This window comes from Notechis scutatus, chromosome 4, assembly GCF_049901735.1.
Source record: "Notechis scutatus isolate UNSWTSFEM ecotype Mainland chromosome 4, rNotScu1.2, whole genome shotgun sequence".
NCBI classification, from domain to species: Eukaryota; Metazoa; Chordata; class Lepidosauria; order Squamata; family Elapidae; genus Notechis; species Notechis scutatus.
In genome coordinates, this window is record NC_142012.1 from 14,192,532 (window position 1) to 14,480,889 (window position 288,358).

A 288,358-nucleotide genomic window follows, 5' to 3' on the forward strand; every position below is an offset into this window, starting at 1 on the left:
TATAATATATGTATATTTATACACACACACCGTCACACACGAGTCTGTGTCTTTGCGTGTGTGTGTATATATATATAAGATGTTAGCTATTAAAACAAGCGGGGGAAAAAGTATTGTGTGATTGTGCTGTTTATGCCAATTGAGTTGCCCATGACCAAAAAGAAAAGAAGGAAAAAAATGTAAATAATTTTATAAATATAGAACATGAGCATCGACTATGTTTGTTTTATTTTCCCTTTTTTTCCTTTGCATTTCTAATATTTCAATCCTGACCTGTGCACTTGCATCTTCAAAAATCTCTCCTATGGTCACCTCAGGGGTGGGATTCAGCCGGTACGGACTGGTTCGGGCAAACCGGTAGTTCCAGTGATCAGTTGGCCCCACCCACCTGCCCCTGCCCTAGTCTGTCCTTTATTTCTGTGTTTTGAAGCCCAGCTGATTCACGCAGCATAGCGGATTGCTGCGCTTCAGCTGTTTTACTCACCAGGGCTGCAGCAAAAGGTACATTTTAGCTGCAAATGGCTTTTTTTAAAATGCTGCACATGCGCTCACCAAACTAGTTGTTACAGTGGTTGAATCCCAGCACTGGGTCACTTGAATAGAATAGAATAGAATAGAATAGAATAGAATAGAATAGAATAGAATAGAATAGAATAGAATAGAACAGAGCAAAGAATCATACCCAGAGAGAAATCATCCAGATGCCCTAAGCTTTATGGTCTCCCCAAGATACACAAAGAAGGAACCCCACTTAGACCAATAGTCAGCTCCATAGGCTCACCTCTACAAAACCTAGCCAAATTTCTGGCCAAACAACTACAGCCCTATGCAGAATCCATCAACTCACACATAAGAAACTCATTCCAGTTCATTGAGATCAATGAACAAGAAACAAAACTTACAACCCAGCGACCTACTAGTGAGCTTCGATGTCATATCCCTCTTCACCCAAGTGCCTATAAAAGAAGCCTTGACAGCCATCCAAAACAAATACAACCCCCCCCCCAAGCACATCCTAGATCTGACCAACCACTGCCTATCCAATACATACTTCACCGACAAAAATACAAACAAATAGAAGGAGCACCCATGGGATCACCCCTCTCACCTTTCATTGCAAACCTCTACATGGAACACTTTGAAACACAAGCTCTAGAAAAATATGATCACAAACCCAAACTCTGGCTCAGATACGTAGATGACACCTTCATAATCTGGCCACATGGGAAAGAAAAACTGAACAACTTCCTCACACACCTCAACAGCCTACACCCCAAAATACAATTCACCATGGAAACAGAAGCTAACAATCAACTTCCCTTCCTAGATGTCTTGGTATACAAAAAATCCAATGGCTCCCTAGGACACACCATCTACCAGAAGAAAACACATACAAACCGCTATCTACACGCACTCTCACAGCACCACCCAGCACAGATCAATTCCGGAGCCGAGACACTCATCTCCAGAACAAAATGCTTAGCCGACAAACAACACCTAAAAACCGAACTACACACTCTCACTAGTGTACTAACAGCCAATGGATTCCAAAGAAAGAAGATTACCCACCTAATCCAAAAAGAAACCCCAACCAAAATCCAAGACAGAGAACAAGAGAACGGCAAAGCCCTCCTCCCATATATAAAAGGCACTACAGACAAAATCAGCAAGATCCTCATAAAACACAACATTAAAACAGCATTCTGCACAAACAGAAAACTATCTACCATCCTAAGAAACCCTAAAGACAAAATCGAGTTAGAAAACCAAAGAGTATACGAAATCCCTTGCACCGCCTGTCCCACCACATACATCGGACAAACTAACAGAAGAATAACTGCATGCATTGAAGAACACAAGAACTCAATCAAAAAAGAACTGACCTCTTCCCTGGTCCAACACCTCAATGCCACAGGACATGAGATTGACTTTAAAAATACCAGAACTATTGCCAAAACTGAACACTTCAACAACAGAATAATCAGAGAAGCCATAGAGATAGAAAACACCCACACAGCATGAATAAACGAGATGATACCTCCCACCTACCAGCCATTTGGAAACCCGCCCTCATTAACAAATGAGTACCGAACATGAAGAATGACACCAGACCCATACCCACGAGGGCCACACAAGATGCTACCACCACACTTCTACATAGAAAGCAGACTCACACCCACACAGAAGATGAGACACGACCATGGACCAGAAGCCGTACCACAGCTGCATCACTACCTGCTTCAAACCCCTCCAACCCATACATGAAGCGAATGGATGCCCACCATGAAGATGTGGCACGACCACGAAGCCAAACAACAGGATCACAGCTCATCAGTTCAAATCCCCTGGCAACTAAGACTAACCTGAGCACAACCAGGCCCCCACCTGAACAGAACTCACCCCCAGCCAATCAGAACACAGCCAACCCCCCAACCAATCAGAACACAGCCAACCCCCCAACCAATCAGAACACCCCCCACCCAATCAGAACACATCCAAGCCCCCACCCAATCAAGTCACACCCCCACTAGCAGTTAAAAGGAAGAAGCAGCTGCAAGCTCACATTACTCTGAGAAGCACAGAGCCGAAGACACAAGCCTGAAGATGATGAATGAGACTTCATTGAAACTTGCCTAGATACTTCTAATCTTACGTGGGAGAAAACCCGAATAACCAAAGATCCACATACAAATACCCGTGAGAACCTCAGAAAACATACATACATACATACATACATACATACATACATACATACATACACACACACACACACACACACACATATATATTCAGTATGTTAAGTTTGAAGTATAGCAGCATGAGTGTCTACAACTATGCAGTGCCAAGGGCTGAGAAGATGCTACAGGAACCAACCTTGGAGCTAAATTGCCCATTTTCCTGCTTTTTTTCATAGCCCTCTCTCCATGGCAAACTAGCTGCAATGTGGGCACAGAGCCAGCATGGCACTGTAACATGAATGACTCACCAGATGGCATCCTTGATTACCCACATCCTATTTCTGCCAACCTAGCAGTTTAAAGTATATAAAAAGTGCAAGTAGAAAAATAGGAACCACTTTGATGGGACGGTAACAGCATTCCGTGTGTCTTCGGCGTTTAGTCATGCTGGCCACACGACCACGGAGACGTCTTCGGACCGTGCTGGCTCTTCGACTTTGTAATGGAGATGAGCGCTGCCCCCTAGAGCCGGAAACAGTTAGCACGTATGTGCGAGGGGAACCTTTACCTTCACCTTTTATTCCTGATCACTGCCAGCTGGGACATAAACCTTTTGTGTGTTTTCACACTGGTGAAAATACCATTGAGAACTTTCACATGGAGTAAACTTTTTTCCACTTCCCTATCTACAGGTCATCCTCAACGTATGACCACAATTGAGCCCAACATTTCTGTCATAAAGTTATTGAGTTTTGCCCCGTTTTATGAGATTTTTTTTGCCACCGTTGTTAAGTGAATCACTGCAGTAGTTAAGTTAGTAACACAGTTTTTAAGTTTTTGACTTTGGTCATCAGAAGGTCACAAAAGGGGATCCCATGACCCTGGGACACTGCAGTCATCATAAACATGAGTCAGTTGCCAATCATCTGAAATTTGATCAGGTGACTATGAAGCTGCTGCAACAATTGCACCAAAAATGCCCGTAAGTCATTGTTTTCAGTGCCGTTGTAACGTCGAATGATCACAAAATAAATGGTTATAAGTAGAGGACTACCTATATAGAGGACATTTCCAAGCTGCTTTAGACCTACAAAAATGTATTTATGTGTCTAATATATGTGTCTAATATAGGTATAGGCATATTCTGGGTAAAAGGAAAAAGTTTGTTTAAAGACCAAAGCTTTTAAAAAGTAGGCTGGGTTCGACAACTAAAGGAAAACAAAAAAGAGGACTTGGGTGATGTACTTGTTCTTTGAAGATCTTCCTTGCTCTCAGGCTTTTAACAGATCACCGGACAGCTTGTGAATGTTCCTTAATTTCCTGCACTAAACATAAAATAGTTTAGAAAATAGCCTTCAAGATACCTGCCAAATCTATGATTTTACTATTCTTCCCATATTCTCTTTCCTCGCGGCAGGCAATGATTGGGGAAAGATAAAGGTACTACGGAAATTTGATCTGTTTCCCAAATTAACGGGTCCTGCACCTAACAGATTATCAATCACTCTTTTGATAAATTATGATTAGCCTGCCACACATCCTCCTTATAGATTTTATTAGTTCTCCTCTGTCACCAGACAACAGTAGGGTTTTATGTTGAGCACCAACAGACTAACCCGCCATTTTAATTTCCCAAAATCCTCCCACATGTTCCCCCATAAGACAGGTTTTCCCAACCTTGGCAGCTTTAAGACTTCAACGCCCAGAATTCCCCAGCCAGCAGGACTAGAATTTCTGCTGCTAAGCACAACAGTTGTTAAATGAGTCATGTCTAATTGCACGATCTTTATTTTGTCTCAGTTGTTAAGTGAATCACTGGAGTTTAACCCAATTGTGCAATTGTTAAGCAAATCCAGCCTCCCCTCTTGACTTGTCAGAAGCCATCTGAATAGGTCACAAATGACAATTGCCTATCCCCGAGACACTGCAAACTGTGGTAAATATACGAGTTACCACAATTCTGATCACATGACTCTGGAGGTGCTGCGACAGTTGTAAATGTGAGAATTGGTTGTAAGTCACCTTTTTCAGTGCTGTGGTAACTTCAAACATTTGACTCATGAATGTTTGTAACTTGAAGACTACCTTTCATGTTCAAGACTACCTTGTTATGTTTTGTTCCCACTCTGGGTGAATTGGACTGTTCTAGTATGTATCTGTCCATCTCCCTCAGGTTAGAAATGATGCTACAGTCAAGGGTGATATTAGGGCACCCTGTCTTTGGGTCAACATAGCTGGAATGTTGTGAAGGCAGAGGTCTAAGTTACTGTTGTGGCCTGTCAACCACCAGCCCCTCCAGCAGCCAAATCAAAGGAGGAGGGAAGAGAGATAGTGGCGGAGCCTGGGCCGAGAGATAGTGGCGGAGCCTGGGCCATCCGTCAGCCCTCAGATGGAGAGTCAACAGCCCCCAGGTCTGGAGGTGGCTGATGAAGAAGAGGAAGAACAGTGCTTGACTCATGGATGCATAGAAGGCAGAGGAGAGGAGAGCAGTGGAAATCTGTGGGCTGATCCTTGGGAAGGAAGAGCCACTGCTGCTAGCGAAGCCCCACCCTAGCTCTGGGGATAAAAGGCAGGGGGCGGAGATGAGTAGATGTGGCAGATGAATAGTTGTCTGACTTGTTAACCTGCGGTGAGAAACATTTTTGCTGGGCTGCCAGCATTCCTAATTAAAGGAATCTTTTGAGTTCACTTCAGAGGGTTTGTTGTGTTTGAGGAGCTGGATCAGAACAGTTACTATCTACCATAGGGCTCGGCAACTATGGCAACTTTATGCCCTGTGGACTTCAACTCCCAGAATTCCTGAGCCAGCATGGAAGTCCACAGAGCATAAAGTTGCCATAGTTACCCACCCCGATTTAGCAGGTGTTTGAAGGTGGATTTTTTTTTTTTTTTGAGGGAGACAACGGTTTGTTTTTGATGCTGTCCTATCTAAAGCAGAAGGGGAAGTGGATGAGCAATTTACACCAAGAAACTGTGGCTATAATTTAATTTCACTACGTAGCTCGTGAAGCTACTCAGGAGTTAATCATTCAGCATCCCCATGTTTGGACGCATGCTCTTCTTTAGGCCTAAGAACAAGGGTGTCAAACTCAATTGTGTCATGTGATGTATTGTGATGTATCACAATGTTTTTTGCCTTTGCGGAGCTGGGGTGGGCGTGATGCATCCAGCCCACGAGCTGCCAGTTTGATACCCCTGCCTAAGGAAGAGGTTCCAGAACTGCTTTGGTCTTTTAGCAGCCGATTCCTCAATGAAGAATGACATATTCTGATCAGTATCTGGAATTCAAGGGATGCTGGCTAATCATTGTAAGCATAATATAGGCAGATCCTTTTGGACACTAGCCAAGATTAGCATTCACTGTACCGTATAATGCAATGTGAATGCAAATTGACGATGGACCTGAAGATCAGGTCCACAGCTTGGAACTGTTTCTGGATTTTGTTTTCCCTTATAAGGAGCACCGGCGGGCAGTTTTAATAGGGCATTCCAAATTCCACAAGTCACTATCTTTAGAGTAACTTCATCTAGGACTGATATGGCTCCCAACTCAAATGGTTCCTACCCATTGTGGGTCCCAAATGGAGAATCTCCATAGACATTTACCTGTTACGGTATTCCAAAACACTTTGAAAACTGTGCGTAGAGCTGCGCTTTGCTTCTCAAATGCTTTTCTGCTTCCTTTCCTGTTGAAAGCAGAGGTAGCATTCATCAGGTTCTGACCAGTTCTGGAGAACCAGTAGTGGAAATTTTGAGTAGTTTGCAGAACCAGCAAATACTACCTCTGACTGGCCCTGCCCCCATCTATTCTCTGCCTCCCGAGTCCCAGCTGATGAGTTGGGTCTTCTTTGGTTGCCCTACACAGGAGAACAGAGCTGGAAAGCAGGTTAGTGGGGTGGGAAGAGAATGGGATTTTGCAGTATCCTTCTCCCAGGAGTGAGGAGGGAATGGAGATTTTGCAGTATCCTTCCCCCTGCCACACCCACCAAGCCATGCCCACAGAACTGGTAATAAAAAATTTTTGAATCCCACCACTGGTTGAAAGTGATTTTGCTGTTTTGCTTTCTCAGCATTATTTTATGGTGTCAGTTTGATTTTGCTTTATATGTATATATTTCTTAATCCATAAGTCTGTTCAAAAGCCCTTTCATGGTGAAATAGTTTAAAATTTATATTTAAAAGTGAAATAAATGCCCTAACTATATAGTAGCCATACATGTGCCTCTTAGTTCCACAGGTTTACAGGAAAGATTGCTTGTTCTTCAGATATGACATTCTGATGATAAGCTAGCTTGATTTCTCTCCTGAAGAAATATATTGATTTTGGAAATAAAATCCTCCCACGGACCATGGGAAAAAATTGAATCAAGACAACAAAGGCAAACATATTTAGACAAGAACTCCAAAAGGATTTTTTTTCCTTTTTTCTTTTTCTTTTTTTGGCACAAAGGGGAAAATAGACTCCCTTCTGCTTTTAATAACTCAAAACAAATAGAAGTTAGAATGCATTGACTCAACATTGATCCACAAAAGGTTGATGAACAAAGCCAAGACTCCTCCATTTCCCCCTCTTACCACCCACAGGAAACAATGAAAGGTAGAAAGTAAAATGGCTGAAGAAGTAAACAAAATGTAATGATGCTCATCTCCTTTTCAAGCTTCACATTGGTCAGTTCATCCACATCACTTATTGTGACTTCTCAAGTTCAAAACTAAGATCTTGGAAATTAAGTTGGACACTTCTTTTTCTTCTAATCTTGATGCTGAACAAGCGGCTTTGGATTTTCGTGTGTTGTTTTTCTTTTCTTCCATACAGTATACATATACATATACATATACATATATATATATATGGAGAGAGAGAAACGGTGTTTTTAAAAATGGATATATTTTTTTCCTCAACACTAAAAGTCATGGTTTTGGTTGTTGTAAATTATACGTGAAACGCCAATTGTGCAGAAATATAGCAAACGCAATTTAGGTCTTATAGGATGGACATGGCAAGGTGAACAGTTGGACTTTGCTACTTGGATTTGGAGATCTGGGATATCCTTGTTTCAAAACATATTACTGGCCAGAAGTCCCACTTACTCAATTTTCTAAATATACATAAATGTCTCTATATACAGTGGAAACCCCTAAGCCTTTTCCTTGCTGGAGGAATACCAACAGAGGAAATGGCCAGTGGTAGCACACATGGAAGCATACTGTGGCCTTTGAAATGTACAGAAGGAACAATGGTTTGTTACAGGAAAGTGACGGGAATCGGTACAGATATTAACATACAATGTGTTCCTTGCTAAATAGAACAGCATAGCCCTGTTCAAAAGAAAGAAAGTGTTATTTAATAAGCTCTACTATTTTAGAATCAATATATTTATGCCCTTGAGCAGGGGTGTCAAACTCAATTTCATTGAGGGCCGCATCAGGGCTCTGGTTGACTTTGGGGGGGCCGACTGGGTGGGTGTGACCAACTGGGTGGGCGTGGTCAACTTGACATCATTCCCCAAATTGCTGGCATGTTTCCTCTTCACACTGGGCAGACCGGGCCAAAGCCAAGCTGGCCTGAACTTTCCTCTTCACATTGGTTAGACCAGGAACAGCCCCATGGGCCAGATCCAACCACACCATGGTCCAGATTTGGCCCGCGGGCCTTGAGCTTGACACCCTTGCCTTTGAGAGTGGACTCATTCCAGTGAAGTTGACACTAGGTTGCTGATTTCAACAAGTCAGAGCCCATCTGACTTGTTCTAAGAAATACTTGAATTAGCAGCTTGGGCTAAGTAAATACGATTATTGAAACAAGCGTAATAAAACCCCACCTCTTATGCCCAAGCCAGCAAGAGAGATTCATGCACACAGTGGAGGTGGGTGCAGTTGGATTTATCTGATGAGCATACTTCTTATATCTTCACTTGCACTGCTTTTGGCATCGAAGATAGATATGAGTCCCTATTCCTTCTTATGCTTACTGCAGTCCCAAGAGGACGTGGCAATGTCACCCAGAAATCTACAGGTATAAAAATGGAATTTTTAAGGGAGGGTAGGAGGAAAAACACATTGTCTTCCTACAACAAGGACTTTCGCAAAATAAATAAATAAATAAATAATAAACCTAAGCAACACTTTCCAATTTTTTTGTGACTGAAATAAAAATGAAAACTTGCCTTGGGTAAAATGGATATTGGATTTATAGCTGGCTTATTTCCTTGAGACTAAAAGGGAATTTACCTGAATCAGTTCCACAAGTTGCATTAAATGTTTGACATTGCTGGACTAACTTTTATCCTGGGATCAATACATGGGTTAAGGTTCATCATGGCTGCGTAGAAGGTTCTGATTTCATTTGTCTAACCGACAGCATCCTCTTTTTTTTTTTTTTAAATCCCTGATCCATAATGAAGTCCAATCCAGAATTGTTTTCTATCAACACTATGTAAGAATGCAACTGAAGCAAAAGGATGCTTTTCCTGTGCCTTTTTCAGAGTCCTTCACTGATCATCATTTTCTTTTAATGACCCCATAATCCCTTGCGAAGTGGAGTCTTGGCAAGTGAATGGAGCTAGCAGAGTGTTTACTGGCTGGATGCCTTTCCTGTCACCGATGCGGAGTTTGTTCAGTAGAGATATCCTCACTGTGTCCAGAGAGAGAAATATCTGCCTCTACCTAGGATCGAACTCATAGCCTCCTGCTTGTGAGGCGAGAGCTACACCTCTAGGCCACCGCAACCACTCATAGGCCTTCACTGATGACATTTCAAAAAGATTTTCACGGGGATAGGATATAAAGCTGCTAGGTGGGGATGTCACCCTTTCCTCCTTTCCTTTTCAAAGCACAATTGTTCCCTGGAAACAAAGCCACATCATCCTTATTCCTTTTGTGCTATTCTCAAAAAATAATTGGAGACAGAGAGAGCCTAATCTCACTTCCGCCAGGAAATCCTCAACTGAAAGTGCCACTTCACTGCTGTCCCCTCCCTTTGCCACTGACATTTTAAAAATGAAATATCTTAAAGTTAGACTTGGATAATGATAATCCCACCTAAGCAAATCACATATTCTAGAGGGTTTGGTTTTTTTTGCTGTAAAATGATAAATGATCGATAAAAAAAATCATGCTGATCTTAAATTAATTTTAAAAAGCATTCCGCAAATAGAAGAGTGCTTGACATCATCTACCATTATAGATTTATATAATGAAATCAATTTTTCCAGTTAAAACTCTTTCTATGGCATAACTTTAAGTTTCAATCTTAAACCTTTCCAGAGCTCTTCACTTTAAGGAAACTTTCCAAGTTAGATGGGCAATTGATTGGAGATTCCGTTTTCCACTGGGACTAAACAGAGATGAAATTTAATTAAGATATAGCCCACAAGGTAAACAAACATTCTGCAACGAAACCTAATCTATTACATCTTAGGAAGAAGGCTATTTTTGTTCACAGATCAAGTAAAAGAATCAACAAGTTCTTTTCTCCTTACCACACAGAGAACCCTCATGCAATCTTATATTTATGTAGAACAATTCAAGTGGAATGTGTCTTCTCGCTCAAAACTCAAACTAATTCTAGATTACAACATATTATTTTCATTTTAAAAAGACAAATTCAGGTTAAACTTAGTGAACTACCAAACTAGCCAACATTTCTGTCATCTATCAGAAACTGGTTTTTTTTTAAAAAACCACAGGTAAACAACCAAATCCAAATAAATAGCAAATTGTCTTTTTTCTCCATTTTCCACACAAAAGCTTACGCTAAGAAATCTTCTTGGCTTATATAACTCTCTACGGTTGATAGACAACAGAATTTTGTTAATAATGTACTGAAATAACATGGAAGGCTGCATCTTCTGAAATGCAAGTATTTGCACTGTTATTGAAAAAGTGGGGAAAGCTGCAATCTGACACATCTGCACAAGACTGTTGGTTTGAGCTCCGAGCTTGGTCATTTGGTTGCAAACGTTTCATCATAGATGAAATATGGCAGACGAGCACAACTCAAAATGCACTGACGATGTCTCCTCAAATGGTGACGAAATGTTTGCAACCAAATTGCGAAGCTCGGAGCTCAAACCAACAGACTAACTACCAACCCAAGCTGCTAATAGTCAAACACATTTCAAACATCTGCACAATTCTGAACCAGATGGAAGGTGAAAAGTCCTTCAAATTGTTGTTCTGGCAAAAACCATTTCTGAAAATCCTTGCCATGAAAATTGCAGGGATTTGTGTAGGAAGTTGCCAGTTGACTGAAAAACACAAAAACAAAACAAAACAAAATTCTAAACATAATTAAAATGGAAGCAAACAAATGAACTATAGACTAAGCAATTTATAAAATTATATAGCCTAGAAAACTAAAATTAAAAGTTCAGAGAAAATCTTACATCGCTCATTACATTTACATCTCACCTTTTTTCTGAGGTGTAACCCTGTGAGGTAGATTAATTTAAAAATAAAATAATGATCGATTGGTTGTTTTCTTAGTGTCCTTGATGGCTGTAGGGAAATTTAGGATTCTCAAATCTTACTAGAGTTACGTTGCATTGTTTTTCTCTATACAGGGATTTTATATATAAAATGGAAATGTGTTATCAACCCCATCTGCAATCTGAAGTGACATTCACACAGATGTAAACCTATCTGCTCTGCGAGACAAAGTATTCCTTTGAATGAGTATTTAAAGAAGAAAAACAAGTATCTTCAAAATGCTCAGAAGAATCTACCAACGTTCTTATCTTTAAGGAGTATTTGCAAAGGGTTGAAGATTATATTTATTCACTTCTACTTCCTGGGTATCTTTCACAGCTGTATAGCAGACTGAAATTCAACAGGGATGGCTTTCAACTTGCAACAAAATTTCCTTTAATATGCATTCTGCCAAATCACTGATTCTCCAGCCATGCCATCCCACAATATAAGGTGTCTGCAAAGATCCCTGCCTATAGTATTTTTATGTACTTGCATCATAAACACACTACAGAACCTAACTGATTATGGTTACGGTGGATTTGGGTGGAAAGATACTATCCATTTCATCCCAATATTGGACTGGCCTTCAGGAAATGAAAAAAGCAACTGAGCTTCCTTCAACTTGTCAGTGTTTGGCGGTTTTGCAAGTAGCAGAGAATGAAAATCTAATATGGTATTTTTATTGTAGATGCTAGGAGTCAAAAACAATGTTACATAATGTCCCAAAGATGCTTTTTTCAAGAGGCAACTGGACTCTGGTTTTTCTTTGAAGACTTTCTGCTTCTCATCCAAGAAGCTTCTTGAGCTTATGAAGCTTCTTGGATGAGAAGTGAAATGCCTTCAAAGAAAAAACCAGAAAGTCCAGTTGCCTCTTGAAAAAAGCATCTTGGGGACCACTATGACCTGGATGACTGAGAATCTCCATAGACAACGGCACTTAATCAACGATTCTTTAAGAACACTAGCTCTTTTAGTAACCTGAACTTGTTTTTCTCATCGAACAATATACTTCCTTGCAAAGACCATACCATATTAAAAAGCCCTCAGAGGTTTTTGTGACAATTCAAGAGTTTGGCTGAGAGAAACTTCTGAGTTCATAGATCCAGAATAACAGAGTTGGAAGGGACCTTGGAGGTCTTCTAGTCCAACCCCCTGCTTAGGCAGGAAACCCAATACCATTTCAGACAAATGATTGTCCAATCTCTTCTTAAAAACCTCCAGTACTGGAGCACCAACAATTCATTTATTGTGTGTCTAGATTGGTGAATTCAAACACAAAATGCCCTCTTCAGTTTATATCAGAATCGTGGGCAAGCATGCTGTTTTAAATCTGAAAATCTAGAGTTGAACCCCGTTTAGTAAAAGCAACCTAAATGTTTTGGGAACAAGGGGAAGTGGAGCCAAAACAAAATTCAGTGTATGTTTAGAACTTATTTACTTGGATAAAAGTTAAAAACCCCTGAGAATTCGGAGGGAGGTTTATTTTACAAAAATGCAAACAAGACAAACCAAATGTTTTTGGAGGTGCACAGCCTTTGAACAGCTGATCTAGGAAATTGTGAACCACATCCCAATCACTCTGCCATGCTTAGGTAAAATTTTGGAGCAAAATAAGACAGCAAGCGCAAACATTTAAAAAAAAAGCCTAAGAAAATATGTCTCTTAAAAGACGTTGCTCTCTTAGGCATCATTGTATCTGGATATTTTCTTCACATCATTTAACCTTGTTTCTAGTTATACTCTCTCTCCCTAATATGTGATGCTGATGAGAATCGATCTCTTTCAAAAGTAAAATTACAATAAGTTGAATTATTCGCTACTTCATTGAATTCATAAAACATATTGGCACCTAAAAGATGCCTCCATGGTGTTTATCCAGAATCATTTCTGGAGCAGTAATTCCGCAAGAGTTCTTAATTGGTGGCTATCCAATCCTCCTAGGAGACCACAGCACCTCCAGACCCAATTCATGCCATTGCCGAACAATTTATAGCATTAGGAGCAAATTATCCTTTTCTTATAATTTGCAATTTGCTACTAACCTCTAGGGCCAGGTTGCAAGAACAGTATCATCTGTGGTTCTCCTGAAGTTTATTGGCACTTTTTTTTGGCTTTGTTTTTGGCTGTTCAATTCACCTTTTGCCCTTTTTTTGGTGGGGGGAATGGGGGAATGTTTGGAGATACTTATTTTACCTTAAAAAAAACCCTCTATCATGCCCCATGCTACCCCAAATCTGAGCCACTTTTGAATTCTTTCTACTTTCAAGTTTGACACGCTGCACAAAACCTATATGGTTTCCGGCAGACGGAAATAATTAATTTTTGTTCTGTAAAGCCAATTTGTTCCTTCATCTTTCTAAAAACACTTCAGATATTTGAATATGGCTATTAGATTGCTTCTCCATACTATTTTTTCTAGACTAACCATACCCGATTCTTTAATATTTCTTTCTTGGATATGGTATCTGGGAGCTTCATCATAAACATTCTACTTTATTAATATCCTTTTTGGTCATCCAAAAACTGGGCACAAATTCAAGGCAAGGATTGTGGTATTTCTTCTTGTGAACTAGATAACAACACTACAATTTAAGTAGCCTTTTAAACCAGGGCACTGAAGTACAAATTATTATTGCTTTGTTTGTGAATTACTCAATTTCTGCATGCTTTATATGTCTACTGTGGTCAAACTGGCTATTGTTCATCCTCTAACCACCAAGCTATAAAGAATTCTACATTACACTATCTTAAAACACAGATAATGCCAGTTGGACATTATCCTTTCTATCAGTTTTCATAAAATGAAACATTTCATATCATTACTTTGCTTCTAGTTAACTTGTTCTTTTTGCATACAATCAGCCTTGCATGCCCTTCCACTCTCATCTGCAATCATTTCTTTCATTCAGCTGGTTACTAATATTGCTGTACACATATTTTGATGTGATTTTGAAAATCTATTTAATTTGGGTTCAGCAATTAGATGGCAGAGTAAGTTGCCTGTAAAATATTCCAGCATTCCTATTTTGAAGTTGACAATAAGTGGAACACATTGTAATTTGCTTTACTTATGCGAAGTTATCTTCACAAACGATATGAACAAGCCTCGCTGACCAACCAATCAATAAAATCCTATGTGTTCTGGCCATTGTCTTGATAATTTTCTAGTTTAATGTATGTTGGAACATCTAAAACACTAAGGAAATAGCTGACCTTCAATGAATCATCTTTCTAAATTGACCTTGAGCCATTCTGCAACAATGATTTTCATCTTAATCATGGGTTGCAAGGTTAAATACTTATTTCCCTTTATTTATAACCACTACAATTATTTTTGTAGATAATTCTGAGCCTTAAACTGTTTAATATCCATGTTTCTTCACTTTTTCTCTTTATACACTTTGTGAAAGTCCAAAGCTTACCAAAATATCCTCAGAAGTTAAATCATTCCTCATTCATCAAACCTTCATTCTTTTCTCAATGGTGATTATATCCTTTCTGAAATGAATTGCCCAGAATGGCATCTAGTCCTTTTAAGTGATGGGAGGACAAGAAATAATGCAACAGGCTTATGATACCAGTTGCTTGATTTTGAAACCTTTTGTTAGTAATTAGTAATGACTGTTGTCTCAAAGTTTCATGGATATTTTTCTTAAGCATTTGTAGATCACTCATGCACTAATTAGATTTGGACCTTGAGCTTTTGAGGAAATCTCATCTGCCATGTCCAGTGTGGAGAGAGATTTTATTTATTTGTTTATTTTTCATAAATGCTGCTTGGCATTTCGCTTTACCTGAGTGACTTAGTATCTTCCCTAAACTCAGTTGCTTTGCTGTTGGATTGTGATTTCTGGTAATAGTTAACAATCACATCTTATGATCATGTGTGATTCCAAACAACTCCCAGAAAATATACATCAAGCAAACACCATTATTGCTTAGAACATCATTTTTCTGTTATTGCCTTTATGGAATCCCCAAACGTGCTCTTGTCCCTCTTGTAAATAGTACCATTTCTTGTGTATTGGGATTTCTTCCAGGCTGGGTTCAAGTTACAATGCCACATGAGATAATTTCATGGCTTTAAAAAGAATATGGGGGCAACAGATTAAGCACCATTGTTTTGTGACATGTATGGAAGTTGCATGTGATTCTTGTACACATACCACCCACATGGCTATGACTTATAGTGGCACTTAGTAGATTGTCCCCTATATTGCTATAAAATATGTATCTAGGTATATTTTTATATATATATATGTGTGTGTGTGTGTGTATATTTGCAGTAATAATCTATTGCTTATTGCTGTTATACATACTGCACAAACTAAACTTTCTCATTCTTTTTCTTGAAAGAAAAATCTACTCCCTCACTATCTTACTTAGCAACTGAAACTACATTACGTCATTAGAAACTACTTATAGAATTATTGTATGGAACTGAGACCAGTGTGATACGAATAGATTCAAACATGCTTGCTAGGGTGACTTGCAACTGTATATTAATTGTGCATACTTTGTTTATTTGTTTATGTTTATTTTATTTGTCTTCACTGAAATTAACTAGAAAGTAAATCAGCTAGAAAGTGAATTTTGTTTTGATTCACACCATCTAACCATGACAGTTGTTAAAGGTAAGTTGGGATTGTGCTTTCAAAGGCTACACAAGGAGTTGAATTTCAACCACAAGAGTTGAATCCCTGACTCAAAACTGTTCTGTTCAAGTCTCTGGAATGAATTTTCCCAAAATCAATTTCCCTCTGAGAAATGGAGCAGAATTGCTCTAATCCCTTGGGTATGTAAGGAGGTTGAGTTTTTCATGAACCAAAATGGAACATAACGAATTATGTTAGTATTTTCTGCCCGTCTGAACATGGCTTTCTGGCAATCTGTATAGGTTGATCCATAGCATTGATTTCTAGCTTCATTTAGGGAAAATAATTGACATCTCGGATTTTGTTTAAAAGTTAGACTACAGTCCTATCATTCATTCAGGCATCAACAGACTCAGCACCTAAGGGTTTTTTTTTTTTTTGGGGGGGAGTCAGGTTTGTGACATTGCTCTTCATGACCAGATACAGTATATCACTGGTCTGACTGAAAACAGGGCATGAGCTATATAGACAGAGGTGGCATTCAGCAGGTTCTAACCAGTTCTGGAGAACAGGTCGCGGAAATTTTGAGTAATTCTTCAGAGAACTGGCAAATACCACCTCTGACTGGAGATTTAACAATATCCTTCCCTTGCCACGCCCACCAAGCCAAGCCCACAAAACCGGTGGTAAAAAAATATTGAATCCCACCATTGTATATAGAATATGTGCAGAGAAGATAGATGGAGTCCTCCTTCATCATTCCAGAATATTTTTGCTCCTGCATCTCCCAAAGCCCTCAGGTCACATATTTGAACATTGTCACATATGAGGCAGGCAGATTTTTGCCTTAATTTCTTGCTCAAGTAATATATCTTACAACTCTAGTTGCTAAAGTTACTAATATCATGAGCATACCTTGGAATATTTTGACTCTGACTTACATTGTCTGGATGAAAAGGTACAAGTAAGGAAAAGTGAAAGCTCAAAGTAGTTAGACACATAACACTTTTATAAAAGGGAACTTTTAAACCAAATTAAGAAGTCATTCACCACCTCAAACACATTGATTGACCTGCTCCAGACTTGCTAAATTGCTATGAATAAACAGACCTGCAATATTATCTTCTTGTAATTGGACTTCATTATGTTTCTGCGTTTAGGGAATACACCATATGGTTCAAGATGCAGCCAGATGTAGTTTACTAATAAGTACCTGTTGTTGCCCAGGAAAAAAAATGTTTGCCCAGCCCTACTAAAAAAATTTCCAGATTGTGATAGTGTTCTACTCAGATCTAAGAAAGAAAACCAGGGCTTATGTTTGCCTAGCAAATCATCCAATCTGCCTTGATGTGAGAACCTGATAATTATTTGATAGTTTGCTGAAAATTCTGCAAAGAGGAATCTTGTAACCATTTATGCTTGATGGATTTTAGTTTCAAGACCAAATTAGGACAGAAGTATGCTACTTTTTTTCCAAGACATAAGTTCAAGGATATGACTGAGGCTATGGATCAGTTATCCACGCTTGTTATTACTTGTCTAATTTATACAACACCTTTCAATAAAATTCATGGTCACTTTCAGTAGGTAGGGTGGTGCTTAGTAATTCTCTCTTCTTCGCTTAAGGCGGGGTCCCCAAACTTGGCAACTTTAAGCCTTGTGGACTTCAGCTTCCAGAATTCTCCAGCCAACATAGCTGGCTGGAGAATTCTGGGAGTTGAAGTCCACAAGTCTTAAAGTTGCCAAATTTGGAGTCCTCTGACTTAAGATGACACACATTGGATTAGAAGATCTACAAGGAGCCAACTAAGGGCCTCCAAAAAGTTCACATGAACAATATGATAGAAATGGGGTTATCTCCTAACAATGTCCACAGAAAAACATGCTATTTCCATAGATAAATATTCTAAAAACCAATTCGTGGGTCTGAATAACAAATTGGTTGAAATCACCATCCTATATTTTTCCTCCCCAAAAGCTGCTGTTAAAAACAACCCTGAAATTTAAGAGGCTACTTCATCAAGGTTTTGAGAAAACTTCACTTTGATTCTGATTGTACACAATTCTAGCTTCTAGCCCCCACACATACCAACTCAGAAGTGAGCTTTGTAGGATTTTAGCCGTAAAACAATTTAAACTAACCCATGGAACAACTAAACAAGCCGTACTGTACATTGAGATTATAATTACAGATGAAAATGTCATTTAAAAAACACAACAACAGGAGGTTGTTCTCCACGGCAGGCTGCGTGTAAAGACTCCTGCTTCTTCGGTTTATGCATACACACAGCTTCATGTATAACTGTATCTTCAAATGCATATTTGTATGTATGTACACCAAGATACATGTGCAGTTCTCTGTATATTTATCCAAAACAGAAACAGAGAGCAGTTAAATAAGCACACGTATACACAGAAAGGGTGGGGACTGTCCACCTTGTCATGCCATTATGAGAAAGGACAGTTGAAGATTGCTGATTTTACAACCATTAAAATTTTGCCATTTTTAACGGGGGGAGAAAAAGCTCTTTTAAAACTCCCCCCCTCTTTTCTCACTCTTTTTCTTAATTTTCCCCCCTTTTCTCTCTCTCTCTTTCTCTCATTTTGTGCAGTAAGCATCATTGGAAGAAGACCAAAGCAGAGCAACTATAAGTTAAATATACACTTGAGCTTAGCTGCATTTACACTATTCTTTTTTTTTTAGGAGAAGCAGGCTGAAAGGGACTTTTTTGTTTGCTTAATCAGTATGTGTATTTTGATTTCTCTCTTTCTCTCTCTCTCTCTCTCTCTCTTTTCCTTACCATCCTCAAATTCTTTCACTAATCACCATAGATTTGTCTCCCTACAAACTGCATCATCTTCTGAAGAACGTTGGGTTTCGCAGGCAGGCGGCTAGTCACCTGCAACAACCGAGGGGCCCTGCAGAAGCTTCCAAACTGCTGTCGGTGTCCGATGCCAGGGTCTGGTCTGTGGACATGGAGGAAATGTCATTGACAGATGAGGAGGGAGGGAGGCTGTCGCTGCTGTTCACTGCTGCACCTGTGCTAAGAAAATGAACACCGACGTGATTCAACCTGGAAGCAAGAGAACGCTCGAGGAGAATGGAACTTTATTCTTTTACATTCGTTTTAGAAGAATAAACGCAACGTGCCTTGCCAGCCCAGCCCTCCAGTGATGCCTGGCATTTCTCTTTCTAAAGGACGAAAACTAGACCTTTGTGAATCGAGGGAGAGAGAGTGACAGGGGCTCCTCAGAGGCTCTAAGCCAGATGTGTGTGTCAAACTCGATTTCATCGAGGGCCATGACAGGGTTGTGCCTGACCTCGGGGGGCGGGGCTGAGGTGGGCAGGGCCAGGGTGGGCGTGGCCAGCATGACATCACTTGTGTCAGGGGGCTCCTGTAGTGGCCCGAGTGCTCTGCCAGCGAAAACAGGTTCCCGAGCTTCATTTCCGGCTACAACTCTCTGCCAGAGAAAATGGAGCTCAAGGAGGGTCACGCGAGCTCGATTTTCAACTGAGATGGCCTCCTAGAAACCTCTGCCAGTGAAAACAGAGCTCTGTTTTCACTAGCAGAGGCACTGCGGGCCGGTCTTTCACTATTTCCAGGGCAGCCCCACGGGCCAGATGCCGCCCCTGGGCTTTCAGCTTGACACCTCTGGTCTAAGCTATACAAAAATGGCCAATTACATTGGCTATGCCACGGGTGGGGGAATTATGGCCCCTTTATGACTTGTGAACTTCAACTCCTAGAATTCCAAAGCCAACATGGCTGGCTCAGGAATTCTGGGTGTTGAAGTCCACAAGCCATAAAAGGGCCATAGATCCCCACCCCTGGCCTATGCCCAGTCCTGATTCGCTGGAAGTTTGGATGTTGGAAAAGAAAGGAGGGGTCTTGTCACAGGTTTCCTCAATCCTTAACATTGTTGGTACATGGCCCTCAATAAGGGGGAAATTACTTAGGTGCCCAGAAAGAGGAAGAGACATAAGAGTCCTTGGCCTTATATCCAAGTTATCACACTTCTGACGACCAATTACATGATGGGGATAGTGGTGGGGATACGAAGGAGGGAACAAAAGGGATCACCTTGAGAATTTTGGCTCTAGCAAAATTTATTTGGGAAATGCTACAATTCCCCCAAAAATATCTGGATGGGGGTGGAAGATTTCCTATCATGAGCCAAAAAATAGTTGCAATTAATCAATAATTAAATATAGTTAATCAACACCAATGTAATGCAATTAATATGAAGTGTGTGTGATTAATATGTAATTAAAATATTAATTACATTAATTAATGCAACTAATATGTTTATCGCCCAAGAGATTGCAATATTTGATTTGCTTAGAGATGCATGTTGCATCCCTTACTGGATTTCATCAATATTGAATAGAATAAACAGAAAATGCTATGTATTACTTTGGTTTTCCACTGCAATCACAAACTCCTTAAAGTAAACCATGTTCTTTTCAGTTGTCCAGTCTTGTGTTTTCTATCATCCTTGAGAAGTGACCAATATGCATTTATTATTAGGAGCCCTGGTGGCGCAGTGGTTAGAATGCAATATTGCAGGGAAACTCTGCCCACAGCCTGGAGTTCGATCCTGACAGTGCTCAAGCCTTCCATCCTTCCATGGTCGGTAAAAGGAGGACCCCAGATTGTTGGGGGCAATAGGCCGACTCAGTAAACCGTTTAGAGAGGGCTGTAAAGCACTATGAAGTGGTATATAAGTGCTATTGATATTATTATGTTTCTTTATGGTTTTTATTTTATTGATTATTGCTATCGATTATTAAAGTTACAAGTTGCCAATCTTGCCCAAAGCGACTTTAGGCAGCTCACAGATTAAAATGCACTATCAAACATTAAAACAATAAATATGGATTTTACATTTTAAATTCAATTAATGTAAAGCTAAGCAGGATGGAGAGGGAAAGAGCAAAATGTACACACGGAGGAGGCGGGGTGTTCTATTCTCCCGTTAGCCAAGTGTGTGCACCTCCACTGGGGCTCCAGGCTAGCTGGCACAGACTTGTCTTCAAGGCCTTTTGCAAGTGGATCTGACCTCGGGGAGGAGACGTTCCGGAGCCAAAGCAGAAAAGGCCCTTCTGCTGGACTCCAAAATTCCTTGGCTGACAAGGGCTGGGCTAATCCCATTGGGGTGAGCTGCTTTCTTAGATCAGGGGAATCAAACTCAATTTTATTGAGGGCCACATCAGAGTGGTGTTTGACCTGGGGAGGGGTCCGAGGTGGGCATGGCCAGGGTGCAGTGGTGGGATTCAATTTTTTTTTTACTACTGGTTCTGTGGGTGTGGCTTGGTGGGCGTGGCAGGGGAAGGATACCGTAAAATCTCCAGTCAGAGGTGGGATTGGCCAATTGTTAAAGTGAATCATGCACTAATTAAACAAATCTGGCTTTCCCAATTGACTTTGCTTGTTGGAAGACATCTGGGAAGTTTACAAATGGTTGATTACATTATCCCAGGACAGCGCAACTCTCATAAATACATGTCCCAAAGGTGCTTTTTCTAGAGACCACTGGACTTTCTTGGGTTTTGTTTGTTGTTTTTTGAAGAGGTTTCACTCCTCATTCAAGAAGCTTCTTCAGTTCCAGCTGAAGAAGCTTCTTGGCTGAGAAGTGAAATGTCTTCAAAGAAAAACAAAGGAAGTCCAGTGGCCTCTTAAAAAAAGCACCTTTGGGACAACTATGACCTGAATTCTGTCATAAATTCATGTTAATTGCCAAGCACCTGAATTTTGATCATGTGACCATGGGGGCGTGGCAACAGTCATAAATATGAAAAGTAGTCATGTCAATTTTTTTCAGCGCCACTGTAACTGTGGACTGTCACTAAACAAATGGCTTTTAGCAGAGGTGGTGTTCAGCCAGTTCTGACAGGTTCTGGAGAACCGGTAGAGGAAATTTTGAGTAGTTCGGAGAACCGGCAAATACCACCTCTGACTGGCCCCGCCCCCATCTATTCTCTGCCTCCTGCATCCCAGCTGATTGGCTGGGTCTTCTTTGGTTGCCCTGCACAGGAGAAAGGAGCAGGAAAGCAGGTTAGTGGGGTGGGGAGGTAATGGAGATTTTGCAGTATATCCTTCCCCTGCCACGCCCACCAAGTCACGCCCACAGAACCGGTAGTAAAAAAAATTGAATCCTACCACTGGTTGTAAGTGAAGGACTACTTGCAATTCATTGCAAGGAAATTGGTGAGATATGTTTAAAAGAACAGTCCTCTGTTTATCAGGAAAGAGGAAAATAATGTGTTTTCTGCCAGCCACAAACAGTAGTTTGGAATAAGGCCGATCCTCCATTTTAAGTGAAAGCTGAGTTTAATTAGTCTGTCTATATTATTTCCCCCTACAAGCACATCCTATCATTGTTCCCCATAAATCACCTAAGAGGCAGGGCTTTCTATGACAAATTTGCCCATGAACCATGATTTATTCTGACATCCGCTCCATCTTCAAGAATAATGATGCTGGGCCACAGCTCAGTAAGCTCTTAAATCAAATTTGTGTATTCCGTCCCTCACTTTTCGGCTCTGTAAGGACTTGTTGAATGGCCTTTCTGACATAACTGAAACAAATGTCCGGTACTGAAAGGTTTATGATAATCCAGACATCTACCCTGAAATTCCTTCTGGCTTTTCTGTCCTCAATAACAACATGGTGGAGGGAGATTAGTGAGGCAAAGAAAACGAAAATGGATGGTAATTTTGCATCATTTTTTCCATGATGGGGAACTCTAAAAAAAACCCAATAATAATTGGTAAGTCTGAATCTTCTACCCATGCCCACAAGCACACCAAGTTTTGATACTCCTAGCAAACTGCAAAGACAAAGAAACAAATAAAAGAGATATAACAAACTTCTGGGTACGTCACATGCATAGCACGTAAGTTGAATATTAAGTAGACCTGGCATTAACTGAGAAAAAACAGTGCAGAAATAATTTCTGACATAATAACAGAGAACAAAGAAAAGTATGTGATAAACCTGCAGCTGAAGTGCGGGGGGGAAAGTGAGTGTGGGAATAGACACAAGATACCACGAACCCGTCTGTCAAATCCTTAATGATGGCTAAGGAAGTGACTGCAGAACCTTAATGTTTCATTGAGCACTGAATTAATACATGACATCGGAAAACTAGCTTCATTCATTCAAAGTTCTGAAAGCAAATAAGTGCAGTCTGATATATTGTTATTTAGAAGTAAGCCCCAATTAATTCTGCAGGGCTTATTCCTAGATAAGCGGATTAGCTGAGCGTTAATACAATTCTTTTTTTAACTGAGTTCAGTTAATATAGCTTATCTTCTTCTAGTGCTCTATCTCAGCCTTTCCCAATCTGGGACCCAAATCCTACAACTTCTCAAAATACTAGCTGGGAATTCTGGAGTTATGGGTCCATAAACACATCTGCCCAGCCCTACATAATTAAAAGGGACCAAGTTGTTCAAGGCTACAAAATTACTTGGAATACATCCTAGCTTCCAATCAATGGAAATCTACTGTTTTTAGGTACTATTTCTAGATGCTGATGAAGAAAGGATCTGCCTTAAGGTCTGTAACCATATAAAATACTAGCTCGATACCCATGCTTTGCTACAAAACTATGTGACCAGGCTTAGTTTTTGGTGAGGAAAATAAAGAGAAAAAAATTCTGCCTCTGCCTACCAGCATCCATTGGTATTCATCGGTCTAGCATCCTGTCAGTGTGTAAGAGAGTTGAGGGCTGGTTGAAAACTGAAACAGTATTTGCTGTGTGAGCAAGGAGACAGCAAGGAGCCTGGGCATGGCTTAGCTCAACTGTTCTGTACTAAAGCTGCTTGCAGCAGTGAAACAAAAACTGAAACTGAAATTCCTCTCTTCTGCTTGTGTTTTGCATTTGGAGCAGATTTCTTTTCACGTGGAGAGGGGGAGTAGAACTCCTTAGCATCAGAGTGTGTTAATAATAATATAGGAAATACTAATGCTCTGATGGTCATTTTGAAAAATCCTTTCTTAGCGAGCACCTAGAAGCCAAGAGGAACATACATGCCAAATTTCAAGTTTGTAGGCTTTAGGGTTCTGGAGATTTTGTGATGATGCATGAGTGGTATTTCGCTTTTATATATATTCTTTTCTTAAGTTTTCGCGGGTATTTATATGTATGGTATTCAGCTTTGTTCAGGTATTTTCCCACATCATTATAGTTGTGCTTTTAAAGTTGTAGCAACGTTTCAGCAGAATCTCATCTGCCATCATCAGGCTTCTGTATTGTGTTCGTCTGACAGACGAACACAATACAGAAGCCTGATGATGGCAGATGAGATTCTGCCGAAACATTGCTACAACTTTAAAAGCACAACTATAATGACATGGGAAAATACCCAAACAAAGCTGAATACCATACATGTAAGTACCCGTGAAAACTTAAGAAAACAAATATATATGTCATTCACTTGGACTGAGTACCTGAGGGAGAAGGTTGTCCTTTTACTACACCATTTTTAGTCTTTTCTTCGGAATTCATTACTTCCTTGTAGATTAATTCTGCAAGAGATAAAGGAGCTTGTTATAAAGATACTTTATTACTTCCCCATGTTAAAAAGATGTTTTATTATTTCCCCATATTGTTTAAAACCACTCCTGACAGTGAATAAAAACCTTGTAAACAAGGACGCTAAAATGAATAGCCAACTATGTTTTTCCTAGCTATCATCTATCCTAGTCTTGCCCAAGTCAACTGCCTTGAAGAACCAAGGAATTACAGGTCTCCCTTGTCGTACAACAGTTCATTTAATGACACATTAAAGTTACAACGGCACGGGAAAAAAAGTGATTTATGACCAATTTTTCACACTGATGACCGTAGCAGTACCCCCATGGTCACGTGATCAAAATTCAGACACTTGGCAACCACTTCATATTTATGATGGTTGCAGTGTCTCAAGGTCACGTGATCCTCTTTTGCGACCTTCTAATGAGCAAAGTCAGTGGGGGAAGCCAGATTCGCTTAACAACCGGATTACTCACTTATCAACTGCAGCAATTTGCTTAACAACAGTGGCAAGAAAGGTGGTAAAAGGGGGAAACGGTCACTTAAAAAATGTCTTGCTTAGGAGCAGAAATTTGGGGCTCCATTGTGGTCATAGGTTGAGGACTATCTGTACCTGTCTTCTGGCCTGCAAAACTTCACAGTGATTCTGATGCACTAACAATTTCTTGGAAAGGGCCTCCGATGAGCCTAAGTTTAATTTCCTGGGTCCTTGATTTGATTGTCACAAACTTAGATGGCTTGTTCATTAAGTCTGTTAAGGAAATGCCCGACATCTCAAGAAATATTGTATTTAATATTATACATATTAAATATTATGGCATAAAACCTCCATCACTACAACAGAGGTGGTATTCAGCAGGTTCTGACCAGTTCTGGAGAACCGGTAGTAGAAATTTTGAGTAGTTTGGAGAACCAGCAAATACCACCTCTGACTGGCTGGCCCTGCCCTCATCTATTCTCTGCCTCCCATTGAGTCCCAGCTGTTTGGCTGGGTCTTCTTTTGTTGTCCTGCACAGGAGAATGGAGCTGGAAAGCAGGTTAGTGAGGTGGGGAGGCAATGGGGAAATTGCAGTATCCTTCCCCTGCCACGCCCACCAAGCCACGCCCACCAAGCCGCACCACACCCACAGAACCAGTAATAAAAATTTTTTGAATCCCACCACTGTACTACGCCACCGACTGAAACCAATTGGATGAGCAGGGGGATTGTCATTCAGCACTAGCTATTGCATAGTAGGATAATTATATAACAAATCCTCGACTTACAACCATTATTAAGCCTGGAATTACTCTCGTACATTAAGTTGTATGGTAGTTAAGTGGATCGCCACATGAAGGCCCCCGTGATTTTGTGACCTTTGTGTGACGGTCATTAAGGGATTACCATGGTTGTTAAATGAACATCACAGCCATTAAGCAAATGCAGTGGCCATTAAATGAATCCATTTTATCCAATGGGTGTTTTTTGCTGGAAACCAGAAGGGAATGCCGGAAACCAGCAAAATTGTGGTCAGGTGATTGTGGGATGCTGCAAACATCCATAAATGTGAGACAATTGCCAGGTGCCCAAAATGTGATCATATGACCACAGTGGGACAGTGAGGCAGCAGCTGGAACTCAGGGACCAGTTTGTAAGTACCTTTTGGGGGTAGTTGTAACTTCGATCGGTCACTAAGCGAGGACTATCTGTATTGCATCTGAAAACCATTTAGCAATCCAGTGCAGGTTGCATAGTGAAAACAATTCTGTCCTACAGTAACTATAGCAGTAAGGGAGTAATAAGAAATTTAGTGTGAAGTCATTGCTGCTATCATTCAGCATCTGATGCCTGAATCTATGATCAACTATGCCCAATGGTAGGACTGGTTCAGATTATGGCATTACAGCTTTCTTGTGGTCACGTGTTTCTTCTGCGAAGACATTAGGCCAACTCATTGTATCTTCCTAAATGTCCCAAATGAAAGTAGAAAAGGCTAAAAAAAAAAAAAAAAACAATTGCCAAGTTCGGAGCTCAAACCAACAACCTAACTGCCAACCCGAGTAACTAATATTCAAACACATTCTCAAAATTCTCAAGAATTACTGAACATGCTCCGAGTGCATACTCAATCCCCATGCAGTGCAGGAGGCACCAGGAGGTGGAGAAGCCAAGAGTCAAGGACAGATATCAAGGGCAGAATCAGATCCTATACCTTGTATAGGTTAAAAATAATTACCTTTCCACTCTTCGATTGTGTGTTCTCTTTCATCCAACTGCTTGTCATAGATCTGTGGAGGTGGCTGTGAATTAAAACATAGAGAGATCAACGGAATAAGTTAAATTGGGGACATAAAACAAAAGTTTTGAACTCAGTTTTAACTTGGGTGCCAAAATAGTTAAGAAATGAAAAGCTCCGCAAACGTGAACCAAGCATGATTTGTGCAGTGTGTGGAGGCAATCAAAAAACCCAACAGAATCCTAAGTTGCATTAACAGAGGGATACAATCAGGACCAAGTGAGGTACTAATACTGCTTTATAAAGCCTTAGTAAGACCACACCTAGAATACTGCATTCAGTTTTGGAGAGCAACCAGGATGATTAGGGGACTGGAGACTAAAACATATGAAGAACGGTTACAGGAACTGGGCATGGCTAGTCTAGTGAAGAGAAGGACCAGGGGAGACAGGATAGCAGTTTTCCAATATTTGAGGGGCTGCAATAGGGAGGAAGGGGTCAAGGTATTTTCTAAAGCGCCTGAAGGCCAGACAAGGAATAGTGGGTGGAAACTGAACAAGGACAGATTCAACCTGGAAATAAGGAGAAATTTTCCGACAGTGAGAACAATCAACCAATGGAACAGAAATTGCCTTCAGAAGTTGTGAGACCTTCCTCACTGGAGGCTTTCAAGAAGAGATTGGACTGCCATTTGTCAGAAATGGTGTAGGGTCTCCTGCTTGAGCAGAGGGTTGGCCTAGATGACCTACAAGGTCCCTTCTAACCCTGATTATCTATTATCTGACCACAATGACTCATGCAGTTATCATCTTGCATTGGTCTACTATAATTTGCTCTATCTGGGACTTGAAGGTTGCTTGGATGTTACAGCTGATGCAAAGTACATCTCTTCACAGGAAGAAGCTGTTATAGCAGAATAGCACAAATATTGTGTAAGCTGTACTAGCTGCTGGTTTGCTTCTGGGTCCAATTCAAAGTGCTGGCAATTTCCTATAGAATCTTAAAGGCTCAGATCCTTGCTATTTGCAAATGTATCTCATTCATGTGGAATTTATTTGCAAGCTGAGAAGGTATACTGAAGACTATGCCAATTCTTTGAGCATCTAATCTAATCTAACCTAATCTAATCTAATCTAATCTAATCTAATCTAATCTAATCTAATCTGTGCCTCAACCAGATCTAACCCAGCCCTTGAAAACCCAGTCAGAGAGTTCCTTTTGCTCATCTAAAGAGTGAAGCATGCAAGCCAGGCCCAGACAGACGAAAACTTGGGATCGATCCCGTGAAGTCTGATAGCTGATGGTTCCCACGCACTGTTAGAACTATAGCTAGCATTTATTAATGAGTGAGACAGCAGAGAGAGCAAGTCACAGGGCAGTAGGGGAGAAGGGGTGGAACAAAAGAGCCAGACAAAAGAAAAAAAATGTGAAATCTCATCCAAAATGATGCACTTGTTCTTTCTCTTTCTTTCTTTCTTTCTTTCTTTCTTTCTTTCTTTCTTTCTTTCTTTTCTTTCTTTCTTTCTTTCTTTCTTTCTTTCTTTCTTTCTTTCTTTCTTTCTCTCTCTCTCTCTCTCTCTCTCTCTCTCTCTCTCTCTTTCTTTCTTTCTTTCTTTCTTTCTTTCTTTCTTTCTTTCTTTCTTCCATAGCTCCTCTCTAGGTTTTGACCTCATGGATGGATGGAGGAGAAAATTGGACTGAACTAAAAAGGGGGTCACATCAGCTGAGACACTAAATTGTCCATTCAAGAGGAAGAATATAAAGCAAAGGAAAAGGCTTAAGATCTCGGTAGCCTTTTTTTCTTCTAGAAAATCTTTCTCCAAAAGGAGGAGGAGGAGGAGGAGAAGCAGAGACAGCTTACTGTGAGCCACACTTTAGCCTTTGAAGCAATTTTAGGAGGTTATGTAGCACCCTTAAGTGCAAGTAGATTGCAAGCATGCAAGATGAAGAAGCCCATTTCTTGCGTTCTTCATCAACCAGGGGTTCAATCATGAGTTATAATTGGAAATCAAGTACAGCTAGTCCTCGGCTTAAAACCATCCATTTAGGGACTGAAGTTACAATGCCACTGAAAAAGCGACTTATGACCATTTTACCCACTTAGGGCTAAATGCGACATCCCCATGGTCACGTGATCAAAATTCAGCCACTTGGCAACTGGCATGTACTTATGTCTGTTGCATCGTCCCAGGGTCACGTGATCACCATTTAGTAACCTTCCCAGCCGGCTTCCGACAAGCGAACTCAATGGGGGAAATCAGATTCACTTAACGACCGCGTGGTTCCCTTCACAAGCTGTGGCGATTCGCTTAACAACTGCAGCACAAAGGTCATAGCCTGGGGCAAATCTCACTTAAGAACCGCCTTGGTTAGCAACAGAAATGTTGGGCTCCATTGTGACTGTATGTTGAGGGTTACATGAATAGATAGTCCACGGTTGGGACAAAATGGAATGGTGAAAAAAGTAAGGTTCTACATTTAGGCAACAAAAAACCCCCCCAAATGCACAGGTACAGTATAGGTGGTGCCTCGCTCAATAGTAGTAACTGTGAGAGGGATCTCGGAGTCCTAGTGGATCAATCATTTCAATATGAGCCAGCAGTGTGCAGCAGCTGCCCAAAAAAGCCAACACTGTTCTAGGCTGCATAAACAGAGGCAGTGGTGGTATTCTACCGGTTCTGCCCGGTTCTGCCAAGCCGGAAGCGGTGATGAGCAGCGGAGACCAAACCAGTTCTCTCCGCCACTCTGCTATTGGGCCCGCCTGCCCACCTGGGCTCCCATACTCACCTTTATCCTCTGAATTTGAAGTGCAGCTGCTTTGCATGGCACAGAAGAGTGCTGCGCGGCAGCTGCTGAAGCAACCGGGATCGTGCAGGCTTGCAGGAGGCGAGTTAGAACACCCTTGCGCCTGCGCAAATGCCTCTGCGCCTGTGAGTTTGGTGCATGTGTGAACGCAAAGCGTGTGCACGCATGCAAAGCGCACCCACCAAGCCACACCCACCGAATCGGTGGTAAAAATATTTGAATCCCACCAATGAACAGAGGGATAGAATCAAGATCACGAGAGTTGTTAATACCACTTTATAATGCCTTAGTAAGGCCACACTTGGAATCCTGCATTCAGTTTTGGTCACCACGATGTAAGAAAGATGTTGAGACTCGAGAAAGAGCGCAGACAAGAGCAACCAAGATGATTAGGAGACTGGAGGCTAAAACATATCAAGAACGGTTGCTGGAACTGGGTAGGTCTAGTTTGACGAAAAGAAGGACTAGGGGAGTGACACGATAGTAGTCTTCCAATATCTCAGGGGCTGCCCCAAAGAAGAGGGAGTCAAGCTATTCTCCAAAGCACCTGAATGCAGGACAAGAAGCAACAGATGGAAACTCATCAAGGAGAGAAGCAACCTAGAACTAAGGAGAAATTTTCTGACAACGAGGACAATTAATCAATGGAACAACTTGCCTCCAGAAATTGTAAATGCGCCAATACTGGAAGTTTTAAAGAAGAGGTTGGACAACCATCTGTCTGAAGTGCTGTAGGGTTTCCTGCCTAAGCAGGGGATTGAACTAGAAGACCTCCAAGGTCCCTTCCAACTCTGTTATTCTATTCTATAATTTCTATTGCTAAGTAAGGTGATTGCTAAGGGAGTCGTACCCGATTTTATGCCCTTTTTTGTTACAACTTTTCAAATGGTTGTTAAGCACATCACTGGAGTTCTTAAAAATGAATCGTCTTAGCAAGGAGTCATCTTGATAATCAACAGCAATTGTTGTGAAGACATGCTGGTTGCCAAGCAGCTGAATTTTGACCTGCAGTGGCCATAAGCATGAGGGCATTCAAGTACTCTTGTAACTTCAAAAGGTTGGTAAAGGAATGACTGTAAGGAGAGGGCTTCTCTGCTAATTTGTAGTTTTCCATCCAAAACTTGGTCCTCGCTTAATTTCATCTCATCTTTTTAAAAATCAGATTGGTCCCAAACATTTTTGTTAATTAAAAACAACACACTATAAAATAATTATATTAATTCATGGGCTTGGTTGCTGCTATTGAACTGGCTTGCCCCTTACATCTTCAAACAGATGCTGGTAACCATGGTTACTGTTGCCAAGGAAATAAAAAGGAAAAGCCTTGGGATTGTGTTGACTTCTAGCTTGACCAATTCCCTTCGCCTGGAATTTGAGATCCTCTCACCATTGCAAAGACTAAATGTGTTCATATAATAGGTAATAAAATTTTATATACTTTTAATCTGAAAAAAAGACATCTATAACACCCTCCGTTCTCCAGGGAAACAGGGCAAGGGTGTTGCAGAATTTATAGTTAGTTGCGCCTCAAGATAAGTAGACATGTTTGTGAGCATCTTCACAGGTTATTTGTTGTAAATAGGGATCAAGTGTCTGTTGTATGTTTGCCAAACAATGGAGAGGTGCCCTAGGAGCAATATGGATGGAAGTTCGCTTCCCATTATTCAGAATACCGCTTATAAGCGCTATGTGCTTAGAACTCAAAGCATGGTTAGAGACCCCATGCACGCACTTCATGGTCTGTTTCTGTTGCTCCCCTCTGGAAGGAGGTTGCAAAGTATTTCTAGCAGGAATAACCAGATTCTGTAACACAGCGGTGTCAAACTCATGATATCACAGCGGTGTCACATGACATATCGGGACTTTTTTCCTCCTTTGCTAAACCAGGCATGGGCAGGCCCAGCACGTGACACATCCGGCCCACGGGCCAGGAGTTTAACAGGCCTGCTGCAACAGCTTTGTTCCCTAGGCTATCCGTCTGGTAAACTTGCAAGATTCGTTTCTCTCGCCATGTTACAAGTACTAGGAAAAAAAGCAAAATTGAAAAAGGTCCTACAGCAATCACTATGCAACAGGAATTATTTGAAGAGACAATGGCTGGCCTGAAGCCACCCAGTGCATTTCATGGCTGAACAAGCATTTAAAATCACAAGGCCTAAATGATAACCACGCACAGCCCTACAGCCCCTGTCTTCTTCATTACTCCTCAAAGAGCATTTTTTGTCAGAAAACAGACTGAAATGAAAATAACCAGTGCATTTTTAAAGGGCTGATACTGATCCTTTAACCCTGCAAGGTATATTCGCCACTATTTGGCTGTGTTGTTTGAACATATTTGTCATACATCTGATTTGATTTTTCCAAAATGGGCGTCTCTCACTAGAGGCTGACACATAAATTAAGGCAATAAGGAGAAAGCAAGTTTCAAGGCTTTACTTATTTCACATTTGGCCACAGGCTCGTAGTATATGAGTAGGACAATGTAATGGACTTCATGTTACATATTATTTTATTTGTTAAGTTTATATGCCACCCATATGACCTTGTTTGTCTAATCACACTTAGTCAAATAAAACTGTTCTGTTCTGTTATATTCTATTCTATGTTATGCTATCCTATTATTATATTCTGTTCTGTTCTGTTCTATTCTATGTTATGCTATGCTATCCTATTATTATATTCTGTTCTGTTCTATTCTATGCTATGCTATGCTATCCTATTATTATATTCTGTTCTGTTCTATTCTATTCTATGCTATGCTATCCTATTATTATATTCTGTTCTGTTCTATTCTATTCTATTCTATGCTATGCTGTCCTATTATTATGTTCTGTTCTGTTCTATTCTATGCTGTGCTATGCTATCCTATTATTATATTCTGTTCTGTTCTATTCTATTCTATGCTATGCTATTCTATTATTATATTCTGTTCTGTTCTATTCTATGCTATGCTGTCCTGTTATTCTGTTCTGTTCTGTTCTGTTCTGTTCTGTTCTGTTCTATTCTATGCTATGCTATGCTATCCTATTATTATATTCTGTTCTGTTCTATTCTATTCTATTCTATGCTATGCTATCCTATTATGATGTTCTGTTCTGTTCTATGCTATCCTATGCTATGCTATGCTATGCTATGCTATGCTATGCTATCCTATCCTATCCTATTATTATGTTCTGTTCTGTTCTATGCTATACTATCCTATTATGTTCTGTTCTGTGCTATGCTATGCTATGCTATGCTATTATTATATTCTGTTCTGTTTTGTTCTGTTCTCTGCTCTGCTCTGCTCTGCTCTGCTCTATATTTATTCTATTATCAAGCAACTTGGGCAGCTTAAGTCATAAAATACCGGTAACAATATAAAAAAAACATTATAAACATTGAACATTAAATGTTAAAACATTAAAATTAACAGAAAACTGGATCTAAAAAGGACAAATATGTAAACTGGGTAGAGGTGGGATCTTCTGCTAATCTACTAACCACTGCTTTAATGTATGTTAAAACACTAAAATTAACAGCAACTGGGTTTAAAAAGGCCAAGTATGTAAACGGGGTACAGATAGGATCTTCTGCTAATCTAACTAATCACTTGGTATTTTTCAAGTTTCGGTTCTTTTCTTGCAGATGTTGCATTGCCCAACCAGGTTACCAAAATATTCCCTTCTATTGGTACCTCCAGAATGATTAGGAAAATCCCCACTAGCTTAAGTCTATTCTGGCATATTTTAAAAATCACATTTTGTCACTTAAGTGCTACTTAAAATCTTCTTGCACCAGGTATGAGGGTATTGAGGTAAACAAGGGTAACTCATTTTTGCCTTTATAAAAGGGAATAGGAACAAATCTGATCAGTTGAGAAGTCAGGTTGGCATCTGTTCACAATAGCACACGTTTCAATAATTATTTTCCAAAAGTTCGACTTGTATTCCATGGATATGGAAATAAGTAAGTCACTATTGATTAAAAAAAGCTCAAAGCAATCTTGACTTTGCATATTAATGCTGAATAATGTTGACAAACGATACCCTGCAAAGCATAAAGAGGGCTGTAAGACCAAATTTAGGAAAACTTCACCTTGTCCAGATCTCAAAAGCTTAAGTTATTTTATAAGATGGCCAAGGTTCTTTGGAGAGCATACACATCCTTGGTAAGTCAAAAGCCAATCTATTCTTAACCAGCCAGATGCAAAGGCAGGTTAGAGTTGGCTTGTACTTCCTTACAAATCAGTCTCTAAAGAGAAAACCCTGACTTCGACCTACGCTTCAGTCATTCTGAGTAATCATTCATATTAGCCATAGGTTATCACCTGGCATTTAAAGAAAAACCACCAGAGTCTACATGTTTTAAAACTATCAAAAGTATAAGGGCCTTGTCACCCATCTATTTCTCTACCTTGTTATTCTCACTACCTTTTGAACGAGACATCTTAATTTTACTGCTTTTTTAGAGGCTGTGAAAAGATCGTAAAAATTTAATGGACATATAAAAAGAAATTTTAGCTAGATAAAAGCTCTGCTTCTTAAATGGAATGCCAGCTAGCCTACCACCTCTTCACTTACACCATTGGCACTATAAATCCCAAGAAGCTACATATAGGGGCATTGCCACTAGGTCAAGATCTTGGCACAAAACCACAGGCATTTCCTCTAATATTGGTTTATATTTTTAATGCTCCTGCCTCCTCTCACTACTATTTATGGCGCTTATTCTGGTGGTTTTGTGTCCAAATCAGATACGTTGACACTAAATATTTTAAATCAAACATTTGTCCTTCTGTTTAACGTGCTGCTTCCTTAATGCATTTGAATTACAGATAACCCTCAATTTGCACCACAGAATCTCAGTCATTGAGTGAGACAGCCATTAAGTGAGACACTCCATCACTCTTTTCTCTCAATAATCACAATCCTGACACTCCAGATTGCAGTTGTTAACTGATCTCACAGGTCATTAAGCAGAGACCCAGAGAAGTAGCACAGGGTGTCTTGTGGGGTGGAGGGAGATAATTAATTCCTGACATATTAAAACTTTTTGAGGCCAAGACATTGGCTCAAATCAGGGGTGTCAAACTCGATTTCATTGAGGATTGTGTGTGACCTTGGGGGGCTGGTGTGGGCATGGCCAGGGTGCATGTGGCCAGCTTGATGTCACTTGTGTCAGGGGTGTCTATGGTGGCCCGAACCCTCTGTCAGTGAAAATGGGCTCCCGAACTCTGTTTTCATCTGCTACAGCCTCCTGCCAGTGAAAATGGAGCTGGGGGGCGCACAGGTGGCAGGAGGCCATTGCGGCCGAAAATGGAGCTTGGGCGGATAACATGCAGCCCTCCCAAGCTCCTTTTTCACTGGCAGAGGCACTGCAGGCTGGTCCTTTCCTGTTTCCAGGGTGGATCTATGGGCCAGATCTAAACACCCTGCAGGCCAGATCCTGCCTGTGGGCCTTGAGTTTGAAACCCCTGGCTCAAATCCTTGATGGTGCACAAGTGCGACTCTCAACACCAGGCAAATCAGGAGATCCAGACATTACTGTAAACTTAATCTCTCTATACAAGAATCTGAACTAGTAACAGTCAAGGGAAATTAGTGGGAGTTTAGAATAGAAAGGGATTCAAGGTTTGCTGGACTTAAATCTCTTGTGAGCGTGCCATGACTCATGACTGATGACTTGTTTGACTCCTGCCTTACGCTCAGCCTGATCATTTCCCACAGGAACATGGAGGAGAAGGATAAAGTACCGGCTGAAAATCCAATTCTTTCTGCTCAGACTGACTCCTCTAGTTTTAATAATTTACCTTCTTCCCAGAAACAGCCATGGAGCAGAGGTTTCTACACAATTCCTAATTTTCCACATGATTCTTTATTTAGCGTAGGGTATGGCCAAGCCAAACAAATTGTTCAAAGAATAAGAAAGAATAAGAAACATGGAGTTCCAGGCCAAAATTAATAAGTTGCCTCAACATGGTAGAAATTGGATAAACAAGGGCAATGGGGAACCAGCAAAATACTTACAAAATCTAACTTTCCTCAGGCTGAAGATGCCATTTTTCAAAGTCAGACATAATATCTTAGCATCATATTGCAGCAAGGGAGACACTCCAAAATCCCATTAACTAAGCGTACCTGCCTAGGTGGTGACAAGAAAATTGAATCCATTTCTTACATACTATTACACTGCAAATCCCATGGAGATATCAGGTCAGCTTACATTTGACCCTAATAGGTAAATCCTCAGGAAGGTCAGACTATTTCTATGTGAATCAGCTCCTAGAAGATTCAAAATAATTCGTCACTTGCCCGGTAGCCAAATTCTGTGTTGCAATGATGAAAATAAGGCACAACAGGCCACAGGGATAACCTGTTTTATTCACCACTTCAAGTTCATTATGTGTTAATTATCTTTTTTTAGGTGATATGCACTTTTATTTTGTAAGTTGTAATACTTTAGATCTGTACTGCTAATGAATATCAATTATAGTAGTATATGTTACATTTTATTTTATATTTATTATATATATATTATATTTAGTAACGGACCAGCAACCTTTAAAAAAATATGCAACACAAAAGTAAAATCAAAGGGTTGAGATTAAATACTAAGATAGCAAGTATACACAAAAGTAAGATTAGAGGGGAGAGTTTTAATAGTAATTTGCATGCACACAAGTGTATGTATGTATGTATGTATATATGTATTATATCTTAATGTTTAATCTCATTCCTTTGATTTTATCTTTGTGTTGCACATTTCTAAATGTTGTTGGTCCCTGATCTTATAATCATTATGTTACTTATACACTTCAATACTTGGGAGTCGAATTGCCAGACCTTGACAGACAATATCACTTGGTCTTGGTTCCCGAGGACCAAGTGGACATAACTTTGATGCAACTAGAAAATTGTGAATAAAAAAATTAACATCATACTTTGTAAGAAATGTTCTTCACCAACCAAGTTTCAGTGACTCCAACAGAAACAATGGTAAATTAAGTAAGACTTGTTTAGACATCATTCTAGTTGCACAGCTGTTATCAGAGAGTTCTATTCCAAGTTTATTATAGCAATTTCTACAATCATCATAGCACCTTGGGGTGAGTATTTGTACAAAAGTTATCTGTCTTCATGGGATCATGCATGCTACATTCATACAAGTAATTGTATCACACCAAATTCCTTCCAAAGTAGCTTGATGACAGATAAGAAGGAAGCTTTAAAGGACACAGGTGTCACACCAGTATTTCTATTAGCCTGGAAGGATGAACGCCAACCAGTATTTTGATCTAGACAAAATTGGATTTTTCCCAGCCTAATTGTTTCTTGGGGAAGGGGAAGACAATGAGTGGAGGCAAAGGAATATCAGAAACTGGGATGGAGGCAAAAGAAAATGGTAAGCTCATCTATCTTGGGTTTTAGGCCCAACCTGGCTTCTTTGACCTCCAGTCCCAGACAGTTATCTCTGAAGGAATGTGGTAGATGAAAAATATTTGAGCTGCGCAAATGCAGGCAAACACTAGATGGCAGCAAAGAGAAGAGGGCAAGGGATTGAAAATATTTATTGCTCTCTAGTGGGCATGCAGATTTTTGCAGCCCGGCTATAGATTCTGCTGTTGTAGGAGAAGACAATTTGTGAACTATCCTTAATCATCTGTGAACTATCCTTAATCATCTGTGAACTATCCTTAAATATCACATTTTGATTTTTATTATGTTACAGAGCACCTGATTATGACATCGAACATGTAAACAAGCTAAATTCACTACTAACATGGGAAGCATCCTGCCCACGCGCTTTTATCTTTCTTGGTGACTTCAATCTACCTCATATTGACTGGACCCTAAACGAATGTACAACTGAACCCATACACGCAACCTTCTACAATGCTATTACAAATCTGGGACTGGAACAACTAGTAAGCAACAATACTAGACTAAACAACTGCCTCGATCTCATCTTCTGTAATAGTTTGAATTTAATTTACGGAATATAAACTAAAGAACCCTTTTCCAACAGTGACCACAATATGATTGACTTTTGTCTCAACATACGCCTACACAAAAATCATCACAATGACGCAATCCCCAATTATAACTTCATAACTATGTATATACTATTCATAACTATGTATATACTTATACCTATTATCTTGTAAGCGATTGACAAATCAAATAAATAAAATAAAATAAACAATGTTCTTCAGTCACGTGCTGTCTGACCTCTATCATTACACATAATTTATCTAAGCTACCCTTTTGGCATTTCTGCTGAGTGTTAAAGAATGGTGGATACATCCTAGACAGGCACTATGGGAAATAGAATCAGAAAAGTGAAGGTTTAAGATGACAGATTTGCACAAAGTGCTATCGTTTGATTTATCTGTTTTTAATGATCACTGAAAGACAAAGAGAATGCATTAACCAAAAACTAAAACTATGAGATCCTGAACAGCTACAATAAATCAAACTAACAATTCAAGCTCCCCCCCACATCTAAGGAAGAAATCCTCCTATAGCTTATAGAGTTATGAAGCACCAATACACAAAGGGACTGACCTTGAACACACTGCAAAAGCCCTTATCGTGTTCAAAATTGACTGCTAGAGTTTTGAATGATTCAGCTAGGTGGAGCCACATTAAACCAATTTGTACAGAACAACTTTCCTTTGTCTAACTATTCATTATTCCTAGCCTATTCAAAGTATTAAAATCTCTGTCAACTGAAAACATACATCTTAGTGCTGTGGTGGTGAACCTATGGCACATGTGCCACAGGTGGCACACAGAGCCATTTGTGCCGGCATTCGAGCTGCAGGCAAACTTACCTCACTGCGCATGCGCATGCCTCACAGCTGATTTTCGGCTGGTTTGAGGCCTTTTTTGGCCTCCCAGAAGCTTGAAAAAAGCTTCTGCAGGCTTTTCAGGACAAATAGGTCCATTTCATCACTTCCTGTAATACCGGAAGTGATGAAATGGGCCTATTATTCATCCTGCAAACCCTGCAGAGGCTTTTTTCAAGCCTCTGGGAGGCCGAAAAAGGTCTCAAACTGGCCAAAAATCAGCTGTGAGGTGCAGTGCAGGTAAGGGGGCAGCGGTGGGGATTGCGCACACATGCACAGGGGACATGGGGGCGCACATTGCCTTCTGGGTGCTGGCATGTGAGCACGTGCGGACCAGTGCGCACACAATTTTTGGCACATGAGCCCAAAAAGGTTAGCCACCACTGTCCGAGTGGCTTCATAAACACATCCATGTAATTTTATTAGCAGGAATACAGATGTGGCTTGCGCTTGTCTTCTTAAGGGATGAGGTTTTCTTCCAACTTCCCAATCTAATCTACAGTCTTGTTGGTTCCTGGAAGGTTCCCATTCATCCTACTTAGCTACTAGGCCAGAAAAATTCTGCTAAGGTAGTGTCACCTACGGGGAAGAAATGTTGATGTTTATATTTAAAACCTTAATAGTTGGCTCCAACTATTCTTAAAGGCAGAGTTTCTACTCTACTATCCTGCTTTAAGTCAAAAATAGTCAGCTAAGGACATTGTCTGAAAATCAGGGTTAAGTTCAAAACCAAAGGAAGCAGCCACTTCTTTGAAGGCATCCAGAATCAGAGCATCGCGCATCAACATTATCATTTTTGACCCAAGAGAAGGAAGTTGTATGTATCCAGGATTTTAAATTGACTTAACACTGTTTTTGTTTACAAAGTTATGCACTTCTCGCCTTTCATTTCTATCTCCAATGAAGAGGTTCGGTAGGTTGTTTTTATTTATTTTATTTTTTGGTATGTTTATTACAGTACAACATCTGCAACTCTTAGAATAAAGTAAACACAGGCACTTTCTCCCTTACCAAACATAGAAGAGACTTATATGAAGTTGGATTAAAATTAGGGAATTCGGAGAATGGAAAAAGCTGGGAAGCAAGCAAGTAATTAAATGTCAACTCTCTTGTGACTGATTTTCCCTCCCTTCCGCCCCCCCCCAAAAAAAAATAAGATTAAACTTAAGATATAGGTAAATAAAGGTTAAGGAGCAAGTTCCAATCTCTTAGCAATTCTAATGGAGAGAACCTTAAGGATTCACTCATGTCAAATAATCCCCTGGGACAAAAAGGTGGGGTCACTAAAAATTCCACTTGTTTTTGAGAGATTTTCAAAGAGGTTCTTGTGATTTCCAACTCAAAATTGCAAGAAATTGTTGTTTTATTGATTTATTTTGCTATTAAGTTTCCCTTGTTGGTGGAATAGTTAGGAAAGCCTTCAGAAACTATTTTTAAAAAAGATAGTGGGAAGAAGACAAAGTTGCAAACCCCAAAAAATAGGAAATCGAATTACTCTATTACAACATGCTAAAATAAATTATCAGGAGTGCCCGCATACAGCGGTGGAATTCAAATAATTTAACAACCGGTTCTCTGCCCTAATTATTCCTTCCAACAACCAGTTCGCCAAACTGCTCAGAAACTTAACAACCGGTTCTCCCAAAGTGGTGCGAACTGGCTGAATCCCACCACTACCCGCATGCATTCATGCACACATGCGTACAACTCAGTACTCCACAGTTCCTAGATCTCATTGTCAAAACACACTTCCAGTCCTATACCCATCTTTCCATACTACGCCTCATCACAAATGGCAATTAAACATCACATAAACACTAATGAATTCATTCCCAGCGCAACACAAACACTGAGAAAGATTATAAGATTCTCTTCAGGGGATCTTAGAAGCTTCCTGTGATTCATTGCATCTCCTGTAACTGGGTACTAACCCCCGAAAGATAACAGATAACAGCTAATCAGAGTTGGAAGGGACCTTGTAGGTCATCTAGTCCAACCCACTGCCCAAGCGGGAGACCCTACACCATTTCTGACAAATGGCAGTCCAATCTCTTCTTGAAAGTCTCAAGTGATGGCATTCCCACAACTTCCGAGGGCAAGCTGTTCCATTGGTTGATTGTTCTCACTATCAGAAAGTTTCTCCTTATTTCCAGGTTAAATCTCTCCTTGTTCAGTTTCCATCCATTATTCCTTTTCTGGCCTACAGGCGCTTTAGAAAATAGCTTGACCCCTTCCTCTCTGTGGCAGCACCTCAAATATTGGAACACTGCTATCATGTCTCCCCTGGTCCTTCTCTTCACTAGACTAGCCATGCCCAGTTCCTGCAACCATTCTTCATATATTTTAGTCTCCAGTCCCCTAATCATCCTGGTTGCTCTTCTCCCTTTCTCCCCCCACCAGGGAAAAAAAGGGTTAACGATGCTTAGATGGTTTTTAGTACTGAAGAAGGACCATGCTGATTCCCATTCCTACTAGATACATTATGGATGAAGAATTTTCTTCTACCACCTTGTTGTCGGAATCAGATTACCCAGTTAATCTTTCCACCAACCTTACAGGTTGACCATTCTGATCTTCCATCATATGGGCACATCCTTAGAATAATTCAGGCAAAGGATCTGACATCTAATTCCTCTGGACTGCAGTGAGGGTCAAGGGGAAGCAGGATCATCACCAGAGATAATAAAAAACTGCCTCTCTGAGGCCTCTCCATCCATCAGCTATCAACGTGTCCATTAGGCATGTCCTTCTATCGGCTCAGAGTGTAGTAAATTTGGGTTCTTGCTCTGCTAGAACCATTTTTATTCCAGTTGACCAGGGTAAGTGTTTTGTAAATAATTGATGTAATTATTCAGAACTTTCAGTTCCTCAATATCTTCTCCATTTTGTGTTTTGTCTTGTAGTTTGTAAGGCCTTTATTTTTTAAGATACTCTAAAGAGACTTTGATGAAAGGAAGAAGAAACAGGAGAGGGTGGGGGGACAAAATAGATTTGAAGATACTATCCCTCACTTAAGTTGAGGGTTGAGATGTTGAGACTCTGGAAAGAGTGCAGAGAAGAGCAACCAAGATGATTAGGGGACTGGAGACTAAAACATATAAAGAACGGTTGCTGGAATTGAGTATGTCTAGTTTAATGAAAAGAAGGACTAGGGGTGACATTATAGCAGTGTTCCAATATCTCAGGGGCTGCCACAAAGAAGAGGGAGTCAAGCTATTCTCCAAAGCACCTGAGGGTAGGACAAGAAACTAACCAAGAAGAGAAGCAGCTTAGAACTAAGAAATTTCCTGACAGAATGGTTAATTAATGGAACAATGTGCCTCCACAAGTTGTGAATGCTCCAACACTGGAAGTTTTTAAGAAGAAATTGGACAACCATTTGTCTGAAATGATATATAAGGTTTTCTGTCTGAGCTGGGGGTAGGACTAGAAGACCTCCAAGGTTGCTTCCAACTCTTCTCTTCTACCTCTCCCACATCCTTGGGAAGGAGTCGCTAGGTAGACAAAATGCCAAATCCAGTCCGAACACCTGGAAGTCCTTTCTCCTCCCCAAGGTTGTCATTTCCTCAGGCAATTGGTGGCATCTCTGCATCTACATGTAACATTATATTGCATCTACTACTACACCCTTAGCCTCTTTCTTGCTGAGATGGTTCATCCCTTGAAGTGGGAACAATCTGAAACTATCTGAGGATAAAGACTGACTTATGAGCAGCAGTAAGCTGAAGTGCGAGGACACTACAAAAAAGAGAGAGAGAGAATCCCGCTGGGGCACTTAGAAATATCTACTTACTATTCCAGATTGCAAGCAGTTCCTGGGAAATACGGTTTTCCCTAGAATACTTCTCAGAGGCTACATAAAACCCAGTCATAGCTGAATGCCACGTATTGACAAGCAGAGAAGTCATGCTTTTGTTTGTTTCCCATAAAACCCCAATCATTTATGTGAGAGAAGAGGGTTTGTAGACTTGGTACGACTATAATTGCCTTGCATTGATATGTGAGTTCTATAAGGCTTTGGGACTTGTGGTCGTTCAAGCCATTAAGTGAAAATCTTGGTGGACTCATCTTTCAGGTGCACAGAAATGCAGAGGCAGATGTAAGACATTAAAGTTAGATCAACTGATCAGGATAGTAAACTTTTTCAGCAGACAAACCCAAGCTTTTATTCTCACTCTGGCAGCCAAACATCCAAGGAGAAGATAATAGTGTTATTATTTTGTTTATTCTACCCTTCTTATAGATTCAGACTTCAGCACGCTATAGTTTATGGTGCATCTATTAAGAACAACACAACCAATCTATAAAGTAAATTGAAACCACCCACTGCTCTACCAGCATCTAGTATTAGCAAGTCTCTGAATTAAAGCCCAGTAAATTAGCTCAGTCTTCATCATTTTCTCGCTTACTGTAAGAAGTTCCAGAAATAATACTATTGAATTGAATTCCAGGATGAAGTGCTATTGACAATCTTGTTTCCTGCCCTCCAAATCTCACTTATGGGATATTCTCAACATATCTACTCAGATATTTACAGACTAGACAGCTGGTTCTACATGAAGGAGAAAGTCTTCATGTACCTAGGTGCTAGTCATTGAAAGGAGGGTTTTTGGAGCATTTTTCCTACATTGATTGAGAGCATTTTAACAAACTGCATCACTGTTTGGTTTGGTAGCAGCAGTGCCTCAGATAGAAAGTCCATACAGAGAGTGGTAAGGACAGCTGAGAAGATCACAGGAAGCTCACTTCCCATCATTCAGGAAGCTGCTTACAAGCGCTATGTGTTTAGAGCTCAAAGCATTGTTAAAGACCCCCCACACCCACTTCTTGGTCTGTTTCTGTTGCTCCCCTCTGGGAGGAGGTTTCAAAGTATTTCTAGCAGGACTACCAGATTCTGTAACAGCTTCATTCCCTATGCCATCCATCTGGTAACCTCGCAAGATTCTTTTTTCTCGCCATATACATACATACATCCGAACTAAACTGTGTTGTTTCTCTGCGTCGTATAATATATGTGGGTATATGCATAATTTTGTATTCATTTATTTTGTCATGTTTATAATGGAGGTGGTGACCCTTTGAGAGCTGTATGCAATGAAATTTCATTTTAATGTATGCCGATTAGTGTACATTCAAAGTGACAATAAAGTTATTCTAAGTCTAAGGTCCCCAACTCTTCATTTTTTAAACTACTAAATCTATTTGAGTCTTGTGATGCCTCCTGTGTTTCTCATCATAAAAGTGGCATAAAGTAATGTCACCGTTTATTGGTAATAATATAATGCTGCAGTCATGGGGTGAACTCTAAGGGCTACAAAAAAGTAAGCCCCTAGTCTAGAAAATAGGTTGCCCATCTCTGCCGTTGGGGATCCTACTTCTTGACATGACAGCTGTTCTAGACCAATTGAAGACTGATATTAAGATTTGCTGAAAGTCGAGAACAGAAAGTACAACGCAAACCACTTTGAGACTTTTTTTAAAAAAAGGAATGGGAAGAAGAATACCAATGTTTTATAATAAACTACAATATGTGGCACTGATTAATAATTGGTTTGGGAAACAACTGATTCTACTGAAAAGAGCTGCTTAACACTGTAATAATAAAAAGAAAACAATCAGAAAGAGGGTTCAAGGAAGGTTAGTACTAAAACATTCAAAGTTCTAGTTATTCAAAGCTAATAGTCTACTTACCGCCTCCACCTCTGCTGGGTCATACCAGACATTGATGTATGGATGCTGTAAGGCTTCATCCACTGATATCCGTTTGGCTGGATCAATCACTAGCATCTTTGATAAAAGGTCCCTAGCTTGGCTAGCTGGAGCAATGAAAACAGAAAATGCATCAGTATGGGAAAGAAAGGATGGAGATAAGACTTACAATGCCATATTCAGTGTAGTTAGATCAATGCATGTAGACTCTAGGTTCCAGACAGTTTTATGTGGCTTCAATACATATATTGAAGATGTTCTGCAGAACTCACCTTTGCTAGAGAACAAGAAAATTAATAGATGGTTCCATTAGATCTTTTTGGAAGCCAGAAATAGCAATTTTAAGATGAAGCTGTTTATAAAATTAATGTTTTAGAATATCTGATTTAGGAACAAAGGTCATTGTCCCCCTTTTTCTATTTCCTATTTTGTTTAGTTCCTTTTTTTTCTACATCACTTTGGGATTTTTATTTTTTAATAGTTGTATACAATATACGTGCATTTGTATACAGTGCTGTCTAATACACATTTTCCTTAATGCAGTTTGCATACTCTTTTAACTAAAATATGCAGGTTTATCTGTGTGTGTGAATGTGTGTGTGCCTATTTATCACATTTATATAGCTGTCTGTCTCACCGCAAGTGACTCTGGGTAGCATATAAGAAAGCTGGAACAATAAATATCTAAAATAATTAATTATTATTTATATAACATTACACACACACACGCACACACATTCAGGAGTGCTATTCCCAAATTTTCCTGATGGGTCCATTAGTTCAGATTTCAAAATAGTTCAGATGTGCTGAGAAAGAACTAACAGATCTAGGTAAATTGGTTTACCATTTACCATTAGATAGGTAAGCAGCCTTCATGCAGTCCAAGTATTGTAAATTGTTCTGACCTTTTGCTGCTCTAAAATTTAGATTGCAATGCATGAGAAGAATTACACAATTGTAAGGAACGTGGGAATTCCTGCTTAGGCTAACCTGCATGGGATAGGTAGTATCATTTACCAACCCCGAACCTGATTGAGTCTTACAAAGATTTAAGTATTCGTTGGAATAGTTTTCTGAATGATACTTTTCTTTATTGTTCCTGGATTGTATCGTTATCAGAGATGGAGCTTTTTTTTTTTACACTAGATGAAGAATTCATGCACATAAAAATATATCTACAAGTTTAATTCAGGAAGGCAACAAAAGAAGAAAAAAACATCTTTTTATGCTTTAAATCGCCTGTTAAATCCCCCCTCCTTTTTGTGTGTGTGTGTTTCACCACAGGAGTGAAGTTGGATGAGGAAGGAATCAAGAGGGAAATAAATATATGTGTAAATAAATGACATGCAAATTGTAGCGGATTAACAAACATTCTGTATTGCCACAGCAGGCAGCCTTAGGAATCTATGCCTTCAAAATTGATATGCATTTTAAGCTGGTAGATCCCAGAGCTGTAAATAAAAACATTTCCCATCAATCTGCATTTTCTTAGGAAGTTTATTTTCCAAATCAACGGGTTTCATTTACATTTAAATCATCTCTATTCAAATCTCTGCAGACAATGGCTACATCTCATCTGGCACTGTGGTTATCAAGGTGGTTTGCAATTACTGATATTTCAAACCTGCCGAAAGTGAAGGTGGCACACCTTCTACTAACCAAGATTCAATTCAAGCTCATTTGAACTATTGGCCTTCACAATTTCTACCAAAGTTTCATACCGAATTTATTCAGAGTCATGCAAGTTACAGCTTAGGCCTATAAGGGGCCTCTCAACAATTAAACCTTTCCAAATAGCTAACACGAACTGATTATTATGTGTTTGTGTGTGTGTATATATATACCAGATGGGGATAAAATAGTAGATGATGAACACATATATTCATGTAGCAATTATATTTCCATGGACATTCTCACCACTCATTTAAATTTATCTACAACATTTCAGCGTATAGCCTGGTTTTAAATCAAGCCTGTAGCCAGTGACATTTGATAACACAATGATGACCCTATTCTGGTGACAGGAATGTAAAAATAAGAAAGAAATTATGGCCGGCAGCACCAAGTATGCATGTATATGTATGAGTCTCTGTGTGTGCATAATCCCTGCCTTGTAGATACACTAACCTATATATCACCAAAAGGGATGGGAGGAGACTAGAAAAAGATAATCTGTCATAATTGTTGACTGATGCTATTATCGCATCCTGGAACATCAAAAAAAATCAAGATGAAGCCACAATTGTGCAAAGAACGTCCCTTTAAATAAGTACCACATACAAGGCATGTAAAAAAAGGGCAGGAACAGAGGTGGTATTCAGCCGGTTCGGACCGGTTCTGGCGTACCGGTAGCAGAAAGTTTGAGCAGTTTGAAGAACTGGCAAATACCACCTCTGACTGGGCCCAACCACCTGCCCCCTGTCCTATATTCAGGGGTGGGATTCTACCATTCAGACCCGTTCTAAAGAACCGGTGGTTATGATTGTGCGCAGTTCAGAGAACCAGCAAATCGTGCCCTTGGCTGGCTCTACCCCTCTCTGTTCACCCCTCTCCTCCCCGCCCAGTCAGTCCTTATCGCACATGTGCAACATTGCGTGCATGCCCAACATGACTGACTGCATTCCTCCCCGCCTAGTCAATCTTTAAAGTATTTCTTTTTTTCCCACTCCCAATGATCAGCTGTTCTTATGATCAGCTATGCTGCTTACTTACTGCTTCACCCAGGAGGCTTCCCTGAAGCCCAGGAAGGAAAAAATGGAGGAGGGACGCAGCACCACCACCCCTCCATTTTTTTCCCTTCCTGAGCTCCAGGGAAACTTTCTGGGAGCAAAAACACCCCCCCAGGAGGCTCCCCTGAGGCGCAGGAGGCCTCAAAACGGAGCACAGGGGGTGCTGCATACCCCCCAATGCTCAGTTTGTTTTACTTCCTGAGGCCCTGGGAGCAAAAATGGAGGCTCCCCTGAGGCGCAGGAGGCCCCAAAACGGAGCATGGGAGAGTGCTGCGTGCCCCCCCTGGCTCTATTTTTTTTTCCTTCCTGGGCCCCAGGGAAGACTTCCGGGAGCAAAAATGCCCTCCCCCCTCAGGAGGCTGCCTTGAGGACCAGGAGGCCCAAAAAACAGTGGGGGTGCTGCAAAAAAAAGAAGAAGCCACGCCCACCCAGTCACATGGCCACACCCTCAGAACCGGTTGTTACAAAATTTGAATCCCACCCCTGCCTATATTCCCTTGTTTTTTAGCTCAGCTGATTCACGCGGCAGAGCAGATTGCTGCGCCTCAGCTGAACTAAAAAGCAGCTCATCTCACTAGCGCTGAAACAGAGGGCGGTTTTTGAGTGCTGCCTGCGCGAAGCGCGCTCTCATAGAACCGGTAGGAAAAAATGTAGAATCCTACCACTGGGCAGGAAGGCTTTGATAGCACAGTTATGGTCCCCACTTGACTTTTTAAAAAAACCTATCTCACCTCCACCTTGCATCACCGCTTTAGCATTTTCAAATATGATATGTAAAACACCATTTTGATCAGAGGTCCCCAATCTTTGCTGGTTTTGGAATTCTGGGAGTTGAAGTCTGCCAGGCTTAAAATTGCCAAGGTTGGAGACCCCTGATTTAGATCATTTGGGGTACATCAGTATACAGGTAGTCCTCGACTTATAGCCATTCATTTCATGACCCTGCGAAGTTACAACAGCACTGAAAAAAGTGACTTATATGATTGGCTTTCACTCTTACAACCACTGCAATGTCCCCGTGGTCATGTGATCAAAATTCAAATGCTTGGTAAGTGGTGCATATTTATGAGGCTTATACAGAGTCATGTGATCACCTTTTGCAACCTTCTGACAATAGGGAGGCCAGATTCACTTAGCAACCATGCTACTAATTTAACAACTACAGTGATTCACATGTGGCAAGAAAGGTGATAAAATGGGGCCAAACTCCATTAACAACTGTCTTGTTAAGCACTTATGTATTTTAAAGAAGAAAAAACATGTATAAATAAAATTCCCAAAAAACCCCAACTGCTGCCTTGCTTAGTGACATAAAGTTTGGGCTCAATTGTGGTCATACGTCAAGGACTACCTATAAATATTTTTTAAAGGCTGATGTCATGCCACTGTTAGAGTCTGACTCCGAGGGAGAGATGGAACAGCTGACAGGGAGTGGGAGTGTGGCTCCGGTGGTTGTGGAGGAAACTGAGGAAGGGCACAGGCCGGTTGGGCATTCAGAGGAAGGCCCATCCCCTCTTCATCCTAGGCCATGCAGGGAGGAATGGATAAGGGAGAAACATGAGTGGCATGGTCTATGGGGGAGGAAGGGGCCCTGATCCCCTTCATGGGCTCCAGTTGGGAGGATTAAAAGGACCAACTGCGCATGGCAAAGTTGCTGGAAGCAAAGCGTGCATTCTTGTCGGAGCTTATCTATGTTTTGACTTCCTCTCAACTGTGGTTGCTGCATTATCTGGTAGAAGTCTGCAATTAATCATCCTTGCCTGCCGTAGTAATTCCTTCAGTGTGGTGTGTTGGGATTTTTATTTCAAATTAATTTTACTTTGGGTGTGGACTGCATTTACTCCCTCCGTAAACTGTTTTCTTTAAGAGTGTGATATCCTGCCGAGGATAATTGGACATTGGGGCCAAGTTGGAGGCATTAAAGGGACATTCTTCTATTTTTGTGACTTGGTTATTTTTTGTGCCACGCCCCGGGTCATCACAGCTGAAAAGAAAGGGAATGAAATTGTGTCAGTGACCCTTTCCTCAACATTGGTCTCAGCAGAAGTGGGATATGTATTTGGCAACGCTCCTCTGACACGAGGCAGGACACTTCGTAAAGCTTCATAGATCCACATCCAGTCAGTGACCAGAAGGGAGACGGTCTGGCTGATCCCATATATGTTGCCGTGGGTTTCACCCTGGTGAGAGTCTTGGATGTAAATGCAATAACTACATTTCTAATGCAAAGCTAGGCCCTCATTGACCTAGTTCAGGGATGTCAAACTCAATTTCATTAAGGGCCGCATCAGGGTTGTGTTTGACCTCAGGTGGGGGGATGGCCAAGATGGGGTGGCCAGCTTGACATCACTTGTGTTGGGGGTGTTTATGGAGGTCTGAGTGCTTTACCAGCAAAAACAGGCTCCCGAGTTCCATTTTTGGCTGCGACGGCCTCCTGCAACCCTCTGCCAGTGAAAACGGAGCTTGGGAGGGCCGTGTGTATGAAAGCTCAGTTTTCACTGATAGAGACACCGCAGGCCAGTCCTTCACTGTTTCCGGGGTGGCTTCATGAGCCAGATCTAAGCACCCTGTGCACCAGGCCTTGAGTTTGACACCCCTGTCCTAGTCCATGCATGCTTCGCGCATCTCCGTTGTTCTTACCTTTGAGTTTGTTGTGTTCTGAATCAGCTGGAAAAAGAGAGTCTGGAAAAAGTTTAGGGAAAGTGAGGCCAGCATATTTAGGCCGGTTTTCCACGTAGTTCCTCACCGTGGGCTGGAGCTTTTTCATGAATTCTGGACAGGGAGTTCCCAGCTGTTCAATTACCTTATTCCACTGGTCAATATCTGAGCAGAGAGAGTTAAGGAAACAAGTGCTGCAGGATCCCACCCCACCCTCTTTCGCAACCCCCTCCGAGCTTTTCTCAGAATCTTGCTGTCTAAAGATAACAAACTAGATTCAGAAGTTATGAAATCTCTGCCAACCTTTGTGTTTCCTTTCCAGGGCAATATAATATCAGAGCAATATCACCCATACCGAAACAAGAGCAATGGCTTGGAAATTCAGCTCAGGTGGCTCCCACTGATTTGGATGCAGATAGTCCTCACTCAACGACTGCCTCATTAAACAATGTTCAAGTTACTGCAGTGTAAAAGAAAACAGCTTGAGGGTGGGGGGCAACATTTCACATGTACCACTATTGCAGCATCCTGCGGTTATGTGAGTGCAATGGGCTTCCAACAAGCAGAGTTGATGGAGAATGCAGAAGTAAAATTGCAGATCGTGTTCATGTGATGTTTCACTTAATGATCGTGCTGGTTCGCCATGATCAAATGAGAAGTGATGTCATAAGTCAGTCATGCTTTCATGATTTCCTGCTGAGCAACCATACCAATTACCAGCAGAAATGCCAGTCTCAACTGTAGTCGCTAAGTGAGGATTACCTCTATAAGAAGGCAATCCAATTCATACCTTACCTTGGTGACTTAATTGATGACTGGATTATCCATACCAATCCGTTTCTGATTCTTACCACATAATCTATATGTATTGGATGACACAGATAGCTGAAGCATCTGAGATACTTTATATCAGTACCTGCAGCCAGATGGAACTTGAACACAAGATCCCCATAATTAAAATATCTGCATTTTACCAAGACTGATCCACAATAATGGGGTATAACTCTATTTAGATTTCTTTTTGTAGCAGTTCCCTAAACACCCATGTGTTTTTTCCCTACATTGATCAGTATTAATTGCTATCAGTAGTTGGACATGTTGTTAACCTGTTATTCCAGCAAGATACTTCTGTTTCATAGTAACAAAGGAAAACCCATCAAAGATATTGAGTCCACAGTAATTCAGTATGTCGGGAAAAAATGCATATATACCTTGGCATATTCATTAGCACTGGGTTTGGTTTTTGATCAGAACAAAATCCAAAGGAGTAAAAATATGAATACCTCTTTTTGCAAGACCTTAATCCAGAAGTAACTTTAAGCATCCTTCATAAGACAACTAGTATTATTAAACAGCATATGTTCTTTTAGGAAATATGCTGCTGAATAAATGGAAGAGAAGCATTCACCGAAACGGTCCAGTGGATTCAAACACAAGTTCTTCAAATACACCCAGACATATACATTCCATTCATTTTATGCCATAACCAATATATAGGAGCAGTGTGCATTCTAAATTTGATTGTGATTTACTCCTGTAGTCAGAGACAGCTTCACATATTACCCCTCGCTGATTGCTTTGCATTGTCTCTTGTTACAACATTTCCTTATGATTATATCTCACATTTCCATTTCCATTTATTTTTCCAAAGAAGCTTTTGATTCATCCCCACGATGCATATACAGTACAGTGTTACCTTGGTACTCAAGTGCTTTGAAACTCATCAAATTTGGTCCTCAACACATTTTGATGTGAAAGGTTTGTCCTGGTACTCATTGTTTGTTTAGTACTCAATGTATGAGTTAGAACTTGTCAGCTGCCTTGTGACTCTCTACATTATTCCTTACAGGAACAATGTGTTTCATACTCATCATTTTTGGTATTCATCACACCTCCTGGGACCAATTAACGACAAGTACTTACATTATTATAAAGTATACTTAATTTTTTTAGTTTAAAGTTTAAACTAATTCCCTGCTTATTCATGTTTTTTTCCTATTATTTCCTATTTCAGAAATCTTTCATATTTATTCCTTGTGAAGCATTTCTGCAGAACTAGCGCAATCAAGCAAATGAAGAGTAAATTAGGAAATCGGGACACAGGTTTAGACAGCCATAAAAGGCAATTAGAATAATTATCAGTGATCCAGAGTCAGGATGGCTATATGCTACTCAAAGGATCCGAAAATGCTTCTAACTTCCAGTCATTAGAGACTCAAGGAGAAAGTTCTAATGAATTGCTTATGGACTTCCCAAATGATTGGCTACTAGGGGATTAGATAGATGACACTAGAGTGTTTATTGATTTAAAACAAAAAAGTTGTATTTGAAAAATAATAAAAATAGGGAAAAGCATACAAGTCATGGTTTCTGGATCTCTTTCAGAGTCCCTTAATAAAAGCCACATTGTGGGCTGGATGCAGCCCATGGGTTTTGTGTTTGACACCCCTGGCGTAGATAAAGTAAAAGATGAGATGACTTTGAGTTCAGGGGCAGTCATTAATTGATAATCTATCATGGAACATAGTCTATTCAGCTAACCTCCCTTTGTCCCTGTCCTTCATTCTTCTTCTTGCTATCTAAGTTTATGCCTTTTCCAAGTGCATTTTTACCATAATATTAAATGAAAATATACCGTTCTATTGCACTTGGCTTACCTATTCCAAATTCTAATTAGGAATCTGCCTCCAAAATGCTATTTCCTTTTGATATAAAAATCATTCATTTAGAAAACTCCCGCTTATTATCACAGACCACAACAAGGTCATAATAATGGTTCAGTGATGGATCGCAACCGGTATAAAGCTTTTGACAAGCAGCTCATTCAGTTCAGCTGACATAACACTAAGTATATCTTGCCAAGAAAAATGAGCAAGCGGTTTTGTTTTGTTTTTTAGCAATCTTCTTCAAGGATATATATGCAAACACATTCTTACATATGTCTGCCAATAGACTTAGTGTACATGGATTGAGAACACAACTAGCGGAAATGAAAGCATGGAACTCCTTCGGTTAATCAAGAATGATCTTCAATTTTTATCATGGCAATAATGAGATTTGCTACAATTAAGCAAAGGGATGGATTATTTTAATAAAGAATGTTTGTAAAATATAGTGACACATGAAGCCAGTTCAGGTTTTGGATATACAACAGTACCTATTCAGAAGTTTAGGATAATTCTAGCTTGTGGTTAATAGCCCAGTGAAGTGGCTAATAAGAGCAGGCCCAACAGCTACATCCTAGAGAAACTCCCAACTGAGTTTCTCTAGGATGTAGCTGTTGGGCCTGCTCTTATTAGCCACTTCACTGGGCTATTAACCACAAGCTAGAAATATTAATTCCAATTTATAGAGGAAAAGTAGACAACACTGTAATTCACAATTCCCACCCAAATGTCTTCCACAATTAGTCAAATCTTGTCCTTCTTATGGCTTTTTGTGGAAGTAGCTAGCGGACCCGTTGTAAAATCTAATACTCTCTCCTCTTACTTCTCTTCAAAGAAATTCAAAAATTGGCTGCAATACAATCCACATTATTGCATCAACTCATTATCCTATGTCACACACATTTAAAATTAACAAAATACTCTGGGTTGCTTACAATGAATGGGCAGCATGGCTCTGTCTTGAAAACTTTTGCATTATAGATAAAACAGGGTTCTTTCTGCGCAATCTTCAAAAGCTTTTGATCTTAACAAGGTCAGCCGTACACGATACATTTCAAGAAACACATCAAAATCAATCAAAGAATGTGACAATAGTCACAGATTGTTTTCTATGGGTTTTTCTCAACGTCTTGGAAACAGGGCAAAGAGAATGCAAAACAAAATTACATTGTTTTAAATGTAGCAATGGGGACAAGTTAGATGGTGTACAATTCTTCAACCTGACCTAATCTTTGTCCCCTTCTTTACCAGTCTGGTCTGATAGCGGGTTCTGTTCTCCAAATGCCAGAAATACAATCCTTGGAAACTGATTTGGAGAAGGCAGAAGTTGGAAGTCAAGAGAAGAAAGTATTTTTTTTTTCTGTTGTTTTAACTCAGGGATGTCAAACTCAAGGCTTTGTGAGCTGTATCCGGCCTGCGGGATGCTTAGATCCGGTCAGGGGTGGACTTCAAAAATTTTAGCAACAGGTTCTCTGCCTGGTTGCTGAGTGGGCGTGGGCATGGTGGGCATGGCCTAGTCGGCCTCCTGCAGCTTGAGGCTTTCCTCGGGCCTCTGGGGGGGCGAAAATGGCCTCCCCAGGCTCTGGGGGCTCTCTGGAAGCTGAAAATGGGCCCATTTCCAGCCTTCCCAAACTTCCAGGAGGCCCGTTTTTCACACTCCCTGAGCCTCCAAGTGCACCCTGCACTTACCTGCATCCAAAACAGGCCACGTGGGGACTCCTGGGAGGGGAGGGATGGGTGGGGCCAGTCAGAATCTTAGCTAGGGGCTCTTCTGAACCCCTGTGAACCCCCAGCAGCCCATCCCTGGATCTGGCCCATGGTGCTGCCCTGGAAATAGCAAAGGACCAGCCCACCGTACCTCTGCCAGCAAAAACCGACTCAAGTACCAACAGTTATGGTAAAATATCCTCAAAGGATATCATGGTTTGTATATTATGAAGATAAAAACCAAATTACTTTCCCAGGCATCATTCAGGCATGGCATGGAGGGAAAGCAAAGTATTATTAACCTTAATCCCTACTAGTCCAGCCACCCTTCCATTCTGAGCATCTTGAACAGAGATCCTAGTGTATTCCTTGTTTATGGTCAATATGCACCTTCTTCTCACAAAGCTTTGAACCACAGCCTTTGTGGCTTAATGTAACCCCTCTGGGTTATTCCATACATCAAATGGCCTGATTTGGCATTAGGTATCAATCTAGCCTGAACAAATCAGAAAGTATGACAGTAAAACTCAGAAGCATATCTAAGCGTGTCCAAAAAGACCAAATAATAAGATAAAGGTAAAAGAGCTTAGTTTGTCTTGTGATTTCTAGCTTGTTTGTAGACACTGGACCATCATTTTGAGTCTGGACATCAAATAAAGTTCATCTCTATGGTAATTTGCCTTTTGTTCAATAGGAAAACCTGGCATATTCTAAACATAGGGATATTTTTTTTTACATTGTGGCTTATTAACCCCAGGATACTTGGATGACCCTTATGTATCAGTGCAGAAAGCTATTTCCCATTGTTCTATAGTCTGGATATGTTTTCTTCTCAAGTGGCCTGGCCTGGTTAATGATGCAGATCAGAGATGGAAAAAAAACTGTGGTGTCCTCTCTTTCTTTGAGTCTAGCGGTTTTCTTGCAGATGTTTCATTACCAAACCACCCTGTTTCCCCCAAAATACAATCTACCTGAGAGTAAATCCTAACTTGACTTTTATACGTGCACCCAATATAAGCTCTACCCCCCAAATAAGTCCTATTGAAGATCCTGCCCACTCCAGAGTGCATGAGTAAAAATTAAGCTAGGGTGGGGATGCGGGGGTGGAGCTACTACTTACCTTTGGACAATTATTTATTTATTTTTTATTTATTTGATTTGCCAATTGTTTACAAGATAATAAGTATAAGTGTATACATAGTTGTGAATACATGAAATGGGTACATATAAGAAAAATAAAAGAAGAATAAGAGAAACAATAGGACAGGGACGGTAGGCACGTTGGTGCGCTTATGCACGCCCCCACCCTGACACCTGCTTTGCTGGCCCATTTCTTCTGCAGCCATCAAGGCTGGCAAGGCTTTCCTGAAGGCCTCTGTAGTTGATAACAAAGCTCCGGATCGATCCAGAGCTCTGTTATCAGCTGCAGAGGCCTTCAGGAAAGTCTTGCTGGCTGCAGAAGAAGTTCCTGAAGGCCTCTGACAGCGAAAAGATGGTCAATCTCACACAAGTGAGATTAGTCAGTAGATGGCACCCCTGAAAATATAACACAGGGTCTTATTTTCAGGGAAACCTGAGTAAGTAACATCATCAGTGTTGGTGAGGGTGGGAGATGATATTACCTAATTTGGCAATGAAACATCTGCAAGGAAACCACCAGACTCAGAGAGAACCAGGATCCCACAGTTCAACCCTGAGCTACAAATATTCTTTTCTATCAGTATTGGAGCAGGAGGAACTGCCAGCAAATTATGAACCCAAGCCTGAATCTTAACATGTGAAAGGAACAGAAGTCAGCTTTGCACAGTACACAAAATTACAATTAATGGAAGTAGCTTTTGCAAATAAAATAAAATGTGTTGAAAAAGTTGCAGTGTAAATGAGAACAAAGACATAAGAGAAAATGTTGCACAGCCTTATAAAAACTGGAGTGCATATTTAATGGCATTTCCTCCTCATCTTATTTGTTTAAAAATACCAACATTACCAAGAATGAATTTGAAACAAATCATCAGCCGTTAGTGGCTGTTTCTAGGGAATTTTTCTACAGCAAATGCTTTTAATGGTTTAATTATCGAGGCTCTATGAACAAATTTTAATAACCGTGCAGCTGTTTGAAAGAAACTAGGCTTTTAAAATCCATTATCTATAGGACATTTTGGGTCAGGTTTATCTTTTCTCCAGCTGATTTATTTGAAAATTATTTTTACATTAAAAAGCTATTCCATTTGTTTAACCGTGTCAGAATGATGACTGAATCCAGAGCGTATTGTGGAGAAATACGGTACCTAAAGTAAAACTCATTTCATATTTATGCCTGGTTTGGAAGACAATATTAAAGATTGGCTAAAAATATCTGGGTAAAAAGGCAGTAGCTGGGCAAAGATGTGCATTGTTGATATTGTATTGCATTATATTTATCAGAGCACCAGGAATACATGTGGGTTCTCAGACGGAAGTGCTGTGTATTGTAAAATGATACCAGTGTAGTATGGTATAGAAACGATGGGGCTGGACTAGGCTGAAGGTCCAAAGTTCCTAATTCACCCTCAACTGTAGAACCTCATTTGGTAACTTTTGGTCCTGTCTCTAAATTCCAGCCCAATCTATCCAACAGTCATGGATAAACATTGGGACATGGAGAGCAGTTCGGCACTGTGGAATCCTCGGTGCTCTCTGACTTTGGTTGTTTGCTTGTAGACATTTCATTACCCAACTAGTAGCATCATCAATGCTAGCAAGGATTGGGTATGCATGTATTGATAGGAGAAAACCACACTTCCACTGGCAGGGCAAGTCACTGTATATAAACAAAGATCAAACAACACAATCACTAACACTGGTGATGTTATCCAGTCAGAAACACCTGCAAGCAAACCATCAAACTCAGAGAGCACCTAGGAATCTATAGTTCAACTCTGAGCACTCTGTGTGTGTGTGTGTGTGTGTGTGTGTGTGTGTGTGTGTGTGAACTCTGCCAAATGCCAAGAGTTCTATCCTCACCGGCTCAAGGTTGACTCAACTTTCCATCCTTCCGAGGCCAGTAAAATGAGGATGCAGATTGTTGGGGGCAATATGCTGACTCTGTAAACCGCTTAGAGTGGTCTGTAAAGCATTGTGAAATGATATATAAGTCGAAGTGCTATTGCTATTGCTGTGTGTGTGTGTGTGTGTTCATATATCCTGCAAATAAATTATCGAAGAAAAGATAAATATCATTGAGTTTTGAACATTGACTCAGTTATCAGATATGTAGGAATCATTCCCAGTAGTGACATCCAAAATAAACATATTGCTAATATTTGCTGTTTTATCAGCCATGGCATATATACACAGATTTGAAACACTAAATTAGCTTGTATGAAACTATGAAAAAATTAATTAATAGCAGAGAGGTGCTGTCCCTGCACAAGGTCCAAAATCCTTTTGAATTTGCAATGGATCTCTTTAAATACACAACATCAACTCAATCTATTTTGACTCATTCTTCAAAACTCTGCTATCTTCAGATGTATAATTTTGCCTCAATAGGTGCCATTAAGGATTTCAAGCTCTTTTGAATTTGTAGACCCAATACAAAACAAGAAATGGGTCTGTGATGCTTATTTATTCATTCATTTGCCCAACAGGTTCCATATAGGCAAGCTAGGATATGAAGGCTAAAACCAACCTCCAACTATGTACCGTCAGTTGAAGATACTACAGCTATCTATAATGACCTATTTGTAAAGTTACAGCAGAACACTATTTATGTAAGTTGTAGCGAACTATATTTCAGCAATGAATTTCTCTCCCCGCTCAGTTAATTTAATTCAGTCGTCCAGACTGCATGAACATGGATTCATTAAAAAAATGAAATAAAATTAATGCTCCTGCAAACCAGACTAAACCTACAAAGTACTGCCATAAACTTTCACGACATATGGAGAGCTAGCAGGATCTACTGCAGGGGTGTCAAACTCAAAGCTCGTGAGCCAGATCCAGGTGGCGGGGCGTTTAAATCTGGCCCACGAGGCTGTCCTGGAAATATCAAAGGACTGCCAACGGTGCCTCTGCCAGCCAAAAATGGGCCACGCGGAGGCCTCTGCGCAGCCTGTTTTTAGCTGAGAGATTGCTGCAGGAGGCTAGGAAGGCTGAAAATGAGGTACGGGGAAAATGAGGTGTGCACGCACCCCCCCCCATGCCCCATTTTGGCCAGCAAAGTGCTGTACTTTGTCCATCCCATCTCCCATCTTTCTCCCTGCTGTCCTCACCCCCGCCAGCCCACGGAGGAGAACTACAGTGCTGGATCCCTCAAAGAAATCCAGTTTGACACCCCTGATCTATTGTAACAGAGAAAGTTAAAGAAGAATGCTTGATAAAAACAGGGAACGAGGAATTCAGGAATTCTGAATCTATGGCAAAGGTTCAAAATAAAGATATTGCAGTGACGGCAAGACATCGTTACATACAACGTTCATTGCAGTTCATAAGAGCCTGTCAGTAATTAAGCTATTCCAAATCAGAAGTTTCAATCAGAACAACAATGTTATCTAGAGAAGCCCACAGCCTAGGAAGGATACGATCAGTGCCAGGAAACAACACAGCACCTTTAATCATTTCTCCCATGATGCAACCTACTGACCACATGTCAACTGAAAACAAAAAAAATGAAATGAAGGTAAACAAGAACACAGCAACAGAACAACAAACAAATGAGAAGACTTATCTGGTTGGATCAAAAGAACAGGCACGATTCCTTGCTACTAGGATGTGGGATTCCTGGGAATGTTGCTGTTGTTATTGTTATTGTTGTTGTTCTTTTAATCCTGAATCAGATATTCTAATTAGAAGTAGAATCAGAATTCCATGGCAACCATTCTCTGTTGCATCCATCTGCTTCTTCTGCTTGTCTTTCCTATCAGGCCCTTCTATCATTTAGCAACAGAAGGGGTTGCTAAAGCCAGCAGCCAGACAGAAGGTTTAAAAACAAAACCAAGGCACTAATGAAGGTGCAACTGATCTCTATTTTTGGCCCTCTGCCTTCGGATTTTAAAAAAAAATCTGTTCTTTTTCCCAGTCCCCAATTTATTTTTCCCATTTCTGCATAAAGCAGGCTTAGTATTTAAGTGCCATCTGCAACATATCTAGGAACAGATTCCCCATTAAATGGGTAATTTATCCTGTAAATTCAAGACACTCGTTGATTGAATTCTCCCTCCTTTGTCCTACTACCCCTATCTTAACTAACCCCCTGACTTACATCAATTAATTGAGGTGGAAAAGAAGAATAGCAATATTTCATGCTCCCAATAAAATCCTTTCTCCATGTTAAAAGTATTCCCTTTCAGAAACTAGGGAATGCTTTTTGGGGAGTAGCAAGGAAAATGTTTGTTGAGGTTCACCACCTGGATGAAAGGATGATGGAAAGAAAAGAGAAAAGGAGTTTGCAACTATGGGATAGAATGGGTTGTTTTATTGCTAAATACATCAACGTTTGCTTGCATGCATGTGAGCACCGTGGAAAGAAATAGAAAGGAACCAAAGAAAATTTAAAGCTAGTCACTTGCCCTTCTTCAACAGGGTAACTAATGTGGTTCCTGTCCCCTGTTTATGCCGAACCCTGACTGCAGCAGATCTAAAATATTCCTCTAGGATTATCTACAGCCCAAGTCCCTGAGCTTGGCCTAATGCCATCACCATTGCCATAACTGCGAGAGGGATCTTGGAGTCTTAGTGGACAACCAGCTAAACATGAGCCAGCAGTGGGCAGCAGCAGCCAATGTCCCGAGGTCATGCAATTCCCTTTTGCGACAAGCAAAGTCAATGAGGAAGTCAGAGTCACTTGACCGCTGTGTCACAAACTTAACAACTGCAGTGATTCACTTAATAATTGTAGCAAGAAAGGTCGTAAAAATGAGGCAAAACTCACTTAACAGCTATCTCACTTAGCAACAGAAATATTGGGCTCAATTGTGGTTGTAAGTCGAGGGTTACCCATATTCATGTGCAGTAAATTCTCCCTGTCAAATATCAAATTATGTGTGTGGGGCAGGGGTGGGATGCTACCGGTTCTGCCCGGGTCTATAGAACCGGTAGCTCTGAAGAGCAGCAGACACTGAACCGATTCTGTGTTTGCTGCTGTTTGCCCACCCGCCTGCCTGGGATCTTACCTGTCCTTTATTTCCTGCTTTTTCAACCTCAGCTGCTTTGCACGGCACAGCCGAGGTTGAAAAAGCAGGAAAAAAAGTGGCTTTTCAGATGCTGTACACCTGTGCGCAGCGCTTATCAGCTGTCCGGGCAGCACAGCTTAAGGTTTTTTACACACGTGCACAGCGTAAACATAGTCACCGAACCGGTAGTAACACCGGTTGAATCCCACTCCTGGTGTAGGGTTAGTATTTTACAAAAAAAATAATAATAATAATCTAAGGGGAAGAAAGACAGAAGTGTGAAATATCTACAATATTAGGAAGATAGCAGATAGCGGTAGCATATTTCTTCTCTGCTACAACTTAAAATCAGTGGGTGTAACTAGCACTCAATTGGGACAAGCCCCCCCACCCCCCCACCCCAAAAATTAGCTGCAATTATCCTCTGAAATTCACTGCAACTAGATTTGATGATGGCACTTCTGATTGAACAGTTTCAAAAGTTCAGAGGCATTAATTCAGCTCAGCTCCATCTGGATGCCATTGCCTTTCGCATGCAGAATTACAAATATACCTCAGTGACTACTTTGCAACTGATTGATTAGCAAGTTTGTAGAAACATCTCCATGATTTCAGAGCAGGGACGAAACAAAAGAAGAGGAAAATCTCCACAATTCATATATCTGTATCTCTGATTGGGAATTTAAAAAATAATAATAATCCAATTGCAAGAAGATGCTACAAAACAAAGCTTAAAAACAGTCTTCCTTATTATGTAGGACTTTGGGACAGGAACTCCCATAATCCACATCCTAACTCATCCAGAAAGTTCTATGCTGGGAAATGAGGACATCAATATATCTTGGTTCTTCCCTGCCTTGGAATATCTAGTTTGGATCTTAGCCATGAAAAAGATTTAATTATTAAAAAAAAAAAAAAACCAGTATTTATAAGGATTAGGTTACTGGCTGGTCTTGTTTGGATTTACTGTAGGAAATCAGCTGTTCTCCCAGTCTATGACTCTGTGATGTTCTGATAGCTTTCCTTTTTAGAAGTTTGGTCATAGTGGTAGTCCTCATTTAATGATCACAAATGGGACCTGAAACTACATCATTAAGTGACATGGTTATTCAACAAAACATCACATGAGTGGACTATAAGACTTTAAAATGTCTTATAAGGCCATCAGTGTCTCTGCAGTCATTAAGCGAATCACCTAGTCATTAAGCACAATATCACAATGACCACAATTTGTGACTTACTGCCAGCTTCTCCAACTCTGCTTGTTGGACGCTGGTTGCAAAGCTCACAAACAGCGATCAGGGGATGCTGCAATCATCATAAGTTTGAGTTGTAAAGTTACTTTTTCAGCCTAATTGTAAGTTTGAACAGTCGTAAAACAGGACAGTTGTTAAATGTGGAGCATCTATATTCCAATCCACGGATAAAGCTTAGGATGTAAGAAGAAAGAGGGTGTAAGGTAGACACCATATTATTTGGAGTTCATTCACATCTAAATTTGCCTGCATGTTGAATTTCATTTATTTTATTCTTAGCAATAGTGTGAAATCACTTTGGCTTGTGAGCATGACTACCTCTGTGAAGTGGAGAGGGTGTTAAGTAAGTTCACAGGCTATTCAGAAGCTAGGACCATCGCTTTACATCTCCATAAGATCAAAAGACATTGCTTACTGAGCCCATTAGAATAGAATGAAATAACTATTGGAAGGGACCTTGGAGGTCTTCTAGTCCAGCCCCCTGCTTAGGCAGGATACCCAACACCACTTCAGACAAATGGCTATCCAACATCTTTTTAAAAACTTCCAGTGTTGGAGCATTCACAACTTCTGGAGGCAATTTGTTCCACTGATTAATTGTTCTAACTGTCAGGAAAGTTCTCCTTAGAAATGTGCAGTTACGTAGGAAGGATCTCCTTTTGTTTTAAGAAAAGTTTTGCTCATACCAACATTTGTGCTGATGAATAAAATGAGTCATTTTTTTTTTAGTGGAGAGTTAATTTCAATAAATATGAAACTGCCTGTAATTTCCTTCCTAGTTCATTTTCCATTTTGTTCATAATTGTTCTATATCAGGGTGGGGAACCAACCATGGTCCTTTTATGACTTGTGGACTTCAACTCCCAGAATTCCTGAGACAGCAAAGGAGTTAAAGTCTACAAGTCATAAAAGGGCCATGGATCCTCACCCCTGTTCTATATAAAGAACTTTGTAAGGGTATTTGACTTGTTAAATTTAGTTCTGGAGAAACTTTCAAATCAGTCCTGCTAAAATGGAATGTAGTATGTTTCACAGACACCTTATGAGACGTTTGCAACATTATGGACCTTATGATGTGACATACAGTAATAGTACCAGACACTTTTTGTGATATGTGCGCCTTTACAAAGGGTTTTTATTTCTTAAAACTAGTAAAAATCATCAAGATTTTGTCCCTTCATTTTGTAAACATTTTCCATTTCATTTTGTCCCTATCTACAAATCTTCAAAATTTCCAAACATCTTTTTTCCCCCAGTTTATAGGCACATTTCTCTATTATTTTCTATACAGAAAAAACAAAACCCTGTTCCTTTCTTAACAGAAAACGAGACAGAGAAAAATACACTTTATTCTACACTGGGTCGTGCTCTGTGATAGGGCCAAAGTAAAACCTTGGTCTAAATGGATAAAAAGTATTTAGTTCCTGTAAAAGTAAAATCTGACATTATTTCTTTAACGCACCAGATAGGCAAACAGCTTAAAGTATAGGCCACATGGTTAGCGGAAATCTGCACTGCTAAATGTGAGGACATACCTTTTCATTATTTGGTAATACATTTATTTTTCGACCGAATCCTGTTAAGCCATTTAAACAACATCAATTGTACAGTATTATATAAAGGGAAAGGTCTGGAAGAGATAGTTCTTTTTCTATTTGAATGTCACTATAATAGAGTGGGACATACATTTGCAAATAAATGTACTGCAAAAAAAATCTTTAAAATATATGAAAAGTGAATTCCTCTTCATAGGTACAATCGTGTTTACAAATACAGCTAAAGGAATATTTTAATCCCATGCAAGTCAATGACACATTACTTTAAAAAATGGGCCAATCAACAGCTATATTTTCTTTTTTATTTAACCAATCTAGAGCAAGACTTTAATCTACAAGGAAGGCAAAATCTAACTCTTTGCTCTTTTCCTATGTTCTTGATTGAAATCCCACTAAACTGCCATTTATATTGCCTTTAAGTAAGCCACTGCTTGGATGAATCATTTTTGGGGCAAAGTAAATCAATGCACAGAAAGTATAATCTAGATCACATTGAGTATTCAAAGTTAAAACATATTTCCCTGCATCCAAACTACAGTAGCAGTAATCCAGAGTGGAGCCTCTATATTATAGATAAAATTAGTTATTTCCCTCTTTCATAGGGTGGGGTGCAGGAAAATATGTTTTAACTTTGAATCTATGATATGGGAAATGTTTGGAGCCATTTGTTTTACATTTAGCAAATGAAAAAAGATTAAGCAATGATTCATGTTTGTGTTTGCTTGTGTGGATATATATGAAACACATTATATGATTTTATGCCTTGGGAGTGATGTTGGATTTATATTTATTGAGAAGTATGACAGGGTAGCCAACTTCCCAAAAACATGTTTCAATGTTCCTTGACAAACAAAAAACAAAAAACCACAGCATGCCAACATAGCAAAAAAAAAAAAAAAACCAAACTTTTTTTTTTTTAAACTTAGAGCTGAACAAAAGTTTCATATGTTTCAGGACACACTCAAAACTCTAGAGTAGGTAATGTTGCTCTCTCTTGGTTCACACAGGATGAAATTCCTAGTGTCACTGAAAATCTTGCAGATATCAGAAATATGTGTGGATCCAGGTGGGCTTAAATCACAACTTGCAGGCCAATTGAGATAGATAACAATTGTGATGAGTAGAAGATTTATTTCGGGGTGTTTCTGTTGAGTTGCTGATAACACTCCAGATGGCTTTTTCAAGCAAGATGGAAATCTCTAAAGATCTCTAAAGGCTGTCTGACAAATCATCCATTGATCTTTACATCTGATCTTCAATGCAAGCTGCTGTATGTAGATGATACAGTCTTCCTATTATTCAGTTAGAGCCTACTTCCTCTTTATGCAAGACTGGAGAATTTGCCTCAATATATTGGACAAATATATATTTTTATAACCCAGTATGGCTAAACACTCATGCCTATCTCCAGCCATCATACCAGCTGTCAGAAGATTCAACACCAATTTATCAATAAGATGTTTGTTTCCTTTTAAGACAAAGAATGTTGAAATAAGCATACAATTTCTTCCCCTCTTATTAATAGAATTCCTTATTTTTCCTCCTACAGCTAAGATAAAACTTTTCTTTTTTTTTCTTTCAATTCTTTTCATTTTCCAATATTACTTTCACCATCTTGAGAGATGGTCAAAAGAATATCACCAAAGCACAAATGGACGAACGAAAATAGGCTGTAGAGCTAAGAAGCAAAGTCTTGTTCATACTACACAACCGCATGCATAATAATAGTAATATTAATAGCCACACTATGGAAAGCTCATTCTGAAAATCGGAGTAACGACATCAGAAAGGGCTGGAGAGCATTTCTAGGTAACAGAGGAATAAATCAAAACATTCAGCATAAATGTTGTATTGACCCGTCTCTGAATCCATACAACGTGAAGGTGGACCCAAACCAACGATGCATTAGCAAGCAAAAGATTATGATGCCACCACAAAGGTCAAAAGGAGAACAATGTTCAAAACATCAAGCCAAAAAGGGAGTGGGAAAGTTAAAAAAAAGAAAGAAAGCTTAAAGAAACACATCAGCCATTTTCCTAAAAGCGTTAACATGTTTAAAGGGAGAGTAGTAAAATTGGATGTGACAGTATTTGCCGTATAACTTATTTGTTTTTTGTTTTCATCATCTCTGGATCTCAGATGACTCCAATAATAATTCCACACACCTCTACAATTCATTTTTGTTTGTTTGTTTTTGCTTCTAGCTTTGTGTTCCTCTCGTATATTCTGTATTTGGTTTGGAAAAGTGCAGAATGAACCTGCGCGGGATGGAAAATAAATAATTCAATGAAGATTGCAAATGGCGTAAGGATACAGTCCCTTCCTGGAAAGAGGATTTTATGGCGCACCATTTCTCCCATAATGCATCCTACTGACCATATATCCACTAGAACGGCAGAGACAGGGAAATGAAGAGAGAAAAAGAGGAAGGGGGGGAGGAACAGGAAAAGTTAACTAAAACACTTTGGATCCTATAGGAGGGGGAAAAGAGGAGGTTGATCAAAGAAAGCACAATTTTATGTACCTTCCACCAAACATTTTTTTTAAAAATACAGATACACACACACACACAGAAAGAGAGAGAGAGAGACAAAATACCCACTCCATGCACAACTACAGGTAGTCCTTGACTTACAACAGTTCATTTAGTGACCGTTTAAAGTTACAACGGCACTGGAAAAAAGTGACTTGTGACCGTTTTTCACGCTTATGACCATTGCAAGCATTCCCATGGTCCAAATTTGGATGCTTGGCAACTAACTCATCTTTATGACGGTTGAAGTGTCCCAGGGTCCTTTGATCCCCCTTTGCAACCTTCCCATCAGCCAAGTCAATGGGGAAGCCAGATTCACTTAACAACAGTGTTACTGATTTAACCTCCGCAGCGATTCACTTAACAAATGCGGCAAGAAAGGTCATAAAATGGAACCAAATTCACTTAACAAGTGTGTGGCTCAGCAACATAAACTTTGGGCTCAATTGTGGTCGTAAGTTGAGGACTACCTGCATTTCATAAAAAGAAGCAACTTGGAGGTCCACCCAACCAGTAAATACCTACTTCATCAAACTTTTATTCCCCTTTATGGAAAGAACAGCAACTTTCATTTCAGAATCATTGACACTTGGTATTAATGCTCCATTTTCTTATAACATGAGCCACAGATAAAGATCTTATTTATTCAGTGATAAAATCTTATTATCCTTTTTCTGGGAATAAAGCCTTCTAAATTCATGAGGATTTATTCTGAACGTGGACAGCATGGCATGTGGTTCCAATCATTTCTAATTGACCCAACGCAGGGAAAGTCAAATTTTGTAATCTATTTCACCCAGGTCACTCCTTCTTACACAATACCAGGAAAGTTGACGTATTCTCGTGACACGTTCTTGTTTATTCTCCTGCACAAGGAAATTACCAAGTAAATGGATTTGGGACGTGGGGATGAGAAAAGCTAATCATTCCAAAAGAGCTACTTAATAGCATTTGGGAGGATTAAATAAAAACTGGGTCAATGGTTGCCGTGTGATGAAGATGTAGTAAAAAGGAATCTTTCATGAGCTTTTGATTCCTTCTATGTTTACTAATAGCCTTTATGCAGAGTCCCATTTCAAAGCCACATTTATAGGTTTCCAGCTACCACAATTTCTAAGTTAGACTGTTTTATATAGCTGGATGAGCAATACGGAGATGATATCATCAGTCCTTTTTTCAAGGTATCAGAGACTTGCTAATAATGGCTATAAATTATACAGCCAACAAGTTATATTGACCTTGTTACTTCTCAACTCTTTTTATTACCCTACTCTCAGAATGATGATTGTACAGGAATGAGCCACATTAGCTTACGTGTCCACGAAAGAGGAAAGAGTTGTTTCCATTGCAGTTGATGTGGTCCAGTGTTTTAAAGGGCTCAGCTAATCTCATAAGGTCACCCTATTAGACTACCCAGAGATTTTGTAAAAGTTGAGAGATGGGTTGGATGCTTTGTATTTTAACTGATGAATGGCTTTAAAAATGTTTGCAGTGGTTCTTTGATCACAACAAAGAAACCTAAAAGGACCCACAATGTAGATAATGAATGGACAGAGAGAGATTCATAGAAGATATAATATTTAGGTCTGCTTTTCAGGTTCATTGTATGAGTGGTAACTAATTATCAAGTGGTCCTTGGGAAGGAATAGAGACAGAAGGCCAATTGGTCAGTCACACACAAAATCAGCGATACTTTTAATCAGTAAGAAAACAAGAACTCCTCAAAATGTTCAGCTGAAGACTAAATCAAGAGATATTCCATAGTAGGCCACTTATTTAAGCTGAAATGACTAGTTATAAGACAAATACAGGAGCAACTTTTGCTATGGATGCTTTTTTTTAGGTAAAGTTATCATGAGAAGCAGAGTTTAATTAAGAGCCTGGTATTATTTCTAATATGTCTTTCTATTCTTCCCCCAGGTAATTTTTCATTAATATGGTAGCTGCTGCAACTTAGCCCCAAGTCCATAATTACAGAAGAAAATACAGGGGCCAAGCAGTTAGATAAGACTTAACAGACAAGGAAAGAATTGTCCATGATCCAGTTTAATGAAATTTAAGGGACATGTGAAATATGATGGAGTAATGTATTAATCTTTCTATCTCTGTTAGATATAAAGCCAAAATAATCTCTATATCAGTATACTTAGCAATGATAGGACTACATAGGGGAAATGTCTGATATACAGTAGTTTCCGCATTCCTCAAGAAAGATATGGTTTCTGAATGGACTTCTGGTTTGAGCTTCTTCGGTGACGGACTGAATCCACGATCGTGCACGGTTTCGATCTGTACTCACCACCGGAGCACCCTGAGCAAGCTGGATTCAGGGCTAAGCCATCCCATAAAGGTAGTGAAGAGGGGGGAGACCACCAGCAGGGTCGAGGAGAGCCTCATCTCTCCTCCTCAGCTGGCCATTACTCCCTTTCCCGAAGGCAATTGTAGCGGTGGTCAGAAATGGCCACCTCAAAGAAGAACTTGAGCGGAAAACAATGTGCAGGAGGAAGATAAGAAGAGAAAGTTTTGGTTGACTGGGTTGAACTGAAAAAGCAACAATGTAAGGTACCGTGGAATTTGAACTATAAAAAATAACATTGTTCCCAAAGAAGACTTTGAAGCAGCGAAGGAGAGAGGGGAGGGAAAGGATTTTCCAACCATATTTAGCAATATGAACCCACCATGAAAAAGGGCTAACTTATTCTATCCAGTATCATCCAGTATGCCGAGTAATTATTTTCTAATGCTTTTTCAATCTATTTTCTTTTCCTTTCTGCTTCTTCTCTTTTTGTATCCTTGACAAGAAATAAATTGTTGTGGACTCAAGCTATTCTTTTTATTAACCAAACAAATGTTTCATTTAGGGGATAAGATGGACAGGTGTGAGAATGAAAGTCCAATATATTAGACTAGTACTTTAAAGGAAATAGTAATTTAGGAATCTTGGGAACAGGATAAGCAAACAAGGGTAAAATAAATTATCCATAAACTTGGATTGAGAGAAAAATGAAAGCATGGAATAGCCCTAAAAGGCAGATAGAATGATAGATGAACATTAATTTAAAATAACTGACTTTCCTTCTAGAAATTTAAGATGATTTCCTGATATTTTAAATCTAGAAGGAAAATTAAAAATAAAATCTGTTTCTCTTTTTTCTTACAATGCTTCTATTATATCTACAATGTTCCAGGAATTCAAATTAATTTCTCACATGACCATAGTCTATTGCCCCATTTATAGACATGTTCCTTTCTCACTTGATTTTCACCAAGCAGCAAAATTCCTGGATTCTTCATTGCACAATATCCTGGTCTAGGTTTGCCTATGTGAAATATATTAATTTTAGCTATCACAGGAATGACATAAAGAGCCTGATCATAGATTTCTTGAGGAAGTTCTAGGAGGTGTTTCTGTTCGGAGGGGTGTCTGTTCAGTAGAAAGGGAAGACCACATTAGCAACCTGAACATCATACTCATGCATTTTTGTAGTTTTTTATGATTGCCAATGATTACTTGGCCTTTTGTCTGATCCAGTGTAGATTTCTTATGTTCTTATGTACCCTATCCACAGAAACCTGTCTTAATAAGTCCTGTGCTTCGTTAGAACTTACATTCTAAATCAAAACCAACATTGAACTCACCTTTTTCTCAGTTGGCTGTTATAAAACTTCTGAATAAGAAGATTTCCAATGCATCTCACCCTTTATTACCTTTTTTTTTAAGATATCATTTAAAAATAAATAAATCTAAGTGAGTACTATTGATAACTAACAACTAGAATTTCTTTTAGGACAACTGACAGTTTGAAATAGCAAATACAAAGTGTATTTTAAAAGTAGCCTGCATTTTTATCCAATTTTATCCAATTTAATCAACGGAGAAATCAGGCTAAAAATCAGCTACTAAATGTCAGCTTGTAGACTGCAGTCAGGTATCAGTGAAAAGAACTGCAGCATGCTAATTGGATTCCCCCAACTTAAAAGGGAAGGCTTTCAAAAATGCAAAATTTCCTCATTACATTTAACACACACACAAGGTATTCTCATTTTAAAATTGTTTAGCATTGTTTAGCATTCATTAGCAATCTAATGAATGTGTTTCTGTAGTTTTCTTATTTGCAGCCTTGATCTATGTCATTTATGCAATCATGTCATAATAATGTATTACTAGCAGGGATTCTTTTTAAGCACACAAATGCTTGGTAGGATAAAAAAAATTGAGCACAACAAAATAACCACCTTCTCTTCTTAGCATGTCATTTGGGCTAGAAGAGGTTTCTCCCCAGCTCTATCCACCCCATTTAAAAAAAAAATAAACATAAAAATGGCACAGTTATGGTATAGTAGGGTACAATTTTAACATCACTATCTTCTCCACTCACCTAGGGACCTAAGTATAAGGACTACATTCAATATTTCATTTTTAATGTGGTAGCATCAAAATGGACCCATCCAAAGTCAATACTGCATTTTTATGATAATAGAGGATTTTAGCAGATTTTCTACAGCTGAGCTGAGAAACTTTCAATTCAAATATTGCTCCAGAAGGGTTGCCATAATGGCTTTGTTGTTGCTCTGACTTTAATAGGCCTTCCCTCTTTCTAGATTGGGATAGAGAACAATGGCCTTCTTATGACTTGAGGAGTTCAACTCCCAGAATTCCTGAGGCAGCCATGCTGGCTCACAGATTCTGGGAGTTGAAGTCCACAAGTCATCAAGGGACCATTGTTCTAGATCAGGGGTGTCAAACTCGCGTCATCACGGCATCGTCACATGCCAAATCGGGACTTTTTTCCCATTTGCTAAACTGGGCAGGGGCAACATGTGACTCATCTGGCCAGCGGGCCACAAGTTTGACTTGCTCTACCAGAAAGGAATGGGGAGGAAAGGAGTCACAGATTTTTTTAAAAAAAAAAAACAAATATCTCAGCAAACCCATCATGTCCTTTGGAGTTAGTGTATTGTGTGAATCCATCAATTGTGTGTTATAAGTCATGCCATCTTTTTTTTTTACACTAAATCAATATAAATGCATTGTGGTTAGGCCTGAAGCCTCCATACCTCTGCTGAGTTTGGAAAACGTAGTTGAGGAGGGCCAATTTAGCGAAGGGAAGGATTAATAAGGACATGCTTTGAATCCAGTAAAGATTAGAAGGCTGGAAATGTGGCAGAGATGAACATGCTGCCTTTGGACTTTCCCTCTTACTGCCTGCAGAAATTTTGTGCCGTCACATTTTGTGACCTGGCTGCTGTTCCCTGAAGTCAAGGTGGTGGAAACTACAGCTTAATTCCCCTTTTGCTCCCATCCTTAATTCTTTCTTCAGTTTTCTTCTGCAACATTGAAAAATGGTTTTGTGGATAGTGAAACAAAGTTTTTTTTTTTTTTTAAATGAGGAGAATATTATCTCAAGATGCTTTGGTATTTTTTGCTAGGGGAAAAAAAGAAAAGAAAACCTAAAAATAGGAATTTCTGTCATCAGTAATGTGCCTATTTTAAAAATACTATACTCAAAAATAAATGCTGTAAAACTGAAAAAAAATCTCCAGGCTCAGCAGCTAACGGGAGAAGTTAACCATCTCAGTTGCTGAAGATCCCTTAACAGCATTATTGGCATGTTTGGACACAGCACTTATCTTAGATCAGAGAAGTCCTTGTATATAGAAGGGCTGTATATTTATCTAAATTAGCTCTTTATATCTCAGGTTGAGAGGCGTATTGTATAGCATTATAAAATTGATTTAGATAGCATCCAATGTTATTTTTTAATTGCCTGGTGACCTGCACCATACTCTTATCTTGACTAACTCTTCTTGTAGTAATTTAGCAGGGAATTCAATGGACATGTTATTTCTACTCTCAAAAATGACAAACAAGATGGCCAGTGGTTATGGCCTTTAATATAAGACCTAGACTTGCAAATTCTCCCCTACAGTCTGTTGAATCTGAATTGATGGTATTGCAATCCTTTACTTGTATAGCTAGTAAGTTTTTTTTGTTTTCATGTTGGCCTCATCAAACGACATTTGCAGGATCAGATCCTTTCCAGATCTAATTTGCTCCTCCCTTCCCTTCCCTCCCCTTACTTTTCTTTGTCCCATTTTACTCCATATTTATATGTCCTACCATTCTCCTTGTAGCCCATTCCCAGGATGACTTCTGGTGCTCTGTAATAGCGTGTGACCACATAGGGTGTCATCATGAAGCTAGTGCCTGCAGTCCTTGCCAGTCCAAAATCCAGGATCTTCAACGTACAGTCTGATTTTACCACAATATTACTTGGTTTTAAATCCTGTAAGATATGCAAGAAAGAGAGAAAGAAAGGGATAAGCTTTAGTCTCACACCCACAATATCATTGGGTTTTGTCTATTGTGGGAGAAGAGTGTGAAATGAAAGACCCAACAGGGCCTAAAGCTGACTGAAAATTATTCATTGATGAGCCAAGAAAGGTAACTGGTATTTCAGCAATGGCCAAAAGTTTGATGACCACACATGGACCTCATTTAATTGGGAGGGGGGCAACTGAGAGCATCAAAAATGGGCCAGTGATGCAACAAAATGGTGGTATTTGTGTCTGTAGGAGATGACCAGGCTGAACCCAAGGGAGAGGTCAACACATCATTAGTCACAAGACCTAGAACACCCATAAGAAATCTAAGCTCACCTTGAATGCCTTTTATTCCCGCTCATTTTCCTTGACCATTAGTAGCTCAGATTTTTATAGAGTGCTTAAGCTTGCAATAAATCTTCATACCCATTGAAATTGCCTGAATCTCCTGATTTCCCTAGCATTTTGACAGTGTCACAACCCTTTAGTGGAACCAGGTAGAGAATAAGGAAGGTGACAGGGATGGAAATATGCAAGATCCATTACCTAGGCAAAAGGGACTGAAACACTTTTTAAGGTCTGAGAAATGAGACAACGGTTGGAAGCAAATTAGGTAGTTGCCTTCCAGACTCATTGGAGTGAAGGGGTTGAGGTATAGCCACAATGAGACTTGTGAGATTCTGTTACAGACAATCTCAAAAATATAGTTTTAGTCTTCCTCTGTGGAATTAATTTCTTGATATGGTCTCACCGACCAGGATTTTCAGTCTTATTGATTTTTAAGAGGATTGGGGGTGGGGGTGGGGGGGGTGCTTTCCTTTTTTCTTTCTAAAACAACAGGACTTGTACACTTGCTTTTGCAAGTTTTCTATCTTAAAAACCTTGCACCACAGCAAATGTAGTTAGAATAAATTTCAGGGATGCAAACAACAAATTTAGGGTACTATGTGGTCCCTCCCCTCTTGGGCTTTGAAATCTACACTGCTGCTCATTTCAGTGTTTCTGGCTATGGTAGAAGTACAATAAAAGCTTTGAGGTGGGCATGCCCACGAATAATAAAGAATGCACAAGGAATAATAAAGAATTCACAAATTCATAATTTTCTTCATTTCATTCTTGTGGGGAAATCGTTCTTACTTTCACAGAGAGAGGCCAGCTTACCCTGTGAATGATTCCTGCAGAGTGAAGGTGTTTGATACCACACAGCATCTGATAGAGCAGGTAAGACATTCGCTCGTGATCTAACTCCATTTGAATCACCTGGCACAAATTGGCATCCATCAACTCCATTACTAAATAACTAGACAGGAGAACAAAGTCACATCATCATTCCTTGGCTGAGATGCTTCCAATGTAGCACTCCTTTCTACAATCTCAACCTTTCACAAATACCTGATAAAACCGTCATTTTTTCTTCATATATTGCTTGACTTATGTTTGTTTGTTTGTATCCCACCTTTATTATTTTTTACAAATATATTCAAGGCACTGAATATATCTAACACATCTTCCTCCTCCTATTTCTATTATCCTCCTCACCACAACCCTGTGAGGTAAGTTGGGCTGAGAAAGAGTGACTGACCTAAAGTCATTCAGCTGGCTTTCGTGGCTGAGGTGGAACCAGAATTCACCGTCTCCTGGTGACTGGCCCAAAGTCACCAAATCAGCTTTCATGACTGAAACAGGGCTGGAACTTACCATCTCTAGCTATCTTTCATGACAAAGGTGGGACTTGAGCTCATGGTCTTCTGCTTTCTAGCCTGGTTTTTAACCACTAAATCGGGGATGTCAAACTTGCATTGTCACGTGACATATAGTGACTTTTTTCGCCTTCACAAAACTGTGTATGGGCAAGGCCAGTGCGTGATGCATCTGGGCCATGGACCACAAGTTTGACACTCTTGCACTAGACCAAACTGCCAAATATCCTCAAGTCAACAAATTATACTGTATTTTACATCATACCTTATAAAGAGTGGTTATGGCTTAACATAAAGCTTGAAAAACTGACAGTTTCTTTAATAAACAAATCAAGAGTTAGAACAATATGTGAGCCCAAATTCTGACTGGCAACATCTTTGTCACCTGCACTGTTTAAATAAATATATCTAGATACTGAATTTTGGCCTTATTTCTAATCCTAAATGTAATTTTTTAAACTACAATATTTATTGTAACAAGCCTAGAACTTTCCTTTTGCTTTGTTTAGATATACATGGAGTAAGTTCACACATCTCATTAAGTCTTTGATTTATTGCACTACTTATCTTTTTTTTTAAATATATAAACAAGTGTCTGAAATTTGGTAAATTTTAAAATAATTATGTGTTCAAAATATTTAGGAGAGGAATTGGTTGCCTTCTCTCATCATAAGATACAAAGTGAGGACAACAAATGAATTTATAGATTACTCAGATTTCATTCTGATCAGGATTTGATTATGTGCCAAGCAAGAGAAAATAATACTTGATAGAAATATTAATATTTTTTTTCCTGTCAACTAATTTTAGAGCCGTGGGTTATCATAAACTCTAATGAAATAAAGTGTTTCACTTGTCACTCTTCCTTTCTTTTAAAGTGAGATGACTTAAAGGTAAATTGCCAAATCTTCAAAATCCTGCATATCTTAGGAAATTCAGACAGAAGTCCCATCACAAAGCAATTAAATCAAATTCCTGGGAGCCATTGCCTATGTATGAATCTTGTATTCATTCTTCTTCCTCATTCCCTGTAGGTCATTTATACATTTGCTCAGCTCTTTCTATTAGGATTCTCAATGGCTGTTCTCTGGTTTCCTATTCCCACATCAAGCTGTAATTGATTTCTGAAATACCCAAAGTAATAGAAGGCTAGAATCTGCAAAACTCAGAAACTAAAAAAAAAAAAAAAAAAGATTACCTTGAGCAGTTTCTAAGAAAGAGCAGCTTTTTATATTTCGTTGTTCTTAGCTTTTAGTTTTCCCGCAAGATACCAAAGTGATTACTACCCCTCCCTTGCAGCAAAGTTTCTCTCTTGACTGCATTACTTACACATCCTGGAACTCCTCCAGAGATTTCTGTGGTGTAAAGACATTTAATAAACTGATAATCTGAAACGCAACAAGAGACAAAAGGGAGAGAAATGAATAATTAAATATTAATGGTTGATCAGGTTAACAACAACTGCCTCACTGTTTCCTATCTTATGGAGTTTAAAAGCAAAGGGAAAAAACTTTATACAAAATTCAATAATGTCTTCTTCCCAGCTAAGAGTTCTGTGGCTCCATTTTCAGCCGCAGTGGAAGAATAGGTAGAACCTGGAAATAAGGAAAAATTTTCTGACAGTGAGAAAAATCAACCCATGGAACAGCTTGCCTTCAGATGTTGTGGGAGCTTCATCACTGGAGGCTTTCAAGAAGAGATTGGACTGCCATTTGTCAGAAATGGTGTACGGTCTCCTACTTGGGCAGGGTGGACTAGATGACCTATATGGTCCCTTCCAACTCTGTTAATCTGTTAATCTGAATTTGCAAAACCATTAAGCATCTCTGAAATTTTAAACATGGATCAGAAGCTTAGAGGAAACAGAGAACCTTTTGAAGAATGGCAGCTTGCCTATTTTTAAAAAAGGGTCATTGCTAAAATATTGACTTTTACCGCAGTTACTAATTTAGCTGCCACTAAAGTGTAGCTATAGATAGGATTCTGCTTGCTAGTGCCACTTTTGAATTCCTGTGTTTAGTTAGATTGAAGGATGTGTCTAGCAAGATTGAAGGATATACCCAATAAATGTAAATTTAAAGCCTACATCTGCTGAGGTATATCTTTCAATTTTGCTGTCAGCCAAATGTGTTGTCAGAGAAATGTCTGAAAGTTAACATAAGCAGCTGATATTCAAGACAAAGGCTGCATGGTATGGATATGTGATAATTTGTTTCTTCCACTGTCAAGGTAAATCTGAGGATGAGGTTGATAAAGTGCCAATAGTAGGCTGTACAACTATAGAGTAAATTTGAGATTCGGGTATTTAAATGACACCACAAACTCAAACTAGAGAATTTGACAGCAGTTCAGAAAATAAAACCACACAGTTATGCTTATTTTATCTTTGTTCTTCTTCCTTAAGACTGCTAATTTTGATATCCTGATTATATATGTTCCTCCTTCTGTCCTGGTACTTAATTTCTATTTGAACTGGACAGATGTTTATTTGTGATTCTTTCAACTAATTGATTACAGGGCTTCTGATTTAGGCTTTGGGACTAAGAGTTTATGAGTCATTTTCTAAATAGGACACATTTATTTTCATTAAAACTGATCCCCTCTCTCCTTTGGGAGATATTTTTAATGTGGCCCTATGAAAATGGAATTTCTCTTCAATAATGTGTGAGCTTGCTATAATATTGTCATGTATTTGCTTAGATAGACATGTTGGTTATGTTTTGTTCTGTAGTTACTGGTAAGTACAACCCTGAAAGATGCTCATACATTTTTCATAGGCAATATTTTATCATAGGAGGACTGGAAGCCTATTAAAGAGCTCTGAAGAAAAAGCAAAAAAGCACTTAAAAGCTGAACAGTTTTGAAGAAAATTTTCTTGTTCTGAATGACGGATGAAGGAGGTATAATTATATATATATATATATATATATATATATATATATATATATATATATATATATATATATATATATATATATATATATATATATATATATATAGTTTTCTTAAGTTTTGCGGTACTTACATGTATGGTGTTCGGCTTGGTTCGGGTATTTTCCCACGTCATTGTAGTTCTTTTAAAGTTGTAGCAACGTTTCAGCAGAATCTCATCTGCCATCATCAGGCTTCTGTATTGTGTCCGTCTGTGGGTCAGACTTTTACAGTGGTTTCAGATTTAAATTTGGGGCAGCCTATTGCTGTGCCAGAATGGTTTTTTCTTCATCCTGATTGGTTGGGAGTCTTGGTCTGTGTTTATTGGTCTCGGAGTTTGCTGTGTTCTGCTTGATGGGTGTTTCTAATATCTTCTGTCTGTTTTTTGGCTCTTTTTGTATCTTGATTGGCTGGCAGCATTGTGTTACTTTAATGGAGGTCTTTAGTGCAGCTTGGCCGGGTAAATGGACGGCTATCATTAGTTAGGAAGCTGGGTTTCATCTGGGTGCCTGGTTGGGGTGTGTTTGAGCTGGAGGTATCAGGGGGGATCTGTTTGTGCCCAGGTGTTTGCCTGGCTTGTGGTGTGGAGATTTTTTTGTTTGTGAGTGCAGGCTTCCAAATGATTGACAGCCTGGTGGAATCATCTCTTCTGTTCATGCTTTCTGGTCTTTTTTCAATCTCTATGGCTTCTCTGATGACTCTGTGGCTAGGGTTTTCCATAGTGGCCAGGGTTTTGGTGCCATTGAAGTTGATGCTATGACCTGTAGCTTCCATGTGTTGGACTAGTGAGGAAGTGTGTTCCAGCTTTTTGACTGCATTTTGTGTTCATCCAGGCGGGTACTTATTCTTCTATTGGTCTGTCCAATGTATGTGGCCGGGCATGATGCACAGGGGACTTCGTATACGCCTTGGTTTTCCAGGTCAATTTTATCTTTGGGGTTGCTAAGGATGGCTGCTATTTTTCTGTCTGTTTTGAAGGCAGTCCTGATGTGATGTCTGTGTGTAGTACCTTACTAATTTTGTCTGTAGTACCTCTTATGTAGGGCAGGACAGCTGTTCCATAGGTCTGTTCATCTTCTGGGTCTCTATTATGTTTCAGTGTGTTTTTGTGGATCAAGCTGGTGATTTTGCTTTTGTGGAAGCCGTTGGCTGTCAGTACTTTAGTCAGGGTGCATAGTTCAGCCTTAATGTGTGTCTTGTCTGCCAGGGCGTTTGGTTCTGGTAATTAGTGTTTTAGCCACGGAGTTTATCTGTGCTGGGTGGTGGTGGGATTGGGCGTTGAGGTAGCGGTTGGTGTGGGTTTTCTTCTGGTATATGGTGTGTCCTAGTGTGCCATCTGTTTTTTTGTAGATTAGTACATCTAGGAATGGTAGTTGTTTGTTTGTTTCTGTTTCCATGGTGAACTTGATTTTGGGGTGTGCGCTGTTTAGGTGTGTTAGGAAATTGTTTAGGTTTTCTTGTCCATGGGGCCAAATCACGAATGTGTCATCGATGTATCTTAACCATAGTTTGGGTTTGAGGATGGCATTGGCCAGGGCTCTGGATTCGAATTCTTCCATGAACAGGTTAGCAATGACAGGTGACAGTGGTGATCCCATGGGGGCTCCTTCTATTTGTTTGTATCTTTGTCCTTTGTATATGAAATATGTGTTGGTTAAGCAGTGTTCTGTTAGTTCCATGAGGTGTTTGGCTGGTTGGTATTTATTTTTGATGATTTCAAGGGTCTCTTTTATCGGGACTTGAGTGAATAGGGAAACCACGTCAAAACTTACAAGCAGATCTTCTTGCTCACGTGTAGATCTTTGATCATTTCCAAGAAGTGGTATGAGTTTTGTACATGTGAAGCTGCTGTTTCAGCATGGGGCTGTAGCTGCTTTGCTAGGTATTTGGCTAGGTTTTGTAGTGGTGCTCCTCTGGAGCTGACTATGGGTCTGAGAGGTATGCCTTCTTTGTGTATTTTTGGGAGGCCGTATAGTTTGGGGCATCTGGAAGATTTCTCTCTGGGTATAATCGTGTGTTGGATCTCTTTGCTTATGTGGCTGGTTATAATTTTCTTCTTGGTTAATTTTTCCAGATATGTGGTTGGGTCTGTGTTTATGGGTTTGTATGTGGAGTCTTGGAGTAGGTCTGTCAATTTTGTTTCGTAGTCTTTTCTGTCCATTACTACAGTGGCATTTCCTTTGTCTGCTGGGAGGATGATTATGCTGCTATCTCTTTTCAGGGTTTGTAGTGCTTTAATTTCATTTTTCTGTAAGTTGCTTTTGGGTGGCTTGCTTGTGCATAGGATATTGGTAACTTGGTGTCTTATTTTATCAGCTTCATCTGTATTTAATTTAGTTAGGCTGGATTCTACTGCACATATGATGGATTCTGTGGGGATTTTTTGGGGTGCTATAGCATAATTGAATCCTTTGGTTAGAACATCTGTTTCTGTTTTGGTGAGTTCTCTGTTGGAAACGTTGTGCACTAATTGTTTCAGGTGTTGTTGTGAGTTGTTGGGGGTTTTCTTGTCATGTTCTAATTTCTTTAATTTTTTCAATAATTTTTCCTGTTTGTAAATACCTTCAGAATCAGCTCTCCAAGTTGTAAGTTGTTTTATCTTGTCCCAAAGTAGAGGGTGGATTTTGCTGCTCAGTTCCAGGTGTAGTGCTAGCAAATCTTTGTTTAACTGATCTAATCGGAATCTCTTACTGTGGAGCTCGTTCCGTAGTAAAGCCATTTCAGTTCTTTTCAGGATACGTTTAGTGGCTGCTGTGCTTTGATGAAATGTTAATTTGAAGCAGGTTGGTGTAGTATTGTTGTCTCTGCAGCTGCGTAGGAATTGGAGGTCACATAGTATTCCTGCTCTTTTAATTTCCAGTTTCTCGTAGGTTTTGATCTGGCTGTTTATTTCCTCCCGTAGAGGTTTGATATTTGTTTTCTTAAGTTTTCGCGGGTACTTACATGTATGGTGTTCGGCTTGGTTCGGGTATTTTCCCACGTCATTGTAGTTCTTTTAAAGTTGTAGCAACGTTTCAGCAGAATCTCATCTGCCATCATCAGGCTTCTGTATTGTGTCCGTCTGTGGGTCAGACTTTTACAGTGGTTTCAGATTTAAATTTGGGGCAGCCTATTGCTGTGCCAGAATGGTTTTTCTTCATCCTGATTGGTTGGGAGTCTTGGTCTGTGTTTATTGGTCTCGGAGTTTGCTGTGTTCTGCTTGATGGGTGTTTCTAATATCTTCTGTCTGTTTTTGGCTCTTTTTGTATCTTGATTGGCTGGCAGCATTGTGTTACTTTAATGGAGGTCTTTAGTGCAGCTTGGCTTCGGGTAAATGGACGGCTATCATTAGTTAGGAAGCTGGGTTTCATCTGGGTGCCTGGTTGGGGTGTGTTTGAGCTGGAGGTATCAGGGGGATCTGTTTGTGCCCAGGTGTTTGCCTGGCTTGTGGTGTGGAGATTTTTTTGTTTGTGAGTGCAGGCTTCCAAATGATTGACAGCCTGGTGGAATCATCTCTTCTGTTCATGCTTTCTGGTCTTTTTTCAATCTCTATGGCTTCTCTGATGACTCTGTGGCTAGGGTTTTCCATAGTGGCCAGGGTTTTGGTGCCATTGAAGTTGATGCTATGACCTGTAGCTTCCATGTGTTGGACTAGTGAGGAAGTGTGTTCCAGCTTTTTGACTGCATTTTTGTGTTCATCCAGGCGGGTACTTATTCTTCTATTGGTCTGTCCAATGTATGTGGCCGGGCATGATGCACAGGGGACTTCGTATACGCCTTGGTTTTCCAGGTCAATTTTATCTTTGGGGTTGCTAAGGATGGCTGCTAAGGATGGCTGCTATTTTTCTGTAAGGTACTACACAGACATCACATCAGGACTGCCTTCAAAACAGACAGAATAAATAGCAGCCATCCTTAGCAACCCCAAAGATAAAATTGACCTGGAAAACCAAGGCGGTCCGAAGTCCCCTGTGCATCATGCCCGGCCACATACATTGGACAGACCAATAGAAGAATAAGTACCCGCCTGGATGAACACAAAAATGCAGTCAAAAAGCTGGAACACACTTCCTCACTAGTCCAACACATGGAAGCTACAGGTCATAGCATCAACTTCAATGGCACCAAAACCCTGGCCACTATGGAAAACCCTAGCCACAGAGTCATCAGAGAAGCCATAGAGATTGAAAAAAGACCAGAAAGCATGAACAGAAGAGATGATTCCACCAGGCTGTCAATCATTTGGAAGCCTGCACTCACAAACAAAAAAAATCTCCACACCACAAGCCAGGCAAACACCTGGGCACAAACAGATCCCCCTGATACCTCCAGCTCAAACACACCCCAACCAGGCACCCAGATGAAACCCAGCTTCCTAACTAATGATAGCCGTCCATTTACCCGAAGCCAAGCTGCACTAAAGACCTCCATTAAAGTAACACAATGCTGCCAGCCAATCAAGATACAAAAAGAGCCAAAAACAGACAGAAGATATTAGAAACACCCATCAAGCAGAACACAGCAAACTCCGAGACCAATAAACACAGACCAAGACTCCCAACCAATCAGGATGAAGAAAAACCATTCTGGCACAGCAATAGGCTGCCCCAAATTTAAATCTGAAACCACTGTAAAAGTCTGACCCACAGACGGACACAATACAGAAGCCTGATGATGGCAGATGAGATTCTGCTGAAACGTTGCTACAACTTTAAAAGAACTACAATGACGTGGGAAAATACCCGAACCAAGCCGAACACCATACATGTAAGTACCAGCGAAAACTTAAGAAAACAAATATCAAACCTCTACGGGAGGAAATAAACAGCCAGATCAAAACCTACGAGAAACTGGAAATTAAAAGAGCAGGAATACTATGTGACCTCCAATTCCTACGCAGCTGCAGAGACAACAATACTACACCAACCTGCTTCAAATTAACATTTCATCAAAGCACAGCAGCCACTAAACGTATCCTGAAAAGAACTGAAATGGCTTTACTACGGAACGAGCTCCACAGTAAGAGATTCCGATTAGATCAGTTAAACAAAGATTTGCTAGCACTACACCTGGAACTGAGCAGCAAAATCCACCCTCTACTTTGGGACAAGATAAAACAACTTACAACTTGGAGAGCTGATTCTGAAGGTATTTACAAACAGGAAAAATTATTGAAAAAATTAAAGAAATTAGAACATGACAAGAAAACCCCAACAACTCACAACAACACCTGAAACAATTAGTGCACAACGTTTCCAACAGAGAACTCACCAAAACAGAAACAGATGTTCTAACCAAAGGATTCAATTATGCTATAGCACCCCAAAAAATCCCCACAGAATCCATCATATGTGCAGTAGAATCCAGCCTAACTAAATTAAATACAGATGAAGCTGATAAAATAAGACACCAAGTTACCAATATCCTATGCACAAGCAAGCCACCCAAAAGCAACTTACAGAAAAATGAAATTAAAGCACTACAAACCCTGAAAAGAGATAGCAGCATAATCATCCTCCCAGCAGACAAAGGAAATGCCACTGTAGTAATGGACAGAAAAGACTACGAAACAAAATTGACAGACCTACTCCAAGACTCCACATACAAACCCATAAACACAGACCCAACCACATATCTGGAAAAATTAACCAAGAAGAAAATTATAACCAGCCACATAAGCAAAGAGATCCAACACACGATTATACCCAGAGAGAAATCTTCCAGATGCCCCAAACTATACGGCCTCCCAAAATACACAAAGAAGGCATACCTCTCAGACCCATAGTCAGCTCCAGAGGAGCACCACTACAAAACCTAGCCAAATACCTAGCAAAGCAGCTACAGCCCCATGCTGAAACAGCAGCTTCACATGTACAAAACTCATACCACTTCTTGGAAATGATCAAAGATCTACACGTGGAGCAAGAAGATCTGCTTGTAAGTTTTGACGTGGTTTCCCTATTCACTCAAGTCCCGATAAAAGAGACCCTTGAAATCATCAAAAATAAATACCAACCAGCCAAACACCTCATGGAACTAACAGAACACTGCTTAACCAACACATATTTCATATACAAAGGACAAAGATACAAACAAATAGAAGGAGCCCCCATGGGATCACCACTGTCACCTGTCATTGCTAACCTGTTCATGGAAGAATTCGAATCCAGAGCCCTGGCCAATGCCATCCTCAAACCCAAACTATGGTTAAGATACATCGATGACACATTCGTGATTTGGCCCCATGGACAAGAAAACCTAAACAATTTCCTAACACACCTAAACAGCGCACACCCCAAAATCAAGTTCACCATGGAAACAGAAACAAACAAACAACTACCATTCCTAGATGTACTAATCTACAAAAAACAGATGGCACACTAGGACACACCATATACCAGAAGAAAACCCACACCAACCGCTACCTCAACGCCCAATCCCACCACCACCCAGCACAGATAAACTCCGTGGCTAAAACACTAATTACCAGAACCAAACGCCTGGCAGACAAGACACACATTAAGGCTGAACTATGCACCCTGACTAAAGTACTGACAGCCAACGGCTTCCACAAAAGCAAAATCACCAGCTTGATCCACAAAAACACACTGAAACATAATAGAGACCCAGAAGATGAACAGACCTATGGAACAGCTGTCCTGCCCTACATAAGAGGTACTACAGACAAAATTAGTAAGGTACTACACAGACATCACATCAGGACTGCCTTCAAAACAGACAGAAAAATAGCAGCCATCCTTAGCAACCCCAAAGATAAAATTGACCTGGAAAACCAAGGCGTATACGAAGTCCCCTGTGCATCATGCCCGGCCACATACATTGGACAGACCAATAGAAGAATAAGTACCCGCCTGGATGAACACAAAAATGCAGTCAAAAAGCTGGAACACACTTCCTCACTAGTCCAACACATGGAAGCTACAGGTCATAGCATCAACTTCAATGGCACCAAAACCCTGGCCACTATGGAAAACCCTAGCCACAGAGTCATCAGAGAAGCCATAGAGATTGAAAAAGACCAGAAAGCATGAACAGAAGAGATGATTCCACCAGGCTGTCAATCATTTGGAAGCCTGCACTCACAAACAAAAAAATCTCCACACCACAAGCCAGGCAAACACCTGGGCACAAACAGATCCCCCTGATACCTCCAGCTCAAACACACCCCAACCAGGCACCCAGATGAAACCCAGCTTCCTAACTAATGATAGCCGTCCATTTACCCGAAGCCAAGCTGCACTAAAGACCTCCATTAAAGTAACACAATGCTGCCAGCCAATCAAGATACAAAAAGAGCCAAAAACAGACAGAAGATATTAGAAACACCCATCAAGCAGAACACAGCAAACTCCGAGACCAATAAACACAGACCAAGACTCCCAACCAATCAGGATGAAGAAAAACCATTCTGGCACAGCAATAGGCTGCCCCAAATTTAAATCTGAAACCACTGTAAAAGTCTGACCACAGACGGACACAATACAGAAGCCTGATGATGGCAGATGAGATTCTGCTGAAACGTTGCTACAACTTTAAAAGAACTACAATGACGTGGGAAAATACCCGAACCAAGCCGAACACCTATATATATATATATATATATATATATATATATATATATATATATATATATATATATATATATATATATATATATATATAATTAATTTGGTGCAGTGGTTAGAGTGCAGTACTGCAAGCTACTCCCACTGCAATTTCGCAGATCAAATACCACCAGGCTCAAGGTTGACTCAGCCTTCCATCCTTCCGAGGTGGGTAAAATGAGGACACAAATTGTTGGGGACAATATGCTGACTCTGTAAACTGCTTTGAGAAGGCTGTAAAGCACTATAAAGTGGTATATAAGTCTAAGTACTATTGCTATAATGGCTAGAAAACCAAAAGGAACTCTACAGAGTAGGGAATGATGAACTATAATTATTTTTCCAAGATGCCCAGGCCAAGAAGTGGACTAAGAAAGATGTTGATGGACAAATGATCCAGCACAGATGGCATCCAGAAAGATGGACTGAGAAGGGGGAGAGAGAATTCTGCCAGAGAGAGAAAGCTACCAATAGGGGTAGCCCATTATTTATCTCTAAGGAAGGGAAATTAGGCACAGAAACAGCAATGAATTGCGTTTAGTCAACATGGTAGGTTGTATGCATATGCAATAGAAAAGTAGGCAACTATAAAATGTTTAGCCTAGCCAGAGTTAAACCTTTAGTTCAGGTTGGAAGAAAAAATATTGAGTGAAGAAGTTTGGCCTATCTAGCTAGAAATAAATCTAAATTCCAATGCTTGCATACCAAAATGGAAAGGGGGGGGGACTTGCTTTTCTATGCTAATACATAGAAAACATGTAAGTGATGTCATCTATGCTTGGATGAAAACCCGTCAAGCCACAAATGTCCATGACCACCTCTTTTTCTAGAAGATGGTGGATGTATAATACTCTTTTATATCTTGGGCCAGTAATTTGACACCTTGCCACAATGAAAACAGCAGTTTGGCACATCAACAAGAAAAGTATTAGGGATGTACATGATTTAAGAACAACTTTGGACCTTATGCAAGAGTAGCATCATTCTTAGGTTCATGAATGTAGGCACACCTTTTTTTCTATGAACCTAAGAGTGCTTTAATGATTTGATTAATTCTTCCTCAAACAGAAGACTGAAAAAGTATTTGCCACATTAATATAGCAATAGCAATAGCATTTAGACTTATATATCACTTTATAGTGCTTTACAGCCCTCTCTAAGTGGTTTACAGAGTCAGCATATTGTCCCCAACAATCTGGGTCCTCATTTTATTGACCTCAGAAGGATGGAAGGCTGAGTCAACCTTGAGCCTGGTGAGATTTGAACTGCCAAATTACAGGCAGCCAACAGGCAGCAGAAGTAGCCTGTAGTACTTCACTGTAACCACTGCACCACCATGGCTCATAGGTATCTGATAGGTACTTTTTTCATGCATACACAGGGTTTGAAACATTTCTTCCTAAGGTTTTCCTAATTATGCGGGGCCCTAAGGCTGTGTCTTGACACCAGTGAGACAGAACATAGCACAGAGATTAATAGGGTTGGAAGGGATCTTGGAGGTCTTCTAGTTCAACACCATGATCTAGCAGAAGACCGTATATCATTCCAGACAAATGACTGTCCAATTTCTTCTTGAAAACCTCTAGTGATGGAGCACCCACAACTTTTGGAGATAAGACATTTCACTGATTAATTATACTCACTGTCAGGAAATTTCTCCTTAGTTCTAGGTTGATACTCTCTTTTTTCCACCTGTTACTTCTTGTCCTGCCTTCAGGTATTTTGGAGAATAGGTTGTCTTCCTCTTCTTTATGACAGTACCTCAGCTACTGGAAGACAGCCATCACATCACCCCTATTCCTTATCTTTGTCAGACTACACCAGGGGTCTTCAACCTTAAACACTCAAAGAGCCATTTGGACAGGTTTCCCACAGAAAATAAAACATAGGAAGCCAATAATTTAACAATTATTGTGTGACTGGGTGGGCATGGCCAACTCGACGTCACTCACTCCCACCCAGTCACCACCTGCTCTGGAATATGGAGCAAGTTTCCATCCCCTGCCATCACCTTTACCTTCTCAGGCCAGGTGAGGAGGTACGGGGAGGCGAGGGATGGGGCCAGCCAACAGGGAACCGCAGGATCTGCAGCAGAGGGCTGAAAGAGCTGCATGTGGCTCCAGAGCCGCAGGTTGCAGACCCCTGGACTAGACAAATACCTAGTTCCCTGAATCATTGTTTTCTAAATTCTGTAAAGGAAAGACTTGAGGAGAATGGTTCGAATATTTGATGATCTAAATGAAGGCAGGATGTACTTCACAGCTGTTTTACATCACATGAATAACTTTTGTCCTTAATATTAATCCTGATTGTATTCAGTTGCTCTCCCTAGGAAGAAGCCAAGGGCAAACCACTTCCGAAAATATTGCCCAGAAAACTGCAGGGACTAATTCAGGCAGTTATCAGGAGTCAACATAGGTTTTCCACTCTTCTCTGGAGAACTTCCATTAACTTTAAAAGGGAAAGAATCTCCATACTGAAAGCATAATCAAACAGGCTGCTCCATGGCTGTACTATAATAACATATTCTTCTTGCCACAAAGAATGTGTGTGTGTGTGTGTGTGTGTGTGGTGCCCTTTCCTAGACATCTGCTTTGGGAAGGGAATAAAGCATCTGTGATCACATCTGCATTTCAGCATTCTATCCAAATCTATGTGTTTGTTAATGGAAGATTTTTTTTTTTTAAAAAAATTACCATTTACTGGTACACAAAGACCCTATGGGATTTTGCATTTAAAATAATGAAGGTTTGCAACAACATATTAGCACAATCTTTTTCACTTAGTAGTGTGAACTATACAGGCTTCTGAGTCCTTTCAGCAAAGGAATACTTACATTTTTGTGATTCACACACTTCATGAGAACTAGCTCCCTATACGCCCGTTTAGCATGTGTTTGATTTTGAAATGGCCTGCTGAGCTTCTTGATAGCCACATTTCTGTCCAGTACAGCATCATATGCAGCACTAAAACAAGAAAAAGAAAATGACAATAGAAGAACTATTAACCTGTAGGATTCCCACTCAAATATCATTGCCTGAATTTGATTCACTTTCAATGTTTTTCCCCCCCAAAAGAAAAGAGATAGAATTTTGCATTTCTTCAATAGCTTTACTTTCCTTCCGAGACTTATCCCAATTTATTTGAATAAATATGCATCGATACAGTTTAGGAAAATACCCCAAGTGACTTCAATGGAAGCTGGCAACTCAGTTGTTAAGCCGTGCTAGGTGAAAAAAGGCACGGTGGTTCAGTGGTTTAATGATGCTGGAGATGGTCTCTGCTCCAGTGGTTCAAGTCCTAGCACTGTGTGGCATCAGTTGCCTCAGCTTCTGCCCACCTAGCAGTTTGAAAACATGTTATATGCAACTAGATATATAGGTACCCACTTCAGTTTAGAGATGAGTTGGTGCTCTGTGCAGGCTGTCAGATTTCTGCCAGCTCTGAACCTTCCTGCTTGCAACACCCATTTGTGAGGCAGCTCTGGGGGAAGGAAGGGGGCCTTGGATGACGCTGCATGAAGAACCGGTCATCTTTCTTTCTGGTATGAAGCTAGCTTGCATCTTGGGAAGCGCACAAGTGTGTACCTGACAGAGCTGGTAAACAGGCAACTAAACTACTACTCTGCAATAGCACTATAGTCTCCTGGCTAACGTAAGAATGCCATATTGCTAATAATAATAAGTGAAAAACCACATGGCCCACACCATGCTTACAATTTTACTTCGGCTATCATTTATTTTATTGCATCAGAAAACTGGGACCCGCAAACAGCAGGTAAGATTTTTGGAACTCAGCTCAGGAGGAAGCCAGGTAAAAAGGCAAATCTTCACAGCCATTTTTCTTTATTTGCCTGCCTTTTTGAATGCTTATCTTCTCACTGGGGTGATTAGCAAAAAAGAGAATTGATGTTTATATTTAGAGATATTGGAGACATTGATTAAAATATGTTGTGAAGGACATAAATGTAGGCACTGATCAAAATCACTGTCATAACTGTGAACAGATACTATCCAAGGCAATCACTAAATGAGGACTACCTGCATGCTTGTTCATTATTTATCCTGGCTATTAATAATTGAATTCAATTTATTCCAATGTAACTTGTTTTATACTGTATATTGTCTCTGTGACCCATATGCTCATCTAAATTAATCTACAGTGAATTGTGTGCTTGGCCAACTCTAATCTGAACAGGATTCAGTCTTGGAATAAGGAAGATAGCCTTTATCTATTCGCTCCTCTCAACCAATAAAAGGAATTCATTCTTCTATTCTGGGAATTGAAGTCTGATAAAATTAGAGGAATTAGATCAGGAAAGGTTTGTAATAGCAATACTGTTTCAATGAAGTTTGTAAAGGGCCTTCTAGAGGTAAAGGACCCCCCCAACCACAAACCCAAAACAACAACAACCCCCCCCCCCCCCCCCCCCCCCCCCCCCCCCCCCCCCCCCCCCCCCCCCCCCCCACTAAGCCTTCTAAGAGGAACAAGAAATAAACATATTTTTAGAAAATATCTTATTTATTTGACTTGTTTGCCGTTCGTTCATCTGTAGGCTACTCTTGTTAGTATTAATAGTCCTCTTGTTACTACTGATTACTACTATCCGGGTACTATTATAAAACTACTAACTAAAACTCTACTAAAGAATAAAATGCCTCTTCCTTTAATGTTATTTCTAATTTCATCTAATGACAGGTTCACTGGAGGGTTAAACTGCTTTTGCACAATTTGAGGAAATGCATGGATAAACCTAAAATTTTATGCTTAAAAAAATGGAATGCTGGATCTCTACAGTAATCATTTCAGAACATTGATCTCTCCCTGCATCCCCCCCCAAAAGAAAGAATGAGGATAAAGACTTATTTATCTAGAAAGATTTACTTATCGAAAAAAAATCACAGCTGGTTGTATTTGTTTCTTACCTTTTCACAGCAGATATAATAGCAATAGCACTTAGACTTATATACCGCTTCACAGTGCTTTACAGCCCTCTCTAAGCAGTTTACAGAGTCAGAATACTGCCCCAACAATTTTGGGTCCTCATTTTACCCACCTCGGAAGGATGGAAGGCTGAGTCAACCTTGAGCCTGGTGGGATTTGAACTGCTAAATTGCAGGCAGCTGGCAGTCAGCAGAAGTAGCCTGCAGTACTGCATTGCGCCACCGTGGCTCAATGTTGAAAAGAGCATATCAGCTACGTTTATTAATTAATTAATTTTATTTAGATTTATTTATTTATAAATTATTAATTTGTGCCAAAAAATTGGGGCAAGGCGAGAGAGAAATAAGAATTCCCAGTTCTATTTATTAAAAGGAAGTGCCGTTCAGAAAGAGAGACTGTAGGAAATGTATGTCTCCATCTCCAGCTTGTAAGAGAGTAGGCTGGTAGACACTTTAATCTATATTTCAGAGGTATAACCATCATACATTTCAGCAGCAGAATAATCCACCATTGTTAGTGATTTTTAACCTCAATTCTCACAGGAAATATTGAAACTTTTTCTCTCTCTCTCCTTGGAAAAGGAGAGGCTCATTTTCCAGAATTCCCTTTAATCTCCTTAAAACTGTGACAATGTATAAAGGTTCAATAATTTGGCCAGGGAAAGAAATGACCTCTGGAGACAGTCTAGCACTTATTGGCTCTCTTGTTCTGTTAATGTGTGGCTAACATTCTTCATGAATGTTGCATCTGACACAGGGGTGGGATTCAAATTTTTTAACAACCGGTTCTGTGGGCATGGCTTAGTTGGTAGGCATGGCTTGGTGGTCATGTGATTGGCTGGGTGTGGCCAACTCAATATCATTCACATCGAGGCACGCAACTCCTCGCCTGGCCTCTCATGACTGTGGGGATGCTGCAACAGTCATAAGTGTGAAAAATGGTCATAAGTCACTTTTTTCAGTGCCATTGTAATTTTGAATGGTCACTCCACACAAGCAAAGTACCAGCAAATGAGGAAAAAAAGCTCCAGAGAAGTTCCTGAGACAAGAAGTCTAGTCCTGCAAAGAATGTAATAAGGGTTAACGGAGAGGCAGTTTCTGTAAACAACACCAGAATGTTTCCTTCCTGCCTTCCTTACAGGATTAGGCCAGTAATTTCTTCTAACAACCGGTTCTCCGAACTGCTTAGAATGTTAACAACCGGTTCTAGCAAATAGGTGCGAACCTGTAGAATCCCACACCTGATCTGACACACAAGAAATAAGGGTAAACAAGATCTTCCACATTGCCCTCTCCTCGTATCAGCTTGTTTCAATCAAAAGCAGCTATGCGAAAAGCTGGGAACTGCAGATCCACATCAAGCAACACAGACAGGCTGAATTCTCTGACCTTTTCTATCAAATTGAATATTTCAATCATGGAGAGGATCATTTCAAGCAAAGGTTGCAGCCATGTTCCAAGATAGATATCACTTGAAGATGCATAATACAGAACCTGGAGCTTAAATAAATCAAATGTAATGTAGCTGTAGCATATCTCCCCACCTACCATTCATTTCCACTTGTAATGGGGAAAAAAAAAACCCAAAAAATTTATTAATTCTGCAATGGAACAAAGATTTTATTTGTTCATTCTCATGGCCACTTTAAAAAAAAAAAGCAGGGAAAGCTAAAAGAAAGATATATGCCATCAGTAAGCCGGGGGTTGAGCTCTTCTTTGTGTCAAATATATTTTCAAGGTCAAAATAGTTTCAGTAATAACAATTCCAATTTTTTTTACATATAAACACCCTATTTATTTACCTAATGCATAGGAAATAGGGTGATACAGGTGTGTGGCACCAAAACAAGCCTTATTCCCCACTCACCACCTTATCTTATAATAGCTTACTAACATAAAATATGACCTTCTATTGGCTTAGGCTAGTTTCGTTTCTCTTGCCAGAATTAAAGACGAAGGTCTTTGCATTATCTTCATCAGACTCAAAGAAGTAAGAATGACAGGAGGAGTTACTTCAGTGAGTTACTTTCTTTATTGCTGCTCACTTATACACCGGAATCTTGCCAGACTAAAGCACAAATCTGCAAAGCTATTATATATACCCATGAAAGGCTAGGGAGGGTCTGCCTTGTCTCCCTTCCTACACCCCAAAGTTTCTAAGCATGATTTTTTGGGATACTCATAATATAAGCCCTACCCCAAAAATAAGCCCCAGTTAAGATAATCAGTCATAGTGCCATTTCCCCCAAAATAAGACCTAACTGGAAAATAAGCCCCGATGAGTCTTTTGGAGTCAAAATCAATATAAGACCTGATCTTATTAATTAATTAATTCTGTAAAGTGATTGTTGGTAATTTGTTCCAGAAGACACAATGAATATTAAAACCAACAGGTACCAAGAAAACCATGTCATTTTCATCCAGAAGAAATAGCATGTCATAAGGCAGCCAATGTCAGCAAGTTCTTCCTTGCGTGTCAACTACAAGGAGAAAGATGAATGCCAGGACAAGTTTTCTGCTTCAAAACCCATCAAATACCGAATTCTAAGCACCATTTTAAGCAGTCAAGTGCTGAGATAGGACTGTACTATATTCCACCACGATCTGCTATTGTTTCTTTTCACTGGAAATCCTAAGGGACCATCAATTTTCTGGCTGCAGAGCAAGTATTTTGTCCCAAACATTGGTCATTCCCTATGACCTCTTCCTACACACACAAACATATGAACCAAGAAAGTAAATTTAAGCAGTTAAAAAGCATTCTGCTGCAAGTACTGTAGGTAAACCATTGACATGCTTAAACAATAGCACTTACATACTGTTTCACAGTGCTTTTACAGGCCTCTCTAAGCAGTTTACAGAGTCAGCCTCTTGCTCCCAACAATCTGAGCCCTTATTTTACCAACCTCAGAAGGATGGAAGGCTGAGTCAACCTTGAGCCTGGTGAGATTCAAACTGCCAAATTGCAGGCAGTCGGCAGTCAGCAGAAGTAGCTTGCAGTACTGCATTCTAACCACTGCGCCACCATGGCTTAAGATTGGAGTGTTCCTGCACAGCTCACTTTTGACATGCTAGCATTACATCTTTTTGGATTTCTTGACTCTTTCTCACTGATTTATGTGGGTTCTGCCACAGTTGGTGTGAAAGCCACGGGGGGAATCTTCTGCCCAACGCCCTCAAGATGCCTGCTGTGTAACGACATGTCTTGAAGCAAGTATCAGAAATCAAATGACAACGACAATAGACAATCAGCAGGAACCCATAATGAAAACTGGCATCTCCTGCTGGCAACTTATTCTCCCTCCCAGTATTCAGGTAGAAATGCATATAAATATGCCTTAATTTTGGAGAATATTTTTGCCTCATTCTTTCCTCTTCAGACCACATGTTAGATTGTGTTGACAGTCTAATTTAGCAAATACGTTTTTTATACCAATATTCAGAAGATACATTCATGAAGGCTACAGGGCATCAAATCCTTTCAGAAAGATAATCCTTTATGCATGCTCTTTGGCCCAAATCCTTAGCCCTTCAACCCCACTGTAAATATATAGTCCCAAATATCCCTATACATGATGTATAAAACACATAGGGGCACTTAAAGATTTGTCCACCCTGAACACAATGTAATCTCTGACATAAATGCATTTCTCCCCCTTGTAGAACATCAAACAGATTAAGATTTTTAAAAATGGGGAAAAAGAGAATTTGCATTTGAATTTGTTACTTCCTAACCATCTAGAACAGTGTTTCTCAACCGTGGCAGCTTTAAGATGAGTGGAACTCAACTCCCAAAATTCCCCAGTCAGTATTCTGGCTAGGGAATTCTGGGAGTTGGCCACAGATAGTAAAGCTGCCCAAATTAAGATACACTGGTCTAGAATCATTGTAATCTTACTTGCTATACCAGCAGAGAAATGCAGAGAAGGAGTGAAGGCAACCCTGAGCCATGAAAGAACAAATTACTGAGTCTGGAAAAAAAATAAAGAAGGTAAGAAATACTCAAAATAACTCTCCCTTGACTGTGTTAAGTATAAGATGAGGTACAAAGGGGCTTTATTAGGCTTTCAGGATTCTGATAAAATACTCTGGCTGCAATAAATTATATTTGAAAACTCCTAACAACTCCTGCTTCCTAACCTTGCCAGTTTCTAGGGGATAACAAGTATAATATTTACAAAACACGTTTGAAAGCATAGCTTGTGGATTTTAAAATGTGGTCATATTTCTGGAAGGATTTATAGCGAAATGTCTTGCTTAAACCATCTTACTATCCTACTATCTGTATAGCTGCTATGTATTTTTTAAAAATATAACAGTTATATTTGTCTTTTTAAAAAATATGAGAATTCTAAGTCAGCTATGGTTTTATCACAAAAGCTATAACTTAACTGCAATGCATACAATTAAAAATTACTGGTTTGACATAAATCAGTTGCGGCAGAGTGTATTAAAATCAACAAAAAACAGTAGAAATCAATTTTAATGGCCCAGTTTAATTGGGAGAAATATTGCTTTCAGCTAAACACATAAATTGCTAAAGCCAAAACAAATGAACTATGGACAACAGAGTATTGTATCGTGATATTAGGTATGCACATCTATTGATATGAAAGTCATATCATTCATACATTACATTTAGTTATAACATAGTTCATTAGATGGTGCTTAGAGTTGTATGACCATGCTTTCTGTATTATGCAAACCATGTTAACTTTATTCATTCAATATAGTATAATTAAACTGAGGCTCAACAGTGCTTTCTCACTTTCACACATGGACATTAATTGTCTTTAATGATCTGCCCAAAAGTTTATTTCAACTGGCAAGAGAGAAATCACCCGAGTTATGATTGTTTTACAAAACAAAGGTTGCAAGAAACAAAATAAACGACTTAACATTAAAGAATTCATAGACGATTGATAATTTCTAAGTAGTCAGTACGTACTAAAAATAGTATTTTGACTTAATTTTTAACGCGGTGGTAACTTAACTTCCCCTTAATCTTTCTATTTTAAGTTCAAACATACAGTAATTTTAAACCTCACCAGCACTGATAAGAGTCCAGACAAAGGTTTTTCTTCAACTCAGGACAAAGAAGACCACTCTTATTTTAAAATATTAGACAAAAACATTTGGCTTCAAAAACAGGACCAATGGAAGATCTGCAGGGACATGATAAGATTCAACTCTTGAAGATTAGGACAGCTATTCGTGTGATGAAAGGCCTACTGGGAGCAATTTAAATTGCAATGAGTTCCTTAGAGAAAGATCAGTATATAGATATATGAAACCAACCAATGAACCAATTTTCTCTCCAGGATCTGTGACAGCAGGGGCACCATCTCATCCCAAAAAATACATTGCTTCTGTATAGTTTACTAAAGAGAAATGCATCTGCATTCTTCACAACCATGTATTTTGATATTCTATTCAGGTATCTCTCCAAATTACCAAAAAGTGTAACATTGTGAAATTCTGCTAAGGAGTACTGCCAACATTCACTGAGAAAGAGGGCGCAGTAAAGGAATTGTGAGGCCCCTCTTAAAGCAATTCATCCTGAAGAAACTATCCATAGAAACTATTCGGAAAAATATGTCCATATGAGGGGCAGGAGTGGGATCCTACCGGCACAACAACCGGTTCAGGGAGTGTGCGCTTTGTGCGTGTGCACGCCAAACACACGCATGCACATGACTTACAAATTACTGGCTCTGGCAACCATTCACCTGCTCCAGCTGATGAGTGGCACTCAGCTGTGCCACACAAAGCAGCTGAGGAGGAAAACGCAGGGAATAAAGGATAGCCTAGAGCCCGGGCAGGCGGGCAGGACAAACACATGACCAGAAGGTTGTTGCAGAGAACTGGTTCGGTGTCAGCTGCTCTTCGGAGCGCCCGGTTCTATAGAACCAGGCCAAACCGGTAGCATCCCACCCCTGATGAGGGGCCCTTGGTGTTCTCTGAGCTTGGTTGTTTTGTTGCAGATTTTTCATTACCTAGCACTAACACTGATGACATTACCTATTTGGGGTAATGAAATGTCTGCAAGAAAACCACCAAGTTCAGAGAATACCAAGGACCCCTCATTTCCACCCTGAGCTACAAATACTTCTCCTTTATTAGATGTCCATATATAGGGAGTGATAAGGAATGTTCCATAAGAAAATAAATCTGGAGAAATTTATTTATCTGAAGAAAAGAAATAAATCTTTCTTTTGTATCTGTTTTTCTTCCTTATTTCATAGAACATAATATTCAAATACAATAGACTAATGGCCAAACAGGTCTTTGTATGGTATAAATCCCAGCTCCAGTGAATATCTCCACTTCGAGCCAACACATACATTGGTCCAATCCCTTGACACTAGCTGGATCGGCATTTCCAATCACCCTATTGATTGGGAAACAGACTGCTTCTCAGATTGATTTTATTTATTTGTTTGTTTATTTTTGGTAGTTTGCAAAGGTTACAGGGCCATTCTTGCAGCCTGAAAATAGACTGAGTGATATTATTTCAGCAGTCATCACTATGTAATGGGATAGGGATGATAATATAAGACTATCTTCAAATATGGGGAGAAATAAACTGCATTTGCTTCCATTGCGTACTTCCTCTGAGAGGGGAGGAGGGAGGGAGGGGGAGGGAAGGGGAGAGAGATGGGGGGTAGGGAGGAGGGGGACTGAAATGCTAAGTGTTTGTTACAAGGAAAATGGAAAAGTGTGTTAAGTAGAGGAATAATGGAATGGTTTATCCTGCCAGAAAGCATTGTTGGCTGACTGGAACACAAAAACATTCCATTTTGCAGACTTTTGTTGAAGTTCCTTGTAATTTCTTCGATCATCAGGAAAAAAAAATTGTCTGCAATTTCAAGTCAGGGGGTCCCTTTTACAGGGTCCTACCAAACTGATGGGAAAAATAGGGGCCTTTCAGCCAGGGGAATATAAAGTGATGCTTTTCATGTAACTCAGAGAAGGATTGCTAAAAGCACTAGCCAGTGGTCAGAAACTGTGGTCTGTAACTGCAGATATGCACGAAATTGTGCAGTCCTGCTTTCAAGGCAACGTGGAAGAAGGGTGAATATTGGCCTATGTTTGTTTAAAATGACTTTAATATGAGGCTTCTAGAGGGAAGGGGAAAAGGGCTCCCGATAGCCTCGATATTCCACAGTGTTCTTGTTTTGAAGATTGGGTCAGTTCAAATCAGCATGAAGATAAAAGACTATACAAAAAGGGAAAGAAACATGACCTCAAAGGGGTTAGCTGAAGCTTTTTCACACTTTAGTGAGATATATTATATTTCTAATTAGAGACATTATATTTACATGTGCATAAAGGTAAAGGTAAAAGTTTCCTCTGTCCAGTAATGTCCAACTCGAGGGGGTGCTGCTTATCTCTGTTTTCTAGCCAAGGGAGCCAGCGTGTCAACTCATAAAATATTTCTATGGTCTTTTTAGAGTTGCCAACAGAAAGGGAGGGGGGAGCAGTGCAGCTGCTTGCAAACTGAAACTGCATTCCATATATGTTTTCAAAGATAGTAACTAGGTGACTGAAGTTTCTACCATGCAAAATTCTAACTGGAGAGTATGATTGATGACTCTTGGCTATGGATGTATCCCATTGGAGAATATGAATTACAATACATCCGGGAGGGAAACCAGGGTCAAGGGTGACAATGAATTATGTGTCTCAGAGTCAGCTACACCCAGGCAATACCGGACAGTTTAATTCCCAATAAATTCTTTTAGAGTTTTGGAAATTTGGCTCGAGACTCATGATTTAAATGAGAGTAACTGATGGAATCCTGACACAGCGACACTTCTGTAGTCATGTGGCCAGCATGACTATATGCCGAGGCACACAGAATGCTGTTCCCTTCCCTCCTGAGTGGTACCTGTTTATCTACTCACATTTGCATGCTTTTGAACTGTTTAGGTTGGCAGGAGCTGGGCAAGTAATGGGAGCTCACTCCATCATGCAGCGCTCGGATCTCAAACCCAGGCTTTCCAGCTGACCAGTTCAGTGTCTTCAACTATTGAACCATCACTCCACCCTCCATGTTGTGCATAGACACATGCAATTTGTTTTCATGAGAAGCGGATGGTTTTGTGTTTTGCTTTATTATCAGTAATAAATTGAATATTAATATGAAAGATCCATTCCCATACTATGTGGTCTATTTAAATATTTTATTGATTTTTCTCCACTAATTCAGGTAGAATTATTTGGAAGGAATAATTGTAATGTACAATTTGTAGTTTTCAGATCTTCTGAGATCAAAAAAATATGTATTTACTTAGACAAATGGGTTCAATTTCTTAAAAGGAATTGCTTTTATGTCTTCATTAAAATCCAGGGAACATTTTAATTCTTTAGTTATGCCACTATTTTTCATGCATTTATAGGAGAAATTAAGCATCATTTTCTATAAAGAACAATTGCATTTCTTTAAAAAAAAAAACATCCCTTTTCCTACCTAAAAAAATACTAAAGATATCTCTAGGTATCACTTAACTTTTCTTCATGAAATTAGGAACAATTTATTCCTTGGAATTTTTTCTACTTTTAGATCCAAATCATTAAAGTTACAATTTTTGCAAGTAAATTCTCCCAAACAATAATTTAATGTAGATGATGAGTTTTGCATAAGCACCATTTTTGGCTCTGGGTATATACATGACATGGAAATTATTACTGTTACAAACTAATTATGTCTGTAGAGCACAGATATATTTTTTCATAGGGAGTGTGTTTAAGCATTTGGCTTTAGCATCTGGCATACATTTAATAACACCTTTTGACAGATGTATCCTAAATCAGTGGTCACCAACCAGTGGGCCGGGGACCACTGGTGGTCCATGAGAAAATTTTGGTGGTCCACAGAGAAATATCACCCCCAAAGCAATTAATCCAGGCTGCGCGGGAACACAAGGCTTGCGTCACTTGCATTGCAAACAAGAATGAGTGAGGGGAGAAGGGAAAGGGCAGGGGGGAATTTGCCCCACTCATCCCACATGCCTCGCCTGGCTACCGGGCTGCTTCTTTCTGCTTCTTTCTTCTTCTGCTTTTGGCTGCACACAAGGAAAGCAGCAAAAGTCTTTCTTTCTCTCCCCCAAACTCCGCCAGAAATGAGTCTTTGGGACCCTGCAAGGCATCCTGCTCCAAAAGGCTGCACCAGCAAAGACACATTTTTGGCGGAGTTTGGGGGAGAGAAAGAAAGACTTCTATTGCTTCTGCTGCTTTTCTTGCATGAAGCCGAAAGTCTCTCTCTCTCTCTGCCCCTGAGAATGGAACTGGAGATGGTATCCTGCGATCCCAAATAAAGAATAGTCGATCAGTAGGAAAACGGGGTGGGGAATTTTCCTGCAGACTTTTTTTGGGATTTTCCCAGGGTCTCTGGTCCACGGGATTTAAAATTATGAGTTTGGTGGTCCCTGAGATCCAAAGGTTGGCGATCTCTGTCCTAAATTATATATTTGAATTAGTAAGAAGTTAGGCAAAATTAAAGCTGGTTGAAAAGGTCCCAAGCTCTGCAGGCATCTTTGACAGAAAATTGTTACTTGCATTATCTCAGCCACAATTTATTCATACAAATACATTGGGAAAAAAATGAAGCTGAATTAAAAAGTCATGTGGTACTTTGGTTTTAAAAAAGTAGTTTTTGTTATATTCAAGTAACAGGGACAAATATTTCTAACCAAGTAGAGCCTGCAGGAAAATGTTGCAACACATAAACATCGCTGTAAATGTTTTTAGCAATGTTTTGAGCCAAGATGCTCTGTTCCTTTTTACCTGCCACCCTGTTTCTGTAGTTGGTCATTTATGAATCTAGACTTTTTGGGTTTAGCTTGTTCTAGATGAGGTACTGTGATGACCCAGGGTGAGATACAAAATAAACACAATCACGAAAAACAGGTAAAGCCCTTTTTATTCCTTCACTTTGCTTCCAAGCTCCAAATATCCTTGACTGGAGACAAAAAAACTCCCACACAAACAGTTACAAGAAGGTGGAGATGCCATTTAAACTAAAAATGCCTATCCCCACTGTCATGAGAGGCTAGGTGAGGAGAAGTGCCCCTTGACATGAGTGATGTCGAGTTGGCCATGCCCACCCAGTCACATGCCCACCAAGCCACACCCACCAACTAAGCCACACCCACAGAACCGGTTGTTAAAAAACTGAATCCCACCCCTGGGCTGCACTATGACTTCCAACACCCGTTATCATTGGACAAAAATAACTAGAAAGACAGGAAATAATGCCTCCAAAAAGATTTGTCTGAATTCCACATTTCACAGAGCTGCATTCAATAACAAGTATCGTGACAAAAGGTGTCTGAAACATGAAATAACATAAGTACAAAGTATATGCCTAGGATGTGCTTTTCTCAATAGAATCAGCAAGAGCTAAAAATGGGTTTTTTTTATCAAATGGATGGAAGGATTTGTCAAATAATCACCATGCCAACCTTTTCCTTTCATTGCTGCACAACTCTTAAGCTTGAAAGGGGCCCAGTAATAATTTATATTTCAGTGCTTGAATTTCAATTTTTTCTTGTGTCAAAAAATAAAAGAGGCAAGGTTTATCCTGCCTTAAGATTTTCTCTATGCCACAAACCGTTCCAATTTTTATATGTTTATATTTTATACTACAATCCCTGCACTTATTTTTATGCACTGAGAGGGTGTCAGGCCTTCGATATTTTATTTAATCTGCTTTTAATTGATTTTTGTATTAAATTATAGGCCCTTAATGAGATAAGAAGCAAACCTGCTCCTTGACATGCTAACCCAGGTCACAGCTTAGATATACCATGCAATATAATAATGTGTCTTTTTGCTTAGCATGATGTGCAAGCCCTCCATAATTATATAGGAACATATCTGGACAATGGCTTGAATTCATAGAGTAGAGTAGAGTAGAGTAGAGTAGAGTAGAGTAGAGTAGAGTAGAGTAGAGTAGAGTAGAGTGTAGAGTAGAGTAGAGTAGAATAGGAATAGAATAGAATAGAATAGAATAGAATAGAATAGAATAGAATAGAATAGAATAGAATAGAATAGAATAGAATAGAACAGAACAGAACAGAACAGAATAGAGGAGGGGGAGTGGAGTACAGTACAGTACAGTGCAGTAGGAGTAGGAGTAGCAATAGGAATAGGAAAAGAAACAGGAACAGGAATAGGAATAGAATAATAAAGTAGAGTAGGAATAGAATAGAATAGAATAGAATAGAATAGAATAGAATAGAATAGAATAGAATAGAATAGAGAAGAGAAGAGTAGCATCTTTACTGTCACTTTGAATATACACTAATTGGCGTACATTACAATGAAATTTAATTGCATACAACTCGCAAAAGTACTGAATCTGTAAAAAGTATAGCTTAACTCTTTTTTCCCAAAGTTGCTTGCTTTTCCTACCTGCCAGCACCTTGGCTTCTGTGCTATAAACCAGGGGTCCCCCATCCCCAGATTGCAGGCAGCCCAATACCGGATGTGGCTTATTTGGAACCAGGCCACGTGAGCAGTGGGCTGGTGCATATGGACGCTACTTGCGCAAGTGGTGGATCATCTTGCGATAGTTGGGGTGTGTACTCATGCATGTGCTCACCAACCTGCCGCTCATAAGAGTCGAGCTGCATGCAAGCGAACGTGTGCTAGTCCGCTGCTTGCAGAGACGGCTTCCCTCTCCCCCTCCAGCCAGGCCGCCAAGCCGCTATAAGCAAACTTCCATTTAGAATGAAAATTGTCCAACTGTAGTGAGTAAAACATGGCATTTTATTCAATGTAATCTGAAATGATATTTATAGACCTACTTCAAGCAGACTAGCAATATCACCCTAATGCTAAAGAATGTCAGAATGCCAGAATAAATTAACGTTATCCTATTAGCCGCAAAACATCAATAGTCTGTATTCACAGATTCCTCTCTTTGCTGGCTCCTCTGTGTTCCTTTTTCTTTTTTAAATTTCTATTCTTTTTTTTTATTTCTTATTCTGACCAGTTCATTAGTTCTTTAACAGTAGGAAATCAGAAGAAGAAAAATGCCGTTACAGTCTAAAATAATGGCTTCTAGCTTTATCTCTGGCAGAAAAAAAAAAGATTTAAGCTTAATAAGCTAGGATTCTGAAAAGGGTATTATTACACTGTTTAACATAGGAACAAGGTCAACTGCAGATTTGAAGAACTATGTTGTACTTTTAAGATGCTGATTTCTTTGATGTTCCCCATCCCACTCCATGAGGTCCCAAAGGCCATGATTTTAATTTCCTGTAATGTTCCCAAACTGTATTAGAACAACTCCTTGCTTTATTAGGCATGCTTTGTTGTTTAAATGGCAACCCCAAGCTCCCTTGTCAAAGAACAGAAACAAGTTCTTGAAAATAACTTGCATCACTCATTAGTGAATGAGTACAAATACAATTCTTGAAACTGTCAATGGAAGTTAGTTCACTCTATATTGTATGTACAGAACTTGAAAATTTCAAAATGAACTGCTCAAGGAGGTTGTAATTTCTACAGTTCCAATCCAGCAAACAGGATATTTGGCAAAATATGTTATGTGAACCTTATGTAAATATTAAATAGGATCAATTGAAGTTTAGTATGCAGAGTTATTATGTCACAGACTACTTGACATCGTCTCTGTGTAATGTAAATATAATGAAATAAAATAAGTGTTTATTGCATATAAAATCATGAGGGGAATGCAAGACTGCATCCAAGTAGCTAATTAAGTAGTGTTCTTATGAGGAAAAAAATTCATTGTCCCCCAAAAGACGAGATTTACACAAAGTCTTCTTCTACTGATTGATGTGCAAGAATGAAGATAATATAGTTACCATTTTAAAAACGATAACCATGATTTACATTATTAATCTATCCCACTTTTCTAGGATAAAGAGTGAATAAACAATCTACCTTTCAGGTAAACTAAGTATTGATAAACTCTATAACAGCAAATTAAGGACTAAAGAGTGAATACAGCCTAGTTGGTCAGTTGAAGCACAGACAGTTTCATAAAATTATCCTAAAGTAGTTTGGAAGAGAGTCATGAAGTATTAAATGTTTTACAGATGGCACTTTCCTCCAATCAGATTGGCTAAAATAAGTAAAAGTGTATCACCAAAATGTTGGAAATGTAACATGGAGATAGGGACCTATTATCACATGTGGTGGAAATGTGTAAAAGCAAAAAAAGGACTGATGGAAAATAAACGTATGGATAGAAGAGATGACTAGCCAAAAAGTAGAGTTTAGACCAGAAATGTTCTAACTGGGAATTATTGATGAGAAATATAGTAAAGGAATAATATATTTAATGCTACATATAAGTGACTGCTGCGAGATTGGTGTATGCCCAAAACTGGAAGAATGAAGACTCCCTTATAGAAAGCGAAATAATAAGGAAAATATTGGTCTGTGCAGAGATGGACAGACTCTAGAAATTAAGGTTAAGGGTAAGACAGAATACTATGAAGTCTGGAGTAAAATGTATCAATGGCTGGAGTCCAGGAGAAAAAAGAAAAGAAATTGTTGACACTTTATAGGAATGAAAGTAAAAGTTTTGTAAATTAAAAAAAAATGAAATATAATGGACAAATATGATATGAATATATGAATATAAAGACCATAAAGAGAAAAAAGAAGATGGATAAGAAGCCAGGTTGTAAATATATATATAAATGCAAATAGAAACAAATATGTAACTAGTGTTATATCAACAACATGAGAAAAAAGGGAAAATTAACTGTTATATGTATTTCTATGCGATAGTTTGTATGGTCAAAATGATGGCCAAGAAAGTCGCACTGCATTCAACGGTTTTTAATGTTTACTTAATAAAAATTTATTCTTAAAAAAAATAACTCAATAGGGTGTGAGAGTACTAGGGCATCAAGGGAAATGGAAAACACAATTTATGCAAGTGTACGATTGGGTTCCAATTTATACTGTAACCTTTCCCAACCTAGTGCCATCTATGTAATCCTAGGACTGATAGATTAATTGAATCCTATAGGGTTGCCCAATGGAAAAGTAATTCCACAGAAAAAAAAAAAAATGGATTGAGACTAAATTGCCAAGACTATTTGACAGAGATGAAGCATCTTTCCTTCCTAGGCTTGAGAAAATAACATGTGTTGTGTTGGTTCAATGTTTATCATTGGACTTTTGGCACAAAAAAGATCAGACTTCATGATGTTTCTATCAAAACAAATTATTTTTTAGCCTGGAATTTTTCTATGCCTGAAGTACTACTTTTCTATTTAGACCTCAAGGGACAATTACTGCAACTGGTAGCTGCACTATTAATGGTGAAGGAAAGAGATAACATAATCATAGTCGGATGTGAATTGGTTAGATTCCATTCATCCAGGTTTCCTTTTTCTCTACGGGGATCTTGTCTGCCCCAGCCCTGCTAACTTTGTATGACACAATAAGCTCTCAGGATTCTCTATGGAAAGCAAATTACACAAACACATTGTGCACATGACTGCTGTGTGTTATGGTCCATGGGGTTGGAAAGAGTTGGATGTCACAAAGGTGCTTTTTTCAGGAGGCAACTGGATTTTCTTGTTCTTTTTGTTTGAGGATGTTTCGGTTCTAAATCCAAGAAGCTTCTTCAGCTCTGACAGGATAGTGGGGAATGGAAGGATTTATAAGAACTTCTGGGAGGCCTATTTTTTGCCCTCCCCAAGCCTCCGTGCATGCCCTGCACCCAAAACAAGCCATGTGGTGACTCCTGGGGGGGGCAGGGGGCGGGCCCAGCCAGGAGTGGGATTTGAGTGTTCTCCAAACTGCACATAATCGTAGCCAGGGCCTCTCCCGAATCTCAGCAAACCCATAGCAGCCCACACCTGATCCCTTTGTACGACAATCAACACAACATGTGGATAGGTGTTGAGGCTACTAGGTAGTCCAGATCAAGAAATCAACTCCACCAGAAAGCTAAAGCTACTTTTATTGAGGTTGGCTAGAATAACAAATCTAGCCAGACTGATGGTGTTGTACCTCCTCCTCTTTTTTATATTCCAGTTACTTATGGAAGAATCTGCCTGAACTAACTCTAATTGTTCTGGAATTTTTTTAAAAAAATGTTTCATCCCCTTTTGTGTAGCTAATACTTCCTGCAAATCTCTGTCAAAGTTGTCTTCCATACTCTTCTCATCAAGCCCATAAAAAAGAAATCCTTTCTATCTCAAGCTATCCTGCAGAGGAAACTGTATTGTGGTTCTACTGTACATAAATAAAGAAAGGGAAGAAGGAAGCACATTCACACTGGCAAGATTCTGTCACTGTAATCTTATAATAAAGTAATATTTAAAACTCTGGCGTTCTGGTCTGGTCTACCTTGAATGGCTGACAATTTTAGTTTCTCAACGGGGAATTGACCTTGATGGCCTAAATGGCTACTTTTTCTTCTGTTCAATCACAGCCTGTTCTCAGAGCTTCTCTGGATAATTCCCTGCAGTTATCTTGGCAAGGTTTTTCGGAAATACTTTGCCATTGTCTCCTTCCTAGGACTGAGAAAGAGTTACTGGCACAAGGTCATCCAGGTGGCTTTGTGCCAGGACTAGAATCCATGGTCTCCTTGTTTCTAGTCTAATGCCTTAACCACTACAATGGTCTCTCCTTAATAGCTACTTACAGTTTTATAATTCGACGAATCTAGGATTCTTATTTCTATGACTTTTACACCCACTTTCTATTAGTATAATTCCCAGCCTCCAGCACTCCTACTGAAAGGATGAAATAGCAGGAAATGAGAAAGACTGTTCCTATCTGAGCTAAACCCAATCTGCCAGAAAATATTGTCCTATGAGACACTGTCATATGTTTCTGAACAGATGTGGGGGTGGTTTCAATCCTCATAGGAGTGGAGAAGGTTGTGGAAGCAAAAACAAAACGCCACCGGAAGCGCCTTTCATAAAAAGATGGCGGCGCCCAGTTGACGCTGGTACTGGCCACGGCGCCCAGCTGATGCCGGAACCGGGCCGCGGCCGAAAAGGTTGGGGATCCCTGTTCTAGTCCAATCCCCTGCACAAGCAGGAGACCCTATACCTGTGATGGCGAACCTATGGCACCCGTGCCACAAGTGACACACAGAGCTATTTGTGCCGGCACGCACAAATGTTTATTGTTCCTCACTGCGCATGCGCGTGCCTCACAGCTGATTTTTCTGCTGGTTTCAGGCCTTTTTCAGCCTCCCAGAAGCTTGGGAAAAGCCTCTGCAAGGCTTTTCAGGACGAATAGGCCCGTTTCGTCACTTCCTGTAATACCTGAAGTGAGGAAACGGGCATATTATTTGGCCTGAAAAGCCTCGCAGAGGCTTTTTCCAAGCTTCTGGGAGGCCAAAAAAGGCCTCGAGCCAGTAGAAAAATCAGCTGTGAGGCACAGTGCAGTTAAGGAGATGGCAGTGGGGTTGCGTGTGCATATGCAGGGGGTGGGGTGGGGTGCATTACATTCTGGGTGCTGGTACGCGAGGTTAGCCACCACTGCCCTATACCATTCTGGACTAAGGGATGTCCAATCTCTTCTTAAAAACCTGCAGTGATGGAGCACCCACAATTTCTGAAGGCAACCCATTCCATGGGTTAATTGTTTTCAAGAAATTTCTCCTTAGTTTTATTTCTAGCTTCTCTCCTTGATTAGTTTCCATCCTTCTTGCCCTGCCTTCTGGTGCTTTGGAGAATAGTCTGACTCCCTTGTCTTTGTGGCAGCCGCTCAAATATTGGAACACTGCTATTATGTCACTCCTAGTCCTTCTGTTCATTAGACTAGACATACCCAATTTCTCCAACCGTTCTTCATATGTTTTAGCCTCCAGCCCCCTAAGCATTGTTAGGAAGGAAATTCAGTATGATCTTACCATCAAAACAAATGGCAGAAGAAATGGTTTGTCCTGCATACGGAGAAAGGATTTAGGATCACACTTAAGTTTGATCCATGCAATGGGCATGGAGCAGTCACCAAATGCAATTGCTCTCCTGCACACATTAATCATCAAGCCATGACTTCTGAAGATGACTGTCATTTTCTCACCTTTGTATAACATAAAATTAACTATCAAATTAATAGAAAGGTGACGGTTCATTCATAATATAAAATAAGAAGAATATCCAAACAATCTACCAAAACAATTCAGGAAAGAAAGAAACAAGTAGACTATAGAGGATTTTAAGGCAGCAGAACCAAGACCATTCATCAGAGATATAGTTACATAAACCATAGAAGACCTGATTATTTACACTGTGAGATTGATAAGCCCTTCCTGTTTTATAATGCAACCTTCACAATATTATTTATATGTTTCACTGAAATGTCAGTTTTTCTTTTTCCTTCCATGAAGAAGGATTAATGGTCACGTCAACTTTGGGAACCTTGAATCTGTGACAATTTCAAAATTATACAGGATGAGACATATTGCCTGGCAAATCCCAGATTGTTCTTGAACAGCAAAAGGGGAAATTACTCTTCTGCTTGAAATGTTCTTTCTGGAAGAAGCTGCAAAAATGTGTGAGCTGTGTACCACAATATCCATTTGCTAGCGAGTATCTAATATGTGCAGGAAAAAAAACGAATACTATTATTTCCAGAAATAAGTAGGGATTAGCAGATTACTGGCACCTTTAGTCTAGGAACATTTTTTTTCAAAGTATGAGTTACTTCTAATATTTTTATAAGCATGGAAGACTCAGAAACTATCATACGTATGCCGCATTAGACTCAAAATACTTTAATTACTTTTTATACATGGACTATTAGATTGACCAGTAGCTGTTCCATCACAATCACAATTAATCACAGTTAATTTACTTTCATTTGTGGCATTTAGGACCATGCAATGTAGAATCTGGAGTGGAGGGGAAAACCAGCAAACCAAAACCAAAATTATAATCTTTAAGCGTTAAGATATTTTTTTCCCCTCTTACTTCAACCCTTGCATACATTTTAATTGTAGGGCAACATTCATGACTCATGCAGATAATCCATGACTCACAACAGTTCGCTTCGTGACCATCAGAAATTACACTGGCACTGAAAAAAGTGACTTGTGCCCATTTTTCACACTTATGACTCCCGATGCAGCATCCCCCGGATCATGTGATTAAAAGCCAGAGGCTTGGCAACTGGCATGTATTTATGACAGTTGCAATGTCCAGGGGTCATGGGATCAGCTTTGGCGACCTTCTGACCAGCAAAGTCAATGGAGAAGCCAGATTCACTTAACAATGGGGTTGCTAACTTAAACAGCCGCAGTGATTCACTTAACATCGGTGGCAAGAAAGGTCATAAAATGGGGCTAAATTCCCTTAACAAAGGACTCACTTAGCAACCAAAATTTTGGGCTTAATTGTGGTCATAAGTCAAGGATACTTGTACTCAATGTATATCAGAGATGGCCTACTCAATTCACAAGGAATATAGATTGAGAAAAACTGAACGTATCTTACCAAACTATTCCCTGAGCTCCAGAGCCGATTGGTTTTAAGTTCTGGTAGCGTTTGAGAACTGTGAAGGTCGAGTCACCTACTTCCACACTGTAGAATTGGTTGTCAACTTTGCTTTTACTCATGTTGTAGTATTTGGCAATATATGACACATCCACTTGTTTCCCAAATCCCTGTCATGGAGACGAAACGATGTAGACAAAGAGAGAAAGACAACAGCAAGTCAATAAACCAGGAGCATAATGAGCTGCTCAAAATACATGGCTAATTACAATATTCAGATGTTTATAGCTATACCCAGTTCATGAAATACCTCAGTAAATAGGAATTTAGTCACAATTTTTGCTTAGAAAGATGAAATCTACAAATTTACAAAGCAAGCTGTAGACAAAAGATCTATTAGACTTAGCACAAGAGTTTGTATAACGTATTTTCCTTCTCTGGACAAGAATTTCTCAGATATGTATCCCCCTTTGTAAATTCTAAAATATGTTTGTAAATAGGAGTTAACAAAAACAATGTTTTCTTGATATTTGCTGTGTAAAGTAAAAACTATCTGCTGTGCACTTGATATAGCCCTGTCAAAATGCAGTCTTCCTTAGAACCTTACCATGTAAATGTGGAAACTTACAAAATTGTAAAATAGATCTCATTAGCTCATCAATAATTATTTATGGAAGCATGCTTGAAAAATAACTTGTATGTGTAACTTACCGTGGTCATCTAGTTCGGGGGTATCAACCTCAATTTCATTGAGGGCTGCATCAGGGTTGTGTTTGACCTCAGAGGCCCGGGGTGGGCATGGCCAGGATGGGATGCTCGGGAGTTAGGATTAGGGGGGCTGTGGTGGCCTGAGTGCTCTGCCAGTGAAAACAGGCTCCCAGGCTCCGTTTTCGGCTATGGCAGCTTCCGACAACCCTTTGCCAGCGAAAACGGAGCTCAGGAGGGCCACACTCCATGTTCACTGGCAGAGGCACTGTGGGATGGTCCTTCGCTGTTTCCAGGGCAGCCCCGTGGGCCAGATCTAAGCACCCCACGGGCTGTATCTGGGCCACAAGCAATGAGTTTGAAACCCCTGATCTAGTTGAAACCTTAATTTGCCAAGGGGCATACCTACCAATTACTTTCCTCGCATGTGGCATGGCCAGATATGGTATTCAGCAGGTTCTGAGCAGTTCTGGAGAACTGGTAGTGGAAATTTTGAGTAGTTCAGAGAACCAGTAGTAACCATCTCCCTGCAATGGGGAGGGAATGGAGATTTTACAGCATCCATCCCCTGCCATGCCCACCAAGCCATGCCCACAGAACTGGTAATAAAAAAAATTGAATCCCACCACTGGGCATGGCCATTTTCTCAGACATGATCTTTCTGTCAATTCAAGCTAGATGGCCTTCAGGACAGCTAATCTTAAGACTTTTTATGGTTCTTGTTCTATTTTTGCCTCCCAAAAAGTTTTTGCACGCCAATCAATTAAGCCTGCTTATTTCAGCTCTCTCTCTCTCTCTCTCTCTCTCTCTCTCTCTCTGCAAAATGGGTTAAGGTTAGATTTAGGGCTATTGATCATGGTAGACAGTTTCAGCTGTGAATTTATGTACTCACTTTTTAATCACAACAAAGGTATTGCTCCAGTCAATAATGGACGTAAGATTTTTAACACAAGAGTTGTGGCAAAAAATGACCAGGAGCAGAGTTTCATATTATATTTCCTGGATTAAATCCTAGCATAAATAGGAATTTTTCAGACCATTCAAAGTATGCCCCAAAATAAATAAAATCCCAAGGCGCTGAAATCCTTAATACTTTGTTATAAGAAAAATGAGATTTGAGGTTGATTTGTGTTTCATGCGCTTGTACTTTATTTAGTAAATTAACATGTTCTTTCCAACATATTACTAATTATACACTGCCTGACAAGAGTTAAAAAAAAAAAAAGGAGCATCACAAATAATCTGTGTACAACAGAAAGACTGGAAATAAAAGATAGCAAAATGACAACAGATTAGGAAAGAAAACATTAAATAACATTTAAATAATGAAGAAATTATATCAGAATAGATGCCCCTGGGCAGCACCTATTTAACCCAGAAAAGAGGAAGCAAAGACATTTATGTCCAAGCAGACTGATGCAAACTGATAGTAAAGAATCACTCCAGGCTTCTTAAATCATGCTTATCTTTAAAAATGAGCACATGCATTCTGAATTGTATTTGGAAATCTGTAGAGTTTGGAGCAGGGGCAAGGAAATGACTGGAGAATAGTATATCTTAGAACCAGTTTGGTGTAGTGTTTAAGGCACCAAGCTAGAAAAACAGAGACCATGAGTTCAAGTCCTGCCTTAGCCATGAAAGCCAGCAGGATAATTTTTGTCCAGTCTCTCAGTCTAACCCACCTCACAGGGTTATTATTGTGGGGAAAACAGGAGGAAAGTGTATCGGATATGTTTTCCGCTTGAATTATTTGCAAAAATGATAAAGATAGGAAGTAATGAATGAATGAATCAATCAATCAATCAATGATTCTCTTTGCAATAAGCAAGGGTTAGGATAGTATTCATAATAGGAATATCAACTAAGACGCTTGCTCCTAAGGAGAAAAGCTATGGCAAATCTAGACAGCATACTAAAAAGCAGAGACATCACCCTGCCAGCAAAAGTGTGTATGGTCAAGGCTATGGTTTTCCCAGTTGCAATGTATGGCTGTGAAAGTTGGACCATAAGAAAGGCTGAGCGCCAAAGAATTGAGACCTTTGAACCAGTGGTAGGATTCAATTTTTTTTACTACCAGTTCTGTGAGCATGACTTGGTGGGTGTGGCAGGGGAATGATACTGTAAAATCTCCAGTCAGAGGTGGTAATTGTCAGTTCTCCAAACTACTCAACATTTCCTCTACCAGTCCTCCAGAACTGGTCAGAACCTGCTGAATACCACCTCTGCTTTGAGGTGCTGGAGAAGACTCCTGCAAGTTCCTTGGACTGCAAGGCGATCCAACCAGTCGGTCCTACAGGAGATCAACCCTGACTGTCCTTTAGAAGGCTAGATCTTGAAGATGAAACTCAAATACTTTGGCCACCTAATGAGAAGGAAGGACTCGCTGGAGAAGAGCCTAATGCTGGGAACCGTTGAGGGCAATAGAAGAAGAAGGGGATGGCAGAGAATGAGGTGGCTGGAGGGAGTCACTGAAGCCGTTGGCATGAGCTTAAATAGACTCCAGAAGATGGTAGAGGATAGAAAGGCCTGGAAGAATGTTGTCCATGGGGTCGCGATGGGTCGGACATGACTTTGCAACTAACTACAACAACAGCAACAGCCTTTTGTTGAAGTCATAAAAGGTTTGATTACTGTAAGGTAACAATACATCCTATTTTATGTGTATAAAACATGCTATCTTTATAGCCTTTTCCAGAAAGAAAGTCATTTTCACAAGAAAATAAAAAGGGAAAATAAAAGTTACAGCTATTTATTGTATTTGCATATTAAACTATTAAAGTTAGTTTGATCATCACTTTTCATGAAGATAGACGTATACATTAACTTCCTTTATTCTAACCAAAAGAGTATCCTTTATTTATTTATTTTTAAGAAAGCACTGCTAAATTATTTGCTGTGCACAGCTTTATCCAAATCAGAATCAGCTTGAATGAAGCAGTTGATCAATAAAAGAAAGGGTCCATGTTAGGATATTGAATTTTGTAGACAGAACAGTAAAGCATATAATAGACCATAACACAGAGTTGTGGTTGATTGGTTGGAGGGTGCTGGTTCATGCATGAGGCAATCTACACTATGATTATCTATGGAGATTCTCAGTCATTCGGGTCATGGTTATCCCAAAGGTGCTTTTCCAAGAGACAACTGAACTTTCTGGTTTTTCTTTGAAGACATTTTGCTTCTCATCCAAGAAGCTTCTTCAGAGCTGAAGCGGTTTCTTGGATGAGAAGCAAAACATCTTCAAAGAAAAACCAGAAAGTCCAGTTGTCTCTTGAAAAATACACTATGATTAGTTGTTGTAGTATACAGGGGGAGTTTCCTTATTTCTTCTGTGTGTTCTGTATACTGTTTAATCTACCTCGTGATGTTCTTGTGTTCCTGACTATCTTGTGTGTTTTTTCTTTCCGGAGGATGATAATAAAGTTTACAACTTTGGGTTAGTGCCTCTGACTTCATCAGGACAGCTGCTATGCAATTCCACCCCAATCCACCTATGCCCAATTTGTCCAATAACTTTTCCAGCAGATCTCAACCCTTATTATAATATTTATGAACAAGAAGGGGAAACTTATGCATGCAATATCACAGGCTCTCCCTTGGATTCTTTTAGCACACGATGGCTCCAACTATTCAGTCGTCTGCACATTGATGTCATCAGCAATCTATGAATCAATACCTTATCAATATACATTAGCTATTAGCTACAGATGATTGTAAGAAATCATGTCTCCCATTCAGAGAAATGTTTAATGTGCAATTTTATGAAGTGGTGCTCATTTAACAGCTACAATTTGGACTGGTAACTCAGTCATTAAACAAAGCAGTTTCTAAGTTAAACATCATATGATAATGTGCTTTCGATTTTAAACAGGACAACACATACTAACTGACAGCAGTGGCAAGCATGCAATTGAGGGAGAGATGCCGTGAAGGTCATAAAATGGGAACTGTTTACAAAATTACATTTTCCTCACTTTTATAACTGCAAACAATTGCTACAAGAGGCAGTTGTAAAATGAGGACTACCTATATTTATATGTATACATGTGAATATATGCCTTGTATTTTCTGGATGGGTTATATGGCTTTCTGTCTCTTTCCTGTCTTCTACAACTTTGTACATTCTTTTTCTTTTTCTGTATTTTAATGATATTAATAATAATTATGAACCGATTCTTTAGCCAGACACCTGGGTTTGCCTTACTAAAGGTTCTTGCTTCAGCACGCATTCCCAAGATTTTGGCTTTGCTGTCCGAGGTAAAACTAAATAATAATAATAATTTAAAAAACACCAAATAGCAAAACAAGCACCAAAGATAGCATATGGTTACTGCTGTCATTAAACCAGGAAGGGAGGGCCAGGGAAAGATAATGAAGATTTCTGTGCTTCGAGGGAAAAATCTGAGGTGCTATATGTTAATCTGTTCCTGGATAATTGCCAAAAATGGCTTCCTCCTAATTACCTTCCACTTTGGAGTGTATTTATTTTTACAAGCCGCCCAGCAGGAGCATGCATTCAAAAGCCAAAGATGTGCATTTGTAGAAAGGGGGGATGTAGGATAGGGGGATGATCTATAAACATCGCCAGAAGGAGTTGTTGATACAAACAAATTTGCTGAATAAACTGAATAGCATAATTTAGTTGCCTGTGGGCTTTCTTACATCATCTTTGGTGAAGACCCCAAGCACTGCATGTTAGGAGAAGCTGCAATCGCATGTTGGTGAATACCCAGAAGGCACACTCAAGTCTTTGGTTGCAGGTGCTAGGAGCAAGCTTGCCATCTGTCTACTATGAGTTGTGGGGGCTTTTTTGGAAGCTTCAATCATAGTAACAAGAAGGGTTTTTGAATATTATCACCTCACAAACGAAATTGGAAAACACATCAGAAAGTGGCACAAACATGCCTCTTTGATAGAGTAAATTAAACAAAATATTTTTTTTTAATATAGCATCACCCATATCGCCAATGAGCTGGTACTGTTTCCATCCAGAAGAATCAAAAGGTTGGAAAAGATTTTAAAAAACGAACCGATCTAACAATAAGCAATATTGGTTCTGGGTCAATGTAGCTCTTCCTTCTGTGCAAGAAGTTGAATCCTGTTACATAAAGACTTATTCGCAGAATATTGGCCAATCCTGGAGGAAAGATCCAGTTGGTTAACTCCCAGAGGGTCAATTTAACCCTAAAGGTCATAGACAAGGCTAAATTCTATCCAGTCAGTTGGGTCATGGGAATTTACCCATTTGGCATAACTAGCCCTCCCAGAAAATGAGTGGGAGAGAAAGGATGGCTGAAAAAACAAACCACTCTATCTCAGAATTTCCTAGCAAAGCCAGGTAGCACCAAACACATTTTGCAAGCATTGCCTGACTGCAGGAAATGAGCCATGGCTCCTGTTCTATGAGTGTATGGGATGTATGGGTATGAGAAGATCATTTCATGGCCATTGACGTCACTTTGGGCATTCAATCATCCTTTCTATGATTATATAACATCCTTCAAAGTGGTGAAGAAGTAGATAGAATGAATAGTGTGCTGCAGCTCCCACAAAAGCCAGCGCAATCCTAGGCTGCATTAACAGAGGGATAGAATCAAGAACAGGTGAAATGTTAGTACCACTTTATAATGCCTTGGTAAGACCACACTTGGAATACTGCAACCAGATTTGATCGCCATGGTATAAAAAAGATGTTGAGACTCTAGAAAGAGCGCAGAGAAAAGCAACAAAGATGATTAGGGGACCGAAAGCTAAAATATATGAAGAGCAATTACATGAATTAGTTTAATGAAAAGGACTAGGGTTGACATGATAGCAGTGTTCCGATATTTGAGGGACATCCACAAAGAAGGGTGGGGGGAATCAACCTATTCTCCAAAATACTTGAAGGCAGGACAAGAAACTATGGGTGGAAAATAATCAAGGAGAGATCCAATCTAGAACTAAGGAGAAATTTCCTGACAATTAGAACAATTAATCAGTGGAACGGCTTGTCTCCAGAATCTGTGGATGTGCTCCAATTCTGAACGTTTTTAAGAAGAGATTGGACAATCATTTGTCTGAAATGGTACAGGGTTTCTTGTCTGAGCCGGGGGTTGGACTAGAAGACCTCTAAGGTCCCTTCCAACTCTGTTATTCTGAATATGACTTACTCTGGGAACTACAAACTACATCTCTTCAGAATCTTTTTTTTTCCTTTCCAACAATTTAGGTTAGGAATAGTTGTGGCCCTGGCTTCCTCAAGTTTGTCAGAAGATGAACAAATATAAGGAGCAATGTTCTCTGGTAGATGCATTCGTTAACAGACAGCAAGTTTCAGGTTTAATCCTTGGCAGTCCAACAAGAAGGATAAAATAGTGGACAAATATATATTTGGCTGAAGAACTTGAAGCACCACTACATGTCACAGAATACAACAGTTGGCTAACTATTTAGCTAAAACACCTGATTTCATACAACTGCGCATTATCTTTCCACTTATTGGGCATGGATAATGGCAGGACACTGAAATCTGGCTCAAACAGAAAAGTTTTCTAAAGCAGATGGTGAACATTCTCTTTATCAGATGGGTAACTGTTTCTGTTTCTTTCCCAAATTGTACTTCCACATATTAAATTTAAATATTGACTAAATTCTGGTTTGAAACAAGCATTAAGGGAAAAATAGTAGATGCAAAGGGTGAGGGAATATCCAGATGGTGAAATATACAGAACAGTATTTCTAAATCTGAAAAGTGTGTTATTAGTGCACTAACAGAGCAATTGTCAACTGACAGTCTTTGGATACAACCATTTTACCTGGCCCTTGGTGGTACTATCAGATTTTTAATCAAAGTGCTGTATTATTAAAAAAAAATTGGCTTGAAGCATCTCTTTGAAAAAGACATTTGTAAAACCAAGTTAGGGTTATGCTTTTTAAACATACATTCTTAGCCTAAGAATTTTTCCAATGTTCACTGATATTTATATTCAATTACACTTCAGGCAGCTGTTATTTTTAGACAGCAGATGTTGAAAATCGGCATTATGAAGTTTGAAAATGAATTTAAACCTTATAACCACAATCCTCTGGCAATGGATTCAATCACTTCGAAATCAATAGGATGGTGATGATGGAACGGATTACAAAGAATGTGAAATGACCCAAAAGCATCCTGGCAATTTAATGCATTTTATGTGCAAAGGCACATTGGGCTGGTCCTTCGCTATTTCCAGGGTGGCCCCACAGGCCAGATCTAAGCACCCTATGGGCTGGATGGGCCTTGAGTTTGACACTCCTGCTCTATAGTTATAACATGGTCTCAGGAAAATAAACGTTTGGTTTAAATCAGTGTTTCTCAACCTTACCACTTTATGCTGGGTGGATTTCAGTTCCTATGCTGGCTGGGGAATTCTGGGAGTTGAAGTCCACCCATTTTAAAGTGACTAAAATGGAGGAACACTGGTTTAAGTAACTGCAGATTGTTTCTACACAAATAACTATAGAGGCTTCAGTGATCTGCTTGCCTATCCAAAGTATGTACAGACTTAGGAGTAGACACAAGCCACTGAGTCTAATCACGAGGGAACATGAAATAGACACAATTCTAAAAACTTCATGGGACAGAAAGATTTACCACGTGTCAAAGAAAGCAAATCTTGAAGTACTCTGCCATCAATCAATTCTAAACTCAAAAAATCTTAAACAAGCCAAGAATCCAGAACACTTTGAACAGAAGTGGGACCATATTTTTCATTCAATCAAAGTGTTCAACATTCTGCCTGCAGCATTTAGTATCATTTGCAAACTCATTTCAAAGAATGGATACAATTAGGTCATTTGCTGTTTGACTGGGAGAAATAGCAATTTTAGAATTTCACTTTATTTTATTTTTATTTTATTTATTTTGATTTGTCAATCGCTTACAAGATAATAGGTATAAGTATATACATAGTTATGAATACATGAAATGGGTACATATAAGAAAAATAAAAGAAACAATAGGACAGGGACAGTAGGCACATTGGTGCGCTTATGCATGCCCCCTACTGATCTCTTAGGATAGGGTTGAGGTCAATAGTAGAAAGTTTAAGGTTAAAGTTTTGGGGGTTTGGGGAAGAAACCACAGAGTCAGGTAGAGTATTCCAGACATTGACCACTCTGTTGCTGAAGTCATATTTCCTACAATCAAGTTTGGTGCAGTTTACCTTGAGTTTGTATCTATTGTGTGCTCTTGTGTTGTTATGGTTGAAGCTGAAGTATTCATTGACAAGTAAGTCATTGCAATGTATGATTTTATATACCATACTTAGATCAGACTGAAGACGGCGTAATTCAAGGTTTTCTAGGTCTAGAATTTCAAGTCTGGTGGCATAAGGTATTCTACAACAAGTAGAGGAGTGGAGAACTCTTCTTGTGAAATATTTCTGGACTTTCTCAACTGTGCTAATATCAGATACGTAATGTACGTTCCAGACTGATGAGCTGTATTCGAGTATTGGTCTAGCAAATGTTTTGTATACTCTAGTTAGTAGTGTGATATTACCAGAGAAAAAGCTACGTAGGATTAGGTTAACAATTCTTAATGCCTTTTTGGCTATGTAGTTACATTGGGCCCTAGCACTTAGATCATTAGAGATGAGTATTCCAAGGTCCTTTACAGAGCTTGGATCATCAACAAGGTCTTGACTATTCAGCTTGTATTTTATTTTTCGATTTTTTCTTTTTGCCAATATGTAAGACAGAGCATTTATTTGTTGAGATTTGAAGTTGCCATTTGTTTGACCATTCAGATACATAGTCGAGGTCTTTTTGAAGGGTAACAGTATTGTCTGTGGTATTGAACAGCTTTACATCAGCAGCGAAGAGAACTCAGTTGCTCTTAATATGATCATAGAGGACATTTATGTCAAGTATGAAGAGAGTTGGTCCTAGAACACTGCCTTGGGGGACACCACTATTGACAGGTACAGAATTTGATAGGATGCTCCCAATTTTGACCATTTGTTGTCTGTTTGACAGGAATGCTTCTATCCAGTTATGCAGTTGTCCAGAGATCCATAAGATTTTAGTTTTAGGAGTAGTTTGTCGTGTACCACTGAATCTTCCGTGCCATCATATAGATACAAGGTATTTCACAAGATAGCTGTGCTTCAGAATAAGGCCTGAGGTTTCCTGTACTTTTATTATCAATTTTCTTGCCTTTCTGGTGCTTGAAGTAGGGAAGACTAATATATGTGGTGGCATGGAGCAGCTGGCAAAGAAAGAGATCTCAGAAAAATAGAAGACACCATCAGCATCTGTACCCCATTTCCTGGAAGAGGTCACTAGCAAAGGAGCCAGAAATAAAACTGTCAATAAAATGAAACAGTCATATAAAGAATACAATGGAACTTGCATTGTTAATCTTTTTCTCCTTCCTTTAACTGTATTGCTTTCTTCACTTTTTTATGTTCCTTCTTTCTCTAACTTTTATTTGTATTTGTTTATGATTATCTTTTATTTAAAAATTTCCAATCTTCTTTTAAATGTTAGCATAATAACTATTATTTTATAAACCAAAACCTGAAGCTTCTTTTAAAATCTCTCTTTTCCAGTTGAAGTCAGTGAGAGAAAAAATTTCCTTCAGCAAGTATGGTGTAAAACTGAATGTTCATTGAAGGCACAGCTATACATGTATACAATTAACTATGTTCCTTCCAGGACTATGCATACACTTGAATAGCAACCGCTAGGGCAGGGGTATCAAACTTACGGCCTGCGGGCCGGATGCGTCATGCGCTGGCCACTGTCATCCCCAGTTTAGCGAATGAGGAGAAAGTCGCAATACGTTAGCGATGTGATGACATGAGCTTGACACCCCTGCATTAGGCTTGTTGGTTTTATCCCTTTCAGATGAGATGTTATTAAAGATAGTCTTTGACTTACGGCTATAGTTGAGCATGGAATTATGGTTGTAAGTCATATAGATTATGAAGCGACTCTCTGAATGCTTGTACCTGATTTTACAACCTTTTTTGTGGTGGCATTTTCAATCTATCCCTAAGCAACCGGGATCCTCGTTTTGCAATGTCCTACCCCAGGGGTGGGATGCAAATATTTTTACTACCGGTTCTGTGGGCGTGGCTAGGTGGGAGTGGCTAGGTGGGCATAACCATGTGATAGGGTACCCCCCCGCATGCCCCTTTTTGCCTTCAGGGCCTCAGGGAAGCCTCCTGGGTGAAGCAGTAAGGCAGCGAGGGGGATCCCGGCACAGCTGATCATCAGAACAGCTGATCGTCAGGAGGAAAAAGAAATACCATAAGCGGGGAGGGGCAGGTGGAAGGAACGCAGTCAGTGATGTTGCACATGCGCGATAAGGACTGACTGGACGGGGAGGGGCGGGCGGAGAGGGGAGGGGCCAGCCAGGGGCACAATTTGTCAGTTCTCCAAACTGCAGAGAATCGTAACAACCAGTTCTACTGAACTGGTAGAATCCTACCCTGTCCTACCCTGAGATTTAAACATTCTGCTAAACCCTACGCCCAGTTCACTTCCAAGTTTTAGCACCATGAATTCCAGCCAACATAACCAATGATAGGATGAATCAGACTGAGGTGGTTATTATAGACTTTTAGTCGCATGTATGATTGATAGGAAATAATGATCACAAAATATGTAAGTACAAGTATATACTGTACCTTGATTTACCTGTAAGGAACACACACCTGACAAAAGGCAATCTTCACATCCAGAGTAGGCTCACTGCAGTAATGTAAGAAATGGCGGCTCATAAATATCTGAAATTCAAAGAACAATGGCATAAATATTTCTCATCCAAACTGGACTTGTATATAATGCTGTCTCAATTTATTTAATATCTATGACATCGTTTCAATAGTAATGAAAATTCAAAGTTAGCTTTTAAGAAACCAGTATTAAGGTTTCTTCAAGACCAAACCTTTGTTTTCCTATGTGAGCACAAGTATCAATAAAGGAGAATATTTGCAAGAAAACAAAATGATAGATAGATAGATAGATAGACAGACAGACAGACAGACAGACAGACAGATAGAATAACTTTATTATCATTTTGAATGTACACTAATCAGCATACATTAAAATGAAATTTCATTGCATACAGCTTTCAAAGAGTCACCACCTCCAATATACATTACATAAACATGAATAAATAAAATTAAAAAATAAATAAATAAATAAATACAAAAATAAATAACAGCATAACATAGTTGGAAGGGACCTTGGAGGTCTTCTAGTCCAACCCCCTCCTAAAGCAGGAAACCCTATACCATTTCAGACAAATGGTTATCCAATCTCTTCTTTAAAACTTCCAGAGTTGGAGCATTTATAACTGCTGGAGGCAAGTAGTTCCACTGATTAATTGTTCTCACTGTCAGGAAATTTCTCCTTAGTTCTAGGTTGCTTCTCTCCTTGATTAGTTTCCACCCATTGCTTCTTGTCCTGCCTTCAGGTGTAACCAACAACCAAGCTCCAAGAGCACCAAGACCACAAGTATGCTCAGTTAGCCGGTTCTGGTAATCTAACTATTCATAATTTAGTGAGCAAGAGTGACAGCATAATTGCTTAGAGGACAATGACCAGCAAAGGGAGGATTCAAGGCCTCCAAAGGGAACAAGAAAAAACGAAGAGCCAGAGTAGACATTAAAATTGGCTTGTGGGTTAGATTTGGAAAGAATTGTTTCATGTTGGACATCTGTTTCCAATGTACAATCCTTGCAGTGCATAAAATGATAAGATACAGCCTTTTTGAAACATGTGGAGCATTTTCCAGAGTTGCCCTTGGATGTTTAATACTGCTTAGCATGATTCTTTCATAACAAGACTGGCTGAGGGGATGACTACCTTGGTAGGAGTAGGTGAATAATTTGTAACGCTACTGAAGGAGCCATGTCTCTGTTGTCACGCACAGATGACAATTCTGCTAGAAATAACTCTTCCACATTATTTGCACAGCCACACTAGTTCAGCCACAGGCCTACAAATCTTACTCTATGCAATGTTCACATGTGTCCTTTTGTTGTTTGAAATATTATTCTTTCTGCCCTAAAGTAGAGTAGAGTAGAATACTCTTCCTGATTCTGTGGCTTCTTCCCCAAACCCCAAAAACTTTAACCTTAGACTTTCTACTATTGACCTCACCCCTTTCCTAAGAGGTCTGTAGGGGACATGCATAAGCACACCAACGTGCCTACCGTCCCTATCCTATTGTTTCTTTTATTTTTCTTATATGTATCCCTGTATTCATAACTATGTTTTTACTTATACCTATTATCTTGTAAGCAATTGACAAACCAAATAAACTAAAAATAAATAAATAAAGTAAATCAAACCTCACTGATACCTTGTTTATGCAAAAACTAAAGATAAAAAAGCACAGCAGTGCGCCCAGTCCGGAGTACTAATCCAATAACAATTCTGCAATATTATTACATTTCCCATGTTTGAATGAAATATAAAAGAAAAGAAATAAGCACTGGTAGACTCTTCTACAAACCAACAAAAGTCAACAAATTATTCTGTAGCAAAAGATTCTGAACAGACAAGAACTATCATTCAGTAGTACGGTACTGATTTGCATGTAGTAGATCCCAGGTTCTACCCAATTGTATTTATATCTAAGATAAGAATGGGTAGATAATAACCATCAAGATATATGATGAAAAAAACTTTGCTAAAGGTAGTCCTTGAGGTATGACCATTTGTTCAGCAACCAAAGTTACAATGTGTTGAATGAGGAGGAACTTTATGCAAAGTTGCAGCTGTTACAACATTCGGTATATAAGTCTTAGTGCTATTCCCACAGTCATGTGATCGAGTCAGGCTTTTACATGACTCACAATCACAGCATTAAAGCAAGCAGAGGTTCTGCGATCACCAGTGGGAAAGCCATCAGGGAAAGTTGCAAGTCACTCCCTGCTGTAATGATGAGGCAGTAGAGTTGTTTGATCATGATCAGCTGAATCATGATGAACTTTATTGGAGTCTAGTCTTGCATTTATACACATTATTAATTATCCTCCAACATTGGTTAACTTTGGTTACTGCTTAACTTTGGTTACTGTTTAGCATAATAGTAATTAACACAATTAATTATCTCTAGTTAAAGTCTAACATATGTTTACTTCCTCTCTCTAATCCTCCTTTAGATTAGTGACTTTGTTTGCCTGAGTTGTATTTGCTTGTAAACATTCTTTATCTGAGGTTTGCCATCCGAGATAGGAATATTCCTGCAATTACAACTCTACAACTCCCATAAATCCTTCCTCCTGAACCATGCCAGGGCATTCGAGGTCTCAAGAATCTCACACGCCCTAGCACCCATCATCTGTGCACAACCCCTGCCAGCCTGCCTGTGGCCCCTGCTGCTACTATGCTCAGTAGTGCCCATCTGCAGTTCTTGCCCACCAGCCTAGGAGTCTGGTCAACCTTGTGAACTCTGAACCTTCCTCTTTCCGCTATGTCTTCAAGATGGACAGTGATTAATATTTATATGTATTTATACATTAGTGGGTAGGTATATACTGTATATGTGTATGTTTATAGCATATCTATATGTGTGTTGTGTACGTGTACAGTTTTGAGAGCAGGAAACAGAATTTCATTTTTACTCTGTGCCCACAGGGGGAAAAAATGACAATAAAGGTTATCTTATCTTATATGACATTGTTGTGGCCTGTCGGCCAACGGCCCCTCCAGCAAACAAATCAGAGGAGGAGAAGGAGGTGTGGGAGTCAGGGTCAGCATCAAGGCAACCTGAGACCTCTGAGGGGGAAGAGGGAATGGAGCTGGCACAGAAAGAGACAGAGGAGGAGCCTGGGCCGTCCAACAGCCCTCAGATGGAGAATCAACAGCCCCCAGGTCTGGAGGTGGATGATGAAGAAGAAGAGGAACAGCTGGGTCCAGTGCCTGAAGCGTGGATGCACAGAAGGCAGAGGAGAGGAGAGCAGTGGAAATCCATGGGCCGAACCTGGGGAAGGAAGAGCCACCACTGCTAGCTAAGCCCCACCCTAGCTCTGGGGATAAAAGGCAGGGGGCGGAGGTGAATCGGTGTGTTAGACCAGAGGTCTCCAACCTTGGCAACTTTAAGACTAGTGGACTTCAACTCCCAGAACTCCCAGAATTCTGGGAATTGAAGTCCACAAGTCTTAAAGTTGCCAAGGTTGGAGACCTCTGTGTTAGACAACTATTCATCTTCTGGCCAGACGGACTTGTCAACCTGAGAGAGAAACTTTTTCCTGGGGATGCTGGCACTCCGAATAAAGGAATATTTTGAGTTCACTTTTGTTGTGTTTGGGGAGCTGGGTCAGAACAGATATGACGGCCTCTCTTAAGGACCCGCACAGTCTCTGGGTTATGACAAACCAGGATGGTGGTGTCTGCCATTGTTAAGTGATGAAGTCACATGATCTATGCAAACCAGCCAGACTTTTCAATTTTCAAAGTTTCTGATTATACAGCATCATCATCTCTACTGCTTATATGAGCTACATTGCAGAATTTGAAACATTCGGCCTCTCTTGAGCCTGAAATTCTATTTCACAGCTTTCCTATTAGACATTCAACCATCTATTCCTTATGCCACTAAATCAGGAAGCGGGTAGGAAGCAAAATCCTCTCACCGTGAGCTCAGCCTAAAGTGCCTCGTGCATTCAATTTTTAATGAATGTGTTACAATCTTATTTCAAAAAGGCAAAGCACACGACCTTTCTAGTGCTGTATTGTGATAGCTCAGCTTGCTGTCTCATAGCTGAGTGACTCACTACAGAAGCTTTCTGTTTCTCGGATGGTTTGATTTGGCTTCGCCCCCTCCTGTCTCTTTCTCCATTGTTTTAAAAAGCTTTTAATATTAATCAAAATTGCAGTGATTTCTAGAAGCTCAGAAAATAATGATGTCCTCTCACTATGGGGCAGGGCTGTCAAACTCAAGGCCTGCAAGCGGGATCCAGCCCGCGATGTAGTCAGATCTGGCCTGGTGGGCCATCCTGGAAAATGTAAGGAGCCGGCCCACATTGCTTTGGCCCGGTCTACCCAATGTGAATAGGAAACATCGGGCCACTGTGGCTTCGGCCTGGTCTACCCAATGTGAATAGGAAACATTAGGCCAGCTTGGCTTTGGCCCGGTCTACCCAATGTGAATAGGAAACATTAGGCCAGCTTGGCTTCAGCCTGGTCTACCCAATGTGAATAGGAAACATTAGGCCAGCTTGGCTTTGGCCCGGTCTACCCAATGTGAATAGGAAACATTAGGCCAGCTTGGCTTCAGCCTGGTCTACCCAATGTGAATAGGAAACATTAGGCCAGCTTGGCTTCAGCCTGGTCTACCCAATGTGAATAGGAAACATTAGGCCAGCTTGGCTTTGGCCCGGTCTACCCAATGTGAATAGGAAACATCGGGCCAGCTTGGCTTTGGCCTGGTCTACCCAATGTGAATAGGAAACATTAGGCCAGCTTGGCTTCAGCCTGGTCTACCCAATGTGAATAGGAAACATTAGGCCAGCTTGGCTTTGGCCCAGTCTACCCAATGTGAATAGGAAACATCGGGCCAGCTTGGCTTTGGCCTGGTCTACCCAATGTGAATAGGAAACATTAGGCCAGCTTGGCTTTGGCCCGGTCTACCCAATGTGAATAGGAAACATTAGGCCAGCTTGGCTTCAGCCTGGTCTACCCAATGTGAATAGGAAACATTAGGCCAGCTTGGCTTTGGCCCAGTCTACCCAATGTGAATAGGAAACATTGGGCCAGTGTGGCTTTGGCCTAGTCTACCCAATGCGAAGAGGAAACATTAGGCCAGCTTGGCTTCAGCCTGGTCTACCCAATGTGAATAGGAAACATTAGGCCAGCTTGGCTTTGGCCTGGTCTACCCAATGCGAATAGGAAACATTAGGCCAGCTTGGCTTCAGCCTGGTCTACCCAATGTGAATAGGAAACATTAGGCCAGCTTGGCTTCAGCCTGGTCTACCCAATGTGAATAGGAAACATTAGGCCAGCTTGGCTTCAGCCTGGTCTACCCAATGCGAAGAGGAAACATTAGGCCAGCTTGGCTTCAGCCTGGTCTACCCAATGTGAATAGGAAACATTAGGCCAGCTTGGCTTTGGCCCGGTCTACCCAATGTGAATAGGAAACATTAGGCCAGCTTGGCTTCAGCCCGGTCTACCCAATGTGAATAGGAAACATCGGGCCAGCTTGGCTTTGGCCTGGTCTACCCAATGTGAATAGGAAACATCGGGCCAGTGTGGCTTTGGCCTAGTCTACCCAATGCGAAGAGGAAACATTAGGCCAGCTTGGCTTTGGCCCGGTCTACCCAATGCGAATAGGAAACATTAGGCCAGCTTGGCTTCAGCCTGGTCTACCCAATGTGAATAGGAAACATTAGGCCAGCTTGGCTTTGGCCCGGTCTACCCAATGTGAATAGGAAACATCGGGCCAGTGTGGCTTTGGCCTAGTCTACCCAATGCGAAGAGGAAACATTAGGCCAGCTTGGCTTCAGCCTGGTCTACCCAATGTGAATAGGAAACATTAGGCCAGCTTGGCTTTGGCCCGGTCTACCCAATGTGAATAGGAAACATCGGGCCAGTGTGGCTTTGGCCTAGTCTACCCAATGCGAAGAGGAAACATTAGGCCAGCTTGGCTTTGGCCCGGTCTATCCAATGCGAATAGGAAACATCGGGCCAGTGTGGCTTCAACCCGGTCTATCCAATGCGAAGAGGAAACATTAGGCCAGCTTACAACCAAGTGTAAGCGAAGCAACATGACATCTATGAGAAATTCACCCAGAATTTTCTACACTCTTGAATTAATTTCTAAGTCAAGTTTTCTCAACATAAAATGAATGGAAAATTTCTCTCTCCAAAATTAGTAATTGATCACCTTTGAAGATGGATCTGTCACATTTTTTTTTTAAAAAAAACCTGATGAGTAATATTGTTGGGTTTTTTTGTGTGTGTTACTTGACACCTTTGTGGAGACTGACTGGATTTCTCCCCCCGGTTTGGAGAACTGGGATTACTACCATTCTGAGAAGTAACTGTTACAGAACCTTAATTATGACATCCTTTGTGAAAGATATATCTTTATATTACTTGCATTCATTGGAAATGGAATTATGCAGAAATGCTTTTTGAGGAACTCAATCCTTGGCCAAATGTTAAATCAGCATTTTAGGAATCAGAAAAAGGTGGAATCCATCAAAAAAAATGAACGAACAAACTCCTAGGGGTCAAAATAACAATGTAAAATTATGTATCTGGTAAATAAATGCAAATAAATGAGTAAGGGAGTAGCATCTGAAACAACAAATCGAGGCATGAATTACTCAGCATTACCCAGTATTATAGCAAGTGTAAATAAGGGGTTCTTATATATTATTTTGTGGAGTATCGCAGACTACAAAACTATACATACAGCTACACTATTTTAATAGAATGAGAAAAATCTCAAAATTGGCATGTGGGTTCTTTTTCTTGCATATTGTGTCACCTTTAAATTATCTGTTTATGGTGTATTGTTTTTGTGGGGAGAGGTACACTGAAGACAACTTCTTGACCTTGTCTAACCTCAGAATCTAATCAGATTTAGTCATGGTAATTACTTGGTTGGCTGGGCCATGATGGCTCAGCAGTTAAAGAAGCCTGGGTTCAAGACCCAAGTGCTACGTGATGGAATGAACTCCCATCCCCTCATCTTCATGCTCACGTAGCAGTTCGAAAGCATGCACATGTGAGTAGATAAATAGGTACCACTTCAGTGGGAATGTAAAGGTTCTGTGTGCCTTGGCTACATGACCACGGAAGTGTCTTTGGACAAAGCTGGCTCCCTCCACTAAGAAATGGAAATGAGCATCACCCCTAGAGTCAGAAATGACCGGACAGGAGAAACCTTTACCTTTAATACTTGGCTGGGATCATTTGAGAATTCTAGGATTGTGGTTAGCCAACAATATATATCTTGGAAGAAGATAATGGCAAATCATATCTATAAATGCTACCAGGAAAATGCAAGGTTGTAATTAATGAAAACAAAACTCAACTTAAAGGCATCTTTCCTTTTTAAGCCCATTTTTATCTTTCAAATGATTCTATATTTTCTCCATTTTAATGGCATTAAAAATTAGCACACATTTTTCAGTAGGCTGCAGGTGATTATTGGGATGAGTGGGCAAAGTATAATTGAACATAAGGTAATCATTTAGGAAGGTGAAATAATTTGAATCCCGTAAGAAATGGTTTATCTTCTGCCAAGAATCCTTATATTATCAGAAAAAAAATAATAATAAATTATGGTAAAGTAGTTTTAAAAATTCATATGATTGTCTCTCAAATTACAGAAGTAGCAGGAGAAGATAGAGAGAGATACAATGGAGTGGTAGAAGAAATGAAATGCTGTAACTTTGCTAAGGAGCAATTAAATTAGTTCAGAATCTCAGGAGTTTTTGGCTTCAATCTCAAGAGATCTAAAACTGTTGGATCTACAATAAAATTGGCAATGGATTTGGGGATTCCTCCTCAAGTGAAATATGAGGAATTTTAAGAGAACCTAAAGATATTTAAATAAATGTACTCCAATATAAAATATATGGTGGGCTTCTCATAGTAAAAATTTTTACTAGACAACCAATGCCACATTAGGCCATTGTTTCAGAGATATTTCTTACCTAAACAAAGAAACAAACAAAAAAAAAGTCAACAAAGCAGTGGAAACAGGAGCAACTCCTTGCCAGATTCCCATAATGGGAATAATGGGAATAATATAAATCAGTAAGCTTCCTACTGGCTTCCCCATTATGGGAATCTGGTAAGGAATATAAAAAACCTTCCTTCCTTCCTTCCTTCCTTCCTTCCTTCCTTCCTTCCTTCCTTCCTTCCTTCCTTCCTTCCTTCCTTCCTTCCTTCCTTCCTTCCTTCCTTCTTTTCTGATAAGTAGCTATTGCTGGATGCAAGAGGAACAAGGGATTGTCAGACTGGCTGGGAAACTGTCATGGAATGTTGAAAATGAAGATCACATGACTGTAGTAGCAGCCACTAGTACTGAAGCAGCCACAATATTACCAAATTTCATTCTCTTGGGAGTCACAGATCCAGAATTTGGGGCGTATACTATGTAACCCATTCGAAATACATTGGTTCAAATATTGTTGCCTTATAATACACCATTTCACCCAGCTCATGACCATGTGGATTTTATAGTAGTATATAGATATATATGAAAACATTTGCTCCATTTTGAAACAATGTTTCCTTGAAGTAGCTTATCAAAGAAGTAAGAAAATCGATAATACCCTGTCATCTCAGTTACAATCGAAGAGATAATAGGATAAATGGAAAATGGATTCTCTGAAGTGGAATTGAGAACCAATGTAGAGGATTAGCTATAGATGAAACATATAAGGAACTTCAAGGTTCTTTGATAAAGCCAGAAGGCACTCATCCTTAATCAAAACTTTGATCACCAAAAAGGATTAATCTCATGATAATGTGCACTTTCTGCCACAGTGACATTTAAGGTGAGCTACACATTAACATGGCTTTCACCCAGCTGGTAAGATCCCAATGTGTTATGATCATCATAATTCCAGCCAGCATACACAGGTAGTCCTCAACTTATGACCACAACTGAGCCCAACATTTCAGTTACTGAATGAAACATTTGTTAAGTGAGTTTTGCCTCATTTTACAACTTTTCGTGCCATAGTTATTAAGTGAATCATTGCAGTTGTTAAGTTAGTAGCAATTGCAAAAGCACTTATACTTATATACCGCTTTCCAGTGCTTTCCAGCCCTCTCTAAGTGGTTTTACAGAGTCAGCCTATTGCCCCCAACAATCTGGGTTCTCGTTTTACCCACCTTGGAAGGATGGAAAGTTGAATCAACTTTGAGCCTGGTGAGATTTGAACTGCCAAACTGCAGGCAGCCAGCAGGCAGCAAAAGTGGCCTGCAAAGTACAGCACTCTAACCACTGCACCACTGCGGCTCTAGTAACACAGTTGTTAAGTGAATATGGCTTCCCCGTTGACTTTGCTTTCAAGAAGATCACAAAAAGTGTTCACATGACCCCAGGACACAGCAGCTATCATAAATATAAATCAGTTGCCAAGCATCTGAATTTTGATCATGCGACCATGGGGATGCTCAATGGTTGTAACTGTGAAAAACGGTCATAAGTCACTTTTTTCAGTGCCATTGTAACTTTGAAAGGTCATAAATGAACTGTTGTAAGTCTAGGATTACCATTTCTGCTGGGTCAGGGATGATGGGGGATATATTCCAACACCTGTGGAAGATGCAAAGTTGGTGAAGGACGCATTAATATGCAATAGCCAAAATTTTAAAAGTCAGTGATAAAAACACAAATCAAATTCATTCCAAAGGTGTTTACTTTGATCTAAGTTCACCAGGATTCTCTAATCGTGTATACATTTATTTCTTAGATTTGGAAGAATTCCTGCCTCCCGAAGGAGCTTACAGATTATAATTATAATTATTTTAATTTTTAAATACTCTGTAGTGTGATTGTAATGTGGTGTTTGGGGCACTGTGCTGGAGTAGCTTTCAAATCTCATTGTATTCGTGGAATGCAGTGACAATAAAGGTATTCTATTCTATTCTAAAAAGAAGAAAAGAATTAAAAAGAAAAGAATATGTGGATCCAGATAAAACACATACGGAATTATAAAAATCTACTGGAGCTCAACAAATGTCTGAAGCCCAATAATACCATCTGATAAATGGAATGTTCCTGTTCAATAAATATTACAGAAGAGAGCTATATGAAGATTTACATGTGAAATTTTGCTGATAGTTGATATTCACACAGGAGCGTCAATATTTTTAATACACCCCAAACATGAACTCATGGGACTGGACTGCCATAATATTTTCCTACTAAGCATATCAATCATCAATGAGGTTGTCCTTCATGTTTAGCTTCCCTATTACACAAATCCAATTTTATTCTAGTACGGTCTATGGAGATTCTCAGTCATCCAGGTCATGGTTGTCCCAAAGGTTTCCAAAGGAACTGGACTTTCTGGTTTTTCTTTGAAGATGTTTTGCTTCTCATCCAAGAAGCCTTCTTCAGTTCTGAGACATGAAGAAACTTCTTTGATGAGAAGCGAAATGTCTTCAAGGAAAAACCAAGACCGGCTGCCTGTCAGGTGGTGCTCCATTCAAAATCCAAGAAAGACACTCTTGGACTCCATTAATATAGAGAAAAGAACTTTTACTGGAATTCAAGTGGTAGCATCAAAATAATTCTAGATCTGAGGAATTACACGCGAAAAACACATATACAAAGTGATGGCAACGTTCCCACCCACAATAGTTCAAACTGTCCATCCAATCAAAGATGTGCATAATGTCATGTGGGACCTCTTCGGGTGGTGATGCAGACATCTGTCCGTTGACCTTGGACTATTTTGATAAAGACCTGCAGTTGCGCAGAAAGCAAGCAAGTAAGCATAAGCAATAAAGTTTCCCCCCCAAGTTATACAGTTCATTCTCTAAAACCTCCAGCACATTTCCCACACCCACAAAGCCCAATGATTTCCCCCCAACCCCGTTACTATGGCAGCCGAAAGATGCAAGAGAAAGGAAAGGAATCTTGAAAGCTGACACTGCCTTTTGAAAAAGCACCATTGGGATGTCTTATTAAGGCCATTCCTTCATTGATTCAACCAATGTCCTCATATTATTTTCTATCCATCTAATACTCGAATACAGTTCATCAATCTGGAACCCACATTACGTATCTGATATTAGCACAATTGAGAAAGTCCAAAAATATTTCACAAGAAGAGTTCTCCACTCCTCTACTCGTTGTAGAATACCTATGCCACCAGACTTGAAATTCTAGAACTAGAAAACCTTGAATTATGCCGTCTTCGGTCTGATTTAAGCATGGCATATAAAATCATACATTGCAATGTCCTACCTGTCAATGAATACTTCAGCTTCAACCATAACAACACAAGAGCAAACAATAGATACAAACTCAAAGTTAACCGCACCAAACTTGATTGCAGGAAATACGACTTCAGCAATAGAGTGGTCAATGTCTGGAATACTCTACCCGACTCTGTAGTTTCTTCCCCAAACCCCAAAAACTTTAACCTTAGACTGTCTACTATTGACCTCACCCCTTTCCTAAGAGGTCTGTAGGGGGTGTGCATAAGCGCACCAACGTTCCTACCGTCCCTGTCCTATTGTTTCTCTTATTCTTCTTTTATTTTTCTTATATGTACCCATTTCATGTATTCACAACTATGTATACACTTATACTTATTATTTTGTAAACAATTGGCAAATCAAATAAATAGATAGATAGATAGATAGATAGATAGATAGATAGATAGATAGATAGATAGATTGATTCCGGGTTCAAATACAACATATATTAAGGAAGCAAAATACTGGACCTTTCCTTATATTTTATTCCCATCCCCATTTCCCCCCACTCTAATAAGATGGAATGATACATTATTAAAGAAAAATGTTGATCTCTTCCAAGAGGCTCTAGTATGACATCAGATGTACTTGCAGCCCAAAGTCTCCTGGGCATCTGTTTTGTTTGCCTGCTGTAAAAATGCTTTTATGATTAAAAAGACAAAATTGCAGCTAGGAGATAGATCTCCTTGAAGACGCATCATAGAGGGCGGGGGAATAAATTAAAATCCCGTTCCTTAGATAAACGTCAGCAGCATATGATACCTGGAGCTGTGTAATGAACCATATTAAGAAATGCCCATAATGTATTTCCAAGTCAGCGATAACTTCTCACACTTTATGTAAATTCAGCTCCAGTTTGCCTCCAAAATATAGATACGTTCCTTTGGGTTTACACAGGCAGTCCTCGCCTTACAACAGTTCACTTAGTGATCGCTCCAAAGTTACAACGGCACTGAAAAAAGTCACATGACCTTTTTTTCCCATACTTAAGACTGTTGCAGCATTGCCCCCCCATTGGTCACGTGATCAAAATTCAGAGCAACTGGTTCATATTTATGACGGTTGCAGTGTCATGGGATCCCCTTTGGCGGCCTTCTGACAAGCAAAGTCAATGGGGAAGCCCAGGGGTGGGCTTCAAAAATTTTAGCAAGGGGTTCTCTGCTGGATGAGTGTGGCCATGATGGGCATGGCCTAGTCGGCCTCCTGCACCATGGCAGGAGGGATGTTTTTGCCCTTCCCTGGCTCCGGAGGCTTTTCTTGAGTGTCTGGGAGGGCAAAAGCGGCCTCCCGGGCTCCGGAGGCTCTCTGGAAGCCAGAAATGAGCTCATTTGTGGCCTTCCTAACTTTTGGGAGGCCCATTTTTCACCCTCCCTGAGCCTCTGAGCATGCCTTGCACTTACTTGCATCCAAAATGGACCACGTGGGGACTCCTGGGAGTGGCAGAGTGGGGTGGGTGGAGCCAGCTAGGAGTGGGATTTGGGGGTTCTCCGAACGGCATAGAATCTTAGCTAGAACCCCTGCAAACCTCCAGCAGCCCACCCCTGGGAAGCCAGATTCACTTAACAACTGTGTGACTCGTTGAACAATTGCAGTGATTCACTCAGCAGGAAAGGTCGTAAAATGGAGCAAAAGTCACTTAACAAATATCTCACTTAACAACAGAAATTTTGGGCTCAGTTGTGGTTGTAACTCAAGAACTACCTGTATTAGGTGAGATGCCAGTCAGATTGAGAAACTAGGCAAGTAGGAGAAGAATACACCTGCAAGGAACTACTACAATTCCCATGTGTACCATATTATGTAAAGTATTTACCATTTCATTAACATGCCTTATTTCCTTTCTAAATTGCCTCAAGTAACATATGCTCAAGCAAATTAACATTTCAAAATGTTATTTAAGCCACCCAAAGAATTTATGACAAAATTATCAGAACTCAGCCCCAAATAAATACTCTTGGTGCATTCAGAAAGATAGTTAACATATATTAATGATCCATAAAGACGGTGTATTTATTAGACTAGCTGATTTTTTTTTTACTAGTTGCAATGTTTCAAGTTTCTTAGAACTATTTATGGAACAAGATGGTAACACAAAAAACAAAAAAGAAGAATGAGAGGAGCTTGTTGATCTTTAAGACAGTTTCCTACAACTCACATTATTATATAGGGTGAAAAAAGCCTACAGGAAAAAAAAATGAGTGTAGGATATGGTACAGTATGGTATAGTACATAATACTAGGGAGTAGGGTTGTGTGATGCTTCAGATTAAATATGGAAGAGATGCAAAGGCAGTTATTTGTCTAAAACTATTGAAAATGCATTTAAGCAACCCTTTTACTGTAGCCATAAAATCTTGGAAAAAGATGGAGCTGCTTTAAAAAGTCACAGACAGAAGCTGAATTTACACTCTCAGCCCTGGTGGGATTCAAAAAAATTACTACTGGTTCTGTGTGCGTGGCTTGGTGGGTATGGCATGGCTTGGTGGGCGTGCTTGGTGGGCATGTCAGGGGAAGGATTCTGCAAAATCTCCATTGCCTCCCCACCCCACTAACCTGCTTTCCAGCTCCATTCTCCTGTGCAGGGCAACAAAAGAAGACCCAGCTGATCAGCTGGGACTCGGGAGGCAGAGCATAGATGTGGATGGAGCCAGTCAGAGGTGGTATTTGCTGATTCTCTGAATTACTCAAAATTTCCACTACCGGTCCTCCAGAACTGGTCAGAACCTGCTGAATACCACCTCTGACTCTCAGGCATTCTGAAGTACCAATAAAGGAGAGTATTTGTAGCTCAGGCTTGAAATGAAGGGTCTTTGGTGTTCCCTGAGCTTGGTTGTTTTCTTGCAGATGTTTCATTACCCAAACTAGGTGACACCATCAGTGCAACAGCCCTAGCACTGATGATACCTAGTTTGGGTAATGAAACGTCTGAAAGAAATCAACCAAGCTCAGAAATCAGCCAAGTCCACTTATTCTGAAGTACTTCTTCTAACTGACTTTGAAACATTGCACAACTTTGGGTTCTCTCAAAAGTTATTGGGAAGCAGAAAGAAGGACAAGATTATGACCCTTCAATTTACAAAACTGAAATCAACTCAAAATGTTACTGCACTTAGATTAGAATACAAACAAAACATTGGTTGTTACAATAAAGATAACAACAAGGACCATGCAATAATAGTGTGCATGTGTATAGATTTGCACATGCAAACTATTGATTCAGATAGCTTATTTCAAGACACTCTGATGGGAATTATAAGAATGTACTCAGTTCAAGGTATCATTAAAATGTTTCTGAAAATGTTACCCTGCAGATTTATATCCAAAGAAATTGGATATAAAATGCATCTGAGTGACCTTTTTTTTTTTTAATTTTAGGTTAGGTTCTTAACTGAAAATCTATAACTTGGAAGTGTAGTGAAGTATGGTCAATTGGTTTAATTTCACCCGAACTGTATGGATAAACCTGTGGAAAACTGCAGTATTTTGGAATTTGCCTTTTAAGAGCATTGAAAATAGAACACACTGAAGCAAGTTGCAGAGAATATCCATCAATATTTCGGATGAATGAATGACTGGTAAATTGCTGGACCAGTTCTTCCAAATCACTACCTCCACCCTCTGGAAAAGCCTCCCCTCAGAGATATACTGTAAAGTGGATGTATAAATAATTTAAGACAATGAAAACATTTGGATGTTTGACTTATATCATTCTGGAACTCCACATCTCAGATCCTCTCTTTGACAGCTTCCTAGTCTTTTCTGATGCCAGGGATGATGGATACCTTGGTGAAAATTCACACAAGTGCCAGAAGTTACTAAGGGTCTTTTGCCCAGTGGAAAATTATTAGATGGTATTAATTGAAGCAAGTCATTCGGCGCCAAGTTAAGCATTAACCAAGCTATAAAACTAAAGTCAAAATTATTCCTATGCTGTTTAACTTGTACAGACCTATAGGATGGTAGTAAACAGAAAAGAAACCAAATAGGTAGTCTTTTATATTAACAAAATGGATAATAAGTTAAGATAATTTATATACCTCTCAGTCAATCAAAACCAAATTTATGGAAAGATAGAGTCATCCTTTAAATTGATAAAGCTAGTATTTGCTCCAGCCCTGGAATAATGTTTTCCAGTGCATTTTTTTATGTTAACAATACTGCTTATACATCATCATCTTTTTTTAATGACCCCATAATCTCTTGCGGGGTGGAGCCTGGGCAACTGAATGGAGCTGAGGGTTTACTGACCGGATGCCTTTCCTGTCACCAGTGCAGAGTTTTTGTTCAGCAGATATGTTCTCATTGTGCCCAGAAAGAGAAATAGCTGCCTCTACCTAGGATCGAACTCACAGCCTCCTGATTGTGAGGTGAGAGATCCATCTCTAGGTCACCGCACCACTCCTAACAATTCTGCTTATACCTTAAGAAGGTATCAAGAGATATGTCAAAGAATATGGATTAAGGATAGAAGACAATCCCTTAAATGATTGCTAGCGTCCTATAATTAAATTAAGATGGCTACTGACTAGCTGAAACTGTATTATATGTTGCTTGGTTGCTGAATCTGGTCCTGAATTAATCTATCTGTTCCTGACACCTGCTCTGTGTTCCTGTTCAACAACCACAACTGTCACTCTACTGTCAACACACAATGTCCAACAGATGAAGTCGTCTCTGCTTAATACATTGGAATTCCACTTCCATTTGGACATGTATCTTTTCAGATCACAGTACAATTTCAAAATGATTATTCTGGGACCAGAATCTAAATAAGTACTTGATACGGAAAATAGCACTAACTTAATCTCAGAAAACAAGCCTTCAAAAAGATGAAAAAGAGGATAACTACAGACCAGCCATTATGGACCATTTTATGAAATAGCCTGTGATTACTTGGAACAGAATCCATGGCTTGGCAAGAGCCAACCCAGATTTATCATGGACAAGTCATGCCAAATGCCAAGTCCTAAAATAACTGTTGAGTTGCATGAACCTGAGCAGTGAACTGGAATGAATAGAATTTAACATGGAAAACAATATAATGTTTTGTATCTGGGTTGGAAAAAATGGCTGCATGAATAATGTCAAGATCAAAAGATGGTATTACTCCTCTCTATTCTTCATTGGTCAAAATCCACATCGAATATTCCATCTAGTTACTGTACAACCTTGAGGAAGGACACTGAAAAACTGGAGTGTGTCTAGAGAAGAGCAATCAAGATAGTAAGAGCCAAAATAGGGGGGAAGGGGGGAACCTTCTAAGAAATTGGGTGGCCAAGAAAGGGGGTTATATAGCTTGCAGAAGAGAGGACCATGAAGTGACCCAGAAGTTATCTATGCTTATACTCTGAAGGGCTCTTGTGTAGAAGATGAGATACAATTTTTCATTGATATTCCAGAAGGCAGGCAAAGTAGTAATAAATTTAAAGCAAAAGAGTCCCTCTCACTGCCTAGAATCCCATTCTTGAGGGAAATGGCCAGTTCAAAAATAGGAAAAATAAATAAAATAAAAAAGCAAACAGATTTCGATTGAACATCAGGAGGGGAAAATCATATTAATGGTAACTGTTTCAGAAGATGGTGAATGATCCTTTGTGGGAGGTATTTAAATGTCAGCCATTAATGGACTCCTACATCGGATAAGATGTTTGCACTAGATGATTTCTTTAAAGGTACTTTTTAACATTTACAATATAGGATCCTAGGATATTTAAAGAAACAAAAACGTTCAATATATTCAATAGGAAGTAAAGGCTTCAGGAGTCTGATTAGATTAATCATAGATAAATCATCACAATCCATGAAAGTTACTCTTAGCGATAATTAATTTAAAACCCACTTCTCTAAGTTCTGAATACATTTTAATCCAGCCCATAGTCTCTAAATTATATATTGGATTCAATTCTACTCAAGTGGTTTTCACTCCTTCTCAAATGGACGTATTTCCACAGAAACGTTACTTCTTCATTTGTAATGAGAAATATTTTAGAAAAATGAATTTCATAGAACAGGCCAGAATTAGCTAATGTACACATTCTCTCTCTCTCTCCAACGTTATCTATCTTTTTTTTTTTTAGATCGCATGGGACCATGGAAATACTAATGCATTACGTCAAGTCAGAAATCCAGTGTATCATCGCCCAGATTTCAAGCAAACCAGTCTAAGATAGAATCTGGGAAATGAGACTACAAAGCTGCATAACCAGTGGCCATCGCAGCTTGCATATCGGAATAATATTAAATCTAATTTTAATCGACTGCAGATTATACTGCTCAATGGTGTAGAGACAGAATTCCAAACAAGTACAGTTGAGTTGCCAGGTTTCCTTTAATTTTCTGCTTTCTTTGGAACATTTTCTAAGCTGCCATAAGTTAGAGAAAGTAGCAGCAACATAAAAACCAGTCATCGGAATACTTTATTCAGGCATCGCAATTCAAGATCATGTTAAATACCAGAAAAGACATTATGGAGGAATAAGAGAGACGATTAAAGGAACTGGAAGGAAAAACATATAGAGGAAATGGGGTGCATTCAACATGGAGCAATATGTGAAACGCAAAGATGTTGCAATAGGGTAGGGAAAAGTCTATTGTCTATAAGTAGGAGAACTAAACTATAAATTATAGAAATAATATAAGAAATCCTCAACTTAGAACTGTTCATTCACGGGTGGGCTTCAAAATTTTTAGCAAGGGGTTCTCTGCCTGGTTGCTGGGTGGGCGTGGCCATGGTGGGCGTGGCCTAGTCGACCTCCTGCACCATGGGAGAGGTGTGTTTTTGCCCTCCCCGGGCTCCGGAGGCTTTCCTCGAGCCTCTGGGAGGGAGAAAATGGCCTCCCGGGCTCTGGAGGCCTCTGGAAGCTGGAAACAGGCCCACTTCCGGCCTACCTGAACTTCTGGAAGGCCTGCTTTTTGCCCTCCCCAAGCCTTGGTGCACGCCCTGCACTTACCTGCATCCAAAACGGGCTGCATGGGGACTCCTGGGAGGGGAGGGGCAGGGTGGCCGAAGCCAGCCAGGAGTGAGATTTGGGGGTTCTCTGAACTGTGCAAAATCTTAGCTAGGGGCTCTCCCAAACCCCTGCAACCCCCCACTGCATTCATTTAATAGCCATTCGAAATTACAGCAGCAGTGAAAAAAGTGACTTGTGACCATTTTTCATACTTACGACCGTTGCAGCATCCCCGGGATCACATGATCATAATTTGGCCGCATGGCAACTGGCTTGTATTTATGACAGTTGTATTGTCCTGGGGTCATGGGATCCCCTTTTGCAACCTTGTAGCAAGCGAAGTCCAAGGGGAAGCCAGATTCACTTAACAACCAATGTTACTACCATAAAAACTGCAGTGATTCACGTAGCAATGGTGGCAAGAATGGTCGTAAAATGGGGCAGAGCTCCCTTAACAATGGAGCAGCAACGGAAATTTTGCTCAGCAAAATTGTGGTCCTTATGTCGATTGTGGTCCTTATGTCGAGGTCGGCCAGTAATGAGTTCAACTCTGAAGATACAGATGTTTGCGAATCCAATTATAAGGAACAATGGAAATGCGAACCCTTGTATCTTAAAACTTCAAGGCAACATTAAACAAGCAGATGTACTGAGAGTTTATTAATCAGATTCAAGTCTTGCTAATATCTTTCTTTTTGTTGGTAAGGCAATCCAATATGCTAGTAGTCGCCTCAAGCCAATATAGATGCACTGTGATTCCTTAGGCACATCGCTTCAGATTTTGGCTCAAAGGCCCTATTTTATTTTATTTTTGCCTTTCCATTTTTTTTTTATTGCATAAAATCCAAAAAGAAAAGAAAAGAAAATAGTAAATTAACTGAAGGAAAGAGAATGGGAAAAGGGGGTGTGTCAAATACAACGGGAAAGAGAAAAAGAAAGAAACGGGGGCATTGGTTTCCAACTCTTCCTAGCACAGTACAAGATAAAGACACTGCAACTTCAACTTTTTGCTTTTACATATTAATATATAACTAGCCATTTCTATAACACCCAATCTTTCTAATCAACCAAACCAAAATCAAGGTTTTATTTATTTTTTCTTCACAAGCACAAATTCCGGAAGTGATGTCCAAATAAGAACATATTTTCCTCTTTAAATAAAGTATTCAGTTCAACCACTCCTGCTTTATCTTCCTTGCCATGGAAATAGTATGTATTTGTATTTGCACCTAGTAATCTTTGTGCACTGTCAGCATTTTTATTTACAAAATGTATTATATTCTTTCAAATTGTTTGGCCTTATTGAATAGGGGTGGCGGCGCTATTTTTGTTTTTATTTTGTTATGGAAAGCAGACCAACTGGAATAGGTTGTTGGGACTGCCAAGAACAAGAAGGGTTGATTATTATTGTCTGTGTACCTTCTTGGATAAGTGCACCAAGAAGAGGCAGAATCATTCTTCCACTAATGGAAGTGATGTGAGCATCCCCCAGAGACAGTAGAATTCTGCATTGTATATTTTAATCATGAGTCACTATCCTGCCAGTAAACGCCAAAGAAGAAACTCTACATTAGTCAGTATAAAGCTCTGACAGGAAATACCTTGATCAATTTCAAGTATTGTTCAAATTTACGATGGTTCAGAACAACTCTCTTTTATTTCTAGCAATTCAGTTCTAAAGAACTGGTAACCACCCTATAGCTCTCTCTCTCTCTCTCTTTTTTTTTTTTTTTTTGGTAAAACACTGCACTTTGAAGGCATTGCCTGGAAATGTGGAAATGAAGTGTTTCCATCCAGAGAATAATGAGTTTGTGATTTGCTATTCCTTGTTTCAGGCTGCTTATATATGGCCTTGCTCAGGATCATCGTACATCAGTTTGACTCAGGATTAACCCAGGGAGCATTTAATATCTCTATAATCCTAATACTGCCTCCACAATTGTTAGGGATGGTGCTTACAGAGGGAGAAGTGGTTGTGATGAGCTAACAATGAGGAGGTAGTTTCCTAAGAAGAGAAAGGAGGGCCAGACAAGAGGCAGATGAGCCCAGAGTTGCACAGGTGACAGAGGAAGTTAGGATAGCCATTCCCTAGAACAGAGATCTCCAAACTTGGCAACTTTAAGACTTGACAAGTTGGCATCTTTAAGGCTGGCTGAGGAATTATGGGAGTTGAAGTCCACAAGTCTTAAAGTTGCCAAGTTTGAGGACCCCTGCCCTAGAATCTACCAAGGCAGATCAGTTGGGCTTTTTTTTAAAAAAAATATCCCATAAAGATGGCACAATTTTAGCTTCTTTGCACCTCAAATCTTCAGGGACCTGTAAACCAAAAGTCTAGAAATAATAATGTGGATGACTCCTTACCAAATCTGAATCCAGAATATACATATACAGAATAACATGTTAAAGAAATTGGGTCTGTCATGTGCCAGGAAAATCAGGAGATCCAGACAGTTCAAATGGGTATAAATGATTTATTGTAACCTTGAGTTCTCTACAAGAATCTGAACTAGTAGCAGCCAGGAGAAATTAGCGGAAGATAAGAGTAGAAGGAATTCAAGGTAGGCTGGACATAGATCTCTTGTGGGCACAAAGGGACTCATGACTAATGATGTGTTTGGCCTCTCCCTTGGGCTCAGCCTGGTCATCTCCTACAGGGTCCTAGCATATCCCAAAATAAATGATTTTATAGATGACTTTTTCCAAGCTTCAGATTGTATCGTGTTCATGTGATTGGTAAGCCCCTTTTTCAATATTCTTCCTCTCTTCCAAGATTATCTGTTCCAAGAGATCTTGAAACTAGATTTCCATCATCTTCTAAATAGGGATAGAAAACATGTGCTCCATAAAACACATGCAGATCCCCAGACCTATTTTCTGCCCCCCACAGGTCCCATCACAGGACCAAATATTTGTGGCAAATCAATAAGACACAGAGACATAAGCTACCTAATAACTTTTGTTATTAAACTAGGTTTGAAATGCTTCTAAGACCTTCTTTTAGGCTTGTCCCAAAGGTGCTTTTTCAGGAGGCAACTGTTTTTTTTCTTTTGAAGATGTTTCACTTCTCATCCAAGAAACTTCTTCAGCTCTAACAAGATAGTGTGGAATGGAAGGATCACTATCCTGTCAGTGCTGAAGAAGCTTCTTGGATGAGAAGCGAAATGTCTTCAAAAGAAAAAACAAGAAAGTCCAGTTGCCTTCTGAAAAAAGCACCTTTGGGACAACCATGTTCTGAATGATTGAGTATCTCTACAGACTCCTTTTAGGTTTATCATATTACCAATTTCTCCTCCTCTTCTCCATCAACTTTCAGCTTAAAATTTTGAATCTTGCTATTCTTTGAAGACTTTGATAGTCCTTCCAAATGAAATAAAATAAAATGGACCTCAGCTACCAATGTATTGCCCTATAATGCTACATCCATCTTTAATATTCTCATTCAGAGGAACTAGATTTGACAGGGTTTGGGGCAAAACACTGGCTCTAAGAACAACTGAAGATACAGTAGCTTCCCTAGCTGCACTAAATGCCAACTGTCTAATGCACCTTTTTCAGTAAATTCATTGCACCTCCACAGAGCTGCTACCTAATAAACATTGAAGTACTGATCAACATTAGCCAATATTGAGATTCATACAACTTGAGAGAATAGTCAGGTTACACAGAATAGCTGTCATGGCTCTATTCTACATTGTAAAAAGAGGAAATAGCCCATGTCATTTAATCTAGACCCACTTTATGAATAAACCAGATGCACCAATGGCCAATTAAGAGACATCAGTACAAATAATTGTTTTTTATACAGAATTGTTCTCAATGTACACCCCATATAAAGGCACTCACTTTGTACCAATAAATTATATAGGTCCATTCGCAAGGTGTAGAAAAGCTGTAGTGAGACACTGTAAATCCAGCTCCTCACTCAATACATAGTAGATATTTATTTGGGCAGTCCAATCAGTACTGTCTACATAAAGAAGTAGGGTAGAGAAAGTATTGATGCTTTTAAATTTTGGTGTTGAAGAAGACTCTTGAGAATTCCATGGAATTCTCTAATCAAGGAGAGAAGCAACTTAGAATTAAGGAGAAACTTCCCCTCACTACCTCATGTTGTTCACAATGCAAGGGCAGTTACATGAGGGCTGGGGACAGCCTTGTGTTCCCAGCCCTATATTGTTGGGGCGGTGAATATGTTGGACACCTCTTCCGTTGTTATAACCAAAGACCTAGCTATCTTCAGAAGATTATAATGCAGGGGAAGATGGAAGGAAAGACAAGAGGACTACTGACAGCAACATGGACAAGCTCAGTCACAGAACAATGGATTCACTGTTAGAAGACTTGGAAGATCAAGTCAGAGAGAAAACCTATTGATATGGTCACTACAAGTTGATACTTACTTAATGGCATATAATCAATCAATCAATATTCCACTTGATGTTTCAATCACAGTGAAGATCTGATATTAACTTTCCAGTTTACACTAACAAGGGTGGCAAAACATCCTTAAACACTATGACTAGGATAATTGCCATATTATAAACAGAAAACCTAGTCATCAGAATAGTAAATATTTTGCTTAAGAAGGTTGAGGTTGAATCTAAGATCTCATCATTCTTAGTTAATTTCATGCTGATACAATCTCCTTAAATATTCAGTATTGTTTTAGTATTACTCATTACAATCTTGTTGAAACTGAATTGTTAAGTGATACCAGAAAATATGTATAATTAGTATATGAATACTTTAATACTAAGATAAATTGCCTTGGTTTTATCCTCTAGGCTGGATTGTATTTTAACACTGTAGTCATTCTTTTTCATAAAATCTCCCCAAATTTGTTTACGATATGAATAAATACTTTATGTTTAATTGTAGAATATTTCGGCTGTGCTCTGAGATATTATTTTTAAATGACAAGATTTGCTGTTGTGAACCAAGAAAAATGCAACCCTGTTGATATAAACTATGTAAAACATTAAAGATGCATTATTATTTATTAATACATACATTTGTGTGCATTAATTTATAATGTGTTTAGCAATCTATCCAAAAATATACATATTAAAATAGCGATGTCCCCACTGAGTCTCAGTAAGGTTTATTCATGTGTGGAAAATTCTAGTCTAGAATAATAGCAAAGATAAAGGTCTGTCTGAATTATATACATATGGAAAACTAAAATGTATTTCCGCATCTTTTGTCTGCTTCCACATGTGCATTTATCATACAATATATCACAAAACATGTCAATTATTATAGATATTGCAAACATACATATTTTAGCAAATTGGATATTATGTAAAACAAAGAAATATACCATGAATGGTTGCAGGAACTGAGTATGTCTAGTCTAATGAAGAGAAGAACTAGGGGTGACTTGATACCAATCTTCCAGTACTTGAGCGGGTGTCACAGAGAGGAAGGGGCCAACCTATTCTCCAAAGAAGCTGAGGACAGGACAAGAAATAAGGAATGGAAGCTTATCTAGAAGAGATCCAACCTAAAATTAAGAAGAAATTTCCTGATTGTGAGAACAATTAGTCAGAAGAATGGTTTGCTTCCAAAAGTGATGGGAGCTCTATGACTGGAGATTTTAAGAAGAGATTGGACAGCCATTGTCTGGAATCATACAGAGTCTATATGATAGGAGGGAGGGAGGGAGGGAGGGAGGAAGGAAGGAAGGAAGGAAGGAAGGAAGGAAGGAAGGAAGGAAGGAAGGAAGGAAGGAAGGAAGGAAAATTATAATGAAAGGTGGGGAGGGTCTGAGGGAAATCCTGACTTAGCACTTGGCCACCACAGGTGACCCCAACATGAGCGACCTCAAGCCGCCATGCCCCCGTGGCCACACACACACATACACCCCAAGATCAATCACAACCCTGATGCGGCCCTCAATGAAATAAAGTCTGAGCTAAAGAGATACCAGGGGGAGGGAGGGAGGGAAAAAGGAAGGACCATCCAAATTGCTGGTAGATTCAAGAAAGGCTTAGCTAAAGAAAGTCAGTGCTGACATGATCACATGTCTATTAAGAGCACAAAACAGCTAAAGAGATGAAGGAAGGACGGAAGGAAGGAAGGAAGGAAGGAAGGAAGGAAGGAAGGAAGGAAGGAAGGAAGGAAGGAAGGAAGGAAGGAAGGAAGGAAGGGTTATGACCATTCAAATGGCAGATTCAAGAAAAGCTTAGCTAAAGGAAACCAGTGCTGACACGACCACATGTGAAACTAATTCTGGAAGTTTGCGTTAGAATAAAATAGAAAAGAAGCTTTGAGCCTTCAGCTGTGGTACACTAGACAAATGAATAATTTGTTTTCTGGGCAGGCATGTTGTAAATTTAAAAGGTGTGTGTTCTAAAGTCTAAATCAGGATCACTTTTGCTCCATATATATAACATTAGGCACCACTGAAGTAATTTCAGCTGTACCAGATCAGAGTCTCACTGTCTCCAGGATCTCATTATTTCTGTGCTTAGCTGGAGCTCTGCTGGCTGTAATCAATTCCTGGAAGGCAGCATGACTTACAGCAAAATTTTACAGGTTATCTATCACTTTTACTCATCTTGAAAGTAAGCCATATATAGCAAAGCTTATACTCCAATAATATGAGAAAACCGAGTGTGAGAATTTAATGCTAAGCAAGGACGCAGTATCAAAGATGCTATTTTATATGTTAGAAACATACTTGGAAGGTATTGACCAAATATGAACAAATACCTTGGGGTTCTGCTACAGCTGTCCCTAAACATTTAAAGTTATTGTATAAAAAACCATCATGGGGGCATCATGTAAGGCAAATCATTTTAAATCCAATTTCTCTGGTCCTACTTTGTGAGTCTTGCCCCGCTAAGCAAACAGGAATTGATTCTTTCTTCTCCTTTAGAAAAAGGAGGCTCTATTACGTTCAATAAATATTACAGCAGCCACATCAAATATCCTAAAGATGTGATTCCTGCTATAATTGGCAGATGCTCAAGAATTAGGCCCTCTATTTTGTATCAGCAAACCAACCTTTTGCACTTTCAAATTACTTGACTCTCAAATGCTATAATATAAATCTTGCTTCAGAAAAAATGTACCAAATGGGTTTAAAATGTATCGGTCAGAAGCCAGCGCATACAAAATGTAATGCAAAACAGCACTTTTGTGAAAAGGCCCTCTTTTTCTTTCTTTCTCTCTCTCTCTCCCTCTCCCCAACCCCCCCCTCTCTTCCTCCTCTTCCTCCTCCTCCTCCTCTTTAATATCTGGATAAAGCTGCTGAGTGAGGCCATTCAATGGCAAAGGGTGTAGCATCATCAGTATCCTGATGCTACCCATTTACAGGTAGTCCTTGATTCACAATGGCATTCGGGACGGGGATTGCTGTCACTAAACAATGCAGTTGTAAAGTAGGACAGCTTTCTTAGTGATGACAATCCAGGCAGTTCCAGTTGCCATCACTAAGTGAATGTCCCAAGACAACTTCTTGCCAACATCCCAGAATCAAGTCAGTGGGGAAACCGGCAAAAAGTTGCAAGCCCCAGGCCCTGACATGTCAGGGAGAAAGCAAAGGGGTCCCTGGGAATGCATGGGAAAGTCAGGAAGGGTGCACAAAGGCCGCAGAACTGCTTGTTTTTCTTTAAGGCCCAGAGTTGAGAGGCTTTTGAAACTTTTCCACTCTGGGGCTGCCAATACTCCATGGCTGAAAAGCTTCCTTTTCAGATGGCCTCGGAGTCAAGATTTGCTGCACCAATCCACGAAGGATCTAGACTGAGATCCTAGCAAGGGGTTTGAAGTTTGGGCTTTTCTAGTGTGTTATTTTTGATTCTAGATGAGGGAGCACTCTCATGGACCGAGTTAGTATACCTTCTGGGGGACTTCCTAGACTCTGGCTCTTGTTCAAAGAGCAGGTGGAGGCCATGCACAGATACATCTTGTATGCCAACTGGACCTGGAGGCCTCACTCATGATCACTGAGATTTTGGACAATTCCTAGTTGGGCTACTGAAATACACTCTACATGCAGCTGGGCTTCAAGAGCACCCAGAAATTACAACTGGTCGAGAATGTGGTGACATGTACAGCACTGGGTGCTCCTAGGTCAGTGATGGTGAACCTTATGCCATGCGTGCCGGAAGTGGCACACAGAGCCATCTCTCCGGGCACTCCAACCATCAGCCATTGCTCTTCTGAGTTCCGGCACGCATATACGCACCAGCCAGTGTTCACACGCGAGCACCGGAAACCAGAAGAGCAGTTCCCTGGAGCTCATGTGTGCACTGGCCAGCTGGTCTTCACACACGTGTGTGTTAGAAACTGGAAGACTAGGTGGCTGGCGCGCATGTGTGTGCCGGGAAACTAAGCTTCCAATTTCCGTTGCTCCCACGTGCATGTCTGGGAGCTGCTCTTTCAGCACTCTCCTGTTTTGGCACTCAGTACCTAAAGGTTAGCCACCACTGCCCTAGGTTCATCCTGTTGTATCTCTGTTGCATGAGTTACATGAGCATCTTTGTCTTGCTCCACACTACTAAATGGCAGCCCATTATCACTTAGTCTATCAATGATTTTAGACTCCTAACTATCCAATGATTATAGCAGTGCAATGAATCCCCTACCTAATCTTAATGGTAATGCTGAAATCAAAGCATCTTGAGAGGGTGAATTTTTGTTGGTGGTAGTGGTGTGGAAGGACTTGTGAATTCAGTTCTGCTCCAGATAGTCCTTGATTTATGACCAAGTATCTTTTGGGGATCCATTGGACCTTCATATGGTTGCTAAGCAATAGGTTGTAAATCGAGGACTATCTGTACTCAGATTTAACTTCCACCCTTGGAATGCTTCCATTCCAAATGTATGATTTCGTTTCAACTCCAGATGATGAACATTTTTATTTCAAATATAATTTCCTTTTGTTTATTTCTTGTTAGTTGCTCTACCTTTCCCCCTGTTCTTTTAATTTATTCCAAATGTTCAGCAGAATTCAGCCCATGTACCACAGTATGGCTGTCCTCTAAAATAAGCAGAAGCTACCTCTAAATATCATAAAGTAATTGTCCTGCACCAGTGATGAGATTCAATTTTTTTACTACCTGTTCTGTGGGCATGGCTTGGTGGGTATGGCAGGGGAAGGATACTGTAAAATCTCCAGTCAGAGGTAATATTTGCCGGTTCTCCGAACTACTCAAAATTTCCACTACCGGTTCCTCAGAACTGGTCAGAATCTACTGAATACCACCTCTGTCCTGCACATAGTTCTTCTCTCCCTAAAATGAGCATGCCCCTCCTCTTTGCAAGCTGTTTGTACTGTTGTACTATTCCCCCTGGCAAAGAGCTATTCCCTTGAAATGCATTAGAACTCGGTTATAGCAAAGTTTTCTTTACACTAATTTTCCTCCTTTCCCATCACTTCAGTCAGTGCATTTCCTTCTGTTGGCTCTTATACACAGCACAAATCTGCAGGTTCAGTTCAGCAATGTCAGTGAAACGGAGCAAGGAAAACCTGGCCACACTGAGATGCTTAGAACTCCTTTTTTTTTTCTATCTGAGTAAATTTGCAGCAGATAAGTAGTGCTCTTCTTAAAAAGGAAAGGAGACCATAACCCTGGGACACTTTCTTAGAAATAAACACTGTTCAGAACAGTTGGATTTGTTCCTTAAGTACCATGTTTCCCCCAAAATAAGACCCTGTCTTATTATACACTGCTCAAAAAAATAAAGGGAACACAAAAATAAGACATCCTAGATCTGAATGAATGAAATATTCTTATTAAATACTTTGTTCATTACATAGTTGAATGTGCTGACAACAAAATCACACAAAAATTATCAATGGAAATCAAATTTAGCACCCATGGAGGTCTGGATTTGGAGTTACACTCAAAATTAAAGTGGAAAAAAACACTACAGGCTGTGATGTAATCTCCTTAAAACAAGTCAAAATGAGGCTCAGTAGTGTGTGTGTCCTCCATGTGCCTGTATGACCTCCCTACAACACCTGGGCATGCTCCTGATGAGGTGGCGGATGGTCTCCTGAGGGATCTCCTCCCACACCTGGACTAAAGCATCCCCCAATTCCTGGACAGTCTGTGGTGGATGGAGCGAGACATGATGTCCCAGATGTGCTCAATTGGATTCAGGTCTGGGGAACGGGTGGGCCAGTCCATAGCATCAATGCCTTTGTCTTGCAGGAACTGCTGACACACTCCAGCCACAGGAGGTCTAGCATTGTCGTGCATTAGGAGGAACCCAACCACACCAGCACAGGGTCTCACAAGGGGTCTGAGGATCTCATCTTGGTACCTAATGGCAGTCAGGCTACCTCTGACGAGCACATGGAGGGTTGTGCGGCCCCCTAAAGAAATACCACCCCACACCATTACTGACCCACTGCCAAACCGATCATGCTGGAGGAAGTTGCAGGCAGCAGAACATACTTCCAATCTTACGCGGGAGAAAAGTTCTCGTGGGTATTTGTATGTGGATCTTTGGTTGTTTGGGTTTTCTCCCGCATAAGATTGGAAGTATCTAGGCAACATTTCGATGAAGTCTCATTCATCATCTTCAGGCTTGTGTCTTCGGCTCTGTGCTTCTCTCTCTCTCTCTCTCTCTATCTATCTATCTATCTATCTATCTATCTATCTATCTATCTATCTATATATAGAGAGAGAGGGGGGGAGGGAGAGGGAGAGAGGGAGAGAGAGACCCAAAAAAGGCAACAGGTCTTATTTTTGGAGGATGTCATCCACTGACTAACCTCACTTGCGTGTGTCATCCCTGGCCTCCTTTTTGCTGTCAGAGGCCTTCAGAAACTTCTTCTGTGCCAGCCAAGCTCTGGGTCGATTTGGAGCTTTGTTATCAGCTAGAGGCCTTCAAGAAAGCCTTGCCAGCCTTACCGGCTGCAGAAGAAATGGGCCAGCAAGGCAGATATTAGGGTGTGTGAGGGCTGGCCACAACTGTCCAAAGGTAAGTAGTAGGGCAGCTCCACCCCCACCCTCCATCCCCTCCTAGCTTAATTTTTCCTGTGCACTCTGGAGTGGGTGAGATCTTAATTAGGGCTTATTTTGGACGTAGGGCTTATGTTGAGCACATGTGTAAAAAATCAGGCTAGGACTTACTTTCAGGGTAGGTCATATTTTGGGGGGAACAGGGTAGATGCAGGGACCGGAGGAGTAATATTATTTGCCCTTTGTTCAGATTAAATTCTATTTTTGTTAAAGCTTCTCTTATCATTTATTTATATGTTTAATTTCATTTCTAGGTCAAGCAATTCCTTAACATCTCTGGGTAGCTTGTAATTAAAAGAGAGAAACAGCATTTATAAGAAATCCATTCATTAATAGATAACTATAGCAGACCATAGCAGTGGAATGTGAAGAAGAGTCAACAGAGAACACACTAGCTTGAATACATCAAAACTGATACAAAAAAAATGAGCATCCAACAATTAAAAGAAGCTGTGTTTGACAAGGTAGCATGAAGAGCACTTGCCTATAAAGTCACCAAGAGCTTCTTCCTGTGATTCTTATAGTTTCTCTTAAAAACAGAGCCGAAAAGATAAGTATTTCATGAAAACAAAGGATTGGTGTTGCTCATAATCCTCTTCCCAGTTCACAGCATTATAGATTTTTAAAGAATAGCTTATCAGGTCCAGCCCACTATTTTCTGCACAGACAACACAATTACTTTTTCATTCCAATTCAAATATTTGCAAATCTCCCAAAACAATGTTCTAAAATGGAAAAAAAAATGCTAGAAATTAAAAAGAAATAAAACCCAATAATTATTTCTACCATAGCTTTATTTCTATAAGCCTCCATTCGGGTTTCTTATCTCTCACTGCAGTGGTATAGAAATGTCAGTCTTAATTCATGAGCATCTGTCCCTGGTTTTTGTTTTTTGTTTTTGCTCAGTCAGTCCAGCTATTCCATAGTGTTGTATAACTTACATATAGAATGTTCACTAGAAGATTTTGGGATTTTGGCATATTCTAAAACAGGTTCAGCATTTCACATCCAACTTGATGTCATGCAAAACAAACAAACAAACAAACAAACAAACAAACCAAAATAAATAAATGTCAAAAAGTGATCACTGGCAGATCACTCGCTGACATTTTATCTGCTTTTTATTTTCATCAGTTAAAATAATGAGAAAAGCCATGAGATTCTATGTTTACTCCATGAACTGATGCTGCTTCAATGGGGCTCTGCTTAAATTTCCACCCTCTATAAGACTTTTAAATGACTTTCCTTCATTTTTTTGCTCCACTTGAAATAATCTATTAAAAATGCTGATTCTCCCTCCGTGCAAGAGACTAAAAGATGAAGTCTATTAAAAAGTGGTTTTTTTAAAAAAAATATTTACCCACCATAATTCTTGCTCTGACAGTGATGTATTGTCTAATTCATGTGGAACTACACTTTGGAACATATTCATACTGACAAGCCAAATGAAAGAATCCTTCTTTTTTCAACTTCTAAGTTTAAAAGCCATCAAAGCCAAGCAAGAAAATGAATCAATATGAATTGTACACGAACAATCCACAGGGCAGGTCAGTAAAATGAAAAATGTTCAGCCAAATTGCTATCTATGCAAAAGGAAGTGGGTATCCACCAGTGTAATTCAGCATCAGATACAATATATAAAACTGACAAGAGACTCAGTTAAAATCAAAGGAATGAGAAGAGGCCATGATCTCCAGTTTAGTGTTACACGATACAGCCTTTCATGTGTTGGCATCTCAAAGACTACATTGTACAATCCAGGCTATGAGGCATTTCAGATGAGGAATTCAGGTGATGAAACTTACTTGAAGTTACGTATTACATATCATCCTGCCAAATCAGTACAGCAGTCATATTTCCCTCCAAGAAACCTTATCATATAGGATGGAGTCCATCAAGGAAACATACCAATTGTGATGACCCAGCACGTGGCACAAAGGTAACACAGTCAGATAATCAGTAAGAGTCCCTTTATTATCTCCAACTTTGCCCCCAATGTCCAGGTTACCTTCTGGCTGGAGAAAAACTCTCCCAGGAACAGCCTTTGACTGCAAAAAATTAAGTCCAAAACATGGTGAACACAAACTTTAACTTAAACTCCAAACAAGCCAAACTGAAGGAATTAGTTTGGCAAGGCAGAAGCAAGAATTTCAGACTTGCAGACATGGCAAAACACACATGGTTGGGAAGACTCCAGGAACAAGATAAGCCATGACAACATAAAATAAAGTCACGTTTGCTCCTAACAGCCTGCCACACGCAGCCTGCTTTTCTTATCAACTGTCTTCCCAGCTGTGCCTAATGAAGGGAATCAGGGCCCTTTCCTCCCCCTAAGCCATGCAACCCATGTTGCTCTCTTCTCCGTTCCTCCCTGCTGTGGCCTAGGATGAAGAAGGGATGGGCCTAGTTCCTCCTCTGAACTCCCTCTCCCTTGTTCTATCTCTCCCCTGCTCTGCCCAGTCAGACTTTGCCCTTTTCCAGCCTCTTCCACAGCCAATGGAGCCACACTTCCATTCCCTGTCTGGCTTCCTCCTCAGATTCATACTCTGACAGGGGCATGACACTAATGTGCAAACATTGTATTAATGTTTCAAGGATCAATTTTAGGGGAAATTTGATGTGTGTATAGGAAAGAAAATGGGTTGATTGGAAAATGGGCATCGGAGAAAGTGCATGAAGTGATATAAGGCAAGGGTCCCATTCCCTAGTGTGTGGACTGGCACCGTGTTATGGCCCACCAGCAGAGCTGGTGGCAGACTCAAACAGTGAGGAGGTTGGGGAGGAACATGGGCCAGTCCTGGAGTCTGGGAAAGGCTCTGACGAGGGCTCTGCGTCGGAGGCAGAGATGGGACCAGAACCATCTGACAATTATCAGCTGCCTTCAGAGGCAGAGATCAGTGGGGCAGAAGAACAGCTGGAGCCTGTTACCAGTGTGCACATGTGCAGAGCTGCCAGGAGAAGGGAACAGTTAAGGAACAAGGGTCAACTCGGGAGTATAGGCTCAGGTGGATGGTGAATGGCCCCTCCCATAGGGAATAAAGAGGAGCGAAAGGGGAGGGGTGTTTGCCGGAGACAATTAGTTCAATTCATTAGGATGAAGATCTGTTCCTGACTTCTTACCAAGTAATTGCTGCTACAGCACGGCATTTGGAAGATATCGACCTGGCAACTCTCCAAGACTGATAAAGGTCTATAGTTGTGAAATCTCATGAAAGATTGTTTGCCAGGACTTTGCTGGAGAGGAATTCCCTTTAAAAGAGGAAGAGGAATTCCCTTTAAAAGGGGGTTTTATCGGGATGAGGAATCTGCTTCATGATCTTGGGGAAGCCTAGGTCAGAGCACATCGGTCGTAACAGAAATGGCTGCACAAACAAGCAAAGCCCCATCTGCAGGATGCAAGCAGTACACAAAAGCCCCTTTGGTCCATGGAAAAAACTCTCTCCACAGAACTGGTCCCTGGTGCCCAAAAGGTTGGGGCCTGCTATTGTAAAGAGTTGTGAGAATAATCTTGCGGACAGGAGGAAGAGCTACAGCCAAGACAACCATTTGAGAAGAGAAATCTAAATTCAAAGAAGGGTTTGGGATGGAAAAAGCATCTCAAAAGACACCCTCCTCAATGCTCTGAAATCAGGGGTGGTATTCAGCAGGTTCTGACCAGTTCTGGAGAACTGGTAGCGGAAATTTTGAGTAGTTCGGAGAACCGGTAGCAGAAATTTTGAGTAATTCAGAACATCACCTCTGACTGGCCCCGCTCCCATCTATTTTCTGCCTCCCGAATCCCAGCTGATCAGCTGGGTCTTCTTTTGTTGCTCTGCACAGCAGAACAGAGCTGGAAATCAGGTTAGTGGGGTGGGGAGAGAATGGGATTTTGCAGTATCCTTCCCCTGCCACGCCCCACCAATCCACACCCCAGAACCAGTAGTAAAAAAATTTGAATCCCACCACTGTCTGAAATGTATAGGCAAGGGAGGGGGAAAACACTTTCAGAGTGTAAAATCCTCTTACTATAACCTTACAATAAAGTACTCATAGCTTTGGTTTTCTATCTGGACTATTTCAAAGGGATGACAGGTGCTGGCAAGAGTACATTTATGTACTTAAAGTAAAGGTAAAGGTAAAGGTTCCCCTTGCACATACATGCTAGTGGTTTCTGGCTCTAGGGGGCAGTGCTCACCTCCATTACAAAGCCGAAGAGCCGGCGCTGTCCAAAGACGTCTCCATGTTCATGTGGCCGGCATGACTAAATGCTGAAGGTGCACGCAACGCTGTTACCTTCCCACCAGTGGTCCCTATTTTTCTACTTGCATTTTTTATATTGCTTTCAAACTGCTAGGTTGGCAGAAGCTGGGACAAGTAACAGGAGCTCACTCCATTATGTAGCGCTAGAGATTTGAACTGCCAAACTGCCAACATTCGACAAGTTCGACAAGTTCAACATCTTAGCCCCTGAGCCACCACGTCCCCTATGTACTTAGTTGTTACCTTATGTACTTAGTTGGAGCCAAAAAACCAAAAAGATGCTTTGGATGAAAGTTCTGAATAAAAGAACTGAAAGTCATTCTGACCTCCAAAAATCTAAGACTGCAAAATCAGAGGGCTGTCCATTAAAAGTTCAGACAGCAACTCCAGAGAAGGTGGGAAAGAGAGAACAGACATCGTCTTTGCCCTGCCTAGGGATCTTCTGGAGGTGAGGACTTCAATCCACAGAATTCTCTAGCCAGCCTGTTCCTTTTCAGTCTGTCTGTGGTGGTTAGGACCTTCTTAAACACTGTTTGTTTGGTTAATATCAGCAAGGTTAATATCAGCAAAACAGAGCTCTGAGATAAGATTCACTCATAGTCTGTATTCTGTATTTATGAGGACGTGTGCTCCTATTATGTCAATAACTGTTTTTTATTTAAGTTGCGGTGATATATGTTAATGAATTCTATATCTGTATTCCAACAGTGTCATAAAGTTGGCAAACATATACCCCTTACAAATAGAAACATGATTTTCAAAAAGAGAACGGGCTCTTTTATGGATTCATTTTCATTTCAAATTGCTGCATTTAAAATGGTTGCGCCACCAAATTGATAAGAAACAAAATACCAAGTTGACGGCCTTGGGAAATTTATATATGATCCGGATTTAAAAATAGCTTCTTTGCTATTTATTTAGAGTTTTTTTTTTCCTTCAAGGCTGGATTTACTCATGAAATTGAGAAGGTGATCTTTATATCCTAAACGATGCAGGTTTAGACAGCAGCATGTATAATTTTCCAGTTACTACATACTTTCTTTTCACACTATCCCCAGGAAATAGGCTCACGAATAACTGGCCCAAAATAAGCTTCATGGGTTGAACTTGAATTTTCTTGATCCTAATTCAGACTTTTTGTCTACTGTGTTCTGTCATGTTCTACTGTCCTGTCTACTAATTCTGATTCTAATCCTGATTCTGTCTACTATGTCAGCGGTCCCCAACTTTTCTGATTGGCAGACTGGCAGAAGCGGTAGCAGCAGCGGCAGCCGTGGGAGAGGGAGAAGGGATAATTGCACACACATGCTGCTTTCACAAATGCAGCTTCAGATGTGTGTGCGCACACATGCATGCTTGTATACCAACACATCCATGGCCTGGTTCCAAATAGGCTGCAGCTCAGCACTGGGCCATGGGTCGGGGGAGTTGGGACTCCTGTACTATGCTACAATATCTCTCTAATATTGCTTTATCTACCAAACATATTATCAGTTCCTCATTATTAACAAGTCTAAAACAGGGTTCATAGTAAAAAAAAAATTACAAAAACTGCAACAATAATAATCAGGCCAGCAAGAAAAGAAAGACGTGATTCATGTATCTCACAAATACAATTTTCTTGGCTTGGATTTAGTATATCCAGCCAGTTGTGACATTCAAGAGAACATGGGTAAACCAGGAGAAAAAACAAACCCACAACTCAACATCACAAAGGTTGGTTTTATATAATATACAACACCAGGCTAAAATGGACACTTTGTCATTCAATGTGTTATAGGAAGTTGGCTATTAGTTTATTCTGTTAAACCTTAACACATTTATTCACTTAATTCTGGTGGAGAGGAGCCAAGATGGTTACACGCTTGCAGCTTCTGAAATAAGCTCTTGGTTTTCAATAAGCCCGTGATGGCAAACCTATGGCACACGTGCCAGAGGTGGCACACAGAGCCCTCTCTATGGCCACATGAGCCGTCGTCCCAGCTCAGCTCCACCTGCATGTGTGCACGCATCCTGCAGCCAGCTGATCTTTGGGTCTCTGCCACGCATGTGGGGGGCAGGATGCAAGTGGCACAGGGCGCATGTGTGGTGGGCACAGGAGCAGGGCACATGCATGGGGAATGTGTGCACATTCATGGGGCGCATGCATGGGAGACACGCATGCATTGCACTTTGGGGGTTTGCGCTCGCTTTGGGCACTCAGTGCTGAAAAGGTTAGCCATCACTGCAATAGGCCATACCACTTCTGACTCAACCCAATGCCCCCAAAATGCCACCCAAGGGCAAGAAAAGAACCTGGATCAGCCCCAACAATATTACTGGCACTCATAAAACTAATAAGACATGAGGGTGAACACAGTAGTTGTGTGGTGTTTTTTTTTAAACCCTTAATTTAAGATTCATCAAGTTGTGTGTACCCAAGCAAATTCAACCAAAACCTAGGTAAGCAAATGAGTCTTTATTTCATTTATTATGCAATTTTCATAGCTACCCATCTCATTTATGGGATGGTAAAGATCCCCTGTCCAGTCGTGTCCGACTCTACAGAGCAGTGCTGAATCTCCCTTTCTTAGCTGAGGGAGAAAATGATATCCAAAAACACTTCCATGATTATGTGGCCAGTATGACTATACACCAAAGTGCATGGAATGCTGTTATCTTCCCACTGTCAACTAAAAAGATACACCTTTGGTCTTTTTAGCTGCCAGAAAAAGGGAGTGGGGGAAAACAAGGCATTCTTGAAATACCTAGATAACCAACTCAGCAGCCCAAAGTTGTTGGAGCAGAAGCAGGTTATTGGAGAGCATGATGGATGACTCTTGGAGACTGATGTCTCCTATTGGAGAAGTCACATCCAGGGGGTGGGGGAAAGACCAGGGTCAAGGGGGAAATGTATGATGTGATTTAGTATCGGCTGCACACAGCCATGTGCCAATATGGCAATTTCTAATAAACTAATTTATTTTTTCTTAGATGCAGCTAGAGACTTTTGCTTTGAATGGGGAGGATTTGTTGGAGCCCTAACACCCATCTCAGTGGTACCTAATTGTCTACTCACATTTGCATGCTTTCAAACTGCTAGGGTGGCAGGAGCTGGAGCAAGTAACGGGAGCTCACCCCGTCGTGAAGCACTTGGGTCTTGAACCCAGGCTGTCAGCTTTCCATTTGAGAAGCTCAGTGTCTTTAACTGCTGAGCATCGCAACCCCTAAATGTATAACTATAGTTGATATCAATAGTTTAGTTTAGTTTATTGTCATTGCACCTCGTACAATGAAATCAAACACCATCTTCAGTGCACATCATAACCAAGAAAATAAACACAAACACACATCCTTCACCCTCCACACATTGAACCGAAAACCCCGACACCACCTGACACCACACAGTAGAATTCAACACTGGGGAACTATCAGCCATTTGTCCTTGTTTTTATTATTCTGCACCGTCTGCCAGATGGTAGTAGTTCAAAAAAAAAGATGCCCAGGATGAGATGGATCTTTGAGAATGTTTTGAACTTTCTTAAGGCAGTGGGAGCTATAAAGCTCTTCCAAAGAGGGGAGAACGGAAAGATTCATGACCGTTCTGTACACCCTGTTGTTTCATGAAACTCCCAGCGTCTTAATGTTCCACTAAAGTCAATAGTTCCTCAATCAACTATGCCAATATGCAGCACATCCCACTGGATTCAAGGAGATGGAATCTATATTCTGTTTGATCAGTGCATGAAAGCAGCAAAACATGTAGTATCATCAGCAATGGGAGCAATGGAAGAAGAAATGGGCCAACTACGTGTTTGAACTCTACACGTCATGCTAGAAATCATAGCAGGATGGAGTTGTCACGTTAGTTTGCCAAGATTTGTTTTAGCTTTGTCAAAATACATCGTTCTGTTCCACATCACAATCGTCCATAAGTTTTTTTGGGCCAAAGTTTAAGTTATCACTTTACAATCCATCTTGGTAAATTTGAGCAGGGTGGGAAAAGAGGATGGATTGCAGCTGTAACATAAGCAAAACAGAGCTATTTACTTCCGTAGGCTGAAGAAGAAGATGCTGTCTAAGCGAAGGTGCTGTCATTTAGAAGAAACAAATTGGGCAATCAAGGGCAGCCCGGTTCTCAGAGATTTGCATTAAACCTGCCACAGAGACTCATTCCAGCGCTGAGTGGTTTCCTGACTAGCCTTGGCTGCACATCAATGGAGATAAAAATAAAATAATTTGCAAATGCTACCCATTCAGTAGGGAGGGCTAAGTTTCATTGTTAAGAACGGCACAATTTCCAAAGCAGCCCTTTGCTCCTTGAAGATCTGCTGTATCAGCAGAGCCTAGAGCAGCTGTTGTGGCTATGGGAAGAAAGTGGAGAAAAGCTGTAGAACAGGGGTATCAAACTCAAGGCAGAGGGCCTGATCAGGCCCATGGGGTGCTTGGAAAGAGCGAAGGACCAGTCCGTGGTGCTTCTGCCAGTGAAAACAGAGCTTGGGGGTGGGCACATGTAGCACCTCCGAGCTCCATATTCGCTGGCAAAGAGCTATCAAAACAAACTAAAAACAAAACAAAAGGTTAAATGTTTCCCCCTTTTGCATTTGATGCAAGAAGGGATAGGAAAGGAGAAAGGGAAAGAGGAAAAACAAAGGAAAAAAAGGAAAGATGGGAAGAGAACAAGGAAAGAAAAATAAGGACAGCTGAATAAGCTTCTGGGGTAGAAACGAAATGTCTTCAAAGAAAGACCACAAAGTCTAGTTGCCTCTTGAAAAAGTACCTTTGGGACATTTTTTTTAAATATCTAATTTGTTAGAGAATGTAATGTTATCCTATCTCTTTGATACCACATATACAGTAGAAGAGCATCCCACAACCCCTACAGCACTACCAATAGCCATGGGATAGATTTATCAATATCTAATAAGTTTGCATTCAACCTAGACTTAGTAAACTTATGGGTAAGCTTCTCTTAGACAGCCAGATGTATTCCTTGGAAAGAAGCACTATTTTGTTGAAAATGATGATGATGATGGAGGAGGAGGAAGGAGGAGGAGGAGGTAGAGGTGGTTTGGTTCATTGACATTGCAATACCTGGTGATGCACAAATTGAACACATGCAGCAAGAAAAAAATCACAAAGCATTGGGACTTACAAATTGAAGTTCAGAGACTTTGGAAAAAGAAATCGTGTGTTATCAAATTATCAAATTAATTGTAATTTGAGCCCTTGGAGCAATACCTAAAAGGCTACCTCGCTATTTGGAAATTCTGAATTTATCAGACTTGAATACCCTGATTCTACAAAAAAAGCCACCCTACTTGGAACAGCTTATATCCTCCGATGCTACCTTAACAATTCCTAGGTCCTTGGTTAGGACTCGAGCTGTTGAGCTATCAACCAGCCCCAAAGGCTGTGAATCTCACTAAAGATTAAATAATAATAATAATAACAATAATAATAATAATGTAAAATGAATACCTTTCTGTATAGTTCTGCCTGATTTGAGACTCAATGTGGTGCCTCTTTCTTGAGAGAAGTAGAGTTGCTGAGGAGGTATGGAGTATGGAGCTCTGGATATTTAGTCTTGAAAGACCTCTTAGATGCCTGGAACTGAACCAACTTTGCAAAGTACAGAACTATAAAAGCCTGCAATTGGCTCCAGGAAACTGGAGGTACTTTATTTTATTTTGTTATCTTGTCTTATATAGCATTATTTTGTTTTATTGTATAACTTTTTGCTTACATTATTGCAAACTCAAGATTTCTCTGCAGAAAGGTGGCTGGGACATTGAACTCTTGCTACTGCCCTTAGCTGACTTCTCATAAAATATTGCCATATATCAAGAGGCCTATAGCAGGGATCACAATATCCTATTTTTTTCCAAGACTAGCAGCAGATAATGTAATATATGCATTACCTGCAATATACAGGTAATAATGCCTGTCAATAGTTTAAAAAGCCACTTGTTTATATTTATATTGTTTATATTTCATTTCATGAATAATCTAACACCCCCACTGTATGATACTCCCTGAGAATCCTAAGAAAGCTTTGCAGTTATGACTTTGGTAAGGGTGTAAAAAATTACATCCATGAAACTTTTGCCAAAATGTATATTAATAGTTTCTATCATACAAATGACAAATTTAAAGAACAACAAATAGAAGAATTAGTTTCCTCTCTATAATATTTACTATTAGGATGGTTAATAAATATGTGTAACTCAGATTGTCATGTTATACTGTTGAAGTTCTTCAAGTTTGATCTTGGGCTTGCATATGTTTCACTACCTCCTAGATAAATCAATCAGTGCAGGAGTTTGAGAAGTGAAGTTTATTGGTTAGTAGACATTATATATTATTCTGCCTTTACAGGTGATTGATACCTTGTTGTTAGGACATTATTTATTTCACAGATAAAACAGTAATTGTGCCTTTTTATGTGCTGGTTGCTTTTTGGGTGACCCAAAATGTTGATAGCTGTGTGATGGGAAGATGTTGCTATTTTCCTGTGACTGTAGCAATGCAGTTTGTTTTGGCTTATTAGGTTGATAAGAAGATGGCTGGAATTTATCAAATTGTTGACTTAATATTGCCTGATAAGGAGAAGAATGTTGTTGTATATTCAGTTGATAACTTTCTAGGGACTTATCTATCTCATGTATTCAAAACTATGTTTATTCTTTTACCTGTATCTTGTAAGCTATTGACAAATCAAATAAATACTAAAAATACTAAATAAATATACAGAAGGGATTTGACAGGCTTTGACAGGTTTAGTCTAAAAGAAGACAATGGAGGCTCAAGTGAAAATGGATGTAGGGTGAACAATAATACAACTTTGAGGAAACGTGAGCAGTGAAGTCAAATTTCAGACTAGAATGACCTCGCCAAGATTTGATGTCAAGATTGTGTGAGGACATTTACAGCATCTGAATTCCACTTGTTCCTTTTTATTGCAAGATGTGGGTGGATGCTGTTGTCCTTAGCAACCACTATATGGAATAGATTTCTTGGCTTGGGTGGCTGTCAATGATGGAATGGTAATTAAGAGCTTAGTTAGCAGCCCTCTATCTTTAATCCCGCTACCTACCTACTCTATGATTTGTATCTCGATAAATAAATATTGGTATTTCTGTCCAGAAATATTAAACAGCTGTTTAAATCTTCTGTAGGCCTTAGATCTCCTTCTGTATAATCTTTGCAAGCATTGTATTATAATTATATAGTATTCTATATATTCTGAGACTATTGCAGTTTCAGAATATTTGAAAATATATTTTGTTGTTTCTTGACCCTGTTGGGGAAAAGAAGCAATAAACTCAAAAATAGTTGTGTGTATATCACCATTAAAAAAATCATGTAAATGACGATGCAAAATTTTGATTAGGAGTCGCTTAGAATTTGTTATATAATAGGTGGCTATATAAATGTTTTAAATAAAATATCTCTTATTTTCTTCCTTAACAATTGAAGTATCACATTTCAGATATATGGATGAGCATGTTGAATGCATGTGCAATGTTCTGTTTCAAGCATGATGTTTTAGCAATACACAGATTTTGGAGGGCAGAGTGTGAGAGGGACAAATGGTTATCCAACATCGTTTTATATATGTATATCTACATGCATAATGTTGTGTAACTATTGCATATGTCAAGTTGATTATCTGGATATGTGTTGGGAAGGATATCTTGGCCTTTCCCAGTGTGAAAAATTGTATGCTTCCATTTTGGTTACCCAACAAAATATTATTCATCATGCACAGTAATAAATGTTACTGACTGACTGATTATATAGAATAGATCATAAAGAAGAAATTGACATCAGAAACGAGAATAAATGCAATCAATAAAGCTTTGTTGATTAATTCAACAATACTTACCCAGAAGAATTCAGGAATGGGACAAACCACCACAACCAACACACTGCGGCCACCTCACTGTGGCCAAGTCTCAACGGCCAACTCACTGCAGCTAACTCACCAATGCCAACTAGCTGGGAGACAATTCACTAGGGTAAATCGTTACAAGACAACTCACTGCAGGACAATTTAAAAATTCAATTTTTTAAAATAAATTGTAAAAAATATTTTATTTTTTGTTGTTCACATTTCATTTTTCCCCTCCTTTTGCATCTGTTCTTTAATTATTCTATTTCAACATTTCTTTGATATTAGAATAACTCTTGTCCTGCAGCGAGTTCTCTGTGGCAAGTTGGCCCTGATAAATTGGCCTGTGACAAGTAGGCTGAGGCAAGTTTGGGCATGGCAAATTGGCATAGACCCAAAGAATTCTCTTCCCTGATAGCTATGCTGAGTACAAGCAACAGATGAGGTCAAGCCATTACAGAACCACCCACAATGTGCTATCTTTGTTGAGCAAATTTTATAACCATTTATTTTCTCACATTCTTCCCCCACCTACAAGGGGTTACTTAGATTGCTTTGGGAAAACTAAGTTAGAAACCTAGACACGGTTTGGGCATCACTAAGGGAAAGTTCTGTATTAGGAGGATTAGAAGCATTTTTAAGTGTCTAGCAGGGATTAGGCACCTGGTTAAAACAAAAGTAGGAAATAATTATCTGAGGAAGTGTTTTATGATTGGACTCCAGAAAACAAACAAACAAACAAAAAAACCAGTGAAGAGTGGGGAAAACAAGAAAGAGGCTAGTTTGGCTAAGCAAGTCTTAGTTGGCTAATTAAAAGCAGTTCATTCACAGATTATATTAATAATTAGTAACTGCAAATGTGCATAATCCTTAGAATTTAAAAACTGTGATTTCTCAGTCCACCCTGAATTTTATAAAGAAAACAGAAATAATGTCAACATGGTAACTCACAAACACTTCTTTTTAATACAATCTTTACCACATAGAGAGAGATAGTAAGAAGGTATAAAAATACTTCTAACACTCAACCATTCCATTTTAATTATGCAGAGGTATTATCTATAGGATGGATCCATTTTTTAAGTTAAATTAGAGGGAGAACTGCAGTTTCATTAATGCTTTAGGAAGTATTCAGTTGCATTAATGCTCTGATATGAGTCCTCATGTGAGGAATCCTTTCAGGATTCCTTTGATCTCTTTGTTGATTTAACTGTCAGACTAAAAGCATATGGTGAAGCAAAGGTCTACAAATTCTGTGTTGTGTTTTTGTGTGGGTGGGTGTATTCAATCAGGTGGTAGATTGTCATAATGTTATCATTATTTCCTTGGCTCGTTATGGGTTAATCAATATAAGGAGAGACTACTTCAAGGAATGCCATGTACATCTCTTTTGTCCTTGTGATTAAGGCTTTATTTTATTTTGAGCCACCGTAGTAATGAACATTACAGCCCCATATAATAAGGAAACTCAAAATGCCTAATAGAAGGCTGAAATACTCCATCCATTCACCACTGCAATGACAACAGGGCATTTCAGAAGCTATTAACAGACCCCTCCAATGACTATGTCACACAGTCAATTAAATCCCTGCAATAGTCCATCTAATGTTCATCATACAAAGTAAACACTTCAACCGAATATCAAGGAAGCACAATAACAACAACAAGACCAAGGAAGCCAAAACAGGAGGCACCTACAAAATAAGACACCATGATAGCAAAATAAAATAAAAATAAAAAATCACTATATCAGGCAAACAGACAGAAAACCATCTGATTGTATCTGCAAATGCTTGTGAAAACACATGTTGCAGTTTTATAAATCATCTGTACATAGAAAGGGCAGGCATCAAGTGAGAAATGTGGTTAATTTAGAACAAACTAAGTTGAAAAATGCAGGAAAATTCTTAGAATTGTAGAAGGCAAAACCAACAGCCAAGCAAAAGCTATAGATTTAAACTGTCTAGGGACTTATCTATCTCATATATTCAAAACTATAAAATAAAAATAAAAACAATAGGACAGGGACGGTAGGCACAATTGGTGCGCTTATGCACGCCCCCTACAGACCTCTTAGGAAGGGGGTGAGGTCAATAGTAGACAGTCTAAGGTTAAAGTTTTTGGGGTTTGGGGAAGAAACCACAGAGTCAGGTAGAGTATTCCAAACATTGACCACTCTGTTGCTGAAGTTGTATTTTCTGCATTCAAGGTTGGTGCGGTTAACCTTGAGTTTGCATCTATTGGGTGCTCTTGTATTGTTATGATTGAAGCTGGTAGGACATTTCAATGTATTTGCAGGTAGGACATTGCAATGTATGATTTTATATACTATATTTAGATCGGACCAGAGGCGGCGTAGTTCTAGGTTTTCTAGGTCTAGAGTTTCAAGTCTGGTGGCATAAGGTATTCTGCAATGAGTAGAGGAGTGGAGATCTCTTCTTGTGAAATATTTCTGGACTTTCTCAACTGTGTTAATATCAGATACATAATGTGGGTTCCAGACTGATGAGCTGTATTCGAGTATTGGTCTAGCAAATGTTTTGTATGCTCTAGTTTGTAATGTGATATTACCAGAGAAGAAGCTACGTAGGATTAGGTTAACAACTCTTAATGCCTTTTTGGCTATGTAGTTACAGTGGGCTCAAGCACTTAAATCATTAGAGATGAGTATTCCAAGGTCCTTGACAAAGTTTGGATCCTCAACAAGGTCTTGATTATTTAGCTTGTATTTTATTTTCTGATTTTTTTATGCCAATATGTAAATCAGAGCATTTATTTGTTGAGATTTGAAGTTGCCATTTGATTGACCATTCTGATACATAGTCAATGTCTTTTTGGATGGTAGTAATATTGTCTGTGGTGTTGAATAGCTTTACATCATCAGCGAAGAAAACGCAGTTGCTCTTAATATGATCACAGAGGTCATTTATGTAGAATATGAAGAGAGTTGGTCCTAAAACACTGCCTTGGGGGACACCACTATTGACAGGTACAGAATTTGATAGGACGCTCCCAATTTTGACCATTTGTTGTCTGTTTGGCAGGAATGCTTCTATCCAGTTATGTAGGTGTCCAGAGATACCATAAGATTTTAGTTTTAGGAGTAGTTTGTCATGTACCACTGAATCAAAGGCTTTACAGAAGTCTATGTAGATTGCATCTGTTGCTTTGCCCTGATCGAGTTGTATAATCCATATGTTTTTGCAGTGTAAGAGTTGCAGATTATAGGATAGTTTTTTGTTTATTAGAGAGTTTGTCTCTCAGTGGAGGATAATGGATTGGTTAATAATTGATTCCATGAGTTCACAAGTGACGCAGCATAAGGAGATTGGTCTGTAATTTTCAACTAGGCTTGGGTCTCCCTTTTTGAAGATGGGGATGACTGTGGCTTGGGACCATAGGTTAGGCAAGGAGCTGGGCCTGAAATATTTTTCAAAGATTATGCTTAGAGGTTCGGCTATGGCAGCGGATAGCTCTTTTAAGAAGTAGGCACATATTCCATCCGGTCCAATAGATAGGGATGGTTTTAGACTGCGCAGTGCTTTTTCAACAATGTCTTCTGTGAAATCGATATGTATTAGATCATTGTAGTTGTCTGTGGTTCGACTAGGAAGTACTGGGCTTGATCCATTGCTGTTCACAAGTACTGAGCCGAAGAATGTGTTAAAGAGGTTTACTTTGATGGTGTTGATTATCTCTCGCAGTTATTGCTAGGAATGGAGGCAACCTGTGAAATTATTCACTGAACAATGCAAATAGATGGCAAGAAAGATTTCATTTCAATCCTGAGGCAACTTTTTAACAAGCTGCTGAAATCTTTTAGTTCAATGTCTGCGTCCACCTGAAACCCAAGTTGACATATCTCAGTATAATGGGCAAGGAGTCACCAGCATAGAATAACAGATGGTTTATGGACTGACTATCATTTGTTCAGTTTTGGATTGCACATTACTTCTGCCTCCTGTAGAAAAGGGAGGTATTGAAATAATCTCCCAAAACAACTTAAGGGGCGTGCATAAGTGCACCAATGTGCCTACCGTCCCTGTCCTATTGTTTATTTTTATTTTTCTGATACGTATCCATTTCATGTATTCATAACTATGTTTATACCTGTTATCTTATAATTGCTTTACAAAATAAATAAAATATAATAAATAAAATAAACTTCAGCTGCCATATGTAGTGTGTATGGTTTATTCTCATCACAATAATTTCACATCTATCACCTGATGTATTCCTTCCTTTATTATATTTATATCCCACCTTTATTAGTACCACTCAAAGTGATATACATAATGCTCATCTTCCTCTTTTTTCCACGACAACCTTGTGAGGTGGTGTTGGGCTGAAAGAGAATGATTGGTGTAAAGTCACCCAGCTGCTTCCATGCCTAAGAGAGGACTAGAATTCATAGTATCCCAGTTTTTAATATAGACCTTTACCTATTGCATCAAACTGGCTCTTTTTGTTTTTTCTTTTCTTTTCTCTTCTTTTCATTCCTTTCCTTTTTTTTTTGTTTACATCTAATGTCCTGGTTTGAAACTTGAAAGTCCTATTGCATTATGTTATTCCAAAGACCATTCACACACAGAAATAACAGTCCCTAAGAAAATACTTGGAAGATAGTGCCAATAATGTAGATTGGGTCCAACAATTCAGGGTGTCATGCCCCCCCTCAGAGTCTGAATCCAAGGAGGAAGACAAACAGCCGTCAGGGAGTGGGAGAGTGGCTCTATTGGCTGTGGAGGAAACCGGGGAGAGGCAAAGTCAGGCTGGGCAGAGCAGGGAACAGGTAGAACAAGAGAGGGTTCAGAGGAAGACCAAGACCCACCCCCTCTTCATCCTAGGGCATATAGGGTAGAATGGAGAAGAGAGCAACATAGGTTGCATGGCTTACGAGGGAAGAAAGGGCCCTGATTTCCTTCACAAAGCACACTTGGGGAGGGAGATTAAAGGAGAACCAGTTGGGAGGAGCATTTGTTGGAAACAAATGTTTAATTTATCTTGTGTGGGTTGCTGTTATTGGTTCCTGGCATCCTCCCAACTGGTTTGATTTACTGCATTGTTACTTCATTCCTGGAACTCCCTATCTTGCTCTGCCAGATTTATGACCTTATTTTGCCTTGTTGGATTTATAGTTTAAAGTTTTCAGTTTACAACATTTGGACTGGAATATCTGCAGCCAAAGGCTGGTGCAGGTTCGTGGGAGTTTTTCTCCAGACCAGAAGGTAACCGGGTTATTGGGGGCAAAGTTTGAGCTAATAAAGGGACCTCTACTTATTATCTAGTAGGGTTGTCTTTGTGCCACGCCCTGGGTCATCACACAGGGATTTTTCAGTGACAATCTTTGGTGTTTTCCATTAAAAACTCTCTTCTTACAGCCTTTAGATGGTCACCAAAGATTATTAAAAGAAGCTGTTTAATAATTTTACTAACATTTTCTTTTTTAACTCCACTGTTATTATTTATAATATTCCTCTACTGATTTGATTTCTATAATATTGCAGCTGGTCTGGGAAGGCATTTGTCATTGGGAAAGGACAGAGAACAAATAAACCAGCTAGGGGTGGGATATGACAGGGTTAACTACCAGTTCGGGATTTACGAGCTCCCCTGCACACTGAGAGCCACACGCTGTAAATCGTCATCAGCAGCTGCGTGCAGAGAAGCAGCCTTTGAAACAGCCCTAGTTTCCTGCTTTTTTAACTGCAGCTGTGCCTTGTTCGGCAGCTGAAGTTAAAAAATCAGGAAATAAAGATCAGGTAAGAGCCCAGGTGGGCAAGTGGGAAAAATCATCAGCAGACATAGAACCGGTTCTATGTCTGCTGCTCTTCAGAGCTCCCGGTTCTACAGAGGTGGAGAGAACCGGTAGAAACCCACCCCTGAAACCAGCCTACAAACCAGATTCACTAAGATGAATTTCTCAGCCAAATTACTCAAATTTCCATTGGCCCTTCTTTCTTAAAATAAGTCATAGAAAGATATGTGAGGCAGAATTGAGCAAACTATGGCTAGAAACTGAATTCACATGCTGTACTAATCATAGATTGAGTCATCCATAATTTGTTAAACAAGCCACAATACCTAGATTTACATATGAAACTATCAGTGGTGGGATTCAATTTTTTTTACTACAGGTTCTGTGGGCGTGGTTTGGTAGACATGGCATGGGAAGAATACTATAAAATCTCCAGTCAGAGGTGATATTTGCCGGTTCTCCGAACTACTCAAACTTTCCACTACTGGTTCTCCAGAACTGGTCAGAACCTGCTGAATACACCTCTGGAAACTATGGAATAAACCACAGCTTTAAAGCTATAAATAGTTTAGCTTATACAATAAGCCCAAAGAAAATAAATTATTGTTATGATTTAGTGCAATGAATAACCCTCTTTAGAACTTGACATTAAATAGCTATTATTCTAGAGAAGTCCCTTTCTAATACCTTTATCCAGTGATGTATCTGTTCTTAATAAGACATGGTAATGACCTTCTCTTGAAGATCTAAGTAGGCTTAAAATGGAGTGTTTTATCAAGGTCTAGGGCAGGGGTGTCAAACTCAAGGCCCAAGGGCCAGATCTGTTCCACAGTGTGCTTAGATCTGGCCTGCACGACCACCCTGGAAACAGTGAAGGACTGGCCTGCAGTGCCTCTGCCAGCAAAAATAGAGCTTGTGAGGGCTGTGTGTGGCTATCCCAAGCTCCGTTTTCGCTGGCAGAGGGTTGCAGGCAGGGGTGGAATTCTACCAGTTCGCACCTATTCTCTAGAACTGGTTGTTAACATTCTAAGCAGTTGGGAGAACCGGTTGTTAGAAGAAATTACTGGGCTAATCCTGTAAGGAAGGCAGAAAGGAAACATTCTGGTGTTGCTTACAGAAACTGCCTCTCCATTAACCCTTATTACATTCTTGGCAGGACTAGACTTCTTGTCTCAGGAACTTCTCTGGAATTTTTCCCCCCTCCTTTGCTGGTACTTTGCTTCTGTGGAGTGACCATTCAAAGTTACAATGGCACTGAAAAAAGTGACTTATGACCATTTTTCACACTTATGACTGTTGCAGCATCCCCACAGTCATGAGAGGCCAGAGGAGGAGATGCGTGCCTCAATGTGAGTGATATTGAGTTGGCCATGCCCAGCCAGTCACATGACCACCAAGCCATGCCCAGCCAGTCACATGACCACCAAGCCACGCCTACCATCTAAGCCACGCCCACAGAATCGGTTGTTAAAAATTTGAAACCCATCCCTGGTTGCAGGAGGCCATCGCAGAGCTTGGGAGACCGTTTTCACTGGCAGAGCACTCAGGCCACCACAGGTGCCCGCAATACGAATGACATTGAGCTGGCCACACCAACCCTGGCCACTCCCACCTTAGCCCCCTTGAAGTCAAACACAACCCTGATGTGGCCCTCAATGAAATCGAGGTTCTAGGGCAACATAGAAGGAGAAAAGGCAAATGAACTCACACCTATATGTGCTATATGCTCTGTGAATTCACTGTGTGTGGGTGTGTAGATGTGGGTGTGTGGGTGTTATACATAACCTTTAGCTTTTGGTTGTGTGTGTGAGATGAGTCGTCCCTTGGTGCATCATTTCAAGCAAAGAGTACACAGCCATCTGTTCCTGATGCTTCGCTCATAGATTTGATGACTCTCTCAAAAAATAATTGCCATGGCTCTATAATTCCAACTCACAGAGCAGTAATCAGCTTGGTGATTAAGGTTTACATTTTTCAGGTCTGTCTTTTTGAAAATTCCTTTTTTCCCCCCCTTCTTTCAGAAAAAAAATAAAAGGAAAAGGCATATTGTTTGTTGTCTCTTCTTCTTGCCACCTTATTTTATCTCTCAGTATTGGTATAACAACATATAATTTTATAAGGATAAGATTTTGTTCTTGGGAGTAAGAAGAAGCTATTCAGATAGGACGCTGTCATGGCTCTGGTGGAGACTGACTCTGAGGGAGAGGAGGAACAGTCGACAGGGAGTGGAAGTTTGGCTCCGGAGGTTGTGGAGGAGGCTGGGGAAGGGCAGAGGCCGGCAGGGCAGTCAGAGGAGGACCCAGGCCCATCCCCTCTCCATCCTTGGGTACGTATGGAGGAGAGGATAAGGGAGAGACGTGGTCTACTCGGGAGGAGAGGGCCTTGATCATCTTCATGGGCTGCAGCTGTGACAACTGAATAAGAGGACAGACATGCATATGGGCAAACGCTGGAAACAAAGCATGGAAATATCTCTAGTTTATGGTTCCTCTCTGAGTTTGGCGTCCTTCCCAGTGTGTGTTCCGTTATCTGTGGACATCCTCCAGCCCTTATCTTGCCTGGTTTGTGTTGTTTTTTTCCCTCCTTCTTGTAACTGCTTGTGTGGGGTTTTTTTTGTCTTCTGTCAAGGATATTTGGAGCTTGGAAGCAAAGTGAAGGAATAAAAGCGACTCCACTGAGTTTTTGTGACTGTGTTTATTTTGTATCCCCCCGCCCCGGGTCATCACAGGGTAGTTCTCAACTTACAACCACAATTGTTGCCGCTTAGTAAATTTACAGTTGAGATCTGAACTTGTAATGTTCTATCACCATTCATTTAACTCTACCGATATATTACTCTAGTCTCCCTGTTAAAATGGTGGCTGCTGATTTTTAATTCAGTTTGGTAACATGAAGTAAGAAAATAAAAATTGCTGTAGTAAAAATAAGATCCCGACAGCAAACCACATCTCTTACAAAATGAGCCTTAGTAAAACATATTCATGATTGCAACTCTATTCTGTAATTAGGAAATAGCAATAACAACAGTGTCCAATTCTATAGGATTGTTTTGGGAATGACCGAGATAAATAAAACATTTAATCTTTTAAAATTATTACTAGTATTATTAATTATTAACATGATTTGTACAAATCATGCATTAGTACAATGACTTGTAAAGGGCTGTTTGTATTTTCATAAAAATTTAATCCAGCATAATTTTAGTTCCGTTTTTTAAACTTTTTCTGCTCAAGGAAATGATAATACTTTACAAATCCCGCTTGTGTCCATAAATATCCCCAGATTATGTCCATAAATATTCTTTCTCTACTTAAGAGAAATTACCATATCCGGATCCATAAAGATGGTTGAAACTATGTTCAATCAACACTTTATATAGGAACTTTATATGGTTCTCTTCATTAATTTGCCATTTTCTTTTGTTGATTGGCATTAGTTATTATATGGTTTACCAGTTCTAGCAAATAGGTGCAAACTGGTAGAATCCCACGCCTAATCCAGGGTAGGATTCAGCCGGTTTGGGCTGGTTCAAGCAAACCAGATGTTAATTTTACACCAGTAGTTCCGACAACCACCTGGTCCCGCCCCACCTCACCCCTCCCTGGAGTTCCCACATGCTCCGTTCTGGCTCCCAGGTAAGTGCAAGGAGGCCTCCTAGGCCAAAAATGTCTGAAGACTAGAAGAACGTCCCTTCCAATTCTGTTATTCTGTTACCTGGAAGGACATCACTTATGGTTAAGGCATTTCATCCATCACTCCGGATTTAAGTTATAAGATAGCAAAATTCAGTCAAATGTAGAAAATCCTAACAGTATGAAAAATTTGATGGGAGAAACAATTATCCAGACAGCTGGTGAGTCTCTCTTCACTGGATATATTCATGAGGGCCCTGCATAGCCCCTTTTAGGAGATTTTATGAGTGCCTTCCAACATTTATACTCTATGATTGTATGATTCTATGTACATCAACAAGAACAAGAGGATAGAAATTAAAGTTTCTTCTTTCATTTATATCTTTATTTGTTAGGTTTTATTGTTTGTTTGTCATGCCTTTCCTTCAGAAGCAACATATGCACTGTTCCCTCACCCCAGTTTTCCATACAACAGGGGTGAGGGATGTCAAACTTGCCACGTCATGTTGTCATCACACCCATCCATTCTCTAAAACAGGGGTGGGCGTGGCCAGTGTGTGACGCAACTGGGCCATGGTCTGCGAGATTGACACCCCTGCCATACAATAACAATCCTGTGAAGTAGAGACAGTGACAGGCCTAAACACTTTTGAACTTGTGTTTCTGTTGTGGCCCACCAGCAGCCAGCAGAGCTGGAGGCAGATTCAGACAGTGAGGAGGTTGGGGAGGAACATGGGCCAGTCCTGGAATCTGGGGAGAGCTCTGATGAGTGCTCTGTGTCAGAGGCAGAGATGGGGCCAGTGCCATCCGACAGTAATCAGCTGCCTTCAGAGTCGGAGATCAGTGGGGCAGAAGAGCAGCTGGAGCCTGTTCCCAATTGCGCATGTGCAGAGCTATCAGGAGAAAGGAACAGTTAAGGGACAAGGGTCGACTCGGGAATTAAGGCACAGATGGACGGTGAATGGCCCCTCCCATCGGGAATAAAGAGGAGCGAAAGGGGAGTGGTGTTTGCAGGTGACAATTAGTTCATTTAATGAGTGTGAAGATTTGTTTATCTAAGTTCATGACTCACAGAGACTCCTTGCCAAGTATTTTCTGGTACAGCCGTTGTGCTTGGAAGCTATTGGCCTGGAAACTCTCCAAGCCTGATAAGGTCTGTGGTTGCAATTCACCCTTGAAAGACTGTTTGCCAGGACTTTGTTGGATGTGAATGATAGGAATTCACATTAGCCAAACAAAAAGGGGTTTTGTCAGGACAAGGAATCTGTTTCGTGATTTTGGGAAGCCTAGGTCAGAACAGTTTCTTCAGTCCAACATCTAAACTACTTTCTAAGGTGGCTATCTTGTGTATGGATTGGTTGTTGTCTTAAAAGTATTTGTATTTTTAATTACATTGTTTTGATTTTACACTGAAAAGCGAGTTATACATCTATTAAACCTTAAGCTGAAGAAAGAAGCTGAGAAATGGACTTCGGTAATCTATATCTGTCTCTTCTTTTCTAGTGTTTTCTCCTACACATTGTGTGATTAACCTCCTACCTTTAATAAAACTGAAGTATTTTGTTTCTAACAACAACTGTGCATGGCAAAAAAAAAGAAAAGAAAAGAAACAAACTGCAGTTTAGAGAAAATCTGCTTTCTAAAAAGTGAGTTTTGTTTGGTGTTATGGGAAAATTACCAGCCAGAGTTTATTCAAATGAAATCATCTTTTTAATATATATTAACAATCGCTTAATTTTTAATTCAGCATTGAATATTTTTTCAGTCTTCATTGTATATGTTCATTTCATATTAAAACTATGATCTTAAATGCTGATCATCTCTGAGCTTTATGCAGTATTTGCAAAATAACTCCATAATCTCTTAATTTTTTGCAATCTCTACCTTGGCATCGTGTTTGGAAGCCATTGATTTACACCTTATAGGAAATTTCTCTATCATTTTATCTGCCATTGTTTCAGCTGTGCAAATATTACTGAGAAATTGAATTTGGGGCCACACATTTAAACATCCTGGGAGGTTGAATCCTACTGAATCAAATTAATGTGTGTGGATATATTATGTGGCAGCCCATAGTTCCTTAAATTACTCTGTATGAGCTCACATCAAAAGTCCTGGAAATCAGACAGATGGCATGCAGAATTGGAAATATTCTGCTGTTTATGAATGAACATTATGCTACATATCCACAGCTGCAACTTATCTATGCTCAATAAAACTAGAAAGGAGTTGCATTATCTTGTATTATCTAGCAGGCTATGCAGGCTTTTTAAATCAAGAGATCCATGCCAAACAATTCAGTTTTGAGAGATTTCAGATAAATGGAATGAAATGGAATGGGAAGCTTTAGAATTTCTCTAGTCAATGAGAAGCCTCTCCAATCAATCAAAATGAAAGACATGTTCCTCACAAAATGTGCCTCAATTGCTAATGATTATTCAAATGCCTAATTACATTGGGAGCAGCCACGCAGAAATATTAGGAAGGATATTTAACTTCCTTTAACTAGGAAGTTAAAAATATTCAAGTCAACATACTATAGAAGGGGTGTCAAACTCAAGGCCCACATGCTGGATCCAGCCCAAGGGGTGCTTAGATCTGGCCTGTGAGGCCACCCTGGAAACAGCGAAAGACCAGCCCACGGTGTCTCTACCAGTGAAAATGGAGCTCGGGAGGGCCGTGCATTTTCACTGGCAGAGGGTTGCAGGAGGCCATCGCAGCCGAAAACAGAGCTCGGGAGCCTGTTTTTGCTGGCAGAGTATTCAGGCCACCATTGGCGCCCCTGACATGAGTGACATCCAGATGGCCACGTCCACCCCATCCACACTCACCCAGGCCCCGAAGGTCAAACACAACCCTGATGCGGCCCTTAATGAAATCGACACTCCTGTACTGTAGGATGTTTTCACCCATTGTCCCAAACGGCAACAGTGAAGGAGGACTGCCACAGAAAGATTTCCATGAAAGAAATCAAGTTGCTTTCATGTGATGCCCCAAAGAATCTTTTGATTGCCTCAGTATAAAAAGGGAATAATGCTAACTGTGCAAATATTAAATAAATAAATACACTTCAAGTGACTTTAATGGAGGCATCCATGCTCTTTTCTTAGCAACAGTATAGAAGCAAGCTCCCACTGCCTTCTTTGGGGAAATATTTCGGCTTGACAATCCTAACCCATAAACCTGGTTTCCCTAGTAGTCATTCATTCAGTAGGAAACAGGCCTACTAGATCCCAAGCCCAGATAAAGTTAGGCAATGCAATGTTTATATTGATCAGGTTAACCTACTTTTCTGTTGTTTTCTCCCTTTAACTTGGTTTCATTGAGGGTTGCATCAGGGCTGTGTTTGACCTCAGGAGTCAGGGTGTGTGTGGCTGGAGTAGGCATAACCAGCTCAATGGCCTCCTGCAGCCCTCTGTCAAAGAAAATGGAGCTTGGGGGGGGGGCGCATGCGGCTCCCTGAACTCCCTTTTTGCTGGCAGAGGGCTGAAGGAGGCTGTCATGGCTGAAAATGGGGCCTGGGGGCACGCATCTCCCCAGAGTTCCATTTTCACTGGCAGAGGCATTGCGGGTCGGTCCTTCACTGTTTCCAGGGCAACCCCGCAGTCCAGATCTAAGCAACCCGGGAGCCGGATCTGGCCTGTGGGCTTTGAGTTTGATACCCCTGCTCTAAAGTATAAGTAATGTATTGATATATCTCTCAATGTTATATATTTAATAGCAGGGTTACTGCTTTGTCACAACGATTGGTCTTCTGCTGATCCTACTAAGTGCCCCATGATTACCATCATGGTCTCTGGGCAGGAATCAATCCAAGATGCATATGTTTAATTTTCTATTTAGCTTTCAGTATAGCATAGCTTACCATGGGATATTAAAAGGACAGCACCATAATTTGTTTGGAATGATAATACATTAGGGAATAGTAGAAAATTGAATTGACAGTTCCCAGATTCAGCAGACAGGCACTGATTACAGGAGAAACATCCATGTCATAGTTAAAAACCCACCAGAAGGATTTTTAATTATGCTCCCATCAAACCAGGAGGTGGCCTTGCCTGCTAATTTGTTTCATGTAGGAGCAATTGGCACGGAGACCTGAACAGCTAAGTATTCAATTCTCTGGCCACAAGTGGGATTGTGTGGGAATACCACTGAAACTATAACTCTGTTGCAAATGACAGTCCAAGACCTTGGATGTGGTCTCCAGAAAGTTCAGAAAGTTAATATGTTACCTACTTTGCCTACTCCTTGTCTATTGAAAAAGTGAACCATCTGATCTAACCATCTGATCTATCCATTTACAACTCTACAGAAATGAAAGAGACTAAGCCGAGGCAAGGCTGCTTTTCAATTGTGGTTTTCACAATTGGGAGGGCGGAGCTGGCATTGCGATGATACGGCATGCGATCTTGGAGGTCTGAGATAGCTGCCGATATCTTTGCTCCTGGACGATCCTATCGGATCTAAACCATCCTGAAGAGACAGTGAAAGTGAAGAGCGCATCCTGTCAATCCCAGGGACACCGCAAAGTCCCTGGTAGATCCAGGAGAAGCTCTTCTTGCCAGCAGCAAAGAGGCAGCCATTAAAGCTGCTGAAGTTGGGACAGCTCCGAAACGGAAGAGAACAGAAAGAGAGAGTGTGCTGGTTTGGTGAGAACTTTTTCTTTATTCTAAGATCTGAAAAGACACCCTAAGGAAAAGAAAGAATCTGTAAAAGTTTTGACAGAAGTGATTAAGCGGCGATTTTAAACAGGAATGTCAAAGTAAAGTTTTTTTTTATTTATTTATTTTATTTATTTATTTGATTTGCCAATTGTTTACAAGATAATAAGTATAAATGTATACATAGTTGTGAATACATGAAATGGGTACATATAAGAAAAATAAAAGAATAAGAGAAACAATAGGACAGGGACGGTAGGCACGTTGGTGCGCTTATGCACCAACTTATGCTGGATTTTCTATACATGATCTTATATTTTGAAACTGGACTGGTTTTTTCTTTTTCATCTATTTTTTTTCTCCTTTTTGATTTTGTAACTATTTTAGGCTAGAGACTCCCATTTAGTTATTTCTTTTTTTAAAATATCTTTTTTTTAATTAATTCTTATTGCATTTTGCTTGGAAAAGGAGGGGGAAAGTGAAAGCAAAGAAACTTTGTAACACTGCCAACTAGAGGCTTGGAAATATTCTATTTCTCTTGTGACCAGACAAAGCTGAGAAAGAAAGAACTGAGACTTTTTTTCAAGGACATTGCTATTTGATAAGATAGAGGGAAGAGCATGGGAGAGTATTATTGCAGGTGCTTTTCTGGGTTTCTATCAACAGCTGGAGTCTGGTGCTGAAGGTTATAGAAAAAGAAAAGGTGATAAGTTTCTGGAGAAGAGTGTTATAACAAGAGCCTTGGAGAGCCAAAGTGCAGTGTGTTTTCTTGATTTTTTTTAAGCTGTGCTACCCCTCCTCAACAGTTTACTTTTTGAAATAGCTATTTGGACTTTTAGTTCTTTGGAACTTGTCTTTGCTTTTTTTTTTCTTTATGCTTGTCTTTGGAAGTTAATTTTTTACATTTGTTTTTTTATTTTAAAAGAAAAGTTTTAGTATTAATGATTCCCTTCCTTTTCTTGTTAAGGAAGTAGCCTTTTTTTCTCTCTCTCTCTCTCTTTGATTTTCTGGTATTTTTGTTTTTCTATCTACCTCCAATACTGTTTTTTTCTTTCTTTTTATCTTCCTGGCTTTTTTTTCTTTTTCTCTTATGCAGTCTTTTATATTTGAGACCTCTTAATTGGATTAAGGTGTTGAAGAACCTGAAGAATTTTTCCTTGTTTTTTTTAGCTTTTTATTCTTCACTTTCCCATCTTTTTTAGGATTTTACAACTTTTTCTCCTTTGTGTATGTTTATGGTTTTTTCCTTCATTTTTGAATTTTCATTGTTATTTAATTAATCGATTGGATTAAGGTATACAAGAACCTGAAGAAATTCTTTTTTCTTTTTTTATTATTATTACTATTTGGCTTCTTTTTTCCTACTATTTTTATTTGGAACTGCAATTGGTTACTTTACAATCGGATTAAGGTCTAGAAGAACCTGAAGATTTTGAATTGTTTGAAATGACTAGGAAATTAACAGCTACCGGTTCTTCAACTTCTACTTCCTCCTCTCCACCATCTGGAGGACGATGTTTAATACAGACAATGTTAAGGCAAGAGAAAAAACAAGGAAAAGAAAAAGAAAAAGTGACCCTGCAGATGATTATGCAAGGAATTCAAAACATTCAAACAAGATCAGAGAATATTGAAAAGAGAATAGAGAACATCGAACAAAGAACAGGGAAAACCAATGAAAAAGTCGAGAACATCCAACAATGGTGATGAAGTATGATGAGAGGCTACTAAAAATTGAAGAAGAAGATAAACAAAGAGATAAGAAGATTGGAGACATTGATACCAGATTAACTGTGGTTGAACAAGATAAAAGTGGTATGCTGAGATGGGAGATGGACAGATCAGAATTTTATCTCAGATTCCAAAACATAGAGGAAGAAAAAGGACAAATCTAGCTGAGATAATGATAGAAATATTGGCTGAAGCTTTGGAAATAACGGAAGAGAAGATGATGGATGGAATAGATGAGGTTTATTGAGTCTTCACAAGATACGCAATGAGAAATAGCCTACCAAGAAAAATTCACATCAGATTTACAAAGAAAGCCATTAAAACGCAAATATTGCAAGTGGCAAGAGAGAAAACATTGAAATATAAAGATAAGGAGATTGTGGTTTTGAAACAAGTACCCAGAAGAGTGAGAGAGATGAGAAAAGAATACCGATTCTTGACCAAATTGCTACTTTAAAAAGAGGTGATTTATAGATGGCTGATTCCAGAAGGTTTAATGTTCACATGGCAAGAACAGAAATACAGAATTGATTCAATTGAGAAAGCTGAATCATTTTATACAGAATTTTTCAGAGGGAAAGAGGAAGAGGCAGAAAAAGAAATTTCACTAATTGAATTCCAAGAGGACTGCCAAATGACGACTGAAAAAGAGGAAGGTGCAATAGGTGGAAAGGAGGAAGCCAAAGGTCAACATGAACCAAGATTTGACAAAAATAAATAAATAAATGAAATAAATATAACATTTATTTTCCCTTGACGACAAGACCAGGATGGGGTTGGAGTACTAGCAAGGCTATGAAAGGGGAAAGTATGAAAGTGTTTGACTGTGTAAACATCCTACTTGATTTCTTGACACTCGCACATACTGCAAACATTTCTGCGCCAATTCAGAAAACTCAAACTGCCCAAGGAGTTGCTGATGCAGTTCTACAGAGGAACTATTGAGTCTGTCATCTGCACCTCTATAACTATCTGGTTTGGTTCTGCAACGCAACAGGACAGTCACAGAGGGTAATTAGGACTGCAGAAAAAAACAGTTACTACCAACTTGCCTTCAGTCGAGGACCTGTATACTGCACGAGTCAAAAAGAGGGCTGTGAAAATATTTACAGACCCCCTGCATCCAGGACATAAACTGTTTCAACTCCTTCCCTCAAAGGGATGCTATGGAGCATTGCACACCAGAACAACTAGACACAAGAACAGTTTTTTCCCAAAAGCCATCACTCTGCTAAACAACTAATTCCCTCAACATTGTCAAACTATTTACTAAGTCTGCATTACTATTACTATTAATCCTCCCATTCATCCTTTTACCCATCTCCTCCCACATGACTGTATGACTGTAATGTTGTTGCTGGTATCCTAATGATTTTTATTCACTGTTTCCTAGTATTTGATTGCTTATTATACCCTATGACTATTATTAACTGTTGTATCTTATGATTCTTGACTCTTGATGAATGTATCTTTTCTTTTTATGTACACTGAGAGCATTTGGACCAAGACAAATTCCTTGTGTGCCCAATCACACTTGGCCAATAAAGAATTCTATCTATCTATCCTACCTGTGTATCATATTAGAATAGCTGGACCAATTGTCTGATTCAGTAGTGAATATCTTCCTGTTGGTGTAACAGATTCTTTATTTAAGAATCTTTCAAGAAAACAGTGCCTGTGAATATAGGGAGGACTCACATAGACCCTTTTTTCCCATTAATTGTCTTCAGTTAGCCCCCTTCGGTATCCTGTATTATAAATACAACTAAAATAATAATGACATTCTTCTGGTGCTGTGGTGGAAAAACATGGGAAGCTATTTTCTAAAAAGATAGGGCATTTTTCCACCTGGTTATGTACTGTCTAAATTAATTTATCAAACTCTGATGTCCTTCAGAAATATTGAAAATCCTTCACGTCAAGAAGTATCAATTTAAGAGCAGTTTGGCCGTAGTGAATTTCAAAATCCTGTCAGGATCTGAGACAAGGAGATGCTAAAGAGTGGGTCTGGGACCTTAAAGGAGATGCTTTGCTATTGATCTGGCCCTTCCTTAGTATTGTGTGAGAAGTTACCTTTCAAAATTGTGCAGGGCTTTGATGGAACAGTAAAAGGACAGCATGAGAAACGCAGAGGCCAAAATCGCTTAAAAAGAAAAGCTTAAAAAATATCTCTCACGTTGAACTTGGCTCCTGATGACTACATCAAACAGGTATGTGTAGTTTTCTTGGCTACAACAGAGAAATGCCAAGTGCTCCAGCCCTATTAGCTTTTTGTTTTTGTTTTGCAGAGTCATGAAGACCTCATTTTTCTCCCATACATTGAGCCAGAAGATAATAGAGCTAATAAAAGTGAATGCTTGATATGTCCAGCCTTGGCTAGCTATGTAATTGTGTTTCCATAAATTGGTGTTGTGTTTTATGCTTGATTTTGACAGTTTTATTTTTGTTAATGCACACTCCCAGAATTGTAAATCATGTGTAGAAAGTTAGCACCCATCCCTCTCCTAGGAAAATGAAACATCCTAGGAAATATTAAAAAGGCAGAATATTTCCCCTAAAAGAGAAGTAGAAACTCAGAGAGGCAGAAGCTCACCCCACCTTTGTTAATGGGAGGTCCATTAAGGCCTGGGCCAGAGTATTCTACATAACAAAGGCCTCTACCCATCTCACCACCTGGCCTGGGAAGATTGCATCAGCCAGCACTCAGGTAAAACCATATGGTCCAGACAAAGTCTGCAAAGTTAGCTAAGACCCCCGCCCCCTGGGAGTCTGACAGCCAATGGGATACATTTCTTACACAGGAACAGGAAACACTAAGGTGGGGACCAACAGAGGGTATATATCTAAGGGTCTCTCAGCATCTTGGCCCTTTTTTTCCTTCACCCAACATATTGAAGCATGTGATCGTCCTTTTCACTTTGGAGCTCCAAGTCATGTGGTCCTGTCCACCATTAAACCATTTTTCCAAGGAGTCACCATGTTTCCAGTGTCTTTCTTCCCCACTTGGAAATGAACCCAGAAGGATATTTCTTCCAACACATGATTTACCACATTATAAATATGGCATAACTCCACAACGCTAGGAGAAAAGCTACTGTGTTGTGTACAAATAGGGAACAAACCCCACACTCACTAGCACTGATGATGTTACCTCCTCAGGTAATGAAACATCTGCAAGCAAACAATCAAACTCAGAGAACGCCAAGGACACCACGGCATTATAAATTCCATTTATACATCCATCAATCCGTTAAATCATTATTTTCTTCTGGGATTTTTTAAAAATTAAGTCTGGCTTTCGTCCTGGGAGTTCCTGAGGTTTGGAGCGGAAGATCTTTCATAAGTCTGGTTTTCTTTAGGTCCACCACGGTGTTGACTGTCTTCTAAGAAAACAAGCAGCTTATTTTGCTCAGTTTTCTTTGAATCTGTGAATCTGGATAATGTCTCATAGTAACCTAATCAGAATCCCAGTGTAAGAGAAAGTGCACTGATTGTGGCTTAATAGATAAATGGATGAGAAAAGATAATGGGGCCGTACTTACAATTTCCTACTGAAATGCCTACATGGAGTCCTAACAATGTATATTCGAGTGGAACAACAGACTAATTGACTGATTCCTGTATGTGATTGCTAACAACAAATTGATGGCACATAATCAATGTTAAAAACAAACAAACCATGGAATAAACAGATTGCAACAGCTTTGCAATGAAGCAAATGCATACTTTTAATATCGCATTTATTTTATATCCTTTTTGCAGGATGATGATCATTATTATTGCTGTCTTTTCAATCACCCCTTCACACAATTAATGTTAAAGTTTACTCAACTGGCAATAAACCAGGGCACCCAAACACCAGATGTTTGATATATAGATGTGGTTAGGCAGTATAATCTCAGTTCTATGTGAATTTTGCTAACTCATATAGCTAAAACTTTAATTCTTCTCAAATTTGACACCCACAATTGAGTTTTCCACTTCTTCCACACAGATACATGCAATGCGGGGAACCTCTAATACTCGAATATCAATTATTAATACTTTTAGTTTATATCCTGCATCCCAGATCACCTTCTACCTAGGTACTACTTAACCTGCTTAACCTCAGCAAAGTTACCAGATCAGAGGTATCTGTAGGATTTTTAAAAATGGATAAAAAATGGATGGACCTTTGAGCATTTAACTGTAGGTATCATCTTGGCTTTAATTTATTTTTTACCATGCTCTGCAGACAGCCCAGTACAAAATGGATTTTTCAGCTTAGAGTAAAGGCAGATAAGGAACAACATACTGGATAGCAGACTAAATCCATCTATAACACACCCTTCTACATTATGTTGAGATGTACAGAATTTCAGCATGGTGTATTTCTTTAGCAACCTCAGGAAAAGACATGGTGGCTCTGTTACATTTCTATTTAAACGTTGGGCAACTAATTCTTCTTTAGTCTTCTTACTTGGCAAGGATTAAGTTGACACGAGCAAGATGGATCTCATATGGTACCCAGGACATGTCAGTGGGCCACATCTTTCAACCATAATTGCAAAAACATATCTGAATATTTATTATGCATGTGGAATTCCTCTCATTTCTACATTTAGAAAACAAATAATTGAATTCACAGGTCCAAGTATGTGTATCTGTTCCCCTTCCTCGTATATGCCTCAGATGCTTGAACAGAATATAGAATAGAATAGAATAGAATAGAATAGAATAGAATAGAATAGAATAGAATAGAACAGAATAGAATAGAATAGAATAGAATAACAGAGTTGGAAGGGACCTTGAAGGTCTATCCAACCCCGTTTAGGCAGGAAGCCCTACACCACTTCAGACAAATGGTTGTCCAACATCTTTTTTGAAAACTTCCAGTGTTGGAGCACTCACAACTTTTAGAGGCAAGTTGTTCCCTGATTAATTGTTTTAACAGTCAAGAAATTTCTCATTAGTTCTAGGTTGCTTCTCTCCTTGATTAGTTTCCACCCATTGCTTCTTGTCCTGCCTTCAGGTGCTTTGGAGAATAGCTTGACTCCCTCTTCTTTGTGGCAACCCCTGAGATATTGGAACACTGCTATCATGTCTCCCCTAGTCCTTCTTTTCATTAAACTTGCACTGGTGGTTGGTAGTTACACACAAAACTGGGCAAGATGTTCATTGATTTGCAAAGACAGCCCTATGATCTTTGCCATGGGCAATGTTTTAAGTCTGCATGTTGACTGCAGGGAAATGTTTTCTTATATTCTTCCTGCATCAACTGGGGGGGGGGTGTTTCAAGCTGCCCCAGGAGTTGTTGATACAGTTTTTACAGAGGAATTACTGAGACTGTCATTTGTAACTTCCATAACTGTCTGGTTTGATACAGCAACCAAACAGGACCTGTCCAAACTCCAATGGATACTTAAGACTGCAGAAAGAACAATTGCAACCAGTGTGCCTTCCATGGAGACCTGTATATAGCGCAAGTCAGAAGAAGGGCTGAGAAAATATTTACAGACCCCTCACATCCTGGACATAAATCGTTTCAATTCCTCCCCATGGGATGGCACTACAGGGCATTGCAGGCCAAAACAACCAGACACAGAGGCAGTTTTTTCCCCTTGTGCCATTACCCTGCTAAATACCTGATTTTCTCCTAATGTCTATTAACTCATGTAGCCTGACTGTAAGCATTATTATTTATCCCTCTTGTTATCTTAGAATAACAGAGTTGGAAGGGACCTTGGAGGTCTTCTAGTCCAACCCCCTGCTTAGGCAGGAAACCCTATACCATTTCAGACAAATGGTTATCCAATCTCTTCTTAAAAACTGTTGGAGTGTTCACAATCTCTGGAGGCAAGTTGTTCCACTGATTAATCTGTCACTGTCAAGAAAATTTCTCCTTAGTTCTAGGTTGCTTCTCTCCTTGATTAGTTTCCACCCACTGCTTCTTGTCCTGCCCTCAGATGCTTTACTCCCTGAGCAATCTTCTTTATTCCCCTTTTATTGGTAGTATTATGATGATGATATTCTGTTGCTTTGCATGTATGCTGAGAGCTTCTGCACCAGAGACAAATTCCTTGTGTGTCTAATCTGGCCAAATAAAACATTCTGTTCTCTTAAACAGCACCAGCATCTGTTGATGTGGAAGCAGGCACCATTTCAATTTATTCACAGCTCTATAGTCAGGCAAGAACCTTTTCACAAGCAATGCCCAAATATCTCTTACCTTGCCTCCACAGCCTGTCAGAGATGGTGAGGGGAGATGCATCCTCTACAAGCTATTTTTAGCAGACAACAGCCTGCCCTTACAATTTGTTCAGCACATAACTGCCTGCAAATGATTTCTGAATAACTATCAGTAAGCATACAACTTTTCACAGTTGTTAATAACAGCTTATGGAAGATCTTACATTTAATGCTTTAAATATTCTAAAAGGATAAAATACACTGTGGCTGCTATTTAACTGGATGAAATGATTCTATAGTTGGGACTTTTGAAGATAAAATTTAATTAATAGGCTATTGTTTTATTATTGTGATTTATGAAATTTATAGGCCTATCATTATCAGAAGAGCCAAGGAGCCTTTTCCCCCATATGGTTGAATGACTATCGTCCTTAGGATAAAAAAAAATGGAATATTATTCTCAAAAAGGAAGATTTTAAATTATGACATGGAATGGAACCAGAACGTTCACTGAGATCTACGTAGTCATCATTCTGCAAAAATTATCAAGGCGGAATCAATTGTTAAGAAAAGTGGACACTCCAATAATAGATGAACCGTGCTAAGACACATCCCTCCATTAGAAAATGAAAGAATTTTTATCTGAGTTGCACTGAAGGGCCCAGACACAAAATCGTTCTCTTTAAAAATCTGCTTATTCCTCTTTCAAGATGAAATACAAGTGCAATGTTTCCAATATTTTTTTTCCAGAAGAAGGGCTTTGGAAAATGCAAATGAAGGAATGGTACATCTGTCTCTGATTCATTAAAACACCTATCTCTCATCAGAAGCACTCTGCAGCTGCAGCAGGCAGACATGCAATGCTATGAAAAAGATATAGCTGCTTTAATGAGCCATAGACAGGTGCTGTATTCAAACTGCTATACATTCTAAACCAAATCTTCCAAATCAGATCAGAAGTATTACAGAGAATCTTCTGCTCACATTTCTCTTCATTTCACATTTTTTTTCTACTTTACATTGACTATACCAACTGCAGAATATTTCTAGCAAAAAAGAATGGCATGAGAATTCATTTATTTAAACAATTTATATGGCTTGCCCATTTTACATCACAACTCTTTATGCTCATATTAGGAACGTATCTTCTAATGTATGCATTTGATATAAATTTTGCCTAAAATATACATCCCTGCAACGTTTCCCCCCCGCCCCCTAAAATTAATGCATTTTCTTCGCACTTTTCCCCGAGATACTCATTTGTAACAGAAAATTGTTTAGAGAACTGGAAATATTAGCGGGTTTACCTTGCATATGAATTAGGAAAGGTGAAATTGAGTAAGTGTGCATTATAATGTGAATAAAATGTATTTCTCCCCTATGTCTAATGCAACGGTGCAATTCAACTGAATGAAAAACTGCTGGTGACCTTCTACCACTGCACCATAGAGAGTATCTTAACTTACTGCACCTCTGTATGGTTTGCCAATTGCACAGTGGCAGATAGGACAGCACTCCAGAGGGTTAACTTCATTGCCCAGAGGATCACTGGTTGCCTTCTCCCCTCTTTGGAAGAGCTTTATAGCTCCCGCTGCCTTAAGAAAGTTCAAAACATTCTCAAGGATCCATTTCATCCTGGGAACCCTTTTTTCTAACTATTACCATCTGGCAAACGGTACAGGATAATAAAAACAAGGGCAAATAGGCTGAAAAACAGCTTCTACCCCACGGCAGTAGCTCTTTTGAATTCTGCTGTATAGTGTAGTGTTGGTGCGGTGTTGCGGGTTTTCGGTTCAATGTGTGGAGTGTGAAGAATGTGTGTTTGTGTTTATTTTCATGGTCATGATGTGCACTAAAATGGTGTTTGATTTCGTTGTACGAGGTGCAATGACAATAAAGTGAACTAAACTAAGCCAGTGTAACAACCAGTTCGATGAGAAAATCAAAGATTTATCATCCAGAGAAAAGCAACAGCTGGAAATACTCATAGAGGGAAATTTACACCAAGTTCTATAAGCCCTTACAGGTAATCCTTGATTTAGAACAGTTCGCTTAGTTGACCATTCCAAGTTACAACCTCACTGAAAAAGTGCCTTGTGATCATTTTTCACCTTTATGACCATTGCAGTATCCTCATGACCACATGATCAAAATTCAGACGCTTGGCAACCGCCTCATATTTATGATGGTTGCAGTGTCCCGGGTCACAAGATCCCCTTTTGGGACCTTCTGACGAGCAAAGTCAACGGGGAGAAGCCAGATTCACGTAACAACCATGTTGCTACCTTAACAACTGCAATGACTCATTTAACAACTTTGGCAAGAAAGGTCATAAAAATGTGCCCAAACTCACTTGAACAACTGTCTCACTTGGCAACATAAATTCTGGGCTCAGTTATGATGGTAAGTTAAGGACTACCTGTACTGAACTCTAAATCAGGAAATAGGTATTGCGCAACCCACATGCTGTATATTAATCCCGCATTATCGAATGCTACATCACCAGGCTGAAAACACTAAAGCTACAAGTAGAAGTAACAAAAACGAAGCAAAGGACAATCAGTGACTGCACCTATCTTAAAATGGGGAGGAAGAGATAGTCTGCTGGGGGTTTGCAGGGGTTCGGGAGAGCCCCTAGCTAAGATTCTGTGCAGTTTAGAGAACCTCCAAATCCCACTCCTGGCTGGCCCCACCCACCCCATCCCACATCTCCCAGGAGTCCCCACGCGGCCTGTTTTGGATGCAGTAAGTGCAGGGTGTGCACGGAGGCCTGGGGAGGGCAAAAAACGGGCCTCCCGGAAGTTCAAGAAGGCTGGAAATGAGCCCATTTCTGGCTTCCAGAGAGCCTCCAGAGCCCGGGGAGGGCCAAAACGCCTCCCCCACCATGGTGCAGGAGGCCAACTAGGCCACTCCCACCATGGCCATGCCCAGCCAGCAACCAGGCTGTCAACTAAAAAGATACTCTTTTGGTCTTTTTAGCTGCCAGAAAAAGGGAGTGAGGGAAAGCAAGGCATTCTTGAAATGCCTAGATAACCAACTCAGCAGCCCAAAGTTGTCGGAGTAGAAGAAGGTTATTGGAGAGCATGATAGATGACTCTTGGAGACTGATGTGTCCTATTGGAGAAGTCATAGCCAGGGGGTGGGGGAAAGACCAGGGTCAAGGGGGAAATGTATGATGTGATTCAGTACCGGCTGCAACCAGCCACACGCCAACATGGCAATTTCTAATAAACCAATTTACTTTTTCTGAGATGCGGCTAGAGACTTTTGCTTTGAATGAGGGGGATTTGTTGGAGCCCTGACACAGGCAGAGAACCCTTTGCTAAAATTTTTGAAGCCCACCCCCTGGATAGAAAGGTTGAAGTTTGGCATCTCTAGCCATAAATAGCCATGCTAAGTTTGCTAAAGAATGTGTCCAAGAAAGTGAAAATAAATACAGAACAAAAACCACTTACTTCCTTTGAATCCAGTTGCTTAAGTAAAAGAGTGCAGGGGAGGGGATGAAATCAGCTGACTCTCAAATCCTGAGAACCCACAGAAAACTCTTGGAATCTCAAGCAACCATCTGCAACATTATGGATTCTTCATAGAGTAAAAAGCTACTCCCCAGGATGCAACTCTTTTGCACAGAATCACTTGTGCAAAGAAAAAAGAGGAAGAGCCAGTTCCCGGCATGAATATTATTATCTGCCAAGACAGAAAACTGCTGCTGATGCAAATGGTTAAAAGAAATGAAAGGGTTTTGAAAGAACAGGCTTTCCAATGTCAACTGCAATCAACATTTCTAACTGCATTCCAACTCAAAGGATAATTGCATCTCCTTTCAGCCAAGGTTTTCACCGTGGTTCCAAATGCAGGATCAACCATGAAACAGGACAAAGCAAGCCCAGGAATTGTCAGTAGAAAACGTTTAAGGGGATTTTGGAAGAATAGAGAACCATCTCTAGCTCGCCTTGGTTGATTTTTATTTTTTTTAAAGGAAAGGCAAGTGGGGTAAGACCCATTAAGTGAGATACCACCAAGAAATCACAAAAGGAGTAGGATTGTTCTACAAGGGTGTCAAACTCAAAGCCTGCGGGCCGTTATCTGGCCCATGGGGTACTTAGATCTGGACCATGGAGCTGCCATGGAAACAGCGAAGGAACAGCCCACGGTGCCTCTGCCAGCGAAAACAGAGCTTGAAAGGCCCTCCCAAACCCTGTTTTTGCTGGCAGAGGGTTGCAAGAGGCCGTCACAGCTGAAAACGGAGCTCGCAAGACCATGCATGGCCCTCCCGAGTTCTGTTTTCACTCACAGAGGGTTGCAGGAGACCGTTGTAGCCGAAAAGGGAGATTGGGAGCCCGTTTTCACTGGCAGAGTGCTCGGGCCACCACAGGCACCCCCAACATGAGTGACATCAAGCTGACCATGCCTACCCTGGCCACGCCCCCCAGGTCAAACACAACGCTGATGTGGCCCTCAATGAAATGCAAGTTTGATACCCCTGTTCTACATCATTCTACGAGAACTCCAAAGATGTTAGTTTTTGGCTTGCTCGGGAACCTCGTTGAATGGAATTATTTGCACCCATTAAATCTAACCTGGCCTTCCCCCCCTCCCCCTTGAGGTACAACTGACTCCCCGGGGTTCAGATTATTGCTGCTGTAATTACTGGTGGAAATAGTTCAGGTCTTGGTTCTTGAAAGCAGAAAGATGAGCTGATACCCACATAGAAAGACTACAAGTAGTTCTCAACAATTCGTTTAGTGACCATAGTTACAACGGCACTGAAAAAAGGGACTCGTGACCAGTTTTCACATTTACAACCATGGCAGCATCCCCATGGTCAGGTGATCAAAAATTGGGTCCTTGGCAACTGGCATATATTTATGTTGTGTCGTCACCTTTTCTAACCTTCCCAGCCAGCTTCTGAAAAGCAAAGTAAATGGGGGAAAGCCAGATTCACTTAACAACTGCAATGATTCACTTAGCGTGGCAAGAATGAGGCAAAACTCACTTAACAACTGCCTTGCTTAACAACAGAAATTTGGGGCTCAACTGTAGTTGTTGAGGACTACATGCACATGTGTTGGGTAATGCCACCAATTCACCTATCCAGTGGTGTGTTTCAAAATTGTCTACTACCAGTTTGGTGAGCGTGGCTTGGTAGGGGCGCTTTGCACTCATCCACATACTTTTGTGTGCGTGTGCACACCAAACACACACTTTGCGCAGACACAGAGGCATTCCAACTCACCCCTTGCAAGCCTGCACTCTCCCAGTTGTTTCAGCAGCTGCCATGCAGCACTCTCCTGTGCCGCGCAAAGCAGCTGCGCCTCAAAAACAGAGGATAAAGGTGAGTATGGAAGCTCGGGTGGGCGGGTGGGCCCAGCAGCAGAAGGGCGGAGAGAACCAGTTTGGTCTCCGCTGCTCATCAGCGCTACCAGCTTGGCAGAACCAGGCAGAACCAGTGGAATACCACTACTGCAGACTGCACCTATCTCAATTTTATCTAAATTGAACTGTGATGGCTGTAACACAGAATTGCTTTTCCCCCTCCATTTCTATCTGGAAAAACCAAGGACTGATTTAAAGACTTTCTAACGTGTGTTCTGTTATCAAGCTGCACTTTTCTCAATCTTTTTCTCCCTGTTCCCCTAGTTTTGGATACTACAGTATCGGACCACAAAGAAGCTTGCCGAAAAGGTTCACGGGTTGATGTTCCATCCCATCCCATCTTGTGGGATCTCCTGAGATGGATAGAATCTTTTGCGCTGCCATGCATGAAAAATTTGGTGGAAGATGCTAGGTTGAAAGCTCACATTAGCAGCCAGCTTAAAATATGCAGGAGCTGACAGACAAGTGAAAACAGAGGAGACTAACCCCCTAGCAACTTAAGATGCTTAAATTTGGCAGCAAAATGGCTGAATGATTCTACTTTTTCAAAATAATGGCTGGGAAAGGAAGATAGCAATAGCACTTAGACTAATATACTGTATCACAGTATTTTACAGCCCACTCTAAGTGGTTTACAGAGTCTGCATATGGCCCCCAACAATCTGAGTCCTCATTTTACCCATCTCGGAAGGATGGAAGACTGAGTCAAACTTGAGCCTGATGGGATTTGAACTGCCAAATTGCAGGCAGTTGATAGTCAGCAGAAGTGGCCTGCAATACAGCACTCTAACCACTGCACTACCAAGGCTTCTGGGAGGACTTGCAGGATTTTTGTAGAATGAATTCAAAAGGCCTCTCATCTCTCACTTCTCTTTCACCCAAAACCCAAAATATGGCCAGCATTACCCTTTTTAGTGATCATTTATCATTCAATAGCTTGCTGTGACCACTGGAAGTTAATGAACCCCCAACCCTTATTCGGCTTCCTTCCTGTAGAGCAGAGGTATGGAATGATGGCCCTTTTATGACTTGTGGACTTCAACTCCCAGAATTCCTGAGTCATGCTGGCTCAAGTATTCTGGGAGTTGTAGTCCGCCAGTCAGGAAAGCGCCATCGTTCCACACCCTTGCTGTAGAGGAAGCTGAATGAGCCAAACAACAAAGCAAAGGAGTATTTAGACACAAGTCACACTAAGAACATGGCATACCTTTGTGTCTAAAAGCAGGAAAAGGAGATCAGGACCTCTAAAATGTTGGCGCTGGGCCACCTATGGATGGGGAGACTTGAAGCTCTGCAGTTAAATGCCAACTCCTCCTGCTGCTCTCCCTCCTTAGGTTTTCTTGTTTGTAGAATCTCCGCTTCATCTGGAGCTCAGAGGAAAGGCAGTACAGGGAGACTTTTGATCCCCAGTTTCACACCTGAGGAAACAAGAATGGTTGGTTTGAGCTCTTTCTCTTGACATATGAAGGCATAGGAGCAACTAACTAAAAAACCAAAGCCAATATTGTTGATGGATAATTGTCAAACTCAAAGCCCATGGTCCAGATCTAGCCCACGAGGTGCTTAGATCTGGCCCACAGGGCCATCCTGGAAACAGAAAAGGAATAACCCACAGTGCCTCTGCCAGCAAAAACAGAGCTCAGGGGAGCCAAGGAAGGAAGGAAGGAGGAAGGAAGGAAGGAAGGAAGGAAGGAAGGGAGGGAGGGAGGGAGGGAGGGAGGAAGGAAGGGGAAGGAGGAAGGAGGGAAGGAAGGAAGGAAGGAAGGAAGGAAGGAAGGAAGGAAGGAAGGAAGGAAGGAAGGAAGGAAGGAAGGAAGGAAGATTATAATGCGGTCTGCCTTAGTACTTGGCCACCACAGCCGCCCATGACATGACAGCTCCACTCTGGTCCACCCTGGTCAGGTCCACCCTGACCACGGCCACTCCAGCCACACCCACCCCAGCCCCCGTAAGGTCAAACACAACCCCGATGCAGCCCACAATGAAATTGGGTTTAAAACCCCAGTCCATGTCATATCATAACCATCCATTCCTTCCATACCTTCCTGCTGGATTCCACTGAATCCCCTTGATTCTCTGTCATTACGCAGACAAGATACAGTATGTAGTATTACTGGCAATGCAGAAGTAATACAAATGCAGAAGTAACTTTCCGTGGCTGCCTTCAGGACAAGGTCCATTGGGTGTTGCCAAATGGAAAATGTAAGTTCAGAGAGCAGAGACAATAAGCATCTGCATCCCAGTCTATTTCATGCATATCCCAGTCTATTTCATATATATCAACTACTCATGTTTCCCCGAAAATAAGACCAGGTCTTATATTAATTTTTGCTCCAAAAAACAATTAGGGCTTATTTTCTGACTAGGTCTTATTTGGGGGAAAATATGGAACTAAATGCATCCATCTGGCTGATGATCTTAGCTAGGGCTTATTTTGGGGTAGGGCTTATATTGCAAGCATCCTGAAAATTCATGCTAGGGCTTATTTTCTGCTTGGGTCTTAGTTTCAGGGAAACAGTACACAGAGGCCAGATTTTTAAAACTTAATATTTAAGGGAAGATAGTGAAATAAACTTTTTACTGTTGCTATTTTAGGCAACTGGAACTTGAAAACTATGCAATTACAACTTATATAGAGATCTCCTTTAGATCCCCAATATCCTTTCTATTGCATATTACCTATACAGGTAATCCTCGACTTACAATTGAACCCAGAGTTTCCGTTGCTAAGCAAGCCACTGATTAAATGAGTTTTGCCCCATTTTACAGTTCGTAAGTCTGGCTTCCCCATTGACTTTGTTTGTCAGAAGGTTGCAAAAAGCGATCGCCTAACCTCGGGACAGTGCAACTGTCACAATACATGCCAGTTGCCGAGCGTCCAAATTTTGATCACATGATCACGGGGATGTTGTAAGGGTCATAAGGATGAAAAACATCATTTTTTTCAGTGCCACTGTAACTTCAAATGGTTACTAAACAAATGGTTGTAAGTCAAGGACTACATGAATTAATAATACTAAAATAATGTCAGTTACATTAGTCAGTTCATGAAAGTGTAGGAAATTTTGGAGTTGCTGAAACAGAAAAAGAACCCAGCCAGAACTGAAGATTTAAAGAAAGGGGGAGAAAATAGCAAAACAATTGAGGAAGGAAACTTACCCACAAAGACACGTTTTCATCTTTCTTTTTATTTCACTTGAAAAACTCAGTGGCATATATGATCAGGAAAATAGGATACTGTAAACTTGATGTTTAACAAACTCAGTGTCACTGAAATATTTCTAGTGAAAATAGTCAACAGTGAATCACACAGGTGTTAAAATCTGCCAGAATCTATACTCTACATTTTGATGGCAGAAAGAGGAATGTTGTCAGCCTTGGAAGCCATTTTTTACTTGGAAGCTTCGAGGCTGCCACATTCAGTGCCTGGGAATTTGGGAGGGGGGATTTCATAATGAGGTAGAAGATTAGACTCAACAACATTCTTTCTCAGAGAGTCAAGGACATGTTGCCCTGCACCCGGAGGGGAGTGACTGGAAGTCTCCAGTTGGGACGAAGATTTGATTGGGCCATGGGATGGACTGACGGGTGCAGAGGATGGGTCTTTGATTTTCTTTGGGGAAGGGGAAATCCGGAACTCTCAGATTTGGGTTTTCTCAGATGTGCCAATATGACAACTCTAATAAAATGGAACTTTGAGGAAATGTTTCTCTTGGAGTTTATTGGTTTGGAGTTGGTTAGCTGAAACACTGACAAAAGTAAGGAAACCAAATGATTTTGTATTAAAGTTATTCACAAACACATTCACACAACTCTCTTCTTTCAGAATGACTTATTTCTCAATGGGTTTAGAACTACAGTATAGATGCATTATGCAATCTCATTAATTATGGCCTCTAATGGAAGCATTCTGCATTAAGGGGAAAAAAATTCTATGTATATTAGATGCAACGATGCTTCTAATTTGGCCCTTGGTTTCGAATAGAAGAGGATGTATGTCTTCACTGTGCCTCCATCGTTCTCTTTAGCTGGCTTCTGTGAGCCGTCTGTGCAAATCTTTAAGAACAGAGGACAATCTCTCTGATTCTGCATTAGTCAGACTTCCTTTTGGCTAGAGTAAATCTAATTAGACTTATTCTATAAAGTGCCCATAATTGAGTTGGATGGCAACAGGAAACAGTCTGTACTGAAAATGTAGCACACAGAAACTCTTCAAATGAACTGGCACTGTAAAACAATAATTGACTATCCTTTCCACAAGGTTGATGGCAAGATCCTGTATGTAAATGGCCTACTTCTAAGTATGTGTAATAAAATAGAATAGAGTAGAGTAGAGTAGAGTAGAGTAGAGTAGAGTAGAGTAGAGTAGAGTAGTAGAGTAGAACAGAACAAAAGAACAGAACAGAACAGAATAGGATTGGAAGGGACCTTGGAGGTCTTCAAGTCCAACTCCTTGCTTAGGCAAGAAATCCTACACCATTTCAGACAAATTGTTATGCAATCTCTTCTTTAAAACTACCATTCTTGGAGCACCAAGAACTTCTGGAGGCAAGTTGTTCCATTGATTAATTTTTCTCTGATAGGAATTTTTTTCCATATTTTTAGGTTGATTCTCTCCTTGATTTCTATCTATTGCTTCTTGTCCTGCCTTCAGGTGCTTTGGAGAATAGATTGACCCTGTCTTCTTTGTGGCAGCCTCTGAGATATAGGAACACTGATATTATGTCAGTCCTAATCCTTCTTTTCATTAAACTAGACATATCCAGTTCCAGCAACCATTCTTTATACGTTTTAGCCTCCAGTCCCCTAATCATCTTTGTTACTTTTCTCTGCACTCTTTCTAGAGTCTTTTTTACATTGTGGCGACAAAAACTGGATGCCTATTCCAACTTACCAAGGCATTATAAATCTTGATTCTATTCTACCCCTCTGTTTATGCAGCCTAGAATTGTGTTGGCTTTTTTGGCAGCTGCAGCACGCTGCTGGCCCATATTTAAATAATTGTCCACTAGGACTCCAAGATCCCTCTCACAGTTACTACTATTGAGCAAGGTACCACATATAATGTATCTGTGCATTTTGCTTTTCTTGCCTAAATCATTATCATAGACTTTGGCCCAGTTACTATTCTACAGCCTAATCTACTTTATGGAATTGCTCTTATACAATGTAGATCCCCAATGTTCACCATCTTTAGTTCTCACTGTAAGGCACAATACAAATAAAACAATAGCATCACCTCCCAGGTGTGATTCCACACCAAAGGGAAATAACATGTAAAGAGGACATCATTCCATCTCTATTAGATCCATTACTGATCCTCATGCAACCATTGTAAAAGTTTGAATGCATAGTGTAGGATCAATTCGAATAATCAGATTGGTTGTTCTCAAACTGCACAAATTGGAAATTTCTCTACAATATGCAGAAACAACTTTTTCCAAATCAGTCCAAAACTCTGAATTGATCTGATTCAAATTATATTCAATTCACTGGGCCAATAGGCACTAATTTTCTCTAAATCAAATCACATGTTGCTTGATTGCGCAATTTAATGTATGTTGCTTCAACTAAGTATAGTACTTGCGCTGCCAGTTGTAAGGAATGTCTAAAGTATGTTTCGTTTCCACACTTTAAATTTATTAAATATGAGAACATATTCAATCCATGTTGCTAATAATCTTTTCTAACTTAGATACCCTGAAAACTCTATAATTTATTTAATTATTCATAATTAACTGAAATAACTTTCATTATTCAATTTCCTTCTCGTCTTTCTCTTCTTTAAAATGTATAATTAAATAAAGTATACAATAAAACTGCAAAAAAAGTCTAATTAAAAAATAGGGCGGGAGGGAGGGAGGGAGGAAGGAAGGAAATTGTCTTCCCTGATTTAGACATCTGTCCAGTTTGAGACAGACTGAAAAATCAACTGCTTAAGAGGCTCCTGTCATGTTAGCAATATAATTAATGAAAGTAAGCCAGTTTGGAGAAGCAAAGAAAGAAGCTATCCATTTGTGTATCTTTTCTAGCTATACAAATGGATAGCTAGAATTATCCTTTTCTAGCAAAAGTAGATAAAATATTCCCCAGACACAAACAAACAACACAACAGAACAATGACAAAGAAGGAGGGAAACTCTAAATATAGATTCAGCAACACCGTAACTGGATAATATAAGCATCACGACAGTGAAGTTGAAATAAGGTTCACTTTCACTTGCTTTTCCATTTGCAGGCAAATCCTACAATGGTCCCCAAAATACTTGTTATTTTTGTTTATTCATAATAGGAGATGAGAAGGGAGGACTCTGAATTTATTTATCATGCAGGTGGATAGAGCACCCAATGCACGATGATACTTCAAGTTGGAAGGGGTTAGATATTGTAAAGAAAACAAACAGAAGCCTGAGGTTCATTAAAAAGGATTTTTATGTTCATGCTGCACACTGCAAGGTTCTCAGAACAGGCGGTCCTTGACTTACAGCCACAATTAAGCCTAAAATGTCTGTTGCTAAGCGAGGCAGATGTTAAGAGAGTTTTGCCCCATTTTATTACCTTTTATGCTGCAGTTGTTAAATGAATCCCTGCAGTTAATACAGGTACTCCTCAATTTATGGCCACAATTGAGCCCAACATTTATGTTGTTAAGTGAGAAATTTGTTAAGTGAGTCTTGCCCCACTTTGTTAAGTGAATCACTGCAGTTGTTAAATTAGGTGAATCTGGCTTCCCCATTGACTTTGAAGTTCACAGAAGGGCCCCAGGACACTGCAACCGTCATAAATGTGAGTCAGTGGTCAAGCATAACCAAATGTACATCATGCAATGGTCCTAAGTGTGAAAAATGGTCACAAAGTAATTCTTTTCAGTGCTGTTGTAACTTTGAACGGTCACTGAACGAAGCGTTGTAAGTCGAGGAATACCTGTAATATGGTTGTTAAGTGAATCTGGCTTCCCCATTGACCTTGTTCATCAGAAGGCTGCTAAAGGGGATCACATGACTCGGGGGGAGGCAGGAGGAGAGACTGCAATCATCACAAATATGAGCCAATTGCCAAGCACCCAAATTGTGATCATGTGACCAGGGGGCGGCTGGAATGGCCACTAAATAAGAAGTTGTAAGTCAAGGACTGCCTGTATCTCTAGAGGAGGAATTTTGTGGGGTGGCACTGAGCCCCCTGCAGGGGTATAGGGAACAGCAAAGAAGCTACCCATGCTGGAATTCTGCTACTAGCCCTCTAAGACTAGGCTCGGTCTAAGGCTGGGTCTCCAACCTTGGCAACTTTTAAGACTTGTGGATTTCAATTCCTAGAATTCAAAGCTGGCTGAGGAATTCTGGGAGTTGGAGTCCACAGGTCTTCAAGTTGCCAAGGTGTTCTGACCCAGCCTTAGCAGAAGCAAGAAAGAGACTCCTTGTCATGAAAAACCTCTCTTTTATTTACCTCTTGTGAATTAATGGCACTCGCCCACCGAAAAGTCCAGACAATAGACCCTTAAAGAGTTAATGGCAGCAACAGACTTTATCAGTTGCTTGCAATAATTGCAAGAGGCCGTGAGCTCCCAGCTAAAAGGCTGCAAATTATGTTCTGGCAAGCAGTCTCTGTGGCATGAAACACAATGAGCAAAATCTGCACAAAGATGAACTGTTGTCTCCGATGACAACCACTCCCCTTTCCTTCTATTTATTCCCCAGCCAGGGAGGGGCCATTCAGCATCCATGTATGCATTGATTCCCGAGTCGACTCCTTGTGCTCCGTTGTTCCCCTCTCCTAACAGCTCTGTGCATACCTGCGTCTGGAATAGGGCCCAGCTGCTCTTCCTCCTCACTCATATCAGCCTCCAAAGACAGCTACCTCTCCAGTGGCTGGGAAATGTTGGACGGCCCTGGCTCTATCTCTGCATCCGACACAGAGCATCCATTAGAGCCTTCCCCAGACTCCAGAACTGGCCCAAACCTCCTCATCGTCCGATTCTGCCACCAGCTCCACTGGCAGCTGGCAGGCCACAACACAAGGTTGGAGACCCCTGCTCTAAGAAAATCCCTATTGGCACCCCCTCCCACATTCCTCCCAATTTAAGGAGGGCCACTGAGAGTGCCTTGATCCCTAGAGTCAATGTTGTTGAAACATTGTTGAAGCAAAGCGCCGGAGCCTCCTGGATAGCAGGGAAATATTCAATTTCGAATTCCCTGAAGGAAGGCTATAGCGAAAACATTTTCTCAAAGGTGATGCAGTTTTAATGAAATTGCTATTTCGATTGTAAAGCCATTCTCTTGAAAAATATGCCCAATTGGGTATACACAACGTATTCCGGGAGCTAGGAAAAAGAAAACTCTAGTGTGGGGATCGTTATTTACATTCCAGCTAAAATGTTAGGCATCAGCAGTTGTTGTTGATAATAAAGTTTGGAATGTAAATGATAAAAAATAATAAAAACAACAAGCATTTGATGCCGTTTTGCTATTGAACCACTGAAAAAGAAGAATGTTCTGCAGAATGTTTTGAGAAGGGGCTTTTTGGACAGAATAACTAATTTTTTCAAATTATTAGCATGAAGAGTCTGTATTTTTCTCTCTGTATGCAAGCATGCATAATGCGCTGCAACGGAAAACTGCCATTTAATAGCCAGAAATCGCAGAAGAATTCCCACACCACTGCTACCCCCTTATATATGAGCTAAATAAAGTCTCCCCTTGAGTAAAGTTTAACACATGGCGACTTTGAGTACTGCTTTCATGGCAACAACATGGAAAAAGTTTTGCCACTGCCTTATGTTCTTTCAACGTTATGGGAAGGGGTGGGCTGCTACCGGTTTGCCCCAGTTTGAGCGAACCAGTAGCTAATTTTATCATTTTTAATGACCGGTTCGGCGAACAGGTAAATCCCACCCCTGGCTGCCCCTCCCCTTCCAGGAGTCCCCACGTGGCCCATTTGGGATGTCAGGTAAGTACAGGGCCCTTGCGGAGGCTCAGGGAGGGCAAAAAATGGGCCTCCGGGATGCTCCAGAAATTCCGGCCTCTGGAGCCCGGGATGCTGTTTTCACCCTCCTGGAGGGTCAAGGAAAGCCTCCTGAGCCTGGGGAGGGTGAAAACAGGCCTCTCAGAGTTCTGGAAGGCGGAACAAGCCCATGTCTGGCCTCCAGAGGGCCTCTGAGCCCGGGATGCTGTTTTCACCCTCCTGGAGGGTCAAGGAAAGCCTCCTGAGCCTGGGGAGGGTGAAAACAGGCCTCTCGGAGTTCTGGAAGGCCGGAACAAGCCCATTTCTGGCCTCCAGAGGGCCTCTGGAGCCCGGGGATGCTGTTTTCACCCTCCTGGAGGGTCAAGGAAAGCCTCCTGAGCCTGGGGAGGGTGAAAAACAGGCCTCTCAGAGTTCTGGAAGGCCGGAAACAAGCCCATGTCTGGCCTCCAGAGGGCCTCTGGAGCCCAGGGAGGCTGTTTTCGCCCTCCTGGAGGCTCAAGGAAAGCCTACGGATCCCAGGGAGGGCAAAAATGTCCCCACCACCATGGTGCAGAAGGCTGATTAGGCCACACCCACCATGGCCACGCCCACTGAGCAAACGGGCAGAGAACCAGTTGCTAAACTTTTTGAAGCCCACCCCTGGTTATGGGTTGAAACAAAAGAAAGACCAAGAGTTTTTCTTCCCACACAGATGCAGAAAAACCTGGCATCTGTTAAAGAGTAGAACACTGTTTCTCAACCTTGGTAATTTGAAGGTATATATAAGTAGAATACTATTAGGGAGAGGAAATGGTTCTAAGTTCATCATTGATTTTCTAGACAAATGTGGAAACTGATATCGAAACTGAAGCACTTTTATTAACATTCTTAATTAATTTTAGACATATTTCCTGATTTTGAAAGTGCTTGTTGACATAATTTTCTTCTTTTTTAATCGTGAGAAGCAGAACATTGCTTTTTCCTGTCTTCTTTTAACCTTCAATGAGAGATCTTCTTAACTTCCAAAAATCAACATGTTACTCCTAGTCCAATTTCTACTTCTTCTAGTCCAGCATTTCATTATATATTTTTCATGGGAGCGAAACAACAACAATTGACAATATGCAATCTTGATGTGGTCCTTCCCTAATTTCAAAACATTTAATTTCTCCACAGTGCATTCTAAGTGTTGCTTCCTAGTCATCATACAAAGTCCTCAGTAGATAGATAAGGTGGCTTGGAACAAACTCAAACATAAAGAATAAATGAAAGAAAATATATGTTTTTGGAATTCTTTTGGAATATTATTCTTCAGAGGTTAGCAGTGTGATCACGTGTGACCTTGCCTCTTTTAAATCTAGCTTGTTTACCTTGGAGTTCTAGTTTCATGTAGTCTCTTGCTAACATGCAACATAGTTGTTTGGTGCCTGAATTTTCTTAAGTACTCTCCATTTTTTGGTACTGGAATATAAACTGATATTTTTTATATCTTGGCTACTGCTGGTTTTTTTCCCTATGTCTGCTTACAAACTGCATGTATTATTTTAACTCCACCACTTTTAAGGTTTCAAAAAGTTCTACTAGTCATTCAGGAAATCCTGCCATTCTAGTTTTGGATTAAAGCAATAAGAATGAGTATGGCAACTGGAATACTTTACTGAACATAACTACAATATGTTTTCAGTTATAAAGATTCTCATGCTCAATAGCAGTTTAATAGTAATAGCAACAGCACTTAGACTTATATACTGCTTCATAATGCTTCATAGCTCTCTCCATGTGGCTTACAAAGTCAGCATATTGCTCCCAACAATCTTGATCCTCATTTTACCAATCTCCCAAGGATGGAGGGCTGAGTCAACCTTGAGCTGGTCAGGATCGAACTGCTGGCAGTCAGCAGAATTAGCCTGCAATACTGCATTCTAACCAATCCAGAGCCTGCCATTTCAGTACAGTTTGACAACTTCTATTGGAAACAATCAGAAATATACATTAATCTATGTGTAGGGATAAACTGGCATTACACAAATCAAGTCGTGAAGGCATGCAATTAATAGAGATCATCCATATGAACTGAAATCCATTTATTGATTACAGGTCTACCTCTGACATAAATATTGTAAAGACTGAATGCTATAACTTTTCTAACATTCAAAAAGTAATGATAATAATTACAATGCTGCCTTGATACCCGACTCCTTTGAAACTCATCAAATTTGGTCCTCAACATATTTTGATGCAAAAATTTTGTCTCAGTGCTCCTTGTTTGTTTGGTACTCAACGTACAGGCTACAACTAGTTATTGTCTGTTGCTCACTATGTTATTCTTTGTGGGGGGAAATTGTCTGGTACGGACCATTTTTGGTACTCTTCACACCTCCCAGAACTAATTAATGATTAATACTGAGGTACTTTTAAAATAATAACAGCCTAAATTCAATCATTCTGTGAAAGGTATCTGAAGAAAGAATAAGTCAAACTCCTGAAATTTATTATTATTTGTTTGTTTTAAATTTATTGGCTTCCAAACTCTAGTGTACTGGTTTACTTTTTATTTAGTTTTCGCTTTTTGTTTGTATACATAAACTATACAAACATGTGCTAAGCATCATTTATCATTTATTTATGGCCCCAAATATATCCATGTTTAAACCTTTCTTTTTAATAACAGCTCTCTAGATTCAAAGCAGCCGATGAATTTTTATTGATAATCAGATTATGAGACGGTAGAAACCTTGCATCAAGATGTGGTTAGAATTCTATTTAATTAAACCCAAAATTTAAATTTACTGTGCATTTAATTGGCATAGCGATCATCTCATTTTTTTTTAGGAGTAGGTTTACTGATAAGAGAGGATCCCTGTTGATGAATTTCAGTAAAGTTTATCTACCTACCACATAAATCAATATATTGTAAAGGACACAAAGTGAAACAGAACAATTGTGCCCTATCGCCACAGTTGCTCATCCACGCATGATTGATCATCATCTAGCCTTCAAGTAAAAACAGTTGAACTGTTTCAAAACAGGAATTAATATTCAAGGGGAGACACAGCCGTTCTCTTGGATCAGGAAATCTGGAAGACAGGCGTTCGGCAGCCTTGCACAGAGTTCACTGCCAATGTCAGACAATTTCAAAAGAACAAACAAAGCATCCTTTCTTGTCACCATAGAAGCATAATGTGTACCATGGAGAAGGGTGGCGGAAGAGAGGATACTAAAAAGAAATAAAGAATAAGGTAGGGTAATTCTCCTAGCAAGATGCATGTCATGAAAGTGTGTGTTTGGGTGGATCTCAAATCCTACTATCTCGTTCATACTTTTATACGTATATGTTATAATAACATAACACAATATATAATAGTATGTAGAGCAGTAGTTCTCAACCTGTGATTTGAGTCAAACAAATAAATAAGGTATAAACCTTACAACGTCACACTCTACATAATAAAAAGTTTGGGAGAAGAACCCTAGGCTCATCCCAACTTAAAAATTGGACACACCATTCTTCTTTTTCTTTTCCCTTCCTATTTCCATGTCTACTTTCTATTCTTTAGTTAAAGAAAAATTATAAAGAAAGAAAGAGATGAAGTTCCCAGTTGAAGTAGGATCCGGGCTTCTTCGAAGAATCAGTGAAAGGCCTATTGATAAGCATACAAGCACATAACAAAGGTATAATTAAATGGGAAAATTGGGACTCAATTGTTTGGAGGACATAATTTTCCCTTGGCAGGTTGAAACTATGGGGATTTGCACACTAGTCAAATAATAAGCAGCCTTGTATACCATATTATTTATATACCCCAAGGCTGTGATATTGATATGTTGACTTCTTTTGAAGCTAAATCAACTTGTGTACCATGTATATGAAAGCCTACGGTAATAATTTCACCTAGGTTTGATGGAATCCTGCTGCTACAGCCGGCATAAGAAAAAAAAAACATTAGTTCTGTCCAGTTGTCCAGCACCAAAGTGATGGAAGAAAACTCACTTCTCACTTAAGATGTTGCCTTAAATTCAGTGACGACAAAAAATTATCTTTTTGTACAATTGTGATGCCTTGGTCACATTAAAAACGCTTTGCGGCTGCAATCTTATTTTTTCAGCCTGCTGGTATTTTCCTCTGCGGTGTCAGATAAGACCATTTGCTTTCCCAAATTCTGAAATTGCTCATCCACTCAGTAAGAGTTGCTGTTTTTCATCGCCATCATTTTCAGCACAGCCAGCTGCATTCTATTGGTAAATGAAGCATTCCGTCTCTAGTTTGTAACACACCTCAGCTCATTAGGTGTGAAACGCTTTCTTTGTAAAAATGCGAAATATTAATCACAGCCATTTGCCTTCCAGTCTCAAGAGGCTGTTACTGCAGTTAAATTTCTTCCTCTATCATAGTTTCAGAATGAGGCAGGATACAAATAAGATATATCCGTCCAATCAAACACTGGTCCAGTTACTTCACAACATTCTAAATCCCAATAAAAAGCATCTGTTTATCACATCTTTTTTCCAAGGTGCTCATGAGGGTACAAAGGAAGTATTATCTCATTTATCACAATCAAGGAAGTGAGTGAAGGAAGAACCACTGTGATTTCAGCAAGAATTCTTGACTCAGTCCAACCAAATCTCCCAGGGATCCAGGAGATAATTTTCAAAGACTGAATGACGGATTCTCAAAGCAATTAGAAAATAAGATTGATGCCTACCTTTGAGGTGCTTCCGCATCTGTTAATTGAATACAGCTAGCATAATCAGGAACTTAGTGCATTTTTAATTAGAATTAGAATTAGAAGAACTTTATTGTCATCGTACAAGTACAACGAAACTGTGGATGCACCCCAGCAACTGTTCGCAATACAATAAAACCAAAGCACTTAAAAATGAAGATAAGAAAGATAGAGTACCCACGTCTCCATTTGCAATTTGAGAGTACAATATCTACAAATATACACAAAATATACATCCAACACTGACTGTAACACTTAGCTGAGTATAATACACAAGAGATGGATTGTACTGTAATATGTTATTATACATCTGAATGGGGTATTGAGATTTCACATCTTTTCACATCTTAATGAGGTAGTGACTTTGTGCTTGTTAAGTGATGTACATAACAGTAACATATTTTAAAACCCTCATGAAATTATAAGATTAAGTCATAAACATAAGAAAGAATGACTTGAATCAGGGTTTGTTTTTTGCCATTTAACAGAATAACAGAAGTGGAAGGGACCTTGGAGGTCTTCTAGTCCAACCTCCTGCTCAAGTAGAAAACCCCATACACCACTTCAGAAAATAGTTGTCTCTTCTTAAAATCCTCCCGTGTTGGAGGACCCACAACTTCTGGAGTCAAGTTGTTCTACTGTTTGTTTTAATTGTCAAGAAATTTCTCCTTATTTCTAGGTTGGTTCTCTCCTTGATAAGTTTCCACCCATTGCTTCTTGCCCTGCCTTCAGCTGCTTCAGAGAATAGGTTGACCCATTCTTCTTTGTGGAAGCTCCTTTACAGGGCTATAATTTTTGGAGGAGGACTCATCATACTTCCCAAACATTACCTACAATGCCTTGCATGCTGTTACCTACTTAAGCCTATCAAATTTTGATAATTATCAATATTAACTCTCAGTCACCACATAGATAGGCTTTCCTTGGGATGATCTGCCCCCATAAAGCTTTCAGATATTCCAACCTATAGCATCTGTCACTGCTGTATGCTCCATTATAGCATTTTTCATTTGGAATCCTGCAATAGTGAATAAAGTGAATAAAAATTCTGAACAAAAAACATCTGAAGAGCATCAAACATATCTATTTGTTGCATTAACTTATCTAATTGCAAGTCTAGTGATTTTTTAATTCTAGACACAGTCACTAGTTCATTGATTACCCCACATTATAATATGCATCTAAGTCCATATACTAGTACAGGGGTTCCCAACCTGGGGTGCTCTCACCCCCTGGGGGTGCGAGACGATATTCCAGGGGGTGCGAGAAAAGTCCAGGTAAATAATAGGATATTGGCTATATGTTGGCATTTTTATTTATTATGCAATGGATTAACTTTGTTTTCATTTTAGAGTTAAGTATCGTTATTTAGTGGCCGTTACATACATAGCTGAAAAGATTCAATCCTACCATATATTTAACGCGTTCAGTAGTTCCTAAAGTCTAAATTTCAGGGGGTGCAAGGTTCGAATGAAATTTCTTTAGGGGTGCAGGGCGAAAAAAAGGTTGGGATCCACTGTACTAGTAGGATACATTTTTTGTTGCAGGAGAAATGTGTTCAGCTGTGGCTAATTATTGTATGCAATACATATAGTTGAATTTGCACCAACAGCCATGTTGTCACCTGTTATTATGAATGTCGGCATAACCCCTCTCGTTGCATTTATCACTTTGACTGCTAAGTTTCTACTTGCAGATTTCCCAATGGCAGACACAGGGATAGCTCATGAAACATAAAGGAGAAATAAGGATTGCTTTTTGCTTCCATACATTATTGTCAATCTTCTAAATGAAACAAATAATAAACCAGGACAGATTTTAGTGGGCTAAAACCATATTTTAAAACCCCAGCGAACTGCAGAGGTTGAATTTTTAGCATCAAGTAAATTAAAATGTCTTTTGTAGTAATCAAACTTCCTGTTTGATATTTGTAATGTCATTCAACAAGATGGTTTCATCTGATCTTAAGTTAAAAATTGCATTTGGTGTTTTTCTACAGATGATCAGAAATGCCTTGAGACATTAAAGGTATCAGTCGGGGAAGGGAAGAGGAAGTTTTGATTTCATATTTAAAAAGTCCAGTATTTGCTTTAAAACTTGAGATTTCATTTATGAAATATTCATAAAAGATATATGAAAAGCTTTCTGATTTTTTTTATCTCCCTATTCACACTTGTTGAATTACCATGATGATATCAAAAATAAAGATTATGAGCAACAGCTTGCTATGAGCATGAATATAGTAGATAAGTTGCTGATTGCACGTATTATTCAACATGAAGATTATTTATATGTATGCAAAGAGAAGTCAAAATGTCAAATGCTCGTGCGGTTAAGCTTTTTACTCTGTTCTGGCTTATAACTTTAGCTGGCAACAAAAACACTTACGCTTTCCAGTAGTCCCAGATATTCTCTCTCATCTCATAGTTTTCTCTGTCTAAATTAAATTGAACAATCAATATCTTAGGAATGAAGTAAAAGCATATAGTTGTTGAACTCTTTTGATTATTCCAGTATATTTATTAATGACAGTCCCATTTCTATAGTAGTTCTAGGATACTATGTCTGCTTCAAGTTTATGTAGACTGTGCAGTGGGAACCCCAGAGTGAAAGTGTACAATGTGAGGCCATGGGTTTGGACCAATCCTTTGTGGTGAAAGGATTGGAAACCAATGTTAAATACGTGAATAGCCATTGTAATAATTGCAATTAACTAAAGTGAAGTTTATATTTACATTCAATTGCTGTCTGCATCAGTTTGATACCAAAGACAGAGGCCATATACTAAAAGCATGTTGTAAACTGCCATCTGGCCATTTTGTTATATTCTTCAGTCTGAAATGACCTCCATGCTGTTTCTTCTGGTACTGACCATCTCTAGTGTGAATATTCCCTGGTGAACCAGTTGGCCAAAGGTCTTCTACTTCTAAGGTCTTCCAGAGTTAGTATGTATTTATTTATTGTATTTATGTCCCCTTTTTGCCTTAGAGTAGCAATAACAATAGCACTTAGACTTATGTACCACTTCATAGTGCTTTACAGCCCTCTCTAAGAGGTTTACAGAGCCAGCATATTGCCCCCAACAATCTGGGTACTGAGTTAATCTTGAGCCAGTCAGGATCGAACTCCGGGCAGTGAACAGTGAGTTAGCCTGCAATACTTCATTCTAACCACTGCGCCACCACATCAGTATCCACCAGGGTTTCTCTAAAATGATTCCCAGGAAACAATGAAATGGACATTTAAGTAGGAAAGAAGAGAGTAATAATTCATAGTCATCCAATGGGATCTATCTCATGGCAATCTGAACTCCAGGTCCTTGTGGCGCTAGATCAACGAATGCCAGAGCAATCAGCTAGCACAACACTGGCTGCCAGATGCGAGACAATACAGTGGATCAAAGACTTCTATCATTCTCTGATTGAGCTCACTTTGCACATAAAACAAGTATAGCTATTTCTGGAGTTTATTGCTTATTATGAAATAAATGTATTGTCAGTGAGAATGAGTGAATGAGTGAGGAGGAAGGGAGGGAGGGGAGAGAGAGAGAGAGATCAAACCTTTCAGATCTACAACAACCTACAACTCCATGTAAATATTCACTTGCCCATTTCCTCTTATCTCAAGACTTGTTCTACCTAAATACCTATTTATGATTCCTTGTTTTACCCCTACCCTATCCTACCATGCCTCACTATGGGAAGGTATAGGTTTTGTTTCAAAGAAGGATCTTTACTCCTTTCCTGATGCTGCATTTTTCACCGAGGCAGGTTTAATTATGTACTCTGCACTTCATTTTGAAACACAAGTTCAACCATGTTTCTAGCAGTCGTTGATGAAAAATCCTTCCTACTTACCAACTCCAAAGGCGTTTAATTTTTATTCTTTACATAAAGATAGGTTTAGCTGTGGTTTAGTGGTAGGATTTGAATATTGCCTCTTCTCCTTCCTGGCCTTTTTATCAATAATATATAAATCCTGGAATGACTCAGAAAAAAAGCACCAATCTATATTGTCATTCTTCCCTTTTTTTTGCATTGAAAAGTATGAAAAGTATTGCTCCACTATTCACTTATTTCACATGAAATAAATTTTAATTTACTGATTGATCTATCTTCTCATCTTCAAGATTGTTCTCACACAGAGATAATTTAGATAAAGATAAGAGTTAGTGGCTCTGGCCACTAACCCATAACTAAAATAAAGCATACAGACTATATATACCGGGGCTGTCAAACTCGATTTCACTGAGGTCCATATCAGGGTTGTGTTTGACCTCAGGGGGCCAGGATGGGTGTGGCCTACTCTATGTCACTCGTGTCGGGGGCATGAAGGTGGTTTTAAAGAACCTAGATTACTGAAGGAGGTTACAAGCAAGATTAAATTTACAACACGGTCGCTCAAAATCTAAAGAAGGGAAAGGAAAGGGAAGCAGGAAGGATGGAGTATATTAGGAGAACCGTGTGTAGTTAATTAATTATAGAGGACTTTTCCAACTCAAAGTATCTGATTTTTTTTATACAGCTATTCCTCTTTTGATAAAGAAAAAGAAAGAGAAAAGGCAAGTGATAGCTATGGAAATAAAGAACTTGACTTTCTGATCTGAAAAATCAGAAGACTGCAATTCTACCAATTTTATCTGAAAGGAAGACCACAGTGAGGAAATCCCTCCACCTCAAGAAAGATTAGATAGAAAAATAAATTACAACCTACCCAAAACTAGCTAGATGCCTGTACCTTGTCAACTAGGGTACCAGCTTTCAGTAAAATGAACCCTGGATTTTCCCCCAACAAATAATATACAAATTAGGTGCAGATCTATATGTATATAAAAACATTGTATTGATTGCTATGAAAATATTATACAGTATATACACATACTGATCAGAAATCAAGCTCCAAAAAAGAATAAGACCTAATTTTTAAAAATTCAATCAATATTAATTGAGTGAATACAAAATCAGTTGCTTCTAAAGTACCACATTTGAAAATTTAAATACCTCACATTTGTAAAATTAATTATATACAGTGCTTCACATACATACAAGCTGCATATACATTCAGGAGATTTTCCTAAGTTGGTGCCTTCCAAAATTGTGGCTTTTATCTCCCCAAATCCCTAACAAGCCTGTCAATTAGGAGAAATAAAATACCAGACTATGGAAAGCTGAAGATAAAATTTCTCAGAAAATAAAATCTATTTATTTAAAAGTATTTATTTATGCATCTACAGTGGATATGTGAAGTATACTCTCCCTTTATCTATATTACCTTTATTATTCTCTGAAGATCTTGCCTCCCCCTTTTCTTGTCCTAATTCATATTCATGTCCTCTGAACCTATAATTACATCCATATAACAGACATCACCAGTCCGTCACAGTTTTCATAACACCTTGTGAATTTGGATGCACTAAATCTTGGAGCAAATAGAAAAAAACCAGCTGGTTATTTGTAGCCTAAAATAGCAGGTGGGTCTGATTTTCTCTGCAAGGTGTTATGTGTCGGTATCTATGTCATAGAAGCAGATAAAAAGAGCATCTGGAGAAGAGGTACACAGTGCCCTTGGCAACCAAATGGATTGGAGCTTAGCGCCCAACTGTTAACACAGATATATTTGAAAGATGAAACAGTTGTGAGCCATTTGTTCTTCAAAACTAGCAGAAGATCTTGAAAAATTTCATTTCTTCCCATAATCGCGATTCCTGAATCTCGGTATCTCTTCTTTCTACCCCTCAATTTTCAGAATCTTGGGGGAGAGGGAGAAATGTGGGTCTTGATTTTAAGTCAAAGGATGACTCAAATTGTATTATACTATAGAGCAGCACTATCAAATTCGTGGCCCGTGGGCCAGATGCGTCACGCACTGGCCACACCCATGCCCAGTTTAGCGAAGGGGGGAAAGTCGTGATACGTCACATGACGCTGCCGTGACAACGTGAGTTTGACACCCCTGATGTAGAGCCTTGTCTCCCAGCATTCTGGCCAATTAATATGACAAATCAACACTGGACCACTGCAAGTCAGTGAGGAAGTTGTGTATCATTCAGCTAGCTCCTTAAACATACATTGAAATACATTAAAATGAATGAGAGCTGAAAGAATGACAATATAGGTGCCAGAAAGACTTTTACTTGGGAAAGAAATTTATGAGTGGCTGTCATCACTGACAAGGTGGTCTCACAGATCATTGATTGCCTTAACAGCCCCTCATATTCTTTCTCCTTTCCATGAATAAGATTTCTGAACACCTTTTGTGAGGAGGCTTCGTGGTATCCGAAGCAGAACATCCAGATTTAATCACAGTTTTGTTACACTACGTTTTCAAAATGGACAGTGATTAATGTGTGTGTGTGTGTGTGTGTGTGTGTAGATATACATCTTCTCTTGAAGAGTAGGCAACATAATTTCATTTTTTAATGTGGGCCAGTGTGCTCACAGTAAAAAAATGACAATAAAAGTTATCTTATATCTTATCGTATCTTAACAGTATTCAGGATAGGGAAAGCAAGAAAAGCAACAACTCTTCCCTTCTTTGCTAAAATGTACACTGCTCAAAAAAATAAAGGGAACACAAAAATAAGACATCCTAGATCTGAATGAATGAAATATTCTTATTAAATACTTTATTCATTACATAGTTGGATGTGCTGAAAACAAAATCACACAAAAATTATCAATGGAAATCAAATTTAGCAACACATGGAGGCCTGGATTTGGAGTTACACTCAAAATTAAAGTGAAAAAAAAAACACTACAGGCTGATCCAACTTTGATGTAATGTCCTTAAAACAAGTCAAAATGAGGCTCAGTGGTGTGTGTGGCCTCCACGTGCCTGTATGACCTCTCCCTACAATGCCTGGGCGTGTTCCTGATGAGGTGGTGGATGGTCTCCTGCGGGATCTCCTCCCACACTTGGACTAAAGCATCCCCCAACTCCTGGACAGTCTGTGGTGCAACATGGCGTTGGTGGATGGAAGGAGACATGATGTCCCAGATGTGCTCAATTGGATTCAGGTCTGGGGAACAGGCGGGCCAGTCCATAGCATCAATGCCTTCGTCTTGCAGGAACTGCTGACACACTCCAGCCACATGAGGTCTAGCATTGTCTTGCATTAGGAGGAACCCAGGGCCAACCACACCAGCACATGGTCTCACAAGGGGTCTGAGGATCTCATCTTGGTACCTAATGGCAGTCAGGCTACCTCTGGCAAGCACATGGAGGGCTGCGCAGCCCCCTAAAGAAATGGCACCCCACACCATTATTGACCCACTGCCAAACCAATCATGCTGGAGGATGTTGCAGGCAGCAGAACGTTCTCCACAGCATCTCCAGACCCTGTCACGTCTGTCACATGTACTCAGTGTGAACCTGCTTTCATCTGTGAAGAGCACAGGGCACCAGTGGCGAATTTGCCAATCTTGGTATTCTCTGGCAAATGCCAAACGTCCTGCAGGGTGTTGGGCTGTAAATACAATCCCCACCTGTGGACGTTGGGCCCTCATACCACCCTCATGGAATCTATTTCTGACCGTTTGAGCACCCACATGCACCTTTGTGGCCTGCTGGAGGTCATTTTGCAGAGCTCTGGCAGTGTTCCTCCTGTCCCTCCTTGCACAAAGGTGGAAGTAGCAGTCCTGATGCTGGGTTGTTGCCTTCCTACAGCCTCCTCCATGTCTCCTGATGTACTGGCCTGTCTCCTGGTAGCGCCTCCATGCTCTGGACACTACGCTGACAGACACTGCAAACCTTCTTGCCACAGCTCACATTGATGTGCCATCCTGGATGAGCTGCACTACCTGAGCCACTTGTGTGGGTTGTAGGCTCCGTCTCATGTTACCATTAGAGTGAAAGCACCGCCAGCATTCAAAAGTGACCAAACCATCAGCCAGAAAGCATAGGGACTGAGAAGTGGTCTGTGGTCACCACCTGGAGAATCACTCCTTTATTAGGAATGTCTTGCTAATTGCCTATGCTTTCCACTTGTTGTCTATGCCATTTGCACAACAGCATGTGCAATTGATTGTCAATCAGTGTTGTTACCAAAGCGGACAGTTTGATTTCACAGAAGTGTGATTGACTTGGAGTTACATTGTGTTGTTTAAGTGTTCCCTTTTTTTTTTTTGAGCAGTGTATTTTATCTCATCTACCTTTCCCCCTTTTTACCAGCCCCAAAACAAGCCCCAAAGAGTTGAACAATGAGCCTCTAAAACAAGGGTCCCCAAACTTGGCAACTTTAAGACTTGTGGACTTCAACTCCCAGAATTCTGGGAGTTGAAGTCCACAAGTCTTAAAGTTGCCAAGTTTGGAGACCTCTGCTCTAAAAGGTAGTCAGATATATATGATGGTAGCTAAATCTGCGCATAGAGGAGATAATTAACAACAGTTTCTCCAACTTGAGACACTCCAGATAGCAGCAACCAGAATACTTTGGTCATGCTGGCTAAGTGTTCTGGGATCTACAGTCCCAAAGCATTTAACTGGTCAGATTGGGAAAGGTTAATTATAATGTCATCTTTGGTACTTCCTGAAGACTTTAACAGAACACGTGGGGAAAACTGTTCTTAAGTTTTGAAGATGGATCTTTAATTTTATCATAAATATTGAATCCTCATAATAGCAAAATTCTCCTTCCCTTTCACTTTGTTGAATTCAAGAAAAAAAGGAAAAGGGAAAGCTTTGCAAAAAAAAATATTTACTTCAGGATTGTGCCTTAATAAAGGAATTAAGCATGGGTAGCAATTGTGTCAAAAGACAAAATCTCTTCAGACACTGAGGTTTTCTATAGTTCTCCATCAAATAGGCTTTTAAAACTAAATTCCATCAAAGGGAACACACATACGTGTAAAGCATCATTCTTTGCAAAATAGAAATATTATCCATTTTATTTTATACAGTACATCTTGCTGAAGCTTCCCAAAAAGTTAAATTGCCATCAAATCTGCTTATATGATGCTTGATCATAAATGGTCCTAAAATAGAAAAAAATATCTAGAGCTAAATCTGTATTCCTTTTAAGACAAAGGACAGGATAAAATCAGTCTGGATAAATGCTTTTTCTACTTCTTCGTATTTGTCTTGCACCCCAGGGAGAGAACAAATGAAAAGGCAATATTTTCTTAAACTCCACAAAAATTGTTGCTCCATAATGTCTGTGGAAAAAAAAATAAACAACATTTGGCAATAGTATTTCTGGGGAACCAAAAAAAGAATGTTTTTTGCTGCATTTCAATTGAAATCTGGACAGATTAGAGACTGCCAAATGAGGTCCAAATTTAGAGCATGAATCACCTTTACCTATAGCCCTAAAGAGCATACTCAAATGGTTTAGAAAACATTTCTAAGTAAGCAAAGGCTGTGACTCTTCGAGATAAATTCTGATCTGGTTAGATAATTAGGAGATGCAAGAGAAATAGAGTAAAATATCATAGGCTTCTTGTAAGGAATACTTTTGCATAGAAGGGAGGGGATGATGCCAAGTTGGCAGAGAAGAAAAGAGGTCTTTTATAAAGAGGTCTTTTTGTGGGAAGAAAGAACTCTGAGAGGGAATTGGAGTCATGGTTGGAAAGCATGATGAATTAGGACAATGTTGTCTTATTGATGTTAACAAAGATCAAGGTTGATTGTAGTCTTGGGTAGTTTTTCACTGCTGTAGGAATACTATTAATTCCATAAGGCCTGGGTAAGGTTTGGGCAATGGGAGTAGGAAAATCTGAAAACCCACTGAAGATATTGGAGACCACCAGGGATGAAACAACTTAACACAGCTGGTTTCTGGGGAAAGCTGAAGAAAGGAAGATCAACTGAGGGAGAGATATTAACTGGACCCTAAACAAATGTACAACTGAACCCACACATGCAACCTTCTACAATGCTGTAACAAATCTGGGACCGGAACAACTAATAACCAACAATACTAGGCTTAACAAATGCCTCGATCTCATCTTCTGCAATAGTTTGAATGCAATTTACGGAATACAAATTAAAGAACCCTTTTCCAACAGTGACCACAACATGATTGACTTTTGTCTCAACATACGTCCACACAAAAATCATCACAATGACAAAATCCCCAATTATAACTTCAAAAAAGGCAACTATGATCTTATAATCAACGATCTCTCTTCCCTTGATTGGCAATTTCTATTCACTGGATGCAATACTGTTGAAGACCATTACAACATATTCTTACTAGAAATCAAAAGAGCCATCAAACTATATGTACCAATAACAACTCCCAAAACCAGGAAAAACAGATTACCCATAACAATAAGGAAGCTTCAATCCAAAAAGAGATCACTTTGGCAAAAAAACAAATCTGGTCATGTTGCCAACTTCAAAAGCCGAGACAAAAATCTATGCCACCAGATAAAAACTGAATGCACTAATTATCACATTAAACAATAGGAAAACCTTCTATGCACAAATTCCACCTGCACTTGCTACAATTTTGTAAACAACAAACTAAAAGACTCAAGGTCTATCCCACCCCTGAAAGGACCTAATGGCAAAGACTGCAACGATGACACCATCAAAGCAAACTTCTTTAACACATTCTTTGGCTCAGTATTTGTAAACAGCAATGGATCATGCCCAGTATTTCCTAGTCGAACCATAGACAACTACAATGATCTAATACATTCGATTTTACAGAAGACATTGTTGAAAAAGCACTGCGCAATCTAAAACCATCCCTATCTATTGGACTGGATGGAATATGTGCCTACTTCTTAAAAAAGCTATCCACTGCCATAGCAGAACCTCTAAGCATAATCTTTGAAAAATCTTTCAGGACCAGCTCCTTGCCTAACCTATGGTCACAAGCCACAGTCATCCCCATCTTCAAAAAGGGAGACCCCAGCCTAGTTGAAAATTATAGACCAATCTCTTTATGCTGCACCACTTGTAAAGTCATGGAATCAATTATTAACCAATCCATTATCCTCCACTTAGAGACAAACAACCTACTCTCTAATAAACAATTTGGTTTTAGGAAAAAACTATCCTGTAATCTGCAACTCTTACACTGCAAAAACATATGGACTACACAACTCGATCAGGGCAAAGCAATAGACGCAATCTACATAGACTTCTGTAAAGCCTTTGATTCAGTGGTACATGACAAACTACTACTAAAACTAAAATCTTATGGTATCTCTGGACACCTACATAACTGGATAGAAGCATTCCTGTCAAACAGATGGTCAAAATTGGGAGCATCCTATCAAATTCTGTACCTGTCAACAGTGGTGTCCCCCAAGGCAGTGTTTTAGGACCAACTCTCTTCATACTCTACATAAATGACCTCTGTGATCATATTAAGAGCAACTGCGTTCTCTTCGCTGATGATGAAAAGCTATTCAACACAACAGACAATACTACTACCCTCCAAAAAGACCTTGACTATGTATCAGAATGGTCAATCAACTTCAATTCTCAACAAATAAATGCTCTGTCTTACATATTGGCAAAAAAAATCAGAAAATAAAATACAAGCTAAATAGTCAAGACATTGTTGAGGATCCAAACTTTGTCAAAGATCTTGGAGTACTCATCTCTAATGATCTAAGTGCTAGAGCCCACTGTAACTACATTGCCAAAAAGGCTAATCCTACATAGCTTCTTCTCTGGTAATATCACACTACTAACTAGAGCATACAAAACATTTGCTAGACCTATACTTGAATACAGGTCATCAATCTGGAACCCATATCATGTATCTGATATTAACACAATTGAAAAAGTCCAGAAATATTTCACAAGAAGAGTTCTCCGCTCCTCTACTCATTGCAGAATACCTTATGCCACCAGACTTGAAACTCTAGACCTAGAAAATCTAGAACTACGCCGCCTCCGGTCCGATCTTAATATAGTATATAAAATCATACATTGCAATGTCCTACCTGCAAATGAATACTTCAGCTTCAATCATAACAATACAAGAGCACACAATAGATACAAACTCAAGCACCAAACTCAAACTTAACCGCACCAAACTTGACTGCAGAAAATACGACTTCAGCAACAGAGTGGTCAATGTTTGGAATACTCTACCTGACTCAAACCCCAAAAACTTTAACCTTAGACTGTCTACTATTGACCTCACTCCCTTCCTAAGAGGCATGCATAAGCACACCAATTGTGCCTACCGTCCCTGTCCTATTGGTTTTTTTTTCTTATAAGTATCTATCTCATGTATTCCAAACTATATTTATTCTTATACCTGTATCTTGTAAGCGTTTGACAAATCAAATAAATACTAAATACTAAAAACATTCCAGTCAGCATAATTATCTCTTTCTCCCAAGTAGGAAATATGGATAGACTGTAGAAGTAGCTGCAATAACATTTAATTGATACTCTTGCCTTCACACATAACAGACTGTGCCAGAACCTCAAAGCTGAACATATCTGCTAAAGAATGCTTCAATTTTAAATAGCCTAGATAGCCTCTGGTTTATTATTTCCTTCTACTTTTCTGTGCTGTTCATCAGACAGGCGGAGACTGGAGAATGAACAGGATCTATCTAAGTAGCCCTTGCAAAGAAATGTTTTTTAATGTATTTGTTGATCTATGGCTATAATAAAGATTGATTTTTTATATACCTATATCAGGGATGTCAAACTGGTGGCCTGCGGGCCAGATGCGTCACACCCACCCCAGGTCCACAAAGGCAAAAACGTCGTGATACATCAATGTGACATCAACGTGATGCAGTGAGTTTGGCACCCATGGCCCAGGGGTGGGTTTCAAAGTGGTTTACCACCAGTTCAGTGGGCGTGGCTGGGAGGGGCGATTTGCACGCATGCACACACTTTGCACGTGTGCATGCGCCAAATGCCTGCTTTGCCCACATGCAAAGGCTTTCCTACTCACCTCCTGCAGTCCTGCAGGCTCCCTGTGTCTTCAACACTACCACATGGCAATCTGCTGTGCTGCGCAAAGCAGCTGCGCTTCAAAATCAGGAAATAAAGGTCAGTATGGGAGCCCGGGCAGGCAGGTGGGCCCAACAGCAGATTGTCTGAGAGAACCGGTTCAGTCTCAGCTGATCTTCGGCGCTACTGACTCGGCAGAACCGGGCCAAACCAGTAGCATCCCACCTCTGCCATGACCTATATCTTGCCCTCCTTTCGCCCCTCTTCTTTCCAAATCATTCAGCCCCATACACATTAACCTTCCCTTGTATTGATGGTTCTCTCTCCTTTTTATTATTTTGGTGGTCCTTTTCTGCACTCCTCCACTATGCAGCATATTTTTTTTAACATAATAGACAAAACTGTCATTATAATAGCATAGTTAAGGTGTTGAATATATTTGTGTTTAAATTTGCCTACAGCCATAACTGTTCCCTGGATGACTTTAGGCCAATCAGTCTTTCTCAGTCCAACGGCTATTGTTGCTGCGATGGAGAAAGATTGGAAGAGGAAGAAACAAGTACATCACCTTAAGCGCTGAAGGAAATTTGGAGTAAACTTCTAATATATCTGTATTACCCATGTGTGTATGCAGGTGGTAGGATTCAAAAAAAATTACTACCACTTCTGTGGACGTGGCTTGGTGGGCGTGGTGTGGCTTGGTGGGCATGGCAGGGGAGGGATACTGTAAAATCCCCCTTCCCTCCCCACCCCACTAACCTGCTTTCCAGCTCCGTTCTCCTGTGCAGGGCAACAAAAGAAGACCCAGCCGATCAGCTGGGACTCGGGAGGCAGAGAATAGATGGGGGCAGGGCCAGTCAGAGGTGGGATTTGCTGGTTCTCTGAACTACTCAAAATTTCTGCTACCGGTTCTCCAGAACTGGTCAGAACCTGCTGAATACCACCTCTGGTGTATGCACATCCAGACTTAGATTTATGCAATATAATTGTGGTATTGGCCATTTTTGTTATGATCATGAAGATTTTTGTATAAAGCAGCCGTAACAGGAAATTGGGGCACACACCCATTATTTTTATGAGTAGTTTCTATATCTCTCCCTTTCTCTATTTCTATGTTCATATTATATTTCATAGTAATTTTATTCATGGCTCTACAGAGTTTTCTTTATTCCCTATTTGAATTATTAGGGAAAGAGGGGTATTTGTTGCATTGCACTCCTGGATATAAATAAAAAATGTGTTTCCTTGATTTAGAATGAGCCTACCTGGTTGGTCTGCTGGTTTACTTTTCCGTATTTTTCCAAACCAGGATTAGAATAAATGGATGTGAAAAAATCTACCATGCTCATGAGATATATTTTTCTTCCTAAGGTCTTCTATTCTACTGCTGAACAGTTTTAATGCCAAGGACTTAGGGTATTAGCAACAGTTTTACTTTATTATATAAAATGTGTTAAATCAGTTCCTTGGGAAAACTGCAGGAGAGTATATGATAAATGATCTCTCTAGATCAAGGCTAGCCTCAATTGACATATAAATATAAAAACATTTTTTTTAAAACCACCTTAATGTCACAGTATACCCAAATGCTTCATTTTCAAGGAGCAATGGAGCAAGGATATTTCATCAACTCAGGCAATAACTATTACCTGACCATAATAATTACTACTGAACTTCTTCTGCGTTGAGAGACTCATAGTCAACACTAGCAAGAAGCTTAAATGTCCTACTGAGTCAAGCATTTGAAGCTTATCTACTACACCTTGCAAGATTACCTTAGGGCCTACAGTTCCCGGTGTTTTGTTTTGTTTTTTGACCTTGAATGCTTTCTCTTCCTTCTATTTTTCATTTTCACTTTTGACGGTCACTTTTGGCTTTGGTCATTTTCTGAAATTACTGACTCATGACAAGATGGCTTTTCAACATCCAAGAGAGAGAATCAGCAAGGCACCTGCTTAGGAATTAGTTGCTTTGGGCTTCCACAAACTATGTCCCAGCCAGCAGTCACTTAACTAATGATAGCAACAGCAATAGCACTTAAACCAGGCATGTCAAACTCAATTTCACTGAGGGCCGCATCAGGGTAGTGTTTGGCCTCGGGGGCCGGGGTGGGCATGGACGGGGTGGGCGTGGCCAGCTCGACATCACTCATGTCAGGGATGCATGTGGTGGCCCAAGCACTCTACCAGCGAAAACAGGTTCCCAAGCTCTGGCCTCCTGCAACCCTCTGCCAGCGAAAACAGAGCTCGGGAGGGCGGCCTTCCTGAGCTCCTTTTTCACTAGCAGAAGCACCGCGCAGCAGTCCTTTGTTGTTTCGAAGACAGTCCTGCGGGCTGGATCTAAGTTCCCCGTGGTCTAGATCCAGGCCCCAGGCCTTGAGTTTGACACCCCTGACTTAGACTTATATACCACCCCATAGTGCTTTACAGCATTCTCTGGGTAGTTTAGAATGCCAGAATTATTTACATATCACCCCCAAAACAACCTGGATCCTCATTTTATTGACCCCCCAGAAGGACAGAAGGCTGAGTCAACTTGAACCCCATCAGGATCCAACTCCAGTCTGTAGGCAGAGTTTGCCTGGAATACTGCACTTTTACCACTGTGCCACCAGGCTCCTATGATCCTAAGGATACTGATTGATTATGTAAGAACTGCAGTGTTAAGAAAATTATGCTAAAAGTTGTTCTCTCTTTCTCCCACCCCAAAATAAGTCTTTCCTGTACATCATTTCTGTTAGAACATAATCTTGAAGCAAAAGAGTAAATTACAAATATCACCAGTAAGACAATCTGGAGCCTTTTCAACTAAAGGCTGGATGGAAATGCTTTAAACAAATTATAAAAAGTATTCATATTTTACTCTTTGGATTTGTGCCATTGTTGAGATTGTCAACAGTCATTTGTAATTTTATTTCCAGTTGAACCTCCTTGAAATTACACTATGATCCTCCCTTGGGCTTTTTTTCTAATTTTTTGGGGGGAGGAATTCATTTATTTCAAACAGAAGAAAGGGCATAAAATGGAACAGAACAAAAAAGAAATCTTACATATATATGTGGGTTTCTCATACACATATGTATGTAAAGCTACATAAGAGTATCAATAAAAGTTACTATATTTCATTGTATTCGACTATAACCTGTAAGTAACCAATTCATACATTGCAAGTAACTTCAACCTTGGAAAGATAAAATTATGGTCCCATCTGATATTAGCTAACAGCAATAGCAATAGCACTTAGACTTATATACCACTTTACAGTACTTTACAGCCCTCTTTAAGTAGTTTACAAGGTCAGCCTATTTCCCCCAGCAATCTGGGTCCTCCTTTTACCAACCTCGAAAGGATGAAAGGCTGAGTCAATCTTGAGCCTGGTGAGATTCGAACTGCCAAATGGCAGTCAGCCGGCAGTCAGCAGAAGTAACCTGCAGTACTGCACTCTCACCACTGTGCCATTATGGCTCATCTAATACATTTCTGATTATTAGGAATGTGTATTGTAGATGTAAAATTGCATTTCTGAGACACTTTAAAACACTGAGACACTGAGACACTGTAGGAAAAGACACAATAAAAAAACTTACTTAGGAGCTTTTAAGATACTTGTTGCTTAAGATCTACTCTGCACTCTTTCTTTAAAATATCACCTGTGACATCATCTATCATGTGGGAATCTAAACTCACCAAACCATGCCATGCCCACCAAGCCACACCCACCAAGCCACACCCACAGAACCAGTAATAAAAAAAATTTTGAATCCCACCTCTGGTCTGGACCATTAACATTTATATTATCTGAGGATCCCATATGCTAAGGAGAGATTATTCTCACAGTTCTGGCCAAAGATCTTGCCACAGGTGAATTAATCTTTTGGGTCACATGCTGAGCAAAGGTGTACTTCTAAAACAGCAATGAGTTCCTCCATCTGTCCACATTGGATATGAGCAACCAGCAGGACCCACCAACTAGATTTCCCTTGATATCTCTAGCTAAAGTACAAATGCCTTCAGGGAGACAATATTAATATGTACTTCTGTATGCATGAAAGGCTCCTCACAAAAGGCAACCTCAGTGGTACAGCTTTGCATGCAAATGGATCCCCCCCCCCCGCTTTGCACACAGATGCCAGCTAGTTAGCACAACTCCGAAAATTTCTCTTCTACTAATTGAACGCATGGATGCAACGTCTGGTGTAATGTGAAACTGGATTGTTTCTCTAAAATGGTTCATTAGCATGCAATTCTAAATACAACTTCCCTTGGCAACTTCCCTCTTTACAGGGCCTTCTCTTTTGCTGTGTAGAAGTATGACATAGGGGATCAGAAGAGAGAAGAATATTCATCAGAAAATTGTGGAGAGGAAATTTTATCAGTGCCTGCCAAACAAACCCATCGTCTGCAATTCTCAATGTTGTATATTAAAAAAGAAAAAAGGCTATGCTCAGCAACTCACACCAGTTAAAGAAGTTGAGCAATCTTCCACTTCACTGAGTTAATATGTAAAGATCAGCACAAAACATTATTCAGGAGTCTTTACCAAATAGCTTTTTGTTTTTGTAAATAGCTATGCTATGAATCATTTGCTTCTTTCCTGAAAGTTCCCATATGTAATCTTAACACAAACTTATCTGCAAATTAATAATGACTCTTCCAGTGGTGGGATTCAAAATTTTTTACTACTGGTTCTGTGGGCGTGGTTGGTGGGTGTGGCAGGGGAAGGATACTGTAAAATCTCCAGTCAGAGGTGGTATTTGCCAATTCTCCAAATTACTCAAAATTTCCGCTACCGGTTCTCCAGAACTGGTCAGAACCTGCTGAATACCATCTCTGGACTCTTCCCAATTTAAATATAAATAATTCCGCAATATTAAACCACATATTTACTATGGGTTGTAAATCTGTTGTAAATTCTATACTCATAATTAAGCATGCCATCTTGTTTGCTAGGTCATTAGGAGTTTTAAAAAATCTTGCAATATAATCAGACTTGTTTTCTATTTATTATGTGTCAAATTTATAAACCACTCATCTTGCTTGTTTACTACTATAAGGCCAGGCAAGCTAAGAGGAAAATTCATACCAGAATTTCAACATCAGATTTCCATACCTGACCGTAAACACCGAAAGCATAATAGATTAAATGAGAGCACCCTCTAGAATCCAATATCTATATGCTTTAGTGCTCATTCAGCTGATCACATGGTCATTCACTGTTCAACCATCTATAACACTTTAGTTTCAAAGGTTATTCCTTTATGTGAGGAACCAACTTCCCATATGATGGTAGTGCTGAAATGAATAAAACTAGTTGTTGATTGGTGTCCTAGATATATCCTTCCCCAAATTATTTGATTTCCACTCTGGAAATTTCCCTGATACAGATACCAAAGCTCCTGGAATAGATGGCTTAAAACAAACTTCCCATAACTCAGAGGGATCCAGGTTAAAAGGAAGCCTCAGAACATAGCTTTATTGAAGTTTCAGGCTAACCTATCAAAGGTATTTTTGTTTTTTATTGACACTTGTGGAATTATTTACTTTGGAGTATATTTCTTTTTGGAATGAAAAGATAGATACTGTCTTTTAACTCCTGATTTTCAAAGGTTTTAACATTATTTAATATCATAGTTCCCTACATATGACCAAAATGCTTGGATTTGCTTGGATGAAGAACTGCTACTCAGCCAATTGTGATAAAGTAATGCAACCAGATATCCCATTAAAAACTCTAAGCAGTAGAATGGTGCAAAGGGAAATTGTCACTACTAACATATAACGTCTGCTCTGTGAATTCACATATATATTCTCGTTTAAGAGTACAAATTGTTTCGGAGAAGAAGGCGGAGCCTCCTCGCTGACAGACTGTAGATCGCGACTCTCTGCGGCTATGGTCCGTGCTCTTTTGTTGGAGAGCCCCGATCATTACGATTAGGGGCTGAAGCTACCTTGGAGGGGCGGTGGAGTAAGGGGAAGCCACAAGCCAGGTTGAGGGGAGCTGCATCTCCCCCCCGGGCTTGGTCTTTTTCCCTCCAAAGACAACTTCAGCGGTGGTTTAAAATGGCCACCCCAAAGAGGAGGACTCAGCTGGATTAAGATTTGTGCAGGAGGGAAGAAAGAGGTGGATAACATCTGAACTGGGACAACTGGGCAATACAACTAAACAAAAGTACCCCAGGATTAAGGTAACATGGAATTTTTAAGAAAAGAAAAGTGAGTGGCAAAATTACAAAGGGACAGGAAAAAAAATAAGAAAATATTTTTCTTAAGCGGGGCTTCGAACCGGGAAAGGAAGAAGCCGGAACTAAAGGTTTAACTAAATTGGACTAAAATATTTTGGCAACAAACAGGCAAAAATTAAGCTGGACTTAAGATTGTCAAAAAATAATAATAATAAAGTTTACAAATTGGAGACTGGACTGTGCTGGAATATTGAGGTTTGAAAACCCCTAAACAAAAAAATAGGGGAAAAAGATGAAGACTTTGTATAATGGAGAGTGCCGCCTTTTGACAAAAACTTGAGCTCAAACAAAAGGGAAAGCATCCTGTTTCTGAATGAACTTGTGTGGATATAACACTAAAGAAATATTGAAACAAAGTAAGAATCTTAGAAAGTGAAAGCAGAACCAGAATAAAGAAAAAAGCAAGGAAAGACTGACTGTGGGATTGATTGATGTTTTGGTATAGACCCTGGACTGGAATAATTGAGAACTGTAGAAAATTGAAAGAAGAAAGAAGGAAAGTAAAAGTGGTTTTTTTTTGTGGACTTTAACGATCATAAAATACAAGAGTGTGTAATGATGATATCTCTTTGGGAATTAAAAATGGAACTTAAAAATATGAGAGAATTACTACAAGAAAGAGGTGAATCACTTTGCTCTGTTTTAGAAAAAATGGAAATGGCGATTGAAGAACAAGAAGAAAGAGCTTCAGAGGAGGAGGAGTCAACTCAAGGAGAAGACATTTTAAATAGACAATTAACACAAAGAATACTACAAAGAAGTGGGGAAAGAAGGAAGGTTAAAAAGTTGAGATTTATCAAAAGGGGGAATACCTGTGAAGTCGGGAAAGGCAGAAAGACCCAGCAGAAAAGGGGAAAGGAAGATATTAAGAAAGAGAGGGATATAAACTGGAATGAGAAAAGATATGGGGAAAAGAGGGGGAGGAAAAGTAGTAAGAAACAGGTGCATGAAATAAAGAAATACGGAAATAGTAAAATGTTGAAAAGAAATTGTTTTTTCAGAGATAATGGTTGATGAATTAAAAAGGGGATTCTGCAGGGTGACAAGGGGTAGTAAGAATATTTCTGCAATTAAAAATATTTAGAAAATAGGGTAATATAGATACTGATAACTTTTATTAAAACTTAAGGGGGGGAAATATGCTGCAGAATCCAAATGAAAAGATGTAATGATTATTATTGTAACTTCTTAAAATTAATGGTTTACTGGGAATCAAGATGAGGGAATAAAGGTATATTTTAATCATTGAGGTGTCACACTCAAAGCAGTAAAGGGGGGGAAACCTATACTTGTTTTTTTTTTCTTTAGTGTTAAAATTTGTATTAATCTAGAATTTATAAAAAGAATGTGTAATGGAAAGGAAATATGACAGACTAAAGAACCAACTAAATTAATAAGTTAATATAGACTATTAAAAGCAAGGAGAGGAGAGACATTGGTAATTATTATTATTATTATTATTATTATTATTATTAGGCAAACACATATTGTTTATCTTTATTTTTAAAATAAATATTAAAGGATTATATTTGAAATAACTGAAATGAAAAAAAAAAAGATGTTTCGATTGAGATTAATGGAAGAGGCTAGAATTAATGTGTTTGTTTCTCTCCTTACTGAAAATTTGGAATGGAAAAGGTAATAATAGAATTAAATATGCATATATGAATGTATAATTACTGTCATATTTGTATGTAAAGGTGATGACCCGGAAATATGTTGTCCACTAAAAAGAGATTTTTGTTTTTAATGTGAAAAACTGAATAAAATTTGTTAACAAAAAAAAAGAGTACAAATTGTTCCCTTAACATACATCCTGCACTTTCATAGATAACTATTTTTCAATTGTGCATTTTACTACAACCTGAGGATTATATGAAGTCAATAGATCCGGAGGGCACCAGCTGGAGACAGCTACTCTAAGAACATTATGGCTCTTAAAGAAGGATACTAGCAGACGATTAAAGAATATGATGCTTAATCAGCAGATCATGCAAGGATATAGAAACAAGCCAAGATATAGAAACTTTTTGTTTGGCATAAAAGAGCAGCGTAGTCAATTCTATTCTTGTTAGGCTAAGGACAAAGCTCCATGAGTAAGTAAATGATGTTTTAAAAAAGGAGAACCTAGGTTAGTATTGCAGGGGGGAAATTTTATTACATTTGCTACCAATGTGACTAGGAACCGTTTACAAGTTGGAGTGCCTTTCTCTGCTAATGGGGAACAACTAGTCCTACTGGTATGAATAAAAGTAACTTTCTTCCAGTGCTATGTTAGCATTGTAGTCTCAAAATGCAGACCAAGTCGAATGAATTGAAAATTTAATGTTTACTTTATTGAAAAACAAAAGAAACTTAATAGAGTTGATGGAACAGAAAAGATTGACTGTTTTTGTTGGGTTTTTTGCATTCAGCAACTTGAGCAATGCAATAGATATTTGAAAGCAATACATAATTTACATTCAAAATACCAAAAACACCAGTTCGACCCTTTTTTCATTCCACTGGTTGAGGTTCAGGATTAATGAAATGTTCTGACTGAGGGGAAAAAGCTCATGACACTGTAATATATTTTAAAGTCCTGTGAAAATTAACCCTTACTTTACTTCTGGGGATCTTCTGCCATGTCTTATTCCAAAAATTCAGGCCTGGACCTCAATAGGGAGCAAGATCATGCTACCTTAGTCTACTGTTGTGTCCACAAACTGTGGAATGGCTTAGAAAAATGGGATTCCTAGAACATTTTGTTGTCCTCACATAAAACCTATACATAGCCCAAGAAGCCATACTACCAATAAAGGAGAGTATTTATAATTCAGGGTTAAAAATGAAGGGTCCTTGGTTCTCTCTGTTTGGTTGTTTTCTTGCAGACATTTCATTACCCAAATTAGGTAATATCATCAGTGTTAGGATTTTTTATTTATTATTTTTATTTATATATAGCCATCCATCTTACAACCAACTCAGATGACTCCCAATCAAATATGCAGAATATAAAATGAGGGAATCTACTCTGGAAGAAAGTGAGTGTTGTTTTAGAGGAAGAAACATAAATTATCTACACTGATTTGACTAATCTGACAACTAAAATGATCTACACCTCTAGTAGTGAAAATAAAGGACCACAGTTAAAAAAAAATGGGATTAAATATAAAGAACAAGCTAATGACAATGGGTACAACAAAGAACCATAGAATTGATGATGCTGATACTGAAGTGATGGAGAGGTTCTGCTTCTTGGATCAATTATCAACAGTAAGGTGTCCTCAATGAAAGCTCCAATCAAGAAATACACCCCAACTATCCATTGGAAGAGCCTTTATATCACTAAAACAATTTTACAGGCAATCTTACAGGCAAATGTTAACTCTGTTGTGCTAAGACCTGAGTTGTTTCTTTATGCATCTAGTCCTATTGCATCTGATAGAATATTTATTGGCCACTTCGACTGATATGCAGCAACAACCTTGATTCCCAAGATGATGAACCTTTTATGCATGTCATTATTCTGTTATATTGCTTAAATTTCTATTACAGTGCTGCACTCTGCTATCTTGTATTTGCCTCAATACATCTTGTTTCTAAAACAGAAGGAAAGAAACTTGTGACAAATGGTATTTTTAACCTTTTTGCAAAGTATGGGATTGAACTAAATCTCCCGAATGAATCTGCTTATGCGGGTGCTGTGAATGTATACATACAGCACTGTAAGGTTAAATATCCATCTGTTCTCAAGACGCTTCAGAAACACACAAAAAATGAATCAGCAACCAAAGTTTCTAGCAGAAAAAGAACTGTGTTATGAATGAAGGCAAATAGATGTGTCCCAGGATAGTGATGCGATTGAATTTGGGTGGGTCACCCAAATTGACCAGAGATGTACTCTTCTGAGCTTTCAAGATTTATGCTGGAGCCCATCTTCAGGACCTTCTCTACTGAAATGCATGCTTTGAGCTGTTCTTTGAGTCATGTGGTGCCTTCCTATTAGCTGATTGGTGTGTAGATGGCTGGCATCATGAACTGTATTAAGTTTAGTTGAAAAACGAATGCAGTCCTAGGTTGCGTCAATAAATGTATAGTTTCAAGATCATAGATAGTATTGTACTACACTAGTGAGACTACACTTGGAATACTAAATCCAGTTCTGGTCACCATACCAAAAACAAATGTTCAGAACATAGGAAGAGGGCAGAAAAAAAGCAACAAAGATTATAAGGGGTTTGGAGGCCAAAACATAGGATGAACGATGGCAGGAACTGGATATGTCTTGTCTAATGAAGAGAAGGACTAGGGATGACATAATAGGAGTCTTCCAATATTTGAGGGGCTGCCACAGAGAGGTGGCGGTCAAGCTATTTTCCAAGGCAGCTGAAGGTCAGACAAGGAATAATGGATGGAAACTGATCTAGGGGAGATTCAACCTAGAAATAAGGATAAATTTTCTCATAGTGAGAACAATCAACCAATGGAATAGAAGTTGCCTTCAGAAGTTGTGGGTGTTTCATCACTGGAGGCTTTCAATAAGAGATTGGACTGCCATTTGTCAGAAATAGTGTAGGGTCTCCTCCTTGGGTGGGGGGTTGAACTAGATGACCTACAACTCTGTTAATCTGTTAATTATAAGGGATTTAGTGGCTAAAATGAACAATTGCAGGAACTGGATATGCTTAGTCTAATGAAAAGAAGGACTAGGAATGACATGATAGGAGTCTTCCAATATTTGAGGGGTTGTCAGAGAGAAGAGGGGGTCAATCACTCACCCTAAAGTTTCACCATAATAAATTTACATACTTGTCCCACCTAGTATGTGCAACATTAATCTTTTTAAATAAATCTATATTTAAATAACCAGATACTTCATTCTAGTGGGGAAAACTAGGGTTGTCTTCTCAATTGTAGGTCAGCAGCTTCAAAGTTCTCATTCTGTTGTTCTTATTATCAACATTTAAAACAGTTTTAATCTGGGCATCCCTTCAAAACAGAATTATTTTACATTCGTGACAGCTGCCAAACAGCTCTTCAGAGAACTACTGTAGTCTATATGCAGCCAGAATTATTCATATGATTTGCAAAAGTGTGATGAATTATAAAGGTCTCATAATGCCAAAATAAATTAATTTATTACAAATGCTATGTTTGGTTTTAGGATTTGATCACTAGATTTGTTATGATTATAGAAATAGAAGTATTATATTCTTATTAGGTACATAGATTGTATATTTTTAAGGTGTAGGCTTAAATTTAGAATGTGATTGTTTTATACTATGGTTTTATTTGTTTTATTATTATTTAGTATGCATACTGTTTATATGTTTTTGTTTTAATTTAGAGCAAATTTTTATTTTATATATTTGTACCTATACCGAGGAAGGTAAGTCATTCTTTTTCTGTTTTTTCTTTTTTCTTTTGTGACTTTATAACTTTTTCCCCCTTTGAACCCCTCCCCGGTTAAAAAAAAATTTTTTTTGTTAAATCAGCACTATGCAAGCAAAGATTCATTTGCAAAATCCAAACAGCAGGTTACATGTAAGCAGGTTAAAATCTGAGCAGGGTGTAAACACAGATAATTCCCTGGCCTGCATAGGATAAAGAAGAAACTGATGGATTATCAAATTACAAATATGTCTTATATGGGACATGTAAAATTAAATACAGCCATGATTGTAAATTTAAGCAAAATTTTAGCAAAGAGGAATGCACAAAGTATTAACCTAACCTACAAATGGTTAGTCTTCATATCCTTTCATATAATTTACTGGGGAGACTACTGTTAATGGAAGTTAGAATTTGGAATAGTCAGTACTAATATTTGTAGATTTTTAAACAAAGCTAAAGTTATTCTAAAATTTCACAAGCAATTGGAACATCCATCACTCTAATTAACCCAGTTTTAGCCCATAAAAATGTTTGATCTAAATCTGGAACGTGGTAGAAATATCTGAACCTTCATTAAGGAAGATGAAATATTTTAACTCATACAAACTGTACAAAATTTGGAATTCCTATAGAACAAGAGCTATATTCCTGAAGAAGAGCTAAATATTTCTACATTTTAAGCACATTTCCCCTCTACTCATTTAGGTAGAAAAGGTTATTCTTGGAAGAAGGTTTCATATCTATTTGTACTATGCAGGTGACCCTGAGGACAAAGATAAACCTCCAGGTGACCTCAACTACTCTCTAAAAGAATGCAAATGACCAGCTGTCTACAAGGAATATAAACCCTTCCATTCCCTACCATTCAGTCAGAACTGAAGAAGCTTCTTGCATGAGAAGTGAAACATCTTCAAAGAAAAACAAGGAAGTCCAATTGCCTCTTGAAAAAAGCACCTTTGGAATCCCCCACAGCTTGATGTTATTGACAAATTTGCTGAGCATTTCTTCTATGTCCTCATCTAGATCAATTATAAAAATGTTGAAGAGCAGAGGGCCCAGGATAGAATCTTGAGATGCCACATTGCATGCCTGTTTCCATGTAAACATACAATAGATCCATTAAGAGCCAAATGTACATTCTTGCTCAACCGACTGTGAATCTATCAGGTGGCAGGACCATCTGTCCCATATTGTCCATTTTATCAAGAAGAAGGCTATAGTCAAATTTTTATTAAATGTTTACTGAACTCTAAGTGGGCCACATCTGTAGCATTCCCAGGGTTTACTAATCTTGTTGCTTTGTCAAAAAAAAAACACAACCCAATAAAATTACCTGATACAATGTATGTTTAAAAAAAACCATGCCAGCTTCTAGTAACTTTGTTCTTTCCTAAGTGTTTGCAACTGTTTTCAATATAGTCACCCAGAAAAATGGAGGTTAAAATTATATTTGCAATAAATGTTATGATGTTATATTCACGTAACATATATTCATACATGCTAATTCACCAGTATATTGATTCTTCCTTGCTCCTTTTGCCTTATTTTTCTAAGGGGAAAAAGTTGCTGCTGCCATGAGTAATCATTGTTTTTCCTTGGGAATTACAACCCATCTGTCCCTTATTTGCCAAGTTTAAAAATAAGATCTCTTGAAAGACAGAAGGTAGTTTATTTCAACACTGAGAACAAATATGCATGAAGGTACATCCAGGTAAATTATGTGCTCATAAAGGAGAACTTTTCTGGGATCCCTAAAGAAGCATGGAGCAATTCTATATTCTTTTGGTAAAAAGGGCAATATGCAACATTACTAAAAAGATATCTCCATGCTACATGAATTGCCAACCAAGTAGACTAAATCAGGGAACAAACAACGCAAGGACAATATTGAGACTCCTCATTATTGCTATAGGATATAATAAAATAATTCTGAAAGCTTGCCAGAGAATATTTCCCCAACGAAGAATAAAATACAGTGGCTAGAGATATTAGGCCTAGATTTCAGATCTTCCATGCAAGAAATTATTTTATTTAGAGGTTTCCCCAAACTATTTAGATAGTAAGATATTTTCTCCAAATTTTTTACTTACATATTTTTATACTACTGTTGTGTTCCACAGCTGTCTTGAGTAGGATGTTTATTTGATCTCTTTCCATTTACTTGTATTCAAATAGACAATTTGTCTATTACTATATGCAATTGTTTTTAAATTGGCTAGAGATACATCTTGAGACATCTACAGCAGATACCCAAAGTAGCACAGAGCAATCCTTTCTACAAGTTAGTTCTCCCAAATTCATTCCCAAATTCATCTCCTTAATTCCAAATCAACTTGGACAAAAACTATTTGGCTGGGAAATAAACCTGGTAACCAGATTGGAGAAAATTATTTTATATTACTTTATATAACAGCAATATTTCCATACAGAACCAAATTATATATGACTGTTACTTCATGACTGCATTTAACATGTTATGCTTTCTGTAAATACAGTAGCACCTAAAGGGAAAGAAAGTGTAAGTAATCTCTTATTACCATTACCTGCGGGGTGGGGGAGACTGGCTTTTAAAAGCTGTGTGGCCAAAGGGAACAGATGGCTTTTGGAGACAAGATGTGTTGCTATTTAGATAACAAAACTATACAAAGTTTATTTATTCCTTAACAATATTGAGGGAACTTTAAGATATATCATCATATACTAGATTACGGGTAAAGGCGTCTTCTCAAGGACTAGTCATCTCACTCAGAAAATGAAATAAAGGACAGAGAACATACGCTTAATAACTACCGAATACATGAATCAAGTTTCAGAGGTGCCCTTCTCCCCTGTCAATTAATAAGGAATATACTTGAAAAATTACAAAAGAGAAAACACTCCGTTGGCAGAGAAAGTGTGGAAAGAAGGACTTGTGGACAACTGTCTCGGCTGTTTTGATCAGTTGGTTTCATTAATGTACATTATGTGAATAAATTTAAACAGTCAAAAATGGGTTATACATTTAGATAATTCCATTTTTTTAACATTCCACCATATTGAAATATCCAGTTCATCCATAAAAGCACTTTCAACCCATTAATTGCATAAACTGATTCCCAAGACTCTCTCCGTGTTAGTTGCTACGGCCTACTGTGATCATTAGGATCTTATTATGGTTTTCCTTCATCAATAAGAATATCCCATCTGTTGTATCAGTACTATTGCAGTTTCAGCTTGATGTAAAGTATTTCACAACTGTGATCTTAGAACTCCTTTCATGGGAAAACATCTTCCAAGGGTCAGTCATAAAATTACTATTTCTGCCATAACGTTGAACAGTTGCTAAATAGAGTAATCGTTACTTGAGGATATTCCTATATCAAGAAAAATCATCATAAGAATTGTTGCAATCAATATGATTTTTATAATGCTCTGCTTTTCTTCACATCTTCTAGATGACTAATTCAAACTAAAAATAAGATGAAAACTGCCTGAATAGCATAATCCCAAGAAGTATTCTACTTGCCAAAAAGGAAAATGATGAATTTGAGACAATTACCTCTTCCCACCCCATTCTCAAAAATGAAACTTTGATAGACAAATACAAAGATGTCTCCAGTACTGTATTGCCAGTGAATTTAACATCCTCTTATCTGGAGAGAGAAAAAAAAAGTCTTTCGTATGTAGTCTATTCATTTTTCCACACTGATTGATCATGTGCCTCTCAAAGCTGTAGACCAGGGATGTCAAACTCAAGGCCCGTGGGCTGGTTCCGGCCCACAGGGTGCTTAGATCTGGCCCGTGGGGCTGTCCTGGAAACAGCAAAGGACCCGCCCACAGTACTCCTGCCAGTGAAAACGGAGCTCGGGAGGGCCGTGCGCGAGCTCTGTTTTCACTGGCAGAATCCTAGCAAAACAAACTACTAGCAAAAGTGGCATTCGATCACACGAGTGACATCGGGCTGGTCACGCCCACCCTGGCCACACACCGCAGCTCCTCCCCCTCCCCCAGGTCAAACACAACCCTGATGCAGCCATCAGTGAAATCGAATTTGACACTCCTGTTGTAGACAGAGTAAGAAGGGAATCCTCATTGATTCCCTCCAGCTGTTGATTACTAGAAATAATCTCAATAAGGAAGATGCACTTAGTTGTCATGGCAAACAATTTATAATAATTCCAGATTCATAAATCTAATTTCTGCAGAATGAACTCACTCTTTGTGCTCCTATTCTTCTGAGGCTGAAACAAACCATATCCTTTCTTACTGTAAATGTAAATCTTGTCATGATTTCAATTAAGCCATGAATGTTGGCTATTATACCTACTAAGACAAATAAACCATATTATGGTTTGAACTCAATATGTATTTGGTAGGTGTCTAAAGCAGTATTGTTTTTCTTTGTACAGGCTTCGGCCTACTTGCCTATCAGGTTCTTATTCATTGACTCTAAAGTAGAAAAGCCTGATTATTATTTTTTAATAAAAGAAGATTTTCTGTTAGGGAAGATGCTACCTATCTTGATCATTTTATTGTGACACTGAAATGATCAAAGGGATCCTAAATGGCTGTCTTACTTTAACAAAATGGTCATTAAAAACTGCTTTTGGAAAGATATTTCCAATAGGATCTACCTAGAGCATAGCATTAGCTTAGCTTCTCTGGAGCAAATGACAGTTTGTCATATTCAGCTACAGGAATAGGGTTTTTTTTAAGGGATATATTCTGTAGTTGCACTCAGAACGATTACAGGTTATCAAATATATAAAGTCAAGCCTGAATCACAAAGAAAATAGTCTGGCTTTATCTATTAAAACCTAATTTTAGCTAACTAGCAAAACAAAATCATCATTTGAGGAAGGGAACAGAGGTTAACAGAATTCTCTCCATTAATAAAATGCAACCGTACTACAGAATAGTTCTATTTTTAAAAAAAGGGCTACAGCCATGCATTAAAGACCCTTAAAGGGGAGCAAGTACATTAAAATACAGTCTATATTTTAGGTAGCTGTCAGAGGCATTTGCTTATGTTGAGACTTTCTCCTTCTTAACAGAATGTTCCATACAAGCAACATTCTGTCTACCACTCTGGATATATAAAAGAATATCCCAATTCTCCTTAATGTGTACTGATAATATAATGTATTATTTATAAATTCAATCAATCTTTCCAGATATTTTACAAGGAAGAAATTAAATACTGTATATAGGTTCTTGTCTCAAGATATTTCAACACCTAAAAATCTATCCAGGCAACACTAAAGGAAAAGATTGCAAAATTGAAACTTGGGTTAAGCTTTAATGACGTTTCTTTGATAAAGTCCAGTATATTGCATGAATTCATGCCTTAAAAGTAATGAACTATTGTATGAATGGTTTCTAATGTAGAAACCATTGTCTTATTCACCAAACCATGATTAAATAAATTGGCTTAACACCACGTACGAAAGCAATTCTGAAGCGTAGTAGAAGTAGGAAGCCTACGGTATTCTAAGCATTGATGGACCTCAGTTCCCATTGGGCTCAGTCATCATGGTCAATGGTCAATATTAATGAGGGATGAAATTCAACAAGACCTGGAAGGCCATATTTCTTCCCACCCCATAATTGTTTAAAATTTAAAACACTTATTTAAAATATATATAAAATTCATATTCAATATTTTAAGGCAGGAAATGCCTCATGCTGTTATATATGTACAACCTAGTTCCTGGGTGAATTCATTTTATGGATTTCCAGTACAATGAATCATAAATTAGCCAGATTGGATATGTTTGCAACACCAGTAGTCCTCGACTTACAATCACAAGCGAGCCCAAGATTTCCTAAGCAAAACAGTTGTTAAGTGAGTTTTGCCCCACTTTATGACCTTTCTTGCCACAGTTGTTAAGTGAACCACTGCAGTTTTTAATTTAGTAACACAGTTGTAAAATGAATCCGGCTTCCCCATTAACTTCGCTTGTTACGAAAAGTGATCACTGCAACCATCATAAATACAGGCCAGTTGTCAAGCGTTCAAGTTTTGATCACGTTACCATGGGGATACTGCAACGGTCATAATTGTGAAAAACAGTCATAAGCCACTGCTGAAACTTCAAACGGTCACTAAACAAATGGTTTTAAGTTGAGGACTGCCTGTTTTGTCCTATTAGCTGACAAACCAGAGTTTAAACCTGGGAAGCCAGCATTGTACTACTAAGTAATAAGGTCTCCCTCAAAACTTACTGTCAGCCTTGGAAGCCATATTTTACTTGGAAGTTTCGAGGCTGCCACATTCAGTGCCTGGGAATTTGGGAGAGGGGATTTCATAGTGAGGTAGAAGATTAGACTCAACAGTCTTTCTCAGAGAGTCAAGGACATGTTGCCCTGCACCTGGAGGGGAGTGACTGGAGGGGTGTCTCCAGTTGGGACAAAGATTTGATTGTGTTGGACTGATGGGTGCAGGGGACGGATCTTTGATTTCTTTTGTGAAGGGAAAACCCGGAACTCTCAGATTTGGGTTTTCCCAGATGTGCCAACATGACAACTCTAATAAAATGGAACTTTGAGGAAACGTCTGCCTCAGAGTTTATTGGTTTGGAGCTTGTTAGCTGGGACACTGACAGTTACTCCGTTTGTCTTAGCAGAGCTTGCTCACTGCCAAAAGTCTCCATCATATCAATGAGGAGAGTAAGTCAGTGTTTCTGTTCCTAATGTATTCTAACCCAGCTCTTGGACATTGTACCTATTTCATTACAGAACAATTTGGTTCAACCACCCAAAAGGGTTGATTTCCCCAATATAAATAGCTTCTCCTGCTTTCACTTTGAAATTTTAGTACATTATTCCACAATGTGATCATCTCCAATGCTAAGGAAGTTGTCTTGGGACAATGTCTATGGAGATGATCAGTCATCCAGGTCATTGTTGTCCCAAAGGTGCTTTTTTTCAGGAGGCAACTGGGCTTTCTTGGGTTGTTTTTTTCCTTGAAAACCTTTCACTTCTCATCCCAGTTGGTTCTTCCGTTCTGCCTTGTCTTGGGACATAACTGCTACTTTGCACTTCTCAATTGCTGACTTATGTGGAACCCCAAGAATCATAATTTTCCATTACAATTTATAAGTATTTAGTAATGCCTTCTTTATCTGAAGATTACGTTAGAGTTTTATAAACATGATGTAAAAGCTACATGTGGGAGAGGATCCCTAATGCAAGAATGGCTTTCATTGAGATTACCAGACAGCACATAACTTAATCACAATATGATGTCTTGGAAATCCCAAGGATGCTTTACAAAAGGCAACTGGACTTTCTTTTTTTCCTTGAATACATTTCACTTCTCATCCAGGAAGCTTCTTCAGTTCTCACTGAATGGTGGAGAATGGAAGGATTTATATTATTTTCACTCATTAGGGGAGTGGAGGCTAAAACATACAATGAACGGTTGCAGCAACTGGGCATGGCTAGACTAGTGAAGAGAAGGACCAGGGGAGACATGATAGCAGTTTTCTAATATCTGATGGGCTGCCACAGAGAGGAAGGGGTCAAGCTATTTTCCAAAGCACCCGAAGGCCAGACAAGGAATAATGGATAGAAACTGACCAAGGAGAGATTCAACCTGGAAATAAGGAGAAACTTTTCTGATAGTGAGAACAATCAACCCATGGAACAGCTCGCCTTTGGAAGTTGTGGGAGCTTCATCACTGGAGGCTTTCAAGAAGAGACTGGACTGCCATCTGTCAAAAATAGTGTAGGCAGGTGTCTGCTTGGGTGGGGGGGTTGGACTAGATGACCTACAAGGTCCCTTCCCTAAACTCTGTTAATCTGTAATCTGGTCATTGGTATTCTGATACTCAGCCATTAGCTCTTTGAGGGTCATTGAAGTCATTTGGTATGGAAACTTTTGGGACTGCTGAAAGAACTGTATTGAAGATGACCTTCATAGACCTCCTCACCATATGAGCAGTTTTGCACTCATGATCACAATTGGGACAGCAATTTCCACTGTAAAGTTAGTCATCACTTGCTTTTTCATTTTTACCCAATTATACAACTATTTTTGCCATGGTCATTAAATCCTTAATATGCTAATTATGCAAGTCATGGAGTTGTTAAGAGAATCCAGCTTCCCCAATTAATTTTGCTTGTTGAAAGTTGGCTGGGAAGATTGCAAATCACAATCGTGTGACCACAAGACAACCATCATAAATGCAGGCTTGTTGCCAAGTGGCTGAATTTCAATCATATGATCACAACCTGCAACAGTCATAACTTTGAGAATGAACATAAGTCATTTTTTATGAGGCCATTATAACTTAGAACTGTTGTTAAATAGCCATAACCTGAAGAATACTCAGAACTGAAGAAGCTTCTTGGATGAGAAGCTAAACATTTTCAAAAGGGAAAAAAAATCCAAGAAAATCTAGTTGCCTTTTAGAAAAAGCACTTTTGAGACAAAGTCTAAATTATTCTTTAAGATTTTTTTTCCTGCTAATTGTAACACATTCTAATGCATGATTATTAACAAGCAAGTTCCCTTGTGATCAAATAGGATTTATTTCCTAATGAATGCAAGCCAAATTCATACTTTGCATAAAATCATTGCCTTGCTTTTGGTTTAGTATGTTTTGTGACTCCAACTATAATTGTAAGCCAAGTTTTATATTTTAGTGCATTATGCCAAGTTGCTCACTGTAACAACAAACCACTATTAAACAAGCTATAATCCACCATAATATGTGAATCAAATCACAGCATGACTTAATTCCACTAAACATGGCTGAATTCATACTATAAACAGATACAGGGAATTGTATTGTTCTGAGCCTGTTAAGTGGTCTGTTTAGCTCCAGCACAAACTGCTATGAGCCCCTTTGCCTGATTCTAACAATGATTTATTTAATCCTTCAAATAACCAACACAACATTGTTTTTTTCTTCTTCCACACAATCATGTCCAATTATCAGAGACTGCCTGAACAAGTCCCTGCATTTTCCTTGGCAAGATTTTTCAGAAGTGATTTGCCATTGCTTCTCTCCTAGAACTGAAAGTGACAAGCTCCAGCGTGCAAAAGACTTGTCAGTGCGAAGGATAATTCTTGCTGGAAATATATTATATTTGTATGCTTTCTTTCTTAGTCCTATGATGCCTTCGCTGCTAAAATCCAGAGCCCACTAGATGGCAGAAAAGAATTATAGCTTCTGTATCTCTCTGCTACCTTCTAATGATCATCTAGATTATTGCAGTCCAGATGTGGCATCACTATTCTTTCCATATCCAGGGCAGAGTCCTTATTTCATTTTATTCTACAAAATATTTTGGAAGGTTCAGCTGAGCAGTGAATTTGATTTCAGAATTCCCTGGGAGAAGATCTGCCTTTTAATCATAACATCACACTGGCTGTTGCATTTGTTGTTCTATCCATCTATTATCCTGTGCTATTCAATGGCTGGTGCAGAATACTGAGTTGATGACCTCCGAGTGCCATTGCAACTCCATCATGGTTTGAAAGTATACAAACATTTCCGTAAGGTAGCAACCTCCCCTGCCAAAATGACAGCCTTTGATCTCCCCTTTTCCTCCCCCCCCCCCACCACCCTTTCTACCTATCCAAGTGATTGACCCCTGCTAGGAAACCATTAAATAACAGTTACAAATAAGCCAGCAAAACACACACTCATCCCCTCTGGGAACCTTGCATAAACAGTCTTTCTCATCCAGCACACTCACACGCCTATAAACACATCCTCACACACATCTCGAACAAGAAGAGGAAACAGTCATTTTCCCAACAGTCAGCATCAAGCAGAGATTGCTGAGGGTGGCTTGTATCCCAATACAACATTATTCCCCTCTCCCTGTATTATTCCACCATATCGTGCATGACAACAATAAACAAGAGGTTTTACAGAAAAGATTAGACGCCCTGAAACACTGGTAAAGAAAGGGAGCCAGAGCCCATCCTGAAGAGGCAAATAAGAGGGGGGGGGCATGTCCTAATTTAACAGCTCAGATCACACCATCTCTGTCATTCATTTCATAATAGGGAGAGGGGGAGGGACAGGGGGGAAAAAAGAGAAAGATGTGCAGATATAATTTAGGGTTATCAGATGTCCCTTGCTTTCACGGGATGTCATATGATAAAGAAGGCATCACTTGAGCTCTCCCAAGCATTCCTTTGTTTTGAAATTTTAATCCCGGCAACATGGTGCACGTTGCTATCCTAGGGGTGGAAGTGGGGGAGAAATGAAATATTACAAGGAAAAAGCAAATGCTAAGGGGGAGAAAAACTGCCAAATTCAAGCATGCACGGTGGCTTCCTCCTGCTTTACACACACACACACACACACACACACCAGTAAATCAAGAATATTCTCCAAAGAGCTCTTGTTAAACCCTTAATTCTCAGGATGGTTGTTCTCAACACAAGCCCTTTCTGTCTTCCCTATTAGCAAGGCACTTCCTTCCCCACCACCATCCTCTGCCTTTAATGGCCTTCCATGAGAAGAACAAAATCAACAATCCAGACCTGCTCTGCTCAATTTTATATATATAAATGCAAGATCCGCCTTTCATAAGGCACCAGGTCACCCAGAATGAGAGGAGAAGATGGGGAAAAAAAAACCTGCATTGAAGAAACAGGCAGCCGATGCAGCAAAAGGGACCCATGTAAACAAGCCTATGGTTTCTCCCCCCCACACACACGCACACACAAACACAACAGTAAATACAGTAAACCCATCAATACAATCAAGGCTGGAATTATGGGGTGGGGAAGCAAAATCCTTCATTAAAGACGTTTACTGGCTTTTGACCTCTAAAAAAGAAAAGAAAAAAGAAACACTCCGGCAAATTCCAGGCATCTTTTTAATTCCGTCCCGCATTGCAGAAGGGGGAAGAGAAAAAAAAAAAAATTGCTCTCTGAACATTTTGCCCTATTGCAATAGCCGGGCCACGCAAAGACTATTTCTGTAGCGCTCATTGATTTCACTGCAGTCTTTAAATGTTTAGCAATGTCCCTTCGCAGCATGCGGCCAATCTACTTTCTTCTCCCTCCAAACAGTTTTCTTTTCTTTTCTTTTTTTTTTAAAGGTGGGGGGAGGACTCATTCCCCTCTTCCACCACCAACAGCTGCAGTTATGCAAGACCCGGCCTTTAAGCTTAAGAAATTACTTCCTCACAAGCACTTCATATTTTCCTCCATCTTCACCTCCGGATCATCAACTCCCCCCACCCCCCACCTCACCTTCTAGATAGGAAATCCATACCCCACCAACATAGTTCTAATCTAAAGCTATCCAGACTTCCCATTCTGGGTTTTTATATATAGATATAGATATATAGATATATATTTCTTTCTCTTCTTTCTCTCCCCCCCCCCCCACCTGCACCCTACTGCTGAAGGAGCTGGGGAGGAACGAGAAGGGTTAAAGAGAAGGAAGGGTTCAGAAACGCCAGAGCGAAATATCCTTTAGGGAAAATTGGAAGGGAAAAACAACAACAACAACCACCAGAAATCTGTCATCCCATTCCAACAAGGATTCGCATAAAGAGACCTCTCCGTCAGAGCTTTGAAGGGAAATAAAGATCTTTTAAGGAAAAAGGCTTTCCTGTTCAGGAGGAGAAAGGATGGAGAGAAGCATCAGCACCTCTGGACTTAAAGACGTCTATTATGGACTCCAGTGTTTACATCCCTTTACCGCCACCAAGACAACCGCCGCAAGGTTCAAAACAAGCTCCACGGCCGCCTTTTGGGGGGCGGGTGGGGGCACCTTCCCGACGCTTAACGACCCCCACCCCCCCTCCGAAATACATGCAGATACTGACCCAAATCACAAGCTCAAAGATGTCTCTGTCTCTCTCTCTCTCTCTCTCTCTGTGCGCGTGTCTCTCTCCTTCCCAGGAGCGCAGCTACTGCCTTCCCGCCTCCGACAGCAGTTTGTTTCATTCACTTGCCTCCCCCCCCCTCCCCGGCCGTTCGCTCGCTCGCTCACATACATACACACGCGCACCCTCACACTCTCCTCCCTCCCCTTTATTATTTTTAACAGCAATCAATATTCATTCTCCTCTTTCCCTCCCCCCCCCCTCCGCCTCCTCGCCTTTGTGTGCGCGCCTGATGCGCCGGCGAGGGGGGAGCACAGAAAAAGAGAGAGAGAGAGAGAGAGAGATGGAGCTTGGTCGCGCGGGGGTGGGAGCGCGCGCGTGGGAGCGGGAAGCCCGCGCGTTCATCTCTCACGCGCCCCTCACCTACCATCCCGCGCCCGCGGATTATTAGCCCTCCTGGGCGCAGAGCGAGCGACCCTTTCCACGGAGTTTCCTCGCTCCCCCCGTCCCCTCGCCCCCTTCTCTCTCTCTCTCTCTCTCTCTCTCTCCCGCGAACAGGCGGCGGTGACCTCACTTGGTCTTTAGGAGCCCCATTCCGAGCAGAGGAAGGAACCCGGGCGGGGGAGAGAAGAAGAGATGGGAGGAGAGAGAAAAAGCTTGCGCTCGGAGGGAGGCGCCGGGCGTGGGTGATGGGCAGGTGGGCAGCAGAGGCCACCTGGCTGAGGTGATGGGTGAGCGGCGGTGAACTGAGGGGGCAGAGGAGGGAGGGGTGCCCAATAATAAGGAAAGGAAAGGAAAGGACGAGAAAGGGGAGAAGGTCTCAGTCCAGAAATGAGGAGGAGGAGGAAGGAGGTGGAGAGACCGGAGGAGAGGGGTGTGTGTGTGTGAGGTGCGGGGGGGTGGTACGGATGGGATTGTGGCTTGCTGAATCACCCTCTTTTTTTTTTTAACTGACGGGGCTGGTGGGGGCGGGGGAGCACCGGGCATCGCGATACTGGCTCTCCCCTTGTGGAGATGCTACCAGAGGAGACAGGCGGAGGGCTTTGGGGAAACTGGGCTGCCATGGCAACGGAAAGGAGCACACGTGACGTCAAAGCGAAGAGAGGTCTCGGGAGGAGGTCTGGGGCCCGGGGGCGGCGGAGGGGGTGCCTAATCCGCATTTCGGGCTATTCTATTGTATCGCCTTGGTGGAATCAAGGGGAGGGAGGGGAAAGGGAAGCGCGCGCGCGCACACACACACACACCCGCGCGCGCGGAGAGGCGGCCGCATCTGGAATTAGCAAGGCCGCCTGAGCGGTGGCAACCTAGCCAAGCAAAAGGGCCCGCAGCGGTGACCTCGGCGAGGGCCGGGGGGGGCGCGCGGGCCCGCCCCCGATCCCCCTTCTTAGTCGACCGGACCATGGCCTGGCACCATCTCCTTTCCTTTGGAGACTTCAGTGGCCGCTTTTGTCCTCTGCGACTTCGCAGGTGGATGCACCGTTGCCCTCAAAACGAGCAGGCCAGCTGAGGCATTTGCACCGGTGGGGTAGCTCCCTTTCTTTCCCTTGCCCCAAATAAAAGAAGTCCCACTTTCCCCCCCCCCTTTTTTTTTTTTCTTTTCTTTTCTTTTCCTGTCAGCTCCTTAGAGCTGTGATCTCCTTATTCCTAATTGGGGGGAAAAAATTGGTCTCCTCATTTAAAAAATTGCTTAGATGGGCTTCAGGAGCACTGGCAGAAAATTGCAGCCTTTGCTTCTTGGAAAAAAGAAAAAAAGAAAGTGCAAACTCAAACAGCCATTCTATCCAGGGATTCCCCCTCACTTTCATCCAGGGGAAGGGATGCAGAATAAGCATTCAGCCCTTGCTGGAACTCTCCCCAACCCCCCACCCCACCCTGTTTCCCATGCAAGCTGTTTACCACGGTCAGCCAGCGTGTCACTCACAGATCAGTTTGGACAGCCCCTGCGGAGAAGAAGAAAAAAAAGCCTCCGGTCTCTTTGTCTTTCAAGGATTGTCCAGTAAGCAGCATGCAAATCCAAAATTAATAAGTCTCAAGGGAACGGGGTGGTCGTCTTCCGCTGAACTTTTTACACCATTGATTTAAAGGCTTCTGCCCCATCGTTCCTTCGCCAGACATATTGTATGTGGAATTTACATATCCCTGCCAGTAAAAGGTATTTATTGTTTTGAGTTCCTGCAGTCAGCCATGACCTCCTCTAGAAACCAATTATCAACGGAGGAGGTGAGCTGTTCTTCACTGGATGTGTGTTCAAACTGAGGTTGGACAGCTCCCTGGTTGGGGGCGGGGGCACGCTTTAATTTAAATGCCTGTATTGTACAAGCTGTTGCACTCAATGGCCTACAATTAGCCTCTTCACACTTTATGGGTCCTCTGATTCTCCCTTCCTGGCCCACAACATTTTGTCAGATATATTTTTTTTTGTTTCCCAGATCATTTGCAGCAAAAAGCCTCAGACTCGATGATTCTTTGAGTCTCAATCTGCAGAGATCGAGAGGAACACCAGTGTAGAAAGACTCTGGGTCACATCAGCACAATATATTTTTATTTATTTATTTATTTATTTATTTATTTATTTGATTTGCCAATTGTTTACAAGATAATAAGTATAAGTGTATACATAGTTGTGAATACATGAAATGGGTACATATAAGAAAAATAAAACAAGAATAAGAGAAACAATAGGACAGGGACGGTAGGCACGTTGGTGCGCTTATGCACGCCCCCTACAGGCCTCTTAGGAAAGGGTGAGGTCAATAGTAGACAGTCTAAGGTTAAAGTTTTTGGGGTTTGGGGAAGAAACCACAGAGTCGGGTAAGTATTCCAGACATTGACCACTCTATTGCTGAAGTCATATTTCCTGCAATCAAGTTTGGTGCGGTTTACTTTGAGTTTGTATCTATTGTGTGCTCTTGTGTTGTTATGGTTGAAGCTGAAGTATTCATTGACAGGTAGGACATTGCAATGTATGATTTTATATACCATGCTTAAGTCAGACCGAAGGCGGCGTAATTCAAGGTTTTCTAGTTCTAGAATTTCAAGTCTGGTGGCATAAGGTATTCTACAACGAGTAGAAGAGTGGAGAACTCTTCTTGTGAAATATTTCTGGACTTTCTCAATTGTGCTAATATCAGATACGTAATGTGGGTTCCAGACTGATGAACTGTATTCGAGTATTAGTCTAGCAAATGTTTTGTATGCTCTGGTTAGTAGTGTAATATTACCAGAGAAAAAGCTACAGGAATCATCCGTCCCTTTGAAAGGGAGAATAGATACTACATGTAGAGATTCTGCATGAGATTTCAACAAGATCAAAGATATCCTGTTTCTGACACTAAGACATTAGACAGGTTGTTCTCATGTTCTCATGTTTCTAAGTAAGAATCAACACCATGGTGGCCCTTATAACCGAAAGAACTAGCTCTGCAGTCAGTCTAGTACGAGGGTGTCAAACTCAAGACTCGGGGGCCAGATCTGGGCCGCAGGTTACTTAGATCTAGCCCTGGAAACAGTGAAGGATTGGCCTGCGGTGCCTCTGCCAGCAAAAATGGAGCTCGGGGAGACTGCGGGCGGCCCTCCTGAGCTCCGTTTTTGCTAGCAGAGGGTTGCAAGAGTCCATCACAGCCAAAAAATGGAGCTTGGAAATAAAGATAAGTTTTCTGACAATGAGAGCAATCAACCCATGGAACGGAAGTTGCCTTCAGAAGTTGTGGGAACTTCATCACTGGAAGCTTTTAAGAAGAGACTGGACTGCCATCTGTCAGAAATGGTGTAGGGTCTCCTGCCAACTCTGTTAATCTAATCTAATCACTATGTAGCTTAATCTGAATATGTTTAGTGCATAAACATCTGTGCTAACAATATCCAGACTAGGCTAGTATAATCGGAAGTTCTAGCCCAATGGTAGCTAACCTTTTCGGGCTCCTGTGCCAAAAATTGTGTGCGCGCTTGCGTGTGCGCATGCGTCAGAACCCAGAAGGCAATGTGTGCACCCCCCATGCCCCCTGCACTTGTGCTTGCAATCTCTTTCCCCCCCCCCACTACCCCCTTACCTGCACTGTGCCTCCCAGCTGATTTTTAGCTCGTTTGAGGTCTTTTTCGGCCTCCCAGAGGCTTGAGGAAAGCTTCTGCAGGCTTTGCAGACCAAAAAATGGGCCCGTTTTGGTCACTCCCAGTATTTCTGAAAATACAGGAAGTGACAAAACGGGCCTATTTTTTGGCCTGCAAAGGCTTTCCTCAAGCCTCCAACAGGCTGAAAATCAGCTGTGAGGCATGCACATGTGCAGTGAGGTAAGTTTGCCTGTGGCTTGTGTGCCAGCACAAATGGCTCACAAATGGTGGCACGCGCGCCATAGGTTCGCCATCACGGTCCTAATCCATATCAGTGCTAAGCCATATGCAGAACAGAGAAGCTATATAAGTCAATGAGTTGAAAGGTTCCCTAGCAACTAAGACACATATATTTCTTCAATTAGCCTGTAGCCCAGTTAGCACAATTAATATACAACCTGGACCTTGTGGGAAGTACAAACTCATCCAAGACTAGCAAAGATTCACAATCTAGAGCAGGCATCTTTTTTGCAAATGGAAACTGGTGCACTTAACTAGCTTGCAGCCTGCAGAAGGTATGATGGTGATGTAACTAAAATGGGAAGTGACAAACATATTCAACCTTATTCTTTTTTTAAAAAAAAAAATCAACATAGCTTAAAGTTTCTTAAAGGCTTGATGTGTCTATTTTAGCCAGTATTTTGTTCATTTTTAAATGACCAAAATCCAGTGATGTTTTGCTGAATTTCATTGGTATTTCATTCATCCATTCATTGAATTTCATTCATGAAGGTTCCAGAGCTTTATTGGAGTCCATAGGTAGTCCACTGGTTATCTAACCATCTTCTACATCCATGATGGTGAACTTATGGCACGTGGGCCAGAGGTGGCACGCAGAGCCCTCTCTCTGGGCACACGAGCCATCACCCCAGCTCAGCTCTGTTGTGCATGTGTGCACACGCCTCCTGCTGGCCAGCTGGACTTCGGGTCTCTGCCGCACATGTGCAGGGGGCAGGGGGTGCACAGGGATCACACATGCATGTGCAGGGGTTGCATGCGCTGGGGGCAGGGCGCATGCACAGGGCATGCATGTGTTGCACTTTGTGTCAAAAAGGTTAGCTATCACTGTTCTACAGCATTTGGCTTCCTAAATTTTTATTTGGATTGGCCTCCACCATCCCAAAGTCACATGGAAGAACACAAAATTCAGCTCAAAAGATTTTCAACACTTTCAACTAATGTATAGAAATCGGTGTGTTAATGCCAGGAGTTGATGTCACAGTTTTGCAGAGCACATGTGTTCCCATAATTCCTCCTCCAAATGTTGGCCGGATACCTGGCCCAGGATACTTTGGGTTTGCCAAATAACAGCCATTCAAGGACCTTCTATTGAAAACTCTGAAATAAATAGAAGAAACTCAATTGCCCTATTGTTGGCCAGTGAGGTTGGATGCCTCTGTCCAGTTACACAGCTCAATAGATTATATTTGCAAGTCCACTTATAAACTATGTGGGGGGAGGAATCCTTAGGAAAGAACAAAATGGTAGCAAAAGGTCCCAAAAGTAATTACAGTATTTGTATTCGGAACAAACAAGCTAAAACAAAATTGCATCTTCCCAGTAGCTGTCTTTTATGATAAACGAATTTGTGTTCCATACAGACCTTATCTGCCTTGATTTCCTACACATCTATCAGTTCGTTTTATTTGGTTCCTTACTATATTGTACTGAAGCAACCATACATTCTAAGAAAGAAACTTGGAACTGCCTCATTTATTGTGCATTTTTATACAATAAAGGCTGCCTCTGAATTTCTGCGTAAATTTTAAAGAGTAGGGACTCATAATAGATATAAGAGAAAAGAGAATCCATAACCATGCCCCTAGGATAAATAAATATACAACCTGCTTTTTTTTTTTTGCTTAACCACAGGTACTAACATGCTAATTAAGAGCAAAACAGAATCACTCAAAACAAACTACTAACAAGTTTTATTACTCAGTTTTACAGAGCAATGGCTTTAATCCTGAGCGTAATAATTTGGAGGTATAGGTAGTCCTTGACTTACAACAGTTCATTTAGTGACCAAAATTACAACATCGCTGAAAAAAGTGACTTATGACCATTTTTCACACTTGCAGCATGCCCATGGTCACATGATCAAATGCTTAGGAAATGGTTCATATTTATGATGGTTGTAGTGTCCTGGGGTCATGTGATCACCTTTTGCAGACAAACAAAGTCAATGGGGAAGCCAGATTCACTTAACAACCATGTTACTAACTTAAACAACTGCAGTGATTCACTTAAGCGTGGCAAGAAAGGTCATAAAATGGGGAGAAATTCACTTAACAGTGTGCATTTTATGTCTCGCTTAACAACGTAAATTTTGGGCTCAGTTGTGATTGTAAGTCAAGGGCTACCTATGTATTCCATTGGAATTAGTAATGTTAACTTCTGACTTTTGTCAATGCAGTTTATAAAAAGCACACTGACATTTAATGAAATATCCTCAATCTCCTAAAATACAATGTTTCATTTTTAACTGGAAATGTGTACAGTCCCGCAACAATTGGGTTGAAATGATACTTTGTGGCAAAAAAAAGGATAAATTAATCCACTCTTCAGTTTGGTTTCATTCATCCATCAACTCTCTTTGGTAATCTTTCTACAAACAGGAATAGAAGTTAGAAACCATGTTAACACCTTATATGTTTCTTAGCATGAAGGAGGGGACTTGGAACTCTGGCAGAAGATGTCATCACTCACACTGTATTTTTGGGGGAGAGGCAAGCTTACATTGGTAAATAAATCATTGGTTGGTTAATAATAAGGCATTAAAATAGAAAAGAGGGGAAATAGAAAACAAGCTTGTTTATTCATATGAATGAAAAGTTTGTTTTCTATTTCCCTGTTTTCTATTTAAATGGCTTATTATTAACCAACCAATGATTTATTTATGTGTGTGTACACATACTGTATATATACACATACATACACACACATGTACAAGTGTGTGTGTGTGTGTGTGTGTGTGTGTGTGTGTGTGTGTATATATATATATATATATATATATATATATATATATATATATATATATATATATATATATATATATATATATATATATATATATATTCTGAGGTTCTCGTGGGTAATTTGTATGTGGATCTTTGGTTATTCGGGTTTTCTCCCGCGTAAGATTGGAAGTATCTAGCAACGTTTTGATGAAGTCTCATTCATCATCTTCAGGCATGTGTCTTCAGCTCTGTGCTTCTCAGAGTGATGTGAGCTTGCAGCTGCTTCTTCCTTTTAACTGCTAGTGGGGTGTGACTTGATTGGGTGGGGGCTTGGCTGTGTTCTGATTGGGTGGGGGTGTGTTCTCATTGGCTGGGGGTTTGGCTGTGTTCTGATTGGTTGGGGGTTGGCCGTGTTCTGATTGGCTGGAGGTGTGTTCTGTTCTGGTGGGGGCTTGGTTGTGCTCAGGTTGGTCTTAGTTGCTGGGGATTTGAGCTGGTGAGCTGTGATCTTGCTGTTTGGCTTCGAGTTCGTGGTCGTGCCGCATCTTCTTGGTGGGGGTCAGTTCGCTTCATGTATGGCTCAGATGGGTTTGAAGTGGGTAGTGATGCAGCTGCAGTGCGGCTTCTGGTCCGTGGTCGTGTCCCATCTTCTGTGTGGGTGTGAGTCTGCTTTTTACGTGGAAGTGTGGTGGTGGAATCTTGTGTGGCCCTCGTGGGTGTGGGTCTGGTGTCATTCTTCATGTTAGGTACTGTCTGTTCATGAGGGTGGGTTTCCAAATTTTATATATATATATATATATATATATATATATATATATATATATATATATATATATATATATATATATATATATATATATATATATATATATATATATATATATATATATATAGTGTTCGGCTTGGTTCGGGTATTTTCCCACGTCATTGTAGTTCTTTTAAAGTTGTAGCAACGTTTCAGCAGAATCTCATCTGCCATCATCAGGCTTCTGTATTGTGTCCGTCTGTGGGTCGGACATACGGACATACATACATACATACATACATACATACATATACATACACATACACACACACACACACACACACACATACCATCTGCAAATATATATAGTACTTTTGAGTAAGTCTTAATTTCTGACAACTGCCTGGACAAGTTCTTGGCAAGGTTTTTTTGGAAGTCGATTACCTTTACTTTCTTCACCTCAAGTATAACTGGCACATGATCACCCAGCTGCCTTCAGGTCTAAAGTGGAACTAGAACTCCCAGTCTCTAGCATGATATCTAACCATTACACCAAATTGGTGCTCTATTCTATGTCGCCAACCTGTTTTCTACTTAAACAATTTCATAAATCCACAGAACCGTAAAGTCTTGAACATGGCTACCAAATAAGACATATAAGAAGTCTATGTTAGTTGAGGATGATGGGAGTTCTACTCCAAACTATTTAAAGGGCACTGCACTGGGGGATCCTCTTGCATGCAAGGGCACATACCACATACATGTTTTTTTTAATTATTATTATTATGGTGGCCAGAGTCAATGGCTTCATGAAGTAAATACATCATGAATTCTGGAAAGCTTAAATGTGCAGAAAAAAATAAGATAAAAATGAGAAGATAACGAAGAATGAAAGAACTGGCATTGAAGAAGTCATCCCTTTTTATCTACTGTTCAGAAATTATTCACATTATTAAAGGATAATGAAGCAAATAAAAAATTAATTTAGTCTGACAAAGATATGCAAAACATTTTTTTTTAAATCAAGAAACTGAAGATGAAATCTGGTTCTCTTTTTCATCTGAAGGAAATGAGTGGAATTGGAAGGAGCAATTTCCTCTAGTCCTTAATTCTGAAGTTTCACAACACTAGGGGCTTTCTGGAGGAGCTTTCTGGAGTATAGTTTATTTTTATTTGGGGGGGGAAATGCAGGCAGGGAACAAGAATGTTAAAAGTTCCACTACAAGAGCACACTTACGTGCACCTGGTATTTTGACCTCGATAGTCTATCCACTGTTTACCCTCACATAATCCCACTAAGAAGTTCAATCCTATGTACATTTACACAGATATAAACTCTATCCAAATATTTGAATAAATATGCATAGTGCTGGTTCCATGGCATGTGGGTAGCTTCTCTAATCCTAGTTATCTCTGTAAATACTGAGTATGACTGAGATCAAATTAAGATTTGAACGGAGCAGTTCAGTAAGTGTATCTGATCTACATTTTCTTCAGCCTCCCTTGTCATTTCAGGAATAAGAACAAAGCCAATTAAGATCTGATCAGGTAAACATAAGCAATACCCACCTCTAACTCTGTAAGCAGTTCATGATTGCATTGTCTATCTTTAGCTCTGAACAAGGTATAACAAAGGTATAACCTTCTTAACAGGGGCATGAATCCATTTGGCGCACTCTGGTACTACCAGCAGTGCATCACCGAGAGACTAAAATGATTTTTGAGGTCACTGCTAACTGTAATTCTTCAGTTCTGTTCAGTGGCAGATTAATGCTCACTGGTGCCCTAAGCACTGACAAATCTTGGTGCCACCCTCCTTTGTACAAAACAAAGCCATATTCTCAACTTTGTGGTGCCTCCTTTGGGCCTGGAGCTCTAAGCACATGCTCAGTCTGCTTAATGGTTAATATACCACTGGTTCTGGTATCTAAATCTTTATCCTTTCTGGATGGATTAAGGAATACCCATACAATAATTAATTAATCGCACCAAACTTGATTGCAGGAAATACGACTTCAGCAACAGAGTGGTCAATGTCTGGAATACTCTACCTGACTCTGTGGCTTCTTCCCCAAACCCCAAAAACTTTAACCTTAGACTGTCTACTATTGGCCTCACCCCTTTCCCAAGAGGTCTGTAGGGGGCGTGCATGAGCGCACCAACGTGCCTACCGTCCCTGTCCTATTGTTTCTTTTATTTATTTTTAATTTTTCTTATAAGTATCTATCTCATGTATTGAAAACTATGTTTTTGCTTATACCTATTATTTTGTAAGCAATTGACAAAAATAAATAATAAAGAAAGAAAGAAAGAAAGAAAGAAGAAAGAAAGAAAGAAAGAAAGAAGAAAGAAAGAAAGAAAGAAAGAAAGAAAGAAAGAAAGAAAGAAAAGAAAGAAGAAAGAAAGAAAGAAAGAAAGAAAGAAAAAAGAAAGAAAGAAATAATTATTCAGGACTGTAAAAACCTTAGCAGGCTCTGCTAAGATTCTAAAGCAGAGGTGGGGAACGATGGTCCCTTTATGACTTGTGGATTCAACTCCCAGAATTCCTGCTGGCTTAGGAATTCTGGGAGTTGAAGTTTGCAAGTAAGTCATAAAGAGTCCATAGTTCCTCACCTCTGCTCTAAATAGGTACCTTCTTACCAAGAGCCATAAAATGGAAGACAAGGCCTAGTAATAATGCAAGGAAAGAGGGGAGGGGGAAGCCTTCACACACAGACAGGGGTGGGCTGCTGGTGGTTTGCAGGGGTTCGAGAGAGCCGCTAGCTAAGATTCTGTGCAATTTGGAGAACCCCCAAATCCCACTCCTGGATGCCCCCCCCCTGCCCCTCCCAGGAGTCCTCACATGGCCCGTTTTGGACACAGGTAAGTGCAGAGCACATGTGGAGGCTCAGGGAGGGTGAAAAATGGGCCTACCAGAAGTTGAGGAAGGCCAGAAATGGGCCCGTTTCCAGCTTCCAGAGAGCCTCTGGAGCCCAGGGAGGCCATTTTCGCCCACCCAGAGGCTCGAGGAAAGCCTACAGAGGCCGGGGAGGGCAAAAACTGCTATGGTGCAGGAGGCCTACTAGGCCACGCCCACCCAGCAACTGGGCAGAGAATGCCTTGCAAACATTTTTGAAGCCCACCCATGCACATAGATTCACAATTCACACATTCGTAGCATATTTTCAAACTTGGGAGGGAGATTTGTACTTACGTTGTGTGAACCCAACTAATTATTTAATGAAGAAATCAAGGTTAAAACATAATAAGCATAGGGGGTAAATGCTGTCACGCACTTTTATGGTTCAAACTAGCTTTGGTCCTTCTAGAAACAGACCTTAATGGATAATTAAATTGATAATACAGAGAAAAATTGGGAACAGTTAGGAAAGAAAAGATATTAAGATGGGCAAAAATAAGTTCTCTTTCATATGCCAAATAAGCAATTTATAGAATTTTCCTCCATTGAAGGTATGCTAATGTGACATTAGTTAAAATAAAACCTTCAGAATCAGAAGTAGTATAACTCTGGGTTCTAGTTGTGAAATAAGAAGAGACTTTGTTGATTTCATATCATGGCTTTAGACTCTATATCACAGGTGTCAAACTCACCATGTCAAATTGCTCTGATGTTTTGCGATGTTTTTCCCATTTGCGGAGATGGGTGCACGTGACCTGCGCATGGTGTATCTGGCTATACAGTTGTCTGGCCATTCCTAGTCAAAAGGGACTTTTGAAACGATCCAGAAAGCCAATCCTACTTTTGTTCCATTTTCTGTTATTTGATTTGACATGTACCCATTAAAAATAAATCACAGACCTAAGTTAATATTATTTGCATGATACTATGAAGGAGTAGAAGACAAAGATGATTTGTGGGAAAGTTCACACTTCTTTGTTATTGTAAAAAGTTGTTGCTTATTGTAAATACTGTTGTCTGGATATGGTTCCTTAAAGCTGTATTTAGGGTTTTTTTTCTTTTTATAGTATTCTGATATGAAATATTTCTGATTAAACTTTCCATTTAAAGATTTATATGTATCTCCATTATCAGCTGTACATATAAGTCATTAAAGAACTTGGTGAAATAGTACAATTGGCTCTTGATTAGATTTGATTAGATTTACTAAAGTTTTAATAAAAGCTCCCTATTAAAAGTCCCTCAACTGCAGAAGAGTAAGTGGCTCTCTGTATCTAGTGAGCTTTCACAGTCAAGATGGGTTTGAACCTAGGTATTCTAGCTGGGGAATTCTGATAGTTGATGTCCATGCATGTTAAAGTTGCCAAGGTTGAGTGTGAGAAATTCTGTTTATATATATTGCACCACAGAGCAAACAAAGAGTACAGTTACCATGTGCTTTACTGCCCAACTATTTAATTGTAACAGGAAACCGGAAACTACTTAGTACAAAAGAACATGGAGTATATACCATAAATCCAAACTTGTAACACTGCCATCTGCTGGCTGAATACTACTGTAGTTGTTTCAATACAAAATATATTCCAACTTGTATTCCAATTTTGAGAAACACCATTTGGCTGTCATTCCTTCTGGATTTTGAGTAATCTGAAAAATTTAATCATATTGCTCTCTCAGTTTCCTATTTTTCTTCTAGAACAGGCAACGGTATCCCTTATTATACAGAAGAGAACTCTGAAACAGATTAGTTCTGCATCACACCTGCTACTTGTGTCAGCAGAAATTACAGGCAGGTTGGAAATGGCTACATTTTTTTTCAGCTTCATGTCAGATTAGCACAGAACCATATGTTGATATTGATTCTGGCATGAATCAGTGCTCAGATGATGTATGACTCTATGCAAAAATTGACCTTATTTGGAAAGGTGTTTCGCTTCCTACAACATTACACTCCGAGGTTTTTGAATGAAATTTGTTTTCCAGAGAAGAAAATGATGACTTGATCACATTGTTCTGCAGTAATATAAAATCCATATCATTAGAATTTAGTTCCTAATGGTTACACTACAGTTCTTTAGGTGTAGCAGACCTAAGATAATGGGGGGCGGCTATTGGGAACAGTTTGCTTGTTGGATTTAAGGCTCCAGAGTGAAATAAGTGATGATGGGGAGAAATGGTTTGGCAAGCAGAAAATGCAAGAAGTCAGAGGTAAAGGGGAGATGGGGGGGGGGGGAGAGAGAGAGAGAGAGAGAAACTGAAAACATTTAATTGAAGCTGCAAAGAATGTCCTTCCGATTTGATATAGCCCATCAAAATAAAGGTGACTGCCAATCAGATTATCATCTCAGTTCCAACTGTGTTTATGTTTAGCTGAACCCCAAATACAGAATTATAAAAATAGAATCTTCAGTGACAAACTTTTGAAGAAATCAATCAATTTTGACAGGAAACACATATATTTCCACCCACGAGGGCAGGACTGCCTTTTATCTTCTCTGCTTTGTGCTTGAAATTTCAGAAGCTTTCTATGGTACAATGTTCTCTATGACTACCTTTTTTTATTGTACTTTGAAAAGATGACTTCTTCCACTGTGGCCTTTGAAAGTTTGATTAAAATTGATCTGGTGCATCTACATAATACTTCTGTGTGTGTTTTTGGGATTCACAAATCTTCAGGCTTAGAAAACGCAACCCTCAAACATTTTTTTTTAACAAACATGAAGTGGATATTTTTAAAAAATACATGGCGTGTTCTTCACCTTATCGACTTATCGTCAACTTCAAGTTGACAATAATTGGGATTATAAATAGATCCAACAATTTTTAGCTGATGAAGCAATGTGATTAAGCTGTGTCCAGTTCTTCGCATTGCAATTTAAGACAGATGCTTGTAGGTCTGTCCCAGCTGGGCCACATTTGGGGGCAGATCTTCCTACCTAAAAACACTGAGTCCAGTAAAAACCCAGACTGATATTATGATGCCCTAGATGATTGAGATAGGGGCTACTGGAGGGGTGTCATAGATATTCACAGGAGGAAGGATATAAAAAGAAGATACAATATGCAACTGTCACCTCATTCTCCTTCATCATTTTTTTCTGTTGATGGCTGTGGATGGACTGGTCTATGATCTCACCTGCCTCTGGAAGAATTTTAAACCTCATACTCCTTCTGCATTCTCTTCAATCCTTGAGTTCAGACAACCTTCCAAGGCCATTCTCACCAACACTGACAGGGCAAGCCAATAAAATATAAACTGAAAGTAAACCTCACTCCTTACTAGCACTGATGAAGTTCAAATATGGTATTCAGCAGGTTCTGACCAGTTCAGGAGAACCGGTAATGGAAATTTTGAGTAGTTCAGAGAACCAGCAAATACCACTCTGACTGCCCCCACCACCATCTATTCTCTGCCTTCCAAGTCCCAGTCGATTGGCTGGGTCTGTTTTTGTTGCCCTGCACAGGAGAACAGATCTGGAAAGCAGGTTGGTGGGATGGGGAGGGAATGGGATTTTGCAGTATCCTTTCCCTGGAGTGGGGAGGGAATGGAGATTTTACAGTATCCTTCCCCTGCCATGCCACAACCACCAAGCCCACAGAACCAGGAGTAAAAAAAAATTGAATCCCACCCAGGGGTGGGATTCAATTTTTTTAACAACCAGTTCTGTGGGCGTGGCTTAGGTGGTTGGCGTGGCTTGGTGGTGATGTGACTGGGTGGGCATGGCTTCGTGGTCATGTTACTGGCTGGGCGTGGCCAACTCAATATCACTCACATCGAGGCACACATCTCCTCGCCTGGCCTCTCATCACTGTAAGGATGCTGCAACAGTCGTAAGTGTGAAAAATGGTCATAAGTCACTTTTTTTAGTGCCATTATAACTTTGAATGGTCACTCCACAGAAGCAAAGTACCAGCAAAGGAGGGGGAAAAAAACTCCAGAGAAGTTCCTGAGACAGGAAGTCTAGTCCTGCCAAGAATGTAATAAGGGTTAACGGAGAGGCAGTTTCTGTAAGCAACACCAGAATGTTTCCTTCCTGCCTTCCTTACAGGATTAGGCCAATAATTTCTTCTAACAACCGGTTCTCCGAACTGCTTAGAATGTTAACAACCAGTTCTAGCAAATAAGTGCGAACCTGTAGAATCCCAACTCTGATCCCACCACTCATGTGGCCTACCTGTGTTCTTTCCAAGATATTTTTTATTGTTGTCCCAAAGAGTTGGGCAGGTTATTGTTTTTCCTTTTTTATTGTTTTTATATTAGGCTGTTATCCTTGTAAAGTGTCCAGACTCACTAAGAGTGAGAGTTGGGCAGCTGTATAATTTTCATAAATAATTTTCATAAATAAATATGTCACCTCTGAAAATACACACTGCTCACTTTGTGGATTTGCCCATAGTACACTATGCCTCTGTATAACAACAGCTATTGTGAAATGCCATTTAGCACTCCCTCTTTATTTCAATTCATTTATTAGTTTGGGTTTACGAGAAATCTGCCCACACAAGTAGTTAAACGTGGCTTCTAATCCCAATTACTAATATATTATTTAGAACTGGGTCTGAAGAATGTGAGAAAAAGAATTTATGCCGAGCAAAAAAGGAGCTACAAAACAAACAAACAAATAAACAAACACACACACACACACAAGCAAGCAATTAAATGATGAGTTGTTCTACCTACGGCTCATTGAAAAAAACATGGTATATAGCCCTGATCCTAACCAATTGACAGGAATATCTCCAATAACAAACAGTAGAAATGTCAAGGTTTACAATGGAAAGTTGAGGAAGATGATTTTGTTAGACAAGAGAAGCAATGATGGAGAGGCAGTATGATGGTTTGTTGCAAGGGTGTAAGCATATTTGCTTTCTAGTGCTCCAGAGGGTACCATAAAATAAACAAAACCAGCAGGAACTGGGTGTGAATGTTTGGAGGAGGGGCAGGAAATGAAGAGACTGTGTACGTTGCTGGAATGACAAAGAGGGAACAGCAAGAATTGTTCCATTAAAAAAAAATGTATGGCCATTATTTTAATTAAATAAAATAAAACACTGGTTTGGTTTTTTTAATAATTTGGGAATTGCTTCAATCATTAACCAACTAATTACATGAACTACAAAATGCAATTAATTTGGTTTTGGATTAGAATAACCTTTAATCCTAGCCACTGTATCGTTTAAAAATATATTTTAGGGCTTGAATGCAAATTTTTAATATAAATAATTATGATTTGTTCAACAAACTGTTATTTTAAAAAGTGTAAACCCACTATTTTTTACCAAAAACATATCTTTCCTTCTTTTGGAATTAGCCTTTATTTTATTAAAACACTGGTTTGTGTTTTCATAATTTGGGATTGCCTCAATTATTAACTACAAAATGCAATTAATTTAGTTTTGGATTAGAATAACCTGTAGTAGTCCTAGCCACTGTATCTTTTAAAAATATATTTTAGAGTTTGATGCAAAATTTTAATATATTTGTTCAACAAACCATTATTTTAAAAAGTGTAAATCACTATGTTTAGCAAAAATATATCTTTCCTTCTTTAGGAATTAGCCTTTGTTCGGAGAGGTAGATTAGAAATATTGTAAATAAAAAATATTATTAATTGATTGAATTGAAATGGGACACACACCTGTTTGAGGCAATATTAATTATTAATAAATAGCCTTAGCGTCAGCAAGAAATTCAAAGTATGCCAATTATAGACCTTTAAGCCCCTAAGAACTAAAATAGTTTTTAATAGAATATCCAATATACATTTACTTTTTTAAAAATTTATGAAAGTTAAAGCAGCACACTTGTATTCTGTAGTTACAGGTAATTCTCAATTTATAACCAGTTGCTTAGGGACTGTTCAAAGTTACAACAGATTCCAGGGGTGGGATTAAATTTTTTTTTACTACTGGTTCTGTGGGCATGGCTTAATGCATGGGGCGTGGCTTGGTGGGCATGGTTTGGTGGGTGTGGCAGGGGAAGGTTACTGCAAAATCCCATTCTCTGCCCACCTCACTAACCTGCTTTCCAGCTCTGTTCTCCTGTACAGGGCAACAAAAGAAGACCCAGCCAATCAGCTGGCACTCAGTGGGAGGCAGAGAATAGATGGAGTTGGGGCCAGTCAGAGATGGGATTTGCCAGTTCTCCGAACTACTCAAAATTTCCGCTACCAGTTCTCCAGAACTGGTCAGAACCTGCTGAATCGCACCTCTGACAGAAACCAAAAAAGGTACTTATGACTAGAATTGGATGTCCTGATAGTTGCCCCTCCTCTACCATATAGGTAGTCCTTGACTTACAACAGTTCATTTAATAACCGTTCTAAGCTACAATGGCATTGAAAAAAGTGACTTATGACCATTTTTCACACTTACAACTGTTGCAGCATCCCCTTGTTCACCTGATCAAAATTCTTGACACTTGATAACTGATTCACACTTATGATGGTCGTAGTGTCTTGGGGTCATATGATCACCTTTTGAGGCCTTCTGACCAGAGAAGTCAATGGGGAAGTCCCAGAAAACAGGTGAAGCCCCTTTTATTCCTTCACTTTGCTTCCAGGCTCCAAATATCCTTGACGGAAGACAAAAAACACCCACACAAACAGTTACAAGAAGGAGGAAAAAAGCAACACAAACCAGGCAAGATAAGGGCTGGAGGACATCCACAGATAACAGAACACACACTGGGAAGCACGCCAAACTCAGAGAGGAACGACAGACTAGAGATATTTCCACGCTTTGTTTCCAGCGCTCACCTCTTATTCATGTCCATCCTCTTATTCAGTTGTCACAGCTGCAGCCCATGAAGCGGATCAAGGCCCTCTCCTCCTTGACTGAGACAAAAAACTCCCCCACAAGCAGTTATGAAAAGGAGGAAATGCTGTTTAAACTAAAAATGCCTATAAATTATAAGAGTAAAAACAACACAAACCACACTGAAGCAATTAAGGAACCAGGCAAAATAAGGGCTTGAGGACATCCACAGATATCAGAACACACACTGGGAAGATGCCAAACTCAGAGAGGAATGACAGACTAGAAATATTTACACGCTTTGTTTCCAGCACTGGTCCATACGCATGTCTGTCCTTTTAACCAGTTGTCACAGCTGCAGCCCATGAAGAGGATCAAGGCCCTCTCCTCCCGAGTAGACCAGGTCTCTCCCTTATCCTCTCCTCCCTGCGTGCCCTAGGATGGAGGGGGGATGGGCCTGGGTCCTCCTCTGACTGCCCAGACGGCCTCTGCCCTTCCCCAGCCTCCTCCACAACCTCCGGAGCCACACTTCCACTCCCTGTTGGCTGTTCCTCATCTCCCTCGGAGTCAGTCTCCAACGAGGGCATGACACATGGCAACCAGCATAGGTTTATGATGGTTGCAGCATTCTGGCAGTAGTGGGATCCTACCTTAGTCGCTACCAGTTCTGTGGGTGATTGAACGTGCATGCATGCGCGTGCGCCCAGTGGTGGGATTCAGCCAGTTTGCACCACTTTGGGAGAACCAGTTGTTAACTTTCTGAGCAGTTTGGTGAACTGGTTGTTGGAAGAAATCATTAGGGCAGAGAACCGGTTGTTAAATTGTTTGAATCCCACCCCTAACACACACACCCCTAACAAGCTGAGAGGATGAAGAAACGAAAAGTTAGGAGCAACCCTCTCACCAACCCCCATGCATTTTTCGGTCTTTTATCCTCTCAGCTGATGTGGGTTGTTTTCCTCCACTCCTCTCACCTGATCGGAGGGTTTTTTGTTTTTTTTTACTACCAGTTCAGCCAAAGTGGTCTGAACCGGTAACATACCACCACTGCATTCTGGGCTTATTGGGTCACCCTTTGCAACCTTTCCTGGCTTCTGACAAACCAAATCAAAAGGGAAAGCCAGATTTGCTTAATTATTATGTGATTCACTAGGGAGTGGTGCAGTGGCCTAGAGGTAGCCTCACAAGCAAGAGTCTGTGAGTTCGATCCTAGGAAGAGACAGATATTTCTCTCTCTGGGCACAATGACTATATATCTGCTGAACAAAACTCTCCATTTGCAACAGGAAGGGCATCCGGCCATTAAACGCTCTACTAGATCCATTCAATTGCCCAGACTACAAAAAATTATGGGGTGGTAAAAAGATGACGATGATGATGTGATTCACTCAACAACTGCAGTGATTGGCTTAATAACAGTTGGGGGGGGGAAGGCCATAAAATTGGGCACGATTCACATAACAAGCGCTTTGCTTAGAAATGGAAATTCTGGATCCACGTGGCTGTAAGTCGAAGACTATCAGTATTTAATAACAAAATATTTTTTTAAAAAAAATTGCTGATATTCATCCTGATAAAAATGGATTTCTGCCAAAGAGACAAATTAAAGACATATGAGAATAATTCTGGATACTTTGGAATCCTATGAGGCACATCCTGAAAAGCAAATGGATTTGATGTTTTTAGATGCACAAAAAGCCTTTGACAATGTGAGTTGGCAATTTATGTTATTCCAACTGGTACAAATGGACTTTGGTAAAAAATTTACTCAAGCCATTAAAACGATATATCACAAACAAACTGCAAAGGTCATGATAAATGGAGAATTAACAGAGTCTATAGATATAAGAAAAGAGACTAGACAAGGTTGCCCACTGTCGCCTCTGCTGTTTGTGTTCACATTGGAAGTGTTGAATAGGAATATTAGAGCAGAAAAAGAAATAAAAGGAATGAAAATTAAAAAGGAAGAGTATAAATTGCAAGCCTTTGCAGATGACCTGGTATTTATATTAGAAGACCCATTGGAAACAGCACCTAAATTAATAGAAAAGATAGAAGAGTATGGAAAAGTAGCAGGTTTGAAAATAAGTAAAGATAAAACAAAGATATCAACAAAGAACATGTTAGCAAGACGAAAGAAAGAGTTGGAGGAAGTTTTAGAAATATAGGTCACAAATAAGGTTAAGTACTTTGGGATATACAGTATATTACACCAAGATGTAGTACATTGAAGGAGGATAATTATTTTAAACTCAAACAAAAGATTGCAACAGACTTGACAAAATGGGAAAAATTACAATTATCATTGATTGGGAGAATATCTACAATTTTGATCAATGTATTGCCTAGAATCTTATATTTATTCCAGACAATTCCAATTCGATTAGGGAAAGATTTTTTTGAAGACTTAAATAAAATTGTGTTGAAATATATTTGTCAGGGTAAGAAAGCAAGAATAAAACTTAAACTGTTACAAGATGCAAGAATAAGAGGCGGGTTTGCTTTGCCCAACTGGGAATTGTATTATCAGGCGACAAACCTGATGTGGGTAAAGGAATGGATAACATTAAGGAACAGTAGATTACTGACTTTAGAAGGACATGACTTGCTGTTGAGATGGCATGCTTTCCTCCGGTATAAGGGAACTAAAACACAGGGGTATTTTAGAAGACATTATATTCGAGTGGCATTGTTTTTAAATTGGGAGAAGATAAAAAAAGCAACAATACTTAAAAATTCCATTAAGGATATCTACCATTGAAGCTTTTTCTTATCCAATAATATATAAAAAGGAACATACAGTTAGATATGGTGAGATATTGAATGAAAAGGGTGAACTTAAATCTATGCAAGCATTGGAAGAACAAGGTATAAAAATGAATTGGTTTTCATATTTGCAAATACAATCTAGATTTGATAAAGATATTAAATTAGAAGGTACTTATGATAAGTTGACTGACTTAGATAAAATCTTGATTGGTGCTGATGAAAATGTAATTTAAAAACTTTATGGACATTTACTAGTATTTAAATTGGAGGAGGAACAAGTTAAAGAAATGATGATTGCTTAGGAGGAAAATTTTGGATATGGGATTGATTTAGAGAAATGGCAGAAATTATGGTCTCAAAATTATAAAATGACAATGTCAACTGCTTATAAAGAAAATTTGTATAAAATGTTTTAGAGATGGCATTTACCCCTGACGAGAATTGCAAGAATGTTTAAGAACAAATCAGATAAATGTTGGAAATGTCATCAGATGCCTGGTTCGTATTACCATATGTGGTGGACGTGCTTGGATGCAAAAAGATATTGGACTAAAATCCACACACGGTTGGAAAAAATGATAAAACAACATATAGACTTTAAGCCAGAGATATTTTCATTGGAAATTATACCGGACATGTACAATAAAGAATTGAAATATTTGATTGTAAATGTTTTAACAGCAGCTAGGATTGTATTTGCTAAGAATTGGAAAAATGAAAAAAATACCTATGCAGGAAGAAGTTATTAAGAAAATTATGGACTGTGCTGAAATGAGTAAATTGATATTTGAAATCAGAGAACAAGAAGATAAACAATTTTACATGATATGGAATTTGTCTTATCAATGATTGGATAAAAAGACATGGTAATGTAACAGACTAGGAAATCTTGCAATAGAAGTTTAATAGATCGATATAAAATATAATACAGATATATATAACCATTGGATGAAAGTACAATATAAATTTCATAATAAAATCTAGAATATCTCATATAAAATGATGGAATAAATAGCTTAGTCATGAATGATTAATAACTGATAAATATATAAGCATATGTTAGTTTGACAATGTGAGAATTTATATAAGCTGTGAGTAATGACTATGAAAGGATGGCACAAAAGATTTGAAACCAACTGACGCACTGTGTGTATATAAAATGGAAGAAGGGTTTATGTTTTTATGTTTTGTTTGTATATGTTTGTCTTAAAAAATAAAACATTTTATAATTTAAAAAAAATTGCTGGAAAAGAATTAGCAAGGGCCATCACCTTTTAATGCAGGGGTCTCAACCTTGGCAACTTTAAGACTTGTGGACTTCAGACTCCCAGCAAGCTGGCTGAGGAACTCTGGGAGTTGAAGTCCACAAGTCTTAAAGTGCCAAGGTTGGAGACCCCTGCTTTAATGTAAAGCAGAGGTCCCCAAGCCCCAGGCTGCAGCCCACTATTGTGGTTTGTTTGAAACCAGGCCACGTGAGCAGCTGGACGGTGCACGCGCAAGTGCAGCTCGACTTGGGTGAATGGCAAACTGGCATGCACACACACATGCAGCTCAATTTGCACAAGTGGTGGGCCAGCACACATGCACGCAGCTTGATCTGATTGAGTGGCAGGCTGGCGCACAGGCACACAGCTCAACTTGCATGAACAGTAGGCCGGTTCCCCTCTCCCCTCCCTTTCCCCTCACCGGGCCGCCAAGCCATAAAAGTTGGGGACTGCTGATCTCAAGAGTTTATGACGATTGTGCTACCATTTTACTGGGACAATAAATGAAGACTTCACTCTTGTATTTATGTCGACAGCAGCAAGATTATTGTATGGACAGAAATGGAAGGACACTTCGATTCCTACTATAGAAGAATGGTTGCAGAAGCTGATGGAGTTGGCTCAGATGGCAAAATTGACTACTCTGCTCAAAGAAAAGAACATAAATACTTTTGTTTCCACATGGAAACCGCTTCCGAGCGTCATGCTTAATGTGGAAAAGAATGAAACTTTGATTTTGGTTTTCACACATTGACTGATAGACTTTTGTAGAAATGACTGGCTCATACTATTGTGATAAAACAAACAGTTGTGATTTGTTGTTAATGCCTTATTCTACTGCAACAGATAGAGTCAGAAGTCAATGTTTCTTTTTCTTATTCTTTCCCTAACCTTCCTCACCTTTCCCCTTCCCCTACACTGTCCTCTTATTTGCTTTTGTATTTTATAATACCTTTTAACCTAATAAAAAAATTAGAGGTAAAAAGACTTAACTTAGATCAAGTGAGGTACTAATACCACTCTATAAAGCCTTAGTAAGACCACACCTAGAGTACTGCATCCAGTTTTGGTCACCACATTATAAAAAAGATGTTGAGACTGTAGAAGAAGTACAGAGAAGAGCAACCAGGATGATTAGGGGACTGGAGGCTAAAACATACAATGAACGGTTGCAGAAACTGGGCTTGGCTAGTCTAGTGAAGAGAAGGACCAGGGGAGACATGATAGCAGTCTTCCAATATTTAACAGGATGCCACAGGGACGAAGGGGTCAAGCTATTTTCTAAAGCCCTCAAAGGCCAGACAAGGAATAATGGATGGAAACTGAACAAGGAGAGATTCAACCTGGAAATAAGGAGAAACTTTCTGACAGTGAGAACAATCAACCAATGGAACAGCTTGCTCTCAGAAGTTGTGGGAGCATCATCACTTGAGACTTTCAATGCCATTTGGAAATGGTGTGGGGTCTCCCACTGGGCGGGGGGTTGGACTAGATGACCTATAAGGTCTTTTCCAAGTCTGATTATCTGTTATCTGTTTATCTTTTGATCTAAACTAAAGTTGGGGGAGGGGGAATAAAACATCTAAGCTGCAGATAGAATGTTTGAAATGAAATGCTTACATTGGGCAGGGTTAAAACTAGTCCTTCCATTATGTGATTAATGTGCTCCTACTGCCATTGATAGGAGGGGTCCTGGAAGGGAGATGAGATCGGCCAAACGATCCTCCCATTCACGACACAGTGTATATGGAGGAATGGGATGAAGATCATGAAATGCAAGTCCTATATGCCATCCGCTTCTGTCAACAGGCCTGGTTCTTGCTGAGAGATTTCTGCTTCTGTTGAACTGTTTAAAATATATATTTACGGCTCAGTATACAAAGCAATAATCTAGTTAAATATGTTTTCCAGAACTTAGAGATATAAACTGTTTACTAAGAAGATATTCCTGCTGTGTTCTGTTGAGCTTACTCCTTAAATATATACAAAGAAGATTGAAATATATTTTTCTGCTTCCTGGGCATAAAAAAAAATATGTTTTGGGACAATTATTCGTGTAAAAATTCAAACATTATAAACCAGAGCTGTATTTTTTAATAAGTAAAGGTAATGGGCTGGAAAAAGTATACAATAAAATCCCGGTTTTATTTTATCATAAATTAAGTCCTTCTGTTTTCAATATCAGCAAGCCGTACAATATCAGCTATAAGCTATATTGTACTCTTGCTTTGTTTACTATCAGCAAAATTTACTTAGGCACTTACTCCAAGGAAAAAATACAGGCAGTCCTTGACTCAACAGCCTAACTGAGCCCCAAATTTCCATTGTTAAATAAGACTGTTGTTAAGTGAGTTTTGCCCAATTTAATGACCTGTCTTGCCACAGTTATTAAATGGATCATTTGGTCATTAATGGTTTCCCCATTGGCATTGCTTCTTCAGAGGGTCACATGAGGGAAGGAGTTGAGGATTTGAAATGCAAGCGCATGTAAACAGGCCTCGTTCTTGCAGAGAAATTTCTGTATCTATTGTACCGTTTAAAAATATATAATAGCTCCGTGTACATGGCTGGCTGGGGAATTCTGGGAGTTGAAGTCCACACATCTTATAATTGTCCAAATTTGAAAAACACTGCCTTAGAGTTAAAACTCACTCCAATCCTCCTAACACCCTGGAAACTACCAAAGACAATTTGATTGGATAGCTTATGATCACTATCTTTAATTTATTTCCTTTTGAATTGCTTATATTGACTTAATTGTTAATATTATTTGATTTGAATTTTGTTAGCAATTCAAGTAATGCTGAATTGCTAACAAAACGCATATCACACTAAGCCATATTTAGGCTTTGCTTCATACGATATGGGAAGAAAATAATTGTGGTTGACTCATGAATGATTAAATAAACCAAGGTTTATTGTAGTGCCAGAAACCTAGACACCGAGTCTGTCTGCTGTTATAAGATTTGAAAAATGAAGTTGATTTAAAAGGGAGTCCTCTTTTCCAGACAAACCCCGCAATCATATATTGAGACAAGCAAAGTGCTATTCTTTTGAAGCAGGTTGTTTAATAATTTGTGCACAGATAAAAATCTTTTTCATCTCACATCAAAATTCAAAACAATTAAATGTTCCTCACACAGACAGCAGCTTCGGAGCTACATAGCATAGGATTTATATTTTATGGTAATTTACTTCCATCCAGCCCCTTCCCAAAAGTGAGACCATTTTCACTGACGGGTTCACTTTAAAAAAAAAAAAAAACAATAAATGGGGTGATTTTAGCTAGCGTGTATAGTTGGTTGACCGCTTCAGTCCACAGCACATTGGCAGACTTGCCAGTTTAAAATAGGGCAGAATGAATAATTTATGAAGTCATACCTATGAATTGTACTGAGACAGGTGTCACGGAATGATAAGTGAAATCATAGCCACGTATTTGTTTAAGGTTGCATTTATAATTGTTATTTTTCCTTGCATGAAAAATGAAAACCCCCGGTCTATATATATATAAAAAACACCAACCCCCCCAACCCCCAAAACCCCCCCAAGCACATGGAAAAATAGGCCCCAAATTTAAATCTAAACCCTGTAAAAGCCTGAAATGATCCTATGATGGATATATTAAAAAAAGAATACTATATTTGTCATGCTCACCCCCCCCCCCCCACCCCCAAAAAAAACCCCAACCAAACCCCACCCCCCCCCCCCCCCCTTAGAAATCCCCCCCAACCATCTTGCAGATCCCCCCCACCACCCGAAAAACGATTCACATTCTTATTCATTTATAGATTTAAAAGTAGATTTGCAACACTACTGCCTAGGTGACAATGCCAGAATCACAGAAAAGATCAGTCGTAATAATAAAGGCAAGTCTTATCATTCGGTTTACGGTAAATCAGTTAAAGATGCCTCTTCCAAGATGTACATATTGATCCTGCATTTTGTAAACATAGCAATTTTCTTCCCCTGCAATGGATTGAGAACAGCCAAAAAATTCCACTTCCCGGTTACACAAATACAGGCAGTCCTCAAGTTACGACTACAATTGAGCCCAAAATTTCTTTTGCTAAGTTTAAACAGTTGTCAAGTGAATTTTGCCCATTTTATGACCTTTCTTGCCACCATTTTTAAGTGAATTATTGCAGTTAAGTTAGTTAACACAACTGTGAAACAAATCTGGCTTCCCTATTGATTTTGCTGGTTAAAAAGTCATAAAATTACATGACCCCGGTACACTGCAACCGTCATAAATATGAATCAGTTGCCAAGTATCTGAATTTCGATCATGTGACCTCTGCAAAGGTTGTAAGTGTGAAAAACGGTCAAAGTTCACTTTTTTCAATGCCGTTGTAACTTCAAATGGTCACTAAGTGAACTATTGTAAGTCAAGGACTATTTGTGTTTTATTCTTCTCTTCGAGGCTGATGGAATATGCAGCCCAGTATGTTCCACGCATGAATTTACTTGTTGCCAGCTATATTCCCCATTTCATTCACCTCATCCCCTAAAATAAAGTTTGGGTTGTTTCAAAAATTGATACCAAAATTGACTTGAGATTTTGGAGAATCATACAGTTGTTGAAAAAGGCTATTTAGATCCATGCTCCCTTTTTGCTTCACCAATCCAGATTAAAGCAATCCTGACAGATGATTGTCTAAACTTTGTTTGACCATACCCAGTGAACAAGAGCCTACCGAGTCCCTGAGTAATTGGTTTCTATTGTCAAATCCATTTTCTTGTGAGGAAAAAAATTTTTTCCAGACACAGAATTACAGTCTACTTTCCTGTAACTTAAATCTATTCTTCTCTGTCCAATATTCTCAAATGTCATACCACCTAATCACTTTGCAATCACCTTCTATTCTGAGATCTTTTTCACAAGTACTGTTAAAATCCACCCAATTTACATATGCTGTACATATTTGCTGTTGTCCCACAGAAAACATTAGAAATGGCCTTTCATTAACTTCATCATTTTCCTAACCTGTCTACATTTTTTTGAATTTAATTTCTTCCTTTTAGAGTCTTGTCTAACTCACCCAATTTTGGGTCATTTGCAGATCAGATAACTCTCCTTCTGCCTCTTCATCTGAGTCCTTAATAAGGACAAGCCCGGTAAATCACATTAATTAATGTCACTAGAAAAGCAAAAATAGTCAAAGGACACAGAGACCAATGAACCTGATGGCACTTTACTCTGGTTGAGTGAGATTAACTCTCTTTAAGGATAATTCTTCTGAGATACTACATAAAGGTTGGATACGCTATCAGTAAATATACCTTCTTCTGTATATCCTAGAATGCCATTCCTCTGGTGCTAGAGATGAAAACTCAGCTTCTCTCAAATCATCCATCCATCAGTCTCACACTTCAGTTCCATGGCTTCAACCGGCACTCATAATTTCCTCGCGGAATACATTACTTGACTGAAAATACTACCAGCAGGCATTTTATTGTGTGTTTCACGAGCAGCTGGGCTGTTGCTTCTTTTCTTTTTACCTGAAGAAGTCCTTTGTGTTGGCCTCAGCATTCTTTCCAACCTTAACTCATTGTGAGCTTTGCTTCTCCTGACACCATTTCTATAGTTTTGGGCTGCTTCAATGCGCTCTGGCTTTGTTGACCTGTGCCTTTTCCCACTTTGTATATGTGCCACGTTCTGTTTTGTTATGGAGTAGTTTAAACCTCCATGTGCAGCTCCATTTGCTTCTTCTGTCGTCTTCCCTTTTTCTCTCCCTCTCCTTCTCAGCCAAGTTTTTAAGTGTTTCCTACCTCCTTATTCCTCTCATTTTAGTTAGATACTGTATCTTGATTTGTTTATTTTATGTGGAATGAAGAATTTTCCTTGGCATGCACTGAGGAACCCATCGGTATTCCTATTTTAGATTCTGAAAGTTTGGCAGGTATGTATCGGCGTAACATGCCAAATCAAATCTAGTTCTAATCATGAATAAGCTGCTTACTTATCACTGGTGTGTCAGACAATACGGCACACTGCAATCACTGCCAGACTGATTACCCACCATTTTGGCTCTTACCCCAACTGCCATTGTGGTTTTCGATATGCAAATGTTCCAGAAGAAACCATGATCAAGGTCAGAGCCCTGGTGGCTGAACTTTTTCCCAACCCTTCACATCATCATTTTGCCTTCATTGTCCAGCGATCCAAGATGAAAATCCTTTGGATTTGGACAATTTGGAAAGGCTCATTTCAAAGGTGATTCCTCAGTTATAGAACTGGTAATAGCAAGATGTTGTTGGAAGAAATGTCCATCTGGGTTCAATTCCAAGTGGGGAGAAAGACACTGGAAACATGGAGGCTGCTTAGAAGGATGGTTTAATGCTGAACATGTGTTTGAAGTCCTGGGTAGCTGACCACATGGAGTGGAGGGTGAGTGTCATTTATACCCACTCTTGGGCTTTGTCCTTGAGCTTCCTGTTCCTATAGCAGGGGCATGTATCCTATTGGTTGCAGACTCCCATTTGGAGTCATGTTTGTCTGAATCCAGTTTGGTTGAACCTTGCTGGGTGATGTAATGAATGTAATGACTTGGTTGTGCCATGTGGTGAGCTAGATAATCCTATTATGTCCTGGAGGGTCATGTCTTAATCCCATCACCCTGGAACTGAGGTCTTCTGTTTTGTAGATAAGCTGGCCCAGTCTTAATGTGCATCAAATATCTGCTGGGGGCAGGGAGCTGCTTTCTGTCTTTAAAAGCCTGCTTCTCCTTTGCTCATCCATGGAAATATAATATCCTGCCTTCTTAATATTTCCCAAAACGTTTCATTCTTCTAGGAGAGGGATGGGTGCTAACTTTCTTCAACGTCGTGCATGCTTTTTAAAGAGGTATTTAGGTGAGCTTTTCATGTGAACTGAGCCATAGATATTCTTCTTTCCCTTTAGAAAGCTAAGATATGTCCATGAAGAACTTTGCTTTTAAACCAAGAGGTAGACGGGGAAAGATGCTGTGCCTGAATAAGGATTCCTTTTGTAACTGATTCCTAGCTTCTTGTTTTGCTGATGCCCGTAAATCCATCAGTTAGAAAGGACAAACCGCACTGGAATAATCAGGGCTGAAAGAGAACGGATACTTAACGTTTCCAGGGGTTTCACATGAAGATTCTTCAAGGGGTGAGTCAAATAAGTTGCCAGCTGCCCAAACCTCACCCTTTGCTTAAACCGTTCCAAATTGACAACTTCACTTCTCCAGAAAGGTGGACCATAAATGCCAATTGGTAGCAGTGGTGGGATTCAAAAATTTTTACTACCAGTTCTGTGGGCGTGGCTTGGTGGGCATGGCTTGGCTTGGTGGGTGTGGTTTGGTGGGCATGGCAGGGGAAGGATACTGCAAAATCCCCATTCCCTTCCCACTCCTGGGGGAAGGTTACTGCAAAATCCCATTCCCTCCCTACCCCACTAACCTGCTTTCCAGCTCCATTCTCCTATGCAGGGCAACAAAAACAGACCCAGCCAATCGACTGGGACTTGGAAGGCAGAGAATAGATGGGGGTGGGGGCAGTCAGAGTGGTATTTGCTGGTTCTCTGAACTACTCAAAATTTCTGCTATGGTTCTCCAGAACTGGTCAGAACCTGCTGAATGCCACCTCTGCTTGGTAAAGAGAAGCTCTTGTGGTAGCTAAACCATCAAACTGTATTACAAGAAAATAGACATGATAGTAGTTAATGCATCAGGCACCATGATTAAGGAGAAAGAGGAAGGAAGCAATATGCTTCTAAAACAGCTATCCTTTTCCAGAAAGAAGAGTGGAGTGGAGTTGGTGCATAAGCGCACCAAGGTGCCTACCGTCCTTGTCCTATTGTTTCTTTTATTTTTCTTATATGTACCCATTTCATGTATTTATAACTATGTATATACTTATACCTATTATCTTGTAAGCGATTGACTACTTCGGCAGATCGCTGGCTGATCGGGTCTCACTGGCTCAAGGGTGACTCAGCCTTCCATCCTTCCTAGATGGGTAAATCGAGGACCCAGATTGTTGGAGGCAATAGGCTGACTCTGTAAACTACTTAAAGAGGGCTGTAAAGCACTGTGTAGCGGTATACAAGTCTAAGTGCTATTGCTATTCCTTCCCCTCTTCCCTTCTTTTTCCTTCCTTGCTCTCTTCCCATCTTTCCTCCTTTTTCTTTGTCTTTCTTTCCTCTTTCCCCTTCTCCTTTCCTGTCCCTTCCTGCATGCTCAAATGCATTTCTCCTTTTGTTTTGTTTGTTTTTCTAGCCCTCTGCCAGTGAAAACAGAGTTTGAGGAGGGGTGTCTTTTGCTGTTTTCAGGGCAGCCCCATGGGCCAGATCTAAGTACCCCACGGGCTGGATTCAGCCCACAGGGCTTGAGTTTGGCACCTCTGGTTTACATGATACATCTATCCGTGTTAGACCAATTTTCTGGCACTGCTCTGATGACATGGAAATAAAAGTTGGAGCAAACCGTTTTTAATCCGATAAATACCCAGAGGAGATTCAAAGTGTTATTCACATTATCAGCTTTCACTTTTATTGGTCCTTTGTTGCTTTATTGCCTTTCCTCTTAAGTAGTCAGACTCTGCTCTCTGAGAAATGAAAAACCTTGAAGGGAGGGCAAGTGATAACTAAAAGCAAGAGATAGCTAGTGATAACTACCACAACAACAACAGTAGAAAGAGGCACGGTATTTTGTGCAAGAGAAGATTTTATGGTCTAAATTGGAAATATTAAACTATGTGAAGTGGGAGGCTTTTGTGAATAGGAAAAGAATAGGGAAATCGATAGTACCTGCAGTTATGAATATGTATGAGTAGCTGACATTGTAGTAGCTGGAGACAGAAGCAGAGGTGGTATTCAGCAGGTTCTGACCAGTTCTGGAGAACCGGTAGCAGAAATTTTGAGTAGTTTGGAATACCACCTCTGACTGGCCCCACCCCCATCTATTCTCTGCGTCTCAAGTCCCAGCTGATCAGCTGGGTCTTCTTTTGTTGTCCTGCACAGGAGAACGGAGCTGGAAAGCAGGTGAGTGGGGTGGAGAGAGAATGGGGATTTGAAAGTATCCTTCCCCTGACACACCCACCAAGCCACACCACGCCCACCAAGCCAAGCCCACAGAACCGGTAGTAAAAAAAAATTTGAATCCCACCACTGGACAGAAGTCTCAATTAAAACAAGCTAGAAAAAAAATAGGAAATTACAAACATTTTGAAGTAGAGATCAAGCAAATGTGGGAAAAGAAAGAAAACAATAGCAACGCCAATAGCGTTTCATGTGCTGGATACCATACCAAAAGTTCTGGGGGGGGGAAACCCTTGAGCATAATTGCAATGGATAGAATTTCAGATCATCAATTACTTAGAACAGTGCATATATTATACGAATACCTACAACTATCATAGATCTTTGGGAAAAGATTCAATAATCAAAGCCAAAACTAGCTGGTAGAATGTCTAACAATAACAGCAAAAAATCATGCATTATGCCCAGATTTTGTGGAGCTGTACTGGCTTCCAGTTTGTTTCCAGGTTCAAGTCAAGGAGCTGGCATTGAACATTAAAGCCCAATATGGCACGAGACTGGGATATTGGAGGGACCCTCTTCCCAATTCTTCCCAATCCCAATGCATGTCCCACTAGATCTAATAGGATAAGTATGTTACGGGTTCCATCATCTAGAGCAGGGGTGTCAAACTCAAGGCCCGGTTCTGGATCTGGCCCACAGGGTGCTTAGATCTGGCCCACGAGGCACCCTGGAAACAGCAACGGAACAGCCTGCAGTGCTTCTACCAGAAAAAAACAGAGCTCCGTTTTCGCTGGCATAGGGTTGCAGGACGAAGTCACAGCTGAAAACGGAGCTTGGGCCTACAGGCACCCCCAACACTTGAGCTGGACACACCCACCCTAGCTAGGATCACCTCAGCCCCCTAAAGTCAAACAGAACCCTGATTTGGGCCTCAATGAAATTGACTTTGACACCCCTGGTCTAGAGAGCTACATTTGGCAGGTCTTAGGCAGTGGGCCTTTTCCGATGTCTTATCTGCATTGTGATAACTTCTCCCCCCGAGAGATGTGGTTGGCATGCTCAACATGAGCTTTTGAAGGGCCCTTAAGGCCTGGTTCTGACAGCAGACCTGGAAATTCCAGGTAGATGGGTGACCTTATGAGGTAGGAGAAGACTGAGCCCGAGGGAAGGGTCAAACAGATCATCAGTCTCGAGTCCCTTCGTTCCCACAAGACATCTTAAGTCCAGCCGGCCTTGATTTCCACTGATTATTATTCTACCACCAATTTGCTTTGATCATTTGTAATTCAGATTCTTGTAGAGAGCATAAATTTGCAATAAATTTTTATATTCATTTGAACGGCCTGGACTGCCCGCATATGTCAGGTCTATTATTATTGATATCCCTCCATCTATTTTCTGGTATAGTTCTGCTTTATTACAAGTAGTCCTGGACTTATGACTATAATTGACCCCCAAATTTCTGTTGCTAAGCAAGGCAGTTGGTTAATTAGTCTTGCTCTATTTTATGACCTTTCGCCATAGTTGTTAAGTGAATCACTGCTATTGTTAAGTGAATCATGCAGTTGTTAAGCAAATCTGGCTTCCTCTATTGACTTTGCTTGTCAGAAGCTGGCTGAGAAGGTAACAAATAGTCATCATAAGTTATAATCAACATATCCCAGTTACCAAGTGCCTAAAAATTGATCATGTGACCTTGGGGATGCTGCAACAGTTGTAGGTGTGAAAACTGGTCATAAGTCTCTTTTTGGAGTGCTGTTGAATGGTCCCTAAATGAATGGTTGTAATCGAAGAGTGCTTTTTTCCCCCAAGCGGCAACTGGACTTTCTGGTTTTTGTTTGAAGACGTTTCGCTTCTCATCCAAGAAGCTTCTTCAGCTCTGACGGAATCCTTCCAATTCCCCACCATCCAGTCAGAACTGAAGAAGCTTCTTGGATGAGAAGCGAAATGTCTTCAAACAAAAACCAGAAAGTCCAGTTGCCTCTTGAAATAAAAGCACCTTTGGGACAACCAGGACCTGGATGACTGAGAATGTTTCTTTTAATGCTTCTTAATAACTATTTATAATCAGAGGTGGTATTCAGCAGGTTCTGACCAGTTCTATGACAATTCCAATAGGAAGTCCCAGCAGGGCAATAAGCCCTCAATAGGGCCTAATTAAAAATGGGAATGGGGGGGCTTGCCGTAGGATTTTACAGTATGGTGCTGCCTGCACCCGCGGTCCCCCAGGTCATCCAGCCACCCCCCCCCCCCCCCCCGAGACGCGGGAAGTCACCCCAAAGCGGCCTACAAAAAGAATTTTGAGTAGTTCAGAGAACCAGCAAATCCCACCTCTGACTGTAGATTTGACAGTATCCAGGCCCCCAAGCTATGCCCACAGAACCGGTAGTAAAAAAATTGAATCCCACCACTGTTCATAATGGTTTTAGTTAACAGTTGTTTCATATTTATCATTGCATTGGATTGTTGCATGCCATCCAGAGTCTCTTTCAGTGAGATGGGCAGCCTGATAAGTTTTATTAATAAATACAATATTTTCATGCCACTCAAACGCATAGCTTCTTCACATCCGTTGGTGTCACCCTTTCCTTTCAGAGAGTTCAGCATCACCAAGGACCTAGATAGATAGATAGATGATAGATAGATAGATAGATAGATAGATAGATAGATAGATAGATAGATAGATAGATAGATAGATGTATTATCTGATTCAGATATGCAGAAATTCCTCAGCACTGGATGTTCCTGTCTCCTCCGTTTTCGTGTTTTAAACATGGTGGGAGGATATTAGAGAACTTTTCTTAATTTCCTGCAATCCATACAGTTTAACAGATTGGGGAGGGGGAAATCACTGTGGTTCCAGCTGACGAAAGAAACTCATTTAAGTCTCTTATGAAAAGTCTTACAACATTTATTTGGTCATTATTCATACAAGAACAAATGAGGAAAGTGTGCACAGTATGCCTTCTTGGAGTTCTTTCCAAAAAACTTATAGCTTTCTAATCCAGAAAGCATTTAGTGGAGGGTCTACTCTATTGTATTCCCTGTAGCTACCCTGTTTCCCCGTAAATATGACCTACCTTGAAAGTAACTCCTAGCTTGATTTCTACACATGCACCCCATATAAGCCCTACCCCCCAAAACAAGCCCTAATTAAAATCCCACCCACTCAAGAGCATACAGGTAAAAATTAAGCTAGGGTGGGGATGTGGGGGATGGAGCTGCCCTACTACTTACCTTTGGACAGTTGTAACCAGGCCTCGCACACCCCGACACCTGCCTTGCCGGCCCATTTCTTCTGCAGCCAGCAAGGCTTTCCTGAAGGCCTCCGTAGCTGATAACAAATCTCCAGATTGATCTGGAGCTCTGTTATTGGCTGCAGAGGCCTTCAGGAAAGCCTTGCCAGCCACACAAGAAGAAGTTCCTGAAGGCCTCTGACAGTAAAAAGGAGGCTGGGGGCGACGTGCACAAGTGAGGTTAGTCAGTGGATGACATCCCCTGAAAATAAGACCTGGCGCCTTTTTGGTGGGAAAAATATATATAAGACAGGGGTCTTATTTTCAGGGAAACATGGTACCTATGGTTGTGAAAGTTGTATCTTAAAAAAAACAAGACAGGAAGAAAATCGGCTCGTTTGAGCAATGGTGCTGGAGAAGGCTCCTGTGTATTCCTTGGACAGCAAAATTGACTAACAAGCTGGGAAGAGTTGGCAGTAAAAGGAAACCAGGCCACCAAAGAACATGATGTCTGGATACCATCAAAGCTTGTTAGGTATAACATTGATACCCAACAAGGTTTGGGTGGATAAATATATAAACTAAGGTATCATAGTTTAAGTGTCTGTAACTTTAAGCACCACACTGCATGTAATTAGCCAATTAAGGGTGCGGTTAGAAACTGCAATAAGAGGAAGCAGGAGAAAGCCTGCTACTTACTGCCTATTGCCTATTGCCTACTGTTTTACTGTTTGCTGTTTACTGCTGGATACAACTGTTTACTACTGTTTTACTGCGACTGTCTACTGTTTGATCGTCTACTGAATATCCAGCGTTATCCTCTGGAGAAAGGTATCGGAGGAGGGAAGATATCTTTATCGGCTGATAAAGATATAGTAAGGACTATTATCTGGACTGAGTTAGTGAGTCTTACTGAATGGATATATTGTGGATGACATATGGACTGATTGACAATGCTTAAACTCTAACTGGATTAAAAACTATTTAAACTACAAACAGTGTTTGTGTTCAGTGTGTGTATACTCTAAAACCCTTCCTCTCTCATTTGGCTGCCTGGCTTGACTGCTGCTGCATGCTTTGCTGGGTTTATCCCCAAACACTAACAAAGCTGACATCAGATAGAACATAGATAAATTCAAAGAAGCAGCATGAGATTAGAAGATGTGGAGAAACCTGGCCCATAGAATTGCCAAGAATTGGACATGACTGAATGGATAACATCATCATCATCATCATCATCATCATCATCATCATGTGTTGGAGGACTTAGAATGGTATTACTAAATTGTGACTCAATGCCAATTGCCTCATATATAGAGATGCATTAGGGCAGGGGTGTCAAACTCAAGACCTGTGGGCCGCATCTGGTCCATGGAGCCTGTGATAACCCAGGGCATGGCACAAAGGCAACACAGTCAAATAAGCAATAAGAGTCCGTTTATTATCTCCAACTTTGCCCCCAATATCCAGGCTACCTTTGGCTAGAGAAAAACTCCCAGGAACAGCCTCTAACTATAGAAAATTCAGTCCAAAACAAGGTACACACAAACTGTAACTTAAAATCCAAACAAACCAAACTGAAGTAATTAGCTTGACAGGGCAGGAGAAGGAATTTCAGACTTGAAAGCATGGCAAAACTCACACAGTTGGGAAGATGCCAGGAACACAGATAAATCACACGATACAAGGTAAATTCACATTTGCTCCCAACAGCTTGCTGCGCACAGCTTGCCTTTTTTTTATACACTGTGTTCCCAGATGCAGCTAATGAAGGGAATCAGGGCCCTTTCCTCCCCCCATAAGGCACGCAACCCACATTGCTCCCTTCTCTGTTCCTCCTTGTGTGCCCTAGGATGAAGAGGGGGTGGGCCTGCGTCTTCCTCTGAATTCCCTCTGCCTTGCTCTACCTCTCCCCTGCTCTGCCCAGCCGGACTTTGCCCTTCCCCAGTGTCTTCCACAGCCAACGGAGCCACACTCCCACTCCATGTCAGCTGTACAGCTTCCTCCTCCAAGTCAGATTCCGACAGGGGCATGACAGGGCTGTCCTGGAAAGTGTAATGGACCAGCCTGCGTTGCTTCGGCCCGGTCTACACATTGCAAAGAGAAAACATGCCAGCAGTTTGGGGAGTGGCATCAAGCTGGCCACGCCCACCCAGTTGGCCACACCCACCACAGGGTCAACCATAGCCCTGATGCGGCCCTCAATGAAATTGATACCCCTGCTCTATAAAATACATTTTAACTCATCAAATCCTTACACTAAATAAATGCACCTAGAACAGCTATTGCTACCATTATTGCTACTTCATGTTGTTGTTGCTATTTATTTTCCTAGTCATCCTACACTGAGCTCAGGTATCATGCATTATTCATTGTTCATTTTTCCTTTGAAATAACTCGAAGGTACATTAAGTAGAAAGGCTGGATGAGTTCTCCTAAGACACCAAGAATAATACCTTTTGTTTGGTTTTGGCTTGTAGGAATTCAATCATTATGACTGGTAATCTACAATTTATGGCACAGGTTATTTTGCAAATGGAATCCATGTGGTTTGTTCAATAAGCCATGATTAAATAAACCATGGCTTAGCACAAGGGGCAAATCTTTCTTTATGGTTGTTGGAAGAAATATCCATCTGGTTCAGTTCCAAGCCAGGAGAAAGGCATTGGAGACAGAATGGAGGCTGGAGGCTGATTGGAAAGAGGGTCCATTTATGGATGAACAGAACCACATATTTGTAGTTCTGGTGCTGCTGACCACATGGAGTTGAGAGTGGGGAGTATTTATACCTTCTGTTGGGCTTTGCACTTGAACTTCCTGTGCAAGAAGATGTATTCTATTGGCTGTTGTCAGACTCCCATGGGGCCATGTACAAATCCTAGGACTTTGTCTGAGTTAAGTTTGGTTGAAGTTTGGCAACTGGGGGTGGTGAAACTGAGAGGATGCAACGAAGGGGCTTTGGGCAATTCCTATTGTGGCTGAGGGCTAATCCTACCTTTGTTGGATCTTGGGTGAGGGTATTTGCTTATGAATAGACTAGCTATCTCTTTACCCCTTAAGTGCTGATGTCTACTGAGGGCTATTGAGGAAGGTGGGTCTGCTTTCCAAGAGCACGTCTCTCCATTTTCTCATCCAGGGAAATATAATATCTGCCTTTTTAATATTTCCTAAAATATTTCATTCTTCTAGGAGAGGGTTGGGTGCTAACTTTCTACATGGCTAAACAGACAGTTTAAGAATCATGAACTTTCCATTCTGTTATTTATTTATTTGTTTATTTGATTTGCCAATTGTTTACAAGATAATAAGTATAAGTGTATACATAGTTGTGAATACATGAAATGGGTACATATAAGAAAAATAAAAGAAGAATAAGAGAAACAATAGGACAGGGACGGTAGGCACGTTGGTCATACATGTCATACATTATTTACTGCTAGGATTATGAAACACTTTGAACTGGTTTTTGGAGCACACAGGAGCACAAACATCGTATCAATGTGTGGTTTTTTTAAAGCAGTATATTTTTTTTCCTGAGGTTTTGTGTCTCTCTTTCAAAACCCTGCAAAGCATCTGTTGGAGATGAACTCCAAAGCACAACCCAGCCCATTTTACTCTATCATCTTGATTCTAAATACTGGCCAAATTACAACAAAGTCTGATCAGATAAGAACAAAACGACAAGTAATAAAAGAGATTAACTTTTAAAAATGGAACCAAACTATAATTTTCCCCCGGAACAACTCCTTACTATGCTTTCATTATTGTTTCTCTGCTTTCAATTACATTTTTGGTTAATTGAATTTCCATCTCCACATATACACAATTGTAATTTTATCTTTTGCATTCTTCAGCCATTGATTTCCTCCCCCATTCAACTCGTGCTTGACACAGAGCTGAATACAATTAAAATGAGATACCTCTAACTTCTCTTGACAATCCTCGTAATAAATAGCGATGTGTAAAATGTTTTGTCTCTAAGTTCATATCACATGGAATGGTACAGACAACAGCCAAACGCTTGAACTTTTAAGTGCTATGATGAGGTACAAATTCCTTTCCCCTTTATCAAAATCACACAGCTGAAAGGTGCATTATTACTCCATGCTGAAATCTAAATTTTTTAAAAAAATCACAGACCATTGTCTGCCTTGCCTCAGCGTGAATGGTAGCCCACTCCTTTTCTGAAGAATAGTGGACGAATAATAAAAAATACAGTTAGGCCTCAACTTACTACTTCAATTGAGCCCCTAATTTCCACTGCCAGCAAGATGGTTGCTAAGTGGATTGTGCTCCATTTTACGATCTTTCTGGCCACAGTCCTTAAGTGAATCACTGCAGTGGTTAAGTTAGTCACACGGTTATTAAATGAATCCAGTTTCCGCATTGACTTTGCTTGTCAGAAAGTTACAAAAGACGATCACATGACCCTGGGACACTGCAACTATCATAAATACATGCCAGTTGCCAAGCATCCATTTTTTGATCAAGTGACCATGGGGATGCTACAATGGCCTTAAGAGTGAAAAACGATCATAACTCCCTTTTTTCCAGTGCCATTGTAACTTTGAACGGTCACTGAACAAATGCTTGTAAGTTGAGGACTACCTCGACAGAGATTTCGGGCCCATATGAGTGGACCTCATCTCTGCCAATTACACAATCACACTCAGGGTGTCTGTGATGACCTAGGAAGCAGCACATACATAACAAATTCCCAAACGTAAATAAATTTCCTTTAATGCCTCCAACTTGGCCCCACTGTTCAATTGTTCGCAGCTGGAGATTAAACTCTTTCCAAAATAGTCTCCAAAATAAAGAAATACAGTCCAAATTCAAAGAACAGGTAACAGAGAAATAAAAAACCAAAACAAACTGCACTGAAGGAATTTTCACGACAAACCAGGATAATTAATTACGAACTTCAAGAAGATAACAAAGAACAGTCCGTTGGAAGAAGGCCAACCAAGATAAATCTCAGCCAGAAATAAAACGTGCTTTGCTTCTAGCAATGCTGTGTTTTAAACGCCCTTCCTATATACTATTCCCACCAGCTGCAGCCAATGAGGGGGATCCTCTCCAATAAGCCACGTTGTTCCCTTCTCTGTTTCTCCCTGCGTGCCCTAGGATGAAGAGGGGAAGGGCCTGGGTCCTCCTCTGACTGCCCAGCTGGCCTCTGCCCTTCCCCAGCCACCTCCACAACCTCCGTAGCCACACTTCCACTCCCTGTTGGCTGTTCCTCCTCTCCCTCGGAGTCATTCTCCAACAGGGGCCTGACAGTGTCAGCCTTACCAGACAGACTAGACCAGGGCTGTCAAATTCACAGCCCACAGGCTGGATGCGTCACACCCATGCCCAGTTTAGTGAAGGGGAGAAAAGTCATGATACATCACATGACGCCACCGTGACAACATGATTTTAACACCCCTGGACTAGACAATAAAGACAACCAGATTCTACTTTGTTGTAAGGCTACATTAATAGAATCTTGCAAGTTGGAAAGTACCATTTTCCTACCATTTCCACTACAGCCTGAGAAAATAGGCCATTCTGGCCCTCTTGCCCAGGGATGGGCTTCAAAAATTTTAGCAATGGGTTCTCTGCCCGGTTGCTGGGTTGGCGCGGCCATGGTGGGTGTGGCCAAGTCGGCCTCCTGCTCTATAGCGAGGGGGACGTTTTTGGCCTCCTTGGGCTCCGTAGGCTTTCCTTGAGCCTCCGGGAGGGCGAAAACAGCCTCCCTTGTCTCCCTGGAAGCCAGAAACGGACCCATTTCAGGCCTTCCTGAAATTCTGGGTGGTCTGTTTTTTGCCCTCCCTGAGCCTTTGCATGCACCCTGCATTTTGGATCCTTGCATCCAAAATGGACCACATAGGGACTCCTGGGAGGGGCGGGGTGGGGTGGGTAGGGCCAGCCAGGAGTGGGATTTGGGGGTTCTCCAAACTGCACAGAATCTTAGGTAAGGGCTCTCCCGAACCCTGAGAATCCCCAGCAGCCCACCCCTGCTCTTGCCCCGCCCACTATTCAACTGAGGACTATGCGGTCTCTTATCTAACCACTCCTTAAGTAGCATCTCTTTGCACGGTCTCCCAAGATCTTTCCCACATACAGAGAAGTCTATTTTAGGAGCAAGAACAAGGATTTCAAGTCCTTACACTTTTGAACAATGTTTAAAAAAAAAATGGTAGAAATAACGAGAGGCTGCTGTATGTCCCCAGCCTGCCTTGCCACACCCAGCACAGTCTTGCTCTCTTTAACTGAGTACAGATGCCCATCTGTCTACATTTTGATTAGATCCTATTAAGCAGATATTTATCAACCAAGCATCTTGGAACATTAACCAGCAATCCAATTAAGAAAGAAATCAACGGCAGTAACAATGATGATCAATGAAGGGATTAAACGAGTAGATACTTAGGATGTATCATGCTCAATTCAAGAGGGTTGAGTAGAGGAGTCAGGACCAAAATAAGAAAATGCTTCTCTTTTTCACGAAGCACTTCCTCAGCATGAAGAAGTTTCTCTGAGACATATAGACAGAATGTTCTTTATTAGAAGATGTTTCATCCAGTCAGAGTTAAGGGAACAAAAGGATAGATGTTGGAGGAGGCATCAGAAGAAGTTGCTGCATCCAGTTGGGCAGTTCTCTGTGGGTCTTTCTATTGCACTGACTACCAAAACCGAACATTTTTTTTTATTCAGCATATCCCTGGTGTACAATAAAATCCCCAAGGTGGCCATACTTAGAACTGCAAAATCTTGCACACTTCCTATGGCCAACACTTCCAATCTACTTTCTAGCTGCACTTGGTTTTGTAAATACAAACAATGGGCAAATCCGAAATTTGGCATGCCTTGAGAAGCAGCAAATCACCTGAGAGCATTTCATAGGTGGAAAGGAGCTTAAAAAGAAACTATGGATAAGAACTATGCAAACTATGCAAACTATGGATAAGAACATGCAAACAAGCTAAATACACTACTAACATGGGCAGCATCCTGCCCACACGCTTTTATCTTTCTTGGTGACTTCAATCTACCTCATATTAACTGGACCCTTAACGAATATACAACTGAACCCACACATGCAACTTTCTACAATGCAGTAACAAATCTGGGACTAGAACAACTAGTAACCAACAATACTAGGCTTAACAACTGCCTCAATCTCATCTTCTGCAATAGTTTGAATTCAATTTACGGAATACAAACTAAAGAACCCTTTTCCAACAGTGACTGACTTTTGTCTCAACATATGTCCACACAAAAATCATCACAATGACGGAATCCCCAATTATAACTTCAAAAAAGGCAACTATGATCTTATAAACAACGATCTCTCATCCCTTGATTGGCAATTTCTATTCTCTGGATGCAATACTGTAGAAGACCATTACAACATATTTTTACTTGAAGTCAAAAGAGTCATCAAACTATATGTACCATTAACAACTCCCAAAACCAGAAAAAACAAATTACCCAAAACTTCTAATAAGGAAGCTTCAAACCAAAAAGAAATCACTTTGGCAGAAAAACAAATCTGGTCACGTTGCCAACTTCAAAAGCCAATACAAAAATTTATGCCACCAGATAAAAACTGAATGCACCAATTATCACATTAAACAAGAAGAAAACCTTCTACGCACCAATTCCACCCGCGCTTGCTACAATTTTGTAAACAACAAACTAAAAGACTCAAAGTCCATCCCACCCCTGAAAGGACCGAATGATAAAGACTACAACGATGACACTATTAAAGCCAACCTCTTTAACACATTCTTTGGCTCAGTATTTGTAAACAGCAATGGATCATGCCCAGTATTTCCTAGTCGAAACACAGACAACTACAATGATCTAATACATATTGATTTCACAGAAGACAATGTTGAAAAAGCACTACGTAATCTAAAACCATCTCTATCTATTGGACCGGACGGAATATGTGCCTACTTCTAAAAAAAGCTATCCACTGCCATAGCCGAACCTCTAAGCATAATCTTTGAAAAATCGTTCAGGACCAGCTCCTTGCCAAAACTATGGTCACAAGCCACGGTCATCCCCATCTTCAAAAAGGGAGACCCCAGCCTAGTTGAAAATTACAGACCAATCTCTTTATGCTGCGTCACCTGTAAAGTCATGGAATCAATTATTAACCAATCCATCATCCTCCACTTAAAAACAAACAACCTACACTCTAATAAATAATTTGGTTTTAGGAAAAAACTATCCTGTAATCTGCAACTCTTACACTGCAAAAACATATGGACTACACAACTTGATCAGGGCAAAGCAATAGGTGCAATCTACATAGACTTCTATAAAGCCTTTGATTCAGTGGTACACAACAAACTACTACTAAAATCTTACGGTATTTCTGGACACCTACATAACTGGATAGAAGCATTCCTGTCAAACAGACAACAAATGGTCGAAATTGGGAGCGTCCTATCAAATTCTGTACCTGTCAACAGTGCTGTCCCCCAAAGCAGTGTTCTAGGACTAACTCTTTTCATACTCTACATAAATGACCTCTGTGATCATATCAAGAGCAACTGCGTTCTCTTCACTGATGATGTAAAGCTATTCAACACCACAGACAATACTGCTACCCTTCAAAAAGACCTTGACTATGTATCAGAATGGTCAAACAAATGGCAACTTCAAATCTCAACAAATAAATGCTCTGTCCTACATATTGGCAAAAAAAAATCAGAAAATAAAATACAGGCTGAATAGTCAAGACCTTGTTGATGATCCAAACCCTGTCAAGGATCTTGGAGTACTCATCTCAAGTGACCTAAGTGCTAGAGCCCACTGTAACTACATAGCCAAAAAGGTGTTAAGAGTTGCTATCCTAATCTTACGTAGCTTTTTCTCTGGTAATATTACACTAATAACTAGAGGATACAAAACATTTGCTAGACCAATACTTGAATACAGCTCATCAGTCTGCAACCCACATTACATATCTGATATGAACACAGTTGAGAAAGTCCAGAAATATTTCACAAGAAGAGTTCTCCACTCCTCTACTCATTGCAGAATACCTTATGCCACCAGACTTGAAATTCTAGACCTAGAAAACCTAGAACTACACCGCCTTCGGTCCGATCTAAGTATAGTATATAAAATCATACATTGCAATGTCCTACCTGTCAATGAATACTTCAGCTTCAACCATAACAACACAAGAGAAAACAATAAATACAAACTCAAGATTAATCGCACCAAACTTGATTGAAGGAAATACGACTTCAGCAACAGAGTGGTCAATGTCTGGAATACTCTACCTGACTCTGTGGTTTCTTCCCCAAACCCCAAAAAACTTTAACCTTAGACTGTCTACTATTGACCTCACCCCTTTCCTAAGAGGTCTGTAGGGGGCATGCATAAGCGCACCAACGTGCCTACCATCCCTGTCCTATTGTTTCTTTTATATATATTTTTATTTTTCTTATATGTATCCATGTATTCATAAGTATGTTTTTACTTATACCTATTATCTTGTAAGCAATTGAGAAATAAAATAAAATAAATAAATAAATAAAAACTAAGAAACACTTGGAAACCACTTCTGGTGTTTGTGCTGAAAAAAGTGAAACTTCAATTTTGGGTTTTACCAATTAGATAGATGTGTTGTTATAGAAATGTCTAGTTTCTATTATCATGAAAAAGTAAAAAGTTGAGGGTAGATCTTAATGTCTTATTTTATTGGACCAAAAGAGTCAGAAGTCAATGCCTTCATTTTATTTTTTCACTTGTTTTCCCTCAGTCTCCACTTCCCTTTTTCCTTTCCTAATTTACCTAATATTTGCTTTTGTATTCTCTTTGTATATCATATTATAAATTAATAAAACTATTTGAAAAGAAAAATAAACTATGGTTAAAGCCACTACAAATTATCAGCATTATTATGTCATTTGAAACTTTTCTTGTGGGAAGAAAACCATGATATATATGAGTCAGAGAGAATCAAACTAATTCAAAATCTTTGGAGGGAGAGAAATGCATATAGCTAAAGTGTTCAATGACTGATAGACAACATATATTTAATACAGAAGTCAGAATGATACTGTGGATTGGAAAGAGGTGGACAATAAGTAGCGTTGTTTTCAGATTTAAATATTTTAATTTGGGGCCACAGAAGTTTCAATTTGTCGGGATGGAATTTGCAAAATGCTGCCACCATTTGGTGTCTCCACTTTCTACTTCCTGAGGAATAAAATTTCTGTCTCTTTCTGCTAAGAGGATGCACACTAAGTTCAGATCTAAAATCTATTTAAGCATTCTGTTTGGTTCGTGTATTTATTTGTCAAGTTTGGTAACAGCCCTACAGTTACCGCTTTCGGGTCAACAAATAAAACAATAATAAAGCAGTCAACTAACAGTCCATTCCAAGATTGGCCAATGAGGTGCCTCCAAGCAGCAATGAGTGAAGTGTCCCTCCCACGTTTCTTAGCAACTTGGAAGCCCAGAGCATTTGATACTGCAAATCATACTTAACTATCATGATTAATAGCCCAGATCATCTTATCTTTCATGGATTTCTCTAATCTCTTTTTCAAACTTTCAGTCATGCCTCCATCAGAGCCTGAATCTGTGGAGGAAGATGAGCCGGAACAGGAACAGAAGGAGATGGAGCGGGCAGCTTCATTGACTTGGGAGGAAAATGGTGAAGGGCAGGCCCAGTCAGTCCAGGGCCTTTCGGGATTGGGACAGCTTGTAGGCAGGGAGGAAGGGGGCAGGATGACCAAGAGAGGCTAAGCAGTGAACATGAGAGACAGAGCTCAGGTGATGAGCAAGGACCACCCTTCTCCTGATCCTCGAGCACGGAGAGTGGAGAGAAAACGAGAACAGCGCAGAGTGACCTATTCAGGAGGAGAGCGCCCCACCACTCTTCAGAAGGCACACCTGGGGACTGAGCCTTAAGGAGACGCTGTGGGGAGGGGCATTTGTTGGGAACAAATGTTGAATTCCTGGAGTGCTGAGTGCCGACATTTGAACTTTCCTGGATTTCCTAGCATTCTTTCTGGATTTCTTACTTTGCAGCTGTGGTGCTCACAGCGTTGGGATGGATTATTTGCAGCCAGAGTCTATTTGAGGGGGGGTGTGAGAGTGTGTGTGTGTGTGTGTGTGTGTGTGTGTGTGTGATCACTTTGCATTGAGACTTGCCAGAAACGTGGGAGCATTTGGGAAAATTTGAAACAATAAACAGTTTGAACTGCCAGCTGCCTGTGTTATCTCTGTGCTGTGCCCCAGGTCATCACACTTTCCAAGTTGTTGACCATCCTTGTGTTTTAAGGTTGCAAATTTTATAGATTTAGAGAAATGCTTCCTCCTATTTCTCTTGAATCTCCTACTGTTGAGTTTTCTTTGATTGCCCTTGGTTTTCTCTCCCGCTGAAGAGTGAATAAATTCTGTCCTATTACCTGGCTAACTCTCCCACATTGGTTAACCAGACCCTAATTTTTTATTTTTTTTTAAAGGAGAAAATAATAGCCCCCCACCCACCCAATCTTGAGCTGCTTGGGCTGACCAACTCTATACTGCAATTTAATTTAATTTTTATCTTTAATCATCTTTAATAATGTTTTACATCCATTTACTCAGGCAAACGATTAAGAGAAACAGTCTGTGCCTTCCTGGATCCTCCTATTTTTTAAAAAAGAACACTTGACACAGCCTTACCCAATTTTATAAGACTTGTGAAACAGTCTTATTTAAGAAACATATACCATCTCTGCAGTATACTTTAGACCACAGTTGATCCAAAAATTGCTAAGCAACACAGTTGCTAAGTGAAGTTTGCTCCAGTTAACACAGTTGTTAAGTGAATCTGGCTTCCCCATTGATTTTGCTTGTCAGAAGGATGCAAAAGATAACAGGAGCTGAGACACCGCAACTGTCATAAATATGAGCCACTTGCCAAGCATCTGAATTTTGATCACGTGACCATGGGTCGTAAGTGTGAAAAATGGTCATAGGTCACCTTTTTCAGTGCCGCTGTAACTTCAATTGGTCACTAAACGAAGTGCTGTAAATTGTGAACTACCTGTATATATAATGGCATGTGGGAATGGCCTTGGGAGACAGAGAGAAGAGACACATCCAAGGGAATGGTTAGATCAGGGGTGTCAAACTCGATTTCATTGAGGGCCACATCAGGGTTGTGTTTGACCTCAGAGGGCCGGGGATGGGTGTGGCTGGGGACGGGCGTGGCCATGGTGGGTGTGACATGGGACTCATGTTGGGGGTACCTATGGTGGCCAAGTGCTAATGCAGGACTTTCCTGAGACCCTCCCTCTCATTATAATCTCCTTCCTTCCTTCCTTCCTTCCTTCCTTCCTTCCTTCCTTCCTTCCTTCCTTCCTTCCTTCCTTCCCTCCCTCCTTCCTTCCTTCCTTCCTTCCTTCCTTCCTTCCTTCCTTCCTTCCTTCCCTCCCTCCTTCCTTCCTTCCTTCCTTCCTTCCTTCCTTCCTTCTTCCCCTGTGCCCCGTTTTCACTAGCAAAGGGATACAGGAGGCCGTTGAGGCCAAAAACAGGATGTGCGGGGGCCCCCTTGTGCCATGTTTTCACTGGCAGATGGTTGCAGGAGGCCATCATGGCCAAAAACAGGGTGCAGGAGGACAACGTGCAGCCCCCTTGCACCCTGTTTTCACTGGCAGAGAGCTGCAGGAGCCCCACCCCCCAAGCTCCATTTTTGCTGGCAGAGGCACAGTGGGCCAGTCTTTTGGTATTTCCAGGCCTGCCCGCCTAAGTATCCCGCTGGCCAGATCTGGTTCGCAGGCCTTGAGTTTGTCACCCCTGGGTTAGATAAAAGGCGACTTAGCCCATAGCAGGAATGTGGGCAGAGCAAGCAAGTCAGAAGAGACCCTCCTTAGTTTCTTAGGCTGTTAAGGGGTGAGGGTACATATGTACTTTCGAACTGGCAAGATTCTGTTCATGTAACCTTACAACAAAGTAGAATTTGCTCATCTAGCCATGCTTCCTGTCAGGTCTAACTTGCAAAGCTGACAATATATTTGTTAATATGGGAATTTTAACTTGGCCTTCTTATATTTGGTTTCAGTATGGTCAATAAGGTCTACACTTTTATCCCCTTTCCTGTCCACCATCTCCTATACTTCTTTCCTAAAACATCACTTCAGGAACAAGTAGCCACAACACAAAGAAACTATTTTCTCTTTCTGAAATCTCTTTATCCTTTTTTTTTTTTTAATTCTCCTGAACTCCCTTTCAAGGGTGTCCATAAGGAGGCTTAAAAAATCAAGATGGTGGCTTTGATCATGAGGTCATGACTGCCGTATTGACTACTTATCACCATGAAACGGCCCATATTCCCTTTTCATCTAGTGATTTATCAGCATCCGGCTTCGGATAATTTTCTACTTGGGTCTTAGGGCACCTCTACACAAGGGTTTTATGTGCCATCTTCCCTGACCCTTCCTGTATTTGAAACCAAGCAGCACCATATTCACTTCTACTACCTTGAAATGTTTCGAAGATTATGAACCATTTGGTGTTCCATTTCTGCAAATCAATAAGAGAGTGCAAACAGGTTTCTGGAACTCAGAGGAGGCAAATGTTACTGCAATGTCCACAGTTAAGGCAACTGAAAGCAGGGAGGGGACATCTTGGCCCTGCTCTTCAATAATTAGATGGAAACCTGAAAATAAACCCATTTAGCTCACCAAACCAGCAAAGATAAGGGTGTCAAACTGGATTTCTTTGAGGGCCGGATCAGCATTTTGGTTCTCCTCAGTGGGCTGAGGGGTGGGGAAGGAGAGGGAGATGAGACAAATGCCTCCTGCATCACCCTGCTGGCCAAAATAGGGCATGGGGGATTGTGCACGCCCCCGTGGCCCGTTTTTGGGCCAGGACGGCCTCCTGCAGCTTTGCCAGCCAAAGTGGGGCACAGGGGATCTCGTGTGGCCCTCACAGCCCATTATTGGCCTTCATGGCCTCCTGCAGCAGTCTGCTGGCCAAAAATGGGCCCTAGGGAGCAGTGCAAGGCCCCCTCATGTGGCCTTTTTTTGGCTGGCAGAGTGTTGCAGGAGGCTGGGGAGGGGCAAAAACAGGCCATGGGGGGTAGGGGCTGCGCATGGCCTTCCGTGCCCTGTTTTGGCTGGCAGAGGTACCGTGGGCTGGTCCTTTGATATTTTGAGGCCAGCCCCATGGGCCATAGTTAAGCACCCCACAGGCCAGATCTGGCCCCTGGGCCTTGAGTTTGACAGCCCTGAGCTAAGACATCAGGTAAGTCCAAAATTAATTCAAAGAAGTGCCCTGTTTTAGTCTCCAAACTCCAATAAAGATACATTGAGGATCTCTAAGCCAGCGGCCCCCAACTTTTTGGGCACCAGGAACCAGTTCCATGGAGAGAGGTTTTTCCATGGACTGGAGGGTGCATGGTTTCGTGTTCTGCCTTCATCCTGCGGATGGGACTTCACTTGTTTGTACAGACCAGTTTCTGGCATGCCTTGGACCAGCCAGGGTTGGGGGACCTCTGCTCTAAGCAACTTCCTTTATTATTGTTCACCTATAAAATGAAATCTTGCCAAACTAAAGGAGAGTATTTGCAGTATAAAAGATATACTCTAGGAATTATTAGGGAGGAGCTGTCTTCACTCCCTTTCTCCCACATAAGCTATCTAAACTTTGTTGTCTTTTGTTTTCCTGGAATGCATTTTCTCTCTCCTTGATTTACAATCCTCTTCTACAGGGTGGAAAAGTCAGAGTAAGCCAAGTTTGCAGAGTTTCCTAGAGTAGGGATCCCTAACCTCTGAGCCGTGGACCTGCACCGGTCCGTCACCTGCCAGGAATTTGACTGTGCAAGCGAGAGAAGCACCATCTGCGCATGCATGGGATCCAGGCAGCACACAAAACCAGCCCCCCCTCCTGGGTCTGCAGAAAAACCACGCTCCACAGAACCAGTCCCTGGCACCCAAAAGGTTGGGGGCCGCTGTCCTGGGGTACTAAAGTGGGTGATAAGTCACAATCTCAGGAACGTACTGCTGATAAATTGACGTACTAAGATTCCATACATCTTCAACATTAACCATTTTGTGAGTTTCCATAACACACTCCCAACATTCCAAAGAAGTACAGGAGCCTAAAATGTGAAGACACATATTTTTTGGATCTCTTCTGCATACGTTGTGAAGAATTTTTGTGAATCTTTTCTGTATATGTTCTGAAAGAGTTCCCTAACTGTACAGTTGTACAGATAACCTTTTAGGGGTTCAACAATTTTCATATTTCTCACTAGGTCTGAGACATTATACCAGTATGGATTAAGTCTACCATTGTATTTTCTCTGGATAGTTTCATACTAACTCCTGAATTGTAAATATATCCTATCTATGTAAAAAATGATTAGTGTCTCCAGTATTTTCTCTGTACTTACAATATAGTTGAAACTCCTATTATGCCAGTATTTCCTCTTTTAGATGCCTCCTTAATTTAAGAAAACCTCAAATTTTCTCCTCTCGCCACCCATCTTTTCCCAGCTAGAGATCAAACGCTATTTTTGATTAAGACTTTCTGAGGTACAAATCAAAGATAGTATGTTCTGATCTAGCTAATGTTTACTTTCGTACCTGCTTTGCTTTTTCCAATAAATCATTCTGCTACTCTGATTAGTTTTATGGAGATGTTCTACAAGATTCATTAGATTTGTTAATTTTCCCCACAGCCCTCTGTGAAGAAAATAAATTTTGCTCAGAACTCCAAGACGCAATTTGTGTCACTTCTGTGAATGATTCAAAGTGTTAAACATTGGTTGTGTTTCCCCCTCTCCCTCCAGCTTTTACATTCCCAATTGGTTGTGTCAGTTTTAATTTGGGTCCAAAGTGAACTCGGTATAAATAAGTTCTTAATTAAAAATGAGATTCTGATGTTCCCAATGATCAGTCTGGACTGGTAAATAATCATACTTCTTTCTAGTCCAATTTCCTTTTCCAAGAGCCTTGGCAATAGCAGTCTCAAAGGTTTTATATCGTATTTAAATCTCTGATAAGGAGAAATCTGTGATTAAGCCATGCTCTCTGCCTAATCCTGCTAGGCTGCATCATAATTGAGGTTTTGTGGAAAAGATATGAAACACACCAGGAGTATATGCCAAGAATATATATTCCCACAAGGTTCACCAAGGTGTGAAGAAAATCCCAGGTGTCCAACTAAAGCAAGCAGCTACTCAATGGTGTAGGAAAGTGCTTGGAGCAGAATATTACTTTAGTGGCAGTGACTTTATTTCATACTGCACAGGAAAAGACGCTCCTATACAGTGGTATCTCAATTCTTGACTGCTTCAAAACTCATTGAATTTGGTACTCGACACATTTTGATGCAAAAATGTTGTCTCAGTACTGACCATCGGAATCAGGTTGTAAGTGCCTTTGGAGAGGTTTGCTATAACCCCAGAGAGTCACTAAGGGCCACCTGTTAAGTGTCAAGTTTGTTTAGCGTCTGGCACAGTGGTGAGATTATTATTTTTTTACTACCAGTACTGTGGGCATGGCTAGGTGGGCGTGGCTAGGTGGGCATGGCCATGTGACTAGGTGGGCATGGCTTTTTTTGTAGCAGCTTGTCCCCCCTGTTTTGGGGCCTTCTGGGCCTCAGGGAAGTCTCCTGGGCGAAGCAGTAAGACAGCAAGGGGAATCCCGGCACATCTGATCATAGGAACAGCTGACTATCAGGAGGGGGGGAAAGAAACCCCTTAAGGAGTGACTGGGCAGGGAAGAATGCAGTCAGCTATATCGGACATGCACGCAATGTTGCGCATGCGCGATAAGGACTGACTGGGTGAGGAGGGGAGGGGCAATTAGGTCAGGGGCATTGCCAGCCAGAAGTTACTACTGGTTTGGCGACCCATGCCAAATCCTTGCTACCGGTTCGTCTGAACCAGTGTGAACCAGCTGAATACCACCACTGGTATGGCATGAGTTAGCCAGGGATCACCAAGGTGGCTGCCTGCCTCTGTGAAAAGAATTTTTTCAGGGGGTGTTAACTTTACCCCCGGGACTCCTGAATGCTGGTAGGCAATCGTGGGAGGCTCCTTTCTTGTCCCTGCACAGTTTATTCACTCATGGGAATCAAACTGCCGAGAAGCCAACCTCAAGGCCCAGCATCTTACCACGTGAGCCACCGCAGCCCCCAAGTGACAAGTACTTGCTTAGTGTCAACTATCATACAATATCTTTAATTTCACGTGCTGCAGAGAATCCAACACACATCAGCATAGAAAGGGAAATGCCAGAACTACTTTTAGAAAATGCTGTGGAACATGCATGCTGGATAATAGAGAAAGCCAAGGAATGAAAGACAAAGTCAACATCAGCTTCATTGGTTATAGAAACATCTTTGATTGTGTTGAACAGGCCAAACTATGGAAGGAACTTAGGAAAACGAGAATTTCAGAACATCTCATTGTTAGCATGTTAAAATTATATGTAGGCTAGGAAACCACAGTTCAGACTGAACATGGCAAAACAGTCTGGATCCAGGTTGTCAAAAGAATGAGACGATATAATATCTCCCTATTCTGTATGCTAAATATATATTGAAGGAAGGTAGACTGGAAGATGAGCCTGGTTTGAAAACTGGATGAAGAAATA

The 288,358-nt window shown here is 40.0% G+C and overlaps 2 protein-coding genes across 9 annotated transcripts in view; one reads left to right on the forward strand and one right to left on the reverse strand.

Annotated features, from left to right (window-relative positions):
• ARHGAP24 (Rho GTPase activating protein 24) overlaps nt 1-216 on the forward strand; it is a 434,125-nt gene extending 433,909 nt beyond the window's left edge. For all 4 annotated transcript variants that reach the window (XM_087962827.1, XM_087962828.1, XM_087962829.1 and 1 more), the window contains one exon: nt 1-216. This exon is cut by the window's left edge and continues 892 nt beyond it. The gene's annotated coding sequence lies outside the window, so the exon portion shown is untranslated.
• A 13,343-nt stretch (nt 217-13,559) lies between these two features.
• Nucleotides 13,560-237,088, reverse strand: MAPK10 (mitogen-activated protein kinase 10). 5 transcript variants are annotated; one of them, XM_087962831.1, is made up of 14 exons: nt 237,009-237,088; nt 188,278-188,488; nt 118,448-118,519; nt 107,058-107,227; nt 86,499-86,628; nt 74,457-74,515; nt 72,589-72,727; nt 71,225-71,390; nt 58,169-58,240; nt 49,216-49,398; nt 43,829-43,953; nt 26,503-26,566; nt 24,202-24,279; nt 13,560-18,784 (listed from the first exon to the last, which is right to left on the reverse strand). In XM_087962831.1, exons 3-14 carry the CDS (start codon nt 118,511-118,513, stop codon nt 18,642-18,644), a joined length of 1,395 nt encoding a protein of 464 aa, XP_087818957.1. In that variant the 5' UTR covers nt 118,514-118,519; nt 188,278-188,488; nt 237,009-237,088; the 3' UTR covers nt 13,560-18,641. The 5 variants fall into 5 exon arrangements, with proteins under 5 accessions (XP_087818957.1, XP_087818956.1, XP_087818959.1 ...); XM_087962830.1 differs by lacking the exon at nt 58,169-58,240 and adding an exon at nt 64,885-64,956 and having other exon boundaries at nt 237,009-237,087; XM_087962833.1 differs by lacking the exon at nt 58,169-58,240 and adding an exon at nt 64,885-64,956 and having other exon boundaries at nt 118,431-118,519; nt 237,009-237,087.
• Nucleotides 237,089-288,358: the final 51,270 nt, after the last annotated feature.

Bases quoted from the DNA above. Each gene is read 5' to 3' on its own strand.
- MAPK10 (XM_087962831.1), bottom strand. From the start codon at position 118,513: ATGAGCCGCCATTTCTTACATTACTGCAGTGAGCCTACTCTGGATGTG. The intron at 72,728-74,456 runs GTAAGTAATGCA...TCTCCTGTCTAG, and splicing joins CTGGAGGAGTTCCAGGATGT to TTATTTAGTAATGGAGTTGA. The intron at 26,567-43,828 runs GTAAGTAGACTA...TTTAATTCACAG, and splicing joins ACCCAGCAGAGGTGGAGGCG to CCACCTCCACAGATCTATGA.